Source organism: Geotrypetes seraphini, chromosome 11, assembly GCF_902459505.1.
Source record: "Geotrypetes seraphini chromosome 11, aGeoSer1.1, whole genome shotgun sequence".
NCBI classification, from domain to species: domain Eukaryota; kingdom Metazoa; phylum Chordata; class Amphibia; order Gymnophiona; family Dermophiidae; genus Geotrypetes; species Geotrypetes seraphini.
Window position 1 is genome coordinate 84,685,509 of NC_047094.1, and position 288,358 is coordinate 84,973,866.

Genomic DNA, 288,358 nt, shown 5'->3' on the forward strand with positions numbered 1-288,358 from the left:
GCCAAACTCCCCCCATAAAAGGGGACGAGCCAACGGCAGAGAGTCCACAGTGCAAGGCCAGCCGAAGGGAGAATGTAGGAGCTGTGCCTAGTCCTGAGCACATGGTAGAACAGTCCTGAGCACATGGCAGAACAGTGAGCGGAGCAGAGAGTGTGCTAGCAGGAAGAAGCGGAGAAAGGAGTAGAGAAGGCGGTGCTAGCAGGGGAAGAGGCGAGAGCTAACTCCGCCCACCCCCGACATCACCAGCCAAACTCCCCCCATAAAAGGGGATGAGCCAACGGCAGAGAGTCCACAGTGCAAGGCCAGCCGAAGGGAGACTGTAGGAGCTGTGCCTATTCCTGAGCACATGGTAGAACAGTCCTGAGCACATGGCAGAACAGTGAGCGGAGCATAGAGTGTGCAAGCAGGAAGAAGCGGAGAGAGGAGCAGAGAGGGCGGTGCTAGCAGGGGAAGAGGCGAGAGCTAACTCCGCCCACCCCCGATGTCACCAGCCAAACTCCCCCCATAAAAGGGGACGAGCCAACGGCGCGCAGCCATTCGGCCGCAGCGAAGGCGAGCAGCAAAGGCGCTCGCCTTAGCAAGAGCGCCTTTGTGAAGGGCCTCAAGAAGGGCATCAAGGAAGGGCTATTAACTTTAGCCGGTCTCTTAACTTCTACAACTAGCTAATTAACCAATTGACTTCAGTCTTTCTTCAACTTTCTTCCAAGTCTTTCAACTTTCAACTTTCTACCTAACCAACAAGCAACTAAACCTTTCACACTTAACAGGCGGACCACACCAATCACTCTATCCCCAAACCATATTAACAGGCAGACCACACTATCCTCTAACATTTAATCAGACTGACCTCACTAGCACACTAACAAGCAGGCAACCTTAACTGACAATTAACTAACTACTCTATCTCCCAGACCAAGAACTAACTAGCTACCTCTATCCCTCCAACCTCAACACTTTCTGACAACACCTAACAGCCCCCATCCTAACAAATATAAAAAAAACCAAACTAACTTTTGTAAATGGCAGGTAGAACTAGAAGCAGCAAGACTTCTATCAAGACAGGTAGTCCAGTCACCGAAAATACCCAGGGGATGGCTACGGTCTTCATACAGATGGAAGGGAAGCCAGGACGGAGGGCAGAGGTCTCTGTACAAACCGAGGCCATCCCTTCAAAGATGTCTACAGTCTCCACACAGATGGAAGGAATGGATCAGCCAGATGAAAGCCTTTTGCTAGAGCTGAGAAGCCTTAGAGAGGAGGTTCAGTGCTTAAGATGTATCCGAGACGACGAGACCTTCATCGACGGAGTCATCCAGGAGCTGTCTCAGATCGCCGAACAGGAACCTGACAAGACAGCAGTTAGGGAGGCCAAATTCCGCATGGAGGAGTCTCTAGTGAAGAACATCCAGAAAGGAGATAAATCCTTCTTCAGGTATATCAGTGACAGAAATAAGAACTCAGGCGGGATAGTACGTCTTAGGAAACCAAATGGAGACTATGTAGAAGCGGACTCGGAAAAAGCCCAACTGTTAAATGAATACTTCTGCTCAGTCTTCACCCGCGAGGCGCCAGGACTCGGCCTGCAGCTACAGACAAGGGTTGACGCAGTTGACCCGTTTAGTAATTTCAAGATTACACCCGGCGGTGTCTATGCGAGCTGTAAAAGCTTAAAATTAACAAGGCAATGGGGCCTGACAACCTACACGCCAGGGTGCTCAGGGAGTTGTGTGATGTCTTGGCGGAACCGCTATCCGCGCTCTTCAATCTCTCCCTTAGTACGGGTAACGTCCCGTTGGACTGGAAGACGGCTAACGTCATTTCACTTCACAAGAAAGGCTCCAAGATGGAGACAGCAAACTACAGACCGGTGAGTCTCACATCAATAGTGTGCAAACTAATGGAAACTCTAATCAAACGCCAATTGGATACGATCCTGAACGAGGAGAATCTACGGGATCCCCGTCAACATGGATTTACTAAGGGGAGATCCTGCCAATCCAACCTGATCAGCTTCTTTGACTGGGTGACGAGGAAGCTGGATGTTGGGGAGTCCCTGGACATCGTATACCTGGACTTCAGTAAAGCATTTGATAGTGTACCACACTGTAGGTTGCTGAGCAAGATGAGTTCTATAGGATTGGGCGACACATTGACGAAATGGGTTGGGAACTGGCTTGGAGGTAGGCTTCAGAGGGTAGTGGTGAACGGCATCCCCTCCGAAATGACGGAGGTAATCAGTGGAGTGCCGCAGGGCTTGGTCCTGGGCCCGATCCTATTCAACATCTTTATAAGAGATTTGGCAGAAGGGCTGCGAGGTAAAATAACATTATTCGCCGATGATGCCAAACTAAGCAATGTAGTGGGCAAAAGCACAACAGACATAAATTCAATGTCCGACAACATGATGCACGACCTACTCCTATTGGAGCACTGGTCTAGGTCCTGGCAACTCAGCTTCAATGCCAAAAAATGCAAAGTCATGCACCTGGGCAGCCAAAATCCATGCAAGACTTACACCCTTAATGGCGAGATCCTAACAAGAACTGAAGCAGAACGAGACTTAGGGGTAATCGTCAGTGAGAACATGAAGACTGCCAATCAAGTGGAGCAAGCTTCATCCAAGGCAAGGCAAATCATAGGTTGCATACACAGGAGTTTCGTCAGCCGTAAGCATGAAGTCATTATGCCATTGTATAGATCCATGGTGAGGCCCCACCTGGAATACTGTGTGCAATTCTGGAGGCCACATTACCGTAAGGATGTGCTGAGACTGGAGTCAGTCCAGAGAATGGCCACCTGGATGGTCTCGGATCTCCCGTACGAGGAACGGCTGGATAAGTTGCAGCTGTACTCACTCGAGGAAAGCAGAGAGAGGGGTGACATGATCGAGACATTCAAGTATCTCACGGACCGCATCGAGGTGGAAGAAGATATCTTCTTTTTCAAGGGTCCCGCGGCAACAAGGGGGCATCCGTGGAAAATCAGGGGTGGGAAACTGCACGGGGACACCAGGAAATTCTTTTTCACTGAAAGGGTGGTTGATCGCTGGAATAGTCTTCCACTTCAGGTTCCACTTGAGGCCAGCAGCGTGCCTGATTTTAAGGCCAAATGGGATAGACACGTGGGATCTATTCACAGAGAAAGGTAGGGGAGGGTCATTGGGGTGGGCAGACTAGATGGCCCGTGGTCCTTATCTTCCGCCTATTTCTATGTTTCTATGTAAAGCCTTTTAGGCCTCTTGGAATAGGACGCTTAATATCAAAAATCCAAAATATATTATAACTATATAACTATTGCAGTGCCAATCAATTCCCCACATTTGCTCAACTTTAGAAAAAACAACATTCCAAAATTGGCGTATCAAAGGACATGTCCAAAACATGTGAGATAATTTAGCTGTAGGGTGACCACATTTCAAACATGAGCCTAATGTAGCAAAAGTCGCCCTATAAGCACGCCAGGGAGCAATATATATTCTACAATTAAATTTATAACCCATTTCATAATAGGTGATATCAGATAGAAGACCATATAAAATCTTTAAAAATCTTTGAATATAGAATCCCTGAAGGTGAATCCCAAACTCTTCATTCCAAGCTTGAGCTATTTTATTGTAATCTAAATTAGGAGAAAGATTCACTAATGAATATCTAAAATATTTAAAATAACAAAGGGAGGATTGGGTTTATTACAGTTGAGGCAATTTGTCGAGGCTTGTCATATGCGTCACATACATGATTGGTTTCTTGCAACATCTTATTTTATCTGGACTTCAGTAGAGTTAAAATTATGGAGGCCTTATCACTTTAGTTATTTTCTACATGCTTCTAAGATGAAGACTGCTGTTCTGAAACATCCTTTTTATTTTTTAATTGTTCCTTTGAGAACCACTTGGCGAAGGATATGTAATCGATTGAAGTTTGATTTTAGAACTACACCACTTTTACCTAATTGTGGAAATGGCTTTTTTACCAGGTATAACATCTGCAGGTTTTCAATCTAATAAACGAGGAAATATTTTCTATTTTTACCAGATATTAACTGATGAGGGTAATTTACCAACATTATCACAATTACATACTGTTTATAATTGGTCTAAATTGGATATATATTCTTACATGCAGTTGAGGTATTTTGTGAATTCCTTACCTTCATTGTCACTAAATGCTAAAGTATATGATGCTCTTTCAGAATTATTTTGGTTAGATGCCCAGTTGATTGTGCCACTTCTTAAAAAAGATACAGCAGAATTTGGAAAAAGTACAGAGAAGGGTGATGAAAATAATAGAAGGATGGGATGGCTTCCCTATGAGAAAAGACTAAAGAGGCTAAGGCTCTTCATCTTGGGGAATAGATGACTGAGGAGAGATATGATAGAGGCTGTCATGACTAGGCAGTGGCCTAGTATGTTTGTTCAGAGGGCCAGTGCCTAGATGCCGCCTTCCAAAAAATATAAAAATAATGAAGCAGGGAGATTGTTCCGCCACTTATTTCTGTCAGATGGGATGATCAGTGACACTCAGAAAAGCACACAGACAATATGAAAGCATAAACAATAACCCTTTATTATATATATATATGAATATAAGAATAAAATAGCATCACCGTAATCCCAGGCAACGACCATCTTCACAATTGGGAATCCCTGCAATTGATAGGTGGGTGGACACGGGAGACTATCCCTTTAGACGTCTTGGATTCTAATGTTAGGGGTAGAATTCCGTTCTTATATAGGATGAAAAACTGCTGAGTTCATAGTAAAAACAGCTGGTCCTGCAGTAACCAGCGTTCTTTATTTATGATTCAGGCACCCCCGGTCCTGGTCTTTTGTTCTTTGTTTTGGCAACACCCAGGTCACGGAGGTCAAGATAGCAGATACTTGTTGCGGAAACCAGCTTCCCATCTGGTTTTACTGTCCTTTTGATGTTGTTTGGTTTTACTGTCCTTTTGATGATGTTTGTGCAACCCCCAGGTCAAGGAGGTCAAGATAGCAGATACTTGTTGTGGAAACCAGCTTCCCATCTGGTTTTACTGTCCTTTTGATGTTGTTTTGGCAACCCCCAGGTAAAAGAGGTCAGGATATCAGATAAGCAGACTTGTGGATACATGTCAGTAGTATGCTGAGTTTCAGTTACCCCCCTGGCCATAGGCATAACAGTCCACCCCTGGATCCTCATGTCTGCACCTTCGAATAAGAAGTCATCCGAATAGAGGGAGAGAGTGTTCGTTTGTATACACAATAGGTAAATCCACAATTAAGAAATGTTAACATAAGGATAACTAAACAAATATAGATTAAGGGATGAAGAAACACCTTTCGTGCAGTAGCACTCCATCCGGTAAAGGCATCCCACCAATGGTGTGCAGTAGTAGCTTCAATATGATCTGCCACTGAATGCAAGTTAGTATTTAAAAATTCAGTATCTATTTTATGCTGCAGCAAGGTAAGGTTACGTTGCTGATTTGCTTTATTTAGGATTGCTATATTTTGCATGGCTTTCTTTACAGAGGGTAATAAAATAATTGGAGTAAGTACATCGGCAAAAGAAAAATTAATATTTACATTTGATATAAACATACTTAGCAGCTTTGGTTAGGGTCTGGCTATGCTCCAGTTTCAATAGGCTTGCTATGCCACTCACATGCCTTCACTCACGTAAGAGTCAAGTGCACCACCCCCAGAGACCAGCCCTAATGTGAAGTGGCAGGATATAGGCTCACTTCTATTCCCAAGTTGGTGCCACATAATAGCGTCATGGCACGGCACTGTATGTCTGGTTGCGTGTCATCATCTTCTCGATCTGGTGAAATTTTCTCTTAACCCAGCATGTTAGCCAAATCATAAGAATAAGAGAGCAGAGCTGACCAATTCTATCACAAAGGGATGAAAGTCTATATGGAATAACATTTCCCAGTACGTGATTTTCCAAGGAAAATATTTCATCATGACTGTTTAGCTTCAATGCTTTAGTTACAATAAACACCCCTAGTGATAAAAGAAAAGATAAGAAAAAGGAGAAAACCACTTTATGTACAGAATGTGATAACATATGACACAATACTTGTGTGTAAGGTAGTATTTGTTTGAGATAAGAGAAACAACACTAATGCACTTAAAGGTATTCTGTAGGACATTCAGAAAATACACCTTTTTATGTTCTGGACATAATTATTATGTCACTTAAGAGAGACCATAAACACGTACTGATGGTAATACCAAAATAACTTATGTCAGAGATGTGCACTGCACTGTTTATACCTGGTAAGTTAAATAAAGAGAGACCATTTTTTTTTATTTTATTTAGCAAATATCAAATACCAATGAGCACCATTTTACCAGGTATAAAGCTTTCTAATTTTTTCTCTTCAGATATCCTCTTATAATATAACCCCTAACTAAATTATAATTGGGCTGTATGAACCATAGCATAAAATCATTGTGAGCATGGTTTTCATAAGAAACTTTCTTGTATGTGGGGGAATCTTTTTTGAAAAGGTATATGGTACCATTTGGACTAATAGAAGGGGTGGAAAAACTCTGGAAATGGCCAATGTGCAATGTTTATTGGGGTACCCCATAAGCTAAAACAGACAACACATAACAGAAACAGACAAACACAGAGCTCCAGCATGCTTTCTTCCATTGGCAATGACTCAGGGTTGAATCTGTAAATAAGCACACTATTAATCAAAAGAGTCATAAACAAATTTGGTATCCATTGGATTCCCACTATCAGGTCACAGTGCTGGAAGTATTTTAAATATGGCACAGTGAAATTGGTTCTAATGACCATGTCTGGATGCTAAGCTTCTAAAAGAAAGAGAGATAGAAACTTAAGTTAATTGCTCTATAGTTTTGCTGGTCTCCTTTCTATCTTCTTCCATTTCCAAGCTCTGTCACACAATCATAATCTATAAAACATACAAGAGAGGTTTACGTGCAGGTACAGTGGTTCACAATGTTAGTGTTTGAGGTAAAAGACACATTTGCAAAATCACTTGGAGTGCAACTTCCTTATACTATCTAACAAAACTTTATACATTATAAAGGTCACTTAGCAATATTTCTACTCTTTTATTTGTCCAACCTACCCCATATGTCACCCCAGATGTGAAATATGTTGCCTCCAGAATCCAAAAAGGCCCGAGTTTGTTTTTTACTTTGGGGAGAAGGGAAGTTTACAATCTTCTGTTTAACTTTCTCTATCACCTCTTGGCATCCTTTTGCCCACTTAGTCAATATAGTGTGATAGTTCTACTCCTGCATGCAAAGTATAATTATCTAAATATACTCCTACATGTAAGGTATAATTATCTAAATGTTCTGCTATAATCTTGTGATAGAAAGTGGGACTATGTAAGTATTTTTGTGGTAGTCTGGTAGATGTATATTGCCTCCCTTGCCAAGTGAATGCAAATTGTTCGGGACATTGCTCCACTATAGGAATAGTAAAAAATGCATTGGTTCATGTTTACAATTTTAGTGGAGATCGGTACTACTATTGGTTTAGATAATTTCCCCACCACTACTGATCTCATAGGAATGTCTGGCAATTTACCAAAACTATAGATTCCATCGGAAAGCTGTAATGTTAACCCTTTTAGGATATCTAGCCCTATTATATTTTAAGGAATCTCATTGATCAATACAGTATATTCCCAAATTGGTAATTGTCCAATTTTAAAATCTGCAAAAATTTTTTTTCCCCGCTTGTATAATTTTTCCCCCAATCCTGATATTTATATTCCTCCACCCCAGTGTCCACTACAGCTTGTACCTTTTGCTCCCCAGATTTCCACTAAATATTTATCTCTACATGCGGACGCTGTTCTAATTTGGTCCAGGCAAACACTGAGGCTTGGCATTCACATCATTGATCCTCCCAACACTTCCACCCTTTTAAATCAGGATAAAGTATGGAAGCAGTTTCCTCAGGGGGAGCCGTTGGCACCAAAATATCCTCCCTCTCTCCTTTGTTCACTTGTGCTTGAGACATAGATTTCTTTCCCAGTCCTCTACTTTTGTACATTTCCCATAACATCCCTGTATCTTTCCCATCTATTTCTTCCCTCTTTACACCATCTTTTATTAATGCCAAAAACATATTCCTCCGAGACACTCGATTAGCCCTGTTTGAATTGGATTGTCCTTTTCTTTTTTTATTAAAAGTATTTTGAGGTCCCCAGTCCCCCCGATCTCCTAACTGTTGGACCGCTTCTAAGGCTTCCAAAATAGTCCTGTCTATTTGATTGATCAACAAAGTTATCATTACCTGTTTGTATGCCGGTGCAGCAATGACATATATGTGTCAGCGTGACCTATTACTAAGGCTACCTTCATAGCCTCCTCCTTAATTCTCATTTGAGCATCTTTTAATGTATACCAAATTTTATCATTTGAGGGCCAATCAGATTCAAGTGGATATAGCCTCGTGACACCCCTACTAATGATCTCTAATAAAGACCATTGGACATATTTTGCAGGATAAGGATCCTCCCGCAACGCATTTTGTACTGCTACTTCTTGACTAATTTGAACAAATTTAGGGGCATCTGTGGCATCCAACATAATCCCTGCTGCGCCCAGCTCCTGCACCTGAATTACCCATTGTATTAGTAGTTCCCCAGGCTGCTGTGTAAAGCGTGCCATCGTATCCATGACTTCCTGTGGAGTAACATCCTCCATAACATTATTTCTAGTCAGATTTTCTCCTGTCTGCAGATTTCCCTGTAATCTTTGTCTCCTCACAGGCTTTGCTTCTAAACTTTCTGCCTGTTCTCCTTCAACACATATATCCTCCTCACTGTTATTAGAATTTGAATCCCAAATATCCCCATCCTGTTTGTTTGGATTCCAATCATCCGGCAGATGATAAATTAAGATTTTAACTTTTCTGTAACTCACTTTCCGCCTCCGTTTCTTGTATTTATATCGTGCACATCGCACAGCTGCCTTTTCTGTTACATTTTGATAGGTGTCTACCTTATCCATTAACAACTTATTCTGACATTGTAGCATTTTAATGACATGCTGTTGATTACACCTTTTCTTTTCCAGCTCTCCTAATTTCAATTGTAATTCATGTTTAGCTTCATGCAAATTCCTCTAGTCTGACAAAACCATCCTTCCTTGTCTAGAAATTCCTTCTTGCTCTTCTCCTTTTGAGATTTTCACCTTTTGTAAGGAGGCACATAATTCATGTGGATCCCCACTTCCAAAAGTACAGGATTCACATAATCCTGCTTCTACAGACCACTCAGTGGCCATTAATTTACCTATACTGTCATTCCAATCCAGAATGGAGGGATTGGGAGCCTGCTCCTCAACCCCTTGTTTTCTGGGTAGCTTTCCTGACCACATTGATCACCCCACTTCTGGTACCAATATGTTCCGCCACTTATTTCTGTCAGATGGGATGATCAGTGACACTCAGAAAAGCACACAGACAATATAAAAGATCAATAAGCCCAAAAGCAAATCTAATCAAAGACTGGATAATCAAAGAACAACTAAGCTGTCTCTTCCTAGCCGAAACCTGGTTAACATCCAACTCAGACCCATGCATAACCGAATTCTGCCCAAAAGGTTACAAACTAGAGATGGTATGTCGAGAAAACAAACGAGGGGGAGGACTAGCGATTCTAGTAAAAAACAATCTCAACCTAAAAGTGCTACACAAACAATCAACCCCTCACTCAGACCTTCTTGCATGCCAACTCTCCGACAACACACTCACAGGCACCTTGAACTGTCTGCTATGCTACATCACTCCAGGAAAATGGAACACCTCAAAACTTGATCTCGAAGAATTCTTATTCCGGAACTCTCTATCCTCCACATACAACTTGCTCCTAGGAGACATCAATCTCCACCTCGAAGACCACACATCCAAACAAGCAAACGAAATATTCTCATACCTCGACGCCTTATCCTACCAGATCCTCAATCCGGAACCCACGCATGAAAAAGGCCACCAACTGGATATAGCAGCATTCACGCCTCATAACCTCCACACACCAAATATTCACATCACCAATGGTACCTGGCATCCCTCTCTTTGGTCAGACCACCACAAATACACCTTCACAATCAACTGGCCTCAAAATAACATAAAACCTATGCCCCAAAAAACAACCTTCAAGTCTAGACAGAAAATTGAACCAGCCACATTCTGGGAAAAAGTGGACCCTGCAATCAACTCCACTGACCCGACGGACTTCATAAAACACTGGCGCACCCTAAGTGAAGCAACCTTGAACGAGCTAGCCCCAGAAAAAACCAAACACAGAACCTGCAGACCCTCAGACAAGTGGTTTGACTCCGAACTCCACCTACTAAAAAGGCATTGCAGGCAACTTGAAAGATCTTGGAGAAAAAAGAGAAATGACCAAACCAAATCCGCTTGGAGAACCCAAATCAAACTATATAACATCAAACTTAAGGAAAAGCGCAAAACATACTACACTAAACTAATTGGCACAAACAACCCCGACACAAAAACACTCTTCAACTTAGTAAAAAAACTTACGGACACAAACCCATTCCTTGCCACTCAAGGCAATAAAACACCAACAGCTCACCAATTAGCAGACCATTTCAAACTCAAGATCATCAAAATCAGAACAACCTTCAACAACTTAACTACCACACTCGACGAATTAATAACAACCCCCACAATGGAAGAAGCCGTAATTGCAGACAGAACATGGACCACCTTCCCAACTCTACAATGGCCTGATTTGAACCGACTATATAAAAAATACAGCCACACCTCATGCGACTTGAACTACTGCCCATCGTATCTACTCACAAATGCCTCCCACAAATTCAAAACCAGCCTCACGCAGTGGATACAAAGCACTCTCATAGAAGGCCAATTTCCACAAGATCTTGGAGAGATCATAATCACACCCTTACTGAAAGACCAAAAAGGTCCAGTAGACACACCTACCAACTATAGACCTATCGCTTCGATCCCATTATATGTCAAGCTGATTGAAGGACTTGTGGCTCAATACCTCACCAACTACCTAGCTGACCACAATATACTTCACCCATCCCAATCAGGATTTAGATCTTACCACAGCACGGAAACACTACTAGCAACACTACTGGACATAGCCCGACAACACCTCAGTAAAGGACACAGGATCCTAATTATCCAACTAGATCTTTCCGCCGCCTTCGATCTAGTTGATCATACCATACTACTCCAGATACTTGATGCAATAGGAATCTCAGGGGTGGTTTACAACTGGTTCCAAGGATTCCTTAAAACAAGAACGTACAGAGTTAAGATAAACGATATGAAATCTAACCCATGGTCAAATCCATGCGGAGTCCCGCAGGGATCTCCACTTTCACCCATTCTATTCAATCTCTACATCTCCTCCCTTGGTACCACTCTTGACAACCTAAATGTAACATCATTCAGCTACGCAGACGACATAACTATTCTCCTCCCCTTCGAAACCCAAGACCACACCTCAACAGGACACCTGGAAACAATACTGAACGAAGTAGAAAAATGGATGACAAACCACAAATTAAAACTAAACTCGGACAAAACCAAATTCTTAATGCTCGAAACGGACAAAAACCCATCCATAACAGACCTGGAAATTAAAGCAATCAAATACCCAATCCAATCCTCCCTCAAAATCCTGGGAGTGCTGATAGACAGATGCTGCACTATGCAGACTCAAATCAACAAAACTACCCAAAAAGCATTCTTCACAATGCGCAACCTAAGAAAAATAAGGAAATACTTTGACAAAGAACACTACAGGATCATTGTACAATCCCTGGTACTAGGTCTTGTGGACTACTGCAATATCCTATATCTACCATGCCCTACAAACATGATCAAAAAACTACAGACCGTTCAGAACACAGCTCTCAGACTAATCTACTCCCTCGGAAAATATGACCACATCACCAACGCCTACCTAGACTCTCATTGGCTACCAATTAAAGCCAGAATTCAATTCAAACTGTACTGTCTAATCTTCAAAGTTTTCAACGGTACTGCACCTGCCTATCTAAACGATCGCCTAAAATGTAACCTTCCACCCAGAATAAGAACACTGACACCATTCTCATACCCACCACTCAATGGCACTCATCGTAAAAAGCTTTATGATAACCTCATAGCAACGCATGCAGCAAAACTCGAACCCTCCATCACTAGATTGTTAACCTCAACACCTGACTTCAAAGCATTCCGTAAAGAAATCAAAACGCTGCTCTTCAAAAAGTATTTACAATCTACCTAATCTCCCTCTCCTCTTCCACCAACCAGGTTTGATCACTCCCTGGCACCATACCATCAATCGACAAAAATTACACATATAAAAATAAAAAAAATAAAATAAAATAAAAATACCTGGAACCAATTCACCCTACCGAAACCGATTGCCTACCAACGTATGGAAACAGAATATTTGATATGTATAGTAATGTAACCTGATTTATCTTCCATTGTTATTATGTCTACACACTCTCTCTGTCATTAGTCTATACCCTCAATCTGTATTCTCCAATGTCATGTACCCTCCTGGAAATGTCCAGCTCTCTTCTTATGTAATCCGCTTTGAACCGCAAGGCACAAGCGGAATAAAAATCACTAATGTAATGTAATGTAATGTAATAAAAGCATAAACAATAACCCTTTATTATATATATATATATATATATATATATGAATATAAGAATAAAATAGCATCACCGTAATCCCAGGCAACAACCATCTTCACAATTGGGATCCCTGCAATTGATAGGTGGGTGGACACGGGAGACTATCCTTTTAGACATCTTGGATTCTAATGTTAGGGGTAGAATTCCGTTCTTATATAGGATGAAAAACTGCTGAGTTCATAGTAAAAACAGCTGGTCCTGCAGTAACCAGCGTTCTTTATTTATGATTCAGGCACGCCCGGTCCTGGTCTTTTGTTCTTTGTTTTGGCAACACCCAGGTCACGGAGGTCAAGATAGCAGATACTTGTTGCGGAAACCAGCTTCCCATCTGGTTTTACTGTCCTTTTGATGTTGTTTGGTTTTACTGTCCTTTTGATGATGTTTGTGCAACCCCCAGGTCAAGGAGGTCAAGATAGCAGATACTTGTTGCGGAAACCAGCTTCCCATCTGGTTTTACTGTCCTTTTGATGTTGTTTGGGCAACCCCCAGGTAAAAGAGGTCAGGATATCAGTTAAGCAGACTTGTGGATACATGTCAGTAGTATGCTGAGTTTCAGTTACCCCCCTGGCCATAGGCATAACAGAGATTTACAACAGTTCCTACTATTTCTTTCAGGTTCAAAAATATAAGATTTCCCTCCTCCTCAATAAAGTTTCTACCAGAATTTCACACAAGGAATGACTGATCTGTCACAGGAAGAGTCCCAGCAAAACTCAGTTCAAAGAACCAGTGCCTGCAGACTCTCTGGGAAAGGAGAATTCGCTGTCATCCCTACCCCTGGCATGCTCTGTGCCTGTATAATTCAATTGTACCTCCTAGGCCCCCTTCCACCTGTTTGAATCCTGTCTTTTATTCATACACTTAAGCACATGGATTCTTCCCCACATAGGTAACAAGCAGCATATTTAAAAACCACAAAACCTTTCTGTTACCTTGCAGAAGTTTGAGACAGCATTCAACTAATTTCTAATAAGACAAAATAATAATAATAATAATTTATTCTTATATACCACCAGACCACAGATGATTCTAGGCGGTTCACAGCAGATAAGGCTGAACATCCAGCGAATATACAGTTCAAAAAGATACATAAATTTCTAGAATGTACACAATACATGTTATATTTAAAAATTAATTAGGAAGCTTGGGTTACAAATTTATCAAATAACTGTGTCTTTAATAGTTTTCTAAAAAAAATAATAGGATGAGACTTCTAAGCAAATTCCATTTCCTCAGGACTGATCAAAGATGATTCTACCCTCCCAGTCACATTATTTATGTCCTTATCTTTAGTTAATGAGGAAGGTTCCCAGTCCATACCTCCTGTTTCTTCTGAAAACCTTCCCCTGTAGTTTACCAGTTCAGCTCCCACTGGTGCTTGTGAATCCCTAGAAGCTCTGGAGGATTGCTCCTGTGGAGTGTCTTTCCAAGGAAACTCTGGGGGAGTGTGCCTCCCATTCCCCCTTATTACTACCATTCCAGGTCTTTAAGTTACCCTGTGTGGCAAGTTCTTTAAGTTACCACTGGTGAGGATGTGGCCCTCTGACTCAAATAACAAGGGTGTAATAGGCCTTTGTAGGATGGACAGTGTAAAGCAGGGGTGCCCAAAAGGTCGATCGCAATCGACCAGTAGATCGCAAGGGCAACGTGAGTCATAAGAACATAAGAATTATTGCTGCTGGGTCAGACCAGTGGTCCATCGTGCCCAGCAATCCGCTCACACAGCAGCCCTTTGGTCAAAGATCAGGCTCCGCGATAGACTTGCATTGCCTTTGTGTTCTCCCTGCTTCCCTGACATGCAAAAGCCAGGCCCGTGCAGCCATTACACAAGTGTTCCCACCTGACGTCAATTCTGACGTCTTAGAGGAAGTTCCGGGCCTGGCTGGCCTAGAACTTCATGTCCGACATCAGAATTGACGTCGGGGGGGGGGAGGGGGGGAGAATGCTTGTGTAATGACTGCACAGGCCTGGCTTTTGCGTTTCAGGGAAGCAGGGGAAATCGGTGGCGGCAGTGGCGACTTAGGGGGCAGGGAGAGACACAAGAAAGACACAGAGCTTTATGCTTCCTGGAACTAAACAGGCTGCTGTTCCTCTATTGATCAACTAACAGTGCTGCCTTATCTGGAGAGTCAAGAGAGAAAAAAATGGGGGGCAGAGAGAAAGAAAGAAAGAAGAGGCAGAGAGAGAGAAAGAAAAAAAAGGAGAGGGGGCAGGGAGAAAGGAAAAAAAAGTTGGGGGAGGGAATGAAGTGTGTCAGGTGGCTGGGGGCAGGCAGGGAGAGAGGAAGAAAAAGTTGGACTCATGGAGGGACAGAGAGAGATGTTAGTTGGGATGAGGTCTGGAGGAGAGGAAGCATGCAGGAGGAAGAAAGAAAGATAGATTGGATGCAAAGTCAGAAGGAGGTGCAAACAGAAACTCATGAAATCACCAGACAACAAAGGTAGGAAAAATGATTTTATTTTCAATTTAGTGATCAAAATGTGTCTGTTTTGAGAATTTATATCTGCTGTCTATATTTTGCACTATGGCCCCCTTTTACTAAACCGCAAAAGTGTTTTTAGCACAGGGAGCCTATGAGCGTCGGGAGCAGCACAGCTCCTTGCACTAAAAACTGCTATCGCGGTTTAGTAAAAGGGGAGGGGGTATATTTGTTTATTTTTGTATAGTTGTTACTGAGATGACATTGCATATTTTTAAAGTCATCTGCCTTGACCGCTTTGGAAAAAAAAAACCCTGAATATAAATTATAATTAACATTTTCTCTGCGTACAATATGCTTTGTGTTTTTTAAAAATTTTATTGTTGGTACATCATTTTGACTTAGTCGTTTTAAAAGTAGCTCACAAGCCAAAAAAGTGTGGACATCCCTAGTGTAAAGGTATTTGTTGATATATGCAAACATAAAAGACAAAAGAAAGTCACTTGCTTTCTTATTGTTCTTGGGTTTACTAGCTAGACATAAAACTTTATAGATAAAGAAACACCCATATTAAAGAACATGGAAGAAAGTTTTGTAAGTGATATAGAAAAGTGGATATATAAAGGATACAGCCAAGAAAAAACAGAAAAACATAATCTGAAATATACAGTGAGAAATTAGAAAGAATAATATATGTTTCTTGCTGAGTTACAGAGGGAACACAGGAAAGGAATTAAAATATATTAGGCCATTTTGGTATTACAACTAAAATATTATTTTTCCCTGCCCTGCTAGAATAGACCAGATTCCTGCCTTTTAGCTTTTCTTTGTTCAGTGTCTAGGGGTATGCCCAAGAGACTAGCTGGTAGGCTTGGCTTGCCCTCTGACCTTGTTGCTGTAGATATGTACCTTTTTGACTCTGGGCTGCTTGAGCCACATTCCAATGTGAGGCCTCTTTTGAGGATATATTTACATACTAGTGTTTAAGCCCGTTACATTAACGGGTGCTAGAATATATGGCTGTCTGTCTTTCTTTCTTTATGTCTCTCTCCCTGCTCCTGTCTCTTTCTTCCTTTCTTTCTGTCTCTCTCCCTCCTGCAATTTTTCTCTCTCTCTCCCTGGCACCCTTTGTCTGTCTGTCTTTTTTTCTGTCTCTCTCTGGTCCCCTGTCTGTCTTTATTTCTGTCTGTCTCTCTCCCTAGCCTCCTTTGTCTGTCTGTATTTCTTTCTGTGTCTCCCCCCCCCCCCCCACTTTCCTTTGCAGAAGCAACAGTGATATTTCCCTTCCCCTCCAAATCCCTGTGAAGTAGTAGCAGCATTTCCCCCCACCCACCCCCATTCCCTTCTCTCCCCCCCACTTTCCTTTGCAGAAGCAGCAGCGTATTTCTCTTTCCCTCCAGGTCCTTGCTGAAGCAGTAGCAGCATTTTCCCCCACCCCCCATTCCCTTCTCTCCCCCCCCCTTTCTTTTGCAGAAGCAGCTGTGATATTTCCCTTCCCCTCCAGATCCCTGAGAAGTAGTAGCAGCATTTTCCCCCACCCACCCCCCATTCCCTTCTCTCCCCCACCACCACTTTCCTCTGCAGAAGCAGCAGCGGTATTTCCCTTCCCCTCCAGGTCCCTGCTGAGTAGTAGAAGCATTTTCACCCACCCCCCATTCCCTTCTTACCTTGAGCTGCCCTGCTCCGTTCGGCCCCTCCCCCTTTCCTTCCCACGTGCTGGCCTGCTGCGGCTGAAGATTTTTTTCGGCGACTCCTCCTGTTAAAACGCCCCCCCCTCCCGCAACCGCTCCTGTTCAAAGCGGCCTGCTGAGGTTCGCGGCCGGCTGTAACGAACCTCGCAGGCCGCTCTCCAACTCGGTAGCATGTTCCCTCTGAGGCGATCGCGTCAGAGGGAACGTGCTACCATGTGGAGAGCGGCCTGCGAGGTTCGTTACAGCCGGCCGCTAACCTCAGCAGGCCGCTTTGAACAGGAGTGGTAGCGGTTGTTGCGGGAAGGGGGGGGGGGGAGTCGGCGACTTGCTGTGAACAGGAGCGGCAGCGGCGGCAGGACCATGAGCCCTCCTTCCGCCATCCGCCGCCAGCGCCGCTCCCTAACTGGCGCATACGCCTGAAGCCAAGGCCACGGACGGACACAGGACACATCAGGTCCCCACAGGAGATTGGGCAGCCTTTCCTTGCTTTCCCCCTTTGCCACACCCCTTTCCTATGCCTGCTCGTAGGGGAGGGTGTATTCCGGGATCTCGCTGTAAAACTCCGGAGTAATGGCTTCGGTATCACCCTCCTCCTGCTCGCACTGCAAACAATTTGCGTTTATGCTGCCGAACTTCTTGCCTCCCACCCCCCTTCCCTCTGTCTCCGACGCCAAGAGTCGCCGCCAACAACAGTCTCCACCTGCATTGCCCCCGCCGCGCCACTCACTGGCCCGTCGTGCGAGGAACGGAGAACAGGTTCAGGGCTGCCAGGAGTGAGCCCGGCTGAGACTGGCAGGAAGAGGAAGGCGGAGCAGGTGAGCCGCCACTGCGAAAAACTGTAGTGAGCCTGCCAGACCGTGAGTGCGGGCTGTTGTAAGCTTGCATGTGCACTCTTGCCGGCCACGGACATACGGATCACGGAAGCACGCTGATAGGAGTGCGCATGCGCGAGTTAGCCTTTTATTATATAGATACAGTAATCTGACATATATAAATATCTGTATATAAATATTAGTAAGCTATTGAAATATAAGTCAATACTTAAATACTTAAGGGCTTTCTTTTCACTAAAACACATTTACATCAAATTGTGGGGTCCTTTTACGAAGGCACACTAGCCGTTTTAGCGCGTGCTAAATACTAACATGTCCATTATAGTCTATGACTTCGTCACACTAGGTAGAGTAGGGAAGCTTATGTGATAAATGTTGAACTATAGGAAGTCAAATTGGCTTGATCTAACAGTGTGCTACAAGACTCCTAAAAATGGTATCTTCTGAAAAAAATGACACAGAAACAGTTAAATATATAGTTTGATTTACTTCACATACACTTAGAAATGTACAGTTCGGCTAAGAGCTGAAGCTCCTTTAGTCGAACCATCACCCAATCACTGTGTATGGAACAGTGGAAAATTGTGAATAAAAGTGCTATTCAAAAACAAGATCAATATAGTCGATGGCAAAAAAATGAATATTCTCTCTTAATTTTTGGGGTTTCAACAGGTCCCAACATGGACCATGTTTCGAATTTCTTTTTCAAGGAACCCAAAATAAGGCTTAAAGAACTCGAATGCGAAACTGTGAAGTGAAATCAGGTCACATAGTGATGTTTTATTCTGTTAATAACAGTCAATTTTCAAAGGTCTCAAAACAAAAGATTCTTCTCATTGCTAAATAAATCTTAAAGCAACACAAGGAAAAAGGTACCTGTCATATATACATGGTTGAGTGAAAAACTTCTCTGCTTGTCCTTTCGTGTAACGGCTGAAAACGTCGACTTAGATTTAAAAAGGTATGATGACATCAACCCACCTGTGCAGAAGGATGTACATGTGAGCTGAGTCTACCTAAAAAACAGTTAAACGGGGCGGGAAGTACAAGTGGGGCGGTGAAACGAACAGGGTCCGTTTCTTGGTCTCGAAACCGCCCTGCACACACTCTGTCGCCTTTCAGATATCTGGAGGCAGTCCCCTTAGGAAGGAAGGATTCACAGAAGTCCCAAAGAGATTGCCTGTTCTTTATTAGCTTACATCCAGTTTTATACCTTTTTTTTTTTTCCAAGGGTCAGTGGTAACCAACACAAGAAAAGGGGGTTGGACAAGAAAGGGGGGTGGGTGGGTGAGCAGGATATGTGCTTTATTGTCTAAATCTAAAGGTGCTAAAGCTTCCCTTATCTCTCTCAACCGGTACATAGCAGTGGGGGGTTGAACCTCCATTGTCTCAAGCAGCTAACTTCATTAACAAGATTAAATGACCCTGTCTCAGAACATCAACAGAATAAACACAAACTGTGTCTGTTTGAGCTCCCCCCAGCACAGACAGAGACAGAAGACTTATAAGATATATGTGTCCTTTCAGGCGGTACTTACAAAAATTCTTACCACTCTATCTCACTGTTTAAAACTCCAGGATGCAAAGTGTGCAGTTTAAGAATGAAACGTTGTTCCTTAGCCCATAGAATGTGGGACAAGTCTTCACCCCTTAATAGTTTAGGCACTTCAACAATAGAAAAGCAAAGATCATCAATGGTATGCTGTTTGTCCATCCAATGCTATACCAAGGGAGCATCCAATTTGTTAGTAGAATTTTGCTTAAATGTTCTGCAATCCTCAGTTTGATGCTGCGTGATGTTTGTCCAATATAATGCAGCCAGCAAGGGCATTGGATGATGTATATATCTCCTCAGGTGTTGCAATCAGAGGACATATGTTTGGCTTTCTTTTTAATCCAATTGGGTAATGAAAGTTGATTAAAAAGAAAGCCAAACACTGACGCCCCAGGTCATGCATGGGGAGAGGGTGCTGAGTCATGAAGGTTATCAGATGATGGTGAGAAAATGGAAGAATTAAGGTGGAGAAGTTGTAAATTGAGGAATTAAAGAAAAGGACAAGATCAATAATAATAATAATAATTTTATTCTTATATACCGCCAAAGCCATGGAAGTTCGTGGCAGTTTACAGCAAGAAGCGCTGGACAATCAGCGAAGAGGTTACAATCAAAGTCAACAATACAATCTTACATAATGAAAGAATTGGAAAGCTATATAGTTCTTAGGGTTACTGGTTGAATAAGCAGAGCTGTATAGATTCTTAGTTTACAAATCGATTGAACAAACTTGTTTTTACCAGTTTTCTAAAATTGAAGTAGGATGAGGAGAGCATGATAACATTACTAAGCCAATCAAGGCAGTGGCCATTCTCATGTGTGGAGGTAGTAGAGCACAGATGATGACTGAATGAGGATATTAGAGCAAGAAAACTTGAGGTGAAATCATCAAGGATAAGGGAAGGAGACAAAGGTTCAAGAAAGACAGGGAGCCAGGAGTCAAGGTCAGTGAGAATGGAAGGCAGGTATTGTTAGGAAGTCTATAAATGACTGCTATTCAGAGAGGAAAGGGAGTGAACAGACAAATGGTTGGACTTCAAAAGAAGAAAAGCAGTGAGATTGAGGTAGGTGAAGAGATTGAAATCTACAGGAGGGTGAGAGTAGCAGGCCAGACCCTCCTTTGTGACTTACCAGGCGAGGCATATGCAAGAAGTGGTGACCTCCATGACATAGAGCAGCAACTGAAACAATCTTCAGGGCAGAGCCAGGTTTCAGTTAGTGAAAGTAGGTGGAAAGAATGAGAGATGAATAGGTCATGGATGTAAGTGATTTTGTTGGAAATAGAGCGGGCATTCCACAGGGTGCATGAGAAAGGTAGAGAAGAGGAGAGGAGGGAGGCAGAAATAAGGTTGGAGAAGTTATGGTATGATCTTCCCGAATAGGGTGAGAGATGATTAGGAGAGCCAGGATTGGGGTTGATGACTCCAACAGTGATCAAAAGGAGTAGAAGAGTACGGAGCAGACCAGGAGAGGTTCGATAATGACAATGCAAGTGAGATGCAGTTAGCCAGAATGGGGAGGGTTTAATGAGGGGGAGAAACTGTTGAAACCTTAGAGCTGTGAAAAAATAGATGACAGAAGGCATGGTGAGGTGGTGTATTAAAAAAGTGGGCAATGTGGGTTTGAGAATTATAGTGGTTTGGGGCAGAAGGACAGGGTGGGTAAGTTCAGTAACAAGAAAGTGTAATGGAGCCATAGACTAGTTGAGGGAAATGATTCCTGGGGTGTGATTGATCTAGGGCAGGGGTAGGAACTCCGGTCCTCGAGAGCCGTATTCCAGTCAGGTTTTCAGGATTTCCCCAATGAATATGCATGAGATCTATTTGCATACACTGCTTTCAATGCATATTCATTAGGGAAATCCTGAAAACCCGACTGGAATACGGCTCTCGAGGAACAGAGTTCCCTACCCCTGATCTAGGGGGAGAAGTCTGCTGGTGGATTATAAAGTTTGTTTGGTAAGGAGAGTGGACGTGGTGGAGAGGGTACTTTGAATTAGCAGTAATAAGGTAACCTGATAAAAGGTTTGGTAGTAGGAGCCTGAATTTGTGATTTTACTTGTCAGCAACAGCTGGAGGATTGCTGAGGGTGATTAATAGGTGTATAAAAGTAATGTGAGCCTAGGGGTGGGTGGGATGAGGGACAGGGTTGGAGGATCTAAGCACTAGGGATGTGTGCACAGTGTAGCTATGGAATCAACCTCTAATGATATCCTCAGAAGCAAGCATATGCATTTTCCAGAAGCATATTTACCACAGCAGAGAGATAAAAGGAGAGAGTAACTTGGTGATACAAGGTAAAAGTGATACAATGTAAAAGGTAAAAGATAATAAATTAGGCAGATAGGAGCAGTAAGTTTGTGTACCGAAAATGAAGTCAGTATAAACTTTGGGACCTTTTTAAATGTTTGGAAGATGAGGATTGGGAGGAGGGGCTCTGCAGGTGATGGCACAGCTCACAGATTATTGTTAAAGCAGATTTGGATGAGACCCGGTTAATAGGTTACAGAGTGGCCTATTGATTAATGCTACAGCTTCCGCACCTTGAGGTTGTGGGTTCAAATCATGCGTTGCTCTGTGACCTTGGGCAAGTCACTCAATCCTCCATTGCCCCAGGTATGTTAGATAGATTGTGAGCCCACTTGGACAGATAGGGAAAATGCTTGAGTACCTGATTGTAAACTGCGTAGATAATCTAATCTAATCTAATCTAATCTTTGGTTTATATATCCCAGTGGAGCTCAACTCAGTTCACATATAATTAAGACTAGAGTACATAGCAGAAAACATAGGAGAATGAAGAACTAATTAAAAACTAAAGTGCATAAGAAAAATAGCTATAATATTATCATTTCATTGAGGCTGTAGTTAAACCATTTAAAATCTTGATAGGCGGTATATAAATATCTAAAATAAATAAATATACAGTTTTCAGAGTACAATGGGCATAAGTATCAGATAGAGAGGGATGTATGCACAGTGTAGCTATGGAATCAATCACTAATGATGTCCTCAGAAGCAAGCATATACATTTTCCAGAAGCATATTTACCAAAGCAGAGAGGTAAAAGATAATAAACTAGGCAGATACTCTTAAGTATTTTCCCTATCTGCCTGGCAGGCTCACAATCTAACTGGGGCATGGAGTGTTAAGCTAGCTAAGTCCGAGCCAGCTAAAAGTAGACCAGATATTCCATGCCAGTCACTGGAAAAGATCAGGCATTGGATACTGGCAGTCAGCGCCAACCACGGAAGTTAGCCGGCCTCCCTCCTGCCGTTTCAATATTGGCCCCAAAGTCTATAAGATGAAAACTTGTCTGACACCTCCTGCATAAACTCCAAAAGCTCAGAAGGATCATGAGGCCACACTCATGCTGAAAATCAAGTGAGCAACTGGATAATTTTCTATATGAACATGGTACTGGGATCCCTGTGTGTAAGTGTCTGCATGATGCATGTTCTGTTGATATATCATAGTGTACTGGGATCCCTGTGTGTGCTTGGGTCTCTGCATGTTGTGTGTTCTGTGTACTGGGACTCCTGAGTATATGTGTATGTGTATCTCTGTATGTTATATTTTCTGTTGATATACCACAGTGTACTGGGATCCCTCTGTGTGTGTGTGTGTGAGTTTGTGTCTCTGCATGCTGTATGTTCTGTGTACTGGGACTGCTGTGTATGTGTGTTTGTCTCTCTGCATGTTGTGTGTTCTCTTGATATATCACAGTGTACTGGGATCACTGTTTGTGTGTGTGTCTGTATGTTGCGTGTTCTCTTGATTTAAAACAATGCGCTGATCTGCCTCTGTATGTATATTCTCTGACATCTGTGTCAGGAGCTGCGGTGGCTGTTCCAGCAGCAGATGCCAGTTGCACAGCCATTCCCTGTTTGATGAGAGCAAGGAGTTAGCTTTTTGTTTGGGTTAGAGAATTGCTGTGAACCAGCCCCTCCCTCCCTTTCTCCCTGCTTTTTCTCTCCCCTCCTTGAAACCTGTGTCTCCGATGGTCTTTCATGCACTCAGACTATCCCTGGCTCTCTCTCTCTCTCTGGTACCTGTTTCTGGGGATGCAGCACGTCCTTCTTTGAGGCAGAAGGACAGACAGACTGAGGTGAGAGCTTTCTCCTTTTAACTTTCTATAGGTGCAGCAGATTTATCTGTAATGAACGGGAGCCCTGGATCCCAGAGCAGGAAAGACAGACAGAGAGCAGACTCCGTGTCTAAGCTCTTTGCTTCCAAATTTCTGTATGTTGCAGAAGACAAGGGACTGCTGGGGATGTAGAGACAGAATGGGCATTGCAGACTCATTTGTCTTCTAATATTGTAAATGCAGCATAAGTTATTCTGTATAACTGGCACCTACTGAATGCAAAGATCTGTGGTACATACAAAGATCTTCTGCATTCTGCCTTTATGTTCAAATCTATTTTATTAAGCAGAAGGAAATACAACAGAACTACATCAGAATAGCTGCACCGTATGCCATATATTATGTAGCCCAAGCTCAATATATACTATAGTATGGAGCAGACATGATTTAGAAGATACATATTATCTGTCCTTAGTATCTCTTTCTCTGCTTTATCTGAACAGCAGTGATAAGAATTTCAAGCTGAATTTGCATTATTTCATAGCCTTGTGCACTGTGTTATATATGTACTGCAGATTGCGTCCCAGGGCAGGCTGCTTCAGGATGGACTCTGTGCTCCATACCCCTGATTTTGGAGGCCCCTATTGGAACAGGATGCCGAATGACTCCTGGCTGTTGAATCTAAGTGCTCTGCCCAGCAGCTGGTTCTATAATAGCACCATGGCCAGCTCCCTTCCAATGGGTATGAAAATCACGATCGTGATGGTCTACCTAATCGTGTGTGTGGTGGGGCTGGTAGGCAACTGTGGCGTCATGTACGTCATCATCAGGTAAGAGACCCCCCCTACAACCATCACCACCACCACCTTTATTGTATCAAAGCTGCCCTTTTAGAAAGAAATGAAGGGTCCTGTTGAATTATGGGCTACGGAGATACCCTGATTGATCAGCCCTCTGACATAATCATTCACTTCCTGTGACACAGGTCTAAATAAGCAACTTAGTTCAATGGAGTTGCTTTCCAAATATAATTGCTATATTATTATGTTTGCATATGTCCTTTATTATGCTTTTTATTGATGGAAATAAATTAAATCAGATATTTCCTCCCCCTCTATGTGCACTGCTCTTGCTTTAAGTCATCAGTCTCTGGGAGCCCTGTCATTGACTGTAAATTGAAAACTCATTCCCCTCTTATCTGTCACAGAAGCACAGAATGTGAGACCATCTCATCTGCCCAATTTCATTTCTGGAGTAGGGGGTCAGACCTGGTTCATCTTTGGAGTGCTGGAGTAGCCTAATGCTTAGTGCAGCTGAGGGAGCGCTTGGGGAACTGGGTTTAATTTCCACTGCAGCTCCTTGTGACTCTGGACAAGTCATGAACCCTCCGTTGTCCCAGCTACAAAAAAACGCACCCCTCCTTTTATCAAGTTGCGCTGGAGGTTTATAACGCGGGCCAGTGAGGCAAGCGTTCTGATGCTCATAGGAATTCTAAATGTTGGAGCATTTACCACACCAGCCCACGCTAAAAACCTGTAGCGCAGCTTGATAAAAGGGGGGGGGGGGTAGATTATGAGCCCACCATGGACAGAGAAAATACCTGCATATAATGGGTGCAGTGCTGTGTATGTCTAGTAACGCTATAGAAATGACTAATAGTAGTAACTTTCTCTGTACCACTTTGTAACTAGGGATCCTCTGTGTACTTCCTTGGGAATTCATTCTATGCCTCTAGCATTGTCTCTATTAAGAAATATTTTCTGATGTTGCTCCTGAGTTTGATACTTCCTCCTCTCAGAGCCATCCAGTAATTGCAGAAAGATCTCTCCTCACCAGTATCCCTGGAAACCTGATCTCTCCCTGTATAAGTGACAGAAGGTGCCAGCTTGCTCCAGGTGATAAAAACCAGCTTTCAGAAGATCCTCTTTGAGGAAAACCAGGACTAGATCACCAGTCCCTTTTGTCCTGGAGCCAAGTGGCCCCCCTACCACATAGTGGCAGGACAAATGCGTACCTATTGACTTCAGTTTCAGGGCTTTTGGTTCTTTCTGTAGCCTGGGAAGTTTCTCTGTGGTGCAGTCCTGAAGAATTTATTTCCCCTTAACAGAATACAACAAGCAGCTGTTGCACAGTGAATGAAGAAAACCTGAGGGACTTGTGACATTACTACTACTATTACTATTTATTATTTCTATAGCGTTGAAAAGGCATACGCAGCGCTGTACATTTTAACATACAATAGACAGTCCCTGCTCAGAAGAGCTTACAATCTAATTTAGACAGGACATTTCAGGGCTGGAGAGATTATAGTGGGTATAGGTATCTGACAGCAGTGAATGGGAGTTAAGAGTTGAAAACAGTTTCAAAAAAGTGGGCATTTAGTTTGGATTTGAACACTGCCAGGGATGGAGCACGACATACTGATTCAGGCAGCCTGTTCCAGGCATACGGCGCCGCAAGAAAGAAGGGACAGAGTCTGGAGTTGGCAGTGGAAGAGAAGGGTACAGATAAGAAGGGCTTGCCCGATGAACGGAGGTCACGGTGGTGGTGGGGGGGTGGGGCAGCTAAGTGAGGAGAATATCATGGGGCTTCAGAGTGAATGCACTTGCAAGTCAGCAAGAGGAGTTTAAACTGTATTTGGAAATAGATGGGGAGCCAATGAAGTGACTTGAGGAGAGGGGCAACGTGAGAACAGCGGCTCTCATAGAATATGAGTTGTGCAGCAGAAATTTAAACGGATTGAAGAGGCAAGAGACGGGAGCGCGGGAGGCCTGAGAGAAGTACGTTGCAGTAGTCTAAGTGCCAGGTGATGAGAGCGTGGACAAGGGTTTTGGTAGTGTGTTCAGAGAGAAGAGGACAGATTTTGGTAATATAAAGAAGGAAGCGACAGGATTTGGCGGTTTGTTGGATCTGAGCAGAGAAGAGAGAGGAGTCAAAGATCATCCCAAGGTTGTGAGCCGACGATACAGGGAGGAGGATAGTGTTATTCACAGAAAAAGAGAATGGCTAGAGGGGGAAGGTGAGTTTAGACGGAAAGATAAGGAGTTCAGTTTTAGCCATATTCAGTTTGAGATGGCAGCGAGACATCCAAGCGGCTTTTCAGGGAGGAGCTTGTGCCACAACAAATCATGTCTTTAGCGTTAAAACAGAGAGAGAGAGAGCATATAAAATATTTTCATTTATCTCCTTTATTTTATTCTGATTTTTCCCAAGATCTGCTTATAATGACAGAGCTACCAAGTTACCATGCTCCAGAAGTGAGATTTTGGAACAGTGCTGAATTAATGATTATTGCATTCTGATACATTTTGGTACCCACAGTGCTGATTTCAGTTGGCAAAATCATGAAGCAGCACTGATCAAGAACTCTTTCTTCTAGAACCAAGTAATCTTTAGATTTTAGATAGCCACTCTGATTTCGGCTCCCTTTTATCAAGCTGTGTTAGAGTTTTTTATTGCGAGTCACTGCGGTAAAGCTCCGACACTCATAGGAATTCTATGAGCGCTAGAGCTTTCATTGCAGCGGCCTGCAATAAAAATCCTAATGCAGCTTGATAAAGGGGGGCCTCTATTTTTATTTAATTTATAATTGCCAAAGCAATTTATTTAATTCATAAAGCCAAAGCATCTCCCAGAAAAATCATGTCTTGTTTTTCTACTTCTATGGAGCTTGCTAATCATGTGAGCCATTAATATTTTGAGTGTAAAGTAGGTCAGCTTTCTTTTCAGATGGTTTTACATTGTGGTCAGTGAAGACTTTGCTTTTCTGGCCAAAAATGACCTCTTACTCATAGAAAAAAGAATTTCTGATAATATAGTATAAACTGCAGTGCCAGACCCTGAGCTCTTGGGATGAGGTCAGAGTTCAACCACAGCTGATGAAGAGAACCTTAAATGAACCAGTTGCTTTGCGTCAGTGGCGTACCAAGGGGGGGGGCGGTCCGCCCCGGGTACCAAGCCCTGAGGGGGTGCTCCCGGTCCGGTCCAGTTACCCCCCCCTGCGCCGGGTGTCGCGTCTGGAAACAGCCTGCAGCAAGATCGCGATGCCAGAGATCTTTGCCTGCTTCGACTGTTTCCTCCGCCACGGTCCTGCCCCTCCTCTGATGTCAGAGGAGGGGCGGGACCGCGGCGGAGGAAACAGCCGAAGCAGGCAAAAATCTCTGGCATCGCGCGATCTTGTTGCAGGCTGTTTCCCCAGGGCAGTAGCGTACCAAGGAGGGCGAGGGGGAGGTCCATCCCGGGTGCCGCCTTAGGGGGGGTGCACAGCTGGCCCGGTCCCTATCGCGCTCCTACCCTCCCAGCGAAAGCAGCATCGGCGCCATTATCGAAAAAGGTAATGGCGCCAGGCCTTGGAGCACCAAGGCAGACCGCTTCTCCCCCCTCCCAGCCGAAACCCCGCTGACCATCCTATCTCTCTCCCCCCCCCCAAGTGAACCTTTCTGACCCTCCCAGCGAAAGCAGCAAACCTCCCTCCAGTAGCGTCGGCTTTATCCTCCCTCTGCCGCATCACTGATGACGTCATCAGTAACGCGGCCGAGGAAGGAGAAAGCCGCGAAGGAGGTTTGCTGCTCTCGCTGGGAAGGTCGGAAAGGTTCACGGGGGGGGGGGGAGATAGGAGGGTCAGCGGGGGTTCGGCTGGGGGGGGGGAGAAGCGGACTGCCTCGGTGCTCCATTACCTTCTTCGGGCAGCAGCAGCGTTTACAATTCGCTGCTGTTGCCGGCTTCAGGCCTTGTTCTCTGCCGGGTCCTGCCTACTTCCAGTTTTCATGAAGACAGGACCCGACAGAGAGGAAGGCCTGAAGCGGGCAACATCAGTGAATTGTGAATGCTGCTGCTGCCCGATGAAGTTCAGGACATCGGGGAAGGAGCAGGGAGAAATCGGCTGCTGGCTTGGGGGTGAGGGTAGGGAAAGAATCGTGGAAGTGGAGAAATCGGCACGATGGCTTTGTGCAGGATAGGGGGAGAGAGAAAGAAAGGAAAAAATAAAGAGGGGGGCCAGGGGGAGAGAGAAAGAAAGGCAGAAAGAAAGAGGGGGACCAAGGGGAGAGAAAGAAAGGCAGAAATAAAGAGGGGGACCAAGGGGAGAGAAAGAAAGGCAGAAATAAAGAGGGGGTCAAGGGGGAGAGAAAGAAAGGCAGAAAGAAAGAGGAGGGCCAGGGGGAGAGAGAAAGAAAGGCAGAAAGAAAGAGGGGGACCAAGGGGAGAGAAAGAAAGGCAGAAATAAAGAGGGGGGTCAAGGGGGAGAGAAAGAAAGGCAGAAAGAAAGAGGGGGGCCAGGAGGAGAGAGAAAGAAAGGCAGAAATAAAGAGGGGAGCCAGGGGGAGAGAGAAAGAAGAAGGATCAGAAGAAGGACCAGAGACTCATGAAATCACCAGACAAAAAAGTAGGAAAAATGATTTTATTTTCAACTTAGTGATCAAAATGTGTCCGTTTTGAAAATTTATATCTGCTGTCTATATTTTGCACTATGGCCTCCTTTTACTAAACCGCAATAGAGTTTTTTAGCGCAGGGAGCCTATGAGCGTCGAGAGTAGCGTGGGGCATTCAGCGCAGCTCCCTACGCTAAAAACCGCTATCGCAGTTTAGTAAAAAGGGAGGGGGAATATTTGTCTATTTTTGTATAGTTGTTACTGAGGTGACATTGCATAAAGTCATCTGCCTTGACCTCTTTGAAAACCCGCGGAATATAAATGATAATTAACATTTTCTCTGCGTACAGCGTGCTTTGTGTTTTTAAAATTTTATTGTTGGTAGATCATTTTGACTTGGCCACAAAGGTAAGGGGGAGGGAGGGAGGGGAACTGCTGAAAGACATCTAATAATCCTTGCAGGCTTGACTGCAGGGAATTATTTTTGTAAAATCATGTTTTGTTATGTGACTGGCATTATCTAGACTTTAATTTCTATGAATGAATAGAATGAAAATGATATAAAATTACTTGCTTGTTTTTATGTGCGTGCGCTGAAGGAAAGTGGAGAGAGAGTGGGCTGAGGATGCTGAAGGGAAATGGGGAAGAGAGTGGGGAGAAGACGCTGATTTATAAATTGACAATTGTACAGAATATTGTTTCTTTTTATACTTTAATATAAACAATTCAAGGCTTGTGTGGATGGAATCAGGTGGTTTGCGGGGATGGGGACCGAGCTTACAGGGATTAGTCCAATAAAATTGTATTTTTTTATATCTCATTATTTGTTTTATTTTTATTTGTTAATTTATAAAGTGGTGATTGTTATGTATCAGTTTTTTCAAATTTACATCTACTGTCTTTATATTTTGCACTGTATTAGAGGACATGTGTTACTGTTTTTTGTGGTGTTGCATTGTATCCAGGGTCTGGTTTCTTGGCGGATCAGTTTAACTTTTGTCTACATATTTCTATTTTTAGTTTGTGATTATTCCATTTTGGGCGAGGGTGTATCTCTGTTCTGTGTGTATGAAAAAGACATAGTTTTCAGTTGGCATTGACTACAGGACCAATTGACTGTGCGGGATCTGGCTTGTTTAGTTTTACAATGTATGTGTTGGTGTTCTAGTGCTCACTGCAGTGTTTAAGATGCAGCCTTTTCCTAGGTACACTCGTGGTGCGATATGTAGATTGGTACTAAAAATCATATTTTTCATATAGATGGGGGGGGGTGTCAAAAAATGATGGGCCCTGGGTGCCACATACCCTAAGTACGCCACTGCCTGCAACTACTCCATATGTACTTCTAATGTCATGACAATTTAGACATAATTTATGTTTTGTTATGTTTGGAATAATGGTTACATATATGAGGTTCAATAAAAGAAAATTTTCACTGCCTGTTTCTATTCTGACCATTTATTCCATTTCATGGTTATTGCAAAAAAAAAAAAATTTTTACATGGGGGGGGGGGGGGGGTGTCAAAAAATGATGGGCCCCGGGTGCCACATACCCTAGGTACGCCACTGCTTTGCGTTAACATTTTCAGAATCAGTTTTGATCAGTGTAAGAGTATACAAGAAAAAGATCAGGTCCATATTCAGCTGCCACAGTCCAGATATTTGACACTACTATGAGGGGGTGCTGAAAAGTTCTCAGTCCAACCAAGAAGAGAATGACGTGGATATGGTTCAATCAATGATCTGAAATAATGTCAATCACAGAATTTCATTTCTGCAAATTGGCACTTAACGATAGCACTCTTTTCTGCTATAGTGGCAAAATAACGCTCAGAATTTAGGAAGTTGGTTGGTTGGACTAAGAACTTTTAAGCACTCCCTTGTATCTGGATAATGCAGTTAGGCAATATTCTGTCCACCACTGAGATACCTTAGGACAGTTTTTTCCTGTCCTAAGGTATCCTGATGTAGTAATATGAAATCTGTTCTTTGGTCAAGTTTTCTAGCCTTGCACTATATTTAGTCTGTCCACAGTTACTTTGGTGTGCCATTTATCTGTACTCCTAGTTGCATCTACAATTAACTATTATAATATCATTTATTCTCTTATCAAACATCTACAGTCTGTTCAGAATATATATGTCGAGTCCTTGCTCATGCCTGTCTCCATGACCAAGTTACCCCATACCTAATTTATTATCATTGATTCCCCGTTATGTACAGGATACAACAAAAGATCATAACACTGACCCATAAGGTGCTCCACTCTGACTCCATCCTACTTATCCTCTTTGATACATTTTGATACCCCTACCCAGTCATTGTCTTCCTCTACTGAATACCATCTCACCATTCCACTAGTCTTCTGATCTTGTCTTGAATTCACCAGGCACTCTTCATTCTTCTACATCACCCCATTTTTATGGAACTATCTTCTCATTTCTCTACATGCAGAACAGTCCTATTGAAAATTTTGAGCATTACTGTACGGTCTGTGTCTGTGTATGGCCGTTTGGAGGAGGATGAGCAGGGGAGGGCTTCAATGGCTGGGAGGGTGTAGATGGGCTGGAGTAAGTCTTAACAGAGATTTCGGCAGTTGGAACCCAAGCACAGTACCGGGTAAAGCTTTGGATTCTCGCCCAGAAATAGCTAAGAAGAAAAAAAAAAAAATTTAAATTGAATCAGGTTGGGCAGACTGGATGGACCATTCGGGTCTTTATCTGCCGTCATCTACTATGTTACTGCAATTTATGGAAGCTCTTTATAAACAGGAAGACTTGTTTCAGGCTCTCAGCAGCATTCACCCATTTGTTGATGAAGAGCTTTTGTGCACAAAAGAAGACTTGGGAGTGATTGTATGTGATGATCTTAAGGTGGCCAAACAGGTCGAAAAGATGACGGCAAAAGCAAGAAGGATGCTAGAGTGTATAGGGAGAGGTATGGCCAGTAGAAAAAAGGAGGTATTGATGCCCCTGTATAAGACTTTGGTGAGACCTCATTTAGAATATTGTGTACAATTCTGGAGACCGCACCTTCAAAAAGATATAATAAGGATGGAGCTGGTCCAGAGGAAGGCCATTAAAATGGTGCTTGGTCTTCATTATAAGGCATATGGGGATGGATTTAAAGATCTCAAAATGTATACTTTGGAGTAAAGGTGGGAGAGGGGAGATATGAAAGAGACATTTAAATACCTGCATAAATGCGCATGAGACAAATCTCTCATTTGAAAGGAAGCTCTGGAATGAGAAGGCATTGGACCCCCAGCCAGTCAGGTTTTCAAGATATCCCTAATGAATATGCATGAGAGATATTTGCATATAATGGAAGTGGCAGGTATGCAAATCTCTCTCATGCATATTCATTAGGGATATCTTGAAAACTCGACTGGCTGGGGTGTCCCCTAGGACAGGGTTGAGAACCACTGGCATAGGATGAAGTTAAAAGGTGTTAGGCTCAGGAATAGTCTAAGAAAATATTTTTTTTTACAGAAAGGGTGGTAGGTGTGTGGAATAGGCTCCTGGTAGAGGTGGTAGAGACAAAGACTGTCTGAATTAAAGAAAGTATGGGACAGCCACGTGGGATCTCTTAGGGCGTGGAGGAGTTAGTGGATGCTATGGATGGGCAGACTGGATAGGCCATTTGGCTTTTATTTGCCATCATATTTCTATGTTTGATATCTGTTTTCTTACTTCCCAGTTAGGCTTTTCAGTCAATATTTGTAGTTCTGTTTCTGTTTGGGGGTTTTTTGTACAGTGTACACCACTTTGATTTTCTTGTATTGAAAGGTGGTATATCAAGAGCTTAATAAACAAACATAAACATGTGGAATATCACTGCAATCTGGATAAATTCCAGAGTGGAACCACCCTGATTCTGCTCTAGTTCTGCAATTATCTGGATTGTGCTGCTGAATAGCCCAATTAGTGGCACATATCCAGAGAGCAGGTGCTTAACATTGCTTTGCTGTTATATAATGTAAGTTTTAATTTCTCTTATTTTACAGTGTAAACCACTTAGACAACTAAATAAACTTGACACATAATAAGTGCATTTGAATATTAACCTATATAGTTCGGGGAGGATTTAAAAATATTGTTCCTTCTGGTGTCTGATGGCTGGAGTTTGGTTATCCCTTTTCTTTGAGAACATATTGGCAGCAAGACCTATGAATGGCTTTTCCTTAGGTACATTAAGCATGTGTCAAGGGTGTTGGAACCATTGACACCACCATAGAACCCGATTCTTCCCAAAGTGAGACCCTATCCTCAAATCCACACTCACTGATAGAGGGGTCGAGCCAAAAACCATCAGCTCTAGGGTCAGAAAAACAGTATATAAAAAGGCACAATCAAGTGCATATGTTGTCCTCTGGAAGCTATATAAATCCTATATCATTGTTATAAGAACATAAGAAATGCCTTCACCGGATCAGACCGAGGTCCATCTAGTCCGGTGCTCCGCACACGCGGCGGCCCATTTAGGTACTCCTTTCTGGAGACCCGACTTTACCGTATCCCTCAATATGATATGCAAGAAGGTGTGCATCCAACCTGCGCTTGAATCTCAGTATTGTAGTCTCCGCCACAACCTCCTCTGGGAGTGCATTCCAAGCACCCACCACTCGCTGTGTGAAACAGAACTTCCTGACATTTGTCCTGAACCTGCTGCCACTCAGTTTCAGGCTATGACCTCTTGTCTGTGTCACATCAGAAAATGTTAGCAATGCTGCTTCTTGGTCTATTATATCAAATCCTTTTAATATTTTAAAAGTCTCTGTCAAATCCCCTCTCAGTCTTCTCTTCTCGAGGGTAAACAATCCCAGTTTCCTGAGTCGTTCTTTGTATGCCAGAAAAACACTAGGATCATGACCCTGAAAATTTTGTGGATAACCTTCTTATTCCCTATAGTTCTTCTAAGATTCTAAGATCTTCTTCTAAAAATCTGCTCTCTGTTTCATTTCTGAAGTTTATCAACACAGTGAGGTCTACCATTTTGTCTGTCAGCGCTCCATCTCTTTGGAATAATATTCCGGTCCACTTACGGGAAGAATCAACTCTTCACCATTTTAAAACAAAATTAAAAACATTTATTTTTCTTGATGCTTTTAAGACCTAAATGCCCTTTTTAGGGCTACATAGTTTTATTCTACTTTTAGATACCCTCCCTTTTGTTCTTTCCCCTCTATGTTCTCTTTCTTACTTGATAAATTGTAGTTCTATCCTTCCCTTTTTTGTTCCTGTTTGTTTTTGTATTGTTTTTAAATGTTTTAAATAATGATTATTGTTTTAAAAGATGTATAGTTACCCCATATATGTTTTTAACATAATGTTCACCGCCTAGAAGGCCGATTGGGTGGTTTATAAATTTTTTGAATAAACTTGAAACTTGATATTGAGGAAGTTGTGATCGCCTGGGACATTCTTAGCCCTATAAAAAACTTGGTGCACAAAACCAGATATTATAGTTAAGAAGAAAATATTTCAGTAGATTCTTTAATGTGATTTTTATTATCTGTGTTGAGGTGGGACTCCTACTTGCGAAAGACTCAGTTGTCTTGTGGTTGACTCCCGGTTATTGGGATGTAGAAACCTGAGCTTCCATCACTGGCATCATGATTGTTATGGTTGTCTAGGTTTTGCTGCTCTGAGACCCCCACTGAGACACGGCAACATCCGTACGACAGCAACAACTGGGATGTAGAAACCTTTTTGCAGTGCTTTTCCTATGGATCGTCCTCTCCCTACACCTCACTATTCACATTAGTAAAGAATGTTGTTTAATTTAATTTAATATGGCGTCTTATATACTTTATTGTAAACCGTTTAGATCTGTAATATGCTTAAGCGGTATATCAAATGTCAATAAAGCATAAAACATACACTGCTAAATCTCCCAAAGGATTCGAAGCTGTTTAAAAACAATTAAATTGACTTAAGTAATGGCCAAAAATCTAATCAGGTACTTTGAATTTCCCTCTCTGTCCCAAAGGGCTCACAATCTAACTATACTACCTATGAAAGAAATAAAAGATTATAAACGTTTAGCTTCTATAATTAAACATTTCTCGTGCTCACACCTGAGAGCTCTTCACCCTTCTACACACAGTGTGATGCAAACTCTGGGCACTTCCAGTTTCTAATTACTACTTAAATTTCCATCATGCTGTACTTTTCAATTAGACATGAGGATGAAATGGAAGTGCTTGTTGAGTCAATAAATGTTCTGGCTCTGAGCTATTCTACTTTGAGTTTGACCCTCAAAACCTCTTGCACTCTGGCATCTCATACCAAGCTTATATAATTAGATCAATGCCTTCCATTCTCTTCCCTTGTTTCAGACAAATGGTAAAATTGGTTTTGTTTCATCTGTTCTGCTACCGGTAGTCCCTCCTCTAACTTTTGGTAATGCATTGATGTACAATGCAATACAGTACTTATAAGAACATAAGAAGTTGCCTCCACTGGATCAGACCAGAGGTCCATCGCGCCCAGCGGACCGCTCCCGCGGCGGCCCATCAGGTCTATGACCTGTGAAGTGGTTTCTGACCATTTCTATAACCTACCTTTACTTCTATCTGTACCCCTCAATCCCCTTATCTTTTAGGAACCTATCTAAACCTTCCTTGAACCCCTGTAGTGTGCTCTGGCCTATCACAGCCTCCGGAAGCGCGTTCCATATGTCCACCACCCTCCGGGTAAAAAAGAACTTCCTAGCATTTGTTCTAAACCTGTCCCCTTTCAACTTCTCTGAGTGACCCCTTGTACTTGTGGTTCCCCACAGTCTGAAGAATCTGTCCCTGTCTACCTTTTCTATGCTCTTCAGGATTTTGAAGGTTTCTATCATGTCTCCTCTAAGTCTCCGCTTTTCCAGGGAGAACAGCCCCAGCATTTTCAACCTGTCAGCGTATGAAAAGTTTTCCATACCTTTTATCAGTTTAGTTGCTCTTCTCTGGACCCCCTCAAGTACTGCCATGTCCTTCTTGAGGTACGGCGACCAGTACTGGACACAATATTCCAGACGTGGGCGCACCATTGCACGATACAGCGGCATGATGACTTCCTTCGTCCTGGTTGTGATACCCTTTTTAATGATACCCAACATTCTGTTCGCTTTCTTTGAGGCTGTCGCACACTGTGCCATTAAACTCTCAGCTCGATGCGGATTACAAATTTAATACTGAATAACAAGAGACATTCAGAAATTACATAAAAGTAATTTAAAAAAAATTCATATATTTCTTCCTTATACTTTCCAAATTCAAACCAGTTTAGATATTCCTCAAAAAAATATTGCCTTGACTATCTTTCTAAATTTGAGATAATTCATAATCTGTCTCACTTTTGATGGAATGCTATTCCATATAACAACTGATTGATATTGGAAAGTGGAAGTAAACATAGGAACATAGAAACATGATGGCAGATAAAGACCAAATGGCCCATCCAGTCTGCCCATCCACAGTAACCATTATCTCTTCCTCTCTCAAAGAGATCTCACATGACTATCCCAGGCTTTCTTGAAATCAGACACATTTTCTATCTCCACCACCTCTTCCAGGAGACTGTTCCAAGCATCTACCACCCTTTCTGTAAAAAAGTATTTCCTTAGATTACTCTTGAGCCTATCACCTCTTAACTTTATCCTATGCCCTCTCATTCCAGAGCTTCCTTTCAAAAGAGACTTGACTCATGCGCATTTACATCACATAGGTATTTAAACGTCCCTATCATATCTCCCCTCTCCCGCCTTTCCTCCAAAGTATATAGATTGAGATCTTTAAGTCTGTCCCCATATGCCTTATGACGAAGACCACGCACCATTTTAGTAGCCTTCCTCTGGACCGACTCCATCCTTTTTATATGTTTTTGTAGGTGCGACATCCAGAACTGAACACAATATTCTAGTTTCAAGTTTATTGTATTTGATATACTGCCTAAGTACCTAGGCGGTGTATATAAAATGAAAACATTTGTACAAATGCTTCAAAGGTAATAACATTGTAAAAAATCAAAAGGAAGACAAATAAAAAGGACATACTAAAGGGTAAAGATGGATACATCATTTAAATTTTGGGAAGGGGACATTAAACCAAAAAGGAACTAGAAGAGGCAGAAGGTCTCACCAAAGTCTTATACAGGGGCATCAATCAGTGGCGTACCTAGGGTATGTGGCACCCGGGGCCCATAATTTTTTGACACCCCCCCATGTAAAAAAATATTTTTTGTAATAACCATGAAACTGAATAAATGGTCATAATAGAAACAGGCACTGAAATTTTTCTTTTATTGAACCTCATATATGTAACCATTATTCCAAACATACCATAACATAACAAATTATGTCTGAATTGTCATGACATCAGAAGTACATATGGAGTAGTTGCAGGTGATGCTTGGGACAGTTCTGATTGTGTTAGTTCGGTTTTATGTGTTTTTTGAATAGAAGGGTTTTTATTTCTTTTTTGAAGGTTTTGTAGTTTGTGGTCGAGGTCAATAGGTTGTAGAGTTGGGGGTCGAGTGTTGCAGCTCGAATGGCTAGGAGGTTGTCGAACTGTTTTTTTCTTTTGACGTTTTTGGTTGGAGGGTGTGTGAATGGTGCGTGAGTTCTCCTATGTCTGGTTGAGGTGGATTGAATTATTTAGCTAAAGAAATTAGTTACCCCCCCATTCCACACACATTAATTCTCTTCCATTTTTGTTCCCATTATAAAAAACACTGGTATGTGTCCAGAAAAAAAATACATTAAAATAAGAAGTGAAAACAAAGGCCCCTACAGATGAGAACATAACATAAGAATAGCCTAACTGGGTCAGACCAATGGTCCATCATGCCCAGTAACCCATTTTCATGGAAGCCATTCCAGGTCACTAGTACCTGGTCAAAACCCAAAGAGTAGCAACATTCCATGCTACCGATCCAGGGCAAGCAGATGTTCCCCCATTTCTTAATAACAGACTATGGACTTTTCCTCCAGGAATTTGTCCAAACCTTTCTTAAAACCAGCTACGCTATCAGCTACGCTATAACTTCTGGCCACTTCATTTTTAAGCTGAGATCTTTCCTTCCAATCAGAGACTTTGCTAGATGTCAAATACAGCACAAGGTAACTTCACATGGACTTAGCTGTGCAGGAAATGTGAATCTCCTCATACACCCACCATATAGTGCAAAAATGTGCAAAGGTCTGGTTTTTTCTTTCGATCACTACATAGACTAATGCCACACAAGCAGCGCTGTTACAAACATATTCTGTAGGTCAGTGCTAAGGTTAATAAAGTTTCCTTCCTTGGACCAGAAGGAGATGCTGACAAACCACTGGAAGAGATCCCAAAACAACTACCAGGAACAACACCCAAAGACCCACTCAGTGTGTGAACCAGTTGAGTGGAGTGGACTAACTGGGGAGTGGAAATGGGCCCGGAGTTTACTCAGCAGAATTTCCCAGATCACCTCTTCCTCTCAACACATTGACACGCTGCCACCACCACCACTAGGAACACCTCACCGGGTAGGCCAGCAATGCTATAAACTTTATAAAACACATTATTATATTTTCTTATAAAGCACATATTTTAACTGAACTCTCTGACATTTTCAGCCTTGCCATTCACAAAAATAGAAGGAAGAAAAGTTCCCATTTCCTGCTGTCTCATGTCCCCGGCCTATACAATATTTTTCTTCTGCAGAGTGCAGACCCTTCAAAAATCTGACCAAATCCTCATTTCACTTGCATTATAAAGTACTGAGGATGCCATCTCTCCCCAATCCCAGGTCATAAAGTCTAAGACAGTAGCACAAACTAGTGCTGCCAGATTCAGGAAAAAAAATTTCGATTCGATTCAGCCTATTAAATTGGTTTATCGATTCGATTTTCCTGCCCAATTGGGTGTTTTTTTCAAACATCCTGGTGGGTTTATTTTATAGCTTTTTCACCCTCCTTTGGCTTCTCCTAACCACACTGGCGCTGTGGTGTAAATAAAATAAAGAAACAAAAAGGACTTTTCCTCTCTCTGTTAAATCCTAGCTCACGTTTGCGGTCTAACACCAGCTCTGGCAGGATACACATTTCAAATCTGACATATTGTAATCACAAAACAGAAAATAAAATTAGTTTTTCTACCTTTTTGTTGTCTGGTTATTTTTCAAATCTTGTTGGTCCAAGGCTCTGGTTGTCTTCTGATAACTTGCTTGCCAATGTCTCCTTCTTTCTTCTTTCTCCATGCTAACCATCCATCTGCCATCTCTGTCCTCCCCTTCCGTTTCCCTTGTCTCCCCCGGATGTCTGGCATCTTTCCTTTTTTTGTCTCCCTCCACAGATCCACCTTTTCTTAACTACCCTTTCATCCAGCAACTCTCCCTCCTTCCCCACCACCCCGGGGTCCACCATCTCTCTCTTTCTTTTCCCAACTACCCTCCTAACCAGTATCTCTATCCCCCCCTCCACACCATCCCTTGTGTCCAACTTCTCTCCCTTTCTGTTCCTTCCCTCTCTAAAACCCATGTCCATCATCTGTCTCTCTCTCTCCTCTATTTTCAGACCCATTATTTCTTCCCACCCAAAGTCCGGCATATGCATATCTCTTTGAACCCCTCCCCCTTCCCTCCGTGTACTTCTACACCAGGGCCCCCCCTCCCCTGAAGGCCTGTCCTCCCCTTAAAGGTCTGCATCCCACCCCCGAAGGCCTGCACCCCCCCCCCCGAAGAACTACACCCCCCTCGAAGGCCTGTCCCCCCCTTGAAGGCCTGCCTGCCTGTCCCCCCTTGAAGGTCTGTGTCCTCCCTTGAAGGCCTGTCCCTCCCCAAGGCCTGCACCCTCGATGGCCTGTCATCCCCCCCGAAGGCCTGCCTGTCCCCCTTGAAGGCCTGCACCCCCCCGACGGCCTGCCTGTCCCCCTTGAAGGCCTGTCCCCCCCCGACGGCCTGTCACCCCCCCCCCCGAAGGCCTGCCTGTCCCCCTTGAAGGCCTGTCTCTCCCCCCTCAACAAGGTCTGCCTGCCCGCCCCACCCTGAAGGCCTGCTGCCCCCCCACTACCTCGAAGGACCGCTCGGCCCCACCACCACCACCACGAAGCACTGCTCATTCCCCTGGCCTCCACGCTTCATTTCCCTGGGGAAACAGCCTGCAGAAAGATTGCGCGATGCCAGCGATCTTTGCTTGCTTCGGCTGTTTCCTCCGCCGCGGTCCAGCCCCTCCTCTGATGTCAGAGGAGGGGGCGGGACCGTGGCGGAGGAAACAGCCGAAGCAGGCAAAGATCGCTAGCATCGCGATCTTGCTGCAGGCTGTTTCCAAACGCGACACCCGGCGCGGGGGGGGGGGGAACCAGACCGGACCGGACGCACCCCCTCAGGGCTTGGCACCCGGGGCGGACTGCCCCCCATGCCCCCCCCTTGGTATGCCACTGGCATCAATACCTCCTTTTTCTACTGGCTATACCTCTCCCTTTGCACCCTGGCATCCTTCTAGCTTTTGCCACCATCTTTTCAACCTGTTTAGCCACCTTAAGATCCTCACAAACATTTTCTTATATTTCACTCCTTTAACTGAGGGATAATTTAACTTTAGACAATTCCTGCAATTAAAAGATGATTTCTTAAAAGATAAAACTACTAACTGAATCAAATTGGAAGGTACCTAACCACGATATATCTTAAAGATTAAAATACTCACAGGTTCTATTGGTAGCCAGTGTAAAGATTTTAACAACGGAGTAACATGAGCATATTTGCTAGCAGGAAAAAAAAGCTTTGCTGCAATATTTTGAATAATTTGCATTTTTCTAATCAGGACCTTATTACAGCCAACATATACTGTGTTACAGTAGTCCAACTTGGATAAAATCAGGGCTAATTTTGCAAGTTCAATATACTTTCTTATTTGCCTCAGTTTTCTCAATACTGAAAACAAGCTCTTAACCACATAATTAACTTGTTCCATTGCAAGTTGATTATCCAAGTGAACCCCCAATACTTCTGCAGAAGATTCAAACCGATATAAATTGTTCTCAACTAGGAATTTCTTATCTATCCAAATTGTAGCTCTATCCTTCCCCCCTTTCTCTCCCTCCTTCTACATATAAGTTCATGTAATCCTTTTTCTTCTTCTCTACCTACTATTTTAAGTTCTTGTAAACTGTGTCGAGCTCCATACTCATGGAGATGATGTGGTATATAAACTTAAGTTTTAGATTAGATTAGATTAGATTAGATGATACTTTGGGGCCAACAGAAAAAACTTTGTTTTCTATTAATCTTTAATTTATGGGAGGTAATCCAACGATCAATCATTTCTGTACAAGAAATTATTTTATCAAGAACTAAATTCCAACTTTTCAGTATAGGCAACAGTACAGTAATGTCATCTGCATAAATAAAAATTTAAAAACCCATCGATTATATCTTTGCTTCTAATGAGCTTAATAGAATATTAAACAGTAAAGTGACAAGGGAGATTCCTGCGGGACTCCACATTGAGCTGACAATTTCCCTGATAAATTCCCTTTCATCTTCACTTGATAGGATCTGCTTGTTAAAATGCCAGCAAGCTAAGAAAACACCTTTCCTGTTATTCTGATGTCACTTATGGTCTCTTTTATAAAGCCGTGCTAGCGGCTGCGCTGCACTAATGGCCCCAAAGGGCTTATGGGCTGTTGCTGCGCAGCAAAAAGAGGCAGTTAGTTTACTCAATAAAATATTATGGTCTACCAAATCAACCCCCCTCCCCCTTTTATGAAGCTGTATTAGGCTTTTTTTATCACTGGCCACGGCAATATTAGCTCTGAAGCTCATAGGAATTCTATGAGTGTTGGAGCTAATACCACCGGGGGCCGGAAATAAAAAAGCCAAACGCAGCTTCCTATGAGCGTGGGGAGCAGTATGGGCCATTCAGTGCGGCTCTCTTCGCTAAAAACTGTTAGCGCAGTTTAATAGAAGAGGGGGTAAATTTATCCAGATAGCATTGTAAGTGTTCCACTACCCAATCTTCCATAATCTTTGCAAAAATCAGTATTGAGGATACTGGCCTTTAGTTAGAAACCTCTGCTAAACTAATATTTTTATTTTTTGGGATCAGTATCAAAATAATACTCCCTAATTTCTCTGGGAATATACAGTACCTTGAAAAAATTTAAAATGTAACCACTTGAGATGGAGATTTCATCAAATATGGAGGGCAAGAATCTAGTTGACAAAAATATTTAGCATATTTAGATATGATTTTTTTCCCTTCTAATTTTTAAAAGGAATGCCATATTCAATGTGAAGGATGATCTATATCTGCTCATGATATGAACTGGGAGAGTCTTCCTTCTTGGTTGGAAATTTGGTTCTTGCTGACAGTGTGGACACTGAGGAATCCAAAGTATGTGCTTAGAGTCATGAGTGAAACCTCTCAAAAGTTGGATAAGAGCCTAGGTATTAAAACTTGTTCTGTGTTTGGTAAATGGGCCCCTGAGTTAGTCAAAGAAAGAAGTTATTCTGGAAAGCTCTGAAAACCTTTTTGTTTGCTAAACATTTTGGAAACGAACTATTCTAGTCTACTTTCCTTGTCAAGTTTATGTATTACATTACTGTTAACCGAGTCGAGCTCCTTTTGGTTGATGACTTGGTCTATAAAACTAAGTTGGCCATTCAGCACGGCTACCCGTGCTAGAAACTGCTATTGCAATTTCGTAAAAGGAGGCTTTAGTTTAGTTTAGGTTTCATCTAGACTTACCCCCTCTTCTACAAAGCCGTACTAGTGGCTGCCTTGTGGCAACAGCCCCAAAGCCCTCTAAATCTCTATGGGTTTTGGGGCCGTTACTGTGCGGCTTTGTAGAAGAGGGCACAGTGGTTTAATTTATGGCACATAATTGCACAATTCTCACAGTAGCCTTGATAAATGGCTCTTAGCTGAGGCCTGTCCTTGTGATGACTTGGTTGGTAAGTTGGGGATGGGGGAATAATTCAGTTGGAACAATGCCTAGGTAGGTGTGAATTAAAGTTCACTGTGCCAGAGCCCAGTCTTGATTCCAAATGGTCTGGAACGAGCAAGAGGGGAAAAAGTAGGAAACACCCAGAGCTATATTTTGTCCTGTTTTTCTTTTCTTTTTTTTAAATGCATTTAAGTGGACTAATATGGAAACCACATGACTTTATATGCATACAACATGTGAAAAACTTATGAATGGGGTCATAGTGTCCTCCAAGAGCTAAAGCATGTCTTAACTTGGGGAGCAGCATTTGCTTCCCCTTTCATGTCTACCCCCCACCCCAGTCACTAATGCAAAGGATACCTGTTCCTGTTAAACCTCTCTAACCTCTCTGTGCTATTACAATTATTGAACATACTGCAATTCAAGAGAAATGTGACATGGTAAATGAGAACATTCAGAATATGATTGGTATTTAATAGGTCGCAGCCTCATTTATTGTATAATAAAATTCCATGAACACCCGAGCTGAGACAGTAATTAGTCAACAATTTTTAACAAATTGTGAACCAACCAGAATTTCACTTGCCTTGACAGCTAGGTACTACTTCTCCTACTTATCATTTCAATAGCATTGCTAGGCGTACGCAATGCTGTACATTAAAACAGTTAAAAGGAAGTCCCTGATCAGTAAAGCTTACAATCTAATCAAACAAACAGGGTTAGGGAGTTTCTCATGCATGGTTGCTTTACAAGAGAGTGAGGGTTAGCAGTTAAAAGCAACATAAAAAAATTGGGCCTTTTGCTTGGATTTGAATACTGCCAGGGATAGAGCTTAACATACTGACTCAGGCAGTCTGTTCCAGGTGTATGGTGCAGCAAGAGAGAAGGAACATAGTCTGGAGTTGGTAGTAGAGGAGAAGGGTACAGATAAGAGAGACTTGCCCCCTCCAGTGGGATCTGTGAGATCTGTGGAGTTAAAAAACTAGGGTTCCTGTGAACCTCATGACATGGCCGCTTTCTTTTTAAGGCCATTTTAGTTCTGAGGGGGTCCACAGGATTCTTGTTTTAACTTAACCCTTGCTGGTTTCCTTTCTGTTTGTGGTTGGGATTGCTGGTGCTGAATACTGCATGAATTTCAGCAGGAACTTGTCTAACTTTGTCTTGAATCCCTGGAGGGTGTTTTCACCTATGACAGACTCCGGAAGAGCGTTCCAGTTCTCTACCACTCTCTAGATGAAGAAGAACTTCCTTATGTTCATATTTCAATTTTAAAGAGTGCCCTCTCATTTTCCCTACCTTGGAGAGGGTGAACAACCTGTCCTTATCTACTAAATCTATTTCCTTCAGTACCTTGAATGTTTCGATCATGTCCCCTCTCAATCTCCTCTGTTCAAGAGAGAAGAGGCCCGGTTTCTCTAATCTTTCGCTGTACGGCAACTCCACCAGCCCCTTAACCATCTTAGTCGCTCTTCTCTGGACCCTTTTGAGTAGTACCGTATCCTTCTTCATGTACGGTGACCAGTGCTGGACGCAGTACTCCAGGTGAGGGCGCACCATGGCCCAGTACAGCGGTATGATAACCCTCTACGATCTGTTCGTGATCCCCTTCTTTATCATTCCCAGCATTCTGTTTGCCTTTTTCGCTGCCGCCACACATTGCATGGATGGCTTCATCGACTTGTTGATCAGAACTCCCAAGTCTCTTTCCTGGGAGATCTCTCCAAGTACCGCCCCGGACATCCTGTATTCGTGCATGAGATTTTTGTTACCTACATGCATCACTTTACACTTATCCACGTTGAACCTCATCAGCCAAGTTGACGCCCATTCCTCGAGCTTGATTATGTCACGTTGCAGATCTTCACAATCCCCCTGTGTCTTCACTACTCTGAATAACTTCGTATCGTCCGCAAATTTAATCACCTCAATCGTCGCACCAATGTCCAGATCATTTATAAAGATGTTGAAGAGCACAGGTCTAAGCACCGAGCCCTGCAACACCTCAATGGTGATGCTCTTCTAGTCCGAGTATTGTCCATTTACCCCCCACTTTCTGTTTCCTATGGTCAAGCCAGTTTTTAATCCACGTGAGTATTTCACCCTCGATTCCATGGCTTGCAATTTTCCGAAGTAGTCATTCATGCGAAACCTTGTCAAGCGCCTTCTGAAAATCCAGATATACAATGTCGACTGGGTCACCCTTGTCTATCTGTCTGTTTACTCCCTCAAAGAAATGCAGCAAGTTCGTCAAACATGATCTGCCTTTGCTAAAACCGTGTTGACTGGTCCTCATCAGCCCGTGTCCGTCAAGGTGATCAATAATGCGGTCCTTTATCAGTGACTCTACCATCTTTCCAGGTACCGAGGTCAGACTCACTGATCTGTAGTTTCCCGGACCTCCCCTCGAACCTTTCTTGAAGATCGACGTAACATTAGCCACCTTCCAGTCTTTCGGAATCTTTCCCAATTTGATCGACAGATTGGCTATTAGTTGAAGCAGTTCAGCTATAGTCCCTTTCAGTTCCTTGATGACCCTCAGATGGATGACCCTCAGCTTGCTCTGCCCCCAGAACATTGTCCAGTTGAGGCTTAGGAATCCAGCAAGGATCTCCTTGCTATTAAACTGGGTCAGGTGACCTTGAAATTAGTCTTCTAATTCTCACCACTGGGTGAAAATTGAGGGGTACACTTGTTAACATACAAAATTAGCCCCAATTAGCTCAGGTGACCACCAGCTGTGATAATACACTTTAACACATAATTAAAACAGTTACAGGAAGAACAGAAGAGAAATCAGACCCCACATTAACAAATCAGTCTGGGACAAAGAAGAAGAAGAAGGGGGAAGGGAATGCTGCTTCCGAGAAACAAGGGAATGACCTCGGGCCTCAAGGGGCGACTTTAAAGCAAATTTGCTGGAACTCCTCCCTGCCGATGAACTGCCTTCTCAAGGCTTAGGGAAACCACAATAAAACATGAATTAAAAGATATCATCTAATTGCATATGAGCCCTTCTTTGAGCTATCACTTCTCCAAAATCTGCCCCCCCAGGCCAGAGACACATCAGGCCTGGCCTATTAAAGGGTAGGCTTTGGCTCTGGTCTGGCTCAGAACTGGGCCCTCACTCTTGGTTTTTCTATCTGGAAAATGCATCGGTAACAGTAGGGGCATGAAGGTCCACGGTGATGTGTTAATCACATTAGGGTTAATGCAGAACTCCACATTATCAAAAAAATAATTGCATAGCTCAGCACTGGATTCTGTGAATACTAGAAATGAACTGGCTGAAAATCTCCTGCTGACCTGGCCTGAGGCTCACATTTATGCCTGTAGACTAGTTCCTGATGACAGCTGAGAAAGGACTTATCTTGATTTCCAGCTCCAGGATGTGATGCCAGAGGCAAAACCTCAACTACTTTATTATAAATGTGAGGTACGGTAATAACAGCAGAGAGACAGGAAGGGTGAGAGCTCATCTGTAACAGGTGAGAGGGAAGAAGGGTGAGAGCTCAGTTGTAGTGTGCTCCAACACTAGAGAGATGGGAAGGGTGAGAGCAAAGTTTTCTGTGCTTAAATTGCAGAGATCGGAGGGGTGAGCGGCACTCAGCTGTACTGTGCTTAAGTACTGTCTTCCTCAAATGTGGCCGTGTTGGAAGGTAGTAGTTATTGAAGTGCCTCTGTTTTCCTTTTGTTATTCATTAGACTCAGATTATATGTTAATTTCCACATTTCTTTCTTTGCTTAAATGAGAGTTGTGGTGCAGAATGCAAATCCACATTTGCCGCTCTTCTCAAAACCAGTGAATAAATAGTTGAGGATGAGCTATTGTTTTAGCAAGAGGGAGAGCAGAAGGGCAGGATCTGTCTGTTGTGACAGAATATATAGAGATGAGAAACTTTCTCCTATATGTTCCAAAATGCTATATGCCTCAGTGAGTTGACCGGTAAATTTCTTATGCGCTCAGAGAACTGGAACTCTAATGGGGGATGGTAGCCCCCCTTGCGGAGTTCACCATCCAGTCATAGCATTTAGATAATTTGGTCAATAACTGGATGGTGAACTCCGTGAGGGGGGTTACCACCCCCCATTAGAGTTCCACTTCTCTGAATAAGAAATTTACTGGTCAACTCACTGAGGCATATAGCATTTTGGAACAAATAGGAGAAAGTTTCTCATCTCTCTCTATATTGCATATTTTTCTTTCCCCCTATTCAAGTTGCAATACCCTGTCTGATTATAGTTGATTTGTTCTGACAGACTGGCACCCTTAACTCCAGGCAGTTTGTGATTGTATATTATTGTGCACAAGAGATGAAGAAGGGCTAACATCCTGCTTGCACTTTAAGAGGCATGTTTTCTCCTTACTCTTCATCAAAAAGATTGGAAGCTCTATCAAGCAGAGACTCTCTCTTTATCTGAATAGTGCTGTGTAGTGCTATATAAAGGATTAGTAATAGTTGTAGTCTAGCTGCTTGACTGAGAAAAGATTTTCTTTGCTACACACTTGAGTACAGTATGAGCAAGACTAGGTCATCTTATCTCAGACTCATTTCTGAGACTGCCTAAAGCGTATATGGATTCATATAGGACTGATAACTATCCTGCCTGTTTTAATCTGCTATTACTCTACTCCCCCACTTCACTTTTGATATCAAGACAGGAAGCAATCAGAAGTATGAAGAGGAATTGCAAAATTAGAGGAATTTTACAAATATTAAGGAATGGAAATACTTCAGAACAGATAAGGCTAGGCCTGGTGGTCAGACTCAGGGCAAAAGGTTGGAAAACTGGTGCATGCCATCTTTCATGAGTGGTTGCATAGAAGTTCACCTCAACTTGACTGCCTCTTACAATGTTCCACTGGCAGTAATTAGATTCTTCTGATAAAGTTCTCCTGTTAGATTAGGGCAGATAGATGCAGTCATTCCTGTGACTGGCAGCAACATTTTACTGTGCCTGATGTTCTACATCTGCTAGCTTAGCAGGGATCTTTCCCTCCTTCCTCTAGTTTCTGAAAGACTGAGGACAGACACCATGGCTAGACCACTGCTAGCAGACTGCACAAAACCTCAAATCTGATCACCCAAGCAACAAGATATAACATAATTAACTAAATTAAATTAAAGCTAAAAGTTCATTATGGAATCCTTGATTTTACACACCATATTGCTTTTTAATTGGTTTCCTTGACATGCAATCAGGCTGTGAAAAGATGCCCCCCTCCCATACTGATTCTGTTATTACTATGCTCTACACAGTGGCATACCTAGGGTATGTGGCACCTGGGGCCCATCATTTTTTGATACACACCCATGTAAAAAAATATTTTTTTTATAATAACCATGAAACGGAATAAATGGTCATAATAGAAACAGGCACTGAAAATTTTCTTTTATTGAACCTCATATATGTAACCATTATTCCAAACATAACATAAATTATGTCTGAATTGTCATGACATCAGAAGTACATATGGAGTAGTTGCAGGTGATGCTTGGGGCAATTCTGATTGTGTTAGTTCGGTTTATTTGTTTTTTGAATATAAGGGTTTTTATTTCTTTTTTAAAGGTTTTGTAGTCTGTGGTCGAGGTCAATAGGTTGTAGAGTTGGGGGTCGAGTGTTAGGAGGTTATTGAACAGTTTTTTTTCTTTTGACGTTTTTGGTTGGAGGGTGTGTGAATGGTACGTGAATTCTCCTATGTCTGGTTGAGGTGGATTGAATTATTTAGCTGAAGAAATTAGTTACCCCCTCCCCATTCCACACACATTAATTCTCTTCCATTTTTGTACCCATTATAAAAAACACTGATAAGTTCCCAGAAAAAAAATACATTAAAATAAGAAGTGAAAACAAAGGCCCCTACAGATGAGAACATAACATAAGAATAGCCTAACTGGGTCAGACCAATGGTCCATCATGCACAGTAGCCCATTCTCATGGCAACCAATCTAGGTCACTAGTACCTGGTCAAAACCCAAAGAGTAGCAACATTCCATGCTACCGATTCAGGGCAAGCAGACACTTCCCCCATGTCTTAATAACAGACTATGGACTTTTCCTCCAGGAATTTGTCCAAACCTTTCATAAAATCAGCAACGCTATCTGCTTTTACCATAACTTCTGGACACTTCATTTTTAAGCTTAGATCTTTCCTTCCAAAGAGAGACCTTGCTAGATGTCAAATACAGAAAGAACAAGGTAACTTCACAAGGACTTAGCTGTGCAGGAAATGTGAGTCTCCTCACATACCGGACTCAGAGAAGCTCATGAGTGGGGAACAGGCTGAAAAATTGGAACACATAGAGGTAAGTAAGGAGGATGTCCTCAAACAGATAGACAGGTTAAAATGCGGCAAATCACCGGGTCCAGACGGGATCCACCCAAGGGTTCTGAAGGAACTAAGACAGGAAATAGCGGGCACAATCCAGCATGTTTGTAACCTATCCTTGAAAACTGGAGAGGTACCAAAGGACTGGAAGTTGGCGAATGTCACACCTATCTTCAAGAAGGGATCGAGGGGTGACCCCGGGAACTACAGGCCGGTGAGCCTGACTTCAATTATAGGGAAGATGGTGGAAGCTATGATCAAAGACGGCATTTGCGAGCACATTGAAAGAAATGGTCTACTGAGAACAAGCCAGCACGGATTCTGTAAGGGAAGGTCGTGCTTAACGAACCTTCTGTACTTCTTTGAGGGAATAAGCAGTCGGGTGGACAATGGGGAACCCATCGACATCATTTACCTCGATTTTCAAAAGGCTTTCGACAAGGTGCCACAAGAAAGGCTGCTTAAGAAGCTGTGGAACCACGGGGTGGGAGGAGATGTGCACAGATGGATCAAGCACTGGTTGTCGGGTAGACTGCAGAGGGTTGGAGTAAAGGGCCAATATTCTGACTGGCGGGGAGTCACAAGCGGTATGCCACAGGGATCGGTGCTGGGGCCGTTACTCTTCAACATATTTATCAATGACCTGGAAAAAGAGGCATAGTGCGAGGTCATAAAATTTGCAGATGATACCAAACTGTGCGGCAGAGTTAGGTCCAGGGAGGAGTGTGAGGACCTGCAAAGGGACCTGGAGAAGCTAGAGGACTAGGCAGACAAATGGCAAATGCGCTTCAATGTGGAAAAATACAAGGTCATGCATATAGGGAAAAAGAACCCGTTGTTCAACTACAAAATGGGGGGGGCATTGTTGGGAGACAGCAGACTTGAGAGAGACTTGGGTGTGCTGGTGGATGCATCACTGAAGCCATCTGCACAGTGCGCAGCAGCCTCAAAAAAAGCCAACAGGATGCTGGGCATCATAAAGAGGGGCATCACAACCAGGACGCGGGAAGTCATCATGCCATTGTATCGAGCGATGGTGCGTCCGCATCTGGAATACTGCGTTCAGTATTGGTCGCCATACCTCAAGAAGGACATGGCGGTGCTTGAGAGAGTCCAAAGGAGAGCGACGAAACTGGTAAGAGGGCTGGAACACTGCCCATACGCCGAGAGGTTGGATAGGCTGGGGCTCTTCTCCCTGGAAAAAAGGAGGCTCAGGGGAGATATGATAGAGACCTTCAAGATCATGAGGGGCATAGAGAGGGTGGATAGGGACAGATTCTTCAGACTGAAGGGGACAACAGGTATGAGGGGGCACTCGGAGAAACTGAAGGGAGATAGGTTCAAAACAAATGCAAGGAAGTTTTTTTTCACCCAGAGGGTCGTGGACACTTGGAATGCGCTGCCGGAGGAAGTGGTCGGGCAGAGTACGGTACAGGGATTCAAACAGGGATTGGACGGATTCCTGAGGGATAAAGGGATCGTGGGATACTGAGAGAAGTATCCAGGAAATAAGTATAGAATCCCGGCCAGGTCGTGCATGTGCAAAACCGGAGGGTTTGGACTTCGATGGGAAGATAGGACTTCAATGGGAAACCAGGGTGGCAAGGGGGCCCCTTCTGGTGATTCAGACAGGTGACCTGTTTGGGCCGCCGCGGGAGCGGACTGCTGGGCATGATGGACCTATGGTCTGACCCGGCGGAGGCACTGCTTATGTTCTTATGTTCTTATGTTCATACACCCACCATATAGTGCAAAAATGTGCAAAGGTCTGTTTTTTTTCTTTTGATCACTACATGTGTGGCCTAATGCCACACAAGCAGCGCTGTTACAAACATATTCTGAAGGTCAATGCTAAGGTTAACAAAGTTTCCTTCCTTGGACCACAAGGAGATACTGACAAACCACTGGAAGAAATCCCAAAACAACTACCCAGGCACAACATCCAAAGACCCACACAGTGTGTGAACCAGTTGAGTGGAGTGGACTAACTGGGGGGTGGAAATGGGCCCAGAGTTTGCTCAGCAGAATTTCCCAGACCACCTCTTCCTCTCAACACATTGACATGCTGCCACCACCACCACCATTAGGAACACCTCACCGGGTAGGCCAGCAATGCTTATAAACTTTATAAAACACATTATTATATTTTCTTATAAAGCACATATTTTAACTGAACTCTCTGACATCCTCAGCCTTGCCAGTCACAAAAATAGAAGGAAGAAAAGTTCCCATTTCCTGCTGTCTCATGTCCCCGGCCTATACAATATTTTTCTTCTGCAGACCCTTCAAAAGTCTGACCAAATCCTCATTTCACTTGCATTATAAAGTAATGAGGTTGCCATCTCTTCCCATTCCCAGGTCCTAAAGTCTAAGACAGTAGCGCAAACTAGTGCTGCCCGATTCAGGAAAAAAATTTTTGATTCGATTCAGTCTATTGAAATGGTTTTTCAATTCGATTTGATTTTCCTGCCCAATTGGGTGTTTTTTATTTTATAGCTTTTTCAACCCCTTTGGCTTCTCCTAACCACACTGGCGCTGTGGTGTACATAAAATAAAGAAACAAAAAGGACTTTTTCTCTCTCTGTTAAATCCTAGCTCATGTTTACGGTCTAACAGCAGCTCTGGCAGGATACACTTTTCAAATCTAACATATTGTAATCACAAAATAGAAAATAAAATTATTTTTCTACCTTTTGTTCACTGGTCAATATTCAAATCTTGTTGGTCCCAGGCTCTTGTTATCTTGATTGCCAGGGTCTCCTTTCTCCGTGCTAACCATCCGTCTGCCATCTCTGTCCTCCCCTTCCGTTTCCCTTCCCTCCCCCGGAGATCTGGCATCTTTCATTTTTTTTGTCTCCATCCACAGATTCACCTTTTCTTAACTCCCCACCACCCCAGGATCCACCATCTCTCCCTTTCTGTTCCCAACTATCCTCCTATCCAGTATCTCTATCCCCCCTCCACACCATACCTTGTTTCCAAGTTCTCTCCCTTTCTGTTCCTTCCCTCCCTAAATCCCAATATGCACCATCTCTCTTCTACTCCTCTGTTTTTAGACCCATTATTTCTAACCCCCAAAGTCTGGCATATGCACGTATCTTTGAACCCCCCCCCTTCCCTCCCTCCCTCCCTCTGTGTACTTTTACACCAGGATCCCCTCCCCTGAAGGTCTGTCCCCCCTGAAGGCCTGCACCCCCCCCAAAGGCCTGCACCCCCCCAAAGGCTTACACCCCACCCCTGAAGGCCTGTACCTCCCACCTGAAGGTCTGCCCCCCCAAAGGCCTGCACCCTCCCAAAGGCTTACACCCCACTCCCGAAGGACTGTACCTCCCACCTGAAGGTCTGCCCCCCCTGAAGGCCTACACCCACCTGAAGGACTGTACCTCCCACCCGAAGGTCTGTCCCCCCTGAAGGCTTACACCCCACCCGAAGGTCTGCACCCCCCCTGAAGACTTACACCCTCACTGAAGGCCTACACCCCCACTGAAGGCCTGCACCCCCCGAAGGCCTACACCTCCTCTGAAGGTCTGCACCCCCCCTGAAGGCTTATACTCCCCATGAAGGCCTACACGCCCCCTAAAGGCCTGCACCCACTCCAAAGACCTACACCCCCCTGAAGGCATGCACCCCCCTGAAGGCCTGCACCCCCCCGAAGGTCTGTACCTCCTGAAGGCCTGCACCCCCCTAAAAGTCTGTACCTCCCACCCGAAGGTCTGTCCCCCCCCTAAAGGCCTACATCCCACCCCCAAAGGCCTGCACCCCCCCAAAGGCCTACATCTTCCCCCCGAAGGCCTACACCCCCCCCCCCCCCAGTACTGTCTAATGCAATCAGATTAAGGTACAGGTCGGGAAGCCAGAGGGGAAGCAGGACACAGCAGCACTTCCCAACTGACCCTCCCCCCTCGTCCTCTAAAGCAGGAGCAGCTAGCAAGAGGAAGTTGCCGATTCTGCTTTAGGGGGCGAGGGGGGAGGGTCAGATGAAGAATCGGGATTCGGGAGGCCGATTTGAGGTTTTTAAAAAATTGATTTGGGCAGCATTAGCCAAAGAAACAACACAAAAACCACTACCAAGCAGCTCAACAGCCCAGCGATAACTCACCTTCAGTTCAAAGCCTTAATTGCAGTGCTGCACGCGGCTTGGGCTCCCTTTCCTGCTTCCACCCAGCCGGAAACCGGAAGTTGGTGATGAAAGCGTGCCGACAGTAGAGCGCACCAAGTTCTGACGGCAACGGGGGGTGTGGCCAAGGGGGAATGGAAGGTAAGAGAGAGGGCTCATGCTGGATCACTTCGGGGACTCGCGAAAGCCTTGGAGTCGGGCCATGAGCTGGGAAGTTCCCGGGCCATGACTCCAAGGCTGGGAGCACCCCCCATGAGCTTGCACCCGGGGCGGACCTCCCCCCTCCTCCCCCCCTAGGTACGCCACTGGCTCTACAAAGCCTTGATAGAAGCTGGGACTGGAAGGGGTAGGGGTGGGGGTGGGAGTGGAGGTAGAGGGGTTGGAGAGGTGGCAGGGAGAAGGCAGCCTTTAAATTCCAGTGGAGGTCTGTGTTTGAACTTGCTCAGGACCAGAACAGAACTGGTGGCATTTCCATGCATTTTTAAATAGAGCAAAATCAAATGGAGAATGCCTTATAGCAGGGTAAATGGAGGAATGATTTGGGCATTACTTGTTAGGACAGTAGATACTAAGGGGAGGAATTATTTTGAGAAACATAATATACAACATGTAATGTCGAATCCCACATGAAATACTCTCCATGGGCCAGATTAAAAGGTAGGCCAACTAGGTACATGTCTCAGGCCCAAAGAGTTCAGGGAGCAGTAGCGTACCAAGAGGGAGTGGGGGGGGGGGGGGAGTCCGCTCCGGGTGCAAGCCCTGAGGGGGTGCTCCTGGCCTTGGGTTCAGTCCTCCCCGCTCCCCGAAGGACCACTTGCCCCCCTGGCCTCCCGCACTACCTACAAAGCAGCCCGCAGCGGGATCGCAATGCCAGCGATCCCTGCGATCCCTGCGCTGCTTCCTCCACTACGGACCCACCCCTCCTCTGACATCAGAGGAGGGGCGAGACCGTGGTGGAGGAAGCAGCTCCGAAACAGCGCAGGACCGCTGGCATCGTAGGTGGTGCGGGGAGGCCAGGGGGGCGAGCAGTCCTTTGGGGTGGGTCGGGCATCAGGCCTTCAGGGTGGGGCGGGCAGGCAGGCAAGCAGGCCTTCAAGGGGGAGGGTGGGGTGACAGGCAGGCAGGCCTTCAAGGGGGGGGGGGACAGACAGGCCTTCAAAGGGGGGACAGGCAGGAAGGCCTTCAAAGGGAGGACAGGCCTTCAAAGGGGGAGACAGGTAGGCAGGCAGGCTTTCAAGGGAGGGACAGGCCTTCAAGAGGGGGACAGGCAGGAAGGCTTTCAAGGGAGGGACAGGCCTTCAAGGGGAGGAGGATAGGCAGGCCTTCAAGGGAGGGGGACATGCCTTCGGGGGGTGCAGGCCTTCAAGGGGGGTCTTCAAGAGGGGATAGGCCTTCAAGGAGGGGGACAGGCAGGCAGGCCTTCAGGGGGGGGCAGGCCTTCAAGGGGGGGGCAGGCCTTCGGGGGTGTGCAAGCCTTTGGGGGAATGCAGGTCTTCAGGGGTGGGATGCAGATCTTTAAGGGGGGGACAGGCCTTCAGGGAGGGGGGCCCTGGTGTAGAAATACACGGAGTGAATGGGGGTGGGACTTTGGGTGGGAAGAAATAATGGGTCTGAAAATAGAGAAGAGGGAGAGAGATGATGGACCATGGTTTTTAGAGAGGGAAGAAACAGAAAGGGAGAGAAGTTGGACACAAGGGATGGTGTGGAGGGGGGATAGAGATACTGGATAGGAGGGTAGTTGGGAAAAGAAAGGGAGAGATGGTGGACCCTGGGGTGGTGGGGTAGGAGGGAGAGATGCTGGATGAAAGGGTAGTTAAGAAAAAATGGATCTGTGGAGGGAGACGAAAAAAGGAAAGATGCCAGACCTCCTGGGGAGGGAAGGGAAACGGGGAGGACAGAGATGGCAGATGGATGGTTAGCATGCAGAAAGAAGGAAGAAGGAGACCCTGGCAAGCAAGTTATCAGAAGACAACCAGAGCCTTGGACCTACAAGATTTTAAAAATAACCAGACAACAAAAGGTAGAAAAACTAATTTTATTTTCTGTTTTGTGATTATAATATGTCAGATTTGAAATGTGTATCCTGCCAGAGCTGGTGTTAGACCGCAAACGTGAGCTAGGATTTAACAGAGAGAGGAAAAGTCCTTTTTGTTTCTTTATTTTACTTACACCACAGCGCCAGTGTGGTTAGGAGAAGCCAAAGGGTGGTGAAAAAGCTATAAAATAAACACACCAGGATGTTTGAAAAAAAACAAACAAAAAAAAACCAACATCCAATTGGGCAGGAAAGTTGAATCGAAAAACCAATTCAATAGGCTGAATCGAATCGAAATTTTTTTTTTCTTGAATCGGGCAGCACTAGTTTGCGCTACTGTCTTAGACTTTAGGACCTGGGATTGGGGAGAGATTGCATCCTCAGTACTTTATAATGCAAGTGATACGAGGATTTGGTCAGACTTTTGAAGGGTCTGCAGAAGAAAAATATTGTATAGGCCGGGGGAAACGGGAACTTTTCTTCCATCCATTTTTGTGACTGGCAAGGCTGAGGATGTCAGAGAGTTCAGTTAAAATATGTGCTTTATAAGAAAATATAATAATGTGTTTTATAAAGTTTATAAGCATTGCTGGCCTACCCAGTAAGGTGTTCCTAATGGTGGTGGTGGTGGTGGTGGTGGTGGTGGCAGCGTGTCAATGTGTTGAGAGGAAGAGGTGGTCTGGGAAACTCTGCTGAGCAAACTCCGGGCCCATTTCCACCCCCCAGTTAGTCCATTCCACTCAACTGGTTCACACACTGAGTGGGTCTTTGGGTGTTGTGTTTGGGTAGTTGTTTTTGGATCTCTTCCAGTGGTTTGTCAGTATCTCCTTGTGGTCCAAGGAAGGAAACTTTGTTAACCTTAGCATTGACCTTCAGAATATGTTTGTAACAGCGCTGCTTGTGTGGCATTAGGCTATGTAGTGATTGAAAGAAAAAATCAGACCTTTGCACATTTTTGCACTATATGGTGGGTGTATGAGGAGAATCACATTTCCTGCACAGCTAAGTCCTTGTGAAGTTACCTTGTTCTTTCTGTATTTGACATCTAGCAAGGTCTCTGTTTGGAAGGAAAGATCTAAGCTTAAAAATGAAGTTGGCAGAAGTTATGGTAAAAGCAGATAGCGTTGCTGATTTTAAGAAAGGTTTGGATAAATTCCTGGAGGAAAAGTCCATAGTCTGTTATTAAGACATGGGGGAAATGTCTGCTTGCCCTGAATCGGTAGCATGGAATGTTGCTACTCTTTGGGTGACCTGGATTGGTTACCATGAGAATGGGCTACTGGGCATGATGGACCATTGGTCTGACCCAGTTAGGCTATTCTTATGTTATGTTCTCATTTGTAGGGGCCTTTGTTTTCACTTCTTATTTTAATGTATTTTTTTTCTGGGAACTTATCAGTGTTTTTTAGAATGGGAACAAAAATGGAAGAGAATTAATGTGTGTGGAATGGGGGGGGGGGTGTTTCTAATTTCTTCAGCTAAATAATTAAATCCACCAGACATAGGAGAACTCACGCACCATTCACACACCCTCCAACCAAAATCGTCAAAAGAAAAAAAAACTGTTCGACAACCTCCTAACACTCGACCCCCAACTCTACAACCTATTGACCTCGACCACAAACTACAAAACCTTCAAAAAAGAAATAAAAACCCTTCTATTCAAAAAACACATAAAACCGAACTAACACAATCAGAACTGTCCCAAGCATCACCTGCAACTACTCCATATGTACTTCTGATGTCATGACAATTCAGACATAATTTATGTTATGTTTGGAATAATGGTTACATATATGAGGTTCAATAAAAGAAAAATTTCAGTGCCTGTTTCTATTATGACCATTTATTTTTCATGGTTATTACAAAAAATAGTTTTTTACATGGAGGGGTGGGGGGGTGTCAAAAAATGATGGGCCCCGGGTGCCACATACCCTAGGTACGCCACTGTCAGGGAGACCTGATGTGCTGCCTAATCTGATGACGTCAGTGTACCTACTTTCAGGCCTCGCTCCAGATGTCCCAGTACCATCTTCTCCTTCCTTCTTCATTATTTAGTGCAGCTGAACTCGCAGTCTTCAAAAGGCCATGGGCAGCGGTTCCTACACGCTTCCCGTGGCTGACCGGGAAGCCTTTCCTGTGATGCTGGGATTTTGCGTCAGAGGGAATGCTTCTGGGTCAGCCTTGGGTAGCGTGTAGGAACTGCTGCTCATGGCTCTTTGAAGACTGAGTTCAGCTGTACCGAATAATGAAGAGGGAAGGACGACTTGGATGACTGGAACCAGATCCAGAGGTACACGACTCGTCCAGACTTGGACGACTGGAACCAGATCCAGAGGTACACTCACACGAGAGGGGGGCATAAGGGGGCAGGGTCATGGAGGGGCAGGGCCAGGGAGCCCCGGGTACTTGGGATCTTAGGGCTCATTGGAGAATTAATGCTGCCCTGAATGAATTATTTGCTGGACCACCTTTCAAAGCTAAAAACAGGAATTTAGTAAGAGTTATGTGTTTGATATACCACCTTTTCTGTGGTTCAATCAAAGTGGTTTACATAGCATATTCAGGCACTTTCTCTGTTTCTAATGGATTTTTAGACTAAGGGGCCCTTTTACTAAGCTTTTGTAAGCACTAATGCATGCTTAGCGCTGAGTAAAAGCACTACTATGGGGTGAGCTCAGGCGACCTGTAGTAGTTTTGAAATCAGTGTGTGCTTCCCATGCGCTAAAAAAATAGAATTTATTTTTCAGTGCTGGAGTGTATCTGGAGCCACAGAGTAAGTGTGTACTGTGCTAACTGGTTAGTGTAGCTACATCGCCATGCGCTAACCAATTAGCACATGATTATCTAGAAACTAGGAGTTAGATACACTAAGGTCAGCGATCGTCTAACGATCATTGCTAAACTGTTTTTTGACTGGTTTAGCGACAATCAAATTTTCCAACCCAATGCACAAAAAGGCTCACTAAGTGTTTTTTTGGCTGATCCGACTCAACCATGCAAATAAGCTCTTTAATATTAAAACACCATGCAAACTAGTTGAGCGATTGATGCACTTACATCGTTTCCCGATACACAAAATAAAGTGATCACTTTTAGCAATCCCAAAAAATGCGACTGGTCAAGACCAGTTGCTTACCTGTCCTACTGATACAAATTAATATATTTATAACATACCATGCCTTTTTTTTAATGGGCACAGATGCTGTGTGTGTGTTACACACATATAATAATTGCCCCATTAAAAAAAACCCATGAGCCGAGCTACCCCAACGATGATGAGCCACCCTTTCCTGATGACAATCGCGGGTCTCCGAACCCCCCAACAGAGAGACAGGAGGGATGCCCACTACCTCCTGTAACCAGATTCACTCCAGGGCCAGGTGCCTTCCCAAACTATCCCCTACCCTCCCTCCTTCCTCCCCACCCCAAAAAAAAGGCAGGAGGGATGCCCACCCTGAACCCCCTGTACCTTTGTCAGAAGTTGAGGCCAGGAGAGACACTTAGTCCCTCCAGCTCTGAGGCCTGCCAGTCCAAAATGGCAGGCCTTCCCTTCCCCAGTGCATCATGAGACATGAGACAGGAGGACCCCTCCTCTTGAGAAGATCCTTAGGCATCTGAATCAATTAGGGCCTTAGGCCCCTCCCTGTGCATCACATGCACTGGGGAGGGGAAGGCCCACTATTTGGACTGGTGGACCTTGAAGCTAAGCATCCTTCCTGCTCTCAACTTCTGACAAAGGTATGGGGAGAGGTTGGGGGAGGTTCAGGGGAACATCCAGTAGCAGGAGAGAGTGGGCATCCCTCCTGCCTTTTTTTTTTGGGGGTGGGGAGGGAGGAGGGTAAGGGATGGTTCACAAGAGGCACCTGGTGTGGGGGGAAGGCCTCATTGTCAGGCGGGAGTAGGTATTCCTCCTGCCATTTTCGCTGCCACAGGTTGCTGAAGCAGCAGAGAGGGGCCTCCCTCCTGTCTCTCAGGGGGTGGCCGTCTTCATCAGGAGGGGGGGGGGTTCAAGGACCCACAGTTGTTGGGGGGGGATGTGACAACTGTGGTCAGGAGAAAAAAAATGGGGACAGATATTGTGCATGTGTAACACGCACAACATCTGTGTTCATTAAAAAAAATAAAATAAAAAAAGTCTTCCTGCCCTGAACAGCTGTGTAGCAGGAGACTGCTTCAGGACTTCCCCTACTGGCTCTGCGCAGAGAGTTGCTCTCATAGCAATCCATCATACAGGAGAAATGGGGATTACGGTGAACCTCCTTGCAAATCATTTGCATGCAAACTTATTTGTGCATCAGTCGGCCAAAAATCGGATTGCAGCAGACTCACGTAGTATTATTGACCCTGTTTTGTACATCTAGCTCTAGGTGTTAAGTAATCACATGCCATGCACTAATAGGGAAAATGGGGTCATTTTATTGCTGTGCTAAAGTGGCCTTAGCATGTGAGAAAGCCCTGCATTGGCACTTTTTGGCACAGCTTAGTAAAAGGGCTCCTGTGTTTTGTACCTGGGGCAATTGAGGGTTAGGTGCCCAGAGACACAAATAGCCACTCTAGGAATTGAACCCAGTTCTCCAGGTTCTCAGCCTACTGCACTCCTTCCACACCAGTACTAGATAAAAAAAACACCCCAAAACAAAACACTAGGAAATGCATTGAGACCTAGGGTCAGCCCTGCCCTGTCAGAGCTCTCTTCCCCCAGCACACATGGAATACCCTCTAAACATCACATTTATTTCATCACACAAACAAGGGGCCTCTCATCCAGAACAATTCTTTGCAATGAAGGCAGAGGCAGAAGAGGACCAGCAGCAGGAGAATCCTAAGTCCTGGCAGGGATGAGGAACCCAATCTCTCCCCTCATTTCATCAGCAGATAGGCAACGGATGCTCCCTTCCATACGGCCCCCTAGAGAGGTTCTGAACCTGGCTGTCAACCTATACTGAAAGATTGATTTACGCAAGCAGAGCAAGAAAGGTCATGCCAAACAAGACAGTTTTACTAGGCTTTAAATAAATTAGAATGAATCCTTAAAGAATGTGAGCTATACCAAGGAACCTGACAGGAAGAGGACACACTTAGCTGCACATGGAAGAATGCTGAACCCTTTGGAGACAGGTGCTCAGAAGTCCATATGCTTCTGTCCTTTTTCTCAACGGCCTTTGCAAACAGCAAGCTGACCATACAAGAGAAGGAATATAAAGGGCCTGATTCTCAGCCACTGAGAGGGAAGAAGATAGAGGCTGGAGATAAAAAGGACCCTGAACATTATAGAATGCAAGATGATTTAAAGGCACATTTCTCAAACACTTTTACTCAGTACAATTACTAGAAATTTGATGTCTAGGACAGCAAATGTATTTGTGACCCTCTGCTCATCTAATCTGATCTTCATCAATCTGCCTTCCCTTTCCCCTACGACCTGGAAAAGAGGAGAGCGGCTCCATTTTCTGCCCTCATCTGGCTTTGCAGCATGGGTGATTGCCTCTCATTTTGCATCTCTTCCGTTTTTCTGCAAAGAAATGTTGATTTCATAACATGAGCATTTTCTGCTATTATTAGACTCTTGTGTTTGCTGAAACTTTTTGTAAATCTGTTTTATGCCCCCGTGTCACTTCTAAACCCAGCTCTGCCTCACTGACCTGGAGTCATTCACTCTGTGCTTCAATTTACTGACCTGCTATCTATTTAATCAATTAATTACATTTCTCTTTTGTCAATACTAGCTAGAGCTGATCTAGGTGGATCAAGAAACATACAGACTCCAACATGAAAAAAAATTAAAAACAAAACATTCAAACTTGGACAGGAAAATCAAAGCTGCTATCCTATGCACCTGCTTTCCTCTCATTACATTACATTAGTGATTTCTATTCCGCCATTACCTTGCGGTTCAAGGCGGATTACATCCAAACTAAAAACAAGAATTACATTTCAACTTTGAAGGAATAGAATAAACGATGAGATAAAATTTTAAGGGAGAATTATGGGTTTTAGATAATGTTTGGTAACTAGAAAAATTAGAGAGTACTAAGGGTTTATAGAGTGTTGGATGTTGGGTTAGGATTGTTGTGCTGGATAGGTTTAACGTGTTTTTTGAAGAGTATGGTTTTCATTTCTTTCTTGAAGGTTTTGTAATCTGTGGATGAAGATAACAGAGTGGTGAGTTGTTTGTCCAACTTAGCTGCTTTGGAGGCTATTAAGTTGTCATAGAGTTTTTCTCGTTTGATATTTTTGGATGGTGGGTAATAGAATAGTGAATGGGTTCTTCTGTGTCTGATTGAGGAGGATTGATTTAGTCTGTTATTCCAGTAAGTTGGGCTTTCTCCGTTGATAGCCTTGTAAAGTAAGCAGTAGAATTTGAAGTTCATTCTCGCTTCTATTGGAAGCCAATGCGAGTCATGGTCTGCCTCTGTGATAGGGTCATATTTTTTTAGTGAATAGACAAGTCTCAGGGCTGTATTCTGCACCGTCTGCAATTGCTTCATCATAGTCGCGGGACATGGTAGGTATAGTATGTTGCAGTAGTCCAGCATCCCAAGGATTAGACATTGTACCAATAGTAGGAATTGCTTCTTATCGAAGAATGATCAGATTTTTCTCAGATTTCTCATGGTCATGAATGATGTCTTTATTATTTTGTTAATTTGGGGTTGCATGTTACAGCTTCTGTCAATCGTGATGCCAAGCAATTTTAAAGTAGGTTGTTTTGGGTATGAAAATGAATTTATTACAAGATTAGTTAACGTTGGAGTTTTGTCATTTTCAAGTAGAATGAAATTTGTTTTGTCAGGGTTAAGTTTTAATTTGTGCTCTGTCATCCATATAGCCACTGATTCGAGGGTTCTGTGTATTGTGTTTGCTATGAAGGATTCTGGTTGGCTGAAGGGTAGAAGAATAGTGATGTCATCTGCGTAGCTGTATGAAATTATGCCGAAATTATCCAGGTAGTAGCTGAGGGAAGCTATGTACATATTAAATAGAGTAGGTGATAGGGGTGATCCTTGGGGAACTCTGCAAGGCTTGGACCAAGGTTCAGATTTTTCTTGCATTAATTTGACTCTGTAAGTTCTTGATTGTAGGAATCCTTTAAACCATGCAAGTAATTTGCCAGTGATTCCTATTGAGTCGAGAGTTTATAAAAGCATGTCGTGGTCAACCAAGTCAAAGGCTGCAGAAAGGTCTAATTGTATCAGCAGTATTTTTTTGCCTGTACTGAAGTGTTGTCTTGCAGTGTCCATTAGTGTTCCTAGAAGTGTTTGCGTGCTGTATTTGGCTCGGATACCTGATTGTGTGGGGTGGAGTATGTTGTGATTCTCTAGGAAAGAGGCTAGAGTTTTGGCTACGAGACCTTCCATCAGTTTAATGTACAATGGGATTGAGGCAATGGATCTGTAATTGGATGGTTGGTCTGTTGCTCCTTTAGGGTCCTTTAATATCGGAGTTATTATGATTTCGCTGAGTTCTGGTGGGAAATAACCATCTAGTAATGAAGAGTAAATCCATTGTAGAAGCAGGGAGCGGAATAATGTGCTTGATGTTTTCAGTAGGTATGTGGGGCAATGGTTAAGGTCACAGGCTGCATGGCTATATTTATTATAAAGATTGTTGAATTCTGTCCAATCTATAGGTGAGAAATGGGACTAGGTTCTATCTGCTACGACTGATTCTTTATCTATTGGTGGAAATGATGACTCTATGTGTGAGGGTGTTCTGTTGAAAGAAGCTCTGATAATTGCGATTTTGTTTTTGAAGTAGGAGGCTAGGAGGCTGTAGGTGGGGGCGAATTATTGTTCTTTATGTATGGTGTTGTGTTTGTGAGGTCTTTTAGTAGCTGGAATAATTTTTTTGAGTCTTGAGGTCCATCTCCAATTTGTTTCGAGTAGTATGTCCTTCTTTTTTCTTTCAGTTTTTGTTTGTACTTTCCTGATAAAACTAGAGCAACTAAAACATCTTAAGATCTTTCTAAAAAGTACAGCCAACCTCCTGCATTGTAAGGGACACTGGCAGTTAATTAGCTTTCTTTATATGTTCACTTTTTCTCATCCTCAGGTCACAGAGGGGGATCTCCCTCCTAATGTAGAAACATGATGGCAGATAAAGGCCAAATGGCCCATCTAGTCTGCCCATCGGCAGTAACCATTATCTCTTTCTTTCTCTGAGAGATCCCACGTGCCTATCCTAGGCCCTCTTGAATTCAGATACGGTCTTAAATGGCTCTCTATCCTATTTAACTAAACTATAAGCTCCTCTAAGTTTGCCGAAAGGTGCTTCAAAAGATACAAAAAGGAGGCAAAAAATGTCAATAAGGACTCTATGAGTGTGTCTATCAGCTAATCACTCCTAACAAACCAAACCACACAGGTACCAAATATCAATTAAAGAATAGGGGCGCTCTCAGTGTGAGGTTGTTAGCGACGGGAGAACAAACTCCAGCGCTTCCACTTACAAAGACGGAGGTGAATTACCCCGCCTGCACACCATCATCGGGCGTCCCTAGTGTGCAAAATCAACTGTGCAGAATTAATAACAATAAATAAGTCACAACAGTGAACTAGTGAGAGAGTGAATAAACTGAAAACCCACTCATAGAGTCCTCCCCAGCCTAATCCCCAAGATACAAAATGAAACCACAGCCAACTTAGCTTTTAAAGCGAGCCAAATGAAGTCAATGAGCATTGCAGGAAACCAAGATAGTCATAGGATCAACCGGTTTCGGGTGAAACCCTTCATCAGGATCTTAAGGCTGGAGCAGAACCGGCTGGGAGGGAAGCAGGAGAGCCCGCAGAAGCAACTGACTGGGCTTAAAAGCAGATCCAAAATGACATCAGCCACTTTCAACCAATCAAAAACAACTAAGAAGAAAAAAAACAAGGAGGAGTCACCCCTAGCTCAAACTATGGTGATCCACTCCACACATTCAAACTATGGTGTTCCACTCCACACATTCATTCAGACCCCCCGGAATGACCGTATTAAGCTTGAAAATCCAATGTTGTTCTCTCAATTGGAGTTGTGTCATTCTGTCTCCTCTATAGGTATCAGGAATTTGTTCCAGCACCATCCATGTTAAGTGTTGGAATTCATGGCCCAATTGTAAACAATGGGAAACCATAGGAGCCGACTCGACAGCCTGGTGAAGTCTACTCTTGTGTTCCGTCAACCTGGTTTTGATCATTCTACATGTGCGACCTATGTAGGATAACCCACAGGGACAGTTGATGACATACACAACCCACCGTGATTCACAAGTGGTGTGACTCCTTAACTGAAATTCCCTGTGGGTATGAAGATCATGCCAACTAGATGCAGTGATAGTATTTGCACACATGGAACAACGTCCACAAGGAAGATGAGAGCCAGGACTGTTGTTGATGACCCGAGTAGACAACAAATTCTTTAGGTTCCTAGGGCGCGAGAATGCAATGAGAGGGGGTTCCTGAAAGATAGAGTGGAAACTCAAAACCTGCCAGTGTTGTCTAATAAAGGCAGCCATATGTTGAGCCCGAGGGGAATATGTGACCACACAAACTTGTCGTTCAGGATCAGAACGCTGAACATGATGGAACAATAGTTCAGGATTAGCATGCCGGGCACGTAAATAAGCTCGTCTGATAGTCCACTCCGGGTATCCTCTTTCCAAAAAACGTTGGGATAAATCCCTGGCCTGGATTTTAAATTCAGCCAGGGAAGAACAAATCCGGCGAATTCTCAAAAATTGACCGACCGGAATAGCCTGTTTGAGTCTGGAAGGATGACAACTGGTAAAATGTAAATAGGTATTCCGGTCGGTCACTTTTCTAAACACAGACGTTGTCAATTTCCCCACACTCTTAGTCACCACAGTATCTAAATAAGTCACTGAAAGAGCACTTATAGTAGCAGTGAACTTCAGATGAATGTCCAATGAGTTGAGCCAGTCCAAAAACACATGAAAACGAGCCAAGGAGTCCGTCCATATTAAAAACACATCATCGATGAAGCGAAACCACACCGAGATGGCAGACATCCAAGTGGACTGATAAAGGAAACACTCCTCAAAGTTAGACACATACAGATTGGCAACACTGGGGGCCATGGCGGTCCCCATCGCTACCCCGTGCGTCTGTAAATAAAAATCTCCTTGAGCTTCAAAAAAATTTCGTTGCAGAACAAAAGTGGATAAAGTCTGCAAGAAAGAAGCAGGGATTCTGTTGTCAATAGGCAAAGCGGACAAATTCTTCTCCACTATCTTTAACGCTTCAGCCTGAGGGATGTTACTGTAAAGTGCTTCAAGATCCATGACTATCAAAAGATCAGTGGACTGGACTTCAAGTGCTCTAATATTTCTTAAGAAATGGGTGGTGTCCCAAATAAACGATTTCGCTTTGACCACCTGGGGTTTAAGAAAGTGGTCTACCATCTTGGACAACGGCTCCAGGACAGTCCCACGTAAAGACACAATGGGTCTGCCCGGGGGGTTGTGCAAAGACTTATGTATCTTGGGGACAGTATAAAATTGAGGAGTGCGAGTAGGAGTCTGCGTGAGAAATTTGGCCTCAGTTTTAGTAATCATATTGTTATCAAGAGCAGTTTGGACCACCTTAGCAATATCAGCCTGTGAGACAAGGGAGGGGTCAGACTCAAGCCTTCTGTACCATGCCGTGTTAGTAATATGGGCCTGTACTTGAGATAGGTACTGAGTAGTAGATTGGACACAGTAGTGGAGTGGAACACCATAGTTTGAATGTGTGGAGTGGATCACCATAGTTTGAGCTAGTGGTGACTCCTCCTTGTTTTTTTCTTCTTAGTTGTTTTTGATTGGTTGAAAGTGGCTGATGTCATTTTGGATCTGCTTTTAAGCCCAGTCAGTTGCTTCTGCGGGCTCTCCTGCTTCCCTCCCAGCCGGTTCTGCTCCAGCCTTAAGATCCTGATGAAGGGTTTCACCCGAAACCGGTTGATCCTATGACTATCTTGGTTTCCTGCAATGCTCATTGACTTCATTTGGCTCGCTTTAAAAGCTAAGTTGGCTGTGGTTTCATTTTGTATCTTGGGGATTAGGCTGGGGAGGACTCTATGAGTGGGTTTTCAGTTTATTCACTCTCTCACTAGTTCACTGTTGTGACTTATTTATTGTTATTAATTCTGCACAGTTGATTTTGCACACTAGGGACGCCCGATGATGGTGTGCAGGCGGGGTAATTCACCTCCGTCTTTGTAAGTGGAAGCGCTGGAGTTTGTTCTCCCGTCGCTAACAACCTCACACTGAGAGCGCCCCTATTCTTTAATTGATATTTGGTACCTGTGTGGTTTGGTTTGTTAGGAGTGATTAGCTGATAGACACACTCATAGAGTCCTTATTGACATTTTTTGCCTCCTTTTTGTATCTCTATCCTATTTGACATGTATTTCCTATCCTACCCATTATCCCTCTCGTTATAGAACACCTGTTTGTTATAGTTTGTGTTACCCAAATTTATAGTTTTAAACATGTAGACCGCTTAGAAGCTCAATAAGCGGAATATCAAATTTTAATAAAGCTTGAAACTTGATATTAGAAGGTGACATGCCAGGGTGCATGGAGCCAAACATGACATGGCCCTGTGAACCCTGCTTGATTGTGTTCTAAGTTAGTTTGGGGTGGGCTAGCCCAGGCTGATCTTTCCCACCACAGCCTGGGCACCTACTGTGAGGGTAGCACAGCCCCTTTGCTTCCATGAGTGCCATTGCAGTTTGGAAGTAGAAATCTATTTATTCAGTTTTCTACACCATTCTCCCAGGGGAGCTCAGAACAGTTTATATGAATGTATTCAGGTACTCAAGCATTTTTCCCCGTCTGTTCCAGAGGGCTCACAATCTTTCTAATGTACCTGGGGTAATGGGGGAATTAGGTGACTTGTCCAGGGTCACAAGGAGCAGCATGAGTTTCAACCCATAACCTCAAGGTGCTGAGGCTGTAGCTTTAATCACTGTGCCACCCTCTCCCCTTACTTATGTGTCCTTAAACTGTTGCAAACCAACAAAGCTGCAGCCAAGTTGTTGCCATCTAAGGGCTCTTTTAACTAAGCTGCACTAGTGGTTTTAGCGCGTGCTACATTGCCACATGCGCTACACGCTAACGCCTCCATAGAGCTTGTGTTAGTATTTTCCACGTCGCTCGGGGGTTAGTGCGTGCTAATCTTCAGCGAGCGCTAAAAACGCTAGCGCAGCTTAGTAAAAAAAAGCCCTAAATGGTATGCTCTGCTTTCGCTAAGTTCCATTTGGTGTGAGGGAAGGTGGGGGGTGTCCTGGGTCCCAATGATTCAAAACCATTCAAGTTGATTTAAAGTACATAATTAAAACACAACTAATTAAAGGGAAGGCATATGGTCTCTCTCATGTCAGCTTTAGAAAACTTCATGTAGTATATATGTCAGTGTGCATGATATTGCACCCTAGAGATGGCTGCATGTTTCTTTCAGTAGAATGCCAAAATTTTGTTTGAATGCTGTAGTGTTTCAATAATCATCTGCTACTTACTGTTCTTTACAAGACAGATCCATGTGTTCAGTTCTGGAAAGCTAGAGGTCTGATGCAGAGAGGGGAGAGTTTAGCAGCAGCTGGCTATACTGTAAATTCATCTTTACAGGTTCTTCTAACCCAGACATGGGCAAACTTTGGCCCATGGGCCATGTCCGGCCCGTTTAGTTTTTTAATCTGGCCCACAAACCGCTTGTTTGGTGCATGGGCCGGATCATAAAACTCAACTTTCCAAATTATTTCCACCGCTGCATTAACTGCAAGGGCAAATAACCTTGAGCTGGAGGGCTAAGAAGAGAGGGACGATGGTACCTGCACTGCCACCTGTCCCAGAGTGAACACAGCCAAATTGCCTCTGACAAAACAGGGGGGGGGAGCTCATTTTTTAAAAAACTAGGCGTCGTCAGAGGTGGCTGGTTATTTTTTTTTCCCTTTCATTTTCTTTGAAGACCCCCCCCCCTCTGAGCCCAGCCCCTCTCAATTTTAATAACCCATTGTGGCCCACGAGTCCAAATGTTTGCCCACCCCTGTTCTAACCACTAGAGCAGTGGTCTCAAACTTGCGGCTCGGGGGCCATATGCGGCCCGCCAGGTACTATTTTGAGGCCCTCGGTATGTTACCATTGTTCTGGAACATTGCCCGCCTCACTGCTGTAACCTCACACAAGTGCTTTCCTGCATGTGTACACAATTGTGAGGAGGAATACAGATGCAGGAAAGCGCTTGCATGAGGTTACAGCAGTGAGGTGAGCAACGTTCCAGAACGTAAGGTAACCACTGGAGGCAGTGCAGCTTGTGCGTGTGTACGTAATCTCGTGAACTCTCGAAATTCTGCACCTTTCCTGGCGGTGACTGCTTGATATAAGATGGCAGTTGTGTCCATGCTGGAGGAGGTGAGAGCTGACAGTGGTTGCAGACGCGACCACTGGACACTTAAGGCACAAATTTTCCAGACACAAGTCGAATATTGAATCTCTCCTCTACAAAAAAGCCTAGGGGACTACACCAAAATCTTGTCTCTTGCAGTTGATACTTTAGAATCTAAATCACAATTTTGCATGAGGTAAAACTCTTTCCTTAATTGCTTCTGATAATTTCAGCTATACACAGCTGAAAGCAGTGCAACATGCAGAAAGTGAAAAACTATCTAAACTTCACTTTCTGCATGTTGCACTGCTTTCAACTGTGTATAGCTGAAATTATCAGAAGCAATTAAGGAAAGAGTTTTACCTCATGCAAAATTGTCATTTCTTTAATAAGACATTAACTATTTTTTCTGCGGTCCTCCAAGTACCTACAAATCCAAAATGTGGCCCTGCAAAGGGTTTGAGTTTGAGACCGCTGCACTAGAGCAATAATCAGGGCTGCGTGAAACCCACTTTCCTATTGTTTATCCCTTATTTGTTCTCTTTTCACAAAATATTGCAGTTCTTCTCCTTTTCCCTTCTGTTTTTGTTCATCTTTAGTCAGAGTTTTTTTTCCTTTTGTTTTTTTTCTAACATCCCCTGTCCATTTACTGACAATCTCTATTATTATTATTGTTTTACCATTGTAATGCTATTTTATTGTACACTGCTCAAAAGTCTGATTGAGCGGTATCAAAATTTTTAAAATAAATTTGAAGAGAGAACAGCAAGCCTTAAAGCACAGAGTTGGAGCATAATAGTGAAAGCTAGTCATTCTGCCTGCATTTTCGCTGCAGTGTCCCTCCCTAGCACTGCAGGCAACGGCATTCAGATTCAGGAACAGTAAGCAAGCCGAGCCTTTGCACTGAGAGATGGCAGGCCTGCCCTGTCTCATGTTTATTCAGAAGTTCAAACACACTCCCAGAGAAATATTTTACTAAAGAAAACAAGTTAGCCTAGAATTATCCATTTTCCAGAACTAGAACTAGACAGAAGACCTGCAGTAATTTAGCCAAAATTTGAATCCCCAGAGAGAATAGGTGAAGCAATTTGGTTTATTTATTTATTTTCTTGGGAATAATTTTTATTGATAAAGCAGCCAATACAAAACAGTGAACAATAGATAGTCTACCCTGAGGGACTCCTATTGGGTCTCACTTTAGTGGCACTGTTTGTTTGCTCTCAAGCTGGTATGATTGGTGTACACATGTGGTATGTCTGGGGTATAAATGATGAGGCTAATGTGTTCTGCGTGAGATGGAGTGGTCTATTAGGATGGTGATGTATGTGTGTGTATGGGAGTTAGGTCCGTATTCCAAAAATGTTACTGCAGCCCTGGTTAGCTCCAGGAGGGTGACTTCTTTAGAACCCTTTTGTGCCTTATTTACAGGGGGGGGGTGTCCCCTCATTAATGGCCTATTGGCGTATTTCCCGTTTTTGTGGGCATTATATTTGTTGTTAATCTGGTTTATTTACATCCAATTCCCAATATGAAGAAAGGATACCAGATATGCATTTGGTTTCCCAACATACGACCCTTCCACCCCTATTCTGACAGAAATCATCATGTGATTTCCCAGCAGGTCGGCAATATGCACACATGCTAAATAAAGAAGGAGTAGAACATTCACAGCCCAGAATAATAAATTACAGCTTCTCACTTTTCTGTGCTAAATTCAGTACACAGAGTAAACTTAAGTGAACTTGTTATTTCCATCACTTATAATTGAAAAATCCCTAAAACAATGACATTCTACTTATAATGAAGGCTGGTGAATCTTCTGCAACCTCATGGGTTCCTCTAGGGAGGGAGTGTGAATGGGAGGGGAAGAGCGAGAGCTTCTATATTCCAATGCATACTAGTGCCTCCAGGATCGACTTCTCTTTGGGGTTGATGAAGAAAGTCATGCCATAGAGCCACATATGCAGCTTCAATTGTGAGCATAAAACTGCACTGTGCAGAAAGTTAATTCTATGCAAATTTTATGCCCGAAGAGCTTGCACACTAATTGGGGAATGCCTAGCAGACGCATGCACACAAAGGTTCAGTGGTATGTGCAGCGTAGTGTGTGCATGTCCATAGAAAATGAGAGCACCAGCATACATCTGCAGCTGTTGTCCTGCACATAGACATTCAAGAACTTTCTATGAGGAACCATGTCAAAGGCTTTGCTGAAATCTAAATATATTACATCTAGTCAGTGGCGTACCTAGCATATGTGACACCCGGGGCCCATCATTTTTTGACACCCCCCCCATCTGTACAAAAAACATGATTTTTAGTAACAATCCACACGTCACACATGAGTCCCTTGGAAAAGGCAGTATCTTACATATTGCAGTGAGCAGTACATCAATACACCCATTGTAAAACTAAACAAGCCAGACTAGTACAGATCAATCCTACACCGTCAATCCTAACAGAAAACCATGTCTTTCGAACACACAGAACACAGAAAACACCTTCACCTAGTATAGAATATGTCATCACAAACTAACCCCTCCCCCTTTTACAAAACTGCTACCACCACGGCTGGCGCTAAAAAATGCTGGCGCTAAAAGGGGGGATAAAATAGAAATACATAGACAAAGGTTAAATTGAACCAGCAAGAAGCTGGACTCTGCATACAATGCAACACCACAGAAACAGTGACACATGTCTCCTAAAGCAACAAATAAATAGAAAATTTTTGTTCTACCTTTGTCTTCTCTGGTTTCTGCTTTCCTCATCTTCTTGTTACTCTCTTCCTTCCATCCACTGTCTGCCGTCTCTCTGCCCCTATATGGCATCTTCTCTCCTTCTATGCCCCCTTCCATTTCTCCTTTTACCCCCATTGTTCTAGCATCTCTCTCCTCTCTTCCCTCTCCCACACCTCTCTTCTGCAATCCCTTTCTTCCCTCATTTTCCTTTTCAATTTATTTCCTGCATCCATCTAGATTACTTTCTTACTACCCTCTCATCAATTTCATTTTTTACTGTTTACCTACAGCTCACCACCTCTTTCCCTCACCCCCTCCAGTATTTCCCTAACTCAATCCTTTTCCCCCCATCATGTGCCCTCCTTTTATTTATCCCCTGCTTCCATCATGTGCCCTCTTTCCCTACCCCTTCCATCTAGTATCTTGTCCTCTCTCCGTCCACTTCCATTGTCTGCTCCCCTCTTTCTCTCCTCCCATTTCCTTCCTGCATTTGCTCCCTTATCTCTCCCATTCACACTTCCATCCAGCATAGGATCCCCCTCTACCCGTCACACTACCATCCAATGTCTGTCCTTTCTCTCTCCATCCACCCCTCTTCAATCAGCATCTGCCCCCTTTCTTTCCCTCCAATCCAATTCCATCCAGTATCCTTCCCCCTTAAGTCTCTCTCCCCTTTCTCTGAACATCAATTCCATCAGCACCACTCTTCCATACCACCCTGCTCCCTTTCTCTCCCTTTCTCTCCCTGCACCACTCTTTCATCCCAGCAGTCCTGCTCCTGTCCCACGATGACTGTAGCTGCCGGCTGCCGGCTCACCCCACTCCGACGTACTAGCTCTGGAGCAGAGTCGGCAGCCGCGTGCTGGAAGGTCCCGCGATGACTCGTCTGCAGGCTTTGCTCTGAAAGAAGTAAGTTATGTTGGAGGGGGTTGATCCGGCAGACACAGGGAGTTGCAGCAAGGTCTCGTGATGACTGCGTCTGCCGGGTCCACCCCCTCTGACATAACTTACTTCTTCCGGAGCAAAGTCTGCAGACGAATCATCGGGGGACCTTCCTGCATCTCAGCGCAGCTGCTGACTCTGCTCTAGAGCAGTGTTTTTCAACCCTTTTACACCCGTGGACCGGCAGAAATAAAATAATTATTTTGTGGACCAGCAGAAATAAAAGAATTATTTTGTGAACCGGCAAACTACTAAGACTGAAATTTAAAAAAAAACACATTTCCGTCCCGTCTCTGCAAGCTCGGTCCCTGCAAACCATCTGATCCCATCCACACAAGCCTCAGTTATGATTTTATATTGAATGTATTTTATTAAAGTATAAAAAGAAACAATATTTTGTACAATTGTCATTTTATAAATATAAATATACAGAGCAAGGACCAACAAAATCCCTGTCTCCCCTCCCCTTCACATATATTCCTTCTACTATCAAGAAAACTGAACAAGCCAAATTATTACAGAATGCTACACAGAAATATCATACTAACAGAATACTGCAGTCACACATGACAGGAATAGTGTTAGGGGAGTGCCCCCTGGTCCGAGAGAGCCCTAAGCCAACTGGAAGCTAAAGAAGCACTGCCTGGGCTTTGCAGTCCCCAGTTATGTCTATAGCAGGATATATATTTCAAATCTGATATATTCTAATGACAAAATAAAAAAAGTAAAATGATTTTTTTCTACCTTTTGTTGTCTCTGGTTTCTGCTTTTATCTTCTTTTCACTCTTTTCTTTCCAGTGTCTGCCCTGTCTCTTCAATCCAGCATTTGCCCGTTCCATCCACTGTCTGCCCCTTCCAGAAGCTGTCTGTCTCCCCCTGCCATCTCTCCTTTAGGCTCCCCCCTTTGGTCTGGCATCCATCATCTTCCCTCTGTTCCCTCATGGTCTGGCATCTTTCTCCTTTCATCTCTCTTTCCCTCCTCACTGTGGTGTTTAGCATCTCTCTCTTCTCATTTCCTCCACTCAGATCTGATATCTCTATTTCCCCATTCTCTGGCATCTCTCTCTCTTCCTTCTTTATTTTCTGCCTCCGTCTAAATTAAATTCTTTTTTATTATGCAGTCCTCAGTTTCCCTCTTTTCACTGTGTCTACCCACAGCATGCCACCCCTCCACTATCTCACTAACTCTATCTTCTTCCCCCATCCAGCATATGTCCTTTTTCTTTATCCCTCCTTCCATCCAGTATGTGTTCTCTTTTTCCACTTCTAGTCAGCATTTGCTCTCCCTTCTCCCCACTTCCATCATCTGCCCTCTTCTCTCTCCCCACTTCCATCATCTGCCCCTTCTCTCCACTTCCATCATCTGGCCTCTTCTCTCTCCCACTTTTCCACACTTCCATCATTTGCCCCTTCTCTCTCTTTCCCCCCACTTCCATCATCTGCCTCTTCTTCCCACTTCCATCATCTGTCCCTTCTCTCTCTTTCCCCCCACTTCCATCAACTGCCCCTTCTCTCTCTTTCTCCCCACTTCCATAGGGAATGCCATCGCGGGAGGGGGGGAGGCCCGTTACTGATCTTGAGAGCCGTGGGGGGGGCCCATTGCCGATCATGAATTGCGTTGCGGGGGAGCACCGATGCCGCTCATCGCCAGACGCTGCCGATGGCCCCAATCCGATCTTGCCAGACCTGTGCGGACCGGCAGGAATTTTCTGCGGACCGGCACTGGATGACCCGGACCTGGCCGGCTGTGCACCCCCCTAAGGCATGCACCCGGGGCGGACCGTCCTCCCCATGGTACGCCACTGCATCTAGTGCACATCCTCGATCCAGTTCTCTGGTTGCCCAGTCAAATAATTTGATCGGATTCAATTGGCATGATTTAGTAAAGCCATGTTGCCTTGGATCTTGTAACCCATTAGATTCTTGGAAATTCACTATCTGTTCCTTCAGCAACACTTCCATTATTTTTCCAATAAGCAAAGTAAAGCTTACTGGCCTATAGTTTCCCGCTTTATCTCTGTGACCACTTTTATGAAGAGGGACCACATCTGCTCTTCTTCAGTCCCATGGAACCTCTCCTGTCTCTTAGGATTTTATTGAACAAATCTTTAAGAGGACCCACCAGAACCTCTCTAAGCTCCCTCAATATCCTGGGATGGATTCTGTATGGCCTCATGGCTTTGTCCACCTTCAATTTTCAGGTTGCGCATAAACACTTTCTTCTGTGAATGGCATGGTATCCACTCCATTCTCACATGTAACTTTGCCAGCCAATTATGGTCCTTCTCCAGGATTTTCTTCTGTGAACACAGAACAGAAGTATTTGTTTAGTACATTTGCTTTTTCCTCATCATTCTCCACATAGTGGTTCATAGCTTCTTTCAGTCTCATAGTTCCACTTTTTTTGTCTTCTTCCTTTCTCTAACATAACTGAAAAACATATTATCTCCCCTTTTTACATTTCTAGCCATTTGCTCTTCCGCTTGCGCTATTGCCAGACGTATCTCTCTCATGGCTTCTTTCAGTTTCATCATGTATTCCTTTCTGTGCCAAGTTTCCAATTTTATTTAAAATTTGATAAACCGCCTAATCAAAATTCTAGGTGGTGTACAATATAAAATACATATAGAGTATTTAAAATGAACAAATACAGATGACTCAGGGGACTTGATACATGATGTACAGAAACATATGAAATATGGGAAAGAACTACAATCTTTGAAAGTAAAGAACAAAAAAGGAAAAAAGCAAATGGGGAGGGGAGGAAGGCAGATCTTCCTGTTGTCCTAAAAAGGACAGTTATGTTCCAATTGCATCATTAAATAAAACCGTTTTTAAAACTTTTCTTGAGTTTATTTATATTTCACAAACACCAACTCGTATGACTTTATTTTCTCTGCCACTAGCTTGGAAAACCGTATCAATTTTCTTTGTCTCTTGTTTTTATTTTCCTCACATAAAGGTTGGTAGCCATTTTTATTGCTCCTTTCAGCTTAGACCACTATTTTTCCACTTCCCTTATGTCCTCCCATCCAATCAGCTTTTTCTTCAGGTAGTCCCCCATTTGAAATCTGGGACTTTGAGTTTTGTGTGGCCACCCTTTACTTTAGCTGTTATATCAAACCAAACCATTTGATGATTGCTACCATCCAGGTGGGCAACCGATCAAATATTAGAGATACTTTCTCCATTTGTTAGCACCAGATTCAGTACTGCTGTTTCACTCATGGGTTTCATCACCATTTGTCTAAGCAGAGCCCCTTGAAAGGCATCCACTATCTCTTTACTTCTTTCTGATTCTGCAGATGGAACTTTCCAACCCAGTTCCAGCAGGTTGAAATCACCCAGCAAAGCACCTCCCCTTTCTTTCCCAACTTTTTGGATATCTGCAACAAGACTGAAGTCTGAAGACTTCCTTAGAGATCAGACTCCACAGGTGACCCTTGAGGGGAGGAATGCTGGCCTACTGCCTAACCCTTAGTAAGCCTCTATGAGAAAGGTTGTAGAGGCTCTGCATTAAAGATAGTTTTCACAATAAACTGCATATATGTGAACTGCATATATAATTTGCATATATTTGCTTTAGAAGAGAGCTGTTGCCTAAAAGGCTTCTTTGGATGTTTAGGATCTTTTTGAGACTTTGGGGAGTAGAAAGTTGGGAGAGAGGCCTGGAAAACTCTTAAGTCAGACCAAGCGCGCTACACTTCATTGGGGTGTAAATCCTCTCACCCTACTTGAAAAGTGCTCCTTTAGGAGAGACCACTGGCTGGTTTCAGCCTCTTAGTTTGAGACTAAACTCTGAGGATTTATAGGCTCTTCAGCCAAACAGGAACAGGGCATTGCTTTGGTAGGATTTTTCTGTTCTTTCTTTTTTCTTCCAGGTGTAAATACTTCTGCACCCACAGTATGGTTAGGAAACATCATGCCACCAAAGCTGCTGCTCAGGTTACAGCTTCTGTTTCTTGCAGAAAATGTTACCCAGGTAGAGGGAGTGGTTCCATGTGCAAGCTGTCTTCAGCTTAAATTCCTCATGAAGGAAGTAAAGGAACTGAGAGAGAAGAGGTGGCAAGACTGAGAAGCATCCATGAGAATGAGAGGTACATGGATGAAATGATTCATGAGGCATCAAATATCTCCAGTAGTGGGGAAGAAGAGGCTGTGCTGAGGGAAGACAGCTGGACTCAGATTATGGAACCCTGCAGGATTGTTATTGTGACTCTACCCGCCCTTAAACTGAAGAACTGGTATGCTTTCCTGGAAGTGGAGGAGATGAGAGCATCCCAGGGAGAGGAAGAACCTAATCTTGAAATCCCCAAAATTGCTGGACCCATGACCACTAGGAGGTGTAAAGTAGTGGTTGTTGGGGATTCCCTTCCGAGGGGTACAGAATCATCCACTGCAGACCAGCCCTGATGTTCCGTGAGATATGCAGTCTGCCTGGTGCCAAAATCCAAGATGTTACAGAGAGATTGCTAAGACTCATCAAGCCTGATGACTATTATTTGATGCTGCTCATCCACATTGGCACTAATGATACTGCCAGGTTGCTCTGATACTGCGAATGTGGCTCTGGGAGAGAAGATGAAGTAGTCAAGTGTACAGGTAGTATTCTCATTCATCCTCCCTGTCGAGGGTAAAGGCCAGGTCAGAGAAGCACGCATCGTGGAGATGAATACATGGCTACATGGATGGTATCGTCGAGAGCGTTTCAGCTTCCTGGACCACAGAATGATATTCCAAAGGCTGCTGAGCAGGGATGTTATACATCTATCAAAGAAGGGAGGAAGTGTCTTCGGCGGCAGGCTGGCTAATCTACTGATGAGGGCTTTAAACTTAGTGATTGGGCAGGGTAATCAAAGCTCCTGGGTGAGTATAAGCCCTCAGGTAAGTAAATCACCGAATACCTCTATATAGATGGGAAAATGGGACAATGTCTGGAAAGTAGTATTTACTAATACTCAAAGTATGGGAAACAAGATTCTGGATCTAGAAGCTGTGACAGAAGAAGATGAGTTGGATATAGTGGTGATCACAGAGACATGGTCCAGGGAGAACCATGACTGGGATGTAGTTATACCGGGATATAATCTGTTCAGGAAAGACAGGGTAGGATGAAAAGGAGGGGGAGTAGTGTTATATGTTAAAAATCATATTAAAGCCACACAATTGCAGGATCTGCAGGGCAAGGAAGAGGCATTGTGGATCAATTTGGAAAGACAAATGGTAAATATATTCACAGATGGAAGAAATGGACAGAGATTTAATAGTAGACATTCAGAATATATGTAAAAATGGGGAAGTTTTACTAATAGGTGATTTTAACATGCCAGATGTTGATTGGGGTATCCCTATTGTGGGGTCTTGTAGAAGTAGGGAGATCCTGGATTCTCTACAAGGAGAACTGTTCCATCAGTTAGTAATGGAACCCATGCGGGATGGGGTCATACTGGACTTAGTTCTTACAAACGAGGAAAGTATTTCTGATGTTACAGTGGGTAATCATCTGGCATCCAGTGATCACTGCATGGTATGGTTTAATATTAAGATGGGTATAGAGAGGGCTCATTCAAAATTAAAGGTTTTAGACTTTTTTTAAAAAAAACTAACTTTGTTCGGATGGGGGATTATGTCAACAAATTGTTGTCTGGATGGGAATATCTAGAAGGAGTAGAAATGCAGTGGGCAAAACTGAAAGGAGTTATTATTGTAAGGGTGACAAACCTTTTTATGAGGGAAGTAAGTAAAAGTAAGAGGAAAAGAAGGCTGCTTTGGTTCTCAAAAGTAGTGGCTGAGGAGGTAAGGAAAGGAATAAGAGGTTAGCTTTCATAAACTACAAAACATCGCAGAAAGAGGAAGACAGGCAAAAATATCTGGAAAAGTTAAGAGAGGCTGGTTGAGTAGTCAGGAAACCAAAGATAGAAATGGAAGAAAAAAATAGCTGACGTGGTAAAACGGGGAGACAAGGCATGTTTTAGATATATCAGTGATAGGAAGAAGTGCAAGACTGGCATTGTGAGACTCAAAACTGAAGGGGAGGAATATGTAGAAGCTGATAATGAAAAGGCTGAATTGCTTACCAAATATTTCTGTTTTGTGTTCATGGCTGAAGCACCAGGAGCAGGACCACAAAAGACAAATGCGAATAGAGATGGAGGAGTGATAGACCCTGATCAATTTTCAGAGGGCTGTGTTCATGAGAAGCTAGCTAAATTAAAGGTAGACAAAGCGATGGGGCCGGATGGTGTACATCTGAGGGTGCTGAAGGAACTTAAGAAAGTTCTTGTAGCTCCACTGACTGACCTTTTCAATGCTTCTCTAGAGTCAGGAGTGGTACCGGAAGGCTGGAGAAGTACAGATAAAGAACATAAGAACATAAGAACTGCCATCTCCGGATCAGACCCATGGTCCATCGAGTCCGGCGATCCGCACACGCGGAGGCCCAGTCAGGTATACACCTGATGTAGTTTTAGTCACCCATATCCCTCTATGCCTCTCATAAGGAGATGCGCATCTAATTTGCCTTTGAATCCTAGCACAGTGGATTCCTTAATAACCTCCTTTGGGAGAGCATTCCAGGCGTCTACCACTCGCTGTGTAAAGCAGAACTTCCTGGCATTTGTCCTGGACTTGTCCCCCCTTAGCTTCAAACCATGTCCTCTTGTCCGTGTCGCGTTGGACAATGTAAATAATTTATTTTCCTGCTCTATTTTATCGATGCCTTTCAGCATTTTGAACGTCTCGATCATGTCCCCTCGCAGCTTCCTCTTCTCAAGGGAGAACAGTCCCAGTTTCTTGAGTCGTTCCTCATATTCCAAGTTCTCCATACCTCTTATTAGCTTCGTTGCTCGTCTCTGCACCCTCTCCAGCAGTTTTATATCCTTCTTTAGGTTGGGAGACCAATGTTGGACACAGTATTCCAAGTGTGGTCTGACCATTGCTCTATAAAGCGGCATTATGACTTTCTCCGATCTACTCGTGATTCCTTTTTTTATCATGCCTAACATTCTGTTTGCTTTCTTTGCCGCTGCCGCGCATTGTGCCGACGGCTTCAGGGTCCTATCTATCAGTACACCCAGGTCCTTTTCTTGTTCGCTCTTACTCAGAGTTGCGCCTGACATTCTATACTTGTGTTCCTTATTCTTACTACCTAAATGCATTACTTTGCATTTCTCCACGTTGAACTTCATCTGCCATTGCTCTGCCCATTTCTCTAACTGATACAGTCGCTCTGGAGTTCCTCGCTATCCTCCTGCGATCTGATTGCCCGGCATAGCTTTGTGTCGTCTGCAAACTTAATGATCTCACTGGATACTCCTTCTTCCAGGTCATTTATGTAAATATTAAATAGGATCGGCCCAAGAACCGAGCCCTGGGGCACACCACTAGTCACTTTCTCCCACTCTGAGAACTTCCCATTTATGCCCACTCTCTGCTTTCTGTTTTCCAGCCATTTGCCTATCCACCTGTGTATATCTCCTTCTATTCCATGGCTTTGTAGTTTCCTGAGAAGTCTTTCATATGGAACTTTGTCGAACGCCTTCTGGAAGTCCAAATATATTATGTCCACCGGCATTCCACTATCAATTTGCTTGTTCACGGTCTCAAAAAATTGAAGTAAATTCGTTAAACATGATTTCCCTTTCCTGAACCCATGTTGACTGGGTTTCATCAAGTCGTGTGTATCTAGGTGCTGGACTATGCTATCCTTGATCAGTGCTTCAACCATCTTTCCAGGGACAGACGTAAGGCTCACAGGTCTGTAGTTGCCCGGTTCCCCTCTTGATCCTTTTTTGAAAATTGGCGTGACGTTCGCTATCTTCCAGTCTTCTGGTATCTGCCCAGTTCTGATTGGCAAGTTTTTGCAATAGCTCTCCGATTTCAACCTTCAGTTCCTTTAAAACTCTCGGGTGAATTCCATCCGGTCCAGGGGATTTGTCACTTTTAAGTTTGTCGATCTGGTAGTATATCTGGTCCAACTCCACTTCAACTGTGGTGAGGCTGTCTTCTATTACTCCACTAAACACTTTCACTGCTTCTGGTATTTTTGCGGTATCCTCCTCCGTAAAGACGGACGTAAAGAAGGAATTTAGTTTGTCTGCAATTTGTTTATCCTCTTTGATGTACCCTTTTCTTCCCTGGTCGTCCAGGGGTCCCACCGCCTCTTTTGTGGGTTTTTTCCCTTTCACGTATCTAAAGAAGGGTTTGAAGTTTTTGGCCTCTTGTGCTATTTTTTCCTCATAGTCCTTTTTGGCATCCCTCACCGCCTTGTGACATTTCTTCTGATCATCTTTATGTTTTTTCCATGCTTCGGTTGTTTTCATGTGTTTCCATTTTTTGAAAGAGTCCTTCTTTTCTTTTATGGCTTCCCTCACCTGTCTGGTAAGCCATGCCGGTTCTCCCTTACCTTTTGTTCTCCCCTCTTTGGAGATCCTCGGAATGTGGAGATTTTGTGCTTCTGTGATAGTATTTTTCAGTAGGGACCATGCCTGGTCTACCGTTTCAAGTTTGTCCACCTTTTTCTTGAGTCACACTGCTGGTAACATCCCTTTCCTCAAGCGATCTCCATTGATCATTACCCTTTGTTGCCTTATACTCAACCAGTTCTTGATTCAGCCGGTCACTCAGTTTATTTATTAGACATCTGTATGGAACACTGTCAAAGACTTTGCTAAAATCTAAATATACCAGAGATGTAGTCTCTGTACACAAAAGTGGAAGTAAGGAAGAAGTTGGGAATTACAGGCCAGTAAGTCTGCCTTCTCTGGTAAGCAAATTAATGGAAACAGAGAATGGTGAAGTTTTAAAACAGAGAATGGTGAAATTTCTGGAATCTGGTGAAATACAGGACCGGAGGCAAAATGGATTCATTAGAGGTAGACCTTGTCAGACAATCTGATCAATTTCTTTGACTGGATGACCAGAGAATTAGGTAGAGGGAGTGCGTTAGATGTGGTATATTTAGATTTTAGCAAAGTCTTTGACAGTGTTCCATACAGATGTCTAATAAATAAACTGAGTGACCTGCTGAATCAAGAACTGGTTGAGTATAAGGCAACAAAGGGTAGTGATCAATGGAGATCGCTTGAGGAAAGGGATGTTACCAGCAGTGTGCCTCAAGGTTCTGTTCTTGGGCCTGTTCTTTTAACATTTTTATAAGTGATATTGCTGAAAGGCTGTCAGGTAAGATTTGCCTCTTTGTGGATGATACCAAAATTTGCAATAGAGTAGATACCCCGGATGGTGTGAATAACATGAAGAAAGATCTAGTGAAGCTTGAATAATGATCTGAAATTAGGCAGCTATAATTTAATGCTAAAAAATGCAAGGCTGCAAAAACCCAAAGGAACGGTACAGTTTAGGGGGTGAAGAACTTTTGTGCATGACAGAAGAGCGGGACTTCGGAGTGTGATTGTATGTGATGATCTTAACGTGGCCAAACAGGTTGAAAAGGTGACAGCTAAAGCTAGAAGCATGCTAGGTGCAAAGGATGAGATATGGCCAGTAGGAAAAAGGAGGTATTGATGCTTCTGTATAAGACTCTGGTGAGATCGCATTTAGAATATTGATTACAATTCTGGAGACCACACCTTCAAAAAGATATAAAAAGAATGGAGTCAATGCAGAAGAAGGCTACTAAAATGGTGTATAGTCTTTATCATAATGGGGACAGAGTTAAAGATCTCAATATGCATGCTTTAGAGGGAAGGTGGGAGAGGGGAGATATGAGAGAGACATTTAAATACCGATGTGGCATAAATGCACATGAGTCGAGTCTCTTTCATTTGAAAGGAAGCTCTGGAATGAGAGGGCATAGGATGGAAAAGAAGTGATAGGCTTAGGAGTAATCTAAGGAAATACTATTATACAGAAAGGGTAGTAGATGAATGGAACAGTCTGCTGGAAGAAGTGGTGGAGACAGAGACTGTGTCTGGATTCAAGAAGGCGTGGGATAGGCACGTGGGATCTCTTAGAGAGAGGAAGAGATAATGGTTAATGCAGATGGGCAGACTGGATGGGCCATTTGATCTTTATCTGCCATCTTTATCTGAGTCCACTATACAAATAAGAATCTTGACCTGCATCCTTTGCAAATTTGTCTGAATATGGTAACCACATGGCTATCTGAGCACCATTTGGTTTTAAATCCCCTGAGGACAACAACATGCTGGATTGTTGGCCATTCCACCCCTCCACCAATCGCCCCTATTCCCTTCAGTCATTCTCTTCAACCTGTTGAGCAGTTTAAAAACCTTGGCATTATTATAAATTCCTAACTGAGCTTTTCTCCACAAATTTTTGTGGTTCTTAAATCTTGTTTCCTAACCCCACGTAAACGTAGAGATCTGTGCATAACCACCTGGACCTCACTGATATGCACACATTTATCAGTTCACGTTTAGATTACTGTAATGTGGTGTATACTGGTATCACAAAGGCCAACTTCAAAAGGTTAAAGATAATACAGAATATGGTGGCTCGGCTTCTATGTAAAAAGAAGAGAATATATTACCCCTATCTTCAAGAGCTACATCAGCTGCCAATTGAGCATAGGAACTCATTTAAAATTCTTTCTCTAACCCATAAAGCGTTACACATGTTTATCTTGCTTGGCACACTATTCTGTATGCCCTGGTACATTTGCTTTGTTCTGTTCATGCTCATAAACTAGTATTACCTAGCCCATCTACAGCCTACTGGGAATCTACTTATGCCTTTTATTTTGTGACCTGCCTTTGGAACGTCCTCCCACTACATTTATGTGCTGAGACATCATAATTGGCTTAAAAACGCTTCTCTTTTCTCAGGCTAACTACTGATTTGATGAACCCAGATTTCCAGTCAGGGACATGTGAGGAGCCTACAACCAGGGATGAATTATGAAATTGTGTGTTCTAGGAAATTGTGGTATAAGAAAATCTTGTGTGTTCTAGTGACATTTTTAATGAATTTTGGTTGTCTGCTGACTTTCTGTATAAACTTTTGGCATTCCTCTCTGACTTTTATGATTTTAATTATACATTGCCTTGACTTATATTGTGAGAAAGGCAATTTTAACAAATGCAATATACCATTTGTTTGGGGGTCTAATGTAATTTACACCCCCATTAATAACAGCCAGTACTAGTACAAGTACCATCCAGTGTGTAATGGGATTTCTAGCACTTTGTCTGCAGGGCAAAATATCTGAAAGCCTCCCGCTTCCTAGCCCTGATAAGGAATGGATTAAATCTTAACTGCTATGCAGTATCTGTTTAACTTACTGGGGGGGAACAGGGTCAGATGAGACCTCTTGCAATATTCTGTAAGTAGGGCAGAATGAACCAGCAACCTCAGAGAATTGGATTAAACAAATGGGTCATTCATCATTTCATTATCAGATTGTCATGTGATGGTTTCTCCACTGCTCAGCTCTTGCAGCTCAAACTATATTTGCTGTGAAGCCTTTAGCTAAGACATTTCTGGGTGCTAGTGGAGGTCTTTACTTTACCTCTCTTATGGGCCGTTACGCAAAACTCCGGTGCTAAAGTGAACAACACCCAACCACTGGAACAATGCAGAAATATTGCCCTCCAATGCTCAGAGTTAATGGCATTCAAATTATATGTACACTATGGGCCAGATTCACTAAGCAAAACGATCGCGTACCGATCGGTTTGCGATCCTTTTGTGTCCCGATTTCCCTCCGACCCGATTTGCTAACCTCTGTCCTGATCATCCTCCGATCCGCGCATGCAAATGAGGGGGAACGGCATTCAAATGTAGGCAGGCAGCGTTTCACTAAACAAAATGAGGGACACCGACTGGGCTGACTGATCCAAAAATAAGCAACTGCTAAGGACCAGTCCTCAGGTCCTTTCTAACTGCCCTGCCTTCTGCCGCCCTGTTCTCTGCCCCGATTTCCTGCTTTCAGCCCCCGACTTTCCAGCTCTGTCTGCCCCGATCTCCTGCTCTCTCAGCCCCTGACTTTCTAGCTCTGTCTGCCCCAATCATTGCCCTGTTTCTGCCCCGATCTCTTGCTCTCAGCCTCCGACTTTCCAGCTCTGTCCCTTGACTTTCCAGCACTCTGCTCTGATTGCCTTACCCGCAGTGTGAGCCCGTGGTTTTAACCTGCGGGTTAAAGCCAGGGGCTTGCTGGGCTTGCAAAAGTTAGAAAAGGTAAGAGTAAAAAAAAAAAAAAAATGTCTCTGCTGCTTTAAGCATCTACAGATGGTCTGCGCATGCGGGATCTCTATAGAGCGATCCGGGCGTCAGTTGGGGTCATGATTCCGATCGCCCTCATTTGCATGAGGGCGATTCGTGAATCAGCCCCCCGGACACAGATCGGATCGGATCCCTCACGGATCGGATCCGATCCGTGCCCTTAGTGAATCTAGCCCTCAGATACTGAAAGTAAAAGGGAGGCGTGTACCTGTTGTAGGCACACAAGAGTTTTGTGGTAAGGACACATGTTGAGGAAAACCCGGAAGTTATGCACACATCAGCACTGTTCTTCTGTGCCTTTAAATATGTTTATTTTATTTTTTTACTTGAAAGGCTTATATTCAGTGGTGTAGTGAGGGTGAGAGGCACCTGCGGCGTTGACACCCCTCCCCTGTCCTCATCTCCATTCCCTCCCCCCGCTCATTCCCTGATCCCTTCCTTCCGTGAACACGCCTCCTTCCCTTCCCCGTAACATTTAGTTGTTTACCGCCATGAGCAACAAGAACGTCAACGTATTCCTCGCGACTGCATCATCTCCCCCTCCGACGTTACTTCCTAAGCACGGCACCTGGAAGTGACAACAGCAGGAGAGATGACACAGTCACGAGGAGCACGTTGAAGTTCTTCTTGCTCATTGCGGTGAACAACTAGGGGTATGGGGTAAGGGTAGGGGTGTGTGCGCGTGGTGAGGGGAGGAGTGGAACGGGGCGGAGCCTGCCTATATTTAAGCGCAGAAAACAGATGCCAATGTGTGCCTACACTCGTAGTTCTGCTTGGACTCTGACATGCTTAGAGGCGTGTATGGCCTGCCTTTCATTTCCCCAAAAATCAAATCTGCGGTTTAAAGTGAAAATCCAGAATAAATCCTCTTTTCATACCTCTGAACTGGTGGTAAGCTTTCAGCGGTCAGGGCACTGTTTTCTGAGCACTGGGAAGGAATACCAAATGATCTCATTAACATCTGTTTGACTACATTTAAATACAATTTATGGCCACATTTGGTGCACCCATATTTTCCTGCACTAGTGTCCTCTGAACATTCTGTGCATATTAATGCCAGAGCTAGTCTGGCACTATTTGCCTGAAGCACTGATATTAGTTTCTGAACACTAGGGCCTGAGCGGGAGATCTAGAAAGGCTCACAGTCGAACTGCGCATGTGGATGTCTGAGCATGTGGCTTCTACTGTAAATTTAACAGTATAGAATGCAGCAACAGGTAAGCCCTTTAACTTAATGTGAAGTTCTTCTTCACCCAGAGAGTGGTAGAAAGCTGGAACGCTCTTCCAGAGGCTGTTATAGGGGAAAACACCCTCCAAGGATTCAAGACAAAGTTAGACAAGTTTCTGCTGAACAAGAACGTGCGCTGGTAGGGCTAGTCTCAGATAGGGTGCTGGTCTTAGACTAGAGGGCTGCTGCGTGAGCGAACTGCTAGGCATGATGGACCACTGGTCTGACTCAGCAGTGGCAATTCTTATGTTCTTATGTTCTTACCTTTTCATTTCAGTAGGTTGTGGTTGTAGGAGCAGGGCCGCCATCAGAAATTTCTGGGCCCCTTACTGAGCAATCCTATTGGGCCCCCCACGCACCCCTTCCCCCCGACCCCCCCTTCTTCCATGGGCCGAATACACACATACTTTTCTCTGTCGCCGCACTCTTTGACCAAAAGATTTGTAAGCCTGCAACCACGTCAAGGTAGACTCTTTCAGCAGGGCTCTAACCTAACCTAAACTAAACTAATCTATACCTATCTATTCTAAACTAACATATGTCTAATACTGAACTAATAACAAATTAACAAACATCTGCATAATAAATAACTAATAAATAATAGTGCTAGTAGCTATAATTCACTTTTGAATGTAAATTCTCAGTTAAGGATTTCTTTTGAACTTTGTAGGCCAGAAGTAGATCACAATTGCACAATATTTTTTGTAACAAGTATTAAATGTGTTTTTATAAATACTGTAAGCTTAATAAATATATCAGAAAAAACTACACATCTGAGCGCATATCTGAACATACACATCTGTATGATCCCATCCTCCTCAGCTTGCCTATAGCTGCATCATGCATGTTAAAAATGTATGATATGTTGATATGTGCACCTTCCTTCCTTCCCATCCATCCTCCTCAGCCTGTCCTTACACATCCACAGCTGCATGTTAATGATGATGTATATGTTATGATGATAAATAAGTGCATATGAGCACATCATTAACATGCTAAAAAAGAAACAATATTCTGTACAATTGTCAATTTATAAATCAGTGTCTTCTCCCCACTCTCTCTTCCCCATTTCCCTTCAGCGTCCTCAGCCCACTCTCTCTCCACTTTCCTTCAGCGCACGCACATAAAAACAAGCAAGTAATTTATATCATTTTCATTCTATTCATTCATAGAAATTAAAGTCTAAATAATGCCAGTCACATAACAAAACATGATTTTACAAAAATAATTCCCTGCACAGTCAAGCCTGCAAGGATTACTAGATGTCTTTCAGCAGCTCCCCTCCCTCCCCCTTACCTTTGTGGCCAAGTCAAAATGATCTACCAACAATAAAATTTTAAAAACACAAAGCACGCTGTACGCAGAGAAAATGTTAATTATCATTTATATTCCGCGGGTTTTCAAAGAGGTCAAGGCAGATGACTTTATGCAATGTCACCTCAGTAACAACTATACAAAAATAGACAAATTTTCCCCCTCCCTTTTTATTAAAACGTGATAGTGGTTTTTAGCGCAGGGAGCTGCGCTGAATGCCCCACGCTGCTCTCAACGCTCATAGGCTCCCTGCGCTAAAAAACGCTATTGCGGTTTAGTAAAAGGGGGCCATAGTGCAAAATATAGACAGCATATATAAATTCTCAAAGCAGACACATTTTCATCACTAAATTGAAAATAAAATCATTTTTCCTACCTTTGGTAATTTCATCAGTCTCTGGTTGCACTTTATTCTTCTGACTGTGCATCCAATATTTCTTCCCTTCTTTCAGCCTCCTGTATGCTTCCTCTCCTCCAGACCTCATTCCCTCCCCAAACTTTTTCTTTGTTTCACCCTGCCCCTTCTTTCTTTTTCTCTCTCTCCATACCCCCTTTCTTTCTGTATGTCTGTTTTTCTCTCTCTCTCTCACTCTCACCCTGTCCCCTTCTTTCTTTCTCTCTCCACACCCTCTTTCGTTCTGTATGTCTGTCTTTCTCTCTCTCCGTGCCCCATTTTTCTTTGTTTCACCCTGCCCCCTTTCTTTCTTTCTGGCTTCCTGTCCCCCCACCCATTTCTTTCTTTCTCCCTGCCCTCCCCTATGCCACCACCATTGGGAAAATGCTGCCACCGCCACTGGGGAATCGGCTGCCACTGCCGCCATCGGGAACAGGCCAGCGCCGAGTTTGCTCTGCTTCTCTTCCCCGCGGGGCCGACCAACTCTCGCCACCCGACGTCAATTCTAACGTCGGAGAGGACGTTCTAGGCCATCCAGGCAGCGATTGGCTGGCCCAGAATGTCCTCTCCGATGTTAGAATTGACGCGAGTGGTGAGAGTTGGTCGGCCCCACAGGGAAAAGCAGGGAGAACTCAGCGCCGGTCTGTTCCCGATGGCGGCGGTGGCACTCAAGTGGCTAAAGAGCCGCAGTTTGCCTGCCTAGAGAGAACACTGGAGGGTGGCAAGCTGTGCACCCCTTTGGGACATAAACCCGTGGTGGGGCGGACCGCCCCCCACCCTCCCCCACCTTGGTATGCCATTATCTGTACCTCACTCCCTCCCTATGACCAAAAATTCTCCTTTCTTCTATTCCCCATGTACACAACCATCTCTTTCTCTCCCTTCCTCTCTCCCAAGTCGATGCCTTCTGTGTCCAAAAACCCATTCCCTCCCCCACCTCAGCATCTCTTTCCCTCCCTTCCTCTCTCCCAAGTCGATGCCTTCTGTGTCCAAAAACCCATTCCCTCCCCCACCTCAGCATCTCTTTCCCTCCCTTCCTCTCTCCCAGGTCCATGCCTTCTGTGTCCAAAAACACATTCCCTCCCCCACCTCAGCATCTTTTTCCCTCCCTTCCTCTCTCCCAAGTCCATGCCTTCTGTGTCCAAAAACACATTCCCTCCCCCCTCAGCATCTCTTTCCCTCCCTTCCTCTCTCCCAAGTCCATGCCTTCTGTGTCCAAAACGCACTCCCTCCCCCCTTTTGTGTTCCGCGTTTGCCTCCCAGCCCATCTTTGCAACTTTCTCAGCAAAACGGAGCTCGAGCCGAGAGCTTGTTTCCTGTTTCCTGCCTGCTCTGCTGCGCACAAATAGTCGACCAGAAGTATTGTCCAACGTCAGCACTGACGTCGGAGGGCAGGCTTTGCTTAAGCCCTCCCTCCGACGTCAGCGCTGACATCGGGGAACACTTCCGATCGGCTATATGTGAGCGGCAGGGCAGGTAGGAACAGAAGACGAGCCTCGCGGCTCGAGATGTATTGAACTCCGCGGGTTCACCATCCAGCTCTCTCCTGTGTACCTGGGGCGGACCGCCCCCTCCCTAGACTGTGGCCTAGGACCCTGGGGGAGCCCGGGCCCCCTGTCAGCTCCGGGCCCCTGAATGCAGGACTGGTAGTACTGCCCTGATGGCGGCCCTGTGTAGGAGCATCCGATTTACCTCCAATTTCTCTATTCCCTGCGAATGAAAATGAATGTCTGTCCTGATGAATCATTCCTGAAGCAGCCTTACCCTTACAGTCAGAGCTAAGCAGTATAGTGACATGGCATTGAGTGATGTCACTTGTATAACAGACAATAATTATGGGTGGTAGACCTCTGACTGCTCTTGTGTGTCAGGAAGGGTTTGGAAACTCCCCGTTCAGCTGTTGAGATGGAGCTTAGTGGTTAGAGCCACAGGGGGCCCTAAACCTGCCCATAGTAGAAGAGAATGCAGAGCAGGATGCACAAAACTTTTCGACAGTGTAGCGATTGTTGCTAAACCTATTTCTGGTTTAGCGACGGACCTAATTTGCTAATCCGATGTACAAAATGGCCCACCGCGTGCTTTTCCATGTGTTTGTTCATTCTCCGACTCTGCTATGCACATGACCTCATTAGTATTAAAGTAAGCCCTCCGATTGAAGCCCTAACATTGCTAAGGCATCTAGCAGCAGCCCGAAATTGCCGACAGGCCTAGACCTGTGTTACCGACAATAGACAACGACAATGACATTTATCCGCGTCCCCGCAGGAACTCAATTTTCCCATCCGGACCCCTTGAGTATTGTCTCTGTCCCTGTCCCTGCCCCATTCCTGTAAGTTCTGCCTTATCCGCACAAACCTCGAACACTTATGATTTTAAAGTGATTGAGGCTTGTGAAGATGAGGATGGAGCTTGCAGGAATGGGGTAGGGACAGGACGGGAAAATGAGTTTGCATAGGGATGGGGAAAAATTTGTCCCCATGTCATTATCTAACTGACAGGTCTGCTATATTTTTCATTTTTCTTGAAGGCCACAGATGTATGTATATTTCACATGCACAATATCTGTCCCCATCAAAAAAAAAAAAAGTTGTGCCGAAGTGGTACCGTGCCCACCCCTTTTGATGACACCACTCACCTGACACCACCCACTGATCCCCACATCACCACAAACATCGCAATCTTCTCAGATACCCTCCCACCTGCAAACATCACAGCCCCCGACACCCTCCCACTGAAGATCCTTGGCAGGAGGGATGCCCACTCCTTACTGCCACTGCCACTGGCTCCCCCATGATCTTCCGAGTGAACATCCCAACCACCTGGACACCGTCCGTCTGTCCCCCCCGTGAACATCCCTGACCTGACACCTCCCCCCCCCCGCCATCTGAAAATATTTGGCAGGAGGGATGCATACTCCTTCCTGCGACTGCCATTGGCTCCACCACACATCCCCCACCCCTCCCCATACCTTATTTTGTAGAAGGGAGCAGGATGGATGCCTATTCGCTCTTGCATCAGGCCTACATCTCCAAAATGAAAGGCCTCCTTTTCCCGATGCTTCCTGGGATGCACTGGGGCGGGGGGGGGGGCTAAGGCCCTGATTGGCTCAGGTGCCTAAGGCCCCTCCCATAGTGGATGACCATAGGTGTCTGAGCCAATCAAGGCCTTAGGCCCCTGCCTGGTGTATTCTGGGATACACTGGGAGGAGCCTAATGCCCTGATTGGCTGAGGTGCCTAAGGCCCCAACCCTGTGCATCCTGCTATTTTGGAGAGGTGGGCCTGATGCAGGAGGGTCTGGGCATCCCTCCTACAAAATAAGATATGGGGTGGATCGGGGGATGTGGGTAGAGCCAGTGGCAGTGGCATAAGTGAGTGAGCATCCCTCCTGCCAAAGATCTTCAGAATTGGGGGAGGTGTCAGGTCTGCAATTTTCGTGAGGGGGAGGGCGTCTGGATGGTCATGATGTTCTCAGCGGTGGGGTCATGGGGGAGCCAGTGGCAGTAGGGAGTGGGCATCCCTCCTGCCAAGGATCTTTAGAGGGTGTGTGTATGTCAGGGCTGCGTTGTTTGGGGGGAGGGGGGAAGGGTTTCTGGGTGATTGTGATGTTTGCGGGGTGGGGTCATGGAGAGACAGTGACAGTGGCAGGAGGGAGTGGGTATCCCTTCTGCCTCTTTTTGTTTGGGGTCATTGGTGGGGGGAGTGTCATGGTGTAACTGGCACACCTATTTTTTTAATGGGGGCAGATATTTTGCATGGGTAACACACTCACAATATCTGTACCCATTTAAAAAAAAAAAAAGCTTCCTGCCCTGAACAGCTGAGTGAGGCTGCTTTGGGGCTTCCTCTGCAGCTCAGCTGTTCAAGATTCCCCTACCGGCTCTGCACATGTGTTGAGTCGGATTTCCAATGACTGGTGAGGTGAGATTAGGGCAGATATCATTCTGACTCAACTCATTTGCATGCTGAGATACTGACAGGTCTGCAGGTTTTTTGACAGGCCTGTCTGTCTTTTTTATTCATTTTTTTTCCATGGCACAGATATTTTGCATGTGTTACACATGCAAAATATCTGCCCCATAAAAAAATTAATAAAAGACAGGCAGGCCTGTCAAAAAAATGTGCCCCCCCACACACAAACGTGCCCCCCCGGAGAAAAAAGCAGGAGGGATGCCAACTTCCTCCTGCCATCTGCGTTTGAACAATAACAACAAAAAAAATGCTACATACAGCACGGCACTCCCCCCCCCCAAAAAAAAAAAAAAAGACCTGGCTATGTCATGCTGCCAATATTGAGTATCCCAATGGTAAGTTTGGCAGCTAGAGAGATCTACCTTAAAGACTGGTCTATATTTGGTTGCTAAGACTTAGCCGGTCAGTCACTGAATATTGGCATAGACCGCTTATGCCTCAGCCGGCCAAAAATAGACCAGATATTCAATGCCAGTCACAGGATATGGCACCTGTATTGAATTTCTGGGTTCACCATAGACCATGGGAAATAACCAGATGTCTCCTGTGGTCTGAATATCGAGCCCATTGTGTTTTGCATCTGACACTGAAGCTGGAATCGTAGGCACATAAAGGAAACCCCAAAGCATTTGTTTTGAAACGAGCTTACAGCTCACTTACATAAAGTGTAGCACAAAGTGCCAAAGTAATGAAGACATCCATTCCTCTGAGTCTCATTCCCCTGGAACCCTGAAGATGTGCAGACTGTATTCCCCTCACCCCCAGATGCATTGCACTACTGCTGCCTGTTATGGATCAGTGACTTTCCCTGGAATATCTGCACATAATTTCTGGCAGTTTATCTTCCTTAAATGTGGAGAACAGCAGAGGAAGATCTCACTTCTCGCCTTCTATCTGCTTGCAGGTCTTTCTGGAGACTCCTGAGCAAAATCAGTGTAATGAGTTATCTGCAGCCTCCACAGTCAATGTCCTCATTGATCTGGAACTAGATCAATTATTTATTACTAGTGTTATAGCCCGTTACATTAATGGGCTAGAATATATGTGTGTGTGTCTGTGTTTATTTCTTTCTCTCTCTCTCTCTCCTTAGCCACTTTCTGTCTTTCTGTCTTTCTTTGTGTCTTTATTTTTCCTCGGCTGTCCACCAATTCTCCCTTCCTTTTACCTTCCCTGTGTCCACCACCACCCCTTCACTGCTCCCCTTATCCAGCAGCAGTCCTTCTCCCTTTTTTTTTATCTCCCCCCTGTCCATCAGCACCTCTTTCCTGTCCCCCTGTAGACCTCCCTTCCTTTTCCTTCCCCCGTCTCTTCCCCTGTCCATCAGAACCTCTTTTCTCTCCCCCTGTCCCCTGTCCAGCAGTAGGCCTCCCTTCCTTTCCTCCCCCCCCCGTCTGTTCCCCTGTCCATCAGCACCTCTTTCCTGTCCCCCTGTCCAGCAGTAGGCCTCCCTTCCTTTTTCTCCCCCCCTCCCATCTCTTCCCCTGAAAGAATTTCAGCCCTGAGAGTTCCTGCTGCAGAGAAAGGCCCTCACCTCGGCCGCCTGTTGCTCCCTCCCTCTCTAGCTCACCCGCCACTTCCCCCACCAAAGCACAGCTTCCCAATCTCTTACCACCTGAAGCCAACATCCGGGTGAGACAGTGAGGAGAATCGCACAGCCATCAGAAGCCGACAGCCTCCGCGCCGCCTGAAGCCGACATCGGAGAGAAATTTGGAGCTTCGGTCTGGCCTGCTCCCTGCTCGCCTTGCTGTATTGTACTTTTTAGTTGAAAGACGCGGCGGCGGCTCCTCTCATGATCCCCACCTGCGTCGGAAGTCCGACGCAGGCGGGGATCGTGAGAGGAGCCACTGCCGTGTCTTTCTACTTAAAAGTACAATACGGTAAGGTGAGCAGGGAGCAGGCCAGACCGAAGAACAAACCATAAACAGAACCCTAAGCGCGCATGCGCACTCCTACTTGCGGGGCCCTACAGCTCACGGAAAAAAGGCGCACGCAGTGGGAGTGCGCATGCGCAGCTAGCCTTTTATTATATTAGATAAATGTTTTCACCTTTTATATGTAATAGGAAACAGATTAACAGCACTGAAAACCAAGAGCCACTAAGCCCACAGATCCGATCCAATCCATGAGTGATCCGATCCGTGGGCGGGGGGCTGATTCACGAAGCGTCCTCATGCAAATGAGGATGCTCGGAATCATGCCCTCAACCGACTGCACGGATCGCTGAATAGTGATCCTGACACATGCACAGACCATCTGTAGATGGTCTGTTCATGCTTACAGAGCAGCAACCTTTTTTTAGAAAAAACAAAAAACTTTACTTTTTATAGCGAGCCCGTGGGTTTAACCCACTTTAAACCCACGGGTTAAAACCATGGGCTCTCACTGTGGGGGACGGCCAGGAGAGTCGGGCAGAAGCAGGGCGGCAATTGGGACAGAGAGCAGGAGAGTCGGGGGCAGAGAGCTGGAAAGTCGGGGCAGATAGAGCAGGAGAGTCGGGGGCAGAAGCAGGGTGGCGATTGGGGCAGAGAGCAGGAGAGTTGGGGCCGAGAGAGCAGGAAAGTTGGGGCAGAAGCAGGGCGGCGATTGGGGCAGAGAGCAAGAGAGTCAGGGGCAGAGAGAGCAGGAGAGTCGGGGCTGAAGAAGGGTGGCAATCGAGGCAGAGAGCAGGAGAGTCAGGGGCTGAAGCAGGGTGGCAATCGGGGCAGAGAGCAGGAGAGTCAGGGGAAGCGAGAGCAGGAGAGTCGGGGCAGAAGCAGGGCGGCGATTGGGGCAGAGAGCAGGAGAGTCGGGGGCAGAGAGCTGGAAAGTCGGGGCAGATAGAGCAGGAGAGTCGGGGGCAGAAGCAGGGTGGCGATTGGGGCAGAAAGCAGGAGAGTTGGGGCCGAGAGAGCAGGAAAGTTGGGGCAGAAGCAGGGCGGCGATTGGGGCAGAGAGCAAGAGAGTCAGGGGCAGAGAGAGCAGGAGAGTCGGGGCTGAAGCAGGGTGGCAATCGGGGCAGAGAGCAGGAGAGTCAGGGGAAGCGAGAGCAGGAGAGTCGGGGCAGAAGCAGGGCGGCGATTGGGGCAGAGAGTTGGAGAATCGGGGGCAGAGAGCTGGAAAGTCAGGGCAGAGAGAGCAGGAGAGTCGGAGCAGAAGCAGGGCAGCGATTGGGGCAGAGAGCAGGAAATGCAGTTGGAAATGACATGAGCGACTGGTCCCCAGCAGTCGCTTGTTTGTTGAACGGCCAGCCCACTCGGTGTACCAGTTTTTTGTTAGTGAATCGCTGCCTGCCTACTTTACGTGCCGTTTCCCCTCATTTGCATGCAGGGCAGGATTCATTCTTTGAGGGGCCCTAGGCACACAAGTACACTGGGCTCCCTGGTCTTGCCCCACCTCTGCCCCACCCCAATCCCAATTTCCTATTTTCTTATTTGTTTTTATGCTTTTTATTAAATGATTATATATATATATATATCCCCTTTTTTATTGTACATCACCTAGAAATTGCAATAGGCAATCAAAATTTTAATAAACTTGAAACTTTACTTCTTTATTTCCATTTGTATTTCTTTTTTTTATTATTTTAAAATTCAAAACAAACAACAAAGATTGCCATACCAGTGCCAGTGTACATATCTCAATATGTATATTTTGGAGGAAAGGCGGGAAAATGGAGATATGATAGAGACAATTAAATACATACGTGGCGTTAATGCGCATGAGTTGAGTCTCATTTGAAAGGAAGTTCTAGAATGAGAGGGCCTAGGATGAAGTTGAGAGGTGATAGGCTAAGGAAATATTTTCTTTAGAGAAAGGGTGGTGGATGCGTTGAATGGTCTCTTGGAGGAGGGGGTGCAGACAAAAGACTGTCTGAATTCAAGAAAGCATAGAATAGGGACGTAGGATCTCTTAGAGAGAGGGATGACAATGCAGATGGGCAGACTGGATGTGCCATTTGGCCTTTATCTGCCATCATGTTTCTATACTTTTCACATATATGGGAAAAAATCTTGTAATGTCTGTACAGTATTTCTATAACCATAAAGCTCTATGATAATACAATGCAGGTGCAATGAGCCTTAGCCAATAGGAAGAGAAGAAGATAGTGGATGCTGCAGATGGGCCATTTGGCCTTTATCTGCCACCATGTTTCTGTATCTAACTGTGAGGATTACAGGGGGAGCTGATGATAGCCCTTCAGCTGTCCGTGCTGTATTCACACTTTACTCATATCAGTAACTATCGTCTAGTAAAATGATCATGGAGCAATGACCACAGGTTGGAAGGTGTGAGAGAGGACTGCCTTATTGCATGGTTACAGAGAACTAGGAAGGAGGTGGGGATATCCATTGTTTGGAAACATAATGAAAAATAAAATCATACTCCCAACCCCCCTTTACAATAGTAGACGATTTCAGAAGAGCAGAGCTTGCTTGACTCAAAGGTGATGCATCCTATCCTGGAACAGAAATTGCTTTTGCACTGCATGTGTAAAGGCACACTTTACAAGTATGCACTGTACATAAATCCACATTAGAGGGGTGCACAGGGATGGGGACCATGAGAATTCAAATATTGATAACAAAAGATCCATTTACGGTATGTTGGGGTGGAAGAGGAGGAGAAAGAATCGACATGGAATGGATCCAAACTTACTGGGGATGGTTGGGGAAGGTGCTAGACATGCATATCCGTCCTGGATGCCATGTGCATTTCAGGGCTGATCGGGAGGACGTGGTTAATCAGGCATGCTATTTCTCCATTTCTCAGTGGAAGCAAACTGTAAAAGCAAAGCCTCTCTGCAAGGATACCTGAAGTGACACTCATGATTAACTTGCTTTCGCACTTAATATTTAACCAAGCATTAGCACAGAAAGGCAGTCTTTCTTTCTGTTATGTGCTTGATAAAAAAAATTGTATCTCACCTACAATTTAGTTCTTTAGTTCCATAATTTTAAGTATTCCCTCTCCTGTCCGGCAATGCTTCTTCTGCAAGTGGTGCTGCTGGTGCTCGGCCAAGACTCTCCGAACTGACGCGAACCACCCAGGCAGAAAGAGGAAGCTGCGTCAGAGGGGAAGCTATTGGCTGAGCACCGCTTGCCGGAACTTGCTGCCGATGGAGGAGGGGGTGGGGAGGGGGCAGCGGCGTCGATCTCCCAGTGTTGCCAATCTTTCCGGGGGGGGGGGGGGGGGGACCCGACCCGATCTTATTTTTCCCAGGGGGGCTGCATGCGTTGCCAAAAAAAACCCCAAACCCCCAAAAAACAAGTCTACTTTTTTCTTCAGTGGGCCCCCCTGACAACTTCAGGCCCTAGGCACGTGACTACTGGACCTATCCATTAATCTGGCCCTGTTTGCATGCGCAGATCGGATTGGAGGATGATCGGCCACGAGGTTATTGAATTGGGTCTGAGGGAAATCGGGTCGCAAAGTGGTCGGGACTTGATTGGTGGGCTTAGTGAATCTAGCCCCAAGACCTTATATTTAGCCACAGATTGAGTACGGCAGAGGCAGCAGCACTGCAAACTTCACATGGATTAAAGATAAAAATATAAAATGCTTTTGGGTTTGTTTTTGAGAAAAGCGATCCTGCTTTTCTGAGATTTTCCAGGGCTCAGGTTTGACTTTATGCTCCAAGATGGAGCAACATAGGAGTGAGGAGAGACTACAAACACCTCACATTAAAAAATATTGCAGGATATGGAACTTTTTTTAAAAACAACACCCTTTTGCTTCAAAGCAAAAATTGATCTTGTTTATCACTGAGAATCTTTTGGTATTTCCAGTAGGGAGTATCACAGAGCAACCTGTAGGAAGAGATGGTAGAAGATGGAGGCTCACTGATAATACTGTTTGAAGGGATTACTATAAGAATGCTGCCTGTCTCTGGCTACAGATTGCCTTTCACTCTCTCTCTAAACCCCTTTCCAGCTTTATATGTTTGAATATCACCTCATTGTGTTCTGGTAGAACATTGGCTGCTCACAGCATGCTTAGTGATTCATTGCCCATTTCAATGCAGAATTTGAAATTATTCATTAATATTATTCTTGCTTACTTTACATACATTATAGACGCAGATAGTCCTGGCTTCTGCTTGTCTGAGCTTGTTATTTCTCCATTACAATGTCTGGTTCTGCTACTTTGCTTTCCTAGGAGAGAGAAAGCCATCAGAAGTAGTGGAATAAGTGAGACACGCTCTGTGGCATGGTAGAATGTTCAGGGAACACCATTACTGCTGTCCTTTCATCTTCTGATTGGTTGCAACAAACCTTCAATGAGAATACAGTTTTAGAGTTTGAATCTCATTACAAAAGGTTTCCTAATTTAAACATTTGTATTCTTATTCTTATTATAAAAATGCTTCAGGTAGCTGCTTTGGATGTCTCTCTTTATTGAAAACAGTTCAGTGCCTGTGCCCTGAAAGTCTTCTATGTGACTATTGATTGGATCAAGCAGTCTCATCCTTATCCAGCTGAGGCCTAAATGAACTAAAGTCAGCGATTGTCGCTAAACCAGTTTTGTCTGTTTTAGTGACGATTGCATTTGCTGACCTGATACACAAAATAGCTCACTGTGTGTTTTTCCCTTTGATCACCCATTTTCCAATCTGGCCATGCAAATTAGTTATTTAATAATAAAAACCCTTGCAAGCTACCCGAGTGATTGATGCACTAACATCGCTTGGCGAAGCACAAAAAAAAAAAGCGATAAAAAAATCCCACTAGTCAAGACCAGTCACTTACCTGTCTTACTGGCACTTTTTTTAATGGGCACAGATACTGTGCATGTGTTACACATTCACAATATTGCCCCTGCTCCTGCTCTCTCTGCCTGATGAACTGGCACCGGAAACCAACCCCCCACATTTCAGCAAAAATCAGCAGGAGGGATGCCCACTCCCTCCTATATTACCAACACCCCACCCCCCCGGCGTGAGAAAAAATTGACAGGATACACCCAGGATAGAGAGGGAGGAGCCTAAGGCCCTAATTGGCTCAGATGCCTATGGCCCCACCCCTTGGGAGGGGCCTTAGGCATCTGAGCCAATCAGGGCCTTAGGCCCCTTCCCATGCACCACATGATGCACCGAGTAAGGGAAGGCCCGCCATTTTGGATTGGCAGGCCTCAGAGCTGTAGGGATCAAGCCTCCCTCCTGCTCACTTCACTCAAAGGTACTGGGGAGGGTGGGGAGGTTTAGGGGAGTATCTAGTAGCAGGAGGGAGTGGGCATCCCTCCTGACACTTTTTGCTGGTGTGGGGGTGGGGGGTGTTCGGTCTCCATTGCTGGTTCATTGGGGAGATGTTGAGGAGGGACGTCATCAGCAGGGGGGGGCTTTCTTCTTTTCTTTTTTTAATGAGGCAGATATTGTGTGTGTGTGTAAGAAAAAAAAAGGTTTCCTGCCCCAAACAGCTGAGTGGCAGGAGGCTGCTTTGGGGCTTACCCTGCCTTTTAGCTGTTCGGGCTTCCCCTGCTGGCTCTGAGTTGAGGCCACGCTTTGTTGGATTATGGTACCACATCCCTTCATTTACAACTGACCAAAATTTCCTCCTCCATACTCACTCAGTCCAGTCATTGCAGCAACTGTACCCTGCCTGGAGCTACAAACCATGGATGATGTAAACCCTGTCTGGTACCCTTGAAGCTCCCCTGCTGGTAGGATTGGTATCCCTAGTCCTGGCTAAAGAGTCAATATTTAGCAATTCAGTGGTGAGTATTTTCTCACTACCAATGGTGTTATTCTTGAATATTCAAAGCTGGGATCTATTTGGGCTTCGACTTTGAATATCCAGTTATTTTTCAGCTGGTTAAAGACATAGCCACTTAAACCAATATTTATCACTTAGGTGGCCATGAGTTATCGCATAAATATAGAACAGAATTTTATGTGGTCCCATTTAAGCGGTAAATCTGGCCAATGAACCAATTGGGTCGCATGTTTTGTTGGTTTTTTTTAAATGCAGGTGCCATTCTTAGGCACCTGTCTCATGACTATGGAGGCACATACGGACACTTTAGGCTGGTGTGCGTATGGTTTGTGCCAAGAATGGCCTTAGGCATCTGTAGGCATCCCTATGCGAGACCGGCACCTTAAATGTAGGCCTTTAAAATGCTGGCCTACATTTAAGGCGCATATGTTAAAAAAAAGAAGCCATTCTGAACGCGGTGCCTTTTGTTGATTGACACGCAGAAGGTGCTCCTGTTTTGCAGGCACCAGCCGCAGCAGGTGCCACTTCCAGAATCAAGCCCTAACTCTCTATTGATATACATAGAATATTTGTGCCCTGTGCCAATCTCTATTTATAGAGGTAGAATATGACGATTGTGAATGTCTATTTCAGATACACAAAGATGAAGACGGCAACAAACATTTATATCTTCAACTTGGCTCTGGCAGATGCCTTGGTGCTCTTCACCTTACCGTTCCAGGGCACTGATATTTTCCTGGGATTCTGGCCCTTTGGTAACGTCCTGTGCAAGATTGTCATCGCCATCGACTACTATAACATGTTCACCAGCACCTTTACTCTCACAATGATGAGTGTAGATCGCTACATTGCAATTTGCCACCCTGTGAAAGCCCTGGACATCCGCACACCTCACAAGGCCAAGATCATCAATGTTTGCATATGGGCTCTGGCTTCAGTCATTGGCATATCTGTCATGGTGATGGGATCAGCTGAGATGCAGAATAATGGTGAGAGCTAGGAGACAGCCAGATGAATGACAGAAAACATATAATACTTAACTCTGCTGTCTGCTACTTGTGGGATTCATACTTTATTCTTTCACACTTTACATTCCCATTATATCTGCAAAACATAAATTTGAAAAAAAGCTCTTTAGTGTTCATTAAACCAGATGCACCAACAGCAAAGCTAGTATATTAATAAATTTCCTTTCTTTGGTTCCAGTTTTGTTTGCATAAGCTAAGCACTACATGCAGGCACTTTCTCCGTCACCTATTGGGCTCATAATCTAAGCTTTTTTTGTGCTACCTGGGGCAATGGAGACTTAAGTGATGACCAGGCTTACAAGAAGCTGCAGTGGGAATATAACCCAGTTTCCCAGGATCAAGGCCTGCTGCAATAACTACTAGACTACTCCTCCACTCCTAAATTTAGGAACCTATGATTGGTGCCTAAATTTGTTCCCTATTTTCAGTCAAACATACAAGGGTGGTATGAAAAGTGTGGTGAAAAAGCAAGTTAAACAACGTAGTCTCCATCGAGGGCTATACACTTGGGGCTCCTTTTACAAAGCTGCGATAGCGTTTTTAGCGCATGCAGAATTTTAGCATGCGCGAAACCCATGCTGCGCGGCTAGAACTAATGTCAGCTCAATGCTGGCGTTAGTGTCTAGAGCGCTAAAACTGCTTGCATAGCTTTGTAAAAGGAGCCCTTAGTCCAGCGAGTTTTCAGTGTTTTTGTAAGCTATTTTTCCTACCAAGAAAAGGATCTGGGTGTCATTGTAGACAATACAATTAAACATTCTGCCCAATGTGCGGCGGTGGCCAAAAAAGCAAACAAGATGCTAGGAATTATTTTAAAAAGGGATGGTTAACAAGACTAAGAATGTTATAATGTCTCTGTAACTCTCCATGGTGCAACCTCACCTGGAGAATTGTATTCAATTCTGGTCTCTTTATCTCAAGAAAGATATAACGACGCTAGAAAAGGTTCACAGAAGAGCGACCAAGATGATAAAGGGGATGGAACTCCTCTTGTATAAGAAAAGACTAAAAAGGTTAGTTCTCTTCAGCTTGGAAAAGAGACAGCTGAGAGGAGATATGATTGAAGTCTACAAAATCCTGAGTGGAGTAGAATGGGTACAGGTGGATCGATTTTTCACTCCATCAAAAATTACAAAGTCTAGGGGACACAAAGAATTTATAGGGAAATACTTTTAAAACCAATAGGAGGAAATATTTTTTCACTCAGAGAATAGTTCAGCTCTGGAACGCATTGCCAGAGGTTGTGGTATGAGCGGATAGCGTAGCTGGTTTTAAGAAGGGTTTGGACAATTTCCTGGAGGAAAAGTTCATAGTCTGTTATTGAGAAAGACATGAGGAAAGCCACTGCTTGCCCTGGATCGGTAGCATGGAATGTTGGTACTCTTTGGGTTTGGCCAGGTACTAGTGATCTGGATCGGCCACCATGAAAACAGGCTACTGGCCTTGATAGACCTTTGGTCTGACCCAGTAAGGCTATTCTTATGTTCTTAACTGTAAACTCAGTGGACTAAGTGTATAGCCCTCAATGGAGACTATGTTGTTTAACTTTCTCATTCACCATACTTTTCAAACCACCCTCGCAAAGGTTTAATTTTCTGCTAATTCACCTAAATTTAGGAGCTTCCATGTTATGCTTCTATGCTTAGATCTGCTATTCATTTCCCTCCCTAAATCTGCCCTTGTTGCCACACATATTTTTGGCACCCAAATTTATGTTGGCTTTTACAAAGCTGCAGTAAAGGCAAATGCTCTGATGCTCATAGAATCAGTGGCATTGCGAGGGTGAGAGGAGCCCCCCCCCCTCGTCTCTGCTCCCACCCCTCCCCCACTCCCCCCTGCTGTGTGCAAGCCCCCCTTCCCTTCTCCCATACCTCCAGTTGTTCACCGCCGCAAGTAATAGCTTCAACATGCTCCTTGTCATCCTGGCAGCTCTCCCTTTGACATCACTTCCTATGTGTGGCACCCAGAAATGACATCAGTGGGAGAGTTGATGCAGTTGCGAGGAACATGTTGAAGTTGTGCATGGCGGTGAACAACTAAAGGTACGGGAAAGGGAAGGGGCATGTGGTGAGAGGAGGAGTGGAGGGGTGGAGAGGAGCATGGGTGACGACGCCCCCCCCCAACATGGCATCTGGAGCTGACCACCCCCTCTTTCCCCCCCTTTACTCTGCCACTTAGGACTGTAGTGACATTTTGAGAATAAGTTTAGGCATTCAGCCTTAGTAAATTGTAAAAGGGTCCATTTTAGGAGCCTGTCTCTCCAAGTTAGGAGCATAAACATAAGAAGTTGCCTCCGCTGGGTCAGACCAGAGGTCCATTGCGCCCAGCAGTCCGTTTCTGCGGTGGCCCATCAGGTCCATGACCTGTAAGGTGATCCTTTTCTAAATCCTTTAATCCCTCTTGTCCTTCTATCTATATCCTTTCATAACCTATCTCTACCTCTGTCTATATCCTTCGATCCCCGTATCCTTCAGGAATTTATCAAATCCTTCTTTGAAACCCAGTAGTTTACTCTGTCCTATCACAACCTCCGGAAGCGCATTCCAGGTGTCCACCACCCTCTGAGTGAAAAAGAATTTTCTAGCATTGGTTCTAAACCTGTCCCCTTTCAATTTCTCTGAATGCCCCCTTGTTCTTGTGGTTCCCAATAGGCTGAAGAATCTGTCCCTTTCTACCTTCTCTATGCCTTTCATGATCTTGAAAGTCTCTATCATGTCTCTGCTTTTCCAGGGAGAAGAGCCCCAGCCTTTCTAACCTGTTTTCCATACCTTTTATCATTTACGTCGCTCTTCTCTGAACCCTCTCAAGTATTGCCATGTCCTTCTTGAGGTACGGTGACCAATACTGGACACAGTACTCCAGATGCGATACAGCGGCATGATGACTTCCTTCATCCTTGTTGTAAAACCCTTCTTAATAATACCCAACATTCGGTTTGCTTTCTTTGAGGCTGCTGCACATTGTGCTGTTGATTTCATTGTTGTATCCACCAGCACACCCAAGTCTTTTTCAAGGTTACTTTCCCCTAGCACTGATCCCCCCATTTTGTAGCTGAACATTGGGTTCTTTTTCCCTATATGCATGACCTTGCATTTCTCTAAATTAAAGTTCATTTGCCATTTATGTGCCCACTCTTCCAGTTTGTTTAGGTCCCTTTGTAGGTCTTCACATTCTTCCACAGTTCTAACCCTGCTACAGAGTTTGGTGCATCCGCAAATTTTATAACTTCACACTTCGTCCCCGTTTCCAGGTCATTTATAAATACATTGAACAGCAGCGGTCTGAGCACCGACCCCTGCGGACACCGCTCGTGACCCTCCTCCAGTCCGAGTAGTAACCCTTCACTCCAACCCTTTGCTTTCTGCCTGCCAGCCAGTGTTTAATCCATCTGTATACGTCCCCTTCCACCCCGTGGTTCCACAGCTTTCTAAGTAGCCGCTCATGAGGTACCTTGTCAAAGGCTTTTTGGAAGTCGAGATAAATGATGTCTATGGGTTCCCCTTTGACCATCTGGCTGTTTATCCCTTCAAAGAAGTGCAGTAAGTTCGTTTGGCACGATCTTCCCTTGTAGAAGCCATGCTGGCTCGCTTTCAGTTGTCCATTTTTTTCTATGTGCTCACAGATGCTGTCTTTTATCAGTGCTTCTACCATCTTGCCCGGAACTGAAGTCAAGCTTACCGGCCTGTAGTTCCCCAGGTCACCCCTCGATTCCTTTTTGAAGATAAGTGTGACATTTGCTATTTTCCAGTCCTCCGGGATCTCCCCAGTTTTCAAGGATAGGTTACAAATTTGTCTGAGTGTTTCCGCTATCTCGTTTTTTAGTTCTTTTAGTACACTTGGGTGGATTCCGTCCAGGCCTGGTGATTTGTCGCTCTTCAATCTATCTATCTGTTTGAGGACATCCTCATGGCTTACCTCTAATTGCAACAGTTTTTCTTCTTGACCTCTACTTATGATCTCTTCGGGTTCTGGTACATTGGATGTGTCCTCGCTCGTGAAGACTGACGAGAAGAACTTGTTTAACCTGTCAGCTACCTCTTTCTCCTCCTTTACCACTCCCTTTCTGTCTCCATCATCCAACGGTTCTACTTCCTCCCTCGCCGGTTGCTTCCCTTTAACATATCTGAAGAACGTTTTGAAGTTTCTTACTTCCTCAGCCAGCCTTTCTTCGTATTCTCTTTTTGCTTTCCTAACCACTCGGTGACATTCTTTTTTGTGTTCCTTCCAGTTCTCCCCGGTTTTTCCATTTTCGGAACGATTTTTTCTTGTCACCTATCGCTTTCTTCACTTCATTTGTTATCCATACCGGGTCTTTTGTTCGATTTTTTTTGCACCCTTTCCTAAACCTAGGGATGTACAGGTTTTGTGCTTCTTGCACCGTGCCCTTGAATAGGGACCAGGCTTTCTCTACGGTCTCCATCCTTTTTGAGCTATTTTTGAGTTTCTTTCTGACCATTGCTCTCATAGCATCGTAGTTCCCTTTCTTGAAGTTGAGCGTTGTCGCTGTGGTTCTCTTCACTTTTGATGTTCCTACTTCTAATTTGTACCGGATCATGTCGTGATCGCTGTTTCCTAGTGGTCCTACTACTTCCACATTCTTTGCGGGCCCCCCTAGCCCGTTGAGGTCGAGAGTGGCATCCCCTCGCGTTGATTCCTTGACAAGCTGTTCCATGAAGCAGTCCCTCACAGCCTCTAGGAATTCTGCTTCCCTTGCACAGTTGGAGTTTCCAATACTCCAGTCTATCCCGGGGTAGTTAAAATCCGCCATTACCATCACACTTCCGCTTTTGCATTCCCGCCTCAATTCTGCTTCCAGTTCTTTATCGTTTGCTTCTGTTTGTCCAGGTGGGCGATAGTACAGTCCCAATTTTATGTCAGCTCCATTTCTTCTTAGTATTTTGACCCATAATGATTCCAATCCTTCCGCCTTTGCTGCCTTATCCATTCCGGTCGAGTGAATGGTGTCCTTTATATATAGTGCTATTCCTCCACCCTTCTTGTGAGTCCTGTCTCTCCTATAGAGTTTGTACCCTGGCAGTACTATATCCCATTTGTTTTCCTCGTTCCACCATGTTTCCGTGATTCCAATGATGTCTAGGTCCTCTTTTTTGGCCGCGACTTCCAGTTCTCCCATTTTGGTCCTTAGGCTCCTTGCATTCGCGTACAAGCAACTTAAGTCCTGGTTTATTCTTTTTCCTGCTGTTTTTCCTTGTGATTTGCTGCTCTTGCTGTCCCCCTCATGAGCTGCCAGCCCCTGAATTCCGTTGCGTTCTTCCTCTTCCTGTGGTGCGTCTTTTTCGTCCTCAACCTGTTTCCTCATTTCCACCTGCTCCTCTAGCTCCTGCCGTTTGCTCATCTTTTTGTTCTCTAGTTTCTCTTGATCCTTGGACCCCTGTAGTTCGTCTTTTGTTTCTTCCCAGCATTTTTCCCTCTCAGTATCTTCATTGGATACTCTTGTCCGAACCGTCGTCGTCAGGTCAACTGTCGGCTTTCCCTTTCTTCTCAGTTTAAAGCCTTCTCTATTCCTTTCCTGATGTTGTTTGCCAGCAGTATCATTCCTGCCGTGCTCAGGTGTAGCCCGTCCCTCCTGAAGAGCTTGTTCTTCCCCCAAAATGTTGTCCAGTTCTTCACAAAGTGGAAACCTTCCTCTTCACACCATCTCCTCAGCTTTGCGTTTATTGCTTGTAGCTTGGACTGCCTCTTCACATCTGCCCTTGGTACTGGCAGGATCTCTGAGAATGCTATCTTCCGTGTCCTCAGCTTCAGTTTCCTTCCCAGGATCTTGAACTGCTCAGTTAGTGTAGTCCTGCTGTAATTTCTTCTGTTGACATCATTGGTTCCAACGTGGATCATCATTGCTGTCTCTTCCGTCTTGGCTCCTTCCAGGATCCTCTCGATTCTGTCGGTGATGTCCTTCGTTCTTGCCCCTGGGAGACATGTCACTAGCCGGTCTTCTCTCCCTCCTGCTACGTGACTGTCCACTTCTCTCAGGATTGAATCTCCCACTATGATTGCAGATTTCCCCTTCTTCAGCATCCTCTTTGGTCTCAAGTCTGTATCCTCAGTGTGGTTCAGTACTTCTCCCTCAGGGTTCTGGTGAGTCTTTGCCTCCTCCGTTTGCTCGATTTTTCCATAAGGTCCTTTATCCTTGGTTTCTGGTCGTTTTTGTCTTCCATCTGTTGGTTCCTGTCCGTGTTGCTGATGGTCCTGTTCCTCCACCCTCCTGTAGGCCTCCTCGATGAATCTCTCGAGCTCCCTTACTTGCTCTTCAATGTGGCTCTCTTTTGTGGGGTCCTCAGTTGTCCTGTACAGTTCTTCCGAGATGCGGAGTCCCTCCAGCTCCTGGACCCTGTCCTGTAGTCTACCGACCTCCTTCCTCAGGCTTTCCAGTTCCTGACACCGACTGCATATGTACGCCTGCCTTCCTGAGGGGAGGTAATCGTACATATGACACTCCGTGCAGTACACTGGGAAGCTCCTCTGGGTTCCTGCTGCTTCCATTTCTCTTTGTAGTCTCTTGGTGTGTGGTGTGCGAAAGTGGTCCCTGCTGTGCAACTGGCTGAAAGAAGAGAGAAAGAAAAAGAAAGATAGAATGAGAGAAGAAAGAAGTACTTGTGACTTACTTTCTAGGTTAATCTGCTGGGTGGCCTGGTGTCCTGGCTCCTTCTACAGCTCCTTCGCAAAGGCGAGCTCACTAAGGTGAGTGCCTTAGCCGCTTGCCTTCGTCACGCGCCGAACGGCGGCATGCCATTGGCTCCTTCCCTTTTAAGAGGGAGTTCAGCGCTGCCTTGCCGACGCGGTGGGGGTGTGCGGAGCTAACTCTCGCCGCTGCCCCGATCTTCCTTCCCTCTCTGCCTCCTGATCACCGCCTCGCTGCTCCTCCTCTTGCCTCCTCTTGCCTGCCCTTAGTCTCCTTCACTCTCCCCTACTCCTCACTGCTCCTCTGCTCCAAGCTCGAGCCGCGTGTGCCTAAGCTCCCCCCCTTTTTAGGGGGAGTTCGGCGCTGCCTTGCCGACGCGGTGGGGGTGGGCGGAGCTAACTCTCGATGCTGCCCCGAGCTTCCTTCCCTCTCTGCCTCCTGATCGCCACCTCGCTGCTCTTCTTCTTGCCTCCTGCCTGCCCTTAGTCTCCTTCACTCTCCCCTACTCCTCGCTGCTCTTCCGCTCCAAGCTTTGCATATCAGCCTGAACTTTTTTTTTAGTTCTTTAATACCATCACCAACAAATACAATCAACACAAGATTACAATGAACATAATGAACAGAAACCCTTCATATGATTCCCTTCAAAGTTCTACGATTGGATGGTTGTTTTTCCAAACATGCACCCACAATATCCACACTCAACCGCAGGTTGTTTCTGCTGTATATTTGCTTGTACCATACATAATTCACTTGTGGTCGACAATATTCACCCCCCCCCCCCATCCACCAACCTCCCTCCTCCCTTTTTCTTCCTCCACACCAATCCAGCTAACCCCTCCCCCTTATAAACCTATTTAAAATAATTGTTTTAATAATTTTTCATGTGCAAAACTGGTGAAATTCTTGTCCTAGGGATAATCATGAATTTTGTAGTGTTCTTCTTTGGGATCAGACAGCTAGCCGTACCCCTATGCAACAAATATATATACAAGTAGTAGCATTCATACCTACTACTGCACTCTGATGCAGGACTGCTGAGAAATTTGCAACTAATAGATACAGGAAGGGAACTGATTCTCCAAGAGCCTATTTCACTCACCAAGATTATTTATTTTACCAGCCAGCAATAGTTCAGGAGGGCAGTGGTAAGAACAGAGCAAGGCCAGCCTTTTGGTGGGTCCCAATTGCAATATAAATATGTGTAACCCCCGTAGTCTAGGTGGCTTTCAGGTGATCTAAGATAGCTGGACAAAAGGCGTGTACACAATTATGCATTGGTTGGGGCCAGGATGAGACCAAGATTTCCCTGGGAGGCCAAGCAAACTCTGTATTAGAGGTCTGCACGGGAATGGGGATCGCAGGAATTCCGCGGGTCCCGAGGGGGTCCCGCAGGAATCCCCCCTAACTCACGGGACTCCCACGGGGATCCCCCTCTGGCCCACAGGACTCCCACGGGGACCCCCCTCTAGCCCACGGGACTCCCACGGGGACCCCCCTGTAGCCAACGGGACTCCCACGGGGATGGAAGGCTTTGGAAGCAGGGTTCGTCCATATAATATAATGGACACATCAGCCTTAGTAAAAAAGGGGGTTTACAAGTTAATTACCTGAACAGAAAACAAAAAAGGGTTCCACTAGAGATTCCACAAGGAAAACAGCAGTGCAAACACAAAAGAAACTGGAATTGATGATCCTGTCAGACGTAATTGCTGCTTTTTATGGGGACGGGTGGGGATGAAGGTAATTCCTTGCGGGGATGGGTGGGGACGGAAAGGATCCTGATGGGGACGGGTGGGGACGGAGTGGATCCTGGCAGGGACGGAGAGGATCCTGGCGGGGATGGGTGGGATTTCTGTCCCCGTGCAACTCTCTACTCTGTATCAGACTTCACACAGTGATGTAGATCCCCGCCAGTTCTTTTGCTGAAACCAGAACCTTTATTATCTTTCAGTTGATGAGGGTACAGCTTCAAATACTTCAAAACTATGTACAGTAGCTTTTCTCCTCTTCTCCAGTTGTACACAAATCACATACAGATTCTCCTTATACTCCTCTTTCCTTAAACCTACTCACTGGATAGGTGAGGACTTGGCTTCCACAGTTCTTTTCAATTGCTGGTATAGATTAAACAGGCATTTTAATTAGTTGGTAACATATATTTTTATAATCCCACAATTGGTGACCCACACAGTTCTGACTGCAAAGAAAGACTAGCAGGGAAGGAAGTTTCAGGTTGGAAATGCTGCTCACTGACTTTTTCCTGCAGGCTGGAGGACAATGCACAGAGGGTGGGAAGAACAGAGAGACCTCTGAGAGTAGTGGTCCCCCTCTGCCCACTCTTCTTTCTCTAGCAGCTGATGTACAAGGGTAAACATTTGCCTTGTGAGCCATTGAATTGGCATATATGAGAAAGTCCCTCTTAAACATAAGAATTGCCTTACTGGGACAGACCAAAATCCATCATGCCCAGTATCCTGTTTCTAACAGTGGCTAACCCAGGTCCCAAGTACCTAGCTAGATCTAGAAATAAGCTGTGGATTTTCCCAAGCTATTTCAATAATGGCCCATGGACTTCTCTTTTAGAAAATTATCCAAACCTTCCTTAAACTCTGCTAAGCTGATTTCACCACATTCTCTGCCAATGAATTCCAGCGTTTAATTACACATTGAGTGAAGAAGTAGCTTCATCACATGCCCCCTAGTCCTAGTATTTTTGGAAATAATAAACAAGTGATTCATATCTACTCTTTCCACTCCACTCAGTATTTTAACATATGGTCCTTAGGCATCTGCCTATTTTGCTTATGCCTTAATTCTGCCCTGAGTAACAACAAAGGACTAGGGACTGATGCATTGAGCATGTTTCTCACTGACACAAAATAGATACCTCTATTTTGTACATCTGGCCCTAACAGGAGACATTCTGGAATGGAAGCTGTGTTGTGCCATTGTTCTTAGAGTGCGGGCCTGTCACTTCAGACCTCTGGGCCTTTCTGTCAGTCTGCATCATTTATCCTGGTTTGTCTTTCTTTCCAGAGATCGAGTGCTTAGTCCAGATCCCTATGCCTGAGGACTACTGGGATCCTGTCTTTGGAATCTGTATCTTTCTCTTTTCTTTTGTCATCCCTGTTCTGATCATCACCATCTGCTACAGTCTGATGATCCGGCGTTTGAAGAATGTGCGAGTCCTGTCGGGCTCCAAGGAGAAAGATCGTAACCTGCGCCGCATCACGCGTCTGGTCCTGGTAGTGGTGGCTGTTTTCATCATCTGCTGGACACCTATCCAAATTTTTGTGTTGGTGCAGTGTCTGGGTGCCAAACCTGATAGTAAGGTCAAGGTAGTAATTTTGCACTTCTGCATTGCCCTGGGCTACACTAACAGCAGCCTGAATCCTGTGCTCTATGCTTTCCTGGATGAGAATTTCAAGGCATGCTTCAAGAAGTTCTGTTTCCCCTCATCCTTCAAGACTGAGCTACAGATGTCTAACCGCATGTGCAGTATTGCTAAAGATGTGGCCTATGCCTGCAAAAACTCTGAGGGGACTAGCAATCCGACATGACTAGGCATGGAACTGCCCATGGTAGGCACTGCCCAACAGAGCTCAAGTAACCCCCATGTAGAGCTCACCCAGATAACGGTTCTCTGACACAGACTTTCTGAAGCTAGGACAGAGTGCAGTGAGCAATACAGCTAACAGAACCTTCCAGCACATGATCACATATAAAGGAAAGCAAGAAAACCTCTGTCTGTCTCTCAAACAACAAGTGGAAGAATAATAGTGATATTTAGCAGCAGCTGATGTTTTAACTGTATGAGGTTTGTGATTTTCCAAAGCCAGAATGGATAGGCAGACTGAATAGGGACCAATGGAGGGTTGCTTGAGGTCAGATCCAATTCCCAGGTACTGCAACTGAATTAGATGGCCCTGGCTGGTTTAAATTGTACCTGTGTTGGCCTCATCTGCACAATGTAAACATACACTCTGGGAGGCAGGAGCAGTGGGGCAGTGAATTTAAGGGGGATGGCAAGGTGTCACTGCTCAAAACTAATCAACGGCCATCTAGAAACAAACTTTCAGGCCCCTTTGAAGGGGTTGATCAGAACTTGAGGAACAGAACCGCATGTACCGCAGACATCATTGTCCCCTCTGCATTTGCAAGTTCGCTTTCTCTTCTCAGTGCTGCTGTCATAATCACATATGGTGCGTGGAAATGCCAAGCTCGACTAATGTCTCCCAGAGGATTCGTAGAGCAAACAGTTACAGAAAATTGCAAGAGTTTGAATCTGATGCTAGAGGCTACTCTTTCCCCTTGTAAGGATTTTGCATGGTTGGGTGGTGAACTTTGATTGTTAAACACTGCAGTAGCTATGCATTATTATCTAGAAGCCGTCATCTACATCACCAGGCTGGCTGATGCCCCTTCTTCCTTTTATTTTGCAGATAGCACCCCCTTGAGAAGCTGAATCTTTTGTGTTTTCTTTTTGAATACCTACAATATTCCTTTTCAAAGAACTTACACATGTGAGATTCATTGCTGAAAGTCACTCTCCTTTTGGGGACTCTTTTATGCTACAGTATGGTTACTTCTTGCATGCTTGGGGTTAACAGTAACCCTCTGACCTTGTCTATGTATCAGTTTGGCAGTCCTTTGCTGAGTGAAAATCTGGCTTCTTTTCGCCTATATCAGGTTGTAATTTAGAAAAGCAAACTACCAAGCAATAAAAGAAACCCAGGGGTACTTCGGGGATGTAACACTTCCTTGTTAAATGTAAACAAGGATGGGAGAGTGTTGTGGAAGCACTGCATTCTGGGTATACTTGGCTGTGAAAATCTCTGAGCCAGGTGATTAACCAGGTGGAATTTTACATATTATTTTTACAAGGGTCTATCAGCTGAAAAAAATGTGTTGTAAAATCAATCTCTCAACACAGTTCTGCCGCTGAAAAAAAAAAGTCTTACCCCTATAAGGCACACCCCTAGCAGCATTAGAGGACTTCCATATTAGACTAAGGAAGGATTCAGATTCTTAACATTTGATATACCATGGGTAGGAATACCATCTCAGTGGTTCACAATAATACATAGCTATAAATGTATAAAGGGCTCTGATTGGCTGTAAAGACAGAGGTTATGCACATTGACTTGTTGGCACAAATCCAAAGAAACATTGTCAAGATTTAATTCTGTTCACATACTGTTGTTTGTCTATCTGTCTCTCACTTTTCCTTTCCCCTCTTGCAATTTTGTGCTTCAATATGTGTACCTTGTTTATTAATAATTTCAAATCTGTAACTTCAAAGAAATAGTTTGGTGTGTGGGTGTGAGTCTGTATAGGGTTTATAAGGAAAATGGGTGACATGTGTGAATGTGGAAGCTCCCTGGAATAGAGAATGACACGAGGATAAATTTGCCCCCTTCCCCCGCAGGAACTCAATTTCCCTGCCCCATCCCGGCGAGTTTTGTCGCTGCTCCTGCCCCATTCCTGTAAGCTTTGCCTTAACCGCAGAAGCATCGAATGCTTACGATTTTAAAGTGTTTGAGGCTTGTGCAGACGAGGACAGAGCTTGCAGGAATGAGGCAAGGACAGGAAAAGAACTCGCTAGGATGGGACGGGGAAAAAGTTGTCCCCGTGTCATTCTCTACTCTGGAATCCAGGATGTACATGAAAAGACCAGTTCTGAACTCTGTAGAGAGTTAAAGCACAAGGGGAAGAGTGGGAGTGCAAAGAGTTAAATCACAAGGGAAAGGGTAGTATGTTTATTAAAAGATTTGTTATACCGCCCAATCATACTTCTAGGTGGTTTACATCCAATGAAAATGAAAAAAAAAATAAAATTGCACAAACACAACATTATAGACATCAATACTACCGAGGTAGTAATGAAACAAGTATTTTAACATAGACTAAGCTCAAACAATAGGAAAGGGTAAAAACTACAATTAAAAAAAAAGAATAAGAGGGAGGGGAAAATACGTGGTCCTGCGAAAGTGTGAAACCTAGGGGCCTCTTCTATTAGCAGTTTCTAGCACAGGGAGCCGCATTGAATGGCCTGCGCTGTTCCCGACACTCATAGAATTCATATGAGCGTCGGGAGCAGCACGGGCCTTTCAGCGCAGCTCTCTGCGCTAAAAACTGCTAGCACAGTTTAATAGAAGAGGGGGCTAGAGTTAATGTATGTACTGGGAAAGTATACAACAGTTGAAGCGCCATTCATATTTCCAGGGAGGAGAAAGAAAAAAGACTTTAAGACTTTAAGTAAAGTCCCAAAATGGTGGTAAACCACAGATGTCATCAAAGATGGAAATTGATGTGCACAGCTGGACATGAACGTATCTGTAATAAATGCACACATGGCGAGTAATACGTGAAAATGCACAGAGGGAGCTTTCTGAATACAGCAGCAGTTCTAAGCAAGTCAAGGTGTTAGGCAGAAGGTACTGGTGTGTGAAATGTCCAAAGAATAAGGCTTTCAGTGATTTTAGAAGTCCTATTGCAAATGATTACACAACAAGCTGCTCACTCTTGATGAAGGAGAAAGGTGAGGAATGACTTCAGAAAGCTTGATTTTCCAGAGGACATAATTTAGATTAAGTTAATCTGAACATGTTTAATCCATTTAACCATAAGCTCAAGGCAGAGTTCAAAGGATCATATATCACACAAATAGAATAAATCTACAACCATCCAGCAGTTCACAAGATATCATACAATTTAACAGCAACTACAAATATTACAGATAAACTATATTCCTCAATCTTAAAACAAGTAACTTTCCACTCTCCAGTCATCCACTTAGTTATTTTTTTGAAAATAAAACATCAACTATTGCCAGTTCCATAGTATTATTCTGATGCCCAAACTTTTAAGCCTCAATGAAATAAAGCATATGATTCCTGCTTCCAAAGCTCTGGAGACAGTAAATTCCATAATTCTAGTTCCTCCCACTAAGGATCTAAAACAGGGGCTCTCAACCCAGTGCTTGGAACGCACTCAGCCAGTCAGCATCCAGAGCTTCTAGGCTTGACCACTTACCTTTATGTGGGCTACTGTTGATGACATCAGTGTAGGGGCAGAGACACAGACAGACAAGTTTCATAACTCTTGATGAGATGATAATCCCATTCACAGAAAAGGTGGAATCCCTCCCTGGCTCAGGAGAAATGTGCCCAGGACTCTGAAGGTTTCTTGCCTTGTACACTCTATGACCATCATTCACCTTTGTGTTTGCTGTAACATTTCTTTGACTCGATCTCCTGCATCCCTAGAACTACGGATCTGATTTGGAGGCTCATTTTCTCATGTTCCCTGCTGGCTAACCAGGAAGGATTGGGTTAGGCAGCAGAGAAGCTCTACTATGATTTGATTGTTTCAGCCTCATTCTCCTGTCTCCTGCATGTTGTCTTGGAAAGAAGAACCAAATGCAACTATAACAGGCTGTTGCTTGCTAAATGAGATATGCTGCATTAGCCCACTGAAGGAGAAGACATTGCGATCGGGAAGGGGGAAGTGTGAGTGCACTGAGGTTGGGGTTGGAATAGAGCAGTGGTCTCAACTCGTGGCCCGGGGACCACATGCGACCCTCCAGGTACTATTTTGCGGCCCGCAGTCTGTACTAGTACTGCCCGCTCTTTGCAGCGTCCTCCAACTTCCCCCCTGGCTTCCAGCTCTTACCTTCAGATAATTACAGTAGCATGCAGAGAGGATTGCCAGTGCTGTAGCGATACTCAGCATCATGTTCCCTCTGCTGCGATCCTGCCCCTGACGTTAGAGGAGGAGCAGGACCGTGGCAGAGGGAACATGCGGAGGCCAATGGCAGCCTGCAAGGAATGTTACAGCACCGGCGATCCTCTCTGCAGGCATGATAATTAGCTGAAACTAAGACCGGGAGGCCAGGGAAGAAGCTGGAGGACGCTGCAAAAAAGGGGGGAACATGCAGGCCTTTGGGGGGAAGATTTATAAACTATAAAATTGTCATTTCTTTAATAAGACATTAACTTTTTTTCCTGCGGCCCTCCAAGTACCTACAAATCCAAAATGTGGCCCCGCAAAGGATTTGAGTTTGAGACCACTGGAATAGAGGGATGACTGCTGAGATCAACTCTAGTGGAGATGGAGAAACAGAGAGAGAATGTGTATGTGCAAGACAGAGCATTGGAGGGACTGGACGAGAGAAGCTTACCATGCTCCTTCTGCTAATCCATGCTAAATCTCAGGGCAACCATAAATCATAAGCTCCTGGTTTACCTATATGTGCTACTGACAGGTTCTCATCAGCCCACTGTTGGTAAAATGATTTAATGTCATTTTCAAAACAGAAAGATATCTAAAAAAACAACATAAAGTGGCACTTGGATGACTTAATCGCCAAAACATCGAAGTGCCAATTTTAAACACTGACTTTTTAGATGTCTTGCAGCTCATTTGCTCTCCAGTACATCTAAATCTTAAGGGGGCGTGTTTTGAATGGGATTAGGGTGGCTTTAGGACTCGGGCCCTGAACTTGGATGTCCTGCAGGGACAATGAAAACTTTTAAAGATGTTCAGGGTGTCATTTAGACATTCGGGGTTAGACCTTTTTTTAAAAAAGCTCAAAAAGGGCCATAAAGGTACCCAAACTAAACAGATGACCCCTGGATGCATGAAGGCATGACCCCCCACACTCTCTCCCAGTGGTCACTGACCCACTTCCACCATCCCCAAAGATGTGAAAGAAACAGTACATACCAGCCTCTATGACAGCTGCAGATATTATGGGAAATCCTAGTAGAGCAGCAAGCAGTTGTCTGGAGTAGCCTGATGGGCAGTGTAGAGAACCATACAGAGGGGATCCTGGTCCATATCCTACCCCACCCACTACATTTATGGTGGAAAGAATGAGCCTACCAAATCTCACCCAAAATGTACTGTACTGTCATATAAGTAACACCTGCATCTATAAGGGCTATTGGGGTGATAGAAAGGTGGGTATAGTAGGTTTGGGGGAAGTTTTGGAAGGCTCACTATACACTATAAGGAGGTTATGGTTAAGTGTGTACCTTCACAGTAGTACTCAATAATATCTTACTCAAGGGTATATCAAGGGGCTCTCAATTTAAAACAGGGATATGGGACAAACTCGGCTACATAGGGGGAATTTCCTTGAAAAAGCATCGCGAAACATAGTTTTATGTCGGAACTAACATCCCCCCGCCGGCTTGATACATGAGATAAGTATTAACTTAACATAATATAAGAACATAAGCAATGCCTCCGCTGGGTCAGACCTGAGGTCCATCGTGCCCAGCAGTCTGCTCACGCGGCGGCCCAACAGGTCCAGGACCTGTGCAGTAATCCTCTATCTATACCCCTCTATCCCCTTTTCCAACAGGAAATTGTCCAATCCTTTCTTGAACCCCCAGTACCGTACTCTGCCCTATTACGCCCTCTGGAAGCGCATTCCAGGTGTCCACCACACGTTGGGTAAAGAAAAACTTCCTAGCATTCGTTTTGAATCTGTCCCCTTTCAACTTTTCCGAATGCCCTCTTGTTCTTTAATTTTTCGAAGGTTTGAAGAATCTATCCCTCTCCACTCTCTCTATTCCCTTCATGATCTTGTAAGCCTCTATCATATCCCCTCTAAGTCTCCTCTTCTCCAGGGAAAAGAGTCCCAGTTTCTCCAATCTCTCAGCGTATGAAAGGTTTTCCATACCTTTTATCAGACATATTGCTCTCCTCTGAACCCTCTCGAGTATCGCCATATCCTTCTTAAGGTAAGGCGACCAATACTGGATGCAGAACTACAGATGCGGACGCACCATTGCCCGATACAACGGCAGGATAACTTCTTTCGTTCTGGTAGTAATACCCTTCTTGATTATACCTAGCATTCTATTCGCTCTCTTAGCGGCCGCTGCGCACTGTGCCGTCGGCTTCATTGCCATGTCCACCATTAGCCCCGAGTCCCTTTCTTGGGTACTCTCATTCAATAACATCCCTCCCATCGTATAGCTGTACCGCAGGTTTCTGCTTCCCACATGTAGTACTTTACATTTCTCAACATTGAACTTCATCTGCCATCTCGTCACCCATTCCCTTAGTTTGTTCAAGTCCCTTTGTAATTCTTCGCAGTCCTCTTTAGTCCGAGCTCCACTAAATAGTTTGGTATCGTCTGCAAATTTTATTATCTCACACTTCGTCCCTGTTTCCAGATCATTTATAAATATATTAAATAGCAGCGGTCTGAGCACTGAGCCTTGCGGAACACCACTCGTAACCCTTCTCCAGTCCGAGTAGTGGCCCTTCACTCCTACCCTGGCATTCTTTATGTGAAGTTCACAGCAATGCCTCCCTATGGGCCTCACTGCTCTGTTGGCATGTTTGTGTGGCCAGTCCATTAAAATGCTGGCCCTCCTTTTTCCAAATAGGTTTGTTTTGGACATCTTGTATTTGGATATTTTGATTTTTGAAAATGGCCAAAAAAGATAGAAATCCTAAAGGCCAGAATGTCTAGTTGGGCCATTTTCATTTAAAAAAAAAAAAAAAAGATAGATGTCTTGTGGTTTTGAAAATGTTCATCTACCCATCCCAACTTTTGGATGTTCTTACAGAAACATGCAAAGTGGGGCTTAGACATCCTATTGAAAATGCCCTTCCACATCTCTAGTGCTGAAACTTAGATTCTGTGAGACAACTTTAGTCAGGGGTCAGGAGCTGTGTCTCAGGGCATAAAGTGACAGAAACTGGCAGAACAAGTGCATCTGCACAAAATAGTCATAGTCAAATATATTTGATATACTGTTTATATAATTCAGTTCAAAATAGTGTCTGTAGAAACCTGGCAGACTGTAAGTAAAAATCATTCTGGTTCTCTTTCATCCACTAAGAGTAGCAAAGTCATCATCCATCACAGAAAGAGCCCAGATTTAAAAGCTAACTTCACTGGAAGTGGTTCATGGTCCATGAAGATATTCATAGGTCAGCATTCCCATCAGAACTGGATCTGCTGTATACCCTTCACTAACCTGTGTATCTTCTCTTTGTGTTATGTGTAGGAAAAATATCAGTGCTCCAGTGCCTTGTAGCACAGGTTGTCTTCTCAGATTTGTGAAATCAAAATGTTACTTTTCTGTAAACATACTATTCAAAAAAGATAGAAGTCCAAAAGACAGCATAAACCAGCACTTGGACATCTTACTAGTCAAAAACGTCCAAGTGGACATTCTCAAAACAGACTTTCTAGATGTGTTTCTGGTTGTTTTGTCTCCAGTACGTCCAAATCTTAAGAGGGAATGTTAGAGGTATGTTTTGGGCGGACACTCGACACACATAATCAAACCTTTAAAAAAAAGGTCCTGGACTTTTGGAGCTAGATCTGTTTTAAAACATCTAAATGCTAATAAGGTGCCCAAACTGATAAGATGACCCCTAACTCCCTCATTTGTCACTGACCCCTTCCAACCACCCATAGATATTTTAAAAATCAGTACATTCTAGCCTGTATTATGAGGGGGTGCTGAAAAATTCTCAACCTAAGCAGCTTCAGATGTTAACAGAGACATTTGAGCTGAGAGAGCACTCTGGCTACTGCAGTGAATTTTATATTAAAGGTTCCAGGTACAGATGTCACTTTAACTTGTCTCTATTGTATGGCGAGCCCTCCAAAACTTACTGTACCTACATTAAGATGACACCTGCAGGCATAAGGGCCATTGTTGTGGTGTACAGGTGGGTAAAGTAAAAGCTCCTTTTACGAAGCTGCGGTAGCGGCTTTAACGCAAGTGACTTTTTATCACGCGCTAACCCCCGCGCTAGCCAGAAAACTACCACCTGCTCAAGAGGAGGCGGTAGCGGCTAGCGCGGCCAGCGTTAAACCGCTAATGCGCTTTCGTAAAAGGAGCCCTAAGTTTTAGATGGGTTTTGGAAGGTTCACCATACAATAGAAGTAAGTTAAAGTGACCTCTGTACCTGGGACTTTTAATATGACATTCTCTGCAGTAATCCTTTTGTGCTGAGGAATGCTCATCTATTTGTGAACAGTTTCCTACGAATAACAGCCGCATGAACGTTTGTTGCTTTTGTGCGTTTTTCATGTGGACTTCTTTATATTTGAGAATGGCCAAAAATTATAGATGTGCTAAAGACCAAAACATAGGTCATTCTCAAAAAAAAAAAAAAAAGATAGACGTCTTTCTGTTTTGAGAATAGATGTGCTCTCTATTGAATTTCTGGATTACTTTCCCAAAATTTCCAAACTCAGACTTAGATGATCTATCAAAAATGCCCCTCCAAACCTCTATTTATCCCCACCTCCCTGATTACTGGTATAATTTCAAACACAATTACAAGTGCTTGATATGAGTATAGTAAAGGCCTGCAAGTGGTATATATGTTCATAAGCCAAAGGTCTGTAATAGGCCACAAATTCCATGTGTGTCCTACTTGTAATCTTGAAAAACAAAGGCAAAAACTGCAGTGATGATCTACAAGATGCCATGTCTTTAATAAGCAATTATAAAATACTAGTGTTTAAGCCTGTTACATTAATGGGTGCTAGTAAAGCCTCCTTCCCTTACATGTCCCCTATTTTCAGCCCCAGCTCCAGCTCCAAACCCAGTTTTATCCTCCCATCTTTTCCCTTTCAGCCCCAGCCCCCTTTTCTCACCAGCAGCATTTCCCTCCCCACTCTACTTCCCTGTGCAGTAGCAGCAGAAGCATACCCTACCCCTCCATTTTACTGTGCAGCAGCAGCAGCATTTCCCTCCCCCAACCCACTTCCCTGTGCAGCAGCACCTCTTCCGTGCTCCCCCTGTCCCTCTTCCCTGCTCCCCCTGTCCAGTAGCACCTCTTATGTACTCCCCCTGTCCCTCTTCCCTGCTCCCCCTGTCCAGCAGCACCTCTTCCCTGCTCCCCCTGTCCCTCTTCTTTGCTCCCCCGGTCCAGCAACACCTCTTCCCTGCTCCCCTGGTCCAGCAGCACCTCTTCCCTGCTCCCCTGGTCCAGCAGCACCTCTTCGCTGCTCCCCCTCACTGCCTTCCAGACTTTGTCCCACCCCTACCTTCCGAAGCCAGATTGTCTGCCTGCCATCCCCTTGTGCAGTAGAACTCTCTCCCCCCCTTCCCTGCTCCCTGGTCCCTCTTCACATATTTGTAAAATGGCCTAAAACAGAAGTCTGCCATATTGCATTGCTGTTACAAAATGATTTGCAGTGGATCTTTGTACCTGCCTGCCAGCCATCCCCCTGTGCAGTAGAACCCTCTCCCCCGCCACTATTGCCGCCGTGCAGCCGATCCCACTGACCCTCCCACCGCGAGACGACCATCAAACCTAATGGCTCCAGCAGTGGCCACATCACAGTAAAGACGCTGCTTCACGGCCTTCCCATGCTCTGATTTCCTTTGTTGGCTTCTCTGATGATGTCATCAGAAACACGGCAGAGGAAATCAGAGCATGGGAAGGCCACGAAGCAGCGTCTGCCGCTGCTGGAGCCAGGAGGTTGTGCGTCTAGCGGTGGGAGGGTCAATGGGGGTTCCTGTGCACTGGGAAAGGGTGCACAGGGGGAGGGGGCGATGACGGCGGCAATCTTACAGTTAGGGAGGGAGGGAGTTGACGCGCGCATTCGCACTCTTGCCTGCCGTGGACTTATAGATCATGGAAAATGGAAAACGGAAGCACGCAGGTAAGAGTGTGCATGCGCGCTTAGAGTTTTAGTATTATAAAATATGAATATAATCATAAAACAGGTTGTATCCAAAAGGATTGATGAACCTGGACCCGACATACTCCGTGTTTCGAAGAAACACTCCTTCCTCAGGGGTCCTATAATGTTTCTTATTGTGACAGGGAAGCTCCTGTCACAGTTAAAAAGACTGCTAGCCCAGTAAAAAGTACTGCCTTTAAACCTGCAATCCCTAAAATAAAGCCTGTACACCCTGTTAAAAGCTCTAGTTCAGTACAGCCAGAGAGATGATAGAAAAGGCAAGTGATGTCACAGCCAGGAATTCAGGCAGGGAGGGCACAGAAAACAGAGCCTATCCCCTATTACTCCTTTCCCAGAGCTAGGGAGAAACATGAGATCAACCCAGAAGGGGGTGGAGTTAGCCACCGAGTTCTTCAGTCACGTAAGCCTCAAGTAGGAAGACTGCAGGGAGATCAGGAGACCACAGCTGATCCCAATTGGAGAGGCAGAGCACCACACCAGGAGGGCAGTTTCCAAACTTCTCCTATCCACCAGGAAAGAGGTTTTCATGGGGCCAGCCAGCAAGGAAAGAAAGCCTGACTCCAGGGAGGTACAGTAACTTTCCAATTAAGCCTTGGGGTGAAGGGCTGGAAACATAGAAACATAGAACATGATGGCAGAAAAGGGCCATGGCCCATCTAGTCTGCCCACACTAATGGCCCACCCCCTAACTACCTCCATGAAGAGATCCCACATGCCAATCCCATCTTTTCTTAAAATCTGGCACGCTGCTGGCCTCAATTACCTGTTGTGGAAGATTATTCCAGCGATCAACCACCCTTTCGATGAAGAAATATTTTCGCCATGAAATTTCCCACCCCTGATTTTCAACGGATGCCCTCTTGTTGCCGTGGGTCCTTTAAGGAAAAAGAGATCCTCTTCCACCTCGATATGGCCTGTGACATATTTGAATGTCTCGATGAAGAAAACTGTTCTGAAAAGCTCCCAAGTACTCAGAGAGGGGGATGGGAGGTAAAGCAGGAAGTGGAGGACCTCATGGAAACCTCCAGTCCCAGGGATACAGCATGGGACATGTACAGTGAAACTGACCAAGAAGAAAGTGTGTTGGAGGAGGACATGGACATATGATTGAGCGGTGTATGGCTGTTTTTTTCCTCCCAGTAATGAGACAAGTTTCTGCCAAAGAAACCTGAGCTAGAGTAAGGCTGCAGGTAGTGGTAAGGCAGCAGTACAGTGGTTCTTTAAACCTCATTCCACCAAGTCCCCAAAGGACTAAAGCTAAAGAACGATAGGGGGCATATCTGGTGGGTCTGAAGACCTTGGTAAAGGGAGGCTTGTTCCACACAGCCTGCAAGGCAGGGCTGTGAGCATCCTTAAAAGGGGACAAAGTGTTGGAGAGGGAAACAGAGGCAGAGAAAACGTTTTTTTTTTCTCTGACTGGAACAACATTTGAAAGGAGGGCTGGCACTTGCAGTGCTTAGCCATGCTGTCAAGAACTGTGGCTAATAGAAGCCAGCTACCCTAAGAAGAGAGAATATTGGACATAGGAGGGACTGAAAAGCATATTTGATTTTGATTTATCCTTTTTGTGGACAAGGACTGTCCAGTCCCTGGACTGAGGCACAGAGAAAGTGCACTGGACTTAAGTGGGAAGGAACTGCATAATCAATGCCTAGGAGAAGCAATTGTTTATTTTGGGAGTTTTTTCTTTTGCCTTAATAAACCTGGTTAAGTTTTGGTTAAGAAATCCAGTGTCTGGGTTTTCCTTCCACCCGCCATATAAAAGGCGCATAAATAAATCTTACCTATGGTCCGAGCCAGGTTTGCCCACTCACCTGGGGCCTAGCCCGGCCACAATTTACAAAAAAATCCTGATGGATAACAACTGGAATCAGCAGTAAACAGCTGAGCAAACTGTAAAAGCTCCTACGTAGTCGGGTTCGGGTTCATCAATCCTTTGGATACAAACTGTTTTATGATTATATTCATATTTTATGATTGCTTATTAAAGATTTGGCATCTTGTACATCATCACTGCAGTTTTTGCCTTTGTTTTTCGATTTGATATTTTACTGCAGTTTTGTTGGATTCTTTGTTTGTTGTTGTCCTACTTGTAACCTTCCATTCTGTATTTCAAGTCAAAAGCAGATGTTTAGATCAAGACTTCCAGGGGAATGTTATGAGAAAATATAGGAGAGGAGTAGTGTAGGACTACATAGAATGCATCAAGATAGACCAAGGGTGTCCAATCTTTTGGCTTCCCTGGGCCGCATTGGCCGAAAAAAAATTTTCTGGGGCCGCACAAACACTAACACTAGCAGATGAGCCAAAAAAAGGTTGAGCAGGTCCCAAATTTGCAGTCACTAATATAGAAGATGTATGTATCTAATAATAAACCTTCATTAAAGGGACACTGTGGAGAGGAACCCAAAAAAGCAGTAATACTTACCCTGACTGAGTGATCCTCCATATGCACTGCTGACAGTGGGAACAGCCACAGGCTTCCACATCCCCACTCTGATGAGCAGGGATGCACGCTCCTGGTTCTTCTATTACAGCTACGGTGAGCTTCTTCAGCGGTGAGCCTCATCAGAGCGGGGTGCTGAATCAGCTGTCAGGAGCGCATGTGGAGGGTCATTTAATCAGGGTAAATATTACTGCTTTTTTGGGCCTCCCACTTTGAGCTTAGGCTCCCTCAAAATGAACATCTCCCCTGTTGTAGCTAGTAGGGATCCCCAAGCCTCACCAACTGACAGCCACCTCCTCCCCCTCCAACTTCCTAAGTTCTGCAGCTGGCAGCAATATTGTAGAGCTGCTGCCTTCCCTCCTCCCTGCCCCCCCTTTGGCTTTCATGCATGCATGAAAGCAGTGGCAGCTTGAGGATATTGCCATTGGCTGCAAAGCTTGGAGATTTTGAGTTGCCAGAGTGGAGGAAGATGTCTTCAGTTGGCAGGGCTTGGGAATCCCCACTAGCTCAACTATTGCACTCAGGCAAGGAGAAACTTTGGTGCCCATCCACTAATTTTGGGCTTGTCCCTCCCCCAAATCAGCTCTATATGACCAAGCCACTGAATACAAAAATAATTGTGATGCACATATCCCAAAGCTAACATATTCCAGTTAATAAATTCAAAATAAAACCATTTTTTCTACCTTGTTGATTGGATGTTTTGTTTTTCCATCATCTTGGTCCCAGTTTCTCTTTCTGTTTTTTCTCTATCTTCAACTAATTCTCTTTCCAGTGTCTGCCGTCCATTTTTTTCTCCTCTTCTCTCGTTCCATTTCCTTCTTATGTCTGTCTCCAACGTATTGATTTTTCCCTTTCAGCTTTCTTAACTTTTTCTTTTCTGCCTCTGTCTACTCAAATCTTGCCTTCTTTCTCACCCTTCTTCTTTTTAAATGTTCAGCTATCTCTCAATTCTCCATCTTGTCTGTCTCTAGCTCTCCCAATTTCCATCTCACTCCTTTCCCAGCCTCCTATTCCCTTCTATCTACTCCCCATTACCTCATTTCTACCACTGTACTCACTGCTCTCTCACTCATCTTGTCATCTCCATTTTGACCTCATCCACATGGCTCACCACTTTCAGAATCCCCCTCCCTCTCTCCACTGGTCAGGCTATAATGCCATCCCTTTCTTTCCATCCCCTAGCATCATCTTATCCCAGCTCTCTTCCCTCTTGCCCTCCCATGGTTCCATCTCTCCTCCTCTATCTCCATGGTCCAACAATTTGCTCCCTCTCTTTTCTGTTTTTCTTCTTTCCTACCCCTTGATGCTGAACAATGAAATGGAGGAAAGAAAGAGAAAGATGCTGCATCTCTCTGCCTTCCATCCACAGGCCTAACATTTCTCCCTCCCTCCCATCCCCAGATCCAACTTCTCTCCCTTTCCCTTCCCAACTGTCCCCCATCCCATCTCTCCCTCTGCCTGCCTGCCTCTCTTCTCCAGGTCCACCATTTCTTTCTTTCTCTTCGCAACAGTTCTCCCTTCAAGTATCTCTTTTCCTCTTCCTCCACACTACCCCAGGTCTAACTTCTCTCCCTTCTGACCATTGCCTACCATCTCTCTCTGTCCTCTATTTCTGGTCCCATAAGCTCTCCCCCCACATCCAATCTGGCACTTCTTTTAATACTCTCCCACCCAAAAAAACCCCACATCTCTGAACAAATCCCCCTTGCTTTAATCATCTTATCCTCCCTCTCTTCTTTCTAGACAGCATCTGTCCTCTCTCTGTCTTCCATGCAGCATCAGCCCCTTCCATCCACTGTCTACCCTCTCTCTCTGCCCCTTCCATTTCTCTCTCTGCTCTTTCCCCGTTCCATATCATATCTTCCCTCTTTCTATGCTCCTTCCATAAACTGTCTATCCTGTGCCCCTTCTCTTCTCTCCTTTGTATATGATTCATTTCAGCTTCACCCCCTCTCCATTTTTCTGTCTCCACCCCTCCCCTATGCTCTGACATCTCTTTCTTCTCCTTTCCTTCCCTCCCCCCATGCCCTGGTACCTCCTCTCTGGCACCTCTTCTCCCTCTGGTCTGGCATTTGTCTCCTTAGTTTCTCTTCCCTCCCCCCATGCCCTGGCATCTCTCCTCTCCTTCCAAATCCCCCTTCCCCTCCATTATTTGGCATCCCCTCTTATTCCTTTCTCTCCTTCCTTCCTTTCCCCTGGCCTGGCATCTGTCTCCTTCCCTTCCCTCCCCTCCCATGCCCTGGCATCTCTCTCTCCCATGGACTTGACATCTCTCATTCGTCTCCCTTTTCCTCCTCCATCCTTCCATCTCTCTCCCCAATTGAGTGCAGCAGCAGCAGCATTTCTCTTTCCCCTTCCCTTCCCCATCCAGAAGCAGCATTTCTCCCCCCCTCAAACACCCATCAGCAGCGCAGCATTCACCCCCAAATTACCCCTCATGGCCAAGTGAAGCATTTGCTAAATACTGCTGATCCCTTACCCGTTCTCCAGCAGGGTCATGCAGAGACCTGGGTTGTTGGCCTTGTCAATGGAGTAGTGCTGTAGGTTCCACGTGGCCACGCACAGCAAGGGTCGGCACTTGTGCACACCGGGGAAGGGCTCGATGGGCGCACATGCCACATGCAGCTGCCCTGGCCCGGCTCACCCCCAGCAGGGTCATCAGCTCCTCAGTGGCCGTGTTGATGTTCAGTCACTATGAGCTCCCCAGGATCTGGCTGAAGTTACAGGAGGCACTGAACTTGCAGCTATTGGAGCAAAAGCCCTGCCTACAGCGTTTGCTCAAAGCCGCGGGCAGTGTCTTCCATGCGCCTCCTGCGGCTGATCTGGAAGCGTTCCCTCTGATGTTGCAATGTCAGAGGGAACACTTCCGGGTCAGCCGCAAGAGGCACATAGGATCCGCTGCTCGCGGCTTTAAGCAAACGCTGCAGCAAGACGGAGGAGGGAGCCGGCAGAGGAAAACACCGCATCGTGAGTGGGGCCACACAGAATTCTTCACAGAGCCGCATACGGCCCATGGGCCGCGGGTTGGACACCCCTGAGATAGATCTTAGGGGGGACAGAAAGAAAGAGACTTCAGGACTATGGAGAAGCATGGCTGGAGACCACATGGAGAGCAATGACAAACATTGTAAGGGGATTTAGAAATTGACTGGCTAATATTTAAACCTATTTATTCAGAAAGAAGATTTTCAGTGATATTAGCTGGATTATGTTACTGAAATTCATTTCAGACCATGCCAGAATCATTCGGATAGCACCAGGGCAGTTGAGTGCAGTGAGGGTGGTTCTGTCAGTTATCTTGTTAGTAATGAGATACAGCTCACTAACCAGAATAACTACCCAGATAAAGTATGGACAGGAAAAAGACTATTTAATTTCACCCAGTTAGCTTTTTGGATGTTGGTTGTTTATTGCTGGTATCCAGAGATTGCTGACTAATGGCCCTGAATATGGATATTCAGTGGTGGCCACTATCCAGATTCTATTAATGAATATTGAACATCTGGATTTAATTCAGCCACAGTAGCTAGCATTAAAAAAATGTGAGTGCCCCAGCTTAATATCGGACAGCCTGTATTTAAAATGGTACAATCACAATAGAGATTAATTTATTTAAGCATCGGGCCACAGTGTCCTAGTTAAGTTTGCTGTGGTGAGGGGAAGAGGAAAGATAGCGGTAGTGTGAGGAGTCAGGAAGGACGCTGTAAGAGCCTACTGTGTCTGCTTTCCTCAACAAAATATACCTCATTTTTCCAATGCCACTTCCAAAAAGGAAAGGGGTGGTCAGGGCCATTTCTTCGCCGACGATGGACCGTTTTTTCTCAGCCCTCCCAGGAACTGCTCAATCCGGAGTAGAGAGTCCGGCACTGGGCAGAGACGAGAGGGAGTCGTTCGCCCTTTCGGGCACTGAAATATCTTTATCTCCTTCAGCTTCCCTTCACCCTCCGTGTCCAGTGATCGCTGAGGCATTGAGGCAGGAGACACGCAATCTCAGAAGTGGAGACGCAGGGTCTCCCGGCAGGGACACGATGTCCTCGGCAGAATGACTGATGTCTGCAAACAAAAATGAAAAATTTTCACCCTCTTCCACAGAGGTATCTTTGAATAGCATCTGGCTTCTTTTTCAGCGGATGGAGAGCAAAATGGGAAAATCAACGGAAGAGGTAACCAAAATACCAGATAAATTAGACTCCTTAACAAAAACTGTGGAATTAATGAAATTGGAATTTACAGCCCAAGCTAAGCAAATGCAGGATGATATACAGCATTTGCAACAGTTTAAGATAGCCTCAGTTAAAGATAACACTTTAATACATAGAAAACTGGAACAATTTGAAAATTTCAACAGATTAAACCTCCGTATTTTAAATTTTCCACAAATTCCAGGAACGCTGCCTCTAGATATATTGATAAGATATTTGATTGAAAATTTACAAATTTCTTCAAATTGCATTCCTTCAATAAATAAGATTTATTATTTACCAAATAAAAAGATTCCTGGAACAGAAGGAGAAAAAGGAAAAGAAAGAGGAAAAAAGAACAATGAAATAGACTTTGCCAATGTAACTGCTCTTCTTGAACAAACGCTCTTAGTATCATTTGTATTTGAGCAAGATGTTAACATGATTCTGAAATTGTATTTCAAAAATTCCCCAAAATTATTTGGCCAACAGAAAATATGGATTTATCCAGATGTCGCTAAGACCACTCAAGAATGAAGGAAAAAATTTATTTCTATGCATCAAGAGACTATTAAATTAGGAGCCACGTTTCTTTTGGCATATTCCTGCAAATGTTTAGTTAGGTATTTAGGAGTCAAATACACCTTTTTCTCTCCAAAACATCTGAGGGAGTTTTTAGATGTTAAGAAGATCATCAAAGAATGTTGAAAAAGGGATAGTAGAAGTTAAAGCAGTTGTTTAGAAGCACTAAGCCTTTCATTTTATGTAACTGCTTACCATTCTCCCCATTATAGTGGTCTAAGAAGGGGAATAAGATTGTTTGAATAAGTAAAATTGAACTTTAATACCTTGATTTGTTTTTCTTCCCTTTGTTTAATGGAGCAAGATGTATTCTTGTAAATTTTGGTTTATAATTAGAAATAAATAATGATAATAATAAATTATTTAAGCATCTATCACCATCATTATCACTAAAGCTCAAGATGAGATTCAAAGAAACATAAACAATATAAAATTTCAGACATTACAAACAACAATCAAGCATAATATGAAATAGAATTACGATATAAAACAACAGAATTACACTGAATGTTGCCCCACCCCCCAACCAAAGAATGGTAACTGCAGCTGTGCTAGGCTGCATTTCAGCACCATGGAGAGCTCTAGTTAGAAGAATGGAAGTGCTGTAAGTGTAATTTCCTAATTGCTCATGCAGACATAAAATTGGGTCTGTACTATCGCCCACCTGGACAAACGGAAGAAATCGACCAGGATCTGGAGGCTGAACTGAGGCAGGTATGCAAAAGCGGAAGTGTGGTGGTGATGGGAGACTTCAACTACCCGGGAATAAACTGGAGTATTGGGCACTCAAACTGCATGAGGGAGACCAAATTCCTGGAGGTCACGAGGGATTGTTTCATGGAACAGCTGGTCACGGAACCAACACGGGGTGATGCCACTCTTGACCTAATCCTCAATGGACTAGGGGGACCCGATAAGGAGGTGGCGGTACTAGCCCCACTAGGAAACAGCGATCACAACACGATCCAGTACAGGCTAGAAATTGGATCATCAAAGGTGAAAAGAACTACAACGACTGCACTTAACTTCAAAAAAGGGAATTATGATGCCATGAGGAAAATGGTGGGAAAGAAACTCAACGACAGCGCAAAGAAGATGGAGTCCGTAGAAAATGCCTGGACCATACTCAAGGGCACAGTGCACGAAGAATAGAACCTGTGCATCCCCAAGTACAGGAAAGGGTGCAAAAAAAATAGAACAAAAAACCCAGTGTGGATAACAAATGCAGTGAAAAAGGCGATAATTGACAAGAAAGCATCATTCAAAAAATGGAAAAAGGACAAAACAGAGGAGAACCAAAAGGAACACAAAAAACACCAAAAGGAGTGTCATCGAGTGGTTAGGAAAGCAAAAAAAGAATATGAAGAGAGACTGGCAGGGGAAGCAACAAACTTCAAATCATTCTTCAGGTACGTTAAGGGGAAGCAACCAGCAAGGGAGGACGTGGGACCCTTGGATGATGGGGACAGAAAGGGAGTGGTAAAAGAGGAAAAGGAGATAGCTGACAGGCTAAATAAGTTCTTCACATCAGTTTTCACGAGGGAAGACACAACCAACATTCCGGAGCCTGAGGAGATCGTAAAAGGAGAGCAGGATGAAAATCTGGTCCAGCTAGAGGTGAGCAAGGTGGATGTCCTCAGGCAGATAGACAGACTAAAGAGCGACAAATCGCCAGGTCCGGATGGCATTCACCCAATGGTACTCAAGGAACTAAGGAACGAAATAGCTGAGCCACTTCGACAAATATGCAACCTATCCCTAAAAACTGGAGAGATTCTGGAAGACTGGAAAATAGCAAATGTCACGCCCATCTTCAAGAAAGGCTCAAGGGGAGACCCAGGAAACTACAGGCCAGTGAGCTTGACCTCAGTCCCGGGAAAGATGATGGAAGCACTGATTAAAGACAGCATCTGGGAACACATCAACAACTATGGGCAGCTAAAGTCGAGCCAGCATGGCTTCTGCAAGGGCAGGTCATGCCTCACGAATTTATTATACTTCTTTGAGGGGGTAACCAGCCAGGTGGATAAAGGGGAATCCATAGATATCATTTACCTTGACTTCCAAAAAGCCTTCGACAAGGTGCCACACGAAAGACTACTAAGGAAGCTATGGAACCATGGGGTGCAAGGGGAGGTCCACCGATGGATCAAAAACTGGCTGGCGGACAGGAAACAGAGGGTTGGAGTAAAGGGACATTACTCAGACTGGCAATGGGTTACGAGCGGAGTTCCACAGGGGTCGGTGCTGGGACCGCTCCTATTCAATATATTCATTAACGACCTGGAAGCAGGAACAAAATGTGAGGTTATTAAATTTGCGGATGACACCAAACTATATCGCAAGGTCAATAACATGGAGGACTGCGAAGATCTCCAAAAAGATCTGACAACACTGGAAAAATGGGCCAAAAAGTGGCAAATGAGTTTCAACATAGGGAAATGCAAGGTCATGCATATAGGGAAAAAAACCCCGATGTTCACTTACAAAATGGGGGGATCAGCGCTAGGGGTGAGCGACCTTGAAAGAGACCTGGGAGTGATGGTAGACACAACATTGAAGGCGTCGGCGCAGTGTGCCACGGCCTCAAGGAAAGCAAACAGAATGTTGGGTATCATTAAAAAGGGTATCACGACCAGGACAAAGGAAGTCATCCTGCCACTGTATCGTGCTATGGTGCACCCGCACCTGGAGTACTGTGTTCAGTTCTGGTCGCCGTACCTCAAGAAGGACATGGAGGTACTTGAGAGGGTCCAGAGAAGAGCAACTAAGCTAATAAAGGGCATGGAGGACCTCTCATATACTGACAGACTGAAAAAGCTAGGGCTTTTCTCCCTGGAAAAGCGGAGACGTAGAGGAGACATGATAGAAACCTTCAAGATCATGAAGGGCATAGAAAAAATAGACAGGGACAGATTTTTCAAATTAAGGGGATCAATAAGTACAAGGGGGCACTCAGAGAAATTGAAAGGGGAGAGGTTTAGAACAAACGCCAGGAAGTTCTTTTTCACACAGAGGGTGGTGGATACATGGAACGCGCTACCAGAGGAAGTGATAAACAGGAGCACGCTACAGGGGTTCAAAGAAGCTTTGGATAGGTACTTGGAAGACAAAGGGATTGAGGGGTACAGATAAGAGTAAAGGTAGATTATAGGGATGGGATTAGAGGTAAGTTACAAAATTAATCAGGGACCACTGTTCAGGCACTAGGCCTGATGGGCCGCCGCGGGAGCGGACTGCTGAGCAAGATGGACCTCTGGTCTGACTCAGCGGGGGCAACTTCTTATGTTCTTATGCCTAAAAAGTATAAAAAATGTCTGTTATTTCCATAAAACTTTCCTTTTATGACCAGGATAGTGAAATTTTGCAATTTACCTTTTTAAAACATGAAAATGTCTAATTTTCATCTTTTTCATTCTAATAAAGTCATAAAACGCAACATATGAATCACAATTACAGTAACATTTATTCATATTGAAGTTAAACAAAGATGAGCACAGAAGATTTAGAAGAGAGTAGTTTTTCAAGATTTGTGATTATATTGTAAGTCACTTTCATGAATCAGCTCCCAGATGTAGACTCCCATCATGTTCTCATTATATTGTCCGTGGTAGTGGCATTTGAAGTTCACTATATCCTAGTGGAAGTGCTCATCTTGCTCTTCTGAGTATGCTCCCAGATCTTCTTGAATGTCTCAAGGTGAGCATCAAGGACATGAACTTTGAGAGACATCTTACAGCCCATTTTACTGTAATTCTTCACCGGATTCGCAAACAACTCCACATAGTTTTCGGCCTTGTGATTTCCCAGGAAGCCCCGAACCACTGCGACAAAGCTGTTCCAAGCCACTTTCTCCTTACTAGTTAGCTGCTTGGGAAATTCCTTGCACTCCAATGAAGACACCAGCTTTGATCTTTGCCTCAGAAAGATTAGGGAAGATATCTTGAAGGTACTTAAAGGCTGCAGATTCTTTATTTAAATCTCTGACAAATTATTTTATTATGCCCAATATGATGTGCTGTGGTGGCATCAGCATCTTCTGAGGGTCCACTATTTGATGTTGTTTCTCCCCATAGAGAACTTGGTCCACCATGGCCAGTCCTGCCTTCAGTATTGTGCCTTTGTATCTCTGCTATCCCAAAGACACAGATGTCAGAGAAACTTGGTAAAACCACTTTGGAGACCCATTAGAAATGCCACCACTTGAAGTCTCCATTGATTTCACAGCCATACTCATTATACTTTGAGGCGCCTCGTAAGGTCATGATGCTGTTGTAATCCTCTTTGAGGTGCATTGAGTGAGCCAGTGGAAGAGACAGGTACTAGTTCCTTTTATGGAACAGCATGGCTTTGATGTACCTGGATGCAAAAATGGTAAATTTCAAAATATCAATGTAAATTTCAAAATACAAGTATCAATGTCCTGGTCACAAAAGAAAAGTTTGAGGAGAATGATAGCCATTTTCTATACTTTTGTTGCCCAGGAAAAAATACTATTTTGTTACATAAATCTTAGGCCCTCTTTTACTAAGGTGCGCTAACCGATTAGTGTGCGCTAATCGCTAATGCATGCATGTTACGTTCAATTAGCGCACGCTAATCAGTTAGCGCAGTGGTTCCCTACTCTGTCCTGGAGGACCACCAGGCCAATCGGGTTTTCAGGCTAGCCCTAATGAATATGCATGGAACAGATTTGCATGCCTCTCACTTCCATTATATGCAAATTTCTCTCATGCATATTCATTAGGGCTAGCCTGAAAACCCAATTGGCCTGGTGGTCCTCCAGGACAGGGTTGGGAACCACTGAGTTAGCGCACCTTAGTAAAAGAGGGGGTTAGGGTCCACCTTAGGAGTCAGTGTAGACACTGCACTGAAATCTTCTGCCCAGTGTTCAGCTGCAGCAAAATAAATAAATAAAAGCAAACAGGTTGCTAGGAATTATTGGGAAAGGGATGGTAAACAAGGCCAAGAGTATTATAATGCCTCTGTATTTCAACATGGTGAGACCTCCACCCTGAGTATTGGACACAACTCTAGATGCCATATCTCAAAAAAGATATCGCGGAATTAGAAAAGGTTCAAAAAGGAGCAACCAAAATGATTACAGGGATGGAACTCCTCTTATATCAGTAAAGACTAAAGAGGAAGGGGCTCTTCAGCTTGGAAAAGAGATGGCTGAGGGGGGATATGACTGGGTCTAGAAAATTCTGAGTGGTGTAGAACAGGTAAGAGTGAATTAATTTTTCACTCTTTCAAAAACCAGGGGGGGGGGTCGGTCACTCAATGAAATTATATGGAAATATTTTTGCATTCAAAGAATAGTTAAGCTCTGGAATTTGTTGCCAGAGAATGTAATAATAGCAGTTAGCATAGCCTGGTTTAAGAAAGGTTTGGACAAGTTCCTGGAGGGAAAGTCCATAGGCTGCTATTGAGATAGATGGGGGAAGCCACTGTTTTCCCTGGACTGTTAACTTGGAATGCTGCTACTATTTGGTTTTCTGCCAGGTACTTGTGACCTGCATTGGCCACTGTGGAAAGTGAACCAGTATAGCTGTTCTTATGCTAATTTTAGCAGCTCTTTTCTTTTTACTCTCCAACCATTGCAACAGTATTAATAAAAACTGGGATTATCTATCTGTCTAACTATCTTGATTTATTTACCCCCCCCCCTTTTTTTTTTTTTTTTTGAGAAATTCACCCAAAACATTTCTGAGGGAGAAAGACTGCCTTGTAAACTTCTAAAAGCCACGTTACTCAGAATTTCATATTTCTGCTCTTAACACTGATTATAGCATTATACCTGCCTAAATTCTCTTCTCCTCTCTAACTGTTTCTTGTTAAAAAAAAAAATTTATCTGCCTTTTGCTAAGTCATACGAGATGTACTCAAGTGCAGAGGTTATCGTTTTGTTTTGTTTTTACTTAATCCACAAGCCCTCTTATAGGACCTAAAGGGATCCCTGGCCCTAGACATTTTAATGTAGATAATTTATCAGTTTTAATAAAGCCTTCACCCTTATTCCAACAAAAGTAAGCTAGGATACAGCCAGCCAGGTCTTGATCTTTCTACACTTGAATGTAACTTGCCAACTGAACCTCCCCAACCACAACAAAATCAGATCACTGATACTCCACTTCTGAGTTATGAAGAACAATTCAAATGTGATTTATAAGAGAAAAGGAAGGAAAAGCCTTATAAATCTTCAATTAAAAAAAAAAAAATCTGAGTTTAAAATCATATCATTAGCATAAAGAAATCTGTTCATCACGGACCCTTAGATCAGCCGATCAAAACCTGCTATCTGTTCCCACAATTAAAGAATTTTTCTATACGAGAAAGACTAACTTTTCTATAGTCGCTCCTACCCTAGGGAATGCATTGCCAGGGCCGCCAACAGGGCAGTACTACCAGTCCTGTATTCAGGGGCCCGGAGGTGACAGGGGGCCCGGGCTCCCCCAAGGTCCTAGGCAGTGTTCCCTCTAAGGCAGCGGTCTCAAACACACGGCCCACGTGTGGCTCTCCAGGTTTTATTTGTGGCCCGCGGTCTGGAGGCATCATTCTCTTCTTTTTGGAGCAGCAGCCGGCTCGTTCGTTCAAAGCCGTGGGTTGGCGGCTCCTTGCGCTATCCACTCCTGCATCGGAAGCCTCTCTGATGTCACACCATCAGAGAGGCTTCAGACGCAGGCGCGGATCTTGCAAGGAGCCGCCACCCGCGGCTTTGAATGAACGAGCCGGCCAGACACGCTGCTGCTCCAGTGGCGTACCAAGGGGGGGGGGCGGTCAACTGTTATCTTCTCTGCTGGGCCGACCAACTCTCGTGGCGGCCCGACATCAATTCTGACGTCGAGAGGACGTTCTGGCTAGCCAATCGCTGCCTGGCTGCCCGGAACGTTCTTTCCGACGTTGGAATTGACATCAGGCGGCGAGAGTTGATCGGCCCTGTGCAGAAGAGAAGCAGGGAGATCTCGGCCTGTTCCCGATTGCGGCAGCAGCCTATTTTGCGGCGGTGGTGGCATGGGGGAGGCAGGAAGGAAGAAAGAAAGAAGGGTGGGACAGGGAACCAGAAACAAAGCAAAAAAATGGGGCACAGAATCAGAGAAAGACAGACATAGAGAAAGAAAGAAAAAGTTGAGGGAGGGAATGAGGTCTGGAGGAGAGGAAGCATACAGGAGGCTGAAAGAAGGGAAGAAATATTTGGATGCACAGCCAAAAGAATAAAGTGCAACCAGATGAAATTACCAAACAAAGGTAGGAAAATGATTTTATTTTCAATTTAGTGATCAAAATGTGTCTGAATTTATATATGCTGTCTATATTTTGCACTATGGCCCCTTTTACTAAATCGCAATAGGGAGCCTATGAGCGTCGAGAGCAGCGCTGGGCATTTAGCGCAGTTCCCTGCGCTAAAAACTGCTATTGTGGTTTAATAAAAAGGATGGGGGGTATATTTGTCTATTTTTGTATGGTTGTTACTGAGGTGACAATGCATAGAGTCATCTGCCTTGACCTCTGAAAAAAAACAGAATAGAATGATAATTAACATTTTCTCAGCGTATAGTGTGCTTTGTGTTTTTTAATTTTATTTTTGGTAGATCATTTTGACTTGGTCATTTTAAAGTAGCTCGCGAGCCCAAAAGGTTTGGGCATCTCTGAGCTAGAGCGTTGAAACTGTGTATTAATATTTTATCCCCCCTTTTACAAAATTGTAGAGCGTTTTTTAGCGCCAGCCGTGGTGGTAGCAGCTCAGAATTCTATGAGCGTCAGGGCTGTTACCACCGTGGCTAAAATCCACACTACAGTTTTGTAAAAGGGGGAGGGGATAGTTTGTGATGACATATTCCATACTAGGCGAAGGTGTTTTCTGTGTTCTGTGTGTTTGAAAGACATGGTTTTCTGTTAGGATTGACGATGTAGGATTGATCTGTGCTGGTCTGGCTTGTTTAGTTTTACAATGGATGTATTGATGTACTGCTCACTGCAATATGTAAGATGCTGCCTTTTCCTAGGTACTCATGTGTGACGTGTGGTTTGTTACTAAAAATCATGATTTTCTTACAGATGGGGGGGGGTGCCAAAAAATGATGGGTCCCGGGTGTTACATATGCTAGGTATGCCACTGTATGTAAAGATACCAGAAAGCTGGTGAAGCAAAAACTTTAAGTAAATTGTTATTCTTCTAAGTTTTGAGTATTTAACCCTCCCACAATCTCATGGGCACTCGTTTCAAGTTTATTGAGATTTTGATTTAAACGCAATATCAAATATTTTCAATGCGTATAACAAAAATAAATTTGGGGAAATAAATAAAACCATTTGAACAATAAATATACAAACATATCCATAGATGATTAAAATTACATAAGGAGTACAAGGATAAACTACATTTGTTTAAAAATGCATCCTCCGCGCCTGCTCATAAATTTGTGGAATATGTAACTTGTTGCTCATGCATTTTTTTTTTGCACACACCTCATCAATCCTTAGAGGGAACATTGGTCCTAGGCCACCATAGCACAAATTCTTGTATTATTCTTCTGCTGTGCACAACAATAAACAATAAACACTGCTGTCATACTTTTTTTTGGCCCCTGCCGATTTCCTGATAGCACCCCCCTGGACAAAAGTGTGGGGGGGGGGGGGAAGGGGTGCGTGGGGGGGCCCAATAGGATTGCTCAGTAAGGGGCCCAGAAATTTCTGATGGCGGCCCTGTGTATTGCCATCCCATATTCGCCACGAGATATCAATTGATAAATTTAAGACTAAATTAAAAACATTCTTATTTCAAGACGCGTTCTCTTGCTCCTAAGTATAATCTATTCAACAATACTTCAACCGCTTTCAAGAAGCGATCCCATTCCTTATGTTTCATCCTTCCATTTTCCATTCCCTTTTTTTTTTTTTTGAACTATGTAATTTTTTTTCCTTCTGTTTATTTCCTACTATCACTTTCCAGTATGTCTAGTTAGAGTCTAAATGTTCACAATCCCCTTTTTTTAAAAAATTATCTTATATATTGTATTAGTTTTATCTTTTATCTTATTTTAACTTGTAAACCGGCTAGATACTTGCTGATAGTCGGTATAGTAAAATTTAATAAACTTGAAACTATTTGACTTGAATGTATAATTAACAAGTCTCAACAGAAAACAGATGAAAATAAACTTATCTTACGGAGTTGAAACTTCAAAAACAAACATAATTCAGTTCTTTTCCATGTTCATATCTGATGATTGCCAGCACTTCACTCTGCTGCTTCAGGGCACCACAGACAACCAAAAATTAACAGAAATTACTTTATGTACTTTTCACCAGTGCTACATCCCAAAACTACACAAAATGGCAACTTATAATCAACCACAGCCAATACATAAGAGAGCAGGAGGTGCAGGGGAAACAGGCTGAGGACGTCACACACACACTCCAGGAGGAGGATGAAGCTCAGGGGCTGGCAAACCATGAGGAAAACTGCAGGCAGTGGCGTACCAAGGGGGGGGGGGGGGCGGGGGGGCGGTCCGCCCCGGGTACCAAGCCCTGAGGGGGTGCTCCCGGTCCGGTCCAGTTACCCCCCCCCCTGCGCCGGGTGTCGCGTCTGGAAACAGCCTGCAGCAAGATCGCGATGCCAGAGATCTTTGCCTGCTTCGACTGTTTCCTCCGCCACGGTCCTGCCCCTCCTCTGATGTCAGAGGAGGGGCGGGACCGCGGCGGAGGAAACAGCCGAAGCAGGCAAAAATCTCTGGCATCGCGCGATCTTGTTGCAGGCTGTTTCCCCAGGGCAGTAGCGTACCAAGGGGGGCGAGGGGGAGGTCCATCCCGGGTGCCGCCTTAGGGGGGGGGGTGCACAGCTGGCCCGGTCCCTATCGCGCTCCTACCCTCCCAGCGAAAGCAGCATCGGCGCCATTATCGAAAAAGGTAATGGCGCCAGGCCTTGGAGCACCAAGGCAGACCGCTTCTCCCCCCTCCCAGCCGAAACCCCGCTGACCATCCTATCTCTCTCCCCCCCCCCAAGTGAACCTTTCTGACCCTCCCAGCGAAAGCAGCAAACCTCCCTCCAGTAGCGTCGGCTTTATCCTCCCTCTGCCGCATCACTGATGACGTCATCAGTAACGCGGCAGAGGGAGGAGAAAGCCGCGAAGGAGGTTTGCTGCTCTCGCTGGGAAGGTCGGAAAGGTTCACGGGGGGGGGGGGGGAGATAGGAGGGTCAGCGGGGGTTCGGCTGGGAGGGGGGAGAAGCGGACTGCCTCGGTGCTCCATTACCTTCTTCGGGCAGCAGCAGCGTTTACAATTCGCTGCTGTTGCCGGCTTCAGGCCTTGTTCTCTGCCGGGTCCTGCCTACTTCCAGTTTTCATGAAGACAGGACCCGACAGAGAGGAAGGCCTGAAGCGGGCAACATCAGTGAATTGTGAATGCTGCTGCTGCCCGATGAAGTTCAGGACATCGGGGAAGGAGCAGGGAGAAATCGGCTGCTGGCTTGGGGGTAGGGAAAGAATCGTGGAAGTGGAGAAATCGGCACGATGGCTTTGTGCAGGCTAGGGGGAGAGAGAAAGAAAGGAAAAAATAAAGAGGGGGGGCCAGGGGGGGAGAGAAAGAAAGGCAGAAAGAAAGAGGGGGACCAAGGGGAGAGAAAGAAAGGCAGAAATAAAGAGGGGGACCAAGGGGAGAGAAAGAAAGGCAGAAATAAAGAGGGGGTCAAGGGGGAGAGAAAGAAAGGCAGAAAGAAAGAGGAGGGCCAGGGGGAGAGAGAAAGAAAGGCAGAAAGAAAGAGGGGGACCAAGGGGAGAGAAAGAAAGGCAGAAATAAAGAGGGGGGTCAAGGGGGAGAGAAAGAAAGGCAGAAAGAAAGAGGGGGGCCAGGAGGAGAGAGAAAGAAAGGCAGAAATAAAGAGGGGAGCCAGGGGGAGAGAGAAAGAAGAAGGATCAGAAGAAGGACCAGAGACTCATGAAATCACCAGACAAAAAAGTAGGAAAAATGATTTTATTTTCAACTTAGTGATCAAAATGTGTCCGTTTTGAAAATTTATATCTGCTGTCTATATTTTGCACTATGGCCCCCTTTTACTAAACCGCAATAGAGTTTTTTAGCGCAGGGAGCCTATGAGCGTCGAGAGCAGCGTGGGGCATTCAGCGCAGCTCCCTACGCTAAAAAACCGCTATCGCAGTTTAGTAAAAAGGGAGGGGGAATATTTGTCTATTTTTGTATAGTTGTTACTGAGGTGACATTGCATAAAGTCATCTGCCTTGACCTCTTTGAAAACCCGCGGAATATAAATGATAATTAACATTTTCTCTGCGTACAGCGTGCTTTGTGTTTTTAAAATTTTATTGTTGGTAGATCATTTTGACTTGGCCACAAAGGTAAGGGGGAGGGAGGGAAGGGAACTGCTGAAAGACATCTAATAATCCTTGCAGGCTTGACTGCAGGGAATTATTTTTGTAAAATCATGTTTTGTTATGTGACTGGCATTATCTAGACTTTAATTTCTATGAATGAATAGAATGAAAATGATATAAAATTACTTGCTTGTTTTTATGTGCGTGCGCTGAAGGAAAGTGGAGAGAGAGTGGGCTGAGGATGCTGAAGGGAAATGGGGAAGAGAGTGGGGAGAAGACGCTGATTTATAAATTGACAATTGTACAGAATATTGTTTCTTTTTATACTTTAATATAAACAATTCAAGGCTTGTGTGGATGGAATCAGGTGGTTTGCGGGGATGGGGACCGAGCTTACGGGGATTAGTCCAATAAAATTGTATTTTTTTATATCTCATTAATTGTTTTATTTTTATTTGTTAATTTATAAAGTGGTGATTGTTATGTATCAGTTTTTTCAAATTTACATCTACTGTCTTTATATTTTGCACTGTATTAGAGGACATGTGTTACTGTTTTTTGTGGTGTTGCATTGTATCCAGGGTCTGGTTTCTTGGAGGATCAGTTTAACTTTTGTCTACATATTTCTATTTTTAGTTTGTGATTATTCCATTTTGGGCGAGGGTGTATCTCTGTTCTGTGTGTATGAAAAAGACATAGTTTTCAGTTGGCATTGACTACAGGACCAATTGACTGTGCGGGATCTGGCTTGTTTAGTTTTACAATGTATGTGTTGGTGTTCTAGTGCTCACTGCAGTGTTTAAGATGCAGCCTTTTCCTAGGTACACTCTTGTGGTGCGATATGTAGATTGGTACTAAAAATCATATTTTTCATATAGATGGGGGGGGTGTCAAAAAATGATGGGCCCTGGGTGCCACATACCCTAAGTACGCCACTGCCTGCAACTACTCCATATGTACTTCTAATGTCATGACAATTTAGACATAATTTATGTTTTGTTATGTTTGGAATAATGGTTACATATATGAGGTTCAATAAAAGAAAATTTTCACTGCCTGTTTCTATTCTGACCATTTATTCCATTTCATGGTTATTGCAAAAAAAAAAAAAAAAAAAAATTTTTACATGGGGGGAGGGGGGGTGTCAAAAAATGATGGGCCCCGGGTGCCACATACCCTAGGTACGCCACTGACTGCAGGAGTACCAAAACACGAGGAAAACAAAAAGACAGGGCAAAAAACTGAGTCTTAAACTGCCTATACACAAATGCCAGGAGCCTGAGGGCCAAAATGGGAGAACTAGAAATCACTGCCAGCAAAAAGGGCATAGACATAATTGGAATCACAGAAACGTGGTGGACTGAAGACAATCAATGGGATGTGGCTATACCAGGGTACAAACTATACAGGAAAGACAGGACACATAAAAAGGGTGGAGGAATAGCGCTGTACATAAAAGACTCCATACCATCAGCCAGGATGGAAACAACAATACAGGCGGATGGCTTGGAATCACTATGGGTTAAGCTACAGGGAGGAACAGGGGCAGACATCAAATTGGGTCTGTACTACTGCCCACCTGGACAACTGGAAGAAATAGACCAGGAGCTGGAGGCTGAACTGAGGCAGGTATGCAGAAGCGGAAATGTGGTGGTGATGGGGGACTTCAACTATCCTGGGATAGACTGGAGTATTGGGCACTCAAACTGCGCAAGGGAGACCAAATTCATAGAGGTCACGAGGGACTGTTTCATGGAGCAACTGGTCACGGAACCAACACGGGGCGATGCCACTCTTGACCTAATCTTCAACGGACTAGGGGGGCCAGCAAAGGAGGTGGAGGTATTAGCCCCGCTAGGTAACAGCGATCACAACATGACCCAGTGCAGGCTTGAAATTGGATCTTCAAAGGGGAAAAGAACAACGACGACGGCACTCAACTTTAAAAAAGGAAATTATGATACCATGAGGGAAATGGTGGGAAAGAAACTTAAAGGCAACATAGGGAAGACGGAATCCGTAGAAAAAGCCTGGACCTTACTCAAGGGGACTGTGCACGATGCACAAAACCTATGCATCCCCAAGTTCAGGAAAGGGTGCAAAAAAAATAGAACAAAAAACCCAGTGTGGATAACAAATGCAGTGAAGAAGGCGATAAGCGACAAGAAAGCATCGTTCAGAAAATGGAAAAAAGACCAAACAGAGGAGAACCAAAAAGTGCACAAAGAACACCAGAAGGAGTGCCACCGGGTGGTTAGAAAAGCAAAAAGAGAATACGAAGAGAGACTGGCAGAGGAAGCAACAAATTTCAAGTCGTTCTTCAGATACGTCAAGGGGAAGAAACCGGCGAGAGAAGAAGTGGGACCATTGGATGATGGAGACAGAAAGGGAGTAGTAAAAGAAGAGAAAGAGATAGCTGACAGGTTAAATGAGTTCTTCACATCAGTCTTCACGATGGAGAATACAACCAACATTCCGGAACCCGAGGAAATCATAATAGGTGACTAAGATGATAAGCTGGTCAATTTAGAGGTAAGCCAGGAGGATGTACTCAAGCAGATCGACAGACTAAAGAGCGACAAATCGCCAGGTCCGGACGGCATTCACCCAAGGGTACTCAAGGAACTAAAAGACGAAATAGCGGAGCCACTTCGACAGATATGCAACCTATCCTTAAAAACCGGAGAGATCCCGTAGGATTGGAAAATAGCAAATGTCACGCCCATCTTCAAGAAGGGCGCAAGGGGAGACCCAGGAAACTACAGGCCGGTGAGCCTGACCTCAGTCCCGGGTAAGATGATGGAGGCACTGATTAAAGACAGCATCTGTGAACACATTGAAAAAAATGGGCAGCTAAAACCGAGTCAACATGGCTTCTGCAAGGGTAGGTCATGCCTCACAAACTTATTGTACTTCTTTGAGGGGGTGAACAGCCAGGTGGATAAAGGGGAATCTATAGACATCATTTACCTTGACTTCCAAAAAGCCTTCGAAAAGGTACATGAGAGACTGCTTAAAAAAATATGGAACCACGGGGTACAAGGGGAGGTACACCGATGGATCAAAAACTGGCTGGCAAACAGGAAACAGAGGGTTGGCGTGAAGGGCTACTACTCAGACTGGAAAGGGGTCACGAGCGGAGTTCCGCAGGGGTCGGTGCTGGGACCGCTCCTGTTCAATATCTACATAAATGACCTAGAAGCGGGAACCAAGTGTGAAGTCATTAAATTTGCAGATGACACCAAACTATACAGCAGGGCTCAAACCAGGGAAGACTGCGAAGATCTCCAAAAGGATCTAACGCAGCTGGAAAAGTGGGCCGAAAAATGGCAAATGAGCTTCAACATAGGAAAATGCAAGGTCATGCATGTGGGGAAAAAGAACCCGATGTTCACATACAAAATGGGGGGAACACCACTAGGGGTCAGTAACCTGGAGAGAGACCTGGGGGTGATGGTAGACGCAACACTGAAGGCATCGGCTCAATGCCCCACGGCCTCAAGGAAAGCAAACAGAATGTTGGGTATCATTAAGAAGGGTATTACGACCAGGACGAAGGAAGTCATCATGCCGCTGTATCGTGCAATGGTGCGGCCACATCTGGAGTACTGTGTCCAGTACTGGTTGCCATACCTCAAGAAGGACATGGCGGTACTTGAGGGAGTACAAAGAAGAGCAACTAAACTGATAAAGGGAATGGAAAATCTCCCATATACCGACAGATTGAAGAAGTTGGGACTTTTCTCCCTGGAAAAGCGGAGACTTAGAGGAGACATGATAGAAACTTTCAAGATCCTGAAGGGCATAGAAAAAGTAGACAGGGACAGATTTTTCAAATTATGGGGCACCACAAGTACAAGGGGGCACTCGGAGAAATTGAAAGGGGACATGTTTAGAACAAACGCTAGGAAGTTCTTCTTCACTCAGAGGGTGGTGGATACATGGAACGCACTTCCAGAGGCTGTTGTAGACAAGAAAACATTAAGTGGCTTCAAAGAAGGCTTGGATAGATTCCTAGAAGAAAAAGGGATTGAGGGTTATAGATAGGTATGGACCATTAATCAGGCAATGGGCCTGATGGGCCGCCGCGGGAGCGGACCGCTGGGCAGGATGGACCTATGGTCTGTCTCAGCGGAGACAACCTCTTATGTTCTTATCTGTAGGTGCCAATAATTTATCCATTTGTGCATCCCTCCCACATCCACTAATGTACCGACATCTAACTCCACTGCCTCAACCAATATCAAAAGGTGCTGTTTAAAGGAGTGAGGCTCATTAACAGAATGTGTGCATGGGCATCTCATTTGGGTGGATCTCTAAGCACTGGAACAGAATGGAGTGTGATAGGGCAGGAATGAGGGCAGTAGTTGTGTGTGTACGTGTGGCAGGAGTGAAGTGCAGTAGCAGAGCTGTATGTGCACTTTAGAGCTGGAATGTTCTCTGCTCTAAGCTTTTTGAACACACCTGAATTCAGATGTTGAAACTTACCCCTCCCCTCTTTTATAAAACCGTAGCATGGTTTTTAGCGCCACTGTGGTCAGTGTTAAAAACTGTGCTATGGTTTTGTAAAAGGGTGGGGGGGGGGGTAATCTTTTGCCCCTTCTCTGCTCTTGTGAGATGAATATTCCTTAAGATTTATCTACTCTTAGAAAATGTAATTTAGGCTGTTTTTAATAACAGTTATCAGCTTGCTTTCTGGAACATAGACACAATAGAATGATCATTCACCTTTCACTCTACAGTCAGTGGCTAGTAATTAAAAAAAAAAAAGCATAAATCTAATATGCTGTGAGGAAGTCTGTTATCTTTTTTTTTTATTAATATCTCAGATAACTTTTATTATGTTATTTTAGCAAGGATCTTATCAGTTTGTAATTATTGTTTCTGTGCTATTTCTCTCTCTGCAATGAGATTACTTCCTTGTTCATGTTTACAAAAGATTTAGAAATTTTATACTTAGGAGATAGTGGTGTGAGAGTCGTGTTAGTCCAATTAAAAGGTATCACCTTATTTTCCATTTATTGGTTTTATTTATTAACATTTAAGAGGTGGATGAAACAGCAATGGGAAATATTCACCTCACTGAAGATCTTCCTTTCACTTTTCAGAGACCTGGTGACGTGGGACTGCACAAATGCTGGTGGCTTTGTGGCCTGATATGGGAGTGGGCATGCTCTAAGGATTTTTATATGTTACAAATGGCTTAAAATGGCTCTAGTCACTCAGGCTGGTGCTTCTCCTCCCTTCCCTTCATTTATTTATTTTCTGGGACTTGGATTGATCAGGAGGAGGTTAGGAACACGGGGAAAAGCTCAGGCAGAAGGAATGACAAAAATATATGAAGCAGGAGGGATGTTGGCCATCCTAAATGCTCTAGGTGCCTTGGTCTCCCTTCCTTTTTTTTTCTTTTTTAAGGTAGATCACGTCTTTTTTTTAAAGACAAATGTGATGTCATATTTACTGTAAACTGCTTAGATCTGTTGTGTGCTCAAGCGGTACAAGTTTTAATAAAGCATAAACATAAAATTGCTAATATGAGTTCTGAACACTTTGTCCCAAAATTAACCAAACTACTCCTATGAATATAGGTGTATTAGGGGTGGGGGTGGGAGGGGGAATTGGGAGAAATAGTAGGAGTGTGAGGGTTTGCAGACCAGCCTTCTTTCTTTTCATTTCATTTTGGTGGTGGTGGTGTGAGGGAAGGGGGCATTTTGACAAGCTTATCTTATGCTGATTTTTACTAAACCACAGCATTTTTGTCTTATATGCTGGTTTTTACTAAACTGTGGGAGAGCTTCAGTTCTTACCATGGTCCGGGGAGGTAAATGCTCCGATGTGCTTAGGAATTGAATACTTCACTGGCCCGCGGCAAAAAGCTCGACCGCAGTTTAGAAAAGGAGCCCAATTTTTTTTTTTAACCTATATTAATTTAATTTAATTTGAGCAGTTCTATTTCCCTTTACCTCATTGTTCAAGGTAGATTTAGAGGCAGAGCCATTTTTACAGACAATATCACAAATTTAAATATTCACCCCACTGGCCACTTCCAATTAATTATAATGACAAGAGCTCATCCAGGGCTGCCACTGGCAAACTTGTAGCTGCAAATCAGTCAGTTTTCTGAAAGAAGAGGTATTCAAGCAAACAATTGAACAAGATAACACCCCCCTCATCCCCCAAACTGAAAAGATAAATCCCAGCTCAGCTCCTCCTTCTCCCAGGCTTTGTACAGATCCATAGACTGAAATGAAAGAGTTATAAGAACAAATGGTTTGTTTTATTTATTGATTGGTTTACATTCCTTATCCATGTATTCTTATTACTCCCAGTGACATGCTTTCTCTGCAGGATCAGAACGATTTATTTTATTTATTCAATTTTCAATACTGTTCTCCCAGGAGAGCTCAGAATGGTTTACATCATAGGTTCCCAACATTTTTTGAAATCAGAGCCCACTTTTTCAGTGAATGATTCGATAGCGCCCCCCTTGGGTAAACTATATTGTACATACTATATATTGAAAAGCAAGGACAACTTTTAAAAATTATTTTATTAGAAGATAATAACAATATTGATGTATTGCTTACAGTATGATTTAAAAAAAATATGTTATTAATAAAATGAATATTAGTATGAGAGCTAAGCTTGATGTGATGAAACTGCCATCCAGCATCTGCTCCTTCCTCTCTCTTCAGCGTCTGTTTCCCTCTTTCTTCCCTCCTCACATCCCTTCAGCGTGTGTTACCCTTCCCCCCCTCTCCCTCCACTTCCCTTCAGTGCCACTCAACTTCTTCGCCTCACCGGGCCACCTTCCTCCCTTTTCCTCACTTTTGTGGGCGCTCTTCATAGTTTTCTCTTTCTGAGGTGTCCGGACACGGCAACGTTCTCACCAAGTCCCGCGTGACTGCCTTAAAGCTTCTCCTCTGACTCACTTCCTGTTTCTGCCGGGGTGGCTTGTGTCAGAGGAGAAGCTTTGGGGCAGTCGCGCAGGACTTGGGGAGAACAGTGTCGTGGCGGCAAAAAGTTGAAGCATCAAAAGTTGAAGAATAAAAGCAAAGATGACAATGCTGTCATCAGTGGCCATTGGATTCGCCAATTGCTCATAGGGGTGGCAGCTGGTCCTCAACACCCCCTCAATATGACTTGGACACAAAATGCTCTCCTTAGATTTCTCAGTGCCCCCGTTGGGAACCACTGGTTTTCATGAATTTTGTTTGGGTACTCAGGCATTTTCCCCTGTCTGTCCTGCTGGTATTGCAGTATATCTGGTGTACCTGGGGGGGATTGAGTGACTTACCCAGGGTTGCAAGGAGCAGTGTGGGTTTGAACCCACCACCTCGGGGTGCTGAGGCTGTAGCTTTGACCACTGTTCCATACTCTCCCCCCTTTTTCCTTGCTAATTTTGAGACTTTAATAAGAAAATCATGGCAGATAGGTATTTAAAAACAACTGATTTTCTGTAGAGTCTGCTCAGAAATGAGCCACAAATTTTGTCTTTTTTTTCTCATTTGCAATAAAACTTTTTTTTTCACCTGCATGATATACAAAATGTTTTCAAAGTGGCACTAAAGAGCAATCCCAGGAGGAATGACACAGGACTCTGAAGAACTGTGCTTTCTTTTTGCTTTTAAAGGTACACAAATCTGCCTAGTTTTTTTTCCGTTACTTCCTCTCTCACACCTATCACACTCATATGGGCAAGAAGCATATACACACATTCTCTCTCTCACTCTGTCATATACACAAACACACACATGCACAAGGGGCGTTCAATAATTTATCTATCTGAGTGTGAAAGAAAGTAGCAAGTGTGCAGTGGCGTATGTGGCACCCTCCCCCATGTAAAAAAAATATTTTTTGTAATGATGATGAAACGGAATAAATGGTCAGAATAGAAACAGGCAGTGAAAATTTTCTTATATTCCAAATATAACATAACATAAATTATGTCTGAATTGTCATGACATCAGAAGTACATATGGAGTAGTTGCAGGTGATGCTTGGGACAGTTCTGATTGTGTTAATTCGGTTTTATGTGTTTTTTGAATAGAAGGGTTTTTATTTCTTTTTGAAGGTTTTGCAGTCTGTGGTCGATGTCAATTGGTTGTAGAGTTGGGGGTCGAGTGTTGCAGCTCGAATGGCTAGGAGGTTGTCGAACAGTTTTATTCTTTTGACGTTTTTGGTTGGAGGGTGTGTGAATGGTGCATGAGTTCTCCTATGTCTGTTTGAAGTGGATTGAATTATTTAGCTGAAGAAATTAGTTACCCCCTCATCCCACACACAATAATTCTCTTCCATTTTTGTTCCCATTATAAAAAACACTGCTAAGTTCCCAGAAAAAAAATACATTAAAATAAGAAGTGAAAACAAAGGCCCCTACAGATGAGAACATAACATAAGAATAGCCTAACTGGGTCAGACCAATGGTCCATCATGCCCAGTAGCCCATTCTCATGGTAGCCAATCCAGGACACTAATACCTGGTCAAAACCCAAAGAGTAGCAACATTCCATGCTACCGATCCAGGGCAAGCAGACTCTTCCCCCATGTCTTAATAACAGATTATGGACTTTTCCTCCAGGAATTTGTCCAAATCTTTCTTAAAACCAGCTACACTATCTGCTTTTACCATAACTTCTGGCCACTTCATTTTTAAGTTTAGATCTTTCCTTTCAAACAGAGACCTTGCTAGATGTCAAATACAGCACAAGGTAACTTCACATGGACTTAGCTGTGCAGGAAATGTGAATCTCCTCATACACCCACCATATAGTGCAAAAATGTGCAAAGGTCTGTTTTTTTCTTTTGATCACTACATAGCCTAATGCCACACAAGCAGCGCTGTTACAAACATATTCTGTAGGTCAATGCTAAGGATAACAAAGTTTCCTTCCTTGGACCAGAAGGAGATATTGATAAACCACTGGAAGAGATCCCAAAACAACACCCAAAGACCCACTCAGTGTGTGAACCAGTTGAGTGGAGTGGAGTGGACTAACTGGGGGGTGGAAATGGGCCTGGAGTTTGCTCAGCAGAATTTCCCAGACCACCTCTTCCTCTCAACACATTGACACGCTGCCACCATCACCACTAGGAACACCTCACTGGGTAGGCCAGCTATGCTATAAACTTTATAAAACACATTATCATATTTTCTTATAAAGCACATATTTTAACTGAACTCTCTGACATCCTCAGCCTTTCCATTCACAAAAATAGAAGGAAGAAAAGTTCCCATTTCCTGCTGTCTCATGTCCCCGGCCTATACAATATTTTTTTTCTGCAGACCCTTCAAAAGTCTGACCAAATCCTCATTTCACTTGCATTATAAAGTACTGAGGATGCCATCTCTCCCCAATCCCAGGTCCTAAAGTCTAAGACAGTAGCGCAAACTAATGCTGCCAGATTCAGGAAAAAAAATTTCGATTCGATTCAGCCTATTGAATTGGTTTTTCAATTCGATTTTCCTGCCCAGTTGGGTGATTTTTTTTTTCAAAACTCCTCGTGGGTTTTATAGCTTTTTCACCCCCTTTGGCTTCTCCTAACCACACTGGCGCTGTGGTGTAAATAAAATAAAGAAACAAAAAGGACTTTTCCTCTCTCTGTTAAATCCTAGCTCACGTTTGCAGTCCAACACCAGCTCTGGCAGGATACACATTTCAAATCTGACATATTATAATCACAAAACAGAAAATAAAATTAATTTTTCTACCTTTTGTTGTCTGGTTATATTTCAAATCTTGTTGGTACAAGGCTCTGCTTTTCTTCTGATAACTTGCTTGCCAAGGTCTCCTTCTTTCTGCATGCTAACCATCCATCTGCCAACTCTGTCCTCCCTTTCCATTTCCCTTCCCTTCCCAAGAAGTCTGGTATCTTGCCTTTTTTTCATCTCCCTCCACAGATCCACCTTTTCTTAACTACCCTTTCATCCGGCATCTCTCCCTCCTTCCCCACCACCCCAGAGCCTACCATCTCTCCCTTTCTTTTCCTAATTACCCTCCTATCCAGTATCTCTATCTCTCCTCCACACCATCCCTTGTGTCCAATTTCTCTCCCTTTCTGTTCCTTCCCTCCCTAAATCCCATGGTCCATCATCTCTCTCCCTCTCCTCTATTTTCAGACCCATTATTTCTTCCCCCCCCAAAGTTTGGCATATGCACGTCTCTTTGAACACCCCCTTCCCTCCGTGTATTTCTAAACCAGGGTCCTCCCCAAAGGCCTGTCCCCCCTTAAAGGTCTGCCTGTCCCCCCTTGAAGGCCTGCACCCCCCTTGAAGGCCTGTCCCACCCCCTTGTAGGCCTATCCCCCCCTTGTAGGCCTGTCCCCCCCTTGAAGGCCTGCACCCCCTTGAAGGTCTGCACCCCCCTCCGAAGGCCTGCACCCCCCGAAGGCCTGTCCCCCCTTTGAAGGCCTGTCCCACCCCCTTGTAGCTTGTCCCCCCCCTTGTAGGCCTGTCCCCCCTTGAAGGCCTGCCTGCCTGTCCCCCCCTTGAAGGCCTGTCCCCCCCTTGAAGGCCTGCACCCCCTTGAAGGTCTGCACCCCCCCGAAGGCCTGCACCCCCTGAAGGCTTGCACCCCCCCGAAGGCCTGTCCCCCCCTCGAAGGCCTGCACCCCTTGTAGGTCTGCACCCCCCCGAAGGCCTGCACCTCCCCCGAAGGCCTGTCCCCCCTTGAAGGCCTGTCCCACCCCCTTGTAGGCCTTTCCCCCCCTTGTAGGCCTGTCCACCCCTTGTAGGCCTGCCTGCCTTTCCCCCCCCTTGAAGGCTTGTCCTCCCTCCTTGAAGGCATGCACCCCCTTGAAGGTCTGCACCCCCCCAAAGGCCTACACCCCCCGAAGGCCTGCACCCCCCCCGAAGGCCTGCACCACCCCGAAGGCCTGTCCCTCCCCCTTGAAGGCCTGCACCCCTTGAAGGTCTGCACCCCCCCAAAGGCCTGCCCCCCCGAAGGCCTGTCCCCCCCTTGAAGGCCTGTCCCCCCTTGTAGGCCTGTCCCCCCCCTTATAGGCCTGCCTGCCTTTCCCCCCCCTTGAAGGCCTGCACCCCCTTGAAGGTCTGCACCCCCCCAAAGGCCTACACCCCCCCGAAGGCCTGCACCCCCCCGAAGGCCTGTCCCCCCCCTTGAAGGCCTGCCTGCCCCCTCCTTGAAGGCCTGTCCCTCCCCCTTGAAGGCCTGCACCCCTTGAAGGTCTGCACCCCCCCCGAAGGCCTGTCCCCCCCTTGAAGGCCTGTCCCCCCTTGAAGGCCTGCCTGCCTGCCTGTCCCCCCCTCACCCTTGAAAGCCTGCCTGCCTGCCTGCCCGCCCGCCCCACCCTGAAGGCCTGATGCCCCGACCCACCCCAAAGGACCGCTCACCCCCCTGGCCTCCCCGCACCACCTATGAAGCAGCCGCAGCAGGATCGCGACGTCAGCGATCTCTGCACTGCTTAGGCGCTGCTTCCTGCGCCGCGGTCCCGTCCCTCCTCTGATGTCAGAGGAGGGGCGGGACCGCAGCGCAGGAAGCAGCGCCCAAGCAGCTCAGGGATCGCTGATGTCGCGATCCTGCTGCACAGGTGGTGCAGGAAGGTCAGAGGGGCGAGCGGTTCTTCGGGGGTGGGGGGGACTGAACGGCAAGGCCGGGAGCACCCCTTCATGGCTGGCACCTGGGGCGCACCGCCCCCCCCCCCCCCCCCTCTTGGTACGCCACTGCAAGTGTGTTGAAACAAGTCTGTGCATGTTGTGACATGTCTCAATGTTACTCATGCACAGCTGTTGCTCAATGCAAGTCTAGCATTCCAAGAGACAGGATGTCATGAGAGTCCTCATCGGAATCTAATATAATAAAATGATAGGCCACGCATGCGCACTAAAAAAACGTGTTCCCTGATCCGTCGCAAAAACACGAATGCGCATGCGTGGGTTTTACGTCACCACCTGCTCGCTTAATACGTCACAGCCTCCCTGCTCTCCACAAGCCGGACCGCAGCCAGACAACGAACTCCGTTCCTCCTGCCGCTGCCGATCTCCATTCCTCCTTTGACACCCACCCCCTTCTCTTCCCGCGGGCCTGAATGGCGATTCCAGCAGCGTGTGCATCAGTCTTCACACGCTGCTTCGGGCCCTTCTACTGCTCTGATTTGCTCTGCCGTGTCTCTGATGATGTCCCGAAGCAGGACCCGAAGCAGCGTGTGGAGACTGATGCAAGCGCTGCTGTAATCACCACGTTTGTAGTCCGGACCGCGGGAAGGGAAAGGGGGGGGGTAGAGGCAACGCTAATGCTGCTGCACAGGGAACTGGTAGGAGGGGAGGGAAATGGAGGGGGAGGGAATGCTGCTTTGGACAGACAGACAGAGAGAGGAAGGGAAACACAAAGAAAATAAGAAAGACACAGGGCCAGGTGCACAGGGAACTGGTGTGGGGGGAGGGAAATGGAGGGGGATGGAATGCTGCTTTGGACAGACAGACAGAGGGAGAAAGAAGAAAGACACAGGGGCAGGGAGATACACAGAAAGACAGACAGGCAAAGGGGGCCAGGGACACAGACAGACAGAAAGGACAGCGGGAGCCGCGTCAGGAGGGGTGCGGGATGCGGCAGTGGGAACTTTTCCAATGGGTGCAACTGGGCGGCTGTCGGGAACCTCTGATCAGGGACAGAGCAAGGTAAGAGTATTATAGGGATAAGAAGGAGAAGGGGGGATAAAAAAGGAAGGGATACCTACTGCTGGACAGGGGGAGAAGGAAAGAGATGCTGATGGACAGGGGGGGGTGAAGAAAAAGGAACAGAGGACTAATGTTGGACAGGGGGGAGAAGGAAAGAGGTGCTGCTGGACAGGGGGGGAGGTAAAACAAAGGGAGAAGGGCTGCTGCTGCATAAGGAGAGCAGTGAAGGAGTGGTGGTGGACACAGGGGAGGTAAAAGGAAGGGAAAATGGACAGGAGGAGCAGACAAGGGGTGGTGATGGACAGCCAAGGAAAAAGAAAGGCAGAAAGAAAGAAAGCAGCTAAGGAGAGAGAGAGAAAGAAATAAAGACAGACACACACACATATGTTCTAGCACCCGTTAATGTAACGGGCTTAAAGACTAGTCAAGTAAGAAACTGCTAGATTTAGAGCACCATTCAGTGATCAAATTTCTCACAAAAGACGTGAAAAAGTCAAAGGAGATCCATGAATGCATGACTGCAGTTTATGGTGAGTCTGCCCCATCATCATACAAAGTAAAAATTTGGAGCAAGCAGTTTAAGTGGGGTAGAGAGTCCATTGAAAACGATCCTCACACTGGATGGCCTGTGGAAGCAACATCCATAGAAATATGCAAGAAAGTCGAGGATTTAATTTTGTCAGACAGACGAATTAAGGTTTCCTGAATACCGGAAGAAATGGGCATCTTGGCAGGTACATTTTGGAAAATAATTCATGAAAAGTTGGGCATGTCCAAGATTAGTGCAAGATGGGTTCTAAGAATGCTGACACCATGTCAGAAGGCCACAAGACTCCAGTGCTGTCAGGAGAACTTGGAGATGCTCCGTGAGGACCAAGTGATTTTTTTTTTCATCATTTGGTGACTTGGGTCTATCACAGAGATCCTGAATCCAAAATGGAGTCAATGCAGTGGAAGCACAAGTCATCCTCCACCCCAAAAAAGTTCAAGACAGAAATCTCTGCAGGCAAAGTCATGGCAACTGTCTTCTGGGATGAGGGAAGACTTTTGCTTCTAGAGATCATGCCACACAAGACAACCATAGCCAAGGAAGAGTTACGCCAACACACTGATTGCTTTGCAGGAGTCCATCAAAGAGAAAAGACAAGGAAAACCCACAGCAGGTGTGCTGCTTCTTCATGACAATGTGCTGGTGCACATGTCATGACAATCACAAGCTGCCATCCGAGAATGTGGGTTTCAGCAGCTGAACCATCCACCCTACAGTCCTGATCTGGCTCTCTTGGATTATTTCCTGTTCTGAGTTTTGAAGAAATCTCTCTGTGGACATCAGTTTTCAAGTGATGAAGATTTCAAAGAAGTTGTGACGTCCTGGTTTGAAGGTCAAACAAAAGCATTCTTTTCAAAGGAGTTAGTCATTACAGGAAAAGTGGATGAAATGTATGGTGCTATTAGTGGACTTTATTAAAAAAATAAAACAAAAATGTTTTGAAAACTCTTTTCTTTCCTATTGGGGTAGATAAATTATTGAATGCCCCTCATACATTCCCTTCCTTCTTTTTAGGAGCAGGGAAGCCGAAAGAAAGGTAGGCTGAGCAGCAGGAGCAGGCAATGAAACCGGGGTCGCGGCGAGAGTTAGCTCCGCCCACCCGTGTCACAGGTTGCATCGGGCCCGGGCTCCCCTTTAAGAAGAAGGGAGCCAGGGCACGAGGCAAACCTCAGCGCTTTTGAATTTCTTCTTTTTAGGAGCAGGGAAGCCGAAGGGAAGGTAGGCTGAGCAGCAGGAGCAGGCAGTGAAACCAGGGTCGTGGCGAGAGTTAGTTCCGCCCACCCACGTCACAGGTTGCATCGGGCCCGGGCTCCCCTTTAAGAAGAAGGGAGCCAACGGTGCCCAGCCATTCGGCGCATGGTGAAGGTGCACGGCAAAGGCGCTCGCCTTAGCGAGAGCGCCTTTGTGAAGGAGCCTTGAGAAGGAGCCCAGATAGCCCAGCAGCAAAATCTGACCTCTTTATATATAAAAAAAAGACTTTTCTTTTCTTCTCTCTCATATTCTCTTCTCTCTCTACCCTTTCAGCTAGCTGCACGCCGGGCACCACTCATACACACCGAGGGACCATAGAAGCAAGGAAAAAGAAATGGAGGCTGCAGGAACCCAGCGGAGCTACCCAGTGTACTGCATCGAGTGTCATATGTATGACTATCTCTCCTCCGGGAGGCAGGCGTACATATGCAGTCGATGCCAGGAACTGGATAGCCTGAGGAAGGAGGTCGGGAGACTGCAGGCCAGGGTCCAGGAGCTGGAAGGACTGCGCACCTTGGAGGAACCGTGCTGGACAATGGAGGATACCACCGGAGAGAGTCACGTCACGGAGCAAGTAAGAGAGCTCGAGAAATTCATCGAGGAGGCCTGCAGGATGGTGGTGGCACAGGACAAACAACACATCAGAGGGGAATCAACAGTTGGACGGCAGAATCCACCAGACGCCATGGGAGTAGGACCTTGCGGAGGATCTGGACAGACAGAGGAGATAGTGACCCAACAGAACCCAGAGGAAAAATTAGCGGATCGAGCCACTGACACGGACCTGAGACCAGAGAGACAACTGAGGAAGGGGAAGTCTGCAATTGTTGTGGGAGACTCAATCCTGAGAGACGTGGACAGTCACATAGCAGGAGGCAGAGAGGACCAACTAGTGACATGTCTCCCGGGGGCGAGAACGATGGACGTCATTGACAGAATAGAGAGAATCCTGGACGGAGCTGAGACAGAGGAGACAGCGGTGATAGTCCACGTTGGAACCAACGACGTCAGCAGGAGGAGCTACAACAGGATTACACTAACTGAGCAGTTCAAGATCCTGGGGAGGAAACTGAAGCTGAGGACAAGGAGGATAGCCTTCTCAGAGATCCTGCCAGTACCGAGGGCGGATACAAAGAGGCAGACCGAGCTGCAAGCAATAAACAGTTGGCTGAGGAGATGGTGCGAAGAGGAGGGTTTCCACTTTGTATGGAACTGGACAACTTTTTGGGAGAAGAACAAGCTCTACAGAAGGGACGGACTGCACCTGAGCACGGCTGGGACGAGGTTGCTGGCACGCAACGTCCAGAGCGGCATAGACTTGGCTTTAAACTGAGGAGAAGGGGAAAGCCGACAGTCGATCTGACCTCGACACATCGGACCAAAGTATCGGACAAGGATACTAAACCAGAAATTTGTAAAATTGAAATGGTTACAACAGAAATGAAAGAGAAGCTTGAGTCACTCTGGATCAAGATTCCTGGTCAATATGGCGCAGATACGAAAATTGGCCTTTACTATCGTCCCCCAGGACAGGCGGAGGAAACTGACTCAGAAATGATGGAGGAAATCAAACAAGAATGCAAGACAGGCAATATAATTATATTGGGAGACTTCAATTTCCCAGGGATAGACTGGAAACTAGCAACCTCCAACTGCGGCAAGGAGGCCAAGTTCCTGGAGGTGCTAGGGGATTGCTTCCTGGAACAAATGGTAAAAGAGCCGACAAGAGGCAACGCCACCTTGGACTTGGTCCTAAATGGCCTCACGGGACCGATAACAGAAGTGGAAGTCATGGTTCCACTGGGAACGAGTGATCACAATGTAATCAACTTTAAACTTGACATCGGGAAAGGGAAACATGCCAAAACCTTAACCACCACCTTGAACTTTAAAAAGGGTAAATACGATCGCATGAGAGCCATGGTAGAAAAACGACTCAAAAAGAAGGTGGACAAACTAGAAACGGTAGATCAGGCATGGTCCCTACTGAAAAATACTATCACAGAAGCACAAGATCTCTACATTCCGAGGATTTCCAAAGATCGGAGATCAAAGAGCAAAAGAGAACCGGCATGGCTTACCAAACAGGTGAAGGAAGCCATAAAAGAAAAGAAGGACTCTTTCAAAAAATGGAAATACATAAAGACAACCGAAGCCTGGAACAAACATAAAGATGATCAAAAGAAATGTCACAAGGCGGTGAGGGATGCAAAACAGGAATATGAGAAAAAAATAGCCCAGGAGGCCAAAAACTTCAAGCCCTTCTTTAGATACGTGAAAGGGAAAAAACCTGCAAAAGAGCCAGTGGGACCCTTGGACGACCAGGGAAGAAAAGGGTACATCAAGGAAGATAAACAAATCGCAGACAAACTAAATTCCTTCTTTGCGTCCGTCTTTACGAAGGAGGACACCTCAACAATACCTGAAGCGGAGAAAGTGTTTGCAGGAGAAATAGAAGACAGCCTCACCACAGTTGAAGTGGACTTAGACCAGATATACTATCAGATCGACAAACTTAAAAGTGACAAATCCCCTGGACCGGATGGAATTCACCCGAGAGTCTTAAAGGAATTGAAGGTTGAAATCGGAGAGTTATTGCAAAAACTTGCAAACCTGACAATCGGAACTGGACATATACCGGACGACTGGAGGATAGCGAACGTCACCCCAATTTTCAAAAAAGGATCGAGAGGGGAACCGGGCAACTATAGACCTGTGAGTCTTACGTCTGTCCCCGGCAAGATGGTTGAAGCACTGATCAAGGATAGCATGGTCCGGCACTTGGACGCACACGACTTGATGAAACCCAGTCAACATGGATTCAGGAAAGGGAAATCATGTTTGACAAATTTACTCCAATTTTTTGAGACCGTGAACGAGCAAATTGATAGTGGGAAGCCGGTGGACATAATATACTTGGACTTCCAGAAAGCATTCGACAAAGTTCCACACGAAAGACTTCTCAGGAAACCACAAAGCCATGGCATAGAGGGGGATATACAAAGATGGATAGGCAAATGGCTGGAAAACCGAAAGCAGAGAGTGAGCATAAATGGGAAGTTCTCCGACTGGGAGAAAGTGACTAGTGGTGCACCCCAGGGCTCGGTACTTGGGCCGATCCTTTTTAATATTTATATCAATGACCTGGAGGAAGGAACATTCAGTGAGATCATCAAGTTTGCAGACGATACAAAACTATGCCGGGCGATCAGATCGCAGGAGGATAGAGAGAAACTCCAGAGCGACTTGTGTCGGTTAGAAACATGGGCGGAGAAATGGCAGATGAAGTTCAATGTGGAGAAATGCAAGGTAATGCATTTAGGCAATAAGAATAAGGAATACGAGTATACAATGTCAGGTGCAACTCTGGGGAAGAGTGAACAAGAAAAGGACCTGGGTGTACTGATAGATAGGACCCTGAAGCCGTCGGCACAATGCACGGCAGCGGCAAAGAAGGCAAATAGAATATTGGGCATGATAAAGAAAGGAATCTCGAGTAGATCGGAGAAAGTTATAATGCTGCTTTATAGGGCAATGGTCAGACCACACTTGGAATACTGCGTCCAACATTGGTCTCCCTACCTAAAGAAGGATATAAAACTGCTGGAGAGGGTGCAGAGACGAGCAACAAAACTGGTGAAGGGTATGGAGAAACTGGAATACGAGGACAGACTTATAACACTAGGATTGTTCTCCCTTGAGAAAAGGAGACTGCGTGGGGATATGATCGAGACCTTCAAAATACTGAAAGGAATCGACAAAATAGAGCAGAGAAGATTATTTACATTGTCCAATTTGACACGGACTAGAGGACATGGAATGAAGCTAAGGGGGGACAGGTTCAGGACTAATGTCAGGAAGTTCTGCTTCACTCAGAGAGTGGTTGACACCTGGAATGCCCTCCCAGATGAGATTATTGCGGAATCGACCGTCCTAGGCTTCAAGAGCAAACTAGATACATATCTCCTTAAGAGAGGCATATAAGGATATAGTGGACCATAAATTACGACAGGTGTACACCTGGCAGGGCCTCCGCGTGTGCGGATCGCCGGACTTGATGGACCGAAGGTCTGATCCGGAGATGGCAGTTCTTATGTTCTTATGTTCTTAAAAGAGGGCTCGGGACTGAGAGGGAACTTTTGGGAAAAGGACAAAAGGACGCAATGCAGGGAGCCAATGCACAAATGAACCTAGCAAGCAGGATTAAGAGAGAACAACAGGAGACAGAGGATCATCCAAACATGGGGAAGCGGGCTGAGGACGACACAGACACACCGCAGGATGGGGAGGAACACAACAATGCTCGGGGGCTGGCAACCCATGAGGAGGTTGGCAGGAGCGCCAAACCCCGAGGAGAACCAGCGAGGAAGGCAAACAACCAGGACTTAAATTGCCTATACACTAATGCTAGGAGCCTAAGAGCCAAAATGGGAGAACTAGAAGTCATAGCCAGTACAAGGGACCTGGACATAATCAGAGTCACAGAAACGTGGTGGACTGATGACAACAAATGGGATGTGGCCATACCAGGGTACAAACTCTACAGGAGAGACAGGACACACAAGAAGGGTGGAGGAATAGCGCTTTATATAAAGGACTACATACCTTCAACCAGGATGGAAACAACAGTAAGGGCAGACGACTTGGAATCACTATGGGTTAAGCTACCTGGAGGAACTGGAGCAGACATAAAATTGGGTCTGTACTATCGCCCACCTGGACAACCGGAAGCACTCAACCAGGACATGGAGGCTGAGCTGAGGCAGGTATGCAAAAGCGGAAGCGTGATGGTGATGGGGGATTTCAACTATCCTGGGATAGACTGGAGTATTGGACACTCAAACTGCATGAGGGAGACCAAATTCCTGGAAACCACGAGGGACTGTTTCATGGAACAGCTGGTCACGGAACCAACACGGGGAGATGCCACTCTTGACCTAATCCTCAACGGGCTAGGGGGACCTGCAAAGGAGGTGGCGGTGCTAGGACCCCTAGGAAACAGCGATCACAACATCATCCAGTGCAAGCTGGAAATTGGATCATCAACGGTGAAAAGAACCACAGCGACAGCACTCAACTTCAAAAAAGAAATTATGATGGCATGAGGAAAATGGTGGGAAAGAAACTCAACGGCAACGCAAGGAAGATGGAGTCTGTTGAAAAAGCCTGGTCCCTACTCAAGGACATGGTGCATGAGGCACAGAACCTATACATCCCCAGATTCAGGAAGGGGTGCAAAAAAAATCGAACAAAAAACCCAGCGTGGATAACAACTGCAGTGAAAAAGGCGATAAGTGACAAGAAAGCATCGTTCAAAAAATGGAAAAAGGACCAAACAAAGGACAATCAAAAGGAGCACAAAGAACACCAAAGGGAGTGTCACCATGTGGTTAGGAAAGCTAAAAGAGAATATGAGGAGAGACTGGCGGGGGAAGCAACCAACTTCAAATCGTTCTTCAGATATGTGAAGGGGAAGCAACTGGCAAGGGAGGAAGTGGGGCCATTGGATGATGGAGACAAAAAGGGAGTGGTAAAGGAGGAAAAAGAGATAGCTGACAGGTTCACGTCAGTCTTCACGAGGGAGGACACATCCAATATTCCGGAACTGGAGGACATCGTAAATGGGATCGGGATGAAAAGCTGGTCCAACTAGAGGTAAGCCAAGAGGATGTCCTCAGGCAGATAGACAGACTAAAGAGCGACAAATCACCAGGTCCGGACGGCATTCACCCAAGGGTACTCAAGGAACTAAAGAACGAAATAGCAGAGCCACTTCGCCAAATATGTAACTTATCTTTAAAAACTGGAGAGATCCCGGAGGACTGGAAAATTGCAAATGTCACGCTCATCTTCAAGAAGGGTTCAAGGGGGGACCCGGGGAACTACAGGCCGGTGAGCTTGACCTCGGTCCCGGGAAAGATGATAGAAGCACTGATTAAGGACAGCATCTGTGAACACATAGAAAACAATGGACAGCTAAAGTCGAGTCAGCACGGCTTCTGCAAGGGTAGGTCATGCCTCACAAACTTATTGTACTTCTTTGAGGGGGTAAACAGCCAGGTGGATAAAGGGGAATCCATCGACATCATTTACCTTGACTTTCAAAAAGCCTTCGACAAGGTACCGCACGAAAGGCTGCTTAAAAAGCTGTGGAAGCACGGAGTGCAAGGGGAGGTCCACCGATGGATCAAAAACTGGCTGGCAGGCAGGAAACAGAGGGTTGGAGTAAAGGGCCATTACTCAGACTGGCAATGGGTTACGAGCGGAGTTCCGCAGGGACCGCTCCTGTTCAATATATTTATTAATGACCTGGAGGTGGGAACAAACTGCGAAGTTATTAAATTTGCGGATGACACCAAACTCTACCGCAGGGTAGAAACCATGGAAGACTGCGAAGATCTGCAAAGGGACCTAACGACACTAGAAGAATGGGCCAAAAAGTGGCAAATGAGCTTTAACGTAGGGAAATGCAAGGTCATGCATGTAGGGAAAAAGAACCCGATGTTCAGCTACAAAATGGGGGGATCACTGCTAGGGGTAAGTAACCTTGAAAGAGACCTGGGAGTGATGGTAGACACAACCCTGAAGGCGTCGGCACAGTGCGCCACAGCCTCAAGAAAAGCAAACAAAATGTTGGGTATCATTAAGAAAGGTATCACGACCAGGACGAAGGAGGTCATCCTGCCACTGTATCGTGCAATGGTGCGCCCGCATCTGGAATACTGTGTCCAGGCCTGGTCGCCGTACCTCAAGAAGGACATGGCGGTACTTGAGGGAGTCCAGAGAAGAGCAACTAAACTGATAAAGGATATGGAAAACCTCTCATATACTGACAGACTGAAAAAGCTGGGACTGTTCTCCCTGGAAAAGCGGAGACTTAGAGGAGACATGATAGAAACCTTCAAGATCCTGAAGGGTATAGAAAGGGTAGACAGGGACAGTTTTTTCAGATTATGGGGAACCACAAGTACAAGGGGGCACTCGGAGAAATTAAAAGGGGACAGGTTTAGAACAAATGCCAGAAAGTTATTTTTCACCCAGAGGGTGGTGGATACATGGAATGTGCTTCCGGAGGCTGTGATAGGCCGGAGCACGTTACAAGGCTTCAAAGAAGGTTTGGATAGATTCCTAGAGGATAAAGGAATTGAGGGGTACAGATAGGAGTAGAGGTAGTTTTAGGGATAGTCTGGGACCACTGCACAGGCAATGGGCCTGATGGGCCGCCGCGGGAGTGGACCGCTGGGCGAGATGGACCTCTGGTCTGCCTCAGCGGAGGCAACTTCTTATGTTCTTATGAGATGCACACACACATACACACTAGATAACTACACAGGACATGGGTTGGCAGGAATTACATTAAATGAGTATTTATGGATTGCTAATATGCCCCAGAAGGTGTTCAATGTGATTTACAATTTAGAAGAACCTGGCCATGTCCGAGATTTACATTATTTCATTAGGGTTCATGACATTGATATCTTGGTTTGTGTTCAAATAGGCATATAATTATAATATATGGTTTGGAGAGAAGATTGGCCATATCTGGTGTTATAATCTTGACTTTATGGGTTCTGGTATGAGAGACACTTTCCTGGTTAGTGGAATGATGGGTATGTAGAAAGCTTGATCATTTATTGAGATGGGAGAGGTGTTCCCTCTAGGTGCATGGGAAGCCCATGGGGATCCCCTCCAGGGTTGCAGGAATCCTATGGGGATGGAGTAAATTCCTGTGGAGTTCTCATGTGATTATATCTGCTGGGTCTTCTTCCTCCCTCTAATACTTATTGCAGCCGCACTTGCTCTCTGCCTTACCAACCATATCTTGTCAAAAGGCTGCAGGGAGCATTTCCTACATGCTGCCTTCACCCTGAGAGAGGAGGAGTGAGAAGTGCTGCATGAGGGAAGAACAACCTGGTGGTTACATAGAATAGAGGGGTGGGTGGGAGAAAGAGATGCTATACAATGAGGGAGAGGGAGAATTGTTGGACATGGTGGTGGAGAGGAGGAAGGTAAAGATGCATGGGAGGGGAGGGATGGGAGAAAGAGAAATGTTGGACATGATGGTGGTGGTGATGGAGAGGGAAGGGTGAGATAGATCTTGCATGGGGATGGAAAGGGATGTGAGAGGAAGAAATCTTGGATGATGGTAGACAGAAGGGAGGGAGAGATGTGGCATAGGTCTGGAGAAGGACAATAAAAGGAGAAATGTTGGGTATGGGGATGGTGGGGAGGGGTGAAAAATGCTGCATGGGGAGGCAGAGGGATGAGAATTGGGGGAAAGTTGGATGTGGTATTAGAGAAGGTGAGAGAGAGATGTCCTGGATCCAATATCTCTTTCTCTTTTCCCACTCCCTGTGCAGCAAGAGAGGAAGGGAGAGAAAGATGGACAATGAGAGTGAGGGAGACATATTGGACATATGAGTGGAAGAGAAAGAGGAAGAAATGCTGTGCAGAAGAGAAGAGGGGAAAAAGTGAGAGATGTTGGATCAATGTGCAGAAGGGAGTGAGGAATCAGATGCTATACAATGCTATACAATGGGATGCTATACAATGGGAGGGAGGGAGGAAACAGAGAGGGAGAAATTCTGGACCACCATAGGAGATACAGGAAGGAAAAAAGAAGGAACAGGAGGATGCTAGTGGTAGGGGGTGGAGTGGAAGGGGGAGGGGAGAAAGAGGGAGCAGATGCTGGGCAGGAAGGATGAAAGAAGAGAGAAGATGGGACTTATGGCACCATGGGGGGAGGTGAGGGGGTTGGTAGGGAAATGAATGAACAGAGGATAGTGATCACAGTGGGTAATGCATGTAAACCATTCTGAGCTCCCCTAGGAGAACGGTATAGAAAATTGAATAAATAAATAAAAATATGGTAATGGGGAGTAGAATGAACATGGAAGGGAACTGAAGACAAAGTGAGTGAAGATGTAAATTTGATAGCTGAAAAATAAAGAGGGGAAGGGAGAAAGAAGGTGAAATTTGAGTGGACTGAGGCAAAAAAGAAAAAAGAGAAGAAAGAACTAAATGGAAAGGTCAATATATCAGAGGCAGTTGTAGTGAGATTGGAATAAGACAGGAGAGAGAAGACAGGACAAATTCACAGCAGTCACTTGAAGAAATTACGGAAGACAGGAAAGCAAAAAAAAAAAAGAGAGAGAAACTGGAACCAACTTCATGCAAAAATAAATGTCCAGACAAATGAAATATGTTAGTGTAACCCTGATCCCACACGCCTGCATTTCATGCTTGTCAGGTTGAGGCCACCAGGGCTCACAAAAAGATATTTCTAAGTAGGGCAGTTCTCTCAGTTTATATTACATGAGCTGGGTGCAGGCAGGCCAGGGCTGGATAAATCCGGTATGTTGGAGGATCACAATCACAGGGTCTCAATCACAACTCTTGGTCCTCTGACTATTTTCACAGTAAAGGAAACAGCTGAGTCCAAAGTGCAATTGATAACAGGAACTCTTTTTATTATTAAACTTGATTGTAGAATCAAACAAACTATTTACGCTCCTTCTGGTGTATAAGTTGAAACTTGCTCAGACAGCAGTCAGTACTAAGTCCCCTTGCCATTATGTCCCCCCACTCTCTTCATGCAACTCCTTCATCCACGCAGTGAGCCACTCCTGGGTCCCACCCTTTTCCCTCAGCTCGGGATCACTGTATATTCCCCACCACGCTGAATCCACACCACACCGCCTCTGCACAGCTGAGTCTGTCCACTCAAGGTTCTCCTTTTCACACACTCACAGTCTCTGTCCTCTCTTGGTGACCCCTTGAAAAAGTAGTCTTTTTTCTCCATTTTTGGCGACCCTCACTAGGTTCCCTCGTTCTCCTCTCTGGTGGTTTGCTTTTTTGCAAAGTCATTTAGACTCTCTTCCCACAAGCAGTCAGTACTTCATGAGCCTCCCTCTGTTCTAGGGCTCTGGCAGGAGATCAGGTTAACCAAAAGCCTTAAATTCACTCCTTCCTCCCCTTTTATACTTCACCCCCTCACACACAGGCAAAGGGCTTCCAATCCCATGCTCTTTACTGTCCACACACTCACACAACTTAGTGACTCCCTCAAAAATCCCATACCCTCCACTCTATAGCAGAGGCATTTTTCAGGGGTCACATTATCTCTGTGAAATGTGTATAGCAGATGTCTTTATATTGTGTTCACACAAACAAATGCACAGTCTCACACACCTCTTAATCACAGACCCATTCTTGCACGTGCACACACACATTTTCTCTTTCTCACTCTCAGTAACATAATGACCCTGAAAACAAGAGAATATATGAGCAGCAGATATTGGAAATTTTCTGAAAGTTGTAAACATGCCTTTTGAAGAACAACAAGCATATGGGACAAAGTTGAACTTATACTTTTAGTTTAGCTTATCCCCTGAACTATTAAAACTACTGTCAAGCGAGTCCATTTTGAAAAAACATTAACTTCATAGAGGCTCAATAAACAAAAAGGCTTGCCAGCGTTGTAGCTTATGGCTCCAACAAATAGACTCACATGACAGTAGTATGATTTCCTACAGACCAGCCTTCTGTACAGTGACCTGAGACCCCTGAAGAAGGTTGTGATCAGTCAGGCTCCGTGCCTGCCGTGGTCCCTGTAATTTCCCTGGTGTCCACCAGGGGAGTCTAAGAGAGCATCAGGTGAGAGCAGGCTCAGCTAGGACAGGGCGTGGCTCTCACACTGAAAAGCCTGCAGATTTTTCTACACTATTAGAGAGGCTAGGGAAGAGAGACAGGTGTCTCCCTAAGGCAGGGGTAGGGAACTCCGGTCCTCGAGAGCCGTATTCCAGTTGGGTTTTCAGGATTTCCCCAATGAATATGCATGAGATCTATTTGCATGCACTGCTTTCAGTGCATATTCATTGGGGAAATCCTTAAAACCTGACAGGAATACGGCTTTTGAGGACCGGAGTTCCCTACCCCTGCCCTAAGGAGAGGTTTCCTAGCTTTGACCAGAGTGATGCCATAGACCAGGGCTGCCCAAGTCCAGTTCTCGAGATCTACTGGCAGGCCAGGTTTTCTGGATATCCGCAATGAATATTCATGAGAGAGATTTGCCTACACTGCCTTCTTGGTATACGAATCTCTCTCATGCATGTTCATTGTGGATATCCAGAAAACCTGGTCTGCCAGTAGATCTCAAGGACCGGACTAGGGCAGCCCTGCCATAGAACCTATGGAAATAGAGGAAGCCGGTGCCCCTCCAGAGTTTGCAGCACAAGTCTAGGAGGAACCAATGGAGTTGGAGGAGGAGCTGATTCCTGAGGTGGAGCTAATGGACATGAATTTGGCGTCCAAGCCTCATTGAAAGCTGTGCTGTATTTTGCTTTCTGTTTTTTGGACACTAGTAAAGAATGCTGTTTACCTACAGTTTTCTTTTTGAATGTTTTTTTTGTGTTTGCTGACTGAACTGAACTATCTGTGGTGCTAAGACTAAATTTGCAGTGCTGGCCAAGAACCCACTGGACTTGGTGTGAGGGTGAGGCACCAGTTTGTGCCTTAAAGTAAAGGACTGTGTTCTTTTTTATCATTGGAGCACTGCAGTTTCCTGGCTGTAAAAGGGTTTTGGTTTTTGCTTTGCAGCCAAAGTTTATTAGGAAGCTGGATTTTGCCTAATGAGGGAGAAGTTTGCCAATAACTGGGCGGGAATTTTGGAAGCTATTTTTGATAAGCTTTTAAAAGCAAACTTGAGGCAATTCTCCTGGCCCAGCCCTACTGTGATAGTTGGAGGCTTCTGTGTTTCTTTTGTGTTTTGAATGCCTGGACTGGTAAGGTTGATAAACTGAACTTACCTGTGTCCTGCTCTGGCAAGCTAAGGAGAGAATTTGTAAAAAGAAACTGTTTATAGTGAAAAGTACAGTTTTGTGTTTTGATTGAACTGTATAGGGAAATCCTGAAAGCTACACAGGATTTTCCCCTGAAGTTTTCTTTTCTGAAATGAGATTTTGCTTTTTGCCTTGGTACATTCTGACAAATAAAATTAAGTTGAGGATTTTTGCAGCAAGATTTTGGTGTTTTGTAATCCTTAACACTATCAGACCTGTAGGGCTGTCTCTGTCCTGAGAAGCGTGCCTGGATCAGTTTTGCTTGTGGCCAATTGGGGCGCTGTTACCCAATTCTTGAGACCCCGGTGGCTACAAGGTACAGTTTGCTATACTGAAATGCTTGCAGCGTTGAGTCATGAATTTTTGATCCTGTATTTCAGCTCTCAATAAAAGACTTTGTTTGGAGCATATTATCTTTCCCACTTGTTTGTTTTTTTTTCTGTGAGCTACATTTTCGTAGGAACTGCACATTGCTTGAAATCCAATCTTAAACATCTACAGACTCTCCAGAATACAGCAGCTAGATTATTATGTAATGCAATGCAATACAATAATGCCATTCCATTACTGAAATAGTTGAATTGGCTGCCTATACAATATAGAATCCAATATAAAATACTTTAATTAATTCATAAAGTGCTGCACACTGGTATTCCTTCTTACTTGTCATCGTTGATCATTCCATACATGCCTGCTTTTATTCTTCGATCATTGCTGAATAATAGACTTGTACAGCAAAAAAAAAACAAAAACAAAAGAAACTGCAGAGATGATATACAAGATGTTGAGACTTTATTAAGGTTAATAAAACGTTGTAGCCCAAAAGGTGGTTCACTTAGGTTAGAAACCATAGACCTGACACAGTCCGTGTTTTGAAAAACACTTCTTCCTCAAAGGTCTTCACATAGCAAAGTGCTCTGATGATTAACAGAGAACGTATCGTAGATGCTCATGCATGCTTAGCAAGAGGCACAAACTGTATTAAAATGGGCATTAAACCCTCCCTTAAAATGGCTACATATGACATCACCCAGACTTCTGCACTAGTGCCTGGTGCGAAAGGAGTGGGGTTCAGGCGCTGCTGCACCATGGAGATGGGCTAGGCTTATTTTAAGGAAGGGGGTTTAATGCCCATTTTAATACGGTTTGTGCTTCATGCATCTACAATATGTTCTCTGCTAATCATTGGGATTGCTTTGCTATGTGAAGACCCCTGAGGAAGAAGTGTTTTTCGAAACACGGACCGTGTTGGGTCCATGGTTTCTAACCTAAGTGAACCACCTTTTGGGCTACAACATTTTATTGACCTTAATAAAGTTTCAACATCTTGTACATCATCTGCAGTTTCTTATGATATTTTGCTGTTCGACTATCACTGCAGACCCATTGGATTTCTCTTTGTTTTCCCTAATAGACTTGTTGTCCCTCATCCTTCAAAGGCTAAGTGGGAAACCACCAGAAACTTACCCTACGTGGTTGCTCCTCTCTTGTGGAATCCTTTGTCTGGAACATTCTTATTTGACCTTCTATTCCACACTGAAAGCATATTTAAGTGAAAAAGCTTTTTTTATAAGATGATTTTCTGAACAATGACACCGCATGGAATCATGCAGTATTGCAGTACCAGAATGTGGATGGTTTGTTCTCTGATGAATGAGTCTTTCCTTTTATCAATGGGGTGGGGGTGGGGGTGGGGGATTCCACTTTCAATTTCCTTTAGATATTATTTTGTGTACCACCTTGATTTGCCTATGCAAAAAACAAAAAAAAAACAAAACAGTAAACGATACAAGCCTCCTTCACAGACAGAAGTGGACAAATTCCCCCCACCCGTTGCCCCGGAGCACCAGTAGGGCAGTGGTCCTGAGCTGCAAAACCCTCCTCTCTCCCTCAAGCCTTGAAGCGGCAGAAGCGGGCAGCATACTGAGCCGTGAACCCTTCGTTCTTTCCCTCGCTCTCTCCCTTCTTTACCTGAAGCACAGCTGGTCAGCAGGAGGCAGCCTCAAAAAAGGCAGCTTGTGGCCAGCCCTGGCAGGGCCTTTCCTCTGATGCATTGGAAGTGACCCTGCCGGGGCTGGCCGCGAGCAGCCTATTTTAAGGCTGCCTCCTGCTGACTGGCTGTGCTTTGGTTAAGAGAGGGAGTGAGGGAGTGAGGGGGTTCATGGCTCAGGACTGCCACCTGCTTACGCCAGGAGGAGGGTTTTGTGGCTCAGGTCTTTTGCCATGCTGGTGGTTTGGGGTGGGAGGGAGGTTCGTCTCTCAGCTGCTTTGGGGCTTGGAGGAAGGGGGGATTTGCGACTCAGGACTGTCACTACTTGTAGTTCTTCTGGGCTTGGGGAGGGGGGGGGGGGGTTGCGGCTCAGGATCACTGCTGCTGCTTCAGAGGATTTTTTTTTCCACTGACGATTTTTTTGCCAGTTGGGTGAGTGCTGGTTAACCAAGTCCTGGTTAAGTGAGATTCTACTGTACCTCTCAATCACAGACAAATGCATGCACACACACATTCTCTCTCTTTCACTATTAGTCATACACACACACACACACACACACACACACACACACACACACACAGATGAGATACACATGCATACATATATACATTCTCTCACACACATACATATTCTCTTTTTCACTCACTCACGAATAGTTAAGTTCTGGAACATTGCCAGAGATTAACACAGTTGGGTTTAAAAAAGCTTTGGACAAGTTCCTAATGGAAAAGTCCATATTCTGTTTAGTTGGGCTCTCCCTCCCCCTCCTCCCACCGATTGGTTTGACTTAGTATGGCTATACCTATGTCACAGTCTTATGTTACACATGTACTAAAACCCTCCAAATGAGTCTGGGGATGTTATTGAACCTTGCTTGAGAAGCTACAAGGGCTGTCACTGGAAGCAGGGTAATCAAATACTACCTGAGCTAAAATCAGAGTTAGGCCAGATATCAATGACTGAGGACTCTTCAGTAACAAAAATTAATATATAATGATAAAATCAATATAAATATTTTGAGTGTATTTTACCATCATTTGGAGAGTTTTGATTTCTCTCTAATCAGAGTGAATTTGTTTTGAAATTCTCTTGTTACACACACATTCACACACATAAACATACACATGCATGCTCACATATACACACGGATGAGCTGCACATACACACAAACATACTGTCTCTGTCACTCACATACACATCTTCTCTCTCACTCTCAGTCCCACAGGCAGATACATGCATATAGGATTACCATATGGCTCCAGAAAAAGGAGCGAAAAGGCAAAAGAATACCTCGCCTTGGGATATAGATAGTCTAACAAAAGGCAAGGGAGACGTCTTTTCAACCAATGATAAAGTCTTTATTCAAAAACTCTAGCTATCCTCATTACTTCCATTGTTTTAGTAGAAGTAAAACCCGGATGTCTCAACCTATCCTCCTTTTTCTGGATCCATATGTACATGCACATGTACACATAGTCACACACATATATACATAGGCACAGACACAGACTTGACATTTTAAAACTATTTAGAAAAGTTCTCCTTGTTTTTAATAACCTGTTAACTAGCCCCTGCTTGGCACTGATTGGCCCCTGCTTGGCAGTGCCAGTTACCTCCAGAACATAGTCCTTTGTCTGCCATGGCCAATAGATCTCTTTACAGGGGCTTGAGCACTGCTTCTGTGCCATCCTCATGCTCCAGCTGGCCTGGAGCGAGAAACATGAACTAGGAATAAAACCATCTAAACTTAATCCTTAGGTGATACCTTTTTATTGGACATATGAGATTAGTTTTGGATTGTTCTACCTCTTCATCAGGTCAACAAGCAACCAGCACAGTTACATTCACTTTAAGTGATGCAGAATAAGCTGAACAGAGCTCAAGTAGAGAATGACACGGGGGGAAAATCTATCCCCATCACTGCCCCATCCCTGGACCACCGTCCCCTTCACCGCCCATCCCCATCCCCGCCGTCCCCTTCACCGCACCGTCCCCGCAGCATCCACTTTTCCCTCTCGCCACCTCACCGCCCTTCAAATGGCCCGAGAATCTCCCTCTCTCCCCCTTAGCTTTGCAACGTACAGAAACTTAAGGGAGGGAAGGCACGTGGTAACTGATTGCGTGCAAGGCCCCTTCCCTCTGGCCAAATCTATCTCCCTCCCTCTTACCTTTGCAGTGCTTTAGAAAAGAAATTGAAGCCGGCAAAGCCTGCCTGTGCCACCCTGCAGTCACTTGTGTGTGGGTGGAAACTTCTTCTCTGACACAACCGGAAGTTGCATCAGAGGAGAAGCTTCCGCCCACACACACACGACTGCAGGGCAGCACAGGCAGGCTTCGCCGGCTTCAGTTTCTTTTCTAAAGCGCCGCGAAGGTAAGGGGGAGGGAGATAGATTTGGCCAGAGCTAGGGAGGGGGCCGTGCGTGATCGGTGACCATGCGCCTTCCCTCCCTTAACTGCAGGGACAAGGCCATTCACCGCTCCATGGGGTGGTGGATGGCCTTGTCCCCGTGCCCACAGTGAGCACTTTCCCCCCCTTACTGTTTCAGCGGGTTACCCGTGGGTAACTGCCACCGTGTCATTTTCTAAGCTCAAGTGCATATGTTGGTTCCAGGTGTATTAAGTTAGTGTGATAAAAAGTTCTCACCTACAACTTAATTGTTGACCCTTATTTTCATATTTTCAAGTTAACAGGACCACTATTCTAAGCTTAATTTGGAAACTTGCAAAGGATGAATATGACCACCAGAGGGCAGTGCTACCAAAAGATATGAGAAACCTATCAGCTACTTTTGCTATTAATCAGGGTTAACATAAGAGAGGTACTTTTATTTATTTATTATTTAGAAAATTTATACACCGCTTTAAATCAAAGCAGTGTACAGAAAGAGCATACATAATGAATAACAACCAGCACACACATCATACAAATAATATCAACATGGCAGAATTATCTAGATCCACAACCAAATGGGAAATAGCTTATTCAACTCTGTGATGAAACTCTTCAATCTCCTAATCAATCACAGCCCTTATATAATTTAATATGAGTATAAATATAAATTAGTAAAAGTGCTCAGACCACCTAACCATATGTTTAGTTATGACACCAAACTGTGGTTAGAATCGGGACCATCATAGCAGATTTTACTGTCCCTTACCCAACCTTTGACCTTAAAAGTATTCACTATATTGTAAAGAAACAATCACTTATCTGTAGAATAGCAGGTTGGGTTCTCTTTCCACCGCAGTATAATCGTATATTAGAATGAAAAAGAGAGGGGGTCACGTGATGGCTGGTTCCTGAGCGGACGTCCGAGCACAGAGCTCCGCTCCGACTTCCCTGTTTCTCCCCCCTAATAGCGGTCCATGCCGGGTGAACGTTTTTTTTTTTTTGATCGCTGGTGTAGGCGTTAGTGCAGGGGCGCACTGTTGCGATCTGGGGAGGTGCTGAATTCCTCTTTCGGCCGCGGGGCATGCCGCCGAAAGATTCCCGGCCGGTGAAGCAGTGCGGGAGCCCAGCATGCAAGATGGCCGGCACGCAAACCAACGTCCCAGCGGATCGCTCTGAAGATATGCTGCAGGTGTCCATGAGGCATTTATCGCAGTTGCTTGATGATAAACTCGCTAAATTGCATGCCTCTATAGAAGAATTGAAGGACACCTTAGCGGGACATCGGATCATCGGAATTCCAGAGTCTGTTAAGGACTCTGAGCACCTCCATATTGTGGAGAAGTGGCTGCCGAAGGAGTTGGGCCTCCCAGAGCACGCGGGCCCAGTGGTGGTGAAACGTGTCCACCGGGTGGGACAGCGACGGGAGCATGAGGGCACTGGCAGACCGAGAGCCGTGCTGGCCCGCTTTCACAATTATGCTATCAAAGCCCGTCTGCTTGAGCTATTTAAGAAGTCCCGGCGTCTGGATTATGAGGATGCCAAGATTTTGATCTTCCAGGATTTCTCTATTAAGATGGCTGAACAGCGCAGAACCTTCACACCTTATTGCTCGCAGCTGGTCGGAAGAGGAATCAGATTTGCCTTCTTATATCCAGCTAAGGTGCGTTTGACCCATGAGAACCGCACCTTTACTGTGTCCCAGGCGGAGGAACTCGAGCGCTTTATCGAGAGCCTCCCCGCCCAGTAGGCCTCATGTGAAAACCTGGCTGCTCTTTACCTTCTGGGCGCCTGGGCGCCTGGTGGCGATCTGGACCTGGATGAACTGTGTCATTTCCCTTTTCATCTTTGTGTCTCCATCTCGAGGGGAGAGGCCCCTCGTGGTCCCTGCCGATGTCTCCAGTGTCATCTTGAGAGACTCTTTGTGCGAGCCCTTGTCTTCTGATCCTGCTGCTTTGGATGGTGGGGACCTCTCGGGGAGTACCTGCAAGAGGATTTTTATGGCGGGGCTGCCTCCCCCCGGGAACTTCCAGGGGGCTGAGTTAGACTCTTCTTGGACTTATTTTTGTTCTGAGGGGGGCTCTGTTGTTGTCCTCCCAGTTTTTCTTGTATTGTGTTTCCAGTTGTATGCCCCTGCACATCTTTGTTTCCATGCAGGTTATGGACGATTCTGGTATTTGTTCTATGGTTATGGGGGTGGATGGGGGGGGGGAGCTTTGGGGAGGGGAGTGTGGGTATCTGTGTTTGCTTGTAGTTGGGGTTGGTGCTATGGGAGTGTGGATGAGAATGTGGTTGTGAGTTGGGGGGGTGTTGCGGAAGGGGGGGATAGATAAGGGAGATGTCTGCAGGGGGTGGGGGGGTCTGTCTGAAGGAACAGGAAGTTTTGTTGGGGAGGGGGTGGGAGGGTGGCCTGCATCCTGGGAGCCTGGCTCCGTCTATTTTCATGGGTAAGTGGGAGGAGCGAAGGCTCGGCTGGGAGGCCGTTGCTCCTGCCCCATATGGTCTTTGGTTATTTGTGTGCACGCTTGCTGCCTCTTGGTCTCATGAGTGGAGTTAAAATTGCTAGTTTTAATGTTGATGGGCTGCACTCCCCTGTAAAGCGCAGCAAGATGCTCCAATACTGCAGGAAGTTGCAGATGGATGTCTTGCTGCTCCAAGAGACGCACCTTAGCGCTTCTGAACACGCCAAGCTCCGGAGAGATTGGGTGGGCGATCTTGTTTATGCCTCTTTTAATAATAGACAACGTGGTGTGGCTGTAATTTTTCATAAGAAACAAACTGATTTCAGATCCTGAGGGTAGATATGTAATTTGGGTTGGGGAATTCTTGGGGACAAAATATGCTTTTTGCTCCATCTATGCCCCCAATGTTTATTCCCATCGCTTCTTTTCTGTCTTAGTGGCTGCCCTCACCCCCTTTTCTGAGTACCAATTGGTGCTTGGTGGATATTTCAATATTACTGCTCACCCTCTTATTGACTGCAAGCCTCCTAAGCCTCGTTTACATCAAGGGGAACATAAGGGTGTTAATTTTGTTAATTCTCAATTGGGACTCGTGGACCTGTGGCGTACGCTCCATCCCAATGAATCTGATTTTATTTATCATTCCCCCGTGCACAATGTGCATAGTCGATTGGACTACTTGTTAGCGGCCCCGTCCCTCCTGCCCGGAATTAAGCAAGTGATGATTGAAGATGGTGTTCTCTCTGACCATCACTTAGTCTGGATGGAGCTACTTGATCCTCAGGTATCACAGAGGCCGTTGTCTGGCTGGAGAATGAATCCCACCTTATATGAAGATGCTGATTTCAAGACATTCTTGGAAGAACAATGGGATTCTTATCTAGCGGACAACCCCTCCTCTGATGTTTCTGTGGTGACATTTTGGGAAGCTAGTAAAGCTGTTCTCAGGGGTAAGATTATTGCTTACACGACACATAAGCGGAAGGTACAGGACCGAACACTGCTGGATCTGGCTTGCAAATTGGGGCAGGCGAGGGGGGGAATTGCATCAATCTGGGTCTGCGGAGCTTAAGACTCGATATCTTGGGCTGAGACGCCAAATCAATGAGTTGCTGGCTCAAAGGGCTTTGCGGGACATCCAGATGTATAAATATCATATGCATCGCTGGGGAAACAAAGCGGGGAAACTGCTGGCCTCCCTGGTCGCCCAGAGAGCCCGCAAGCGTCCTATCTCTAAAATTTGTACTCCAGATGGCTCGCAGGCGACCTCGTTGTCGGATATCGAACAGAGTTTTGTAACATTCTATCAGGCCCTGTATGATCGGAGGGACTGTGACACTGAGCAGCGAGATGTCTTTTTTAGAGACCTTTCTCTTCCTGCTTTGACGCACGACCAGCGGGATCAGCTTAACTTACCGGTGCAGGCGGTGGAAATTCAGAAGGCTATTAGGGCACTAAAATTGACAAAAGCACCTGGCCCTGATGGCCCTGAATACTATAAACTGCTAGGGGATAGGATACTGGGCCCCTTCCGAGATCTATGTCAGGCCCTCTGTGGGAGGAATTTGCCTCCGCATAGACTTACCCATGCGCATATCGTTGTATTCCCGAAACCCGGTAGACCAGAGGACCAGTTGGGATCCTACCGGCCAATTTCTTTGTTAAATCAAGACATTAAACTGTTTGCTGCTATCCTGGCTGCGCGGCTTGGTAAGGTTTTGCCCTCTCTGGTCCACCCGGACCAGGTAGGTTTCGTTCCGGGCCGTTTTTCCTCTGCGAATGTTTTACGCGCATTGTCGGTGTTGCAGAACCCTGCCCTGTTGAAGGGACATCCTGGCCAGGAAAATGCCCTCATTGCCAGTCTTGATGCCGAAAAGGCATTTGATAAGGTTTTATGGGATTACCTGTTTTGGGTCCTGCCACAGCTGGGCATTTTGGGGAGTTTCCTGGCTGGAATTCGTTCTCTTTACACCCAGCCGACTGCTCAGATTTTGGTGAATAGTGCACTTTCCTCCACCTTTTCCCTAGCGCGGGGCACACGACAGGGGTGCCCACTTTCGCCTATGCTATTTGTGTTGGCACTGGAACCTTTAGCTGCCAAGCTCCGGCAGCATCAGCCCTTACGGGGTATCCATTTGGGGTCCCAGGAATTCAGAATCAATTTGTTCGTGGATGATATGCTCATTTTTTTGGGTGATGCGGTTACGGGAGTTCCAGTGATGATAGAGCTTATTCGTCATTTTGGTGCGTTTTCTGGCTTGCGGATTAACTTTGATAAATCTGAGGCACTGGCACTTCATCCGCAATGCGCTCTCCGTGATGATCCCGCTTTTCCATTACAATTGTCTCGGGGTTCGATTAAATACCTGGGGGTTTATTTGCATGCGGATCCTCGGGTGGTTTATCAGAAAAATGTGGTGGATAAATTGGATGCTATCCGAGGGTTATGTCAGAGGTGGATGGACTTTCTGATTTTGTTTCTTGGGCGCATTGCTCTTATTAAGATGGTCCTCCTGCCGAAGTTGCTTTATCCTCTGCAAATGGCACCCTTATGGATTAAAAACGCGGATGTGCAGGTCTACAAAGGAATTGTTTCTTCTTTCATTTGGCGTTCACGGAGGGCGAGAATTGGATACTGTAAATTGATTAGGGAATGAGCCCAAGGGGGTGTGAATCTGCCTGATCTTCGTCTTTATAACGTGGCGGCTCTGCTCCGATGGGTGCACGAGGTGTACTCGGGTGCGTCCAAGTTTGCCCCACCCGGGTTCTGGAAAGAGCTGGCAGCTCCGGCGTCGGTGTTTAATGTTTTGTGGAGAGGAGCTGGGGCTTGTGTCTCTCTGCTTCGACCCTTGCGTAGTGCATGGTGCTGGTGGCGTAGGGAAGTGGGGGGTTCGACAGGCCCCTCTCCCTTTGTGGAGTTTGTAGCTAATCCTAACTTCCCCGCTGGTGCGCATGCCTTCTTTGTGAGGGCTAGCAAAACCGGGTGTCGGTTTGTGGGCCAAGTCACTGAATTGGGGTCGGGGTTGATTCCTAGTTTTCAGACTTGCCAAACTTCGTGGACTTGGAATGCGGGATCCTTATTGGCCTATTTGCAACTTCGAAGTTACTGTTTTTCACTTCGATCGAGGTCTGGGCAGGTGCCTGTTTTTTCCCCGTTGGATTGGGCTTTCCTTTCCCTCTCTCTAGAGTTTAACACATTATCGGACTGGTATAAATTGGGGAGGTCCTGGAGGCCTGCCGGGTTCTTGACGTCCCTGGCTGAGGCTTGGAGCTCTGTACTGGGTGAGGAGGTCACCGTTGATGACCTGACTCTATGCTTTGAGGAGGGTGCTGGGGCTGCCCCTAATGTGCCTTTGCAAGAAATTCATCTTAAGATATTGCATCGGGCTTACATTACCCGCAGTAAAGGGTGTGCAATGGGCCTGTGGCCGGATGCTTTTTGCCCATGCTGCCCGGCTTTCAGGGGTACGTTGGTGCATCACTTTTTGGAATGCTCTTTTGTGGGTTCTTTGTGGGTACAGGTGCTTAGGGCGGTGGAGGAGGTTTTGGGGCAGTCTATGGAATGGTCTTATAGGACTCTGCTGCTTGGTGTCACGGGACCCCTAGTTGAGGCTGGCATTGCCGAGCCATCGCGACGCTTTGTCCTGATCGCTCTGGGGATTACCAAAAAGCTTATATTGCAAACCTGGGTGGGTGAAGTGCGACCTACGATCCAGCAGTGGCAGGCTTCTATGTCCCAGATGGCCAATTGGGAGCGCCAGCGCAAGAGGGGTGCCACTAGATGGCAGACGGTGGCTTATCTGGACTGTTGGAGTTCTTTCTGATGTGGGTCATTTCCTAGGATGCAGGGGGAGGGGTTGGGGGGCTGGGGGAGGTGGGCATTGGGGAGGTGGGGTATGGGAGGGGGGCTTTCTGTACCTCTGTGTTTTTGTAAAAATTGGACTCTGCATGGGAGTTCTTTTTGTTTGACCTGATTGTCTTTTTGCCTGATGACATTGTTCATTTGTACTGTTGTTTTTTCCTTTTTGTAGTGCTCCTGGCTTGATTGCTGTATATTTCTCTTATGCTTTGTTCCTTTAATAAACATATATTCAAAAAAAAAAGAATGAAAAAGAAAATAATTGAGAACTTATTACAAGAATAGTGGTGACTAAATGAAGATTTGATTTTAACAACAAACATAAATAATATATATTTTGTTTAAATTATATTTTAATAATGTCCCCTCCTGATGAAGAGCCAAAACTCGAGTCGGAGGGTCATGGAGTTTTATTTGAGTAGACATAGTAGTAGCGTTGCACTTTAAGCACAGTTTGCACATTTGCACGATTATACTGCGGTGGAAAGAGAACCCAACCTGCTATTCTACAGATAAGTGATTGCTTCTTTACAATATAGTGAATACTTTTAAGGTCAAAGGTTGGGTAAGAGACAGTAAAATCTGCTATGATGGTCCCGATTCTAACCGCAGTTTGGTGTCATCACTAAACATATGGTTAGGTGGTCTGAGCACTTTTACTAATTTATATTTATACTCATATTAAATTATATAAGGGCTGTGATTGATTAGAATTATCTAGATGTCATTCTTACTAATTCTTATAAAATTTGTTCATTGACACATAGGAGTCATTTGATATCCTGAGGCTGTAATAGGGGAAAACACCCTCCAGGGATTCAAGACAAAGTTAGACAAGTTCCTGCTAAACGGGAACGTATGGTCTTTGACCTATGGGCCGCCGCATGTGCAGACTGCTGGGTACGATGGAACGCTAGTCTGACCCAGCAGCGGCAATCCTTATGTTCTTATAATTACTTACAGTCAATGGAATCTTAATCCAAACAGGATTTAAACACACTGTACATGCATACCAGTTCACAGATATAGCCAGTCTCCTGAAACAGAATTCAGAACTTCACTTTAGTCATTGCTAGGGTTACCAGATTTTTGGTTGAAAAAAAGAGGATGTGTGGCCCTGCTCTACTCCAGCCCCCAATCCTGGCCATACACAAACCTTGTCTCTTTGGGGTCATGTCTGGAGGGTATCGATGCATGTGCAGCTGCGATGCGATGATGTCACATGCATGTGCGAATGCATGTGATGTTCCCGCGTTGCATCCACTCATGTGGTTATGTCCTCCAGATGCGGCTCCGATCTGAACACTATTAAATTTTGTAGTTCTTCTTCTTTTATTAGGGATGTCGCTGAAACAGTTCAAATTTACTACCTCCTAAATGCCGGTAGGGCAATGTAACCCATCAGTCTAGACTGGTCTAGCAGGACTTAAGCAAAAAAAATTACCGGAAAAATTAAGAGGGGACAGATTCAGAACCAATGCTAGGAGGTTCTTCTTCACCCAAAGGGTGGTGGATGCCTGGAATGCGCTTCTAGAGGGTGTGATAGGACAGGGTATGGTATCAGGGTTCAAGAAGGGATTGGATGAATTCCTGAAGAAAAAAGGGATAGAAGGGTATAGATAGAGATCATTATACAGGTCCTGGACCTGATGGGCCGCCGCATGAGCGGACTGCTGGGCAGGATGGACCTCTGGTCTGACCCAGCGGAGGCACTGCTTATGTTCTTATGTTCTTATGTTCCCCTTTGCCTTAATTTCAAGTGCATTTAATATTTGGTTTTATTGCTACTATACAGCATATGTTTCCAGATTGTAAGCTGCCCAGAAGGTAATCCCCTTCATGCGGGCTAGTAAATTTTTAATGCTGGAGGTCCCTACATAAATTCCGGTTTCACAGTACTTGTCACCATCATGGATGGATCATATGACAGGAAATGACGTTGATTGCTTGCCTGATAGGATAAGAGAACATTTAAGGCAAAAAGAAAAGGGTAGGAGATAAAAGATGGATAGTTGAGAATGAGAAATGGAACGTTTTCCTTTAAATATTATAAATTAAAGGCATCCTTAAATAAAAAGCATTTCAATTTGCTTTTAAACCGGTCTAAAGTTCTTTCTTCTCTTAAGTCCGTCGGTAAGGCGTTCCATAGTTGAGGTACAGTAACGGAAAAGATATCAGGATGCTTTATGCTAATATCTTTAGCGAAGGGAAAGACAATAAATATTGGTCAGTAGATCTAAGTGAATGTAAGTGCATATATGGAATTAGGAGTTTGTCTATACACCCACATGGAATGGAGGACAAGAGCAACCTGACTCTAAGGAAGAAGAAGCCCATAGAGGAATCTCGCAGGAAGGGGAGGCAAGGTCTTGTCGGTGCCTAGAAGAGGAAGCAGTAAAGCACACCGAGGACACAGACCTGCGACCGGAGCGAAAACTGAAAAAGGGAAAGTCTGCAATCCTAGTGGGAGACTCAATCCTAAGGCAAGTAGATAGTCACATAGCAGGAGGGAGAGAGGATCGGCTAGTGACCTGTCTCCCAGGAGCAAGAATAAAAGACATCATCGACAAAATTGAAAGGATCCTAGAAGGAGCAGAGATGGAAGAAACTGCAGTAATGATCCACATTGGGACAAATGATGTCAATAGGAGAGACTACAGCAGGAATGCACTGATCGAACAGTTCAAGATTCTGGGAAGGAAGTTGAAGATGAGGACTCAGAAGATAGCATTTTCAGAGATCCTACCAGTACCGAGGGCAGATGTGAAGAGGCAGACGGAACTGCAATCAATAAATGCATGGATGAGGAGATGGTGTGAGGAAGAGGGGTTCCACTTCGTGAGAAACTGGACAACGTTTTGGGGCAAGAACAAACTCTTCAGGAGAGATGGACTACACCTGAGCACAGCGGGAACTAGACTTCTAACAAACAACGTCAGGAGAAGAATAGAGCAGGATTTAAACTAAGAAGAAGGGGAAAGCCGACAGTCGACCAGTTGTTGATGATTCGGAAGACGGTATCCCGAGAAGGTACCGAGTGGGAAAGATGCTGGGAAGACACAACGAGCAAACAACAAGAGTTGACGGAACAAGAGGATGATAAGAAGAACATAGCACAGGGGGAAAGACAAAATGGGCAAAAAACAAGAGATGACAGGTCAAGAAGAGGATGAAAAGAAGAACGTAGCACAGGAAAGAAAACGAAGACATGAAAATACCAGGACTTAAATTGCATGTATACTAATGCAAGGAGCCTAAGGAACAAAATGGGAGAACTAGAAGTCATGGCCAAATAAGAGAACCTAGACATCATTGGGATCTCTGAAACATGGTGGAATGAAGAAAACAAATGGGACATAGTACTGCCGGGGTATAAACTCTATCCCAAAGACAGGTCAGATCAGAAAGGAGGAGGAATAACCCTATACATAAAGGATAGCATACACTCGACCAGAGTGGACGCAGCGGTGACGACCGACAAATTGGAGTCATTATGGGTTAAAATACCAGGAAGGAATGGGCCCGAGATAAAGATGGGCCTTTACTATCATCCACCTGGGCAAACCGAAGTAAATGATGAAGAAATAGAAGCCAAAATGAGACGGGAATGCAAAAACAGTAACACCATTGTTATGGGAGACTTCAACTATCCTGGGATAGACTGGAGTCTTGGAAACTCAAAATGTGCTAGGGAAACAGGATTCCTGGAGGCTATACAGGACTGCTTCATGGAGCAGCTTGTCAGAGAACCGACGAGAGGATATGCCACTCTGGACCTAATCCTCAATGGGCTAAGAGGACCTGCAAAGGAAGTGGAAGTAGTGGGACTCTTAGGAAACAGCGATCAAAATATAATCCAGTTCAAAGTTGAAGTAGGAATATCGAAGGGGAAGAGAACCACAGCAACAACTTTTAACTTCAAAAAAGGAAACTACGAAGCGATGAGAGTAATGGTAAGAAAGAAACTTAGGAACAGCTCAAAGAAATCGCAGACTGTGGAGCAAGCCTGGTCTTTATTCAAGGACACGGTGAGTGAAGCGCAAAATCTGTATATCCCCAGATTTAGAAAAGGATGCAAAAAGACCTGGCGTGGATAACTAAAGAAGTGAAAAAAGCAATAGGAGATAAGAAAAAATCATTCTGGATGTGGAAAAAGGGCAAAACCGGGGAAAACTGGAAAGAGCACAGGAAGCATCAAAAAGAATGTCATCGTGTGGTTAGAAGAGCAAAAAGAGAGGTTAGCCAGGGAAGCATGAAATTTCAAACCGTTCTTCAGATATGTTAAAGGGAAGCAGCCGGCAAGGGAGGAGATGGGACCACTGGATGAAGGAGATAGGAAGGGAGTGGTGAAGGAGGAAAAAGAAGTGGTGGATAGACAAAACATGTTCTTTTCGTCAGTATTTACAAGAGAGGACACATCCAACATGCGGGAACCTGAAAAAATCTTCAAAGGATATCAAGCAGAAAAATTAACATCCATTGAGTTAAGCCTCGAAGACATACTCAAGCAGATAGATTAAAAACTGATAAATCTCCGGGCCTGGACGGAATCCACCCTAGAAAGAACTAAAAAAGGAAATAGCAGAATTACTACAGCAGGTTTGTAATCTATCCCTGAAAACAGAGGTGATCCCGGAGGATTGGAAGATAGCAAATGTTACGCCCATCTTTAAAAAAGGATCGAGAGGTGACCCAGGGAACTATAGACCGGTAAGTCTGACTTCGGTCCTGGGGAAGATGGTGGAAGCACTGATAAAAGACAGCATCGATGAGTATCTAGAAAGGAATAAACTGATGAAAACAAGTCAACATGGCTTCTGCAAGGGAAGATCGTGCCTAACGAACTTGTTACACTTCTTCGAAGGAATTAACAAACAAATGGACAAAGGGGACCCCCCTAGACATCGTATACTTGGATTTCAAAAAAGCCATTGACAAGGTACCCCATGAATGCCTACTAAGGAAACTGAAGAACCATGGGGTGGAAGGAGAGGTGCATAGATGGATCAAAAATTGGTTGGCGGGTAGGAAGCAAAGAGTAGGAGTGAAAGGCCACTACTCGGACTGGAGAAGGGTCACAATTGGTGTTCCGCAGGGGTCGGTACTTGGACCGCTGCTGTTCAATGTATTTATTAATGACCTAGAAACAGGGACAAGTGCGAAGTTATATGGTATTTGGTTTCAAGAAGGGATTAGATGATTTCCTGAAGTAAAAGGGGAATAAAGGATACAGATAGAGGATTACTATACAGGCCTGGACTTGATGGGCCGCCGTGTGAGCGGACTGCTCGGCGTGATGGACCTCAGGTCTGAACCAGCAGAGGCAATGCTTATGTTCTTAATGCGCTTTTGATATTAAAATTTTAAAAGACAGCAAGATAATTTTATAGGTAATCCTGTACGTAACTGGGAGCTTGTGTGCTTTTACCAGGAGAGGGGTTACATGGTCAAATTTGTTAGCATTTGAAATAAGTTTTATGGCCATGTTCTGTATAATTTGGAGACATAAGAACATAAAAACATAAGAAGTTGCCCCCGCTGAGTCAGACCAGAGGTCCATCTTGCTCAGCGGTCCGCTCCCGCGGCGGCCCATCAGGCCTAGTGCCTGGACAGTGGTCCCTGGTTAATTTTGTAATTTACCTCTAATCCCATCCCTATAATCTACCTTTACTCTTATCTGTACCCCTCAATCCCTTTGTCTTCCAAGTACCTATCCAAAGCTTCTTTGAACCCCTGTAGCGTGCTCCTGTTTATCACATCCTCAGGTAGCGCGTTCCATGTATCCACCACCCTCTGTGTGAAAAAGAACTTCCTGGCATTTGTTCTAAACCTCTCCCCTTTCAATTTCTCTGAGTGCCCCCTTGTACTTATTGATCCCCTTAATTTGAAAAATCTGTCCCTGTCTATTTTTTCTATGCCCTTCATGATCTAGAAGGTTTCTATCATGTCTCCTCTAAGTCTCCGCTTTTCCAGGGAGAAAAGCCCTAGCTTTTTCAGTCTGTCAGTATATGAGAGGTCCTCCATGCCCTTTATTAGCTTAGTTGCTCTTCTCTGGACCCTCTCAAGTACATCCATGTCCTTCTTGAGGTACGGCGACCAGAACTGAACACAGTACTCCAGGTGCGGGCGCACCATAGCACGATACAGTGGCAGGATGACTTCCTTTGTCCTGGTCGTGATACCCTTCTTAATGATACCCAACATTCTGTTTGCTTTCCTTGAGGCCGTGGCACACTGTGCCGACGCCTTCAATGTTGTGTCTACCATCACTCCCAGGTCTCTTTCAAGGTCGCTCACCCCTAGCGCTGATCCCCCCATTTTGTAAGTGAACATCGGGGTTTTTTTCCCTATATGCATGACCTTGCATTTTCCTATGTTGAAAATCATTTGCCACTTTTTGGCCCATTTTTCCAGTGTTGTCAGATCTTTTTGGAGATCTTCGCAGTCCTCCATGTTATTGACCTTGCGATATAGTTTGGTGTCATCCGCAAATTTAATAACCTCACATTTTGTTCCTGCTTCCAGGTCGTTAATGAATATATTGAATAGGAGCGGTCCCAGCACCGACCCCTGTGGAACTCCGCTCGTGACCCATTGCCAGTCTGAGTAATGTCCCTTTACTCCAATCCTCTGTTTCCTGTCCGCCAGCCAGTTTTTGATCCATCGGTGGACCTTCCCTTGCACCCCATGGTTTCATAGCTTCCTTAGTAGTCTTTCGTGTGGCACCTTGTCGAAGGCTTTTTGGAAGTCAAGGTAAATTATATCTATGGATTCCCCTTTATCCACCTGGCTGGTTACCACTTCAAATAAGTATAATAAGTTCGTGAGGCATGACCTGCCCTTGCAGAAGCCATGCTGGCTCGACTTTAGCTGCCCATAGTTGTCGATGTGTTCCCAGATGCTGTCTTTAATCAGCGCTTCCATCATCTTTCCCGGGACCGAGGTCAAGCTCACCGGCCTGTAGTTTCCTGGGTCTCCCCTTGAGCCTTTCTTGAAGATGGGCGTGACATTTGCTATTTTCCAGTCTTCCGGAATCTCTCCAGTTTTTAGGGATAGGTTGCATATTTGTCGAAGTGGCTCAGCTATTTCGTTCCTTAGTTCCTTGAGTACCCTTGGGTGAATGCCATCCGGACCTGGCGATTTGTTGCTCTTTAGCCTGTCTATCTGCCTGAGGACATCCACCTTGCTCACCTCTAGCTGGACCAGATTTTCATCCTGCTCTCCTTTTACGATCTCCTCGGGCTCCGGAATGTTGGTTGTGTCCTCCCTCGTGAAAACTGACGTGAAGAACTTATTTAGCCTGTCAGCTATCTTCTTTTCCTATTTTACCACTCCCTTTCTGTCCCCATCATCCAAGGGTCCCACTTCCTCCCTTGCTGGTTGCTTCCCCTTAACGTACCTGAAGAATGATTTGAAGTTTGTTGTTTCCCCTGCCAGTCTCTCTTCATATTCTTGTTTTTGCTTTCCTAACCACTCGATGACACTCCTTTTGGTGTTTTTTGTGTTCTTTTTGGTTCTCCTCTGTTTTGTCCTTTTTCCATTTTTTGAATGATGCTTTCTTGTCACTTATCGCCTTTTTCACTGCATTTGTTATCCACACTGGGTTTTTTGTTCTATTTTTTTTGCACCCTTTCCTGTACTTGGGGATGCACAGGTTCTGTGCTTCGTGCACTGTGCCCTTGAGTATGGTCCAGGCATTTTCTACGGACTCCATCTTCCTTGCGCTGTCGTTGAGTTTCTTTCCCACCATTTTCCTCATGGCATCATAATTCCCTTTTTTGAAGTTAAGTGCAGTCGTTGTAGTTCTTTTCACCTTTGATGATCCAATTTTTAGCCTGTACTGGATCGTGTTGTGATCGCTGTTTCCTAGTGGGGCTAGTACCGCCACCTCCTTAGCGGGTCCCCCTAGTCCGTTGAGGATTAGGTCAAGAGTGGCATCACCCCGTGTTGGTTCCATGACCAGCTGTTCCATGAAACAATCCCTCGTGACCTCCAGGAATTTGGTCTCCCTCATGAAATTTGAGTGCCCAATACTCCAGTTTATTCCCGGGTAGTTGAAGTCTCCCATCACCACCACACTTCCGCTTTTGCATACCTGCCTCAGTTCAGCCTCCAGATCCTGGTCGATTTCTTCCGTTTGTCCAGGTGGGCAATAGTACAGACCCAATTTTATGTCTGCTCCAGTTCCTCCTGGTAGCTTAACCCATAGTGATTCCAAGTCATCCGCCCTTACTGTTGTTTCCATTCTGGTTGAAGGTATGGAATCTTTTATATATAGCGCTATTCCTCCACCCTTTTTGTGTGACCTATCTCTCCTGGTAAAGCCACATCCCATTTATTGTCATCAGTCCACCACGTTTCTGTGACTCCAATTATGTCTAGGCCCTTTTTGCTGGCTAGGATTTCCAGCTCTCCCATTTTAGCCCTTAGGCTCCTAGCATTAGTGTATAGGCAAAGTAAGTCCCGTTTGTTCGCCTTTCTTGCTGTTTTTCCTCGTGGTTTGGCGCTCCTGGCCCCCTCGTGAGTTGCCAGACCCCAAGCCTCGTCTCGGTCATCCTCCTCCTGTGGTGTATCTGTTTCGTCCTCAACCTGTACCCCTGTTTTTGGTTGTCCCTCTGGATTCCGTTGTTCTCTATTAGTGCTGCTTGCCAGTTTTATTTGTGCACAAGACCCCTGCAATTCTCCCTTAGGTCCTTTTTCAAAAAGTTCCCACTCAGACCTGAGCCCTCTTTTACAGTGTCCTTGCTCAATATCTTTGGCCCGGGTCCCCTGCATTGCGTCCTTAGGTTCTTTTTCCAAAAGTTCCCTCTCAGTCCTGATCCCTTTTTTACAATGTCCTTGCTCTATGTCCATGGCCCTGGGCCCCTGTGTTGTATTCTTAGGTCCTTTTCCCAAAAGTTCCCACTCAGTCCCCAGCCCTCTTTTACAATGTCCCTGCTCGGTATCCTTACTTGATACTTTTGTCCGATGTGTCAGATCGACTGTCGGCTTTCCCCTCTTCCTCAGTTTAAAGCCACATCAATGACGCTCTGGACGTTGCGTGCCAGCATCCTTGTCCCAGTCGTGCTCAGGTGCAGTCCGTCTCTCCTAATTTCTTTTTGGGTGATACCCCTGAATAGGGAATTACAGCAATCGAGTTTAGAAATTACTAAAGAGTGGATCAGAATGTTTATTGATTTTAGTTTAAGAAATTTTGATACTAAGCGAATCATGCGGAGTCTGTAAAAACAGGACTTCACCACAAAACTAATGTGGTCATGATATGTAAGTTTTTGGTTAAAGGTGACTCCTAAAATTTTAACAGTGTTGACTATTTGTAATGGACTAGCATTAATAGTGAAAAGAGATGGCTCAGGGGTGATATGATTGAGGTCTATAAAATACTGAGTGAAGTGGAAAGGATAGATGTGAATTGCTTGTTTACTCTTTCCATAAATACTAGGACTAGGGGGCATGCAACATTTCTTCACACATTGTGTAATTAAACTCTGGAATTTGTTGCCGGAGAATGTGGTAAAATCAGTTAGCTTAGAAGGGTTTAAAAAACGTTTGGATAATTTCCTAAAAGAGCAGTCCCAGTGGCATACCTGGGGGGGGGGGGGTGGTCCTCCCCGGGTGCACGCCCCAAGGGGGTGCACAGGAGAGAGCTGAACGGGGATGATGGGGGACCCGTGGGGTTAAATACAACTCGAGCCACGAGGCTCATCTTCTATTTCTACCTGCCCTGCCGCGCGCACATAGCCGACCGGAAGTCTTCCCCGATGTTAGCGTTGACGTCGGAGGGAGGGCTTATGCTGACATCGGGGAAGACTTCCAGTCGGCTATGTGTGCGCGGCAGGGCAGGCAGGAAATGGAAGAGGAGCCTCGTGGCTCGAGCTCCATTCGGCTGAAAAAGTTGCTAAGATGAGGGCTGGGAGGCAAACGTGGAACACAAAAGGGGGAGGGAGTGCATTTTTGGACACAAGGCATCAACTTGGGAAAGAGGATGGAGGAAGGGAGGGAAAGAGATGCTAAGGTGGGGAGGGAATGCGTTTTTGGACACAGAAGGCATGAACTTTGGAGAGAGGAAGGGAGGGAAAGAGATGCTGAGTTGGGAGAGGGAGTGTGTTTTTGGACACAAAGCATGAACTTGAGAGAGAGGATGAAGGGAGGGAATGAGGTGGGGGAGGGAGTGCGTTTTTGGACACAAAGCATGAACTTGGGAAAGAGGATGAAGGAAGGGAGGGAAAGAGATGCTGAGGTGGGGGAGGGAATGCGTTTTTGGACACAGAAGGCATGAACTTTGGAGAGAGGAATGGAGGGAAAGAGATGCTGAGGTGGGAGAGGGAGTGCTTTTTTGGACACAAGGCATGAACTTGGGAGAGAGGATGGAGGAAGGGAGGGAAAAAGGTGGGGAAGGGAGTGCTTTTTTGGACACAAGGCATGAACTTGGGAGAGAGGATGGAAGAAGGGAGGGGAAGAGGTGGGGGAGGGAGTGCGTTTTTGGACACAGAAGGCATGAACTTGGGAGAGAGGAAGGGAAGGAAAGAGATGCTGAGGTGGGGGAGGGAATGCGTTTTTGGACACAGAAGGCATGGACTTGGGAGAGAGGAAGGGAGGGAAAGAGATGGTTGTGTATACGGGGAATGGAAGAAAGGAGAATTTTTGGTCATAGGGAGGGAGTGAGGTACAGATGAGAGGGAGAATTATTGTGGTGGAACGGACAGATTGAAATGGATGCAAGAGGGAGGAATGTTGGACATAGTGGTGAAGGGAATAAAGGGAGAGATGTGGCATGGTGCTGGAGAGGGGTGATAGAAGGAGAAATGTTGGGCATGAGACTGGTGGGCAGGGGCAAAAGAAGAGAAAGGTATAAATGCTGGACCATGGTAGGAGGAACCAATGGACAGCAGCAGAAGAATTTACAGAAGATGGGACCAACTTTATGGAAAAATAAGTCTCCAGACAACAAAGGTAAAAGACGGAATTTATTGACTAAAATATGTTAGCTTTGGGAAATGTATATAGCAGATGTCTTTGTATTCAAGTTTCAAGTTTATTTGTTCTTAATGAATCGCCTATTTAAATTGCAAAGCGATGTACAACATAATAAAATATACAGATAAAATATTGGTGTTAACATACAAAATAACTTTTGTTATGGGTTAAAACTTAACATACAAAATACATACATACAAAATAACTTTTGTTATGGGTTAAAACTTACAAGAATTGTGTGGGTAAGTGGGGAGAAAGTTACAATGTTTAGATAGGAGAGAAAGAAAAACATAAAAGGAAAGAACAAAAAAGGGGGAGGTAATTTTAGCTACTTAAGTAAAAATTGATAATTAGTATGCTAGGAATCGTAAGCATCTTTAAAAAGAAATGTTTTTAAAGTTTTTTTTAAATAAGGTTAAATCTTTTAATTCTCTAATATATTGGGTTAAAAGATTCCACGATTGTGTTCAAAAGAAAAGGAAATGCATTTCTGGTTTTATTTCTACAGTGTTGAAGTACTTGCTGACCCTTGCTGTGCCTGGTTGGGATCCCCAAGCACCGCCAGCAGAGGATCTCCTCTAGAGACGGCCAGAACTCCTCTCCACCAAGCACAGCAGTCGCTGGCAACATCCATGAGCCACTGAGGTGCCAGCATCTGTGACTCAGGGATGCTACTGCTGCCTGCCAAGCTTGGCAAAAGGACCCCCGGCCAACTGCAAAGGAAGTCCTCAGCTGACAGCTTGGGGATTCTCATCAGCTGAGTATTTATATTTTATATTTACATTAAAGGCTCTGGTAGAAATCCATTTAAAAAGTATGTATTCTTCCCAATTAATATTTCCAAATTAATAAAGTGTCTTTGCTTATTTGTAAATGGGTCTCTATCAGAGCCTTTAATTCGGTAGCATAATTAAATGAAATAACTATTTTTTGAAGTTTATAGGGATGGGTGGGGACAAAGGGGATTCCTCGCGGGGACAGGTGGGGACGGAGGGGATTCCTCACGGGGATGGGTGGGGATGGAGGGATTCCTCGCGGGGATGGGTAGGGATGGAGGGATTCCTCACGGGGACGGGTGGGACTTCTGTCCCTGCACAACTCTCTAGTGCACAGCCGGCCACCCTCCCTATTCTGCCGCTGCTGCTTTCCTTAACCAGCAGCAGTGGCTGTAAATAGGGGTGTCCACGGGTACTCACCAGTGTTGCTCATCTTCTGGCCAGCTCCCCTGCTGAAAGCCACGGGCGTCTGCTCCTTGCGTAATCCGCAGCTGCGTTGGAAGCGTTCCCGAGAAGGCTTCCGATGCAGCCGTGGATAGCTCGAGGAGTGGACGCCCGCAGCATTCAGCAGGGGAGCCGGCCAGACATGCTGGGCAGGGAAGGGGTGGAGGGTAGACATGCTGAGCAGGGAAAGAGGGAGGGTAGAAATGCTGCACAGGGAAGGGGTAGAGTAGAAATACTGCACAGGCAAGGGGGGGGGAGAAATGCTGCAAAGGCAAGGGGGAGACATGCTACTGCTGCAGCACAAGGAAGGGAGGAGGGTAGAAATACTGCACAGGCAAGGGGGGAGACATGCTGCTACAGCAGCACCCAATTGGGGAGAGAGAGGGAAGGAGGGAGAACGGAGAGGAACCAGAGATGCCAAGTCCATGGGAAGGAGGGAAAGGAAAAAAGGAAAGGAGATAACAGACCATGGAGGGGGAGGAAGAGATGCCATGGCATGAGTGAAGGGAAGGAGATAGAGATACCACACCATGGTGTGGAGTGGGAAGGAAGGAAGGAAAGGAGAAGAGAAAGAGAAATGCCAAAGCATAGGGGAGGGGGTGGAGACAGAAAAATGGAGAGGGGTGAAGCTGAAATGAATCATGTGCAAAGGAGAGAAGGGACCTCAGATATTCAGTTTATTGAAGGGACATAGAAAGAGGGAAGATGCCATATGGAAGAGAGAGAGGGTGGACAGTAGATGAAATGGGCAGAAAGAGTGTGGGCAGTAGATGGAAATGGTAGAGAGAGAGGGCAGAAGCTGGGTGGAAGGGGCAAAGAGAGGGCAGATGTTGCATGGAAGGGAGAGAGGACAAACGCTGTATAGAAAGAAGAGAGCAAAGAAGATGATTAAAGCAGAAACGACAAAAGGTAGAAAGATTTTTTTGTTGCTTTACTTAGAATCAAGTAGTATTGTAACTGTATTGATAAAAGTTTATAAATAGGAAATGGAAATAAGGCAATTTTTTGGATTAAACCCCTTTCCTCAGGCCAGGATACCTTAACAGCAGTATACTGTACTGTTCTGAAGAAAGATTTGGCCTCTGAAAGCTAATTGAAAAATGGAATAGTCCAATAAATTGGTATTTTCTTATTTCTCATTATTTGTTTTATTTTTATTTGTTAATTTGTAAAGTGGTGATTGTTATGTATCATTTTTTTCAAATTTACATCTACTGTTTTTATATTTTGCACAGTACTAGGGGACATGTGTCACTGTTTTTGTGGTGTTGTGGTGTTGCATTGTATGCAGAGTCTGGTTTCTTGGCGGTTCAGTTTAACTTTTGTCTACATATTTCTATTTTTAGTTTGTGATTATTCCATATTGGGCGAGGGTGTATCTCTTGTTCTGTATGTATGAAAAGGACATAGTTTTCAGTTGGCATTGACTACAGGATCAATTGACTGTGCGGGATCTGGCTTGTTTAGTTTTACAATGTATGTGTTGGTGTTCTAGTGCTCACTGCAGTGTTTAAGATGCTGCCTTTTCCTAGGTACACTCTTGTTATGCGATATGTGGATTGTTACTAAAAATCAGATTTTTGAAATAGATGGGGGGGGTGTCAAAAAATGATGGGCCCCGGGTGTCACATATGCTAGTTACGCCACTGAGCAATCCATAAGCCATTATTGAGATGGCTGGAGGAAATCCACTGCTTATTCCTAGGATAAGCAGCATAAAATCTGTTTTACTACTTGGGATCTGTCTAGGTACTTGGGACCTGGGTTGGCCACTGTTGGAAATAGGATGCTGGGTGTGATGGACCTGTGGTCTGTCTCAGTATGGCATGTTCTTAAAAGGAAGCTTTGGTGGCCTTTTTTGTCTTTTGGAAGCCTTGTCAGTGAGTGGGTTAACCTACTCACCCTTCCCCATACTTGTGAGGTTCAGTTTGTTCATTGGAAGCAGGTGGTAGAAAGGGGAAGAAGATTTGGGAGGTTTTGTGTTTGGGAGGTTTTGTGTGGGGAGGTAGTAGAAAGGATGAGGGGTTTTGTCACAGCACTGTTAGAATCAATTTCTCCTGACTACAAGATGGAAATCCTGGGACTCAGTTGGGGGGGGTGAATTTGGGGAAGAAATATGGAAATGGTACCAGGAAACAAAGAAGAAGAAACAAAGCCTCGAGTTACTATCGAAAGAACAGCAAAAAGAGGCACTGGAGATGTCGCAACCAATAAATGGATGTAAGTCTTTTATTGGAGTAAGGGCCCTGGCGCCTCATTCGTGAAGCAGAGATGCTGATACGATTGTTATTATCCCCTGAGGAAGACAACACGATTACCGAAACTGGGTTCTAGTTGGGATTTCGCTTGTTTTTACATATTTCAGTGACTTTACTCCAATAAAAGACATATCCATTTGTTGGTTGCGACATCTCCAGTGCCTCTTTTTGCTGTTCATATCTGGTAGCACCACAGATTTTGGGGGTGGGGGTGGGGGTGGGGAGGGGAAGGGTATGGTTTAGCTTTACCACAGACTGTACCAGTGGGACAGTGAGGTAAAGGGTATGCATACAATTCAAACTCCTCTTAATGACCTACAAATGTATTTGCTCCGCAGCTCCTCAGTATCTCTCTTCTCTCATCTCTCCCCACACTTCCCCCTACCAGGCACTCCACTTATCAGGTAAGTCTCTCTTATTTATACCCTTCTCCTCTATGGCCAACTCCAGACTCGTCCCTTTTACTTTGATGCAACCATATTCCTGGAACAAACTGCCTGTCTTCCTCAAGAAAGACATCAAGCCATAATCAAGCTGGCAGACCAAGTAAGACAATCCCTACCAGCTCAAACTGTATTACATCTATTAGGCCACATGGCAGCATCGCTTTTGCTGGTGCCACATGCCAGACTCCATATGTGTTCACTTCAGTGGCACCTGAAGCTACACTGAAATCAATGCCTCCGTCCACTTTCAAAGCTGATTCCTCTGCCTTCAAAGATTCTTTCCTGTGGTGGATTCATTCCACCTTCCTCCAAAAAGGATGTCCGTTCCAACTTCCAACACCGATGCTTCCAATCAAGGCTGGGGAGGCGCATCTCAATAGTCTCAGGACTCAGGATCAGTGGCCCATAAACAAAAAGACCCTGCGTATCAATCATTTGGAACTCCGAGCAGTCTATTACGCTCTTCAAGCCTTCTGTCCGTGGATTTCCAAAACCATCATTCTCATTCAGATGGACAATCGAGTGGCTATGTTTTATATAAAGAAGCAGGGAGGCTTGTGATCCCTTCGACTCTGCATAGAAGCTTACCATCTATGGAACTATGCTCTTTCACCTCATGTGGCTTTACAAAACAGGCTCTATTCCAGACAGCAAACAGGAGGGTGTAAAGATATGAGTTTATTCACTAGGTATGTGTGCTTATTAACATAGGAACATAGTAAATGATGGCAGAGAAAGCCTAACATGACCACCGAATCTGCAATCATCACAGAAAAGGTTGTGTGGGTTGCCTTCTCCATAAATTCTTGGCAGAGTAAAAAAGTTATTCCATTTAAAGTAGCTGGTTTTTAAAAAAAGGTTTGGACAAGTTCCTGGAGGAAAAGTCTCAAAGTCTGCTATTGAGAGATATATGAGGGATGCCACTGCTTAAGACAGGGGGGATGCCACTTCTTGCCCTGGATCGATAGCAAGGAACATTGCTACTATTTGGGTTTTTGCCAGGTACTTGTGACCTGTATTGGCCACTGAACAGACAGGATACTGGGCTGGATGGACCATTAGTCTGATACAGTAAGGTTATTTTTATGTTCGTATGTTCATAGCTGAAGGGCTCTATGCTTGCTTTACATCATCTTGTCTTTAACGGATCCACAGTGCATATTCCATTCCTGTTTGACTTCCTGCAGCATTTTAGCTTCCATCACCTCATTCTAGAAATACACTACGATTGTTTTTTTCTTGAACAGCAGACAATTTATCACATTGTGTCACCATCTTAAGATCCTTAGGAGGCAAAAGGCTCAGCACGGACCAGGAGAGAGAACTCAGAGAGAGAGACACTATCAAATATACATAGTTCCTTTGGGTTTTGTATCCCAGATGCATCACTCTGCAATCAGATCTCTAGTTTTTGTACATCACTTTTCATTTTTGCCTACTTCCTCTAGGATGTCCACTTTGTTACAGGTCTTTGTGTCATTTGCAAAGAGGCAAATAATCTCTTCTAACCCTTTATAAAGATGTTGACTACAGTACTGAAAAGCGATCCAAATACACCAGTCAGTAACACCCACAAAGAAGTGCACACGCCAACAGAGCTGGGACAAATAATTCTTTATTGGAAAAGACCCAACACTGCCAGTGTTTCGGCTCTTGGCCTGCCTCAGGGGTCTTCTCTTTAGTTGTCAGTCAAATGATTGTCCCAATATATCAAACCATCTCACACAGAAACACTGTAAAGAAAGTTTCCATTGAACGTGGTCTGTGTGAAACGCTTTGATATATTGGGACAATCATCATCTTTAAATAGGAAATCATTTGACAGACAACTAAAGAGAAGACCCCTGAGGCAGGCCAAGAGCTAAAACACTGGCAGTGTTGGGTCTTTTCCAATAAAGAATTATTTGTCCCAGTTCTGTTGGCGTGTACACTTCTTTGTGGGTGTTACAAGATGTTGAACAGAATTGGCCCCAGAACTGTCCTGTGAGGCATCTTTCTTTCTTCTGAGAGTGCCATTTACCAGTACCCTTTGTCATTTGCCAGTCAACCAAATTTTTATCCTGTTGACCACCTTGGTACCAACCCCAGGCTAGTCAATTTGATTATAAGCCTCCTATGCGGAACCTAATCAAAGATTTTACTGAAATTCAAGTATACCCGTGAACAGGTTTATTGCCTTGCAAAAAGAGAACTCCTTTCCATAGCTTACCTATCATTTTTCTTACAATGTCTTCTTTAATCAGCACAGCAAGTTACAGTAGTATTTTGCATTAACTGTTTGGCCTCTTGGAAGATAGGGCTAGATTCAATAAGCAAACCGATCGTGTACCTATCGGTTTGCAACCCCTTTGCGACCCAATTCACTAACCTCTGTCCCGATCAACCTCCGATCCACGCATGAGGGGGAATGGCATCGAAATGATGGCAGGCAGTGATTCACAAACAAAAACCCTGCAACACCGACTGGGCTGGCCAATCACAAACAAGCGACTGCTGGGGACCAGTCATTCACAGCTCTCCGACTGCCATCTCCTGCTCTGTCTGCTGTCTTTCCAGCTCTCTGCTCCAAACTCTCTGCTGTGATTTTCTCCTGCCACCCTGCTGTGCCCTGAATCTGCTCTCCTGCTCCTTGTCCCGACTCTCTGTCCCCGAATCTGCTCTCCTGCTCCTTGCCCTGGCTTTCCCCCGAAGAGCGAACCCGTAATTTTAACCCGCGGGTTTAAAGCGGGTTAAAACCACGGGCTTGCTGGGCTAGTAAAAAAGTTTTTTAAAAAGTTGCGGCTCTTAAATGCATGCGCAGATCATCTACAAATGGTCTGCGCATGTGTTGGGATCGCTACAGAGTGATCCTGGTGGTCAGTTGGGAGCGTGATTCAATTCGCTCTCATTTGCACGCGGGCGATTCGTTAATCAGCCCCCCAGACACGGATCGGATCAGATCCCTCACAGATCGGATCCAATTCGTGCCCTTAGTGAATCTAGCCCATAGTCATTACAACACCTTCCTAATCCCAAAACATTGTGTCCTTTCCTGCTGACTTTTGGGTCTTAAATTTTCTTGGCCTTGGAGAAACTGAGTTCTGCCATTGCAAGGACTGTTTTGTCTCAGGATCATAGTGGTGTAACTAATCATTCTAAAACATTGGCACCAGCTTATTGAAAATGCTGCAAAATCAACTTGGAAGTGTCCACTCAATATTGTTTCTCATCAGCATTCAAACATTTGGGCACCCATTTGGCTGACAGCTTCTGTGTACCCTGCTGCATGTGGATTATACATCTAACACATTTCCTGGATAAGTGTGGTGTCTCAGCTGATATTAGCTGATCTGCCAAAATCAGGTCATGGACATTGTTAACAATTTCAGGAGTTGACACCATTTGAGGCCTCCCAGATCTTTCTGCATCTTTGGTCTTTAAATCTCTACACAGCTCAGTTATTACAATGAGTGAAGTATGATGGGCATTTGTCACTCAATGTTTGCCTCACACATTCATAGTTTTCCTTTGGAGTTTTTTTCTGCAGGAATAGGAACTTTATGATGGCTCAGAGTTCCACACTTGAAAATTACACACTTTTTGTTGACATGGTTGAATAAATGATCTGAAATAATATTAAAAAAAACATAGCATTATGATTCTGCAAATTGGCACTTTGCAAAATAAGGTAATACTCTTTTCAGCTACAGTGGCATAATAATGCTCAGAATTTAGAAGTTGTTTGGGCTGAGAACTTTTCAGCACTGCTTACTCATATTTGTTAACCACTTTTGTGAGGAAGGACCACATTTACCTTTCTCCTGTCAGGTAGGACATCTCTTGTCTCCAAGAATCTGTTAAACATATCCTTCAAGGGACCTAGTAGAACTTCGAGCTCAGTCAGCATCCAGGGATGTATTCTATCCAGTCCACATTCAGTCTTTCAAGTTTTTTATCAAACATCCAGGGCTTTACCAAGCTATAGAGAGGAGATAGTAGATGGGCAAACTGGATGGGCCATTTGGTCTTTGTCTGTCATCATGTTTCTATGTTCTAAAAAATAGTAGATGAAAATTTGTGGGATACTTTCTGTGGAGTAATTTTCAAACAAGAACTCTGCTCATAATTTTCTTTGGAAAACTGGTATAGCTTATGCGCATTTGGCTACGTACGTTAGCTATTATTACAAAATTACTTTCTGAGCTCTAATACATAAAAAATTCACCAAACAACCACTCTCCAGCTCATGATCACTGAATTCCAAATTCTCCTCCTACTGGTGGAGCTTACAAAAGGACATGTCTTTCTGGCAGCCAATCACCATGGGCTGTGAAGTGCAGAGGGAGACGCAAAGAAAGCTGGACCACGTCGACGTGAGGAGGAGGCCAGATATAGGACCATGCTGGTTGGAGGACTAGGGAGGGTGGCAGCTTGCGCTACAGATGAAAGCAAAGAATTAAGCTGCTGATAAAAATACTCTGATGCAGTGGGGAAGGAAATATTACCCACAAAATGCAGGCCACGTTGGTGGCTGATTAGCAGCTTAAAACAGACGCAGAGATAACTAAGGAATCATGACAGCAAAGATTAAAGCTAAGATATTTTCTCTTTAATGTTAGAGATTGCTAGAGATGGAACTGCTGTCTCCTTGAGGGAAAGTTATTTTCTTAACACAAGGGGTAATACTATAGGGATTTTAAATAAATGTTAGGGTCACAGTAAATATTTAAGCAGAAAAGTGGAGAAGAAAAAAAGTACAAAAGGGTTTTTGCCGACGACTGCATTGTGAGCTGAGTGAAACATCACTTGTGTGACCCATATGGGTTAATAAGCTCTGACTCTGAGGCTTTTTTCCCTATTAAATAAAAAAAGAAAATAAGATGCAACAATTACAAATAATATTGATAAATTAATTAACTTGTTGAATTATAACGTTTAATGTGGGTTAATTTATGGTATTAATGTAGCCAATCAGTACAGGCAGAAAGTCTTTAGGCTTTGGGTGTCCAACCTTTTGGCTTCTCTGGGCCGCACTGGCTGAAAAAAATGTTTCTGGGGCCGCGCAAATGCTGCAGCAAGACAGAGGAGGGAGCTGGCAAGATGGTAAACATCCAGGGGCAGCAGAGGAAAACACTGCATCGCCCTCGACCAGGGCCGCACAAAATACTTAATGGGGCTGCATGCGGCCCTCGGGCCACAGGTTAGACATCCCTGATTAGGCTATAGGTTTAGGTTCAATTATATTATGTAAGGAACAGAGGAAAACAGTGTGTGTGTTGGAGGGGGGGGGAGGAGAGGGGGAGGGGGAGGGGGGTTCTACTGCTCTGCTGTGAGGCAGAATCACAGTCCTTGACAAGTGGATGGATGTTCCAATGAACTCTTCCTCTGTTTAGGTTTGTCATTCTCATGGCATTACCTAGGTGGGAGAACTACCGTATTTTCACGCAGATAACGCGCACCCGTGTAAAACGCGCACACGGGTATAGCGCGCAGAAACCACGATTTTATGTACAAAAAATTTTGTATACCGCGCTCACGGGTATACCGCGCATGCAGCCTGACTGTCCTTTCACCCGCCCCGACTCTCCTCTGGCCACCCCGACTCTCCTTTCGCCCTCCCCGACTCTCCGTGCGCTGTCCCAACTATCCATTCTCCCTCCCTGACTTACCGTGCACTGCCCCGCCTCTCCGTGCGCTGTCCCGACTCTCCGTTCACCCTCCCTGACTTTCCGTGCACTGCCCCGACTTTCCGTGCGCTGTCCCGACTCTCCGTTCACCACAAGGAGATACTGACAAACCACTGAAAGAGATCCCAGGAACAACACCCAAAGACCCACTCAGTATGTGAACCAGTTGAGTGGAGTGGACTAGGGTAACTGGGGGGTGGAAATGGACCCGGAGTTTTCTCAGCAGAATTTCCCAGACCACCTCTTCCTCTCAACACATTGACACGCTAGTGGGTTTATTTTATAGCTTTTTCACTCCCTTCGGTCTGCCTGTCCCCCTTGAAGTCCTGTCCCCCCTTGAAGGTCTGCCTGTCCCCCTTGAAGGTCTGTCCCCATCCTGAAAGCCTAATGCCCCCCCCCGACGTCCGATACATCCCCCCCCCCGGCAGGACCACTCGCACTCCCAACCCGACCATGTGCCTCAGGCCGCGCCCCCAGGTGGGACCTAAGGCTCCAGGGCCTATTCTGATTGGCCCACATGCCTTAGGCCCCACCAGTAGGCGGAGCTTTGGGACAGATGGGCCAATCCGGCCTCATTCCGTCGTTGGCTGCCTGCCGGACAGGCGGGTTTGGCTCCCGTCTGTCCGGCCAACTACCAAAGGTACGGGGAAGGGGGGTGGGGGTGTCGTGGGGGTCGCGGGTCGGCTGGGGGGGCGGTCGGAGGTTCTTGGGGGGGGTGGTCGTTGGAGGGAGGGGGGTTTGCGTCGAGGGCAGGAGGGCCTGGGATCCCTCCTGCCCGTAATGTAGTGCGGGGTGGGGGTAGGGGGTCGCCGTGGCCAGGAGGGTTTGGGCTCCCTTCTGGCCCGATATTGTCGGGGAGTTGGGGAGTCGGCCGGGCAAGAGGGCTTGGGCTCCCTCTTGCTCCGATCGCGGGTGCGGGTGGGAGCGCGTGCGAGCGGTCGTTCGGGGTGGGGGTGCGAGCGGTCCTGCTGGGGGGGGTGAATCGGGCGTCGGGCGGGGTGGGAACTATGTAAAAAAAATTTTGTATACCGCGCTCACGCGTATAACGCGCGAGGGGTATGCGCGGTAGGTAAAAACGCGTATAACGCGCGCGTTATATGCGTGAAAATACGGTAGTTTCAGCAGGAGATGACTGGAAATGCAATGTAGACATGGTCTACGATGTACATGAAAGTAAAAAAGGCTGGCGATATCACCTCTATGGCAAGCAACATCACATATGAACACAATATAGAAGAGATCTTTCCCAGTGACAAAAAGCACCCTTATTCCATCTGAACAGGACTACCACTGGTCAACAAATATATTAACAATCCATGAAAGTAAGATACACTTAATAATGATTTCAGTTCTTCTGTCAGACTTCTGTATTTGGAAGTCAGGAACGAAGTGCATAAAGAGATGAATTCCAGCCTTGCTCAAAATGGCAGTGGTAAAATGTGTGTCTGTAAATATCTGACAAACTGGCAGGAAAAACATTTTCAGCAGTTGGCAGTCCTGCCCCTAACAAGCCTGACTCCTGAGACGAAGAATCATCTAGCACTAATTCTGAAACAAATCGAAACATGGATGACAGAGTTCAAACTGAAACTCAACCCTGAAAAAACCAAATTCTTCCTGGCAAGCCCAAATGACAAAATCAAAGATACTACAATAACCCTGAACGATCAGAACTTCCCAATTGTCGATACCATAAAAATCCTGGGAGTGACACTGGACCTCAATCTCACTTTAAATATGCACTCAGAGCTACTGATCAAAAAGGGCTTCGCGACACTATGGAAACTAAGAACCATCAGAAAGTACTTCAACACAACATCATTCCGCTTACTGGTGCAATCCTCCATTTTAAACCTACTCGACTATTGCAATATCATTTACCTGGGGTCTCTCAAGAAAATCATTCAAAGACTCCAAATCATACAAAACTCAGCTGTGCGTCTGATTTTTGGCATAAAGAAATGGGATCACTTAACCCCCTACTACCAAAAACTCCACTGGTTACCCCTGGAGGCAAGAGTATTGTTCAAATTCGCCTGCCTCTGTTTCAAATCCATTCTCGGTTTGGCCCCTCTATACCTGGTCTCCCACTTTAAGCTAGACTGCTCCACCAGGCCTACATGCAGAACATGTATGTTTAGCCACCCTACATTAAAAACCCGCCGATACAAAAGATTCCTTGACAGAACGGTTGCCTTCCAAGCAAGTCTGCAGAATGACTGGCTAAGCAGCATCATCAAGCACTCCTCATCCTACTTCAACTTCAGAAAACTAGTTAAAACCAACCTGTTCAAACGATTTGTGACCAAGGATGCCTAAAGTCTTCACTGCTTACCCCACGCTGTATAACCAACCCTTCTTATTGTAAACTGCCTCGACCTACTTCTTGTTGTAAACCCGCCCCTACAATGTAACCTTACTCTGTACAAATATTCATGTACTCAAAGACTTCATTGTTTTTTCGTTGAATGTCCAGCTCTTCTTTATTGTAAACCGCCTCGAACTACTTTGGCTTTGGCGGTATATAAACAATAAATTATTATTATTATTATATGTGAGTAGCGCTTTCCAAAATGCTTTAAAATGTGTTTGGGTAGGGGTTGGTTCAGTCCATTCGTTTCTCTTCCCATCCAGCAGCATAAAAACAGTCTAAACTAGGGGATTAATATTCAGATCCAGAGGTGACATCTGTGGCATTTTTATTATTTTTTTTAAATCTAGAGATGTCATTCTGCTATTTGCATCAGTAACTATCAAAAAGTAGCATGGCACCTCCAGATTTTTAAAAACATCTCAGTTAGCATTTATTACTAGGTTTGAATATTGACTTGATAGCATTGAAATCAGAGGGATGAATAGCGCTTGTTGATGATTTTGTGTTTTACTATATATATTACTATTAGATTTTGTCCCTATTAGGGTTGCCAACTGATTCTGATCCTCCTGAAAGAGTTGATTCTGTATGCAGTCCATACTATTGTAGGTAGGGATGCACTGGGGTAAACCCAGGACTGGATCAACCCTCTTGGGAGAATCTGGATCCAGCTGGGAACCTTAGTTAAACTCCTTGGAGTCATTCTAGATAGGGATTTCTCATCAACAAGTTGTGCAGTTATGCAGAAATGTTTTCATAAGTTTAGGCTCATTCGTTCTATTTCCTCTTTTCTTGATCACTCCTCCATTAATATCTTGATTCATTCCCTAGTAATTTCAACTATTGATTATTGTAATGCCCTCTATCAAGGCATAACACAGAAAGAGATCTGCCATTTACAATTATTGCAAAACACTGCTGTTAAATTAATCTATCATCCAAAATATTTGACCATGTCACCCCTCTCCTCCGTAAAGCACATTGGCTACCCGTTTCTCATTGTCTTTCCTATAAAATACTCCTCCTCACTTTCAAAACAAAAAACTCCAATCAACCGGCGTTCATAGACAAACTTTTGATCCCATACTCATCATCAAGGGTCCTCCGATCAAATAATCAAAACTTACTCTCTATACCGTCAATACGGGAATTATTTCACGACACTACTTGCAAATCCATCTTCTCAGTTACCGCTCCCTCTTTGTGTAAAATTAAAACCAAACTTAAAACCTTCCTCTTTTAAAGATGCTTTCACTCTTTAGCATCAGCCTTTACCCTTTAACTCCCTGATTCATATGTAGCAATGAAACAGTTAACACTTCTTCTGAAGTGATTCCCCTTCCTAATGTCTTTACCACTCCTCATTTACCCTCCTTTTTTATTAATTTTACTTCGATGTATTTTAAACAACCTCTCCCTCCCTTTCTTTCCTTCCGTTCCATGTACGTTAATTCAAATTTGTCCAATATTTTTTTTAATATCTGATCAATTTATTGTTTTTATTTACTCATTTTAATTGTTTTCTATAATTTTTTATAATGTACACCGTCTAGACATGTATTTTTATAGACTATATATAAAAAATAAAGAAACTTGAAACCTGAAACTTGATTCAGCAATAGAGTTATCTAATTACTTGGCTCCAGGAGGGAGATTTTTGGGGGGCAAATTCTGGTTTTGAATTTACATGATTACATTAAGGGATTTATAACATTGGCACACACATCCAGCCACTCCTCTGTTCATTCAGCTCACTCCCTTCCAAACATAAATAATACTTCCCTAACAAGTTTATTTGCAAACTATTTGGCCGCAGCTTTATTCAATTACAATTAAGTCTTAAACATCAGTTTTCTCCAATTGCACAACACAATTTAGTAATTCAGAATTATAATTCTATCTGCCTCTGGTGACACTAACCCTTATCTAAAGGGCTATAAGACGTGACAGACTACATCTTGTCACCACTTTCCCTGAGCTGTGGCTAAATGTTCAGTTAAACAACTTTCCACAGATCCTGAATGGTACTCAGAAAAATACTCAAACCAATATCCGTTTGGATGAAAAAATCCTGGACAATCAACTAAAATAAACTCATGCACTAACTCTTTTTTTTTATAAATCTTTATTGACATTTCAAACTTTGATAATGTATACAAATGATAAATCAGAAAAACTGTATGAAAACACACTATTATCATTACAATTGTTACATTAATCAATCATTTTATCCCCTTCTTATCATAATTATAAACAATAATATATATGATGTGAGTTCAATATAATAAAGAATTAATTTATCTCTTCAAACTAGATATTCCACCCTGTTCCCTCCCACCCTCCCTGGATGTGTAAGGAATCTAACGAAAAAAGGAGAAACATGAACCTAATTATAATGTAATAAAATTAGTCAATGTCCTTATTAAAGGACTTATTAGTTCCTAAACGTTCTGCCATCATCTTTTCATATTTATACGTGGTATACACAGTTATGCACCAAAAAATGAAATTAATCTTATCATGATTTTTCCAATTATGTGTAATCATTTGAACCCCTATTCCTGTCACTATCATGAAAAGGCGACTTTTATACTTATGTAAAGTGGGTTTAACATGGAGTAGCGTTCCACATATTATCGCCTCATATGACAAGGGGATAGATGATTCAAGAATAAGATTAATTTGTCCCCAAACTGACTTCCAGAACCCAAGTATCAATGGACAAAAATATAACAGATGATCCAAAGTCTAGAATTATCTATTTTATTTAAACGAACTGGGGTCCAGAAAATCCTATGCAATAAAAATAACCATGTTTGTCTCATAGATGCTGACGCTGTACATTTCAACCTCCAAGTCCAAATTTGTGACCAATGAGACACAGAAATATACTGTTTTATCTCGATACTCCAAATGTCTCTAAGACTATTTTTTGGCTTCTTAGTCAAAAATCCAGAAATCAATTTGTACCACTGGGCAGCCTGATGTCCTACTAGATCTATTTGGTAGCAAAGGATCTGCAGGCTAAAATAAGTTTTTAAATTTTTCCATTCAGGGAACCTACTCTGAATAGCCTGCTTCAACTGCAACCACCTATATTGTTGAGACTTTGAAATGCCAAATGATTGCTGCAGTTGTGAAAATCAAGCAGTTTTCCATTAGATATAACGTCATCTAATGTCCTAATAGTTGCCTGTATCCAATTCTTCCAAGCTATCCCAGCACTGCCTATTTGAATCTTGGAGTTTAGCCATAAGGACTGCAAAGTAGATTTCATTATAGGAATCTCTGTTAATTTATCAATAAATTTAATTGTTTTCCATGTATCCAATAAAATTATGTTTTCCTTAGCATATCTAGGTAATCTGATACTTAGTAAATGAGATAGATGTATAGGGGACATAATTTTCCATTCAAAGGACCCTTGAAAATAAACTGGCAACATACTAGAGGTCTGCACGGGAACGGGGATCGCGGGAATCCCCCCATAACCCACGAAACTCCCACGTGGACCCCCCTCTGGCCCACGGGACTCCCACAGGGACCCCCCTCTAGCCAACGGGACTCCCACGGGGATGGAAGGCTTTGGAAGAAGGGTTTGTCCATATAATATAATGGACACGTCAGCCTTAGTAAAAGAGGGGGGTTTATAAGTTAATTTCCTGAACAGAAAACAAAAAAGGGTTCCACCAAAGAAATTCCACAAGGAAAACAGCAAAAGAAACTGTGGAATTGATGATCCTGTCAGAAGTAATTGCTGCTTTTTATGGGGACGGGTGGGGATGGAGGTAATTCCTTGCGGGGATGGGTGGGGACGGAGAGGATCCTGATGGGGATAGGTGGGGACGGAGAGGATCCTGATGGGGATAGGCGGGGATGGGTGGGATTTCTGTCCCCGTGCAACTCTCTCTACAACATACCCATTTGGCAGCAAACCACAGGCAAAATCATCATCTTTACCATTTGAACTCTCCCCCACCAAAACAAATGTAAAGGATTCCATTGCTCACACAATTCTGTAACCTTCAGCAATAAGGATTTTTCATTTATCTTCATTGTTTCTTCCAATGTACTTTTTATCCAAATGCCTAAATATTTTATACCATCTTCCTTCCAACTAAATTGAAACGAATCAAATAATCCTTTTACACAATGTACATTTAATGGAAGAACCTCTGATTTATTCCAATTTATTTTATAACCGGAGAATTTTCCAAATCTGTCTATCAAATTCAGTAAATGTGGAATGGTCGATTCAGAATTTCTCAAATGAATCAAAATATCATCTGCATATGCAGATACTTTATATTCCCGAACTGCATAAGGAATACCCCTTATCTCCTCTGCTTGTTGAATAGCTAAAAGTAAAGGTTCCAGAACAATATCAAATAACAAAGGAAATAATGGAAAACCTTGTCTAACTCCCCTTTTTAGACAGAACCTTTCTGAAAAATTATTATTTATATATAATCTAGCAAAAGGGGAACTATAGAAGGTTTGAATCATTTATATAAATCCAGAACCAATACCAAACCAATCCATTGCCTGATACATGAAGGTCCATTCTACTCGATCAAAGGCCTTCTTTACATCCAAGGATACAGAGAAGGCCGGATCATTCATTTCTTTTGAAACGTTTAACATATGAAAAGCCAATCTGGTATTATTTGAAGAGTGTCTTTGAGCAACAAAACCTGTTGGTGCATACCAATAATATAAGGTAGAGCCTTGGCCAAACATAAAGCCAGTAATTTAGCTAATAACTTTCCATCTACATTAATCAAAGAAATAGGCCTGTAATTTGAAACCAACGTAGGATCTTTATTTGACTTTGGCAAAACTATTGTTAAAGATTCTGCCATAGTGCCTGTAATACAACCTTTATTCAGTTGAGACTGATATAAATTGAATAGATGAAGTAACAAGGTAATTTGGAAGGATTTATAAAACTCTACTGTATATCCATCACCTCCTGGAGTGGATCCAACTCTAAGAGACTTCAAAGCTGTCTGAATCTTTTTTTGTGAGATAGGTGCTTTGAGACTTCCTTTCATATGATCAGGAATTTTAGGCCCCTCAATCAACTGTAGAAACTCTAAACCTTCTTTCTCTTTAGTTGAATAATGCTCAGAAGAATACAAGCTTTTATAAAATTTCAAAAATTGTTTTAAGATATTTCCATTTGGGATTGAATTATTCCATTCTCATCTGCAATAGCCATTATGTTTACTTTTCTTTTTTTTTTTTTTTCTTTAAGATAATTAGCCAGTAATCTTCCCGCCTTATTCGAGCTTCCATAATACAAAGCTTTATGAGATACCAACTCTTTCCTGGCCAACTGGGAAGAAATCTCATTATATCTATATTTTGCTTTTAGAAGAGCCTGAAAAGTATTTTGTTACCATTTTGATTTCAACTGAAACTTCAGTTCTTTAAAATTTTGTTCTAAGATAAGAAAATCTTTAGTTGCTTTCTAATATATGTTGAGTTTGAAATTATGTGTCCTCTCATGGTGGCCTTAAAGCCATCCCATCCCCATCCTATGAAATCAAATTAATAAAAGCAATATAAATAACATTAAGAAGTTCATTAAAATATCACTAACTCTAAAACATCTCTAACCATTACAATTTTAAAAATTTCCCCACTAATCCACCTCTCAACTTTTCAATGGTGGCAAAGGGATGGTTAACAAGACTAAGAATGTTATAATGCCCCTATATCATTCCATGGTGCGACCTCATCTGGTGTATTGCGTTCAATTCTGGTCTCTTTATCTCAAGAAAGATATAGTGGTGCTAGAAAAGGTTCAAAGAAGAGCGACCAAGATGATTAAGAGGATGGAACTCCTCTCGTATGTGGAAAGACTAAAACGGTTAGGGCTCTTCAGCTTGGAAAAGAGACGGCTGAGGGGAGATATGATTGAAGTCTACAAAATCCTGAGTGGAGTAGAACGGGTACAAATGAATCGATTTTTCACTCTGTCAAAAATTACAAAGGCTAGGAGACACTCAAAGTTATAGGGAAATACTTTTAAAACTAATTGAAGGAAGTTTTTTTTCACTCAGGGAATAGTTAAGCTCTGGAACGCGTTGCCAGAAGATGTGGTAAGAGCGGATAGCATAGCTGGTTTTAAGAAAGGTTTGGACAAGTTCCTGGAGGAAAAGTCCATAGTCTTTTATTGAGAAAGACACAGGTGAAGCCACTGCTTGCCCTGGATCAGTAGCATGGAATATTGCTACACCTTGGATTTTGGCCAATGACCTGGGTTGGCCACCGTGAGAATGGGCTACTGGGCTTGATGGACCATTGGTCTGACCCAGTAAGGCTATTCTTATGTTCTTAAGTGTGTGGGACCAGATAATACAAGCATTAGAAAAAAACACATTTAGCAGAGAGCAAATCTCTTCTACAGTACAAAGATTCTTTCCACCCCAATGTATCAAAATTTGGACTGGAAAAGAAATGCGGCTTGCTTGGCGAAAAGTAGGCAACAGTTGCTCCCAACACATGCCCCGAATAGCCAGCCACCAGATTGTAATGCCATGCTCCACCAGTCCCAAATTGGATCTCCACGTGATTCTCGTGCATGATTGGGCATCCAAAAAACATGCAAATATCTACACAGGAAAACTCAGGTGTCCAAAGGTAAGGTATCTGAAAAGACTCTGGCAAAACGAAATTGTGAAAATTTTACCTACAAAACTAGGATGACCCTTGCCCATACCCTTTATACTGATTAGATTTCCACCTTCCTAAATGCTGTATCAAGGCCAGTGGGGGCATCCTGACAAGCCACATATGAGGCTATCCCAATCCAAAAGAATGAATCCCATACTCAGAAAGATTGCAGCCAAACTTTTTTTTATTAAAACAGCTACAAACTAGTATCGAGTTAAAGGTGACTCATTGGCAAGCACTAACCAATACTCCCCACCATCCAGCCATAGACAAGTATACTGCCATGCAAAACTTATAGGCAAACTTCCAAATGGCAATCTCCTTTCAAAATACCCTCTACCCTCTACCCTCTTGATCAGTTTTTGGCCACTGGATATGCAGTTGTAAACAATTTCCTTACAATACCACATCCTAGAGTCACAAACCTGAAGGACATAAACCCCTCTGAGAAGATGCAACTAGCAACCCTACTCTACAAAGAAATGCCATCACAAATGCCAATTGGAACAACACAACTTCAAAATCCAAATAGCAAATCTGGGATAGAATTCACCATAGCTGAACTGGGTATTCATAGAGAATAGGGAGACACAGAAACATAGAGACATGATGGCAGATAAAGGCCAAATGGCCCATCTGGTCTGCCAAACTAAATGATGGTAGAGTATCCTGGGATACGTATAGTCACACATCAGTCTCCTTACCAAAAAGGTACCCGTTACATTGACCCAACCCTGCAGCCTTGATATAAAAGCTATACACGCTAACGCTTGTGAGACCATTGCATAAGGCCATTCTTGTGCAGATGCAAAAACAATGAAATTCATCACAAATTGCTCTGAAATTGGCTTCCGAGCTCAAATAAACTTAAGAAATGCCTTCAACCAGCCCCCTAAGACTTCCGGGTATTCAGAGTTAATGATTTCTGCAAAAGTTCTTGATAGTCCTATGAAAGATTTCCCATAAGTCCTCTCGCGAAAGCATAGGCCACCACTTGGCATCTGGAGCAAATGCTCTGAAGCAAGACCACTGTACATGAGAAAGAGTGCCAGTTATCTCATTCATTACCCCTGGTATTTGCTGAGCCAAGAATTAGACATTCAACTGTAAGCAGCATAAAACAATCACAGAAGCTAAATGGCACTAACCTATGATTAGCCAGATTTGCATCCCAGATCTCCAGCACCATCCACACTAGAAACAACTCCAAAACAGCAATGTTAGCACACCAGCTGTGTTCTCTCTACTAGATAGGCCAAGGTTGCACACACCACATCCCCTCAAACTTTACCGGATGCATCTGTAAATATTTGCAAATCCACATTGGAGACTAATGGCTTCTGTCATATAAAAAAAAAAAACATTGAAGGAGCCTAAAAACATATGCCAAAGCTGTAAATCCTCCCTCACCGGCCAAGTTAGTTTAACTTTATATATGTAGAAAATACCCTCCTCATATGGATACCTCAAGCAGCAAAATTAAAATGACCCACTAAGGATTGAATCTCCTTCAGAGTCAACTTTTGCTTTCAGTATGGGGAATAGACTGCAACCTTCAATGCCTGCACCTTTGCAGCAGGAAGCCATGATTTCATCATCAAGGAATCTAATTCAATGCTCAATAAAGCGTTGTGGTACCAAGGCCTTCTGATTTTTCATGAGCTATGAGAATCCCAAATGCTATGCAGTAAAATGTGGATATCAGGCAGTCACACTGAGATGAACCTGCTGCACCCCCAAACAAAAAGTCATCCATATATTGAACCATCACATCCATTCCAAAGGCAAAAGCTTCAAAATAAGTTCATGCAAAATTTTATTAACATGTATATCAAAATGCTTTTAATCGTCTTATAATGTTAAAGTGTTTGTCAGTTTAGGAATTCATTTTTTTAAATCAAGTATTTGTTATTATTAACATGTTTTAAATTGTTCATGTATTTATTGTAAATCGCTTAGTAAACTATGGATAAGCGATCCATCAAATGAAAATAAACATAAACATGATATAGAACACCCCATTGGCATGTACTTATCAAAGTAGTACCAACCCTCAAACAAAAAACCCAATAGGTGGCATGAGCTAAAGTGCACAGGTAGCAGCCAAAAAGCTGTCTCAATGTCCACTTTGCCCATTAAAGCCCCAACATCCAGGTGGCACACCAAGCCACAGCTTCATCAAAGGATGCATGTTAGATTGTGCAGAACTATGGGTCAATAAAGGAATTCACACTGTGTTCAATTAGATATGACAAACTAAGAATGAGATGGAATGTGCCTGCTCCTTCTTTGGAATACCACACAATTGTCAAGAGCGGACTCCCGGAACAGCCTCACAATGCATCTCAGCTGAATCTCCTTCTCCAGTTTTGTTCATACCAACTGAGCATGTAACACCACCAAAGTCGCATTGCGAGGCTAATGCAACATAGGAGGTCCATTGTACGGAATAGGAAAACCCTCTGAAAATGTATTAGTATTATAGCTATAACTTTTAAGTTTTCATAAGAACATAAGAACTGCCATCTCCGGATCAGACCCATGGTCCATCGAGTCCGGCAATCCGCACATGCGGAGGCCCTGTCAGGAATATACCTGATGTAGTTTTAGTCACCCATAACCCTCTATGCCTTTCGTAAGGAGATGTGCATCTAATTTGCCTTTGAATCCTAGCACAGTGGATTCCTTAATAACCTCCTTTGGGAGAGCATTCCAGGCGTCCACCACTCGCTGCGTGAAGCAGAACTTCCTGACATTTGTCCGCAATGATACTTTGATAAGAAGAAATCGTATGCAAATAATCTAGCAGTAATTTATTAATCCTCCCCCCCCCCCCCGCTCTTTACAAAACCATAGTGTGGATTTTAGCACCGGCCACGACAGTAATAGCTCCAACGCTCATAGGAATTCTATGAGCATCAGAGCTGTTACTGCTACGGCCGGCACTAAAATCCACGCTACAGTTTTTTAAAAGGGGGGTAAATGAACTTCAATATCTACAATTTATTGTGGAAAATCACAGAAATTTAGCATAGTTTGCTAATAGCTAAACATGTAAACGTTGGTGTAGTCATCTACCAATGGCATTCCAAACATGAACATTTAACGTCCTCTTGAGATAGTCAAGACCAATGTTCCCTCTAAGGATCAAAAAAATTTTTTTGCAAGCAAAAGACAGTTGAAGTAAGCATAACTTTTCCATTACATTACCCTGATGGTATTATACACATTGTACATTACAAATTACCCCCCCCCCCCTTTTTTACAAAACCACGATAGCGGTTATTAGTGCAGGGAGCCACGTTGAATGCTTTGCGTTGCTCCCAACGCTCATAAAGTTCCTATGAGCGTCGGGAACAGCGTGGAGCATTCAGCGTGGTTCCCTGCACTAATAACTGTTATCGCGGTTTAGTAAAAGGGGGGGGGGGGTAAGAATTACAAATATAAATAAAACATGGAAAATAAGATGATTTTTTTATTGAAAGGACTGAAAATATTTTTCAGTTAGCTCTCAGAAGCCAACACCTCTTTCCCAGGTCAAGACGATAAGCTGTCCTGACCTGAGACAGGAGGTTTTGGTCTCTGACAGTTGGTCAAAAATGTATTAAAATTAGTTCAATGAAAATATTTCATCTTAATTCAATTTTCTATTTACTATGTTAAATTGCTGTTATTTTCCACAATAAAGTGCAGATATTGAAGTTTCATTTAATAAAATACTGCTAGATTTTTTTGCATAAAATGTCTTATTATCAATGTATCATTACCGAGTGTGAAAACATAAAAGTTATCACAGCTATAAAACCAAGACATTTCCTCCATTAAGCAAAAATAATAGCACATTTTAAGAAAAATGGAGCTTTATGTAATCAGTGGCTCTGAGCAACCCCAGGATTGGATTTAAATATTTGTGGTAATTATTTTCTGATCAAACACAAGTTCATGGGAAAAACTTCAATCCACACAGTTTTTCCGACTTTAGCTTTTTCTGGATAACCCTATCCCTGCGGCCTTAGGGCTGCTTTTACGAAGCCACGTTAGCGGTTTAACACACGTAATAGTGCACGTTAAACTGCCGGCCGTGCTAGCCGCTACCGCCTCTTCTTGAGCAGGCGGTAGTTTTTCGGCTAGTGCAGGGGTTAGCATGTGATAAAAAGTCACGTGCTATAAAGCCACTAACACGGCTTTGTAAAAGGAGCCCATAGTTTGAGGGATTGAAAATTAATGGACAAAGGATTCTTACCCGAAACATCCCCAGAAACCACCCTGCCACTCCAAAATACTTTTCCCCTCGCAAATGGGCCCCCTCCTTGACATTTGAAGGCCAGATGCACCCCAGTACACTGAATGCAACAATGGCAGAATTGACAGGAGGACTGACTACGGTATCCTGCATTGAACTGGAAACACATATTAGTTGTGATACATCCCCTAGAACTCAGCCCCCCAAAGGCTTCCCCAGTTCCAGAAGGTGCTGAAGTCTGTAATATTCTCTCCCCAAAGCCCAGGATCCAAAGGGGACACTGAAATGGGGACTTCTGTCCAAAAGGAACCCACACGCGCATGAGTCATTTCAGGCAGCTTCAAATCCACATTACGGATCCCCCCCCCCAACTATCAGATTTGTCCTGAGTCAAACGACTAAGGAAAATTAAGCCAAGATCAGCCATCAAAGGTTTTATATGCTCGCAAAAGAAGGTCTGAGTTGTGCAGTAACCAGAGGTATAGCCAGACATCCAGTTTTTGGCAGGCCTGAGACCAAAGTGGATAGACCTCTTTCTTCACCCCCCCCCCCCCCCAGCCTGTGCAGCAGCCTCTCTCTTTCCCTTCCTTCCCAGCTCATGCAGCCTTTCTCTTCCTACTTCCTCCTTCCCCAGATTGTGCAGGTCATTGGCAGTGGTTCCTACATGGTGTCAGTGGCTGACCTGGAAGCTTTCCCTCTTACGCAAAGCATGTCAGGGGGAAGGCTTCCAGGTCAGCCACTGGCAGCATGTTCAACCACTGCAGGCAGCCTGTAGTTGCTGGGTGGATGAGCTGGAGCCCAAACAGGGCAGGCTAAGTCTGCCCAGGTCCACTCCTGGCAGTAACCCTGGATATAAGATAGAACAAGCCTCTCCAAGCACACTAGCAAATAAATGAGAACCCATAAGCCAATTAACAATGTTTTTAGGAACGCTCCCCTTTATCTTTTTCCCATCCTTACCCTTCTCAACCTCCTGGTCCCTGGCCAATTATGCAAACATATCCATAAATTTACCTTTTAAAATGTTCTGTCTCCATTTTGGGAATATAAAGCAGTCAAGTGATGCAATGGCACACAGCATATGCCCCTTGTGAGACACTGCCGGATCCCCCCTATTTTCCTTACCTGCTGACCCAATACCTGTCTGCCCAAGACCTGGCCCAGGCTCCCCATCAGTAGAGGAGGAAGAGAAAGTCCCAGAGGAGTCCCAGAAATCAGCAAATCCCAACCATTCAATGGATCACTTAACATTTCCTTCCACTGTTGCTTCTCCACCTCCATCCTCTTCATATGGTGGATGTGTTTTAAAAAAATTTTTATCCCGCAAACTCTTCCTCAAACCTCCCACCATCAACTGATAACCCTGAGGCAGTCCCTCCAAACCCATGATATTCTCTCCCCCCCCCCCCTAATCATCTAATACATCACGCAAAGCATGAACCAACTCAACAGATGTCCAAGGTCTCACCGGGGAACCACTAGCAGGAATTACAGGAGCATGGTCCGGGCTACTTGGCATTGGTGTCTGACACAGCTGAACCCTGAACTGTGTCTCAGCAATAGGTGCAGCCACCTTGTGGCATGACTGACACTGGCCTACCCATTGCCACTCCATCCCGACTAGACCCTTGACCTCTTGAATCTGAGTCCAGGCTCTATGATCTTTTGCCTCCTTTACTTTGACTACCTGTCCTGGTTGGTCTCCTGGCATTTTCATATGCTCTCCCAGTCCCATCCCATCCCTGAGATTTCTGTGGAGCCATGACAGACTATCCGATTGCCAAATCCCCCCCACCCCACAGATACACTAAAACCACCACTGAGTCCCCCACAACTACTTTCCCCTTTCCATCAGCACAACTCCTCTGCCTTCCCACAATGCTCAGTGCTGAGCCTCCAAGCACAGACGGACTTCAGTGCTGCACAGACACCACCGCTGTCTCATTGCAACATGCAGCAATATTCTCTCCCTTATCTCCCCCTCCCCCCATTTGTGACAGACATTCCACGCTGAAAATTTTTTGCTGGTGCTGTCCAATACCTTGCTAATGCCAGCCACTCATAGTCATTTGCTCCTTTTAATTTCAGTCAACTGATACTGCAACCACCAAACAGCCGCCCAAGTCAGCTCCTTATCTGTGGCTCCCAGACAACCACACAAACCCACCAAAACTGCACCCAGGGACTCACCCGATATAGACAACCTCCTCAGCTGCCAAAAAAATGCTGACAGGTAGTTTTGGTGCAAATCCCCTGTAGCATAATAATTGCAACAATTCCTTGATATAATTCCCTTGCTTAACAAATAATAATAATAATTTATTTTTTTGTAGACCACAATACCAAAAGTTCGAAGCGGTTCACAACAAAAAAGATACATACAATCAATATATGTATCTTCCCTCACCTGTTCTCTCCCCTCAAAAATGAGCAAGCAAGAGCCAAATTTCCTTTCTTTCCTCTCCTCCTTCCTCATATAATTAACCAACCACATATAACCTATACCCAATCAAGCACAACTCTCCTTCCCTACTGTTACTAACCACCCAAGCCTACTCTGATACCCCTTCCTATGCCCTTTCATATTTTTCTTCAACCCCCCTCCCAGCCTTTACCCTTTCTTCCCCCTACACCCAACAACCTTAACAATTTTTCAGCCTTATCGGAGTGGCTTGTTAACCAATGTTAACAACCCCCCCCCTCAAATTTAATTGGGGGGGGGTGTCTAAAATCTCCCAGCTGTGGGACCTTTTCCCAAATCAATTCCAGGTCACTCACTGGCAGATGCTAAAGTCCTTCACTATGAATCTTTCTGGACTAAACTATAGTAATTTTTAAAAATAAACATTTGTTACAAGTACAAACTGGAACACAAGTTTTCTTCATAGCTGTGATATAGTTATGAATTACAAACCTGTAACATTCTACATCTTTGAGCAGCTTTCACATACTTTGTGTTTTACATACTTTGTTTCTCCAAATTTCTTTTCATGAACATAATCAACTCCGTTTCCTTAGTAATGGATATAACCCGTAGGTGATCCCAGAGTAATTCACTCTCTTTTCACCATTAGTGGCCACCAGAGAGGCACCCAATCAATCTGACCTATCATGTCATTATGTCTAAAGAAAGAGACACTTTCTTATTAGAAGAAAAAAAAATCATATCTCTACTTTGTTCTCTAATAATTCTACCCCGATGCACTTCTCAGTCTTTCCCATATCCACCAGTGATACAGCTCCTACTGGAAAAGGTTGAGCCAAATCCACATGAGAGTAGGAGGAGATTCATATCATCTACTTATATATAATTCCATCAGCTCTGCAGGCCAATAGTCCTGATTGCCTGTGGCTACAGAGATCTCTCCCTATGCCGTTCTGTACGCTAGCATTTTTTGGAAGCTTTCCAAAAAGTGTAAATATGTATAACACTGTGGGTATGTTTACCTTCTTACAACACTTTCACAAAATGACCCGGTGGTGACTGTTTCAAATATGAGCACAATGGATGTAGTAAAAATGCACATACTGATACAACAGAAGTACAACACAGTTTCCCCACTGCTCCAGAGCAGTAGCTCTTCCTTAACTGAACAGTAGGGGATGCAATAGGATTACTAATGGAGAAAGCATATGGGGTTTTTTTTTTCCCTTTAATAGACGATTTCACAGTGACAGTAGTTCCATGATGCAGGGAAGGGAATAGGACTTGTGTACTGCCTTTTTGCAGTTACACACACAAGGTGGTGGGCAATTGACTAGCCCAGGGTCACAGAGGACAGTGCTGGGATTTGATCACACAACCTCAGGGTGCTGAGGCAGCAGCTCTACCACTAGACCACTCCTCACCTCATTGCATTATTAGAACAGGACCATGGACAATGTTATATTACTTCCAATAACATTTTGAATTCTTAAAATTAGGTCTTAAAAGAAAATACATCTCATAGTATCCCTGTCAATTTTTTTAGTAATGATAAACCAGCATGTATGCCAAATGCTATCTTAGAACTGGAAAGCCAAGGAGTAAAGGGTGAGGTGCAGTGTCAAAGTTATGCATGTGAGGTCATTAGTTGAAGAGCAGGCTTATGAGTTGTGACACTTCCCATTAATGGTAAACTAGAGGTTCTGTAGGGGTTGGGAGAGCTCCTATTGAAAAAGGTTGAGCCAAATCCATATGAGAGTAGGAGGAGATTCATATCATCTGCTTACATATAATTTCATTAGCTCTGCAGGCCAATAAATAATTCCTGGTTTTTATTGCACATAGTCCTGATTGCCTCTGGCTACAGAGATCTCTCCATGATCAGTGCACTCTCTCTACGCAGTTCTGCACTCTAGCATTTTTCTGAAGCTTTTCCAAAAGCTGTCATCCAGAAAGGCATATAGGAAGGGATTCAAACAGGAGTTGGCATAACTTAAACTGGTAATGAAATAGGAGATGCCAATGACCAAAGCAGATTGCTGTAAGTCAGTGGTCAAGGCCACAATAGTTGCAAGATGGAATGGGGTCCAGCAGAAGAGACAGGCTGCCAAGACAATGAAAACCAGTATAGTCACCTTCTTTTTGGCTTTGTCTAGAGCCTTGGCATTGGAATTGAGCCTCATGTTCCTCAGCTTGTATAGCATGGCAGTGTACAGGATACAGATGATGGATACAGGAATGGCAAAACCCAGCATCAGGGTATAGATTCTACTGGCCTTGAACCACAACCTCTCAGGCTTTGGGAAGTTCAAGCCACAGCTTGTAATCTCCAGATTGTCTGAGTAGACATCAGCAAAGATGGTGAAGGGTAAGACGATAATGCTAACCAAGAACCAGACTAAGAAACTGATGATTTTGGCTGCTCGGTAAGTGCGATGTGGTGTCCTCTTGGATCTGACTGTGGCTAGGACCACCAAATACCTGTCTATACTCATCACTGTCAGGAAGAAGATACTAGAGAAGATGTTGTAGTGGTCAATGGATAGGATGACCTTGCATAGAATTTTTCCAAAAGGCCAATAGTGCAGCAGGTGCTCTGCAATGTTGATTGGTAGCACCAGAGTGGAAAGGTCATCTGCTATAGCCAGGTTAAGAATAAACATGTTGGTAACTGTCTTCATCTTAGGAGCTTTAATGATGACATAAATTACAGCTGTGTTGCCTGTCAACCCTATTGCACAGATTAGAGAATAAATAATAGGCAAGATAATGTAGAAATCAGGGGCCACTTCATGAAGAGTAATATTGAACCCTGAGCTGTTAGAAAAGCCATTACTGTCCTTCCTGGCTTCATGTCCATTTGGGGAACTTGATCCAGAAATGGTTTCCATTTCTACTATCGATGGTTATATTTTACTGTCTTTGTAGTCAGATTTTACTGTAGGTGAAAAATTCTCGGTTGAACAGGCTCCTGTGCCTGTCAGTGTGGAAATGTTCATCTTCAGGTTCACAGCACTTCATCCCAAAGTGCTGAAAAAGGTAATTGGCCTAACCCATGGTGCCCTGGAAAAGACAATGATATATTTGTATAAATCAACTTAAGTATCATTCCCTATGCCTGGAGGTCTGCCAGATAGCGCAAGGGGCTGGGATGACAGATGCTGAGCAGATTGGGGCTGGGGTAAGAGTTGATCTGCAGATTGAGGTTAGGGTAAGAAGAGTTGAGCAGGATGGAGCTGGGGCGATTGAAACTAAGCAAGTTTGGGGTCTGAGCAGGCTGGGAATGGGGTGACTGATACTGAGCAGGTTGGAGTTGAGGTAAGGTGTCTGTGCAGGTTGGAGCTGGGGTGACAAAATGAGCAGACTGAGGTTGGGGATAAGGTGAATGAGCAGGTTGGAGCTAGGGTCAGAGCAGGTTAGAGTTGGATGAGGGGACTTAACAGGCTGAGGTTGGGGTTGGAGTGAAGGGGCTGAGTAGGCTGAGATTGGTTGAGAAATAACGAGCAGGTTTGAACTCAGGGACACTGGGAAAGAGGAGGGGTCAGAGCAGGCTGAGGCTGAGGTGGGAGATGCTGAGTAGAATGGAGTTGGGGTGACTGAAACTGGGGCTGAAGTAACAGAAGCTTTGAAGCAGAAGATGGGATAAGAAGGGCTGAGTAGGTGGGGATGAGGTGAGAGGGGCTGAGAAAGATTTTGGCTTCTTCCTCAATCTGTCACACATTCCTGTTCCTCCTGGTGGCAGATTTACATGCAACCCCCAGCACTTCATTACACTCAAAGGTAAAATATCTTCAAAGCAAAGAACTTAGATATACTTTACTAAACACCTTGAGTCTATTTCCTGTGGTCACTGTATCCTGTCTGCCAAGCTGATTTAACCTCTCTCTTTTTAGTACCAGTTAAAATCTCTGCGAGAAACAGTATGAGTCGAGGAATGAAGTATCACTGTATAAGAAGACCCCATCACGCCTTAATTCTCCCTTTCTAATATTCTGCATTGTATAGACTCAGCTGACATATCTGGACTCCTGTGGCTCTCAACAGCAAAAGTTCCGCTATCTTAAAGTCTCCCCCCTACCCCTCCTCCTCCTCCTCACACATCAACTCTGACCATTCATTTGTCATTTAGAAGGATACAAAAAGATTTGCTTAAATGTTGTTGTTTTTTTATATAGTTGACAAAATTATACCGAATCTGAAATAGTATGAGATATTGTGAGTACCTGCAAACTGCGAACGTGTCCGCTGAAGAGAAAGGGGTATCTGGCTGGCTCTGTGAAGGAAGGGGGTCCTGTTCTGTTGTGTCTTCTGTTCAGCACCTGCTCTCCTCACACTGCAGCCCTGCCTCTACCAAGAGAGAGGGGGAGTGTGCAGAATCTGAGCTGACGTTGCAGCCCCTGGCACATTATCACTTTGGGCTCTACAGTTTAGCTTCTGTGAAACTCAGAGAAAAGGGCTGTAGCGATCCGAAGACAGACGTGGCCTTCAGACCAACACAGGGAGGAGGGAGAGCCATTTTTCTTTCCAGAGTAAGAAGTAGGGTTCGGGGGGGGAGGGGGGTTTGTTTCCACCTGTTTCTGATACTACCATTAATTACTGTCAAAAATGTTGACTGCAAAACAGCTGCCAGTTAAAACCAGTTGCAGCTTTCTGGTATTAATCTGCATTTCCTACTGGGGGTCTTGGTGGCAACAATGGGCCTTACCCCTTGCCTGAATTTCAATGATTTTATAACCTTATTTATAAGTAAATAAATTTTAATTTGACTCTGCGGATAAGATTAATAAATTTTCATTGGTGTCTGTGTACAATTTTATATTCATCAAATTAATTCATTTTACACTTTTATATATGAAACATTATTTTAATACACTTTGTTACTCACTTTTGTTTTCTTACTTAATGTTTGCATTTTATTGACTAATAAATTTAACATTATTTTTGCATTCTTTATGATTTTGAGGAATTGAAGAGCCTGAGAGCTGTCTTGATGGGCAATGTTAACTGGGGATGGACAGCAAGCAGGGTGCAACTGAGGGGTGATGGGTGGCCAAAGATCCTAGAATTGAGGTGGGGAGGGATAGTGAGGAGCGGCCAACTCTAGAAGAAGTGTTGTTTGAATTAGCACTTCCCATCCAAGACCATGATTGGAGCAGGCAAACTTTGGCAGCCTGTATGAATAGATCAGCCATACATCAGGTCTCTGATGCAGTGGTGGCAACTGATTCACAAGAAGTGGAAAATGTCACAGTGGCAGCTGCTGAGGGCACTACTTGTTCTGCAGAGGACAAGAGGAGTCTTACTGTAGCTGGTAATGCAGTAATTGGGGACCAGGGGTTGTCTTTCAGGAAGAAGATGATGAAGGGCAAGCATTCTTCTTCCTCTTCTAGTTCCTCCTCTTCTTCTTCCTCTAATTCCTCAAGATCCTCAGATGGTGGGGATGATGCTCTTAGAGGGGGGGTCACAGGGGGAAGGGGCGCAGACCAAAGGTGCACCTACCTTAGCTCATTTGCTTGAGCCATGGAAGCTGATGCCTCACGGGCAAAGGGTGTGTATCAATATATTTAAGTTAATGGAGGGAAGGGTCAGCAGGAAGGGCAGGAAAAGATCCAAGAAGGATAAGAAGTGTTGTGGTCATAAGGAGGTTTTGCGAAACATTGTTAATTAGGTTTGGGCATGTCTTTGCCTGGTGAATGAATGGGATTGGCACAAACTAGATCAATATAGTGGGTCGGTAGCTTACATGAAATCAGTACTAGATGCCTATCAGTGCTTTGGAAGTTTGGCATGGCTCAACTACAGCAAAGCATTCAGGGACAAGATGGAGAAAAGCCAGCACATTTCCTGGAGTACTCATATGGCACCTAAACCGACCACAGCAATGCAGAGCCGGAGTGGGCATGGCAGTATGCCGTTCTTTTGACTGGCAGCAAGTTCAGGACTTGGCAAATCTAGGCACCAAGTTCAGGATTTGGCAAATCTAGGCATCTTTTGGAGGTTTAATAAAATGTCCTGTCTCTTCCAAGACTTTAAATTTTGCCATGCATGCTCTCTGTTCAGGCAGAGCCATGCCACCCCCAAGTGCACCCAAAAGTCAGAAGAGTCAGTCCCCTTTGTGAAATAGTCAGCGCAGGGCCAGGGTATATATCCTAGTCTGCACTGAAGCAATGTGCTTGTGGTTAGGTTTCTATAATGATAGAGTTCTGGCCATGACTTTAGAGGAGGGTGTTAGTGAGGTGATGATGGGTCAGGCCCTAGCTGACAGGGCGGGGCTGGAGAAATGAAAATGTATTGCTTATTAATATTGTTAATTCATGTAGCACATTAAAAAGAATGGTTTAAAATGTTAATGATTTCTTGGTTTGTAAGAAACAAAAATGCAGCTTGTTTTTTCCTTCCAATTCTGTGTCCACTGTTCTTTTATATTGCACTTTAATTGTCATTAATATGTTTGTTCTGAGTGATGTAGTAGCCGTGGCACCTCCCCTGCACCTTCATCTCTGTACCCCTGCTTCTTACACTTCCCCCACTCCATGCCCCCACGCTACACTCGCGGTCTCCCTGCCCCTCTAAATCTTCACCAGCGCGAGTGGCTTTTCTCCATCATGCTCCTCACACCAGCGTTGGATTTCCCTCTGATGCCACTTCCTAGCCCTATGACCCTAAAGTGATTCAGACGGGAAACAAGCCTGGCATGAGCAACAGGCAGGTGAAGTTGTGCTACCGAAGATCTATACAGGTACGGGGTGGGAGGAGGGATGGCGCGAGCGTAGTGTGGTGCGGCATGGCGGGGCAGAGAGGTACCGGCATCCCCACTGACACAGCGCCCAGGGCAGTCCATACCCCCTTACTATGTCACTGGGTAGTAGTGAATATGTAGGAAAGTTAGTAGGGCTGGGGTAAAGAAAAAGGGAAAAGGGTAGTTGGGTTATCCAGATCCCTGAGTTAAATGATGTTTCTAATTCACCCTTTTAGGGCTTTCCCACATTGGTGTGTGCACCTTCAGTGCTTTGCAGGAAAGTCAGTGGGAACCTGATTTAATAGGTGAAGAGCTGGGTCTGAATCTCTGCACCCCTCAGGAGTGGTCAAACCTTTCTCAGCTTGGGATCCACTCAGAATAAATGTGTTCTTATATAGGAAGGGAATGGTGAGCTAAGGTGAGAGAGCCAACAGCAGTATAATACTTAGGATGCTTTTAGTGGAAACTGGAATAAGACGATTGTGTTTTGATATAGATCTGAAGGTGTGACATGCAGTGGAATCCGAAAAGTATTTGGGGTTGGATTAACCAGACATGAAGGAAGAAAGTAGTGTGCTGTTTCTTGGCAAACGTTAATATTTTATAGGGACCTAGATGTTTTAACTTTTATTGTTTTTTCAGTCTTGTTGTAGTGAGAAATGGGAACATAAACTATGATCTTTTGGATGGACATCTCCTTTCTCAGCCTTTGGATAGGACAGATGCATCATTGAACTTATATTGATTACAACCATTGTCCTGCAGAGAAAAGCATGTGATGAATAGCTTATGTAAGGCAGACTGCTCCCAAAAGAGGCTGGATTGACTAGAAACTGATACTAATCCACAGAAAAAGTAGATCTGCGATTTATTGAAGCTGCCTTTGTCTGCATGTACTTTCATATCTTCTTCATGGGAACTCATTTTGAATGCTGTGTGATGCTTTGGTTCCAGCCTACATATGTCCAGTCTCATAAAAGTATTGGAAACAGAGATAATTTGAATGGATCACACACGGTACCGTGTCAGCGTTTTCCTTCTTCCTGCTTTGTTCGCTCTGTAAGAGTCTTAAAAACAACAGTCATAAAAATAATCTGCAGCCAAGACTTCGCCACATCTATCCCTAATGGGCGGTGCCATGGCAACAGGTGCTTTTCAGAGGGCGGAATATCAGAGTTGGGACCAGCAACGCCATGAGCAGAGTGGAACAAAGTGTGCTGCTCTTCTGTTTGCATTCCTCCTGATTCTGATGTGTGACTGCTCACAGAGAGGAGTTAAGTACTAACCACCCAGATAGACATGCAATTAAATTAACTGTGGCTAGCAGTTCTCTGACACTGAACAAACAAGCAGCGACCTTGCAGAAGGAGCTGGGTAAAATCCATATGCCAGTAGTTAGGTCTGGATAAATAAGAATTATTTTTACAAAAACTGATGAGAAGAATTTGAAAAAGAAGGGGATAGATGGGTAATGGATTTGGCTGAAGTGTGATGTTCTAATGGTAGCACTCTGGTTTTCCCACATGGGCGGTATTGCTATGTGCCTGAACTCTATGATGAACTCACTATACTTCTATGAGGGGTAATTTTATATAGATCATATAATGTTAGACACCGGGTTGATGTGACTAAGGGGCTGATTCTATAAAGTGCACCTAAAGTTAGGTGCTTCTTTAGACACCTAACTTAACCCCCCCCCTTAATAAAACTGCACTGACGTTTTTAGCGCTGGTCGTGGCGATAACAGCTCCAACGCTCATAGACTTCCTATGAGCATCAGAGCTGTTACCGCCGTGGCCGGTGCTAAAAAAATGCGCTATGGTTTTGTAAAAGTGTGTCTGTGTGGGGGATTAATTGTCAAAATACCCTTAATAGCCTCAATAATTGGAAAAAAAAATTAATTGGGAAATAGACACCTATCCGATTCTAGAAAAGATAGGTGCCTAACTGGGAGTTTCTATGGGTGGAGCGTGACAAAGGCGCTGATAAGTGTGATGCTCCAAAAACTTAGTGCCTGAAATGTAGGCCTTTGAAACCCCCACCTACATTTCAGGCGCCTTTTACATAGGTACTGTTAGCCGCGATTCTGTAAACAGCACTTAAGTGTGTTTGACATGTGGCCAGCACCATTTTTCCAGGCACCATTTACAGAATCAACAAATGCTATCACAGTAGCTGTACATGCTGACTCTGCCCCATTAAATCATGTTTGTCTATGTGTTCCACAATTTTATTTTTTATAATTGTTTCCACTATTTTGCCTGACACTGAAGTTAGGCATACTGGTCTGTAATTTCCCGGATCTCCCCTGGAACCCTTTTAAAAAATCGGTGTAACATTGGCCACCCTCCAATCTTCAGGTACTACAGACAATTTCAGTGACAGGTTACAAATCACAATTTCATGTTGAATTCTTTTAGTATCCTGGCATGTATACCATTCGGTCCAGGTGATTTATCACTCTTTAACATGTCAATTTGGCTTAGTACGTCTTCCAGGTTCATTGAGATTTCTTTCAATTCCTCCTTTTCAGTTCCTGTACCTTTTCAGTTCATCACCCTTGAAAACCATTTCTGGTTTAGGTAGAGCTCTTCCATCTTAAGAACATAAGAACATAAGAACATAAGCAGTGCCTCCGCCGGGTCAGACCACAGGTCCATCCTGCCCAGCAGTCCGCTCCCGCGGCGGCCCAAACAGTTCATGACCTGTCTAAATCACCAGAAGGGGCCCCCATGCCTCCTTGGTTTCCTAATTGAGTCCTATCTTCCTATCAAAGTCCTAGCCCTCCGGTCTTGCCTGCACGACCTGGTTGGGTTTCTGCATTTATTTTCTGGTTAGCTTTCTCAGTATCCCACGATCCCCTTATCCCTCAGGAATCCATCCAGTCTCTGTTTGAATCCCTGTACCGTACTCTGCTTGATCACTTCCTCCGGTAGCGCATTCCAAGTGTCCACGACCCTCTGGGTGAAAAAAAACTTCCTTGCATTCGTTTTGAACCTATCTCCCTTCAGTTTCTCCGAATGCCCCCTCGTACCTGTTGTCCCCTTCAGCCTGAAGAATCTGTCCCTATCCACCCTCTCTATGCCCCTCATGATTTTGAAGGTCTCTATCATATCACCCCTGAGCCTCCTTTTTTCCAGAGAGAAGAGCCCCAGCCTATCCAACCTCTCAGCATATGGGTAGTGTTCCAGCCCTCTTACCAGTTTTGTTGCTCTCCTTTGGACTCTCTCAAGTACCTCCATGTCCTTCTTGAGGTACGGCGACCAATATTGAACGCAGTATTCCAGATGCGGACGCACCATTGCTCGATACAGTGGCATGATGACTTCCCGCGTCCTTGTAGTTATGCCCCTCTTTATGATGCCCAGCATCCTGTTGGCTTTTTTTTTTTTTTTTTTTTTTGAGGCCGCTGCGCACTGTGCAGATGGCTTCAGTGATGCATCCACCAGCACACCCAAGTCTCTCTCAAGATTGCTTTCTCCCAACAATGCCCCCCCCAGTTTGTAGTTGAACAACGGGTTCTTTTTCCCTATATGCATAACCTTGCATTTTTCCACATTAAAGCGCATTTGCCATTTGTTTGCCCAGTCTTCCAGCTTGTCTATGTCCCTTTGCAGGTCCTCACACTCCTCCCTGGAGCTAACTCTGCCGCACAGTTTGGTATCATCTGCAAATTTTATAACCTCGCACTTTGCCTCCTTTTCCAGGTCATTGATAAATATGTTGAAGAGTAACGGCCCCAGCACTGATCCCTGTGGCACACCGCTCGTGACTCCCCGCCAGTCAGAATATTGGCCCTTTACTCCGACCCTCTGCAGTCTACCCGACAACCAGTGTTCGATCCATCTGTGCACATCCCCTCCCACCCCGTGGTTCCACAGTTTCCTAAGCAGCCTTTCATGTGGTACCTTATCAAAAGCCTTTTGAAAATCGAGGTAAATGATGTCGATGGGTTCTCCATTGTCCACCTGACTGCTTATTCCCTCAAAGAAGTACAGAAGGTTCGTTAGGCACGATCTTCCCTTACAGAATCCGTGCTGGCTTGTTCTCAGTAGGCCATTTCTCTCAATGTGCTCGCAGATGCTGTCCTTTATCATAGCTTCCACCATCTTCCCTATAATTGAAGTCAGGCTCACCGGCCTGTAGTTCCCGGGGTCACCCCTCGATCCCTTCTTGAAGATAGGTGTGACATTCGCCAATTTCCAGTCCTCTGGTACCTCTCCAGTTTTCAAGGATAGGTTACAAACATGTTGGATTGTGCCCGCTATTTCTTGTCTTAGTTCCTTCAGAACCCTTGGGTGGATCCCGTCCGGACCCGGTGATTTGCCGCATTTTAACCTGTCTATCTGTTTGAGGACATCTTCCTTACTTACCTCTATGTGCTCCAATTTTTCAGCCTGTTCCCCACGCATGTGCTCCTCTGAGTCCGGTATATTAGATGTGTCTTCTCTCGTGAAAACTGACGAGAAGAACGTGTTCAACCTCTCAGCTACCTCTTTATTCTCCTTAATCACTCCCTTCCTATCCCCATCGTCCAACGGCCCCACCTCCTCTCTCGCTGGTCGTTTCCCCTTTACGTAACTGAAGAATGCCTTGAAGTTTCTTGCTTCCCTGGCCAGCCCCTCTTCGTATTTCCTTTTTGCTTTTCTAACCTCTCGGTGGCATTCTTTTTGGCATTTCCTGTGCGCCAGGTGATTTTCCTCCGTTGGATCCTTTTTCCATCTCCGGAAAGATACTTTTTTGTCATTTATTGCCTTCTTTACTTCTGCTGAGATCCAAATCGGGTCCTTTGACCGCTTGTTTTTGCAGCCTTTCCTGAAACTGGGGACGTACGTTTTTTGTGCTTCCTGCAGGGTGTCCCTGAATAGGGTCCAGGCGCTTTCCACAGTCTCCATCCTAAAGATGTTTCTGAGCTTCCTCCCCACCATTTCCCTCATAGCAACATAGTTCCCTTTCTTGAAGTTGAGCGCAGTTGTTGCGGTTCTCCTTACTATGGGTGTCCCCCTTTCTAATGTGAATCTGATCGCATTGTGGTCGCTGTTGCCTAGTGGTCCTCCCACTTCTACCCCTCTTGCAGGCCCCCCTAATCCGTTCAGGATGAGGTCAAGGGTAGCATTCCCCCGCGTCGGTTCCCTGACCAGTTGCTCCATGAAGCAGTCCCTCACAGCTTCTACAAATCCTGTTTCCCTAGTGCAGTTGGAGTGACCTGTACTCCAGTCTATCCCTGGGTAGTTGAAGTCCCCCATCACTGTTACACTTCCAGTCCTGCACTCCTGTCTCAGTTCCGCTTCCAGGTCGTGTCCGAGTCCTTCTGGCGTGCCAGGTGGGCGATAGTACAGCCCCAGTTTTATGCCTGCACCCTTGTTTCCCGGCAATTTGACCCATAGCGATTCCAGCCCCTCTGCCTTCGTTGCCATATCCATCCCAACCGAGTAGGTAGAGTCCTTTATATATAGTGCTATGCCTCCCCCCTTCTTGTGGGTCCTGTCTCTCCTGTAGAGCTTGTACCCCGGCAGCGCCACATCCCATTGATTCTCCTCTGTCCACCATGTTTCTGTAATTCCAATTATATCCAGGTCTTCCCCCTTGGCCACGACCTCTAGTTCATCCATCTTGGTCATGAGGCTTCTTGCATTTGCGTATAAGCACCGCAGGTCCCGTTGTTTTTCCTCCACCTCTGCATTCACCTGGGCCGCCTCTCCTGTTCCCTGTACTTCTGTTTTGCCCTTTGCCTTTACCCTCATAGCTTTCAGCTTCCCCACGTTTCTGCCACCCCACTTCCCCGCTTTTCCTCTGGGTTTTCTTGCCCCCTCCTGGGCCCCGGCCTCTGTCTGATTCCCCTCGCCTTCTGCAGCCCCCAAAATGCCCTCAGCTTCCGTCCTCTTACCACCCAGTCCCCCTGTGTCTCCATGCCCATTAGTCTCCATCCAGCAAGCTCCCTTTACCTGTTGTTTCCCTCGCTGTCTGATCCTGAGATCCACTGGTCTCTCTACTTCCTCCGTGCAGTCAGCCCTTTCAGCATCTGTTCTGGATACTGTTGTCCGAAGCGTCAACATCAGATCAGCTGTCGGCTTTCCCCCTCTCCTCAGTTTAAAGCCCTCTCGATCTCCTTCCTCACATTGGTAGCCAGTAGTCTAGTTCCCTCTGTGCTCAGGTGCAGGCCGTCCCGCCGGTAGAGCTTACTCTTTCCCCAGAAGGACGTCCAGTTCCTTACAAAGTGGAAGCCCTCCTCCTGGCACCATCTCCTCAACCATGCATTCACAGCCTGGAGGTCTGCCTGCCTTTTTGCATCTGCTCTCGGCACAGGCAGGATCTCCGAGAATGCTATCCTCCGGCTACTCCGCTTCAGTTTTCGTCCCAGGACCCTGAACTGGTCAGTCAGCGTGGCCATGCTGAAGTTTCTCCGGCTCACATCATTTGTTCCGACGTGGATTATCACCGCAGTCTCCTCTGTCTCTGCTCCGTCCAGGATCCCCTCGATCCTATCAGTGACGTCACGTGTCTTGGCCCCTGGGAGACAAGTCACTAGCCGATCCTCCCTTCCTCCAGCAACGTGACTATCTACCTCTCTCAAGATCGAGTCTCCCACCACAATAGCAGACTTCCCTTTCCTCAGCAACCTCCTCTGTCTCAGGTCCGTGTCCTCGGTGTAGTGAGGTGTCTCACCCTCGGGTTCTCGGTGAGTCACGGTCTCCTCTTCTTGTGTGGTTCCTCCGCTAGGTCCTTCCCCGGTGTCGCATTGTGGAACCTGGGTCTCTTCTGCCGACATCCGTCTGTGCAGTCTCTGGTCCTGTCCTTCCGCCTTCCTATAGGCCTCCTCGATGAATCTCTCAAGGTCCTTCACCTGGTCCACAATGAGGCCTGCTCCATCTGTGTCCTTGGTTGACCAGCTCGTCTCCTCTATGTTGCGCAGTCCCTCCAGTCCCTCCAGTTCCTGGACCTTGACCCTCAGTCTGCCGACCTCCATCCTCAGGCTTTCCAGTTCTTGACACCGACCGCATATGTATGCCCGCCTCCCGGAGGGGAGGTAGTCATACATATGGCACTCAACGCAGTAAACTGGGTAGCTCTGCTGGGTTCCTGTAGCCTCCATTTCTTTCTCCTTGCTCCTACGGTCCCTCGGTGGTTGAGAGTGGCTTTTGGCGTGCAGCTAGCTGAAAGAGTAGAGAGAGAGAGAAGAGTGAGAAGCTGCAAGGGTAGAGAGAGAGAAGAATGAGAAGCCGAAAGGGTAGAGAAGGAAGAAAGTTGAGAGAAAAAATAGAATTTTTTTTTTTTTTTTATATTTGGGTTAAAGTTAGGTTTGCTGCTGGGCTGCCTGGGCTCCTTCTCAAGGCTCCTTCGCGAAGGCGCTCTCGCTAAGGCGAGCGCCTTTACCGCTCGCCTTCGCTGGGCGCCGTTGGCTCCCTTCCTCTTCTAGTGGAGCCCGGGCCGATTCAACCTGTGACGCGCAGGGTGGGCGGAGCTAACTCTCGCCGCGACCCCGATCTGCCTGCCTCCCCAGTCCTCCTCTCTTCAGCGTCCCCGGCTCCCCTCTGTGCCTGGAAACCTGAAAAAAAGCCACAAAACAACTACAACAGCTCACAGAAGCGCCGCTGCAGGTCTCCTCGTGTCCCGGCTCCCTTCCTCTTCTAGTGGAGCCCGGGTCGATTCAACCTGTGACGCGCGGGGTGGGCGGAGCTAACTCTCGCCGCGACCCCGATCTGCCTGCCTCCCCAGTCCTCCTCTCTTCAGCGTCCCCGGCTCCCCTCTGTGCCTGGAAACCTGAAAAAAAGCCACAAAACAACTACAACAGCTCACAGAAGCGCCGCTGCAGGTCTCCTCGTGTCCTGGCTCCCTTCCTCTTCTAGTGGAGCCCGGGCCGATTCAACCTGTGACGCGCGGGGTGGGCGGAGCTAACTCTCGCCGCGACCCCGATCTGCCTGCCTCCCCAGTCCTCCTCTCTTCAGCGTCCCCGGCTCCCCTCTGTGCCTGGAAACCTGAAAAAAAGCCACAAAACAACTACAACAGCTCACAGAAGCGCCGCTGCAGGTCTCCTCGTGTCCCGGCTCCCTTCCTCTTCCTTTTCTAAAGACTGAAGCAAAGAATTCATTCAGTCTCTCCACTATGGCCTTTTCCTATCTGAGCACCACGCCTGTCCAGCCCTCATATTCATGAGAGCAGAGTGTTTAAATTATGTAAAACAATGTGCATTGCTATGAGTTTAGTAAGCTGGAGTCTCTCTATTCCCAGTTTGCATTGCGGTGGGCTGGTGCCCTCCTTTCTTCTACCTAGGCTGAGAGAACGCTCCATCTTAGTGACACATGCTGTGGAGAAGGTATAGAGAGGGCATTGTTTCTAGCCTCCTAATTTTGTATTTTGCCAGTCTCTTAGCTGTGAGTCTGTTAGGTGAATTCAGCTTAGTGAGAGAAGCTGTAAGAAAATATTGCCACTTCACTGAAAGGATCTGTGAAAATTAATTCCCACCATGCCCTGAACTCAGGAGAGCTGTTTGAGTGTGACTTCTGTGAAAGAGAAATCCTAGAGATCATCTAATGTACATCTGTTTTATTTCTTTAAGAAATCTGCTTAAGAAATCACAGAATTCAATCTGATGATATTTATAGGCTACAAGTTCCAAGTGTTTTAGCTGATTGACAATCACTCAGGACCAGTTAGAGGTCTTTAATAATGCTCCTTTTGTTCCCTGATCTTCCAACAATCCCACAAATACCCACACAGGTTTTTGCTTCTGATGTAACTAAAAAAATTGTTACTATGAGTTTTTGCCTCTTTGTCAAGTTTCTCTTCATATTCTTTTTTAGCTATCTTTATCAGTGCTTTGCATCTAACTTGCCAGTATTTGTCTCTTCTTATTTTTTCATTAGGATCTTTTTCCCATTCTTTAAAGGATATATTTTTGGCTCTAATAGCTTCTTTCACTTTATCTTTTAACCATGCCGGCTCTTGTTTTCTTTCCACCTTTGTTAATACGTGGAATACATCTAGTCTGGGCTTCCATGATAGTATTTTTAAATAACATCCACTCCTAGTTTACAGTCCTAACCTTTGCCACTGATCCTTTTAGCTTCTTTTTAACCATTTTCCTCATTTTATCAGTCACTTTTTTGAAAATAAATGCCGTTACAGTATATTTCTTTACCGACGTCACTCAAGATACCAGCTAAAATTTGATCATGTTAAGATCAGTGTTTCCCAACAGACCAACACAGTTACTTCCCTTACTATGTCCTGCATTCCACTAAAGACCAAATCTAAAATAACCCCCCCCCCCCCCCTTGTTGGTTTCTGGACCAGTTGTTCCAAGAAACAGTCATTTATGACGTCTAGGAACTTTACCTCCCTAGCACTCCCTGATGTAACATTTATCCAGTCAATGTTGGGGTACTTGAAACACAAAAACTCTATAATTTATCTATATTCAATCCAGGAGATTAGTGAAAAACCATGTGAATGCTCTAAACCAGGGGTGTCCAACCTGCGGCCCAAGGGCCGCATGTGGCCCCATGAAGTATTTTGTGCTGCTCCGGTCGAGGGTTTTCCTCTGCTGCCTCCGGGTGTGCAGCCCCAGAAACATTTTTTTCGGCCAATGAAAGCCCAGTGAAGCCAAAAGGTTGGACACCCCTGCTCTAAACTATACTACTAGGCAGCTTTCTTGGAGACTCAAAAAAAAAAAAAAGGGAGAAAAAGGCCACAGTTAAGCTTTATATGGCCCCCCCAAAAAAACTCCCAGTTAGAAAACTCTTTAAACTGTACACACAGCAACACAGTTTCTAAGAAAGCTGCCTAGTAGTATAGTTTAGAGCAGTGTTCTTCAACCTTTTGACACCTATGGACCGGCGGAAATAAAATAATTATTTTGTGGACTGGCTCCAGTCTGCGGACCGGCAGTTGAAGAACACTGGATAAGTTGTGCCCATCTCCACCCAATCTCTGCCTCAGACACCGCCTCCATAATAGTACTAATTGTAACACCACTTTTTCCATTCATTTTTTATATATATATACACACACAATGTAATCGTATTAACAACACATAATGGTTAACCACAAAATTAAAATACACAAAGCACACTGTATGCTTTTCAACATTCATTCCCACCAGAAAACAAATAACCCCATGCAAATGCAGGTCCAAAAACTAAAAGTACTAATATTTATAAACAAACCCTAAGATGCAAGACTCTGCAAGCAATACAACCCCAGAGGAAAAGAAACAAATGCATTTCTTCCTGAACAGACAGCAGATGTAAATTAATCACTAAATAAAAAAATAAAAGCATTCCCTCTACCGTTGTTGTCTCAATGTTAAAATGCCTCTGTATCGCTCCATGGTGCAAACTCACCTTGAGTATTGTGTTCAGTTCTGGTCACCTTATCTCAAAAAAGATTTTGCAGAACTAAAAAAGGTTCAAAGAAGAGTGACCAAGATGATAAGGGGTATGGAGTTCCTCTTGTATGAGGAAAGACTAAAGAGGTTAAGGCTCTTCAGCTTGGAAAAAAGAAGCCTGGGGGGAGATATGAATGAAATCCTGGCTTGATTTTTTACTCCATCAGAAATTACAAAGACTAGTGGGGGGACACTTGATGAAGTTACAGGGAAATACTTTTAAAACTAATAGGAGGAAATATTTTGTCACTCAGAGAATAGTTAAGCTCTGGAATGCATTGCTAGAAATTGTGGTAAGAGCGGTTAATGTAACTGGTTTTAAAAAAAAGGTTTGGACAAGTCTCTGGAGGAAAAGTCCATAGTCTGCTATTGAGACAGGCAGGGGGAAGCCACTGCTTGCTTTGGATTGGTAGCATGGAATGTTGCTACTATTTAGGTTTTTGCCAGGTACTTGTGAGCTGAATTGGCCACCATGAAAACCTGATACTGGGCTAGATGAACCATTGGTCTGACCCAGTAAGGTTATTCTTATGTTCTTATACGTTATGCTCACAAATAACTTTATTCCATAATTTGCATGTGCAATTTTGCATGCTAGTCCCAAATTTGGGCAAGCAACTTTCTAGAATTAGAAGGTATAAGGACAGTGCCCTTAACTGCAGCTGGACACCAGGATGAGAGAGTGCAGAGGGTAAGTTTGAATTTATAAATGACCACTGTGAATTCAGGCTTTCTGGATGGTTGCTTTAGCCCTTAATCTTGAAGCTTTGGAGTCTTGCTGATGATTTTGCTCTGCTACATTAGATCTTTTTAATGGTGAACATTCATGACAGATTTAGTGATGTGTGTACTTCCCAGTGCTAAATAAGAATGATGCCATGTAAAGCATGGTCTAAGTCACAAAAACCCACCTAAAGTCACCAGGTAAGCATTGCAAACACATAAAACATACCCCCCACACACTACCCCAGTGATTACTGACCCCCCCTAAAAATATTAAACACACTTTTAAAATTCAGCCTCCAGACCATCATCACCTGGCAGCCTGGCATAGGAAAGCCTAGTCGTCCAGCACATAGGCGGCTTATGCTGTCTTGAGGGTTGGTTAAGGACTCATGGAGAGGAGGACCCATGCCCATAAACCCCTGTAATCACTGCATTGATACTTAACCATGTGCACTGCCCTATACACCCCCCAAAATCCTTTTTTACTGGCATATAAGTGGCTCCTGCAGCCATAAGGGCTATTAGGGTGGTAGATAAGTAGGTCTAGGGCAGGGGTGCCCAACACGTCGATCGCGATCGACCAGTAGCTCAGGAAGGCAACGCAAGTCGATCGCAGAGCCCATCCCGGGCTCCATGATAGACTCGTATTGCCGTCCTGATCTACCAGGCCGATCAGCCTTCCTCTCCAGTGTTCTCTCTAGGGCCTTTTAGCTGGGCGGTCCGCCCAACTGTCATCTGCTGCTGCCGCCGCTGCTGAACATTTAAAAAAAACAAAAAAAACGGCTTGGAGATTTAAGCCCATAGCGAACTTATGCTCCGTGGCTCTAACGTGTGCGTGCCGGCTTCCCTTCTCTTCCCTCCGAAACCGGAAGTTATGTCCGGTGGGGGGAGAGAAGGGAAGCCGGCACGCACATGTTGAGAGCCCTGAAGCAAGCGTTCGCTATGGGCTAAGGCGGGAGACAGGTTAGTGAAGCACTTGCTCTTCTTGCTGCCGGGTCCTGCCTACTTTCTGTTTCCGCAAGGCAGGACCCGGCAGCATTTCCCCCAATAGGTCGATCGCGATCTTGGGGCCAATCAGCCTTCATCTCCCCGATGGCAGAATTGACGTCTGGGAGAGGAATGCTGGTCGGCCGAAGCAGGGAGAGCTTGGGGCGACGTCGGCTTTTGGGCCTGTTATTGGTGGCGGTTTGGGGCCTGTTATTGGTGGCGGTTTGGGTCCTGGTCCCCGATGGCAGTGGCTTTGGGGAGGGCAGGTAGACAGAAGGAAAGAAGAGAAATGGAAAAAAAAGAAAGGGAGGCAGAGAGAAAGAAAGGGCAGGGAGAGAGGAAGGAAAAGTTGGGGGAGGGAGCGAGGTCTGGAGGAGAGGAAGCATACAGGCTAAAAGAAGGGAAGAAAGATTGGATGCACAGTCAGAAGAAGAAAGTGCAACCAGAGACTCATGAAATCACCAGACAAGGTAGGAAAAATGATTTTATTTTAAATTTAGTGATCAAAATGTGTCTGAATTTATATCTGCTGTCTATATTTTACACTAAGGTCCCCTTTTACTAAACCGCAATAGAGTTTTTTAGCGCAGGGAGCCTCTGAGCGTCGAGAGCAGCGCTGGGCATTCAGCGCAGCTCCCTGCGCTCTAAAAACTGCTATCATGGTTTAGTAAAAAGGGAGGGGGGTATATTTGTCTATTTTTGTATGATTGTTACTGAGGTGATAGTGCATAGAGTCATCTGCTTTGACCTCTTTGAAAAACCCTGGAATAGGAATGATAATTAACATCTTCTATGCGTACAGTGTGCGTTGTGTTTTTTTAAAATTTTATTGTTGGTAGATCATTTTGACTTGATCATTTTAAAAGTAGCTCGCAAGCCCAAAAAGTTTGGGCACCCCTGCTTTAGAGACCAGTAGAGCATTCTGGGATCTGCAGTCCTATTTCTCCCACAGAATTCCAAATTTCAAAGGCTCAGTTTAAAAATCTCCCTGCTCTTCCCTTTCACAGTATTGGCTTAAATTTTTAAAAAGACCAGAGGTCCATCTAAGTCCAACCAACTTCTGATATCATGGAAACAGTTCTTTTCTGCAAGAACTGGCATGAAGGGTACAGAGACATTCTTACTAAGGAGCTTATCACCCCTCCCCCACTATTGCCCTTCCAAGTGGCCACTTAAGCTCGCCTACGGCTGCCTACAATCTGGACGCCCATTTGTACACTCACTCAAAGGCTTCACACTGATTTTTGCTCAAGTTATTGCTGCAGCTGGTGGCAGCAGGCCTAGAAGAGAGTGGAAATGCTCCAGCATCTATCAAAATTTGGCGCCAGGGGTGATTGTCTATGTTTCCTGGGCCTGCTATCAATTTACCAAGTTTGGTTTTCTACAGAAGAGATCAAATTAATGCTTTATATACAGTAGATGGAATATGTCTTTTTCTGTGTAAAGCTGCCATCTAGTGGAATTTCTTCATCTAGATTTGGTAGAGACCACTAGAGCATTCTGGGATCTGCAGTCCTATTTCTCCTGCAGAATCCCACATTTCAAAGGCTCAGATTAAAAATCTCCATGCTCTTCCCTTTTTTAAAATTTGTAAATCAGTTTTGAAGAACATAACTCCAACAAAAACTGAATCATGAACAATTCTTGAAGTCTCTCTTCAAAGTTCCTTACAAAATTACATTACAGGACTTGTTGCCTTTTGCATTTTTTTCTGGCAAATTTTGGGGGGACTTGAGGAAGAATCAGGAATAAGACCTGCATGAAAATGTAGGCAATGAGCAATAATCAGGAATAAGACCTGCATGAAAATGTAGGCGAAGACCTCTGAGACCCCAAATATAAAGTTATACTTCTAAGAGAGACACAGTGCTTATGAATTCAAGCCTCTGGACAATCATATTTCTGCCTGTCAGCAGGAGGCAATATGCTCTATGAGAGATTCACCTTTGCTCTAGTAACTGGCAAAGATCTGCTGACTATGACTTCACTGGATAAACTCAAGCAACAGTACAAGATAAAGTGTCCTACCAAAAAATTATCTATTGACAGAACAACAATGAAGGTCAGGACAGGGAAGGCTTGTCCTCAGAAATTAGTGCCTTAGTATTAAAAATGCAGTGTCAGGGAAATAGAAAGGTCAGTTTTGACACTAGGTGATGTCATGCTTCAATATGATAACTGTATAGACCATATAGCCAATAGAAATGATGCATGTTACAAAGCAATGGAAAGTGGGTATGTAATCTGTAACTAGGTGATACCCTAGGCCAGGGGTGTCCAATGTCGGTCCTCGAGGGCCGCAATCCAGTCGGGTTTTCAGGATTTCCCCAATGAATATGCATTGAAAGCAGTGCATGCACATAGATCTCATGCATATTCATCATTTGGCACTCATCAATTGTTTTAGGGTACCTCGAGCCGTGGCCACTTTGTTTAGTGTACCGCAGATCGAGAAAATTTGCAGGATGCTGATCTAGAAAGTCTTACTACCTTGTTGCACTTATGACATATTCAGGACCTTTCAGTCTTGTGGTGCTGTGTTGGCTCACGGGTGATTTTGTGGGGAGTGGGTGGTGCAGTGGTTAAAGCTACAGCCTGAACACCCTGGTGTTGTGGGCTCAAACCCACATGCTCCTTGTGACCCTGGGCAAGTCACTTAATCCCCCCGTTGCCCCAGGTACATTATAGAATGTGATCCCACCAGGACAGACAGGGAAAAGTGCTTGAGTATCTGAATAAATTCATGTAAACCGTTCTGGGCTCCTTTGGGAGAACGGTTTAGAAAATTGAATAAAATAAATACATTTTTGATGTTCTAGCCTCTCCTTTTGCTTTGAAGACCACCTCAGGTGTTTTTGGACCTTCCAGTCTATCTTCCTGCTATGAAGGCACTGTTCCAATGCTTTTGGCCTTGCAAGGTCAGTCAAGCTCCTATATTGGCACTCTTCAGATCTGATCGGATGATTTTGGTCCTTCAATTCTGTCTTCCAGTTGTGCTGGCTCTCTTCAAAGTTGTCAAATTTCCACTAGCGTACGTGTTGACAAGAAGTCTCCTACCACTATTACAAACCTTTTCTTTAGGTGCTTGGCTTTACCTACTGGAATTCACATGATCTACTTGGCATAAATACACAAGAGGCAAGTATTTTTCAATTCGTTATAAGGCGTATGGGGACAGACTTAAAGATCTCAATCTGAATACTTTGAAGGAAAGACGGGAGAGTGGAGATATGATAGAGATGTTTAAATACCTATGTGGCATAAATGTGCATGAGTTGAGTCTCATTCAATTGAAAGAAAGCTCTGGAATGAGATGGCATAGGATGTATGTCATGTTAATTATGAGTGTTTCTTTGTAACTCGCTCAGAACTGTAGGATGTCAGCGAGTAAGAAATTTTAAAAAATAAAAAAATAAATAAGCTGTGATAGGCTCAGGAATAATCTAAGGAAATACTTTTTTACAGAAAGGGTGGTAGATACATGGAACAGTCTCCCAGAAGAGGTGATGGAGACAGGGACTGTGTCTGAATTCAAGAAGGTGTGAGGTAGGCACTTGCAATCTCTTAGAGAAAGAGATAATGGTTACTGCAGATGGGCAGACTGGATGGGCCATTTGGCCTTTATTTGCCATCATGTTTCTTATGTACATCAAAAAGGCTGTACTCAGCCCAGTTACTTCAAAAGCTTAGGGTGAGGTTCACTAAGTCCACCGATCGTGTCCCGACCACTTAGCGACCCCGACACGATTCACTAACCTTCCTCCCGAGCATATCCGCACCCGATCCTATCCGCGCATGCAAATGAGGGGGAACGGCATGCAAATACAGGCAGGCAGCAATTCAGTATAAAAAATGATGGATACTGACTGGACTGCCGATCGAAAAATAAGCGATTGCAGAGGACAAGTCGCTCAGGTCCTTTCCGACTGCCCTGATCTCTGCCCTGATTCTTGGCTCTTGCCGCCCTACTCACTGCCCCGACTCTCTGCTCTTCTCTGCCCCGATTCTCCGCTCTTCTCTCCCCTAATTCTCCGCTTTGTTCTGCCCTGACTCTCCGCTCTTCTCCGCAGTGCAAGCCCATGGTTTTAACCCGCGGGTTTAAAGCGGATTAAAACCACGGGTTTGAAAAGTAAAAAAAAAAGCAAAAAAATAAAAAAAGTTTACAGCTTTGCTGGGCACGGAGAGCCAGCGCATGCGCAGACCATCTACAGATAGTCTTTGCATGCGTCAGGATCGCTGGAGAGCGATTCGTGCGGTCGGTTGGGGGTTCGATTCCGATCACCCTCATTTGCATGAGGACAATTCGTGAATCAGCCCATCCGGCCCTGGATCGGATCAGATTATTCACGGATCGGATCGGATCTATGGCCTTTGTGAATCTAGCCCTTAGTCCTTTTAAGTAGAGTTTCTCTCTCTCTCACACACAATATTGTTCCAGTCAATAGTCTTCAAAGGGCTGGCTCCTAGCCAGGCCCAAACATTGTGGCAGCAAATGCCATCTCAGGTCGCTTCTGACCAAACCCCAAACATATACACTTTAGGAATGCACTGCAAGGTTTTCTCCTGCTTTGGCAGTCTTCTCTTCATGTATCATTAACTCCTGGAAGTTGATGAGTGCTCACAGTTTCCCATCCCAGGGAAACACATAGCTCCAGCGAATTCTCTTCCCTGGCCTTCCTTTCAGGTTTGGTATCCTCAGTTGCACCAGCAGCATAGTGAAGAAAGGAGGTACCTGGGGCTGTGGCGGCCAGTATCACTGCGCCATGCGCCCCCTCCACGTACCTCTTCCTCATCGTGCGTCCTCCCCGTTGTGCCTTTTCAAAATCTTCATAAGAAATGTGTGCAGCAATCCGTTGTACAGTTATACTATCACTCGTGTTCTCAAAAACATGTTCACAGCATGTTTACTTGTAGCCTTTTACTTATTCATTGGTCTTCAGAAGTGCCAGTATTAGCCCATTGATCTGAGTGGCCAAATACTATGTGGCATTAGTCTCCTCATCAGACTGTTGTGTTTTATATAAAGTGCATGAATGCTTCAATACTTCGGTAAGTAAATAATTAATCTTTCAACTTATCTTTTTTTCTTTTTCTGAGTTTTCCCTTTGTCAATAATTATCTGGAAGGGACCTGTCATTCCGACAAAGCTGTATCAAAAAAAAGGTCCCCTTTTAGTAGTTGAATAGTTAGCCCTTCTTCTTTAGCTCCACATCATCCCGATCATTGGCAACTTTGTGACAAAGACAAATGAATAAGTAAAAAGCTATAAGTAAACATACTGTGAAGTACTGTTTTCAAAATCTTCAGCAGCAGTGAGCAGCATCTCCTAGCTGCTGCAGACACCAGCCTCAGCTTTTTCTCTGACTTGCGACCAGGAAGTGATATCAGAAGAAGAACTGCAGCTGGCACGAGCAGAAACAGCTAGGAGATGTTGCTTGCTGTCGCCAAAGATTTTGAAGAGGTAGGTGGGCAGAGAGGAGGACAGGTATCAGCGTTCCTGCCATGATGATGTCCGATGCAGTCTGCTCCCACCTCCCCCTCCTTACTATCTCACTGGTTGCCGCCCTCTTCCCTCAGAGCTCCCCTATTCTATTCTATTTCAGGGCTTTTAACAGCCTCCCAGCCTGATCCCCCACCACCACTCTGACTCATCAGGTGTAAATCCACCTACCCAGTACTTAGTAAGGGGACGTGGTCCTCCCCAGGGGCTGTTTTGCAGAGGGCGCTCCTTCCCCACCCTCTCACTGCCCTATATGTACGCTGCTTCCCTTCCTCCATATTTCTGTAATGTTCATGGCACAAGCAGCAACCCCCAAGCTGCTGTCTTGCCAGCATCAGCTCTTCCTCCTACGTCACTTCCTGGACTTGCGCCTAGGAAGCAATGTCAGAGGAAGAGCCAACGCGAGCGTGACAGCAGCTTGGGGGTTGCTGCTCACGCCAGGAGCATTACAGAAGTACGGGAGAAGGGAAGTGGCGCGTGTGGCACGAGGGGGTGGGGGTGGGGGGCTGAGAAGAGGGCAGGGTGGGGTTCTATTGCCCCGGGTGCCTCTTACCCTCGCTACACCACTACACCTACTTAAGGTGGTTCAGTCATAGTGAGGAGAATGTACACGATGAAGGCAGTCTTTATTATGACAAATAAATCTTTTGAATAAAAACCTTTTACCAGGTAGGGGACCCAACACGGTCCGTGTTTCGGACTAACCTTCGTCAGGGGTCCACTTTTGATAAAGGAGAAATTTTTCAAAAGAAAAAAGAGCCTTGAGCAAGTAACAATTGTAGACACGCTGAAAAGACCGCCAAAGTTTCACTCAAGTTTGCTCAAGGCTCTTTTTTCTTTTGAAAAATTTCTCCTTTATCAAAAGTGGACCCCTGACGAAGGTTAGTCCGAAACACGGACCGTGTTGGGTCCCCTACCTGGTAAAAGGTTTTTATTCAAAAGATTTATTTGTCATAATAAAGACTGCCTTCATCGTGTACATTCTCCTGCAGTTTTTTGGTTTGTTTGTTCTGGATTGTTTTTCACTGCAGAGAGTTGAACCCTGGTTCTTTCCTTTGTTTTGGTTTGTTGCTCAGTCATAGTGAGGTAATAATCCTATGGGAACCTGGCCATTTACCACTTACTCCTTCACACATGCCTTGATAACAAAAACACAAAAGCGATTAAGGCACACGTGAATAAACATACACACACTTCTCATAAACCTTTTTTTTTCCTTTGGAAAACAGTTTAATGTAACCATTTACTTTAACCAACACTTGTTTTTGTTGTTATTGCTGCTTTTAGCTTTACATTAAGGCACTATCTCATTTTTGTTATAAAGCACCCAGTGGATCATCTGAGTAGGATACAAGAAAATTATAGTGTGAATGTGGTGCATTATAAGGAAAATAGGGCTAACAGTATGTCTATTTTTTGTATAAATAAGACTGTTTTTGAAATATGTGCAATTCTTTCCTATAATTTGCAAGGGGCATTAAGAGAAGACTTCATTTAAAACAGTCCTGCAAAGAAAGCAGCTGTTTAACTGTTCTCCCTGGTAAGCAGAAACACCTTGCAGACTAATTCAATTTCCATTTATGACATCCAGAAGCATCAATTACTATGAAAAGCAATGATTTACTGTCTTCATGATGCATTTCATGAAAAATATTTCTGTTCATGAAAGAGAATCCACTCCAGCTAAGTAGCTGGCACTGGGGAAAAATCATTTCTTGCATGCTGTTTTTCATTCTTTTATTTATTAGTCAGCTTAAAAACAATTTTTTTTTCAGTTGCTGTGGTGTATTGCAGTAAAGCTGGTTAAATGCATAAATCCTCACGTGTGTTAGCCCTAGAATGACAAGAAATGTTTCATTTGGCTTTGGTGTTGATGTCATACCTTGGACAGCAATAGAACCTCTTCAAGACTTGAATCCCTTAAGATGGCCTTACTCCCCAAAATTCTATATCTCCTGAATATGTTTCTGTTACTGTTTCCTGCACCTTTTTATAAATCTCTGGAAAGACTCCTTGTCAGATTCTTGTGTAATGGTAAATCACCTAGAATATCATTGCTGAAATTGAAAAATCCTAAACTTTTGGGTGGAGTGGATTTCCCCGATCTCCTCCTCTATCACAAATCATTCATCCTGCGCCACGGCCTTGAGTGGATCTTACCTCCCCAGTTGTCTGCTTGCCCCTAGATGGCTTTCCTTTGAAAGTCAATACAGTATATGAATTCCTTATCTCTGTCTAAACTTCTTGGAATGATTCTCTCTAAACATGGAAAAGCTAATCCCATTATAAAGAGTACTTACGAATCTCTCAAATTTTTGGATTCCACATTGGAAATCTCCATTTCCAAGTCCTTTCATATTCCCCTTTGGAATAACCCAGCCATACTGATAGACAAAAAGATGGTCTCTTGGCAAACTCTTAACATTTGGGATATTTCTTTTTTCATTGATCCCGCAACAAAAAAATTGGATACCCTTTTCTCAGGTTAAGCACTCACATGCACTGGCTGACTCCCAGTTCTTTTCCTGGTTACAATTGAGATCCTCTTTTCATAAGAGCTCCATTTCTGTTTCTTCATTAAAAGGTAAAGCCTCCATTTTTGAACTCTCATTAAAACTATATGCGGACATTCTGCCTCCAAAATTTATAAACACTTCACAGATATTAGATCTACCAACCTCTCATCTCTTTGTTTGATCTGGGAAAATGATATTTGAACTGAAATCTCAGACTCAGCATGGGATTCTATTTGGCAATGTCTTTACAAATCTTCCAAATCAGCATCTACCATTCAATCTCTAGTCTTCCTCTTACATAGAGCCTTGTGGACCCCATTACGCTTTCATCATATAGACCCTACATTTTCCAAACTTTGTTGGTCTTGCAGTGTACAGATAGGTAATTTAAAACATCTTATTTGTGAATGCTCACACTTGCACAAATATTGGAAGGATGTCTAGTCTACTATAACTGAGATTCTCCCCATTTCTATTCCCATCTCTTTGAACATCATCATTTTAAAAGGAGCCTATTTTGTCACCAGTTTGCCAGACTCCTTTTGTCAACTAAAAAACGCTATCGCGGTTTAGTAAAAGGGGAGGGGTATATTTGTCTATTTTTGTATAATTTTAAAGTCATCTGCCTTGATCTCTGAAAAAAAAAATACAAATGATAATTAACATTTTCTCTGCGTACAGTGTGCTTTGTGTTTTTTAAAAATGTTATTGTTGGTAGATTTTGCCAAAAAAGTGTGGGCACCCCTGATTTAAGATCTTATATGGAGATGCTTCTGGCTACTGCTGTAAAAAATGGTTTGTACTTCCTGGAAAGATCTATCGAGTTTCTCATGCACACTGGTGGAATTTATTATGCCTCACTTATAGATATGAATGCTATTCTGTTAAGAGAAAATGTTTGGTTAATGCCCCACTTTCTTTGAAGAAATAGTCTATTCTTAAGGAATATTTGCTGTTGAATTCTGATTCCTGTACAATTCAATCTGTATCCAGTGCACAGCTTTTTGTATAACTGGGTTCACAATGTATGTATATTCTTGGTTATATTTTTGTTGCTTGTTTTTCTTATTGTTGTATGAAAAATTCAATAAATTTATTATTATTTATTTTAAAAATTTCTATACTATTTACAACTAAGGGCTCCTTTTAAAAAAGGTGTGCTAGGGACTTAACGTGCGCAATAGCAAGCATTAAATTCCCGAGTGCGCTAGCCAATACCGCCTCCTTTTTAGGAGGCGGTAGGTTTTCGGCTACCGCACAGTAATTTTGTGCGTGCGCTAAAAACCCTAGCGCACCTTCATAAAAGGAGCCCTATATGGTTTACATAATTTACATACATAGTTTTAAAAGAAAGACATGATAAAATAAACATACAAACAAACCTTAAAAATTATGGCTACAAAATAATACCATAGCTTTGTATAATAACGATCATGAGTAGTTCATCAGCTCTACCAGAGAAGAAAATTATTTTTAGAGAAAGGCATCTAGAAATAATTGCGTCTTAAGTAATTTTCTAAACATACCCCTTTCACCAGCCCCAGTTAAACCACTCCACTCAACTGGTTCACACACTGAGTGGGTCTTTGGGTGTTGTGCCTGGGTAGTTGTTTTGGGATCTCTCCCAGTGGTTTGTCAGTATCTCCTTGTGGTCCAAGGAAGGAAACTTTGTTAACCTTAGCATTGACCTTCAGAATATGTTTGGAACAGCGCTGCTTGTGTGGCATTAGGCTATGTAGTGATCGAAAGAAAAAACCAGACCTTTGCACATTTTTACACTATATGGTGGGTGTATGAGGAGATTCACATTTCCTGCACAGCTAAGTCCTTGTGAAGTTACCTTGTTCTTTCTGTATTTGATATCTAGCAAGGTCTCTGTTTGGAAGGAAAGATCTAAGCTTAAAAATGAAGTGGCCAGAAGTTATGGTAAAAGCAGATAGCGTTGCTGGTTTTAAGAAAGGTTTGGACAAATTCCTGGAGGAAAAGTCCATAGTCTGTTATTAAGACATGGGGGAAGTGTCTGCTTGCCCTGGATCAGTAGCATGGAATGTTGCTACTCTTTGGGTTTTGACCAGATACTAGTGACCTGGATTGGTTACCATGAGAATGGGCTACTGAGCATGATGGACCATTGGTCTGACCCAGTTAGGCTATTCTTATGTTATGTTCTCATCTGTAGGGGCCTTTGTTTTCACTTCTTATTTTAATGTGTTTTTTTTCTGGGAACTTATCAGTGTTTTTTATAATGGGAACAAAAATGGAAGAGAATTAATGTGTATGGGATGAGGGGGTAACTAATTTCTTCAGCTAAATAATTCAATCCACTTCAAACAGACATAGGAGAACTCACGCACCATTCACACACCCTCCAACCAAAAACGTCAAAAGAAAAAAACTGTTCGACAACCTCCTAGCCAATCGAGCTGCAACACTCAACCCCCAACTCTACAACCAATTGACATCGACCACAGACTGCAAAACCTTCAAAAAGAAATAAAAACCCTTCTATTCAAAAAACACAGAAAACCGAACTAACACAATCAGAACTGTCCCAAGCATCACCTGCAACTACTCCATATGTACTTCTGATGTCATGACAATTCAGACATAATTTATGTTATGTTTGGAATAATGGTTACATATATGAGGTTCAATAAAAGAAAATTTTCACTGCCTGTTTCTATTATGACAATTTATTCTGTTTCATGGTTATTACAAAAAATATTTTTTTACATGGGGGGGTGTCAAAAAATGATGGGCCCCGGGTTCCACATACCCTAGATACGCCACTGGGCCCCGGGTATCACATATGCTAGGTACGCCACTGCATCACCTTTTCCTTTTGTGATCTGTGAAATAGTATAGTTATAGTTTATTATTCCTATTCCACTTTTATCCAAAGCTGATTACAAAGAGTATGTACATCAATGCTTTATATTGATGACCACTTATACATAAATTCGTGGTTACTTCTCCAAATCAAGGAAACCACCACCATTACTACTACTACTACTACTACTACTACTACTATATTTATTTATTTTAAAAAACATTTATATTCTGCATATCACAAAAATCTATGCAAAATACAAAATACATACAAATACCTTAAAACAGTGGTCTCAAACTCACGGCCTGCCAGGTACCATTTTGAGATCCTCAATATGTTTATCATAATCACAAAAGTAAAATAAACAGTTTCTTGATCATAAATCTCTTTAGCTATAAATTACAATATTATTATTAAGACTTAGCCAAAAGGAAAGATTTATAAACTATAAAGAGTTTTACCTCATACTAAATTGTCATTTCTATTTCATTTCTAAATTGACATTAGCTATTTTTTCTGAGGCCCTCCAAGTACCTACAAATCCAAAATTTGGCCCTGCAAAGGGTTTGAGTTTGAGACCACTGCCTTAAAACAAACAGTCAAACATTTTGACAGTTTGACAGGTCTGCCTGTGTTTTCATTTTTTTTTTATGGGGCAGATATTTTGCATGCCATGGAAAAAAATGAATAAAAAAGACAGGCAGGCCTGTCAATAGTAAAACCCGATTCGAAATAGCCAAGCAATTGTTAGTGAATCAATTGCTTGGCTATTTTGCATGGGGTTTTACTAATTTGCATGGGAGGATCGGGATCAGATCACTACAGGCGTTAGTGAATGGGGTTGGAGAGAAATTTGGTTGCAAAGGGCTCACAAACTAATTGGTACACGATCAGTTTACTTAGTGAATCTAGCCCCTAGTCCTAAGGCCCAGGTTTTATAAATGACGCCTAAAGTTAGATGTCTAGATCGGTGTGCCTAACTTAATTGGCTTACTAAGCACTGATAATTGAAAGCATCATTAAAAACAATTTAAAAACCATTAATAAATTAACAAGCAAGTAGGTGCGGTTAGGGACAGATTTGGGGCAGATTATGGGTGCAGTTTGACTTAGGCATGCTCATTTAGGCCAAGAAAACCCTGGCCTAAATGGCAGTGTGTCTAAGAATCCAATGCCTACCAGCACCTAAGACCACTTAAGTACCACTAGGCGTGATTCTATAAATAGTGCCTAGCAGATGATTGACAATCGTGCTCATAGACGCTTAGGAGTTAGGCGCTGTTTATAGAATTAGGGCCTAAGTGCTTGTTTATATAATCCAAAGCTTCACTCCCTTAATGGATGTAAGCCATCAAAACCACTCCCATCAGAGCCTTTAAATCTAAAAGAATCAACATGCAGTCACATTGTGCTAGCTGGGAACATTTTAAAAAAAATTATTTATTTATCAATTTTCATTCAAGCATAAAAATCTTGTACAGAAAAGATAGTTTTGGGTATACAAAGAATAGGTACAAAAAGAGAAAAAAGGAATAATAAACAAAATCTTTGTTAACTAAACATTCTCAATTGTGGAATCCAAGATTCAAAAGAGCAGATTTAAGAGCGATACTAAATCAATTAAAGACAGCAGCTGGCAACATTTTTGACTATTTATTTGTAAATCTGGTTAGTAAAAAACAGAGTCCAATCAATGTTTTTATTCAGACTTTGAGGTTCAATCAAATTCATCTTGTCAACCCTATTCAATAATTTTTTATTTAATTTATTTGGTTAGTTTTATATCCCATCCTCCCCAACGAGCTCAGAATGGGTAACAAGGTTGACATACATAAAGCATAGACAAATTATGAATTTACGTTTGTACAGTAATGTTAGATATACAGTCAAGTTTAGCATTCAATTTGGACTTTAAGTTAACATATGGTTATTTCAATCTTCAGTTAACAACCAGAGTAGATATAGTTCAGTGCACATTGGAATACATATAGTTTGAAGGGAGTGACTAGATTTATGGGAAGAGGTAAGTTTTTATTGCTTTCCTAAAGTTCAGAAGCCCTTTGAGGGATCTGATGTGAGGAGGCAGTTGATTCCAATACCTTGGTAGGAAGTGGGAGTAGGAACAGCGTCTGGTGCTCTGGAGTTGGAGTGCACGACCAGGAAGTATTTGAAGACATGTTTCCTCCTGGGAGCAGAGTGGTCCGTTTGGGAAATATGGAGGAAGTTTGGTTGATATGTAGCTGGGTGCCATGTTGTGTAGGAATTTGTATGTTATTACTAGGCCCTTGAAGATACAACGTTTCATAATAGGTAACCAGTGGGCTGATGATAGTGCTTCTGAATGGAGTCATGGGCAAGGAGGTTTTTCAGGAGTCTAATTGCCACATTTTGTACACATTGTAGGCGCTGGAGATTTTTTGCTTTCTATCTGTTGAAAAGTGCATTACAGTAGTCCATGCGGGACAGGATGAAGGCATAAAGAAGTTGGGTGAAGTCAGTTTCGGAGAAGTAGCTTCTTATTTTCTAGAGCTGTCAGAGATAGTAGAATGAGGAAGAGTCTACCTAAGAAATGTGACAAGAGAGTGAAAGTTTTGCATTAAGTATTCCCAGGCAATTAGGTTAGTGGTTTCCCACAGGGCCGCCATCAGGGCAGTACTACCAGTCCTGCATTCAGGGGCCCAGAGCTAACAGGGGGCCTGGGTTTCCCAGGGTCGCAAGCATAGTCTCCTCTCCTTCTCCTTACCTGCCCCGCCGCAGCACACAGCCGACCGGAAGTCTTCCCGATGTCAGCGCTGACGTTGGAAGGAGGGCTTAAGCAAAGCCCTCCCTTCCTCCGACGTCAGCGCTGAAATCAGGAAGACTTCCGGTCGGCTGCTTGCGGCAGGGCAGGTAGGGAAAAGGCAGTCGTGTACCAAAGGGGGGGGGGTCCGCCCCGCCCCGCCCCGGGTGCAGCCATGGGGGGGTAGTGTGTCCCCTTAGCCTTGTGGCGCTTCCCCCAACCGACCGACAACAGGCCCGGCCGACAAACCTCCCTGCCCTGTAGCAGCGAATCTAAATTATCTTCTTACAGCAGCTTCAATACTCCAGCTGCTGTAAGAAGATAATTTAGATTCGCGGCTACAGGGCAGGGAAGTTTGTCCGACCGGGCCTGTTCTGTTGTCGGTCGAGTGGGGAAGCGCCACAAAGGTAAGGGGCAGGGAGGGAGAAAGGGAGGAAAGGTGGAGTGGAGAAGAAAAGATGCTTAAGGGAAATGGGTAAAACTGAGGGGGGAGAAGGCCGCTGAAAGCACTGGGGAAGACAAAGGGGTGGAGAAGGATGCTGAAAGGACATAGGGAAGACGGGAGGGGGGGAGAAGGCCGCTGAAAGCACTGGGGAAGACAAAGGGGTGGAGAAGGATGCTGAAAGGACATAGGGAAGACGGGAGGGGGGGGAGAAGGACGCTGAAAGCACATGGGGAAGACAGAGGGTGGAGAAGGACCCTGAAAGGACATGGGGAAGACAAAGGGTGGAGAAGGACGCTGAAAGGACATGGGAAGATGGGGGGAGAAGGACGCTGAAAGGACATGGGGAAGACAGGGGGGAGAAGGACACTGAAAGCAAATGGGGAAGACAGAGGGAGGAGAAGGATGCTGAAAGGACATGGGGAAGATGGGGGAGAAGGACGCTGAAAGGACATGGGGAAGACAGAGGGGGAGGATACTAAAAGCACATGGGGAAGACAGAGGGGGAGAAGGATACTGAAAGCACATGGGGAAGACAGGGAGGAGAAGGATGCTGAAAGGACACGGGGAAGACAGAGGGGGAGAAGGATACTGAAAGCACATGGGGAAGACAGGGAGGGGGGGAGAAGGATGCTGAAAGCACATGGGGAATACAAAGGGGTGGAGAAGGATGCTGAAAATACATGGGGAAGAAGGGGGGAGGACGCTGAAAAGACATGGGGAAGACAGAGGGGAGAAGGAGGCTGAAAGGACATGGGGAAGACAGAGGGGAGAGAAGGACACTGAAAACACATGTGGAAGACAGAGGGGGGAGAAAGACGCTGACAGGACATGGAGAAGATGGGGGGAGATGGACGCTGAAAGGAAATGGGGAAGAGAGATTGGGGAGAAGACACTGGCAGGGAAGAAGACAGAGATGCCAGACTATGGAGGGAGCGGAGGGAAGAAGATGGGTGCCAGACCAATTTGGGAGGGGGGAGAAAGGGAGAGGCACAGTAACAGAGCAAATGGAAGACGCAGAAAGAAGAGAGACAGTGGATGGAAGGAATTAAATGAGAACATGAGGAAAGCAGAAACCAGGCAACAAAGGTAGGAAAAAAATTATATTTCTTTTTGCTTCAGGATAAAGTAGTATATTAGTTGTGTTGATAAAAATTTATAAACATTAGAGGCTCTGGTAGAAACCCATTTACAAAGTATGTATTCTTCCCAATTAATATTTCCAAATTAATAAAGTGTTTTTGCTTATTTGTAAATGGGTTTCTACCAGAGCCTTTAATTCAGTAGCATAATTAAATGAAATAACTATTTCCGTAGTTTATAGGGACGGGCAGGGACGGAGGAGATTCCTCGCGGGGATGGGTGGGGATGGAGGGATTCCTCGTGGGGACGGGTGGGAGTCCTCACGGGGACGGGTGGGGATGGGTGGGACTTTGGTGGGGACGGGTGGGATTTCTGTCCCCGCGCAATTTAAACATGCACCTTTCTTCCTCCATCCCATGCACCTTTCTTCCTCCATCCCATAACACATACAGCCTGGTGGTGATGATTATCAGATTGATTCATGAATATATAATGATGTTATGAGTGTGCACCTCTTCCTTCCCATCCTCCTTAGCATGTCACATACAGCATGTTACATTACACAAAGTCTGTGTAATGTAACATGCTGTATGTGACATGCTGAGGAGGATAGGAAGGAAGAGGTGCACACTCATAACATCATTATATATTCATCCATAGCTGCATGTTAATGATGTGCTCATATGCACTTATTTATCATCATAACATATACATCATCATTAACATGTAGCTGTGGATGTGTAAGGAGAGGCTGAGGAGGATGGATGGGAAGGAAGGAAGGTGCACATATCAACATTTTTAACATGCATGATGCAGCTATAGGCAAGCTGAGGAGGATGGGATCATACAGATGTGTATGTTCAGATATGCGCTCAGATGTGTAGTTTTTTCTGATATATTTATTAAGCTTACAGTATTTATAAAAACACATTTAATACTTGTTACAAAAAATATTGTGCAATTGTGATCTACCTCTGGCCTACAAAGGTCAAAAGAAATCCTTAACTGAGATTTTATATTCAAAAGTGAATTATAGCTACTAGCACTATTATTTATTAGTTATTTATTATGCAGATGTTTGTTAGTTTGTTATTAGTTCAGTATTAGACATATGTTAGTTTAGAATAGATAGGTATAGATTAGTTTAGTTTAGGTTAGGTTAAGGCCCTGCTGAAAGAATCTACCTTGACGTGGTTGCAGGCTTACAAATCTTTTGGTCAAAGAGTGCGGCGACAGAGAAAAGTATGTGTGTATTCGGCCCATGGAAGAAGGGGGGGGGGTCGGGGGGAAAGGGGTGCGTGGGGGGGCCCAATAGGATTGCTCAGTAAGGGGCCCAGAAATTTCTGATGGCGGCCCTGGTTTCCCAGATAAGAGAGAGACGGGTGTAAGTGTATTGCTCTTTGCAGATCCAAAGGAGTTTTGTTTTTGAGGCATTTCATTTCAGTTTATTTATAGACATCCAGGTTTTGATTTCCATTAGACAGTTGAGGAGTTTTGCAATCTGGGAGTCACGTTTCATCCCTAAAGGAAGATATAGTTGGATGTCATCAGTGAAGGAGTAGATCTGAATTTTGGTGTTTGTGTGCTATATCTAGGATGGGTTTAAGGTAGAGGTTGAATAAGAGAGGGGACAGTAGGGCTCCCTGTGGTACCCTGTATTTGATTGATTTCGGTTTTGATTGTGTTGAGCTCATTAGTACAATTTGGGTTCTGTTACTTAAAAAGGAAGTGAACCAGTGCAATGCAACTTCTTGAATGCCAATCTCAGTAAGTCGCATAATGAGGAGGTGATGGTCAATGGTGTCGAAGGCTGCGTTGAGATCAAGTAACACCAGAAGGACGTTTCCCTTGTCCAAGAGTTTCCAGCAGTCGTCGATAATGTCAAGTAGGACGGTTTCTGTGCAGTGAAATTTCCTGAATCCTGACTGGTAGATGGATAGGGCTTCCTGTTTGTTGATGTAGGAGAGGAGTTGGTTAAGTACAGTTTTTTCTAGGATCTTGGATATAAAGGGTAGGTTAGAGACAGGCCTAAAGTTCCTGGGAAAACCTGGGTTGAGTGTGGGGTTTTTTTTTTTTTCTAAATTGGTCTGATAATGGCTGATTTCTAGTTTAAAGGGACTGAGCTTGACGGTAAGAAGAGGTTGATAAGAGGAAGGATTAAGCTTACAAAGACATCACTGGCAGCAATGAGGAGGTGTGATGGGCAGGGATCCAGGATGGAGCCGGAAGGGTCGATGGAGTTTAGTGTCTTGGTTAGGTCTTCATATGAGACAGTTTAAAAATGATTTATGGTTTCAGATGAAGATTTGGATATTCTGATTGGGATGTGGTGAAAGGTGAAAAGGCTGGAAAAGATCTTCCAGACAGTATCTGGTTAAAGCCGGTTAGTGGAGATATTCTGTATGCTAACAAGGTAAGTGCCTGACCTACCTTATCCAGGTAGTTATGTGAGTAACAGTGTAAATATTGGCCAGTATCTGGATAACTGTCAGTAGCCGCCTATGACCTAGATCAGGGGTGTCAAACTCAATCACATAAGGGGCCAAAATCTGAAAAAAAGGCTAAGTTGCGGGCCAATTTTTTTTTTTTTTTGAGATACATAGGGGTCCTTTTATTAAGGTACGCTAACCGATTTAGTGCGCACTAAATGCATACCTTAATAAAAAGACCCCTTAGTCTTAGCAGAAGTATAGGGTTACAACCTCTCCAACCCCACATCGGCTCTGTGATGTAAACAAAATAAATAAAAAAGACTTTTCCTCTCTCTTCTAGGTCCTAGACAGGCAAGGGGGTCAAATTTTGGATTAGGTAGTCTGTTTTGAGGGGGTGTGTATGTGTGTGCTCTTGTTGAGGCAGGGGTGAATGAGAGGGTGTTGTGCATTATTCAAGTTTCAAGTTTTATTTATATTTGATTAATCGCTTAATTAAAATTTTTTCTAAGCGAGTTACAATATATAAAAGTAATATATAGTTAAACATAGTATTAAAACAAAAACAACAAACAGAAAACCAAAAAAAACCCCCAGACATAATTTACACAATAAATATAATTTAAAAATGTTTACACAATGAGTATAACTGGCGAACTGATAAAGTAATACAGTGGGAAAGAAAGACAGACATAAAGAGGAAGAAAGTTATGGAAGAAAGCAAGGGAAGGAAGAAGGGCTAGAAAAGCAAAAACATCCTTAACTAAAAAGCTTTTTAAGTTCTTTTTAAAATAGCTTAGGTTATTTTCATCTCTTAATTATAGAGGTAAAGAATTCCAGAGTTGTGGTGCTGATACTGAAAACATATCTTGTTGACGGGTTCCAATAATTTTCAAGGAGGGAATTAGTAGAAGTTTTTGGTTAGTTGACCGAAGAGAACGTGAGGCACTATATGGAATAAGTACTTTACTAATGAATTGAGGTTCGTCAATATAACTGCAGGGGCCTGGTAGTAAGGGAGTAGGGGTGGGGATGAGGGCAGAGAAGGTTGAGATGCATGCAGGCAGGTGGGTGTTGAAATAATAAAAACTGTTCCCTGGAATGCATGAGGCCTCTTGGACACACCATTGTAATAAATCATGAATAGAAAATGGAATGTGGGCCTCTCTTTGTGGGCCTCCTTGAACTCTCTCCTTCCCTTTAGGAAACCCCCCATATACCTTTCCTCATCTGCAGGTCTGCTTGGGACCTGACTCTGCAGGTTCACGCGGCATCATCTGTAGGTTCACGCGGCCTGCAGAGGATTGCTGGTCAGCAGTAGCAATCCTAGCAGGCCGCTGTAGCCTCAGCTGCACATTCCCTCTGGCGTAGTCCCATCGGCGGTCCCGTACGTCAGAGGAGGGGCAGGACCGCGCTAGAGGGAACGTGCAGCGGAGGCGACGGCGGCCTGCAGAGGATCGCTACTTCCGACCAGCGATCCTCTGCAGGCTGCGTGAACCTACAAATGATGTGGCACTTGTACCAGCAGGCCAGCTTGGAGGGAAATTTGAAATTGGCTGGCGGGCCAAATTTCAGTACCCCGCAAGCCAGATTTGGCCCCCAGGCCAGAGTTTGACATATCTGACCTAGATATTCAATGCCAGTGTCTGTGTTACACCCAGCATTGAATATCCAAGTCAAATTCAGCCTGTAGTGCTGGTGCCCTTAAATTCACAGACCAATGTGGGCTGTATATCAGGGGCTATGGTTTTCAGAGTAACTGACGTATTGTGACCAGTCAGACCCGGGCTCTGCCAAGGTCCCAGCTAAGTTTAGGAATAAAGTAAAAGTAAAATCCCGGAAGGAAAATGCCAGGATTTCCCAGGATGATAATGTGGGGGATAATGCCAGTGGCCACCAGGAGGAGCCAGATTTAGCTGAAGATGAAGGGAGTGAGTTTTGTCCAAGTCACCACCAGGGGAGCTCAAGAGGCCCCTGGACTTCTGCTGACACAATCAGAACAGGGCACGCCCCTAGGGTAGATAAGCCAGCAGTGGCATTCAAACCAGCAAGCCGGTTAGGGAGGAAGTTTGGGGCTTGTCTCCCTAAGGATCCACCTGGGCCAAGCAGGGACAACAGACCTATACCGATGGAATGGACTGAGGCTGAACAACCAGAAGACACTTCTGAGCGAGGAGCCTATGGACTTCCAAGAAGCTTGTACTGGCTGTGAATCCAAGTATCCTGAATCAATGCAGGTGGACCTGGCTTCAACCACAAACAGTGAGTGTGGTGTGTTTTGGACTGTTTGTGTGCTGTTTTCTGGAATGTTGTTTTTGAGGAAGCTGTGAGAGTGTGGGGAGAGGTTTTGCTTCCACCTTGGGAGGGAATTTTTGAAAGCCTAACTGTAGGCCTTTATTTTGGCAAAACCTGTTGCACTCTCCTGTTCCTGGCAGACGTATACGGTTGCCAGAGGCTTTCCTTTATTTTTCTGTAATGGCTGGGAATTAAAGGAAACAAAATGCTGAACTTTATTTTGAGTTGTGGACTCAAGAGCAATGAGGACTTAATGAGCAGTGAAAGAAAGTTTGGACTTTACTGTGGACTGTTTGATTTTTCTGCCTTTTTGTTAGTTTTTTTTTTGTTTGTTTTTCTTTTCTTTCCTTATGGCTGTGAGAAATCCTGACTAGTGCTATAAGGTATGAAGAAATACTTACCAGCCTTAAGACTTAAGTAAAAAGAACTGTGTGCTGACAAACCTTAATTGTGAGGTCTTTATTGGTGTTTGATTTAAGCTTCATTGCTGTTAAAAAATCCGGTCCTGCAGGGTGACTCCATGCCGGGTCACGCGCTAGTGCATTGTTTGTTGTAGCCACCAGGATTTCTACTGAGCCCTGCACTGGGCTATAGTGGTGGCCACAGTATGCAAATTAACCCAGTTCATAAGTGAAATGTATCAAAATGCATCTGATGAATATTTTCTGTGGGTTTCTATTTGGACCCCTGCAGGCTCAAGCTGGGAATCCTTGTGCAAGGTTATTTCTGCTTGCATGTGCCTGTATTTTATATATATCAGTCATTTTATAACCAGCCAATATGCATCGCCAAAATCCAAGTTCAACTATTCAAGCTAATTATCTCATTTATTATTTCCTGCTGGTTTATTTTCTGTCAAATTAACAATTATATATGAAACCAATTAAGTGGAAAAGCAATTAAACTATAATCACTTATCCCTTATAATATGGACTTGTCTGTATGTAACAGTTGTCTGTTAGTGCTTTCATTTCAAATAAAAAATAAGGTTTTAGGATTGGCAAGGAACAGACAGCCTAATTATGCAGGAAAGGCAAAGCAGAATTAAAGAGTCCAGAGAAAGTGCAAAGGAGAGAAACGCCAAGAAGCACCACTGGACCTTAATAAGTTTTTTTGTAGCAATATAATGGGAACAAGTCTTTTTAAAATAATGCCTATGAAAACATAGAGGTCAGGGCTTGAGAGGGCATAAGTTCCACCTTAACATTCTTGCAGAACTTGTCTAATGTTTGAAAAACTAGCTTAATGTTACTCTGAAGATGATGCTGGGAAAGAACGTCTTCCTTCCACTGACTGAAATAATTCCAGAACTTGTTCCAGAATTTATGATCATGACTAGCTAGGATGCTAAAACAAGACCAAGGTCTCTAAGACCTTCCCATAACCACATATTTCCAAATTATGATGATAATAATTTTTAAGGCAATTATTATTGATCAAAGGATCCTTTTCCAGTGAAGCTATTGTATAACCGTGTTGAACCTACAATGAGAGAGGAGAAATGGATTGCAAAGGAGATTCTGGGAGCCATAGGTTGGAGGTCCTCATGTCACTAAAAAATAAAAACAGACCTCAAGGCTACTAGGACCTGCTACTCCTTTCTGTGGCTTGGTAGAAGAAAGGCAATTTAGCACTACATCTGCATGCCTCCAAGGCAGGCTTCATACACCAGATTCTTGCCACAAAGATTGTTTGAATCAGTGACAATATTATAAGCTGCAGGCATCTGTTTGATTATATCCATCCTCTTTCTCTTTCTCACTTGTCTTCTCTTCCTTGGTCTGTCTCATGCCCTATTTTGTTTTCTCTATTTAATCGCTTTTCAACTTGTGGAAAAGCATTCAAGGACTGGTTCAATTCATCCAGAGGCAGGATGACTTCTGACAAAGCTGCCTAATCAGGCCCAGTTTCAGATAGACGAGTGATGGGCTTGGCACTTATCCCAATGAAATGATTAGTTGCATAAGGGTGAGGTCACTTTCAATGGTACTTATGCATGTTTGTCTCTCACTTCTTTATTTTTTCTGATAGTTTTGCAGGCCTTTTCCATTCCTTTTATGCTTAATTATAAAGAACAATGTTGGATCTTTGAATTAGATACAGTGACTCCAAATGGATTAAATTTGGAGATAGAATGGGCAACTCTTATTTAAATAGACTTAATAAGAGGATTGCTGAACTGAGAATGTCATTGGCTGCCTGGCCAGGAATCGGATTGGTTACCTGTGCTGTACTTCCTATAAAGCAGGGATCTCAAAGTCCCTCCTTGAGGGCCGCAATTCAGTCGGGTTTTCAGGATTTCCCCAATGAATATGCATTGAAAGCAGTGCATGCATATAGATCTCATGCATATTCATTGAGGAAATCCTGAAAACTCGACTGGATTGCAGCCCTTAAGGAGGGACTATGAGACCCCTGCTATAAAGTGATTAAAAAAAACGCCATGACCATTTTGAACTGCACTGAGGGCAGTGAGAAATGGACCGAATGGCGTTCATAGGTAAATAATATAAGAAAAGAAAGGGATAATTATAACAGAGGAGAGAGCTGCTAAGTTTTTACAGGAGTTACTGTAAATAATGTGTGCTATTTTGGGTGACAAAATTTTTAATAATATCTTATTTATTTGCAAATAAATATCTTAAATATCTTGGGCTCCCTTCTGCTGGTAATTGCACTGGAGGGGGGAGGGTTTCTCCGACAGGAGAGATTGGGCATCTCTCCTGCCCATAATCGTAGGAGATCGGGGTTTGTGTCGGCAGGAGAGATTGGGCATCTCTCCTGCCAGGAAGGTTAGGAGGGATCGAAGCAGGAGAAATTAGGCATATCTCCTGCAGCGATCGTTACCAGTGCAGGGGGGGGGGGGGAACGACACACAGGTTGCCTGGGCTGCTGAGCTGATCGCGGCAGCCGTGATCAGCTCAGTGGCCCGATTCAGAACTTATACCTGTTTTGACTTAGTCTAAGTCAAAATGTATAAATTCTGTCTGGCAACCTGTCAAATCTTTTTGGTTATGGCTGCCAGACGACTAATTCTAGGTCGGCCCACCTCCCGCCCTATCCACTACTTCAAAAATGCCCCTTTTCGCTCTAGGCATACAGAGGCAGGGAAAAGGCCTAAGCTGGTTTTAGATACGTCCAAAACCATTTTTGATTATCGGTACTTGGATGATCTGTCTTTTTGATCGTCCAAGTACCAACTTAGGCCACTTTGTGTACGTTTTTTAAAATTTATTATTATGAACCCCCTATTGTAGGTCACCTTCATAACATAGGCATCTTTTGGGACTTCTTAGGTCCTGCTATAAAACCAGGCCCTATATTTGCTGACTGACCATCCACTTTGTTTCATATATGTTATTACTTTTTTTTTTAAATTAAAACTTTAAATATGACAAACAAGCAAAATAAACTTGCAACAGGATTGGACAGTTAATACCCTAAGTCACAATGACTATTCCAAGTTGATACTTATTCAAATAAATAAAAATATGTTATTACTGATTCTTTATTTGCTCCAACTGCTAATCATTTCTACACTGCTATATTGCTATAAACAGACTGAGACTGTAAACTCTTTCAAGCAGGGACATCTCTTGCATGTTCATTTGCCCTGTTCTCATATCCATTGACTCTTTGTGTACTGGATGTACATGGGCGGGTCCTTTCTTTTCTTATTCCTGAGTGACACAGTGACTCTTGCAGAATCCTTTCCATCAGGCTCTCTCTTTAACCAGTTTCCAAGACCAGACAGATGTGGAAGGGAGTTGCTTTTTTTTTTTTTTTTTAATTTGTCCACCTTTCTCATATCTCCCTGTTCCTATAAAACCCTTTCCTGCTCAAGTGATGATATTCTGCAATTCACCACCTCCTTCTAGTCCTTTTGTTATTGCACCAGTTTACCATCTTCTCCCCTCCTTTTGTCTCTCTATTTAGAAGAACTGTCAGCATTTCTAGCTCAGATCAGTGTATCTTATTTTCCCTTGCTTCTTCTGGGAGATTTTATGTTTATTAAAAATTAATAACTTGCCAGTACTGCAAGCAAATGATCAAGGCGGTTTGCAATTTAAAACATAATAATGCAATTTAATACATAAAAATGCAAGGAAAAGAACACCAAAATATCATTCACTCAGAATCATTTGAAACAAAACAGAGGTAGACCTAGTAACACAAGACAGCCAAACATACTTATTCTCAAACACTTTCTCCCCCCACTAAATCTATCCATCCCCAATGACTCGACCTATTCAATCTAGTAACTGATTTGAGGAAATTACGTGCTGAGGCCATTAGGAATATTAAAAACTAACCCAAAGAAGTGAGTTTTCAGTAACGTCTTGAATTACCAAAGCAAAGCTCAGAGTGGAGAGTAGAAGCAAGTCATTCCTTAGAAAAGGGACCAGAAATGAATAAACAGAGGGCCTGGTTGATTCATAGTGAGCCTGTTTAGGTGACGGCATGATTAGAACATATGCCATACTGGGACAGACCGAAGGTCCATCAAGCTCAGTATCCTGTTTCAAACAGTAGCTAGATCCCAAGTAGCAAAACAGATTCTATGCTGCTTATCCTAGGAATAAGCTGTGGATTTCCCCAAGCCATCTCAATAATGGCCTCTTTTAGGAAATTAGCCAAACCTTTTTAAAACCCCGCTAAGCTAACTGATTTCACCACATTCTCCAGAGTTTAATTACACATTGTGTGAAGAAATATTTTCTCCAGTTTGTTTTAAATCTACTACTTAGTAGCTTCATCATATGTTCTCTAGTCCTAGTATTTTTGGAAAGAGTTAACAAGCGATTCACATCTACCCATTCCATTCATTATTTTATAGATCTTTATCAAATCACCCTTGAGCTGTCTCTTCTTCAAGCTGAAGAGCCCTAGCCGCTTTAGCTTCTTCTCATAGGGAAATCATCCCATCTCTTATTATTTTTGTTGTTCTCTGTACCTTTTCTAATTTCGCTATATGTTTTTTGAGATACAGCGACCAGAACTTTACACATGGTATAGCCGTACCATAGAGCAATACAAAAGCATTATAATATACAGTATTCAGATTTGTTTTCCATTCCTTTCTTGATAATTCCTAACATTCTATTTGCTTTCTTAGCCGCCGCTGCACATTGACCTGAGGGTTTCAATGTATCCTCAACAATGACACCTAGATCCTTTTCCCTGGCAGTGACTCCTAACACAGAACCCAGCATCATATAGCTACAGTTTGGGTTCTTCTTTCCCACATGCATCACTTTGCACTTGCTCACATTAAATATCATATGCCATTTTGACACCCAGTCTTCCAGTCTCACAAGGTCCTTGATGGTTAGAATTCATAGTTCTTAAGGCATAAGAGCATAAGAATTGCCATACTGGGATAGATTGAAGGTTCATCAAACCCAGTATTCTGTTTCCAACAGTGACAAACCCAGGTCTCAAGTACCTAGCTAGATCCCAAGTAGTAGAACAGATTTTATGCTGCCTATCCTAGGAATAAGCAGTATATTTCCCCATGCCATCTCAATAATGACTTATAGACTTGAGAACATAAGAAATGCCGCTGCTGGGTCAGACCAGTGGTCCATCCTGCCCAGCAGTCCGCTCACGCAGTGACCCTCAAGTCAAAGACCAGTGCTCTATATGAGTCCAGCCTCACCTGTGTATGTTCCAGTTTAGCAGGAACTTGTCCAACTTTGTCTTGAAACCCTAGAGGGTGTTTTCCCCTATAACAGACTCTGGAAGAACGTTCCAGCTTTCCGCTACTCTCAGTGAAGAAAAATTTCCTTACGTTTGTACGGAATCTATTCCCTTTCAACTTTAGAGAGTGCCCTCTCATTCTCCCTACCTTGGAGAGGGTGAACAGTCTGTCTTTCTCTACTAAGTCTATTCCCTTCAGCATTTTGAATGTTTCGCTCAAGTCCCTTCTCAATCTCCTCTTTTCAAGGGAGAAGAGGCCCAGTTTCTCCAATCTCTCACTGTACGGCAACTCCTTCAGCCCCTTAACCATTTTAGTCGCTCTTCTCTGGACCCTTTCGAGTAGTACCTTGTCCTTCTTCATGTATGGCGACCAGTGCTGGACATAGTATTCCAGGTGAGGGCGTACAGTGGCATGATGACCCTCTCCGATCTGTTTGTGATTCCCTTCTTAATCATTCCTAGCATTCTGTTCGCCCTTTTTGCCGTTGCTGCGCATTGTGCAGACAGCTTCATCGACTTGTCAATCAGAACTCCCAAGTCTCTTTCCTGGGAGGTCTCTCCAAGTACCACCCCGGACATCCTGTATTCGTGCATGAGGCTTTTGTTCCCGACATGCATCACTTTACACTTATTCACGTTGAACCTCATATGCCATGTTGATGCCCATTTCTCAAGCTTGATTATGTCACGTTGCAGATCTTCACAATCCCCCTGTGTCTTCACTACTCTGAATAACTTTGTATCGTCCGCAAATTTAATCACCTCACTCGTCGTACCAATGTCCAGGTCGTTTATAAAGATGTTGAAGAGCACGGTTCCAAGCATCGAGCCCTGCGGCACCCCACTGGTGACGCTCTTCCAGTCCGAGTATTGTCCATTTACCCCCACTCTCTGTTTCCTATGCTCCAGCCAGTTTTTGATCCACGTGAGTATTTCACCCTCGATTCCATAACTCGCAATTTTCTGAAGTAGTCGTTCATGCGGAACCTTGTCGAATGCCTTCTGAAAATCCAGATATACAATGTCGACCGGGTCGCCCTTGTCTATCTGCCTGTTTACTCCCTCAAAAAAGTACAGCAAATTTATCAGACAAGATCTGTCTTTGCTGAAACCGTGCTGGCTGGTCCTCATCAGACCATGTCCGTCAAGGTGATCAATGATGCGGTCCTTTATCAGCACCTCTACCATCTTTCCCGGTACCGAGGTTAGACTCACTGGTCTGTAGTTTCCCGGATCTCCCCTCGAACCCTTTTTGAAGATCGGCATAACATTTGCCACCTTTCACTCTTCCGGAAACTTTCCTGATTTGATCGACTAGTTGGCTACTAGTTAAAGCAGTTCAGCTATAGTCTCTTTCAGTTCCTTGATGACCCTCGGATGGATGCCATCCAGTCCCGGGGATTTATCGCTCTTTAGCCTATCAATCTGCCTGTATACCTCTTCTAGACTGACCGTCAGCCCTGTCAGTTTCCTGTCTTCGTTTCCAGCGTAGAGCCTGGTGGGTTCCAGTATGTTGCGTATATCCTCTTCAGTAAATAGACTTCTCTTTTAGGAAATTATCCAAACCTTTTTTAAACCCCGCTAAGCTAACTGATTTCACCACATTCTCCAGCAACGAATTCCAGAGTTTAATTACACATTGTATGACAAAATATTTTCTCCGTTTTGTTCCTTCGCATGCCCCCTAGTTCTAGTATTTTTGTAAAGAGTAAGCAAGCAATTCACATCTACCCTTTCCACTCCACTCACTATTTTATAGACCTCTATCATATCAGTCCTGAGCCGTCTTTTCTCCAAGCTGAAGAATCCTAGCTGCTTTAGCCTATTCTCTTAGGTGAGTCGTCCCAAACCTTTTATCATCTGATAACTCTGAGTACTTTCTTAAGAGATCAGACTCCACAGGTGACCTGATAACTCTGAGGACTTTCTTAAGAGATCAGACTCCACAGGTGACCCTTGAGGGGAGAAATGCTGGCCTAATGCCTAACCCTCAGTAAGCCTGTAAACTACTAATTTATAGGCTCTCCAACCAACTAGGGCATTACTTTGGTAGGATTTTTCTATTCCTTCTTTTTTTTCTTCCAGGTGTAAGTACTTCTGCACCACAGTATGGCTGGGAAATATCATATCACCAAAGCTGCTGCTCAGGTTAACAACTTCTGTCTCTGTGCAGAAAGAAAATGTTACCCTGATAGAGGTTGTAGTTTCATGTACAAACTGTCTTCAGCTTGAATCCCTCATGAAGGAAGTAAAAGAACTGAGAGAAGAGGTAGCAAGACTGAGAAGCATCCATGAGAATGAGAGGTACATCAATGAAATGGTTCATGATGTGTCAAAGATTTCCAGCAGTGGGGAAGAAGAGACTGTGCTGAGGGAAGGCAGCAGGCCTCAGATTACAGAACACTTCAAGATTAGTATTGTGACTCCCCCCAATTTTGAAATGAAGAACCGGTATGCTGTCCTGGAAGTGGAGGAGATGAAAGCATCCCAAGGAGAGAAAGCTTGAGATCCACAAAATTACTGGATCTGTAACTACTAGGAGGCATAGGGTAGTGGTAGTTGGCGATTCCCTTCTTTTTAGTAATTCTTTATTTACGCACAGAGAGTGAACAAGAAAAACACACAGAACCCAATTTCCAGAAAAGCAACAGCAAAACAGAATCATAACCCCCCCTTCCCCACCCTCCTCCACCCCCTCCCCCAGAGAGACAGCCCAGAGACCACTGAAGGTGGAGGAGTAGCTCTCTATGTAAAGATCAATATCCAAGCGACCGAAATGCAAGGGACCTGGGGAGAGGAAGAAGCGATATGGATTGCTTTGAAAAGAGAAGATGGAACTTCTATCTACGTGGGTGTAGTCTACAGACCTCCGACTCAATCGCAGCAAATTGATAAGGATCTGATTGTGGATATCCAAAAGTTTGGAAGGAAAGAGGAGGTTCTGCTGTTGGGAGATTTCAACCTGCCGGATGCGGACTGGAATGTTCCGTCTGCGGAATCGGAAAGAAGTAGGGAGATTGTGGATGCCTTTCAAGAGGCTCTGCTCAGACAAATGGTGACGGAACCCACAAGGGAAAAAGCGATATTGGATCTGGTCCTCACAAATGGAGAGAGTATCTCTAATGTTCGAGTGGGTGCTCACCTGGGTAGTAGCGATCATCAAACGGTTTGGTTTGATATAACGGCTAAAGTGGAGAGCAGCCGCACGATACTTAAAGTCCTAGATTTCAAACGTACGGACTTTAATGCAATGGGAAAGTACCTGAAGAAAGAGCTGTTAGGATGGGAGGACATAAGAGAAGTGGAAAGACAGTGGTCTAAGCTGAAAGGAGCGATAAAAATGGCTACGGACCTTTATGTGAAGAAAATCAATAAAAACAAGAGAAAAAGGAAGCCGATATGGTTCTCCAACCTAGTGGCTGAGAAAATAAAGGCGAAAGAGTTGGCGTTCATGAAATATAAAAAAACCCAAGAAGAGGAGAGCAGAAAGGACTACAGGGTGAAACTGAAAGAAGCCAAGAGAGAGATACGTTTGGCGAAGGCATAGGCGGAAGAACAAATGGCTAAAAATGTAAAAAAGGGAGATAAAATTTTTTTCAGATATATTAGTGAAAGGAGGAAGATAAAAAATGGAATTGCTAGGCTAAAAGATGCTGGGAACAAATATGTGGAGAGTGATGAGGAGAAAGCAAATGTGCTAAACAAATACTTCTGTTCTGTGTTCACAGAAGAAAATCCTGGAGAAGGACTGAGATTGTCTGGCAAAGTTACACGAGAAAATGGAGTAGATTCTGCGCCGTTCACGGAGGAGGGTGTTTATGAGCAACTTGAAAAACTGAAGGTGGACAAAGCGATGGGTCCAGACGGGATCCATCCCAGGATACTAAGGGAGCTCAAAGAGGTTCTGGCGAGTCCTATTAAAGACTTGTTCAACAAATCTCTGGAGACGGGAGTGATTCCTGGGGATTGGAGGAGAGCGGATGTGGTCCCTATTCATAAAAGTGGTCACAGGGATGAAGCAGGAAACTACAGGCCGGTGAGCCTCACTTCAGTTGTTGGAAAAATAATGGAAGTGTTGCTGAAAGAAAGGATAGTGTATTTCCTTGAATCTAATGGGTTACAGGATCCGAGGCAACATGGCTTTACAAAAGGTAAATCGTGCCAAACGAACCTGATTGAATTTTTTGATTGGGTGACCAGAGAGCTGGATCGAGGACATATGCTAGATGTAATTTACTTGGATTTCAGCAAAGCCTTTGATACAGTTCCTCATAGGAAGCTGTTGAACAAACTTGAAGGGCTGAAGTTAGGACCCAAAGTGGTGAACTGGGTCAGAAACTGGCTGTCGGACAGACGCCAGAGGGTGGTGGTTAATGGAAGTCGCTCGAAGGAAGGAAAGGTGACTAGTGGAGTCCCTCAGGGTTCGGTGCTGGGGCCAATCCTGTTCAATATGTATGTAAGTGACATTGCTGAAGGGTTAGAAGGAAAAGTGTGCCTTTTTGCAGATGATACCAAGATTTGTAACAGAGTAGACACCGAAGAGGGAGTGGAAAATATGAAAAAGGATCTGCAAAAGTTAGAGGAATGGTCTAATGCCTGGCAACTAAAATTCAATGCAAAGAAATGCAGAGTAATGCATTTGGGGATTAATAATAGGAAGGAACCGTATATGCTGGGAGGAGAGAAGCTGATATGCACGGACGGGGAGAGGGACCTTGGGGTGATAGTGTCCGAAGATCTAAAGGCGAAAAAACAGTGTGACAAGGCAGTGGCTGCTGCCAGAAGGATTCTGGGCTGTATAAAGAGAGGCGTAGTCAGTAGAAGGAAGAAGGTGTTGATGCCCCTGTACAGGTCATTGGTGAGGCCCCACTTAGAGTATTGTGTTCAGTTTTGGAGACCGTATCTGGCAAAAGACGTAAGAAGACTTGAGGCGGTCCAGAGGAGGGCGACGAAAATGATAGGAGGCTTGCGCCAGAAGACGTATGAGGAGAGACTGGAAGCCCTGAATATGTATACCCTAGAGGAAAGGAGAGACAGGGGAGATATGATTCAGACGTTCAAATACTTAAAGGGTATTAACGTAGAACAAAATCTTTTCCAAAGTAAGGAAAATGGTAAAACCAGAGGACATAATTTGAGGTTGAGGGGTGGTAGATTCAGGGGCAATGTTAGGAAATTCTACTTTACGGAGAGGGTGGTGGATGCCTGGAATGCGCTCCCGAGAGAGGTGGTGGAGAGTAAAACTGTGACTGAGTTCAAAGAAGCGTGGGATGAACACAGAAGATTTAGAATCAGAAAATAATATTAAAGATTGAACTAGGCCAGTTACTGGGCAGACTTGTACGGTCTGCATCTATGTATGGCCGTTTGGAGGAGGATGGGCAGGGGAGGGCTTCAATGGCTGGGAGGGTGTAGATGGGCTGGAGTAAGTCTTAACAGAGATTTCGGCAGTTGGAACCCAAGCATAGTACCGGGTAAAGCTTTGGATTCTCGCCCAGAAATAGCTAAGAAGAAAAAAAAAAAAATTTAAATTGAATCAGGTTGGGCAGACTGGATGGACCATTCGGGTCTTTATCTGCCGTCATCTACTATGTTACTATGTTACTATGCCCCTGTACCTTTCCCAACCACCTAGAAAACCAATGGGAACCCCCCCCACTCCTTATATCCAAACCACAGCCCAACCACCCTCGAGGAAACGGATTGTGCTGGAACTGTGGGCGATTCCCTTCTGAGGGGTACAGAAGCATCCATCTGCAGACCAGACATGATGTCATGAGATACATGATTAGGCGATTAATCAAATGTCAAATAAACTTGAAACTTAGGTATGCTGTCTGCCTGGTGCAAAAATACAAGATGTTTCAGAGAGCTTGCTGAGACTCATCAAGCCTGATGACTACTATCCAATACTGCTCATCCACATTGGCACTAATGATACTGCCAGGTACCCCTGCAAACGTGTCAAAAGTAACTTTGTGGTTCTGGGAGAGAAGGTGAAGCAGTCAGGTGCGCAGGTGGTATTCTCGTCCATCCTCCCTGTCAAGGGTAAATGCCAGGGCAGAGAAGCTTGCATCTTGGAGATGAATGCATGGTTATGTGGATGGTGTCATCGAGAGTGTTTTGGCTTCCTGGACAATAGGATGATTTTTCAAGGGCTGCTGAGCAGGGATGGTGTGCATCTATCAAAGAAAGGAAGAAGTGTCTTCGCCAGCAGGCTGGTAATCTACTGAAGAGGGCTTTAAACTAGAAGTGATGGGGCAGGGTGATCAAAGCTCCCAGGTGAGTATAAGCCCTCAGGTGAGTAAATCACTGAATACCTCTACATGGATGGGAAAAGGGGGCAATATCTGGAAAGCAGTATATACTAATTAGAGAATGACACGGTGGCTGTTACCCACAGGTTGCTGCGGGTAACCCGGATGTTGCATCAGAGATGACATTTCCGGCAGCCACATGCAACTTCAACGCTCCGGCTGCGCGTAGGAAGGAAATTTAGAAATCAACCACCACAAAGGTAAGGGGCAGGGAGGTTTGCTGGCACAGTTGTGCGCTGCAAGCAGGAAACACTCCTGCCATTTAAATTGAGGAGCACGTGAGTAGGACTTACTGTTTAGTTTTTTTAGTCAGACTGTTGTCCAGGGGAGGGGTGGGGGTGGGGGTTGGGGGGCACGGTGTGCATGGTGGGGGTGAAAGCGCAAGGGAACGCAGACCTGGATTTTTTTTTACGGGCAGTACCCATGTCTTTTTCCCCGGAATTTGTTCTTTTGTTTCACAAAGCTTTTCTGTTGCAATAGGTCAACAGATTGGGCAGGAGAGAATCCAGGGAGTAGTTTGGCTCAGGAGACGCTGACCTGACCACTGTTTGGGATGGGGGAGGTCATCAGGGAGCCAAACAGTGCTGGGTGGTTTTTGAGAAGGAGGAGGAGGAAGAAGCGCAGGCCTACAACCCTGGACTCTCTCTTGCTCAAGCTGGGTACCCTGGGGAACTAGATATGGATTTTGATGAGATACCAGGGTCAGAGGCAGATGGATCTCTCTGGCAGCAGGAGCCATGGCTGCAGGGGGAGGGGGTGAAAGCGCCACAAAGGTAAGGGGCAGGGAAGGAGAAAGGGAGGAAAAGTGGGGTGGAGAGGAACAAATGCTGAAGAGAACTGGAGAAGGTGGGGTGGGAAGGAACAGATGCTGAAGGGAACTGGAGAAGATGGGGTGGAGAGGAACAGACGCTGAGGGGAAATGGGAAAGAGAGAGTGGGGAGAAGGTGCTTAAGGGAAATAGGGAACAAAGTGGGGAAAAGATGCTGGAAGGGAAGAAGATGGGTGCCAGACCAATTGGGGGGGGGGGAGGTGGTGGAAGGAGAGATGGAAGGGAGAGGCACAGTAACAGAGCAAATGGAAGACGCAGAGAGAAGGCAGACAGTGGATGGAAGGAATTGAATGAGGAGAAGATGAGGAAAGCAGAAACCAGACAACAAAGGTAGAAAAAAAAAATTTCTATTTATTTTATTTTATTTTTTGCTGTAGGATAAAGTATTATATTAGTTGTGTTGATAAAAATTTATAAACAAAAGACCTGCCAGCTGAACATCTCTTTCTCTAGTTCAGCAGCTAGAACTTTGATTTATAAGGCAGGAATAAGCTAAATATTGCAGTACTGAGGCTTGTATGGATGCAGGGACGGGGAGGAGACAGTGGTCGTGGGGACGGGGATGTGGCGGGGACAGTGGTCGTGGGGGTGGGGATGGGGCAGGGACAGTAGTCACTGGGCGGGGCGGTAACAGGGATGGTGGTCATGGGGATGGGGTGGTGACGGACAAATTTTTTTCCCCGTGTCATTCTCTAATACTAATGCTTGAAGTACGGGAAACAAGACTCTGGATCTAGAAGCTGTGATGGAAGGAGTTGGATATAGTGGCAATCACAGAGACATGGTTCACAGAGAACCATGAATGGGATATAGTTATACCGGGATATAATCTGTTCAAGAAAGACAGGGTAGGAAGAAAAGGAAGAGGAGTAATGTTATATGTTAAAGATCATATTAAAGTCACACAATTGCAGGATCTGCAGGGCAAGGAAGAGGCACTATTGATCAATTTGGAAAGAGCGAATGGTGAATATATTTACATTGGTGTGATATATAGGGCTCCTTCACAGACGGAAGAAGTAGAAAGAGATTTAATAGTAGACATTCAGAATATATCTAAAGAAGGGAAGTCTTATTAATAGGCGATTTTAACATGCTAGATGTTGATTGGGATATCCCTATTGCAGGGTCTTCTAGATTCTCTACAAGGAGAATTGTTCTAGCAGGTGGTAATGGAACCCAAGTGGGATAGGGTCATACTGGACTTAGTGCTTACAAACGGGGAAAGTGTTTCTGATGTTATAGTGGGTGATCATCTGGCATGCAGTGATCACTGCATGGTACGGTTTAATATTAAGATGGGTATAGAGAAGGCTCATTCCAAAGCAAAAGTTCTAGACTTTTAAAAAACTAACTTTGTTCAGATGGGGGTTTACATCAAGGAATTATTGTCTGGACGGGAACGTCTGGAAGGAGTGGAAATGCGGTGGGCAAAACTGAAAGGAGTGATGGTAAGGGTGACAAACCTTTTTGTGAGGCAAGTAGGTAAAAGTGACAGGAAAAGAAGGCTACTTTGGTTCTCAAAAGTAATAGCTGAGAAGGTAAGGAATAAGAAGTTAGCTTTCATAAACTACAAAAGATCGCAGAAAGAGGAAGACAGGCATAAATATCTGGAAAATTTAAGAGAGGCTGGTCGTGTAGTCAGGAGAGCAAAGATGCAAATGGAAGAAAAAAAATAGCTGACACAATAAAAAGTGGCATTATGAGACTCCAAGGTGAAGGGGAGGAATTTGTAGAAGCTGATAAAGAAAAGGCCAAATTACTTAACAAATATTTCAGTTTTGTGTTCTCAGCTGAAGCGCTTGGAGCGGGATCACAGAAGGCAAACGTGAATAGGGATGAAGGAGTAATAGACCCTGTTCGATTTTCAAAGGGTTGTGTTCGTAAGGAACTAGCTAAAATAAAGGTAGACAAAGCAATGGGGCTGGATAGTGTACATCAGAGGGTGCTGAAGGAACTTAGGGAAGTTCAGGTAGTTCCGCTGACTGACCTTTTCAATAAGTCTCTAGAGCAGTGTATTGCAAACTTTCCATCTGGCAGCACACTAAATGCAGTACCCCAGCTGGAAAGCACCTGGAAGTCGACGCGCTGACGTCATGCACATGCGTGAAGTCATTGCATCAATGTCCACACATGCGCAGAGGCCCATCTGGCTAGGATCTGGGAAGAGGGGAGGTATTATGAGAGGAGAAGAGATGCTGGCGAAGAGAGTCATCCGTGCTGGCTGACTGCCTACAGATGTGCCTCTCACTGCGAGAGGCACGTCCTGAAGGCAGTCAGCCGGCACGGATAACTCTCCTCCTCGCCAGTGTGTTGCAGCACACCTGAAATCTCAAGAAGCACGCCGGTGTGCCGCGATACACGGTTTGTGATACACTGCTCTAGAGTCAGGAGTGGTACCGGAGGACTGGAGAAGGGCAGATGTGGTCCCTCTCCACAAAAGTGGAAGTAAGATGTAGGGAATTACAGGCTGGTAAGTCTGACTTCTGTGGTAAGCATAGTAATGGAAAAGTTTTTAAAACAGAGAATGGTCAAGTTTCTGTAATTCTGTGGAACAGAGGAAACATGGATTCTCTAGAGGTAGGTCTTGTCAGACAAATTTGATCAATTTCTTTGACTGGGTGACCAGAGAATTGGATAGAGGATGTGCGCTAGATGTGGTGTATTTAGATTTTAGCAAAGCCTTTGACAGTGTTCCACATAGACGTCTTATAAATACTAGGTCTTCTTGCAATGTTTCACAATCCTCTTGCGATTTAACAACTTCAAACAACTTTGTGTCATCAGCAAATTTAATTTATCTCACTAGTTATTTCCATCTCTAGATCATTGATAAATATGTTAAAAGCAGCAGTCCCAGTACAAACCCCTGGGGAATCTCTCTATTTCTCCCAAAAATAAACCTCTCAGATTATGTTAAATTCTTTATGATTCTTCTATGATAGCCTCTACCAAAAGGGGATTAACTGATTTTTAACACTTTCAAAGGAGGAAAAGGCCTCAGATCCCCATATGCCACCAGAACTTATCTTTTGGAAAGGAAAACCACCTCATCTACTGAAAAAACCTCCTTGTGTGAATGTTCTCCATGCATACCAATCAGTTCACTTATTCATCTCAGAATTCAAAGGCACTTATTCTTTCACAATCATGACACTGTTAACAGTTCAGAATAAATATGCCAGGGAACAAACATCACTTATCTTTGTTCATAGGTCTCTTAAACACTGTATTTTCTGCTCAGTCTTTGCCAGATTGATGGTCTACTCACGGCAGGATTAATTCGTCAAGGGCCCCTAGGCACACAAGTACACTGGGCCCCCTGCCCCGCCCCACCATGCGCCCAGTGCGGAAACATGAAGCTGCGTCAGAGGGAAGCTTTGGGCAAGCAGCATCGCTTGCACAATTACAGTTCCCGTTGCCTTTCTTACCCGTGTTGCTTGCTTGTCTTACTTTTCGTCGGTTGAGTGGGGCTGCGTTGCCGATTGGGATAGGGCCCACGTTGCCGATCGGGGGGGGGGGGGGCCTGCGTTGCCAATCGATGCTGGAGGGGCCCCATTGCCGTTAGGAAAAAACAATGTTGATGCCCTCCTTCATCGGGCCCCTCTAACCATTTCGGGCACTAGGCATGTGCCTACTTGGCCTATTGGTTAATCCTGCCCTGGGTCCACTGCCAACAAAGGCAAGCCTGTGTTTTGCTTCAAACTTCAGGGCATGGGACCCCAAAAGCCTTTAAAAGAACAAAAAGAGAGAGCCAGAAACATGTACAATCTTCTTTAAAAAATTTTGTCTCCTTACAATTTAGGGACACTCACACCCAGCCCCCAAATTTCATGCTCACTGGCGGCAAAGAATTATAAATAAGTTAACATGGTCTGAGAGGTTTATTTTTTTGATATACAGTGGAACCTTGGTTTACGAGCATAATTCGTTCCAGAAGTATGCTCGTAAATCAAGTTACTCTATATCAAAGTGAGTTTCCCCATAGGAATGAATGGAAACTCGCTTTAATTTGTTCAACCTCCTCCACCCCCCCACCCCCCCGAGGCTACCGGTGCTGCTCCATCACCACCTCCCCCCCCGCTCTAACCGGCATCGCACCCCTCCGTGAACACCCCCCCCCCCCCCGCGAGAACCGCATCGCACCCCCATGCTGAAAGCGGCATCCACCCGCCCTTCCTCCCAAACATGCTCCTTACTCCATCTGCCGGTTGTACGAATGAAAGAAATCTCCCGCCTCTTGCCTGGGCTGGGCCTTGAGCATCTGTGCATGCTCAAGGCCTTCTGGCTCTCGTTCTCTCCGAGATCTCATTCTCTCCGATTTCCTTAGAAGTCTTTCATGAGGTACTTTGTCAAATGCCATCTGAAAATCCAAATATACAGTATCAACCAGCTTACCTTTATCTACATGTTCATTCACCCCTTCAAAAAAAATGCAGTAGATTGGTGAGGCAAGATTTCCCTTGACTAAATCCATGTTTTCTCTCATTAATCCACACTTATGTATATGTTCTGTCATTTTGGTCTTTATAACAGTCTCTACCATTTTGCCTGGCACCAACATCAGACTCTCTGGTCTATAATTTCCTGGATCACCTCTGGAACCTTTTTTAAAAATTGGTGTCACGTTGGCCACCCTCCAGTCTTCTGGTACTATGCTGGATTTTACAGAAAAATTACAAATTACTAGCAATAGCTCTGCAAGTTCATTTTTCAGTTCTATCAGCACTCTGGGATGTGTATCATCTGGTCCAGGCAATTTGCTACTGTTCAATTTGTCAAATTGACCCATTACATCTTCCAGTGTTACAGAGATTTGTATGAGTTTCTTTGATTCATCAGAACTGAATACTATTTCTGGCACCGCCAACTCTTCCACATCTTCCTCGGTAAAGATTGAAGCAAAGAATTAATTTAATCTCTCCGCTAACCAATTGTCTAACCAATTCTCTTCCTGGCTTCTTGATTTTAATATACCTAAAAAAAAGTTTTTACTGTGTGTTTTTGCTTCCAGCGCAATCTTCTTTTCAAGGTATCTCTTTGCCTTCGTTATTAGTGCCTTGCCATTCCTTGTGCTGTTAAAAATTATTTTCAGTTGGATCCTCCTTCCACTTTCTAACGGATTCTCTTTTGGCTCTAATAGCTTCTTTCACCTCACTCATTAACCACGGCGGCTGTCATTTGGTCTTCCTTCCGTTCTCCTTTTTTAATACATGGAATATATCTAGTCTCGGCCAATCCAGGAAGGTATTTTTGAATAACTTTCACGCCCAATGTAAATTTTTGACCTTTGCAGCTGCTCCTCTTTTACCATTCTCCTCATGTTATCATGGTCTTCTTTTTTAAAGTTAAATACTGTTGTATTTGATTTCCTGCAGATATTAGGATTAGTGTTATTTCCCTTCCCAATCTCTTATTCCCAGCATCATTTTCCTAGACTTGCTTCATGGGCTTTTGGATCCAGCTTAAGGGGAAAGTCACCTGGGGCTGGACCTCTGTCCCCAGGGCCGCCATCAGAAATTTCTGGGACCCTTACTGAGCAATCCTATTGGGCCCCACACGCACCCCTTCCCCCCCCCCCCGGCCCCCCTTCTTCCATGGGCCGAATACACATATACTTTTCTCTGTCGCCGCACTCTTTGACCAAAAGATTTGTAAGCCTGCAACCACGTCAAGGTAGACTCTTTCAGCAGGGCCCTAACCTAACCTAAACTAAACTAATCTATACCTATCTATTCTAAACTAACATATGTCTAATACTGAACTAATAACAAACTAACAAACATCTGCATAATAAATAACTATTAAATAATAGTGCTAGTAGCTATAATTCACTTTTGAATGTAAAATCTCAGTTAAGGATTTCTTTTGACCTTTGTAGGCCAGAAGTAGATCAAAATTGCACAATATTTTTTGTAACAAGTATTAAATGTGTTTTTATAAATACTGTAAGCTTAATAAATATATCAGAAAAAACTACATATCTGAGCGCATATCTGAACATACACATCTGACTGTATATGTGAGCGCATATCTAAACATGCACATCTGAACGCATATCTGAACATACACATCTGTATATTCCCATCCTCCTCAGCTTGCCTATAGCTGATCATGCATGTTAAAAATGTACGATATATTGATATGTGCACCTTCCTTCCTTCCCATCCATCCTCCTCAGCCTGTCCTTACACATCCACAGCTGCATGTTAATGATGATATATGTTATAATGATAAATAAGTACACATGAGCACATCATTAACATGCAGCTATGGATGAATATAAAATGATGTTATGAGTGTGCACCTCTTCCTTCCCATCCTCCTCAGCATATCACATACAGCATGTTACATTACACAGACTTTGTGTAATGTAACATGCTGTATGTGACATGCTAAGGAGGATGGGAAGGAAGAGGTGCACACTCATAACATCATTATATATTCATGAATCAATCTGATAATCATCACCACCAGGCTGTGTGTGTTATGGGATGGAGGAAGAAAGGTGCATGTTTAAATTGCGCGGGGACAGAAATCCCACCCGTCCCCACCCATCCCCGTGAGGACTCCCACCCGTCCCCGCGAGGAATCCCTCTGTCCCCACCCGTCCCCGCGAGGAATCCCCTCCGTCCCCGCCCGTCCCTATAAACTACAGAAATAGTTATTTCATTTAATTATGCTACTGAATTAAAGGCTCTGGTAGAAACCTATTTAAAAATAAGCAAAAAGACTTTATTAATTTGGAAATATTAATTGGGAAGAATACATACTTTGTAAACGGGTTTCTACCAGAGCCTTTAATGTTTATAAATTTTTATCAACACAACTAATATACTACTTTATCCTGAAGCAAAAAAAAAAAAAAAAAAAAAGAAATTAGAATTTTTTCCTACCTTTGTTGCCTGGTTTCTGCTTTCCTCATGTTCTTGTTTAATTCCTTCCATCCACTGTCTCTCTTCTTTCTGCGTCTTCCATTTGCTCTGTTAGTCCGCCCACCCCCCAGCGTCACAGCAGCGTCGGCAAGCCCAGACTCCCCCATAAAAGGGAGGAAAAGGCTGAGCCTGGGAAGCTTCGTTTCTTCATTTTTCTTTTCTGTAGCTAGCTGGTGCGGGTGGTTGTAGGCACCGGGAGGCGAGCGGAGAGGAGAGAGGAGCAGCGTGGGCGAGGGCAGGCAAGTCGGAAGGCAGGCGGACAGCGTGGGGTAGCGGCGAGAGGAAGCTCCGCCCACCCCCCAGCGTCACAGCAGCGTCGGCAAGCCCAGACTCCCCCTTAAAAGGGGGCGAGCCAACGGCGCGCGGCCGTTCGGCGCGCGGCGAAGGTGAGCGGCAAAGGCGCTCGCCTTAGCGAGGGCGCCTTTGCGAAGGAGCCGAGAGAAGGAGCCAGGAGTCCAGGCTGCTCAGCAGCAAATTCAATTCAATCTTCAATCTTCTTCAATAAAAAAAACCAAAAAAAAACCCCAAATTTATATATATATATATACACCCTTTCTCTAAACTCTATACTCATTTTTGTTTCTCTCTTTACTTCTCCACCTAGAGACACATCGGGCACACTCCTGCGCACCAACTTCAAGTCACAGGGAAAGAAAAATGGAGGCAGCAGAAGGCCAGCGAAGCTTTCCAGTATACTGTATTGATTGTCACATGTATGACTACCTCCCTTCCGGGAGGCAGGCATACATATGCAGTCGATGTCAGGAACTGGCTAGCCTAAAAAAGGAGGTCGGAAGACTGCAGATCAAAGTACAGGAGCTAGGGACTCCGCTCCATAGAGGAACCAAGGGATTTTGAACCAGCTGAGGACACCACCAGAGAAAACCACATCCACGAACAGGTCAGAGAGCTCGAAAGATTCATCGAGGAGGCCTGCAAGATGGTAGAAACACAGGATCACCCGTTCTTCAGAAGGGAACAAACGGAAGGAGGACAGGACCCGCCAGGAGCCACCAGGACCCACCAGGACCCACCAGGAGCCAAGGGAGAGGAACCTTGCGGAGGAACCAACCAGGAGAAGGAAGGATTGGAGGATCCAATCATCGACACAGACCTGAGGCCCAGGAGGAAGCTGAGGAGAGGAAAATCTGCTATCGTGGTGGGAGATTCAACCCTGAGAGAGGTGGACAGTCACATAGCAGGAGGCAGAGCGGATCACCTAGTGACATGTCTCCCAGGGGCGAGGACAAAGGACATCTCCGACAGAATCGAGAGTATCATGGAGGGAGCTGAGACAGAGGATACAGCAGTGATAATCCACGTCGGAACAAATGACGTCAGCAGAAGGAATTTCAACATGACTACACTGACCGAGCAGTTTAAGATCCTGGGGAGGAAGCTGAAGCTGAGAACAGGGAGGATAGCCTTTTCAGAGATCCTGCCAGTACCAAGAGCAGATGCGAAGAGGCAGACTGAGCTGCAAGCAACAAATGGATGGCTGAGGCGATGGTGTGACGAGGAAGGTTTCCTCTTTGTACGGAACTGGTCAACCTTCCTGGGGAAAAACAAGCTCTACAGGAGAGACGGACTGCATTTGAGCACGGCTGGGATGAGGATGCTAGCACGTAACATCCAGACCTGCATAGACATGACTTTAAACTGATAACAAGGGGAAAGCCGATAGTCGATCTGACCTCGACACATCGGACCACAGTATCAAGCAAGGATACTGAAACAGGAAATGGCGATAGTGGACTAGAGACAAAATGGACACTTTATGGACATAAACCCAAAGATGCAGCACAGGGACCCGAGAGGCAACTAGAAATAAAGAGCAAGACAAGGAGGAAACAGCAGGACCTAGATGGCTATCAAAGAACAAAAAAGCAGGCAGAGGACGGGATAGACACACCACAGGAGGCAACACTTGAGGAGACCAGCAGGAGCAATAAATCAAGAGTAGATCCAAAAGAAAAGGTAACAAACTGGGACTTAAATTGCCTATATACAAATGCTAGGAGCCTAAGGACTAAAATGGGGGAGCTAGAAGTTATAGCCGGAAATAAGGACATAGACATAATAGGAATCACAGAGACATGGTGGACAGAGGACAACAAATGGGATGTGGCCCTTCCAGGGTATAAACTCTACAGGAAGGACAGAGCACACAAAAAGGGGGGAGGAATAGCACTGTATATAAAGGACTCCATTCCTTCATCCAGAACAGAAACAACAATAAGGGCAGACAGTCTGGAGTCACTATGGGTTAAGTTAACAGGAGGGGAAGGAGCTGACATCAAATTGGGATTGTACTATCGCCCACCAGGACAGTCAGAAGCAAACGACCTGGAACTGGAGGCCGAACTGAGGCAGGTGTGCAAAAGTGGAAGGGTGGTAGTTATGGGGGATTTCAACTATCCGGGAATAGACTGGGACATTGGGCACTCAAACTGCACGAGAGAAACTAAATTCCTAGAGGCGATAAGGGACTGTTTCATGGAGCAGCTGGTCACAGAACCAACACGAGGGGATGCCACTCTAGACCTAATCCTCAACGGGCTAGAAGGACCCGCAAAGGAAGTGGTGGTAATAGCACCATTAGGGAACAGTGATCACAACATGATCCAGTACAAATTAAACATGGGAACATCAAAGGTGAAAAGAACCAAAACGACAGCACTCAACTTCAGAAAGGGAAACTACAAGGACATGAGGAAAATGGTAGGAAAAAAGCTCAGCAGCAACTCAGGGAAGGTGAAGACCGTAAAGGAAGCCTGGACACTGCTTAAAGGCATAGTGCTCGAGGCACAAGACCTGTGCGTCCCAAGGTTTAGGAAAGGGTGCAAAAAAAATCGAACTAGAAACCCAGCATGGATAACATCTGCGGTTAAAAAGGCGATAAGCAACAAGAAATCATCCTTCAAAAAATGGAAAAAGGATCCAACAAAGGAAAACCAGGAAGAGCACAAAAGACACCAGAAGGAATGTCATAGAGAGGTCAGGAAGGCAAAGAGAGAATATGAGGAAAGACTGGCAGGAGAAGCAAGAAACTTCAAACCCTTCTTCAGGTATGTGAAAGGGAAACAACCAGCCAGAGAGGAAGTGGGACCACTGGACGACGGAGACAGGAAAGGAGCGATAAAGGAGGAAAAAGAGATAGCTGACAGGTTAAACAAATTCTTCACGTCAGTCTTCACCAGAGAGGACACATCCAATATCCCAGAACCCGAGGTGATTATAAACGGAGAACACGACGAAAGGCTGGTACAACTAGAGGTAAGCAAAGAAGATGTCCTCAGACAGATAGACAGACTAAAGAGCGACAAATCACCAGGCCCGGATGGCATCCACCCAAGGGTACTAAAAGAACTGAGAAACGAAATAGCAGAGACACTTCGCCAAATATGTAACCTCTCCCTAAAAACTGGGGAGATCCCAGAGGACTGGAAAATAGCAAATGTCACGCCCATCTTTAAGAAGAGATCAAGGGGTGACCCGGGAAACTACAGGCCTGTGAGCTTGACCTCGGTTCCTGGAAAGATGATGGAAGCAATGGTAAAGGACACAATCTGCGAACACATAGAAAACAATGGACAACTGAAGGCGAGCCAGCATGGCTTCTGCAAGGGAAGGTCGTGCCTCACGAACTTGCTGTACTTCTTTGAGGGAATAAACAGTCAGATGGATAAGGGTGAATCCATAGACATCATTTACCTTGACTTCCAAAAAGTCTTCGACAAGGTACCTCACGAACGGCTACTTAAAAAACTGTGGAACCACGGGGTGCAAGGGGATATCTACCGATGGATCAAACACTGGCTAGCGGGCAGGAAACAGAGGGTTGGAGTCAAGGGCCAATACTCAGATTGGCAATGGGTCACGAGCGGAGTTCCGCAGGGGTCGGTGCTGGGACCTCTACTATTCAATATATTTATTAACGATCTGGAGACGGGGACAAAATGTGAGGTTATCAAATTTGCTGATGACACCAAACTCTGCAGCAGGGTTAGAAACACGGAAGACTGCGAAGACCTACAAAGGGACCTAACTAGACTGGAAGACTGGGCAAAAAAGTGGCAAATGAGTTTTAACGTAGAGAAATGCAAGGTCATGCATGTAGGGAAAAAGAACCCGATGTTCAACTACAAAATGGGGGGAACACTGCTAGGGGTGAGTAACCTGGAAAGGGACCTGGGGGTGATGGTCGACTCATCACTGAAACCATCGGCGCAATGTGCGACAGCCTCAAAGAAAGCAAACAGAATGCTGGGCATCATCAAAAAGGGTATCACAACCCGGATGAAGGAAGTCATCATGCCGCTGTATTGCGCAATGGTGCGCCCGCACCTGGAGTACTGTGTTCAATACTGGTCGCCGTACCTCAAGAAGGACATGGCGGTACTCGAGGGAGTGCAGAGGAGGGCGACTAAGCTGATAAAAGATATGGAAAATTTTCCATACGCTGACAGGTTAAAAATGCTGCGGCTGTTCTCCCTAGAGAAGAGGAGACTTAGAGGGGACATGATAGAAACCTTCAAAATCCTTAAGGGCATAGAGAGAGTAAATAAGGACAGATTCTTCAAACTGAGAGGAGCCACAAGCACTAGGGGTCACTCGGAGAAATTGAAGGGGGACAGGTTTAGAACAAATGCTAGAAAATTCTTTTTTACGCAGAGGGTGGTAGACACATGGAACGCGCTTCCGGAGGAAGTGATAGGCCAGAACTCTGTACAGGGATTCAAGAAGGGTTTGGATAGGTTCCTGGAGGATAAAGGGATAGAGGGGTACAGATAGAACTTGAGGTAGGTTATAGAAGTGGTCAGAAACCACTTCACAGGTTGCAGACCTGATGGGCCGCCGCGGGAGCGGACCGTTGGGCGAGATGGACCTCGGTCTGACCCAGTGGAGGCAACTTCTTATGTTCTTATGTACTGTGCCTCTCCCTTTCTCCCCCTCCCAAATTGTTCTGGCACCCATCTTCTTCCCTCCGCTCCCCCCATAGTCTGGCATCTCTGTCTTCTTCCCTGCCAGTGTCTTCTCCCCACTCTCTCTTCCCCATTTCCTTTCAGCATCCTTCTCCCCCCCATCTTCCCCATGTCCTGTCAGCATTCTTCTCCCCCCTCTGTCTTCCACATTTGCTTTCAGTGTCCTTCTCCCCCCTGTCTTCCCCATGTCTTTCAGCGTCCTTCTCCCCCTCTGTCTTCCCCATGCCCTTTCAGCGTCCTTCTCCCCCCATCTTCCCATGTCCTGTCAGCGTCCTTCTCCACCTCTTTGTCTTCCCCATGTACTTTCAGGGTCCTTCTCCCCCCTCTGTCTTCCCCATGTGCTTTCAGCATCCTTTCACCCCCCTCCCGTCTTCCCCATGTTCTTTCAGCGTCCTTCTCCACCCCTCTGTCTTCCCCATGTGCTTTCAGCGTCCTTCTCCACCCCTTTGTCTTCCCCATATCCTTTCAGGGCCCTTCTCCCCCCTCTGTCTTCCCCATGTGCTTTCAGCATCCTTCTCCCCCCCTGTCTTCCCCATGCCCTTTACGTCCTTCTCCCCCCATGTTCCCATGTCATTTCAGCATCCTTCTCCACCCCTTTGTCTTCCCCATGTCCTTTCAGGGTCCTTCTCCCCCCTCTGTCTTCCCCATGTGCTTTCAGCATCCTTCTCCCCCCTCTGTCTTCCCATGTGCTTTCAGCATCCTTCTCCCCCCCTCCCGTCTTCCCTATGTCCTTTCAGCGTCCTTCTCCACCCCTTTGTATTCCTCATGTCCTTTCAGCGTTCTTCTCCACCCCTTTGTCTTCCCCAGTGCTTTCAGCGGCCTTCTCCCCCCTCAGTTTTACCCATTTTCCTTAAGCATCTTTTCTTCTCCACTCCACCTTTCCCCTTTCCTCCCTTTCTCCCTCCCTGTCCCTTATCTTTGTGGCGCTTCCTCACCTGACAGACAACAGAACAGGCCCGGTTGGAAAAACCTCCCTGCCCTGTAGCAGCGAATCTAAATTACCTTCTTACAGCAGCTGGCGTATTGAAGCTGCTGTAAGAAGGTGTGATACAAATGGGATAAAATTGGAAGACTGAAAGTTGTAACAATGACTGTTTAAGAAACCATCTGCCATTCAAAGGGGGATTACTGAATAACAACTTTCTTTTTTTTTAAAGGGGAACTAGAGTTCAGAAAGATAACTTGCACCTGGCGAGCCAGATTTAGTCAAAACAGGATATGGATGACTCAATCGAGAGAAGGGGGGAAAAGCAGGATATGCACAAACCGGATTCTGACCATAATTTGAGCAATAAAGTGCCTAACTTGTTTGTGACATGCTCATGTTTGAGCGAACACAAACCGGATTCTGACCATAATTTGAGCATAAAAAGACAGGCAGAACTCAGTGGAATCGGGACTTCTCCACTGCTGACGAGCCGTGTGATGCTGAAATGAGATGCTGCGCTGCCTCCGATGTTCGCTGGTCCCCCGACCACGGAGTGATGATGCAATATATGGTAACAAATTATTGATTCCTTACTCCATGATTTCATTATTATAAAATTGTATGAATAAACCTATATTATGCTTTCAGTCCTCTGTGTATGCTATTAATTTTCCCAGTCAGAGAGCTGGTGAGGGGAAGGGAAAGTTGGATATAGCATTACCCTAAGAAGAATAGCATTACAGAAGGTAATTTAGATTTGCTGCTACAGGGCAGGGAGGTTTGTCGGCCAGGCCTGTTGTCGGTCGGTCAGGGGAAGCGCCACAAGGCTAAGGGGATCTAACCGGCTGTGCACACTCCCCCCCCATGGCTGCACCGGGGCGGACCTCCCCCCCTTCGGTACACAACTGCCTTTTCCCTACCAGCCCTGCCGCAAGCAGCCGACCGGAAGTCTTCCCGATCTCAGCGCTGACGTCGGAGGAAGGGAGGGCTTTGCTTAAGCCCTCCCTCCGACGTCAGCGATGACATCGGGAAGACTTCCGTTCGGCTGTGTGCTGAGGCAGGGCAGGTAAGGAGAAGGAGAGGAGAGGAGACTATGCTTGCGACTCTGGGGAAGCCTGGGCCCCCTGTCAGCTCCGGGCCCCTGAATGCAGGACTGGTAGTACTGCCCTGATGGCGGCCCTGTCTGTCCCCTATCATACTGTGGTTATCATCACATGGGTCATGGTAAAATTGGAAGCTTTCTAGCCCTTCCTGAATGTGATCAGCTGCAGTACTGAAGGATTAAGCAGAGCATTTCCTTCCTAGCACTGAGATCTTTGCTCAGCTTTAGAATCCATCAATGAGGGCCTGAAAATATGAAAGCAGATTCCTGTGATATATGTGCCTGACCATACAGTGCCTGACCATACAGTAAAGAGATATCAGCAGGAAGCAATAAAAGCTGTTTAGTGCCCAGCTTTTAGAAGTACAAAAATTTTCACTTCAGTTAAGAAGTTGCTATAATTTGACAATGTTATAGCTATTTTTCTGTTAAGAAAACAACATTAAATCTGTCTGTCATATACTGCATGAAAAATTTTATTCTAATAAATGGAGTCTACAAGATTAGTTTGAAATATTTTAACCACCGCTGAAAGATTTTACTCTGTTCAAAGTTCTTTTCTTTTGTGTATGTGTGTATGAGAAACTTTTATTCCAAAATAAGCGTTACACTTAGGGCTCCTTTTACGAAGGTGCACTAGCGTTTTTAGCACACGCGCTAGCCGAAAAACTACCGCCTGCTTAAAAGGAGGTGGTAGGGCTAGCGTGCGTGGCATTTTAGCTCGCGCTATTCCACGTGTTAGGACCCTAACGCACCTTCCTAAAAAGAGCCCTTAATAGAGGAAAATAAACAAGTCCACATTAAGGTAGAAAGAGGAATGAATCACCATTCAAAGAAATGGACAGAAGCAATCACTTGAAATTGCAAAGGGTTAATATCAAATCACTCCCTACTGATGTTCACTGTTAATAATTAATATAGCTGCTCTGTCTAACAGGAATCTTTCCAGTTGATCATCGTTAGTTCTAGCCACGTAGCGCGGGTTTAGCGTGCACTAAAAATGCTATCGCAGCTTAGTAAAAGAAGCCCTTAGTCAATACAATCCTCTCAACATTTATGAAAACCAGAGCCAACTTTTTCCTGCATTTTGAAGCAACTAATCATCTGAATGGTTTGTTTTAGGAACTTCACAGACTCGCAGCAAATGTCCTGTCCGAAGTATGTATGTTAAGCTAAAGTTTGATTTAAAAAATTTTTTAATCATATTGTTTCACAAAGAAGCAATTGATATGGCCACTCTAACAGATACATCACTGACAGAGAATATTGAAAAATAAAATACTAAAATGAGAAAGTTGGTTTTGAAGATAGTAAGGAGACTTTTGTAATAAGCTCCTCTTGATACAGATTCCAGGAGGCATTTTTGAGAGTAACACTTTGTGGATTTTCCTTCCTTCTCTTTTCTCCATATGATTTCCTCTCTTTTCCTGAGTTTATGAAGGTAATTTTGCAATGTGTTTCTCTTAATAAGGATTTATATTCAGATAGTTATGCAAAACCATGTCTTGTAGACAGCTTTGTGCTTTCTCCAGCTGTTTTGTGATGCAATGTGTGTCAGCTGGTGCATTCTAGAATAAAATCCAGTGATTGTTTTTATAATCATAAAGCATTTGATTGGCCATGTTGAAATATTACTCAATGCATACTATATATAGAATTTTTCACAACCTTAGACAATTCTATAAACACCTGTGCTAAATAATACACTATTATCCACCAATAATACACTATTATCCACCAACCTCCTCTTCCCCATTCCCATCATATAATAAACCATGCATTTCCTCTTTCCTTGTGGCCCTTCCATAGACCAACAGTATAAGTGGCTTGGGGAGGCTAAGGGCTCATTTTCAAAATAGAAAAGCATTCAAAACGTGGCATTAAGGGGCAGATGGACATTTTTCTCCCCAGACCCTTCCAATTTGGTATTTTTGAAACCTATTTTCTAGATGGATTTCAATGCTGTTTATCTGAAGTTCATCTAAATCTTAAGGATGTGTGTTAGAGGTGTAGTGTGGGTGGGACTAGGGTAGGATTATGACTTGGATATTTTTCTGCCATAATCAAATATTTTAGAAAACGGCCAGAACACAATTTGGACCTTTGGGGCTAGACCTGTTTTTACAATGAATAAGTATTTTAATAATGAATAAATACCAAAAAAGGTGCTCTGAGCAGACGACCACTGGAGGGATGTAAACATGACCCCCCCACACTCCATCCCACTCCACCCCAAAGATGTGAATGAAACAGTATATACCTGTCTATGTGATAGTTTCAGATGTTATGTCCAGTCCTAGTAGAGCAGTAAGCAGATTCCTAGAATACCTTAATGGGCAGAGTAGTCAACCATAGAAATAGGAACTAAGGCCCAGACCCCACTCTGACTACTACACTTATGGTGGAATATATGTACCTTCCAAAATCCACCCAAATCCCACTATACCTACATTTAGGTGACACCTGCAAGCTTAAGGGCTATTGGTGTGTACAGTTGTGGTCAGTGGGTTTGGGAGGGCTCACCATACAATATAATGGGGTTATGGTGAGATGTGTACCAAGGCCTTTTTACATGAAATACCCCCTAAGATGCCCCATTGCTCTACTGGGTTGTCTGTGTGGCCAGTCTCCTAAAACTGCTAGATCCTACTACATCCCAATGGCTTGTTTGTGTGCTATTCTTCTGGACTTTTGTTTCAAAATGGTCAAAAAAGATAGATGCACCAAGGACAAACACAACTAGAAATGGTCTTTTAAAAAAATCTTTATTCGTTTTTAAAACCAAGAAAAGTGCAACATGTTATCATACAGTTAACAGAATAAACAGCACTCAAATTCACCAAATGTCATTATCGGCACATTTACCTGTACGTCTTACGCCGCCGATGCACAGATCTTTTATACGACCTATTGATTATGCCCCTCCACGTCATTTTATCTAACACCTGTACCTTTGTTTAGCTTTTCTAGTTTCTTATGGAGTATTGATTGAATGCTTTTATGCAAACCTATTTTTTACTTTTTCAGGTAGGCTTCATCAGGTAGGCTTTTACTTGCCTATATGCACTTAGTTTTTATATTTGGTATCAATGTAGCAATGAGACTATTGCACCATTTTTGGGTTGGTTTCATTGGCAAGACTGCTTTTATTTAACATTTTGTGGTGTTTTATGTTTAGTTATCATAGTTTTATATTTGTATTTTTTATATTTTGTTTTGTTTTGCTGTCATAAGATCTTTTGCAATGTATTTGTAAGTTTTTAGTCTTATGCCATGTCACATTGTCTTTTACTTTTGAGTTTACATTAAAAAAAAGGTTTTTTTAAAGAATTATTTGCTGAGGGACTGAGGACGTTAAGTTGTTTTCTTACTAGTTAGTTTTATTTAAGTTATTTTGCTTTTATTTTGATGGCTTTTCCAGTTCATTTCACAGGTTTATGAACATTTTTGATGAATTTTAATTATTTGGATATGGTTTTTATCCTTATGCATTGGTTTGATTGATTTCATTACTAATATGTTTGTCTATGATTGTAGACTCCTGAGACAGGCCATTTTGGCCGAAACATGTACATGTCAAGTCATTGAATCACTGTTTTGAAGAAATAAAAAGTGTTTTTGAAGAAATAAAGGATCTTAATGAAATACATCCGAGTCCACCAGTCTTCTTTGGACATTTCCACTCCTTGGTGTGCACAGCTGTTGTGACCACCATTCCATAAGTCATCTGTTTGCATGTTTCTGGAGTACTGTAGTTTAAACATATAGAAATGAAAGTCTTAATATATATGCCAGGTCTAGGCTTCTGTCTTGCTTTCCCCCACATACTCCATGTGGCTCCTGGAAATTGCTTCTTCGTATTTTTTTTAATGGAGGGTGGGGGTTGGGTGGGAGATTATAGTAGGACTACTTGAAGCCTCGGGTCACTCAGTGATAAGAGCACAAACAAGGTGAGAAAGGGTTGAATCTATCATAATAATTGCTCCACAAATAAACTTCATTTTGAGTATGTTACCAGTATCCAATGGTGAAAACAAGGAAAAAACTGCATACACAGTTCATATCAGGCAATTCAATGACTGAAAAAAACAGCTACTTATCTTTAGTACCTATCAACTTTTAGCTTGTTGATAGGTGCAGAGCTAAACGTTAGGAGAAAAGCACCTTCCTTCTCCGACGGTGGTGACCAGCGTTTCGCAATGAGCTGTGTCAGGGGGGTTAGGAAGATGAAGCTTGTTCTTCTAAAAAGATCAAAAAGATAAGCTCAGTTCAAGTCTCAACTGAACATTGCTTTCAAGTACAATTTGAACTTACTGCTAGTCGGCACAAAACTTCAATGCTCAATTTCAGCGGCAAAGATGGCCACGGGGGCTGAGCAGCCTCAGTTTTAAGAGCTGCAGTGACGTTGAAAAAATGACGTCAATGGCTCAACTGTATATCTAATTTACTAGTCAAGATAACAACAAATGACAACATGTAAATCTTCTTGGTGCGATAAGAAATGACCGTATGTGAATCTTCTATAGGGAGTAACATCCATGGATCCATCTGCTTATATGTAAGGCTGGACCAATGTAGGTCATAATAATCCAAGGCTGGATGTGAAAAGAGAAAAGCTGTGAAACACAAGTCAGCCCCTTGACACGAGCTTCGCAGTATCTCGCTTTCTCAGAAGGGAAGACTCATTTCAGCTTCTATCACAAAGATACCATACAAACCGGACCAAAATTGTCCATTCATCACTTTACATTTGTCCACGCTAAATTTCATCTACCACTTGGATACTGTGACAGGGAAGCTCCTGTCACGGTGAAAACTACTACTGAAACTCCCCAGAATGCAGCACAAGGCTGGATAAAACCAGACATGGAGTCAGGACGGCTGGCTCAGGCAAAAGTAGGCAAGCCCAGGCAGGTTCCAGCACAGCTGAAGAGCCAATTAAGAAAGGCTCTGCAGACCACTGATTTCCCCTATCACTCCTTTCCTGAAGTGAGGGAGAAACCTGAGGCTAATTTAGAAGGGGGTGGAGTCAGACCCCGGGGTTGGCCTTATAGGAAAGATCAATTTACTGGAGAGGGGAGAAGGGAGGAACCTAGAGAAGGAACGAGAGTGGAGAGAGAAGAGAACCAGAAGGAGTGGTTGAGAAGCCAAACTACTCACGTGGGTTCCAGGTCACAGAGGGTGCCTCAAGCCCAGCAGGAACGGAGGGCAAGAAGCCCACACCTAGGGAAAGGTGTTACTGCCCTGGAGAGGTATTGTGACTGGCAACTCAAGCCCCAAAGAGCAGGGCTGGGAAAGCCTCCCCAGAGAAAAGCTGCAGATAGTTTTGCAGACGTACAGAGAGGGGGAGGGGAAGCACAAACAGAAAGGAGTGAAGAAACTTCAAGCCAGAGTTCCCGGGAGTGTGAATGGAAAATGGACAGCATACTAAGTAATGAGATAAGTGAAGAGGGCATGGACCTTGGAGAATATGATGTTTGCATGTCCTAAGTTAAACTCCTGAAGAACTGTCTCCTATTGTTTGTATACCCGACAGCATGAGCAGTGCGGGCAGAGTTAACAAGGTGCTAATCAAGTGTTAAACAAATGCAGAGAGCTGAGAAGGAAAGGCTGGACGCAAGCCGTGCTCAGCTAGCTAGGCTCATAAAAGGTGAAGTCCAGAGTGAGAGCAATCAAGCCCGGCTGGGGCTACGAGCCAAGGAAAGCATTAACTGACTTATACGTTTGCTGGGATTTTACTTGTGATAAGGAAGTGCAATCTTGCTCCTTAATAGAACCTGGACTGTAAGAGTATAATGTGGGAGAAGCACTTGAAGCGCTGTAACCAACTGAAGTGAATGTTTTATGTTTTTCCTTCTGCTGTTTTATTTTCTTTGAACTTTGGGTTAGTAATAAACCTGATACTATATTCTCACGAATCCGGTATCCGGGTCTTCCTTCCACTGCCCTATAAAAGGCGTATTAAAAATCTTACTTGTGGTCCGGGCCGTAGTTTCCCACTTACTCAGGGACGGGCCCGGTCACAATACCTACAGTGTCACCTGCTCTAGGTTGGTGTAAGTGCTCATCCTAAATTCTAAAAATGTATATACCAGATAGGCTAATGTTCTTATAAAAGAAATAGGCACCTACTTTTCTTTATAGTATAAGTTCCAATCAATAGAATTGCCCTTTAATTGCCTAGTGAAGATTAATAAACAGGCATTTAACTGAGAGGGGTCTCTTACCAATGATTTCTTCAGGGTTTTCTTCTTCCATCTTGCAGAGAGACAATCAATTTTCAATTAGAAAACTATCAATACAAGCATCAAAAGAACCTTTGGAGCAATAGTAATCCAGCAATGCACTGTGGGATCCCAGTGAACTGCAGCAAACTCACAGGGGAAGGAAATGAATTTAATATAAAACTTTTCTGTAGTTACAATTTGCACAGGTAGGTTTATTATACCTGGGATAATGGAGGGTTAAATGTCCTTCTTTGCTAGCTGATAGAGACCATACATTCTATAACAAAACAGCAGAATAAAACATAGCAGTGGGAAAAAAAAAAGAGTCGTCTTTCAAGAAGCCATTTTTCTTCCAGGTGCTCAGCTTTGATTGGGAACTTATTTTTCCCCTTTGATCTGTAACCTAAAAATACAGCTTGGGTAGAATTGTAAGGACTTACCTCGGCATTTATAGAGGGAAAGAATGAAATAAGGTAGAGGGGCATTATAGACTATGTATGTGGTTAAGAGAGAGGAGTTTGATTTTCAAAGCTTTTTTTTTTTTTTCAAAGGAAGTGAAAAAGAATAAGAGGACCATATCTATTATAGAATGGTTTTGTTACTGACTGAATAAATCAGAAGGAAAGAGCCATTCCTATTAAAAAATGAAAAAAGTAGACAAATGGAATTAATTATTCATTTACTTTCCTCAATGCTATAAAATTGAATAACATTAGCATTCACATTCCCGTCACCTGCAACTGTAAGCTAATCATCAATCAATAATCATAACTCAATTTTATTGGAATAAATATTTGGCTGCAGCTTTATTATCTATCTGAACTAGTCTTTAAGCCCGTTACATTAACGGGTGCTAGAATAGATGTGTCTGTCTGTCTGTGTTTCTTTATATCTCTCTCCTTGACCGCTGTCTGTGTCCTTCTGTCTCCCCCCTCCCCCCGAGCAAAGCTGTCTTCTCCCAGCACACACCTCCCCCCAAAGCAGTCCCCTTTCCCTCTCCCTAACTGTCTCTCCATGGCCCTCTTCTGTATTTCCCCCCAGAGCAAAGCTGTTTGCCCTAAGCACACCCCTCCCTCCAAAGCAGCCCCCTTTCCCTCTCCCTGTCTCTCCATGGCTCATTCTGTCTTCCCCCCAGAGCAAAGCTGTCTGTTCCCAACACACCTCCCACCCAAAGCAGCCCCTTTTCCCTCTCCCTATCTCTCCATGGCCTCTTCTGTCTCCCTCAGCACACCCCTCCGCCAAAGCAGCCCCCTTTCCCTCTCCCTGTGTCTCCATGGCCCTTCTGTCTTCCCCTCAGAGCAAAACTGTCTGTCCCCAGCACACCTCCCCCCAAAGCATCCCCCTTTCCCTCTCCCTCAGGCCCCCTGTATTGATCCCCCTGCTTACCCTCCCTCCATCCTGGTGTCTTCTGGCCTGCTCCTCTTCAAAGCAGGCCGCGATCGTGGTGGCCGGCCCCAGCGAACCTCGCAGGCCGCTTCCCAACCCGGAAGCACGCTCTCCCCCGACGCGATCCCGTGCATTAGAGAGAACGTGCCACTGAGGCCGGAAAGTGGCTCACGAGGCCTGCCAAAGCCAGCCACGATTGCAGGCTGCCCCAAAGAGGAGGATCAGGAGCGGTGGCGGCAGCAGCGGTGAGCGAGGGCGGGAGGTATGTTCGAGCTTGCTTCGAGTTGGTGAGTGAGGAGGGGAGTGGCCAGAGTGAACCCTGGCCGGGTTCTAAAATGGAACATAGCCATGGATCACACACCACAGCGGCAGGGATCATGCTTTTTTAAAAGCGCATGCACCGCTAACGTTTTATTATATAGGATATTATCTCCACTTACAATACAAGCCGTGTCCAAAACCCAACAAATCCCCAATGCATATTTCACACACCCCCCCCCAGGGAGCTATTCGGTGTCGAAACTAGCTCCTGTTAAGTCTTTAAACTTATAACATTACCCCAAACATGACCCACGGTGATGCAAGGCCATGCTTCCCCTTGCAGCAGTATTGCATACGAGTGTTACATTTATTTATTTATTTAACTGCTCATCTTCCAGATTCAACTGGGCCAAATCCCATTTTCTGCCACAATAGTGACAGCCTCGAGCTTATCCCCGCTCCCCCACCATATAGGCTGTGGCCAACAGCTTTAAAACAAGTCTCCAACAAATTCTAAAGAGTACCCCATAAAATTGGCCAAACCTATGCCTGAAAGGTAGACAGCATCAGGACAATAACGTCCAGGGAAAACAGCTGCAACAAACTCATAAGAAACTACTCTAAACCCCCCAAAGCTGTCCGTAACTCCAAAAGCTCAGTATTAAACCCATCTATGCAGCCCCTCAAAAGCAACCATGTCCCAATCCTCCTTACACAATCCATGAAGGAAACATAGAGGACCAAACAAAAGGAGGTGGAGGCATTAGGGAAAACAGAGATAGCAGCCAACAGATTCCGCCTCATGGGCAGTATGAAATCCTCTCCCTTTGCTGAACAAATGTCACAATTCGCCAAAAAAACCAGAAGTAAAGCAGAATAGTAGATTAGGAAATTGTCTTTGCTGGAAAAAGATTAGCAAGAGTCATTCCCAACAAATGCTCCATATACCCAACCATAAAATCTATAGTCCATGCCCCACTTGAATCAGAAACATCTAAGACAATCCTCCCCAGATCACTAGAATGATACACAAGATACTGCACATTCCCGTTTCTACACACACACACATACAAAAGAATCCAAATTTCTGATCATTCCAAAGCAAGTGACTGGGGAATAGGCAATTGCATTTAACCTGCAGTCAACCCAACATCTCCAGGCAGCTACCCTGTGAACACAATAGCAGGTCGAGAAGGTGCCAACTTACCCACTCGAGAAGCTGCCAATTCCTGCAAAAAGGCTAGCCACCAGAGCATCCCCTTGTTAATTATATGGTCTATTTTATGTATATTTTAGACAATTTATTTTACCAATTTGTACATCGCTTAGAATTTGGAATAGGTGATTAATCAAATAATAAATAAACTTGAAACTTGAAATAATGAAGTGCACACATCATGTAATAATGCAAACAAATGTCACCAAACCCTCATACAAAAAAACAAACAAACAAGTAAACCCTGCATAAGGACACTGGATCACACATACCCACAACCAATTTCAGTACCAATTTCATAACTTCAATAAAATCCCCACACCAGCAAATGTCCAGTGAACCATTTCCCAAAATGATCCTACAAACAAACCATGCAGTACTAATAGAACAAGCGGCTGCTCCATTTGAGAAAGGAGCAATGCACCTCTGGCACCCAAAATTGCTGAAAATGAGTTAAACAAACAGTTTGGCTCCTAGCACCTAGCCAGCGCTTTGCAGTTCCTCATAACCCAGTTTGAGGACACAAGCAAAGCCACCTAGAAGAAACATAAAGGCAAATAAAGACCAAAAGGTCCAGCCAGTATACCCCTCCACAGCAACAATTAACTCCTCCTCTCTCCCAGAGAGCCCATGTGCCTACCCTATGCCTTTCCCAATTCAGAAACTATTTCAGGCATCTATTAGTCCTACACCTACTGGAATTCCAAAACTATTTCATGCATCTACCTCACCCTTCTGTAACAATGTAGTGCCATATAGTACTGCATCCCCTGCCCTCTTACTCTGGATTTGCTGTCTAATAAAAGTCTCATGCATAGTTAGGCCACATAGGTATTTAAACTAAACCAAACTAAACCTTAGGCTTACATACTACATCTTCTCTATAACAGTAGAGCTTGGTACGGTTTACAAGAAAATTAGAAAGGAGAACAGATACAATATGAATTTGGAATAGTATGAACTTTGAAAATAGCCAAGTTTTCAGATGTTTTTGAAATGATTGTGAAGAACCCAGATCACGCAGATGAATAGAGAAATCATTCCGCAGCTCATTAATTTTGAAAAGTAGAGACTTCCCTAATTTGCCAATGTAGGTAACGCCTTTCAGCATAGGAAAGGACAATTTAAATTTTTGAGTAGATCTGGTAATGTCAGATCTTACAGAATTCCAAGACAGGGGAATTAAAGGAGGAAGGATGTCTTAAATTATCTCCCTTCTCACACCCTTCCTCAAAGTATATAGATGGAGATCATGAACTTAGTTCCCATATGCCTATAGGACATAAACTATCAATCCTTGTAGTAGCCTTCCTTTGAACTCAACTTAAATGTACACAAAATTCACAATGAAGTCTCACCAAAATTTTTAGAAGGGACAGCAAACTTCCATTGTCCTGCTGGCCATACTGATCCCCGTGTACTCAAACATCTGCCTAGCTTTTGCAAGCACTGTTACAACCTGGTTGCCTCCTGAAGCTCATCACATACCGTCACACCGAACCCCGACTCCTCATTCGTACACCAAGGTCTTCACCCCTTAATCGCACCGTGCCCTTGTGGTTTGGCAACTCAAATGCATGACCTGGCATTTCTGAGCATGAAATCTGAGCTGCACAATATGAAAAAAACAAGGAATTGACCCCAAGATATCCACAAGTAATGTCTCATTTCCGGCTCACCACACAATTGTTTTCCATGTATTC

At 44.5% G+C, this 288,358-nt stretch overlaps 2 protein-coding genes across 2 annotated transcripts; one reads left to right on the top strand and one right to left on the bottom strand.

The window, feature by feature from the left end:
- The first annotated feature begins 24,001 nt into the window (after positions 1 to 24,001).
- Positions 24,002 to 110,656, top strand: OPRL1 (opioid related nociceptin receptor 1). Its single transcript, XM_033914178.1, has 3 exons — positions 24,002 to 24,111; positions 99,518 to 99,873; positions 109,589 to 110,656. The coding sequence occupies exons 1-3, from the start codon at positions 24,002 to 24,004 to the stop codon at positions 110,110 to 110,112; spliced, it is 990 nt and encodes a 329-aa protein (XP_033770069.1). The 3' UTR covers positions 110,113 to 110,656.
- Positions 110,657 to 213,951: 103,295 nt separating this feature from the next.
- NPBWR2 (neuropeptides B and W receptor 2) lies at positions 213,952 to 214,947 on the bottom strand. The gene has a single exon (XM_033962604.1). The coding sequence runs from the start codon at positions 214,945 to 214,947 to the stop codon at positions 213,952 to 213,954; it is 996 nt and encodes a 331-aa protein (XP_033818495.1).
- Positions 214,948 to 288,358: the final 73,411 nt, after the last annotated feature.

Excerpts from the sequence above, each read along its gene's own strand:
- OPRL1 (XM_033914178.1), top strand. The coding sequence starts at position 24,002 with ATGGCCAGCTCCCTTCCAATGGGTATGAAAATCACGATCGTGATGGTC. Across the intron at positions 24,112-99,517 it reads GTCATGTACGTCATCATCAG|ATACACAAAGATGAAGACGG; the intron begins GTAAGAGACCCC and ends TGTCTATTTCAG. Across the intron at positions 99,874-109,588 it reads AGCTGAGATGCAGAATAATG|AGATCGAGTGCTTAGTCCAG; the intron begins GTGAGAGCTAGG and ends CTTTCTTTCCAG.
- NPBWR2 (XM_033962604.1), bottom strand. The coding sequence starts at position 214,947 with ATGGAAACCATTTCTGGATCAAGTTCCCCAAATGGACATGAAGCCAGG.